The sequence below is a fragment of the Ambystoma mexicanum genome, chromosome 1p, assembly GCF_040938575.1.
Source record: "Ambystoma mexicanum isolate Mex_15411 chromosome 1p, UKY_AmexF1_1, whole genome shotgun sequence".
NCBI classification, from domain to species: Eukaryota; Metazoa; Chordata; class Amphibia; order Caudata; family Ambystomatidae; genus Ambystoma; species Ambystoma mexicanum.
Window position 1 is genome coordinate 1,091,599,938 of NC_090921.1, and position 288,358 is coordinate 1,091,888,295.

At 47.2% G+C, this 288,358-nt stretch overlaps 1 protein-coding gene across 1 annotated transcript; it reads right to left on the reverse strand.

Moving 5' to 3' along the window:
* Positions 1 to 36,786: 36,786 nt before the first annotated feature.
* Positions 36,787 to 174,486, reverse strand: LOC138525724 (uncharacterized). The gene is made up of 5 exons (XM_069635896.1): positions 174,330 to 174,486; positions 99,350 to 99,446; positions 82,664 to 82,762; positions 60,172 to 60,258; positions 36,787 to 38,339 (listed from the first exon to the last, which is right to left on the reverse strand). Exons 2-5 carry the CDS (start codon positions 99,429 to 99,431, stop codon positions 36,787 to 36,789), a joined length of 1,821 nt encoding a protein of 606 aa, XP_069491997.1. The 5' UTR covers positions 99,432 to 99,446; positions 174,330 to 174,486.
* Positions 174,487 to 288,358: the final 113,872 nt, after the last annotated feature.

Below are 288,358 nucleotides of genomic sequence, written 5' to 3' on the forward strand. Positions count from 1 at the left end.
CTTATAACCACCTTCTTACAGGAGTTACAAGAAGGTATACGGAACACCAAGACGTCTATTCTGCAAAACATCCCTTGTACACTGAAGAAGGGCCTGTAGTATCATGGTTCGGCACTTTACCTGCCCACGGAAACACTTCAAGTGAAAGCCATGGCATGGTGCCATGATCTTCCATTGGAAGGACATAGAGGACAGAAAGGCACAAAAGAACTGGTGAAGAGAAACTTCTGGTGGCCTTCAATGAGTCAAGACGTACAGAATTATTTGTCATCTTCTCTAGTTTGTGAAGCTAATAAGACGTCAACAGGCAGACCGATAGGTTTACTTCAACAATCTGCTCTGCCTTCTAGACCCTGTCCACAGATTTATTGTAGATCTCCCACCTTCCAGAGGAAACACAGCAGTTATGGTGACTATAGATACATACAGCAAGCTGGCGCACTTCTCCTCACTCCCTGGTCTACCGTCTGCTCCAGAGAACGCCTCTACTGTTCTTAGGTATATCGTCAGGCTACATGGCATCCCCAAGACTATGGTTTCAGACAGAGGTACGCAATTTACTTCAAAGTTCTGGGCATCATTCTGTTCACAATTGAGTATACAAAGAGCACTGTCGCCCGGGTATCATCCACAGAGTAACGAACAGACCAAGTGTATCAACGCCAGCTTAGAACAGTACTTCAGATGCTATTGCAACAGAAAACAAGATGATTGGGCACCCTTATTCCCCTTGGCAGAATTTGCCTACAATAATTCATTTCACAATGCAATCAACAGGTGTGCCTCCTTCTGTACATATGGATATCATCCACAGCATCTCCCTTGGACAGATTTTTCACCGACCAAATCTCCTTCCATTGACAGCCTTCTCACAGACCTTAAGAAGACACATAAAGAGGCACTACAATCATTAGAAGACAGTCGCCAAGGTTACAAGAGGTGGGCCGACTTGAAAAGGAGCAGAACTCAGACTGGAAACCTGGTACTCAAGTATGGCTAGCTACTAAATATCTGCCTAAGTGGGTACATGCCGGAAGGTTTGCTCCTAAATAGATTGGAGCGTTTCCGATCCTCTCCCAAATAAACCCAGTGGCTTTTAAACTTAAGCTACCGACAAGTCTAAAAATGGTCCACCCGGTATCCCATTCTTCTTTGTTAAAGGTTTATGTGAAGGACGTCTTCCAGCGAAAACAATGAATATATCAGATTCCGGTAGCCCCCGTAAATGAGGAATATGAGGTCTCTCATCTGGTAGATTCCCGTTATCGGCAAGGGACCTTACAATATCTGATTCATTGGAAAGGATTCTCAGTAGCAGAAAGAACCTGGGAACACAAGAGCCACATTGACGCACTCAGTCTGATACAAAGGTTCCATAGACTTCACCCAGGCAAAGCAAGGGGAATTGCGACGGGAAGGGGGAATACTGTCATGCTTCGACCCTGCAGACTGTGGCAGAAGTGGAAGTTTCAAAGACATAAAACCAGATTAACTATTGTTAGGCAAAGCTTGTATGCAGTACCCTTTGGGAACACTACAACAACTCTGACTACAGGTATAGGAAACCCAACCTTTGGTATAAGCTTGTACTACACAGTTTTGGTAGCGTGTTGACCAGCCAGGCTTATCTCAAGAAGGGTCAATGTGAGCTGTAGGGGAGTTACACAGAGATTCACAGTGACAAGTATTCAAATAAACTCTTACACACAAGGTTTCTTGAATAAACATTTATTAATTTATTTAACAGTCAGTTAGAATAAGCCTTCTTCAGAAGGGAGCAATATAAAAAGTAACACACAAACACACTTCAATACTATTCACTCTTAGTTTCTAAATCAGTAAAGACCCTTTTGGGATGGTCCACAGACACAGCCTACACCCTCACGAGACTTCAATAGCTAGGGTGCTGGGGAAATTAATATCTTACTGTTTGCATTAGAATACTTTTAGAAGTTAGAAGTTGGTAAAAGGAAAAGATTAGTAAAGCAAACAAGAGACCACAAATATTCTTAAGCAGGCAAATACTTTTGGATCCCCTAAGCAGATTCATTCAGTATAATAGGCTAAGCCAAATTCAATGGGCAAAAGTCTTATATAGGATAAAGCACTTCTGGTAGGTAAGTAGAAAAGTCTTTACACAATGTTTTAGAAGTCTTTGAAGAAAAGAAGAATCAAATGTAGGGCCACAAGCCGTTAGACTTGTGAGTGGTAGAAGATGCAAGCAACTCTACAGCAAGAGGTAAGTTCTCTCAGACATTTTACAGTACCTTTGAATTGAAGAAAAAGAGCAGCAGGTGACTTCTGTTCCTGAGTAGTTCTGCAGATCTCACTGTTCCTGGGCCTCAGTCGTGGGGACAAGAGGGAGGACTTCTGGGGACTCCTGCACTGCAATGGGACGGTCACCGCTCGCAACCGGCAATCTTCAAATCAGTGGCTGTTCAGTGTTTTAGCTCCTCGCGTCTACCGCAAATAGCAACACTGCGGTTCCTGGCTGTTGAGATGGCCTTTCCTTGCTTCTGGGGTCCCGCACTCTGTTGAGGAGGCTAAGGCTCGGTCCTGCTTCCTGGGAGTCCGGAGGATCTTCCTGGAGCTCTAGGCCAGCTAAAAAGCAACACACAATCTGGTGTTCCTCTGCCTGGCTTTACGGTTTCCAGCAGCAAATCTGGAAATTCAACCAGCTACGAGAAGGATGCCCAGGTGGCTTACTTTGGAGTTAATTGGTCCCACCAACTCAAGGGGAGAAGTCGTCCTTGCAGGGCCTTCTCCGTCGATACGAATTTGGAGTTTCAGCACAGCAACAGGGTTTCACTTTGCAAACCAACGGTCCAGGATTTGCAGCAGACGCCCCCTTCCGAGTTCTTCTTTGGTTCCTTTGTCCAGTGGTCGACTCTGCCTTCCAAGCCAAAAGTCCCGCCTTTTATTTAGTTCTCTCCCATTCATTCCAGCCTAGCTGTCGTCCCCCACCTATCCTTGCCGGACAGTCAGCCGGCCAATCACTACAGAGTGCATTTGGGTCTCCTAGGAGACTAAGCACAGGGAGTTTTGGGCACCTCCCACACTTCCTGGCCACCTCAGACACCCTGGAGACAGAGGCGGGATTCACTCGCGAATCCCGCCGAAGGCAAAGCGGAAAATGGGACCAAACCTGGTTTGGCGCGCAGAGTAAATCTCGAGAAGGATCTTTCCACAAAGAAATAGCAAAAAAAGAAGACTGAGGCCATTTTAAAAAAAATTGCACCCTTGGGTGCTTTACTGCAGCTGCGAACGCAGCCCGCAGTAAATGCACACCACGGTAGTTAAAACGAAACCACTGCTACCAGCCATTCAGTGAGAAAAGGGTAACATAAAAATGTTACATGAGAAGTTAGACAAAGGGGAATACTAGGTAACCCCTCCAGCACCCTATTGTAAGATAGTGTGTACTGGTTCTAGAAAGTTACAAATGTAAGTAAAGTTAATTTCACTTTACTGCTCTGGAAAACAGTGGTTTATCCCAGAGAAGTTATTTAAACCTTTGGGAAATCTGAAAGACTTCCCTGTGCCACTGCACTGAAGGTGCTGTGTGCCACAATGTAAAAGATGATGCCTATGGAGTTTGTCAGGCTCCATATCCAAAAGAAACATAAAGCTCAGAGATCACAGTAAAATACATGAAAGAGTGGGAAAAAGGGTCTCACTCTCTCCAGGTTGAAAAATCAAGTCCTCAAAATCCAGCAAAGTTGCTCAGGGTCTCTAAGGTAGAGGGAATTAGCACATTTCTGAGAATTTTCCCTAACAACTATCATCAGAACTAAAGATGCAGTCTAGTCCTCATTCAACATGGCTGCCGTTTTTATAACAACGCACCGTGCCGTAGGAACGGTACGTTGTATCCGTCTACTTTGGAACTCGCTGTTGCAGTATACCCGTAGAGAAGCTCTCTATGTATCTTAGTGTTCTGTGCCAGCTACCCTTCACAAGACTCTTGTGTCTTGCTTTGTTCCCGTTATTTACTCTTTTGTCCTAACGCGCTCCGCAGTTTCATCTGACGGCATCCTGTCTGCCAACTTTCGCGCTCGCGTTCTCTTAACACCAGGGTGATTCTTTTGTTTCCTCCCTCGGGCCGCTTACTTTCTTTATTCCGTTCCAGTTCTATCAGTCCTTTTCATACTGATATTCTAACTATTCTACTTCTTCTTTCCTTCGCGCTCCCTGGCGCTCTGTCTTCCGCGTTCCTCGCTCTCACTCTGACCTTCTTACCTGTCTCCCTCCGCTCGCTTACGAGCCCTGTGCTTTCAGACCTACCTGCTCCGGTATTCCGCTCTCCTGTGGATAATCGGAGCAGTTCCGACATTGGATATGCTTCCAGCTGCAGAGCGCTTCCCATCTATTTATATGCCTGCAGTGCTCACATCCTTACCTTGGAAGGACATTACCTCTGGATATTGGTTATATATTGGAACTGTGTGGACTTCCTACTAGGTCAGTGACTTACCTCAAGTTATCTGTCCCACCGGAAACCATTCTTCCTGGGTGGTTAAATCAAGAGACTGTGAGCAAGTTTCCAGATTAGTTTTACCAGGGTTTTTTGTGCTTACAAGCTTTTTCCCTGGGGTTGGGCTGGCTCCTCGGAGTTCCCTCTGGCGCAGGTCCCATACCCAGTCAAGGTGGCCTCCGGGGAGCTCGTCCCTACTTACACGATAAGAAGAAAAGGAATAAAGGGGAAAAGAAGGCCAAGGAAACCAGGAAGTCAAAAAAGATCTGAATCCCGGGATAGCTCTTCAGAAAACAGAGGTGAGGAGGAGGCTCGGGAGCGTTCCCCTATTCAGGACACAAAACTGGAAAGAATCAAATGCCTGGTTCATGTCTACCAGCAGATGGAGGAGGTACACAGTTTGAACAGGCCTCAAAATCTACTTAACCACTAGCATAGTCGAGTAATTTTTATGAAGGTCAAGTACTATTTACATGGTACTCTACCTTTCTGGCAAGTACAATGACATTCTAGAATGTTTGAAACTTTTTTTGCCATTTACTGCATACAGTGTTTGCAGTAAATGGCAAATAAAGGTTTCACTATGGGTGGCTAGTCTATGGATGGCTGCAGTGGGCCAAACGTGGGCTTATGGTGGCACAATCTATTTTACAGTAAATAACATTTTTGTCAGCTATCACCATTGGTAGAGTGCATTTCTCTTAGGTCTAGTAGGTAATCTAAGTTATTCAACCGGCAGCTCTAGGGCGATTTTAAAGAATATGCAATGCCTGAATAATAAGAACGTGATCTACAAATCTCCTCCCTGTCAAGATATTTTCCACTAAACATTGGTATCAGTAATCTGTGCCAAATTTAAATTTAGAGCAGTAATCACTAGTGTCATCAGAAATATTTTCACTCACATACAAATGCAAGCACCTAGATGTTGGGAAAATAAATCTTACTATACATGATAACCTATGCCTTCCTGAAGAACACAAATCCTTACTATAGATGAGTAAGAAGATTACCTTATCTTCAAACAAGAATGCGAGGAAGAAACACTTTCATCCAAAGTTTGGTTTCTCTTTTATCAAACAACCTCTGTGATTCCGTAGCCACCATTCAAGTAAATCATCCCTCTCTGACTCTCCTAGGAGACTTCAAAATCTGGTTGAACATTCCCTTCAACCCCATGACCCATCCACTGGTTGACAGCTTTGATGCACTCAACCTCTCCCTCCATATGAACGGCCTAGCCCACTCTAAGGGGCACACCCTAGATGCAATCTTCTGCTCCCACGACACGATTCATCTACCCCCCCATACCCCTCATCTGGTCCGATCACTTTGTCATCCCTTTCTCCATCCTCACCCCCGTCTCTCCTCCTACACCCCCACTAGTCTATCCCCCACGCCTCCTCCCCCCGAGACCTCAAATGCTGGAACAAAGTAAAGATACTTCTTGACCTTGCCAAAGCCATTCTTCTTAGATCCCCTACAACGCCCCCGCAGACAGATCCCTAACCGTCGACTCCTTTGATTCTTCGTTGAATGAATCACTAATTCCTCTCACGCCCTCACAGCCCACTTCCTCAAGCAATGGACCATTTCCCAAATAGTTCACACCCGAGCTAAGGAACGCCAAAAAACTAAATAAACCTCTGGAACGTAAATGGCGAGCATCAAAAACAGACCTTGGCAGATCTGCTGTCGCCTTGCACCAGCATAACTACAAAGCCAAAATCCACAATGCCAAAAAAGCACATTACAACAAACAACTTCTCAACTGTTGAAACAGCAGCAAAGAACTCCATAGAATCATTTCTGAATTTGTGAAACTGACTTGCACCTCTACCCAATCTACCCCATCACAATCGCTCTGTGACTGACTATTGCTACACTTCTACACCACCGCTCTTGACAGGACGATCGCCCTTAACAACAAACTGTCCCATCTCTCCCCCCCGCAATCGACCGAGAAACCCCACATCCCCCCGTACCCCCTCGGCCCCAATCCCCGATCCACCCACCTTCAACTGGTTCAGACCCATCTCCAGAGAAAACCGTCTGGCTCCCCCCTTGACCCCTGCCCCACCTCTGTCCTAAAAGAAATATTCTCGTCCACCTGCGCAGGAGAACATGCAAGAACCATACTGAATAATTCTCTCAGCTCTGGCATCTTCCCCGATGCCTTCAAAATTGCACATGTCAAGCCTCTTCCCAAAAAACCATCCCTCGACCCCAAAAACTACAGACCCATCTCGAACACCAGATTCCTTGCAAAACTCATCGACCGAACAGCATACTACCAGCTAAATGCCTTTGTTGAATCCAAAATCCTCCTCGACCGTGCACAATCAGGCTTCAGACCACGGCATGGAACTGAAACAATGCTGATTTCGATCTGGGATGATCTTAAGGTCACTGCAGACTCTGAAGGAAGCGCTACACTAATTCTGCTCAACCTCTCTGCAGCCTTTGACACGATTAAACCAATCAATCCTCCTTGAACGTCTCCATTACATTGGAATCCGGTGCACAGCTCTCAAGTGGATTGCCTCCTTCCTCAACAACAGGAAACAAATAACCCTCCTCTCCCCTTTCGTCTCAGCTGCTCACTCAGTTAACACTGGCGTACCACAAGGCGCATGTCTATCTGCCCTCCTATTCAACCTCTATTATGTCACCCTTCCTGGAATCATCCGCCCGCACAACATCTTGTGCTACAACTACACGGACGATACCCAAATCATCATTAAAATCCACAATTCAGACACCATCCCCCAGCCCAACCTTGAAGCTTGTCTCCTAGATATTGAACGATGGATCACAAAAAACCACCTCTTCTTAAACCCCACAAAAACTAAAATCATGGTGTTCGGCAAGACTGCGCTTCTACCTCATCCCCTCCCTTGGCTCCCTTCCCTGGGCCAACCCCCCCAGCCCCTCCGACACAGTAAAAAAGCTAGGCAGCACTATGGACTCCGGCTTAACCTTCTCCCAACAGATCAACAATGTGTCTAAATGCTGCCACTACCATCTCAAACTTCTTAGACGCATCTTCCCCTACCTCTCCTTCCCGAACAGACTTGCCGCTGTTATTTCGAGTGTCATGTCGAGACTGGAATATGCCAACTCTCTATACCTAGGAGTCCCAGCATACCACCTTAAACTCCAAAGAGCGCAAAACGCTGCTGCTAAGCTGCTCCTCGGGCTGGGTCTATGCGACCACACCTCTCCTGCTCTCCGAACCCTCCACTGGCTCCCAGTCGGACGAAGAGCCACTTTCAAGACCCTGTGCATCACTCACCATGCAGTGCACAAGACCTGCCCATTATACCTGCAAGAAAAGCTAAAACCCTACCTCCCACCGTGCACCCTAAAATCAAGCACTGCCCTCCTTTAGTGATCCCTACCACTAACTCTATCAGGATTGGAGGGTCCGCTTTCTCAGTCTTGGCCCAGACTCTGTGGAACTCGCTTCCTCCACATATTTGACACACCCATGACTATATGACATTCCGCAATGTACTAAAAACGTGGCTCTTTCCATAACACCAACCTCAACCTTAAAGAAGCAATTGAATTTCCAAGACACCGAAAGACTAGATACAATGTGACCCAACCATATCATCAATGAACACAAACATTGATTCAGCCATAGACAACCCTATCCCTGAATACAGAATAAAGAATCTCCGGTTCTCCCTGGATCATCACTCGTCCTAAGTTGTGTCCCCCAACCCATTTGGCCTGAGCCATCGCTCTGTGCCCCCGCCCAGGATCCCCAGGAGATCGCCGTGTACCCTCTGGCCTAGTACCCCCACAATATCAAGAAAGGGCAACACGGACTACCCCAGTCTCCAGTTGTTTAGTAAAAATGCAGACCACAAACTATGACAAATGAAATTACCTAGATCATTACACAATACCCAGACTCAGCGCCTTATCACTTAAATTCGGTACACATGTTGGTTAATTTATTTTTCAACAGGGATTCCCTTATTTTTTATTTTTCATATAAAAATACATAATACATAATACTGAAATCACAATACACAGACAAACATTTTTCAAGGGTTACATATAGACTGACTTTCTTCACATGCCGTCTAGTCGCCCGTGATGTTAATGTATGCCGCACTGCACCTGTGTGTCGCTGTGCTCCTTGCCCCCCTTCCCGCTCATGGTTATGCATCCCTCTAGCCCCTCCGTCCGGTCACTGTGTATCTGTGTGCCCCTCTGTGCCGTTTGTCACTGTGTACCCCTGCACTCCTGTTCCAGTAATACCACTGTATATCCCTCCTCGTCGCCCCCCTCTAGTTCCCATGACCCCGCTGTGTGCCCCATCATGCTCCTGTGTCGCTGTGTACCCTGCCCTCCTGTTCCCCATGATGTCGCTATGTTTCCATCTGCCCCCCTGTCCTGTCGCAGTAAGCCCAGCCCTCCACCGCTGTATGCCCTGTATATCGCTGTGTTCCCCTGCACTCCTGCTCCCGTGATATCGCTATATGTCCCTCTGTAGTATCCCACCGCCTCGAGTCCTCGTGATTGGCTGTATGCCCCACAGCGTCCGTTTGTCGCTTGTACCCGGTCTTCTTGCCTGCCCGTCCAATTGATGTAAACCTTTCCTTCCAGTCGCTATGTATCCCCTGGCCTGATGTCCAGTCACTGTAAGCCCCGCCCTATAATCCCTGTGATGTCCCCGAGTGCCTCTACCCCACCAGCTCCCATGCTGTCACTATGTACGCCTCCCCCTCAGGCCCTGCCATCGTAAACCTCTGCCCCTGTGACTGTATGCCACGCCCTCAAGTCCCTGCGATGTCCCTACTGTGCCCTACAACTCCAGCCCCTGTGCTATCAATACATACCCCCCGGTCCCGTGATGTTGTCTACCCAGCCCCTCACCTCCTCTCAATGTCACTGTGTACCCACTACCCTACGACCCACAGCTGCCCAGACCTTCCCGTCGCTGCCACAATCGGCCGGTACAATATGACGCATCTATGTGCACAGCCCTTGCCTCCCCGTGGTGACGCAATACGTCCACCCTTCTGGTCCCCTATGATATCGCTGTACACACCCATACCCCTCTCATGTCTCACGTATTGACTGCCTGCCCAGCCCTGCCCGCCTCTCTGTACCCACGCCCCTCCATGCTTGCTGTTTCTCCCTACCACAGCTCCCCGCAATGTATAGCCAGCCCTCGATGTCAACATGTACCCACTACCCCACTACCCCTAGGTCCTCTGCTGCCCAAACCATCCCGTCGCTGTGCCAATCCACCAGTACAATATGACGCAACTATGTGCACAGCCCTTGCCTCCCTGTGGTGATGCAATACGCCCATCCTCCTGGTCCCCTATGAAATCAATATACACCCATGCCTCTCTCGTGTCCCACGTAGTGAATGCCTGCTCATCCCCTCCAGTCCCCTTATATCGCTGTATACCTAGCCCCTTTGGTCCCGTAATGCCTCTCTGTACCCGGGCCCCTCCATGCTTGCTGTTTCTCACTACCACGGCTCCCCACGATGTGCATCCAGCCCTCCCGGTCCTCATGTACCATTCCTGACATGTCCCCACTATCCGTACCTCACCACTTGCTTCGAAGCGCATTATGCCTAGGCGCTTTAAGCATGAACCATCATATCATATCACTACGCTTACTCTCTACACCATCACGCAATTAGAGTACAGCTATACCCCTCGATAAATTCGGCCTACCTGCCCACATAGAGAACACTATCCCACGAACACCTCATCACTCTAATAAAACGCAGCTATCTCCCATGACAAACCGGCCTAGCTGTTCACATAAGCGTCCTACAGGCCTAACGCAGCCAGAACCCGGTCTGGATGTCCACCCACCAGACTGCACACATTCAACTTATATGTTCACCAGCATACCTAATGCTAAGAAGCAGCTATCATCAGGCAATTACACCAGCTGCACACATACCTGGTGCACCCAGCCTACTCTGCTGATTATACCAGCCCATGCCTATTCTACTGATTGTACATGCCTATGCTAATGTCGGACTAGCCTACACTGCTGATCCAGCCCATGCCTATTCCACTGATTGCAGCAGACTATGTCCATTTTATCTAGACCACCAAACTGTTACTGTTGCATTAGCCCACACCGTGACTACTCTGGCAGACTAATTACACCAACCTCTGCCTCATTCGACTAGCCCTCCCTGTTGACCAGCTAACTACACGCCACTACAGTTGCCAGTGCTGAATAATGTACACCCGAAAGACTCTGTTGAACCCTCTACTGTTGATCCTACCTTTATTCTACATAACAATGCCTCAAATTAAGCACTCACCCTGTCCCCTACCCGACAGAAATAACAGACTCCGAGCCAGATAACCCTGTCTCTGCGAGCCTAGAACTAACAGCCACATGAATCTAAATCCCCACCTTAACTACAATACCATTGCCCCGTGCCACAAATCAGCATCTAGATCAGACCATGAGGCCTTGCCTAAAACGCTGAACTATGCCCCCCACCCTCCTTTGAAATCCAATGCCAGAACTACTCAATCCAGATCGGGCCCCACCAGACCTCAAGAGCCCAAAAACACGAGCACTATCTCTGGAGCACTTATCAATGCCAGATCTCTAGTGGCACATGCCACTGAAATAGCAGACCACTTATCTTCTGATAATCTGGGCATCCTAGCGGTCACTGAATTATGGTTGCATGACGCAGCAGGCCCAGCCCTTATGCTAGCAATACCCGACAACTAACAGATCCAATGCTAGAGGGGGCGGCTTAGCCATTATAGCGAAAACTAACCTTGCCATAAGACTTCTGACTCCACCACCACTTAACTCCTGCGAAATGCTCATTGCCAAACTGCCCATTTCCAGCTGCCGTACCTTAACCATATACCTGCTTTACAGACCACCAGGGCCTATCGGCACCTTTGAGGAGGACCTATCCAGTCTCCTGGCCAACAATACTAAAGAATCCTCGCAGATATGAATTCTGGGCGATTTCAACCTGGGATTCAACGACCCAGAGGACAAACATGCTCAGGCAATAGCGACCATCCACTCAGATCACAGACTTACCCAAAAAGTCCTTGCCCCAACCCATGTCAAAGGAAGGACCCATGACTGGGTAGCTGACCTGAATTGCACTACCTCTATTACCAATATAACCCGCGACTATGGACTGACCACCACCCGATTGATTTTTCTATAGCAATAGGCAAACATCTAAAGTTAAAGTTATGGCACCACCCCTTCCCACCAGATGCAAAGAAAACATGACGCCAGAAAAACTACTACCACATCTCCTTCCCTCCCCTTAACTCTCTCCCAAGTAACTCTGACCCCAATCACCTCGTTGAGGCTTTTACCAAAACCATGTCCAAGGCCCTAGACATCATTGCGCCAGTTAAATTGTACAAAAGTAAACAGCAGGCTCACCCCAATGCCTGGTTCACACCCCACCTCAAAGAACTGAGACTTCAAAAAAGAAAGCTACAATCCCTGTGGCGACACCCCCCTCGGATGAAAACAAACAACTACAAAAAAGAAATAATTCGCACCAAAAAAGACCTTTTCAATAAAAGAATATCCAAGGCCAATTCTAATACAAAGGAACTTTCCGTGATGCTCCGGGAACTAGAATCCCCCATAACCCACCAGACAACGTATCCAAGGACAAACAATGGTGCACTAGCATTCAGAATGCCCTAACCAACAAAATAACTTCACTCCAAATCAAAATTGCCAATTAAAAAGCATCCTTTCTCCCCACTCAGACGCAGCCTACCACCCCTATTGAAGCCACCAGCCCTTTAGTACCATTCAGATTTACCCAGGTTTCCATCCAAGAAACTGAGAAAATTATCTCATCCCTGAAGCCGTCTAACTGTCAGGGCGACAACTGCCCTGCCCAAATAATCAAAGAGGCTGCGAGAGACCTAGCACCTTTCATTTCAAAGCAAGCTAATGAATGCCTCATTCAAGACCAATGCTGTCCCAAGCAACAAAAGAGTCCTGGGTTCGACCTCTGCTCAAGAAAACAGACCTTAGCCCCTTCCATCCTTCCAAATTACAGACCCATCACCACAGTACCTTTTCTTCTTAAAATAATCGACAGAGTAGCGTACTTGCAAATTCAGAACTACCTTGAAGCAAACCACCTACTAGGCTCCCGCCAATCCGGATTCAGGCCACAACATGGCACGGAAACTGCATTAATCAACCTAAAACACAAATTGATGAGCTCAAGGACAAAAGATAAAACAACCATGCTGCTCCTCCTTGATTTGTCGGCAGCCTTCGGCCTGGTGGACCACGCAGTTCTTTGCAAATACCTAGCGTCGGCAGCCCACTTCTCGAATGATGCAATAGCCTGGGTCCAGTCCTTTTTAGATAATAGAACAATGAGAGTTTTTTCCCCTTCGGCATCGGCAGACCCGATCCAGATTACTTGCGGCGTTCCTCAAGGATCATGTATAACATATTTGCCAAGCCCCTATTTGACAAATTGGACAGACTGGGTGTTACCTACACGAATTATGCGGATGACACCCAGATCCTCATTCCCCTTTCGGGCAAGTTTGACAAGGATACGGCCTTGGTAAATAAAATATACCGCCTCATTCAGGCATGGATGGCATCCCATGGCCTCTGCTTGAATGACGATAAAACAGAGATCCTGATTCTTGGATCCGATGCCAACCTAAAAAAACCGAACTCCAACTATCCTGCATTCAACATAGATGGCAACACAATCAAAGTAGTTAAAGAAATAAAAACACCAGGTTTCTACCTCAATTCCACCTTAACCCTAAGGAAACAGGTTAACTCCCTGGCATCTTCTACCACTTACACTTGCACGCTTATTAGGGCCTGCAGACCATTTCTAACTAAAGCCAGCTGCATCATCCTCGACAACCCCTTAATATTGTCAAAATTGGATTACTGTAACGCCGTATACCTAGGAGCTAAAAGATATGTCCTCGACAAAATCCAAACACTACAGAACAATACCCTCAGAACTGCACTTAATAACCAAACAGAGAACACGTCTCCAATATTAGAAGAGAACACCACTGGCTAAAGATAAGTGACATTATCCTACTCAAAACAGTCTCACTGACATTCAAGTGCCTTAACAACGCAGCACCCCATACCTTACAGAGGGAATGGTTGGGAGAATTTCAACCCGCCCTTCCAGAGTGGCCAACTCCCACTGCCTAGAGATGCCCAGATTTAAGTAAAAAAAATCTGAAGGAAGCAGCTTCCCAGTGAAAGTCAAGCATTCTTGGAACGCATTAACAGCAGCCCTCAGAACTAACCAGTCCTACCTCAGCTTTAGGCGCAATACTCTAAACTGGCTGCGATATGATGACATATGATCCCTCTTGGATAAACTCGGCTATATTTACCTATGTATCCACTCTATGTTTGTAACCTGATGTACCATCTCACTGTAATTGTTTGCAATTTTCTTGCTGCCTTACTGTACCTATTCCATTGTGTAACTAAGCTTTAAGTATCCTTGTACCTGTTGCGCCCAGATACCTAAGGGTTTGGTGCGCCTTACCAAATAAACAAACAAACAAACCCTACAACACTAATTCTCTCTACTCGCTCTACTGACCTGGACTGCGGTCCCGAGGGCATTCAATCAACCAGCGCTTTGAGGTCATACCAATGATATACAGAGTGCTATATAAATGCCAAATAACATAACATAACATAACATTTTATGAACCGTTTCCTACAGAAAAGGGCCAGGATGGCCTGAAGCTTAGAAATACAGTCATATTCCTGCACATCAGATTATATTACCTTTGCTCTCAGTACCAAACTGAAACCTAAATATGTGTCTGGTACTTTTCAAGCACTGGCATGCTACCATACTGTACATTGTGAGTGCTCCAAGGCACTGTCAAGATTCACAAATTGGAAAAATAGAACAGGGTTCAGCCAATTGTGGTAAACAGGAGCCGAATCAGACTGACAAAGGCCCTCCTCTGGTGCCCCCATCCGCCACAAACATACAATATGCACTTTTCAACAACGTGTATGTGTGACTTCCACCACCAGTGAAGACACCATTGGGAAAATATGAAAAAGCAGAACCGTGCTTATGGCGATTTCCTACATAAAGGAAGTTTCGGCTTGTTTGCAAAAATATATGAATACCAGCACCTTCACCTTCTTTGAAAATGCGACCAGGTCTCCGAAAACAAACATTCTTGCTCCCATAACGTTCCGAACCTAGCTTATGGCAATGCATGGACTCTCCAAACTGTTCATTTTACTCATCTGTCAATTCCCATCTCCTTGTGACACATAGGGTAATGTGAATTTATGTTAGAGGGGGGGAGAAGCGAGGGAGAAGGAGTGAAAGGGAGGGGGAGTGGCGAAAGGGAGAGGGAGTGAGAGAGAGAGAGCTTTATTCTACATTTCAGTACACCATTACTATACCAACTAAGCCAACCACGCATGACAGCTGAACACCCCTCCCACCAGTCATCAAACATCAGTAGCTTACACCTCGATTACCAACTTGCAGAACACCTCGCGTCAATGTCCAACCACCTGGGGTACAAATGGCTCCCCTGCCGACACAAATGCCTCTTTGCTCTCGATACAGATCACCTAAAAATTGGCCCGCCTACAGAGGTCAGAGTGCTCCTCATCTGCAGGTATCACCAGAACAGCAAAGTTATCTTGCATTTTCGTTCACTCCCCACTAAACTCACCCACCCCACTTCTGTCAGATCTGCCCACTAAACTCACCCACCCCACTTGTGAGATCTACCCACTAAACACACCCACCCCACTTCTGTCAGATCTGCCCACTAAACTCACCCACCCCACTTCTGTCAGATCTGCCCACTAAACTCACCCACCCCACTTCTGTCAGATCTGCCCACTAAACACACCCACCCCACTTCTGTCAGATCTGCCCACTAAACGCACCCACCCCACTTCTGTCAGATCTGCCCACTAAACACACCCACCCCACTTCTGTCAGATCTACCGGAGCACCTGGAGACCATGCAAATGGCAGCAGCAGAGTGCAGTATAAATTCCAATAATACAGCATAATATGCTTAGATACCTTTGCAGATAAACGGGGAGGCTTCAGGACAGGTGCACACTGCAGAACTCTAATGTACCTACTTGTAATAAGGGGATAGGTGAAGAATTCGTCGTCATCCTGGCTTGTACTGCTGGTGTCCGCTAGTTCCACTTCGCACTGGAGCATCATCTCACAAATTTCTTTGTCCAGTTTTCCAAGCTGTTCATCAAGACCATCCCAGCGGCGCTGAGCTTCAGGATCCACCGGGAACGCTTCTAAAGCCACACCGTCCTCCATGAGGGGCACCTTGTGCAGGGCTGAAAGATATGCAGCAAAGAGGTAAGGGGAACGAGGGGATAACTAGGGAAATGCCACCAGGATAACAGAGGCGGCAATCACAGAAGAACGTCACAAGTAAAACAACAAGTCAACGCAGGGGTAATAATACAAAACCAACACATGTTGAACATAGCAAAACCTAAGGCAATTACAGGAGTGCAGTGCACCGGCTATTTGAGGACTGCAACATCAACATGGAAAACAAAGGGCCGTAACAGCAGAACCACATAAAACAAGATGGTGGTATTGATGCTATTAGAACACTCTGGAAAGGATAAGACTGCCCCAGGGCAACTCACTAGGAAATAATATCAATCGGAAAACAGAGAGGACAAACAAACAAGTGCAATGTAGGAGCCTAGTCAATGAGCCACAGGAATGAAGAGCGAGCAGATGAGAGCAGCAGGCTAGAGAGATCGAGCAAAACATACTGAGCGACTGGCAAGGAGAGAGAGTGAAATGTGAAGACAACGGGTCTCATCACCACCTAACTACTACCGTTACCGCAATGTGGTCCCGCGGATTTGCTGCAGGATTAAAAGTGGTGGTAGTGCAGTGTAAATCCCCATTTTTGTAGTCCATAGAACTCCAGATGGAATTCAGCGGTAATTCAGCCGGTGGTAATTCATGCTGATAACTTTCCAGCAATGCACAACAAAAGATGCAAAATATAGCGCACCTGTTGCAAATACTGTTCCAAGTACTGCTTGGCCGCGTTACTTTGTTGGCGAACCTTTGGAATTGGACTACTGCTTTAACAAGGTGAACTTATAATGGACTGCCTGAAGCATTTTAGCTCTATGTAAGGATCTTATTCTCACATATTTATCCTTTGTTTTAAGCGTGTTTCAATCCAACTATACTCCACGCCCACGGTTTGATCCGCATACTGACGCCATTACAAATTGTGCACCTGCGCGCGCACCTGTTGAAAGTACCGTTCTAAGTACTGCTTGGCCGTTTAGCCGCATCGTCGTGGCTTAGCAGCAGTTGTTTCTCCCGGCATCTGTTACTCAACCGAAGATTGCTAGAGAAAGCCACACTATATTAGGCGGTGAGGTTTTGTACTTATTAACCGATCATTTTATAATAACCAAGTGTAGGAGAACCCGTCTTGATTCTTTAAAATCTTGCATGTCCACATATTTGACTACGTGGAAAGGGTTTTTTTGCTCCCGGATATCTTGGTTGTAAAGATTAGAAATGATATCCATAACACTTTGGTTAGTACAAAGTGATTCGTTTATTTGCGGTCAGCCGACACGTGTTTCGACCCGTACGGTCTTTCTCAAGGCTAGTCTGTTTGTTGATTGCCCTCAGTGGGGTTTTGTTCAATTTGGAACCGTCCTTACGGCAGTGGAGCCAGGACTGCCGTAAGGACGGTTCCAAATTGAACAAAACCCCACTGAGGGCAATCAACAAACAGACTAGCCTTGAGAAAGACCGTACGGGTCGAAACACGTGTCGGCTGACCGCAAATAAACGAATCACTTTGTACTAACCAAAGTGTTATGGATATCATTTCTAATCTTTACAACCAAGATATCCGGGAGCAAAAAAACCCTTTCCACGTACCAAATTGGGGCTCAGGCTTAACCCCAAATCAGCTCCTGTGATCTTGCTTAACTCACAATCTAAATATAACTGTTGCACAGCACAGGCAGGTTCCATTCCTAGAAGCCTCAACCCACAGCACATATTTGACTACACCTTTCTCTATAGCGTCAGCGGAACGCAACAAAGTTAGCCGTACCTCCCACAAGGCAATTACTTTGACACCAGTTCCTTCTCATAAACACATTCAAGGGTTTTGCTCACCTCATCCTAAAAACATATCAAGCCCCATGGCCCAGTCAGTGTAGGATTTTTCCATTACACCCAATAATTATGACAGGCAGCAGCAACGTAATTTGTCGTCAGGCATGAATCCTGCTTTATTGTTAACACGCTCCTCTGATGTAACGCCAGCATGTCACACTGTGTCAGATCAAACTATTTTACACTCAGCCTCGTCGGCGGGGTCTCAGCCTCAATCACCTGAGAACTCGCAATGCCGGGCAATTGACATTGACGTGAACACAAGCAGAGTTTGCTCAGATATCTCGATTTATGCAAGCCAATGTGAATCATCTATATCAATTTGCAGTGTACACACCAATTATGATGATAGATGTTCCATGGACTCGTCCACTCTCTCTGTTTCAGTATCGTATGCGCAGCCCAACCTGCACAAACACTTTCATCTACTCAAAACAAACATGTAATTAGCTCTTCACTGACAGAAATCACATTATCAGCTATTAGCACCACGATTAATAGCCTGTATAAATTGTTTGAGTCACTGGATGAAAAAGCATCTCTTCAATCCACGCACATTTCGCAAATTTCAGAGTGGATTGCCTCTGGGCGCAAAAATGTTCCATTGCCAGAAGCAAATACAAGTGACTCATCGTTAATTCTACTTGACAAAGCTGCTGTAGCATGCCCAGGTTTGCATGTTGTTGCCAACTTTCCCTCCATACTTCCATCATTCACTAAGATTATCCGACCAGTAGTGGACTTGCCAGAGTGCATTACTGAAGAGACAGCAAATGATTCTTGGTCCAGTGCTGACCCGGTGGATCCGATTCCCCAATTTATCCCGCTGAACACTCAGCCAGAGTCAGTGATCAGGCGGGACTTCCATAAGGGACATCAATCTATCTGCAAAAAGAAAGTAAAACAGCCCTTACGACAGACAAAGAAGTCTAAGAATGTCTCGATTGGCCGGAAAATTGCTAAAAAAAAGCATTAGACCTTTCTTCTGTGCCACCACTGTCCTGAAATCTGTTGTCACTTCAGATTCCTTACCAGCATCCCAAGTGAACAACCCAGTGCTGAACCACAATGTCCCCAATGACTCGTCTAAGGCATCTCCGTTGCAGTATGCACCCTTGAACGATCTCATTCAGGCCATTGAACATGCCAATAATCGAGCTCTCAAATTGGCACCTTCCACCAACACAAATCTGCTGTTGCAGGAGAGGCCACTAGTATTCAGGACTGCAGACTGCAAAGAGCCAGACCTGGTGAATATGATTGATGGTATAAAAAAGCTGTAGATGCTTATTTGGAAAATCGTTTAAGCATCACTACCCAAGCCTCTTATACAAATAGCGACTTCAGAATTACAGCGGCCACCTCTGATACAATCTAAGGCATCAGTGGTGGCAACCTCTGATTCAGTTGGTGTTCCAGCTAAGCTTCATTCTAACCTGCAGCCTAACATGCCTGTGGGATGCCACCTATTGCACACCAATTGCACCAGACATCGGTCACATGAAGCGTCCTATGTTGATCAAGAACCCCTAGATCACAAAACAGCTCACCCTCATAACACCCACCATACTCACTTTCATACTTTGATCATGAAGTGCCGAGAAGCACCATTCATTAAATATGATCTGAATGTGTTAAATATCTTTAACAAACTGCTTGATTTGGAGGATATCACTTCCTCTGATATAGATCAAGTAGAATTTTTATCTGATCACACTTGCTCTATTGTCAGATTGTGGATTCCGTCGGGCGTGGTCCTAAACACCATCTGGAAATGTAAGATGGACCTTTTTCAAATGGGATTTCTTATAGCCCAAGATCCAGACCGACAGCAGGGTAGAGATACCGTTGCAAGTGTGATGCCATCTTGGGCCACCTGTGATCACCTTTGTGCCGCAGTTGCTCATCCTCCAGCTCCTCCCCATGCAAAGATAGCATAACCACCAAACCGTGTTGTGTTGCATCCAAAACTTTTTCCTTGGACAGCTGGAATACCCGAGGACACTTACATCTTCAAAAATGTGTTGACAATCACATAGATGCATTTGACATCCTGGCACTCCAGGAAACATGGCTAACATCGATGCCACTATGGGATGATCACAAAATGTGCCTTTTACAAACGAAGGCTGCCATGAAAGGCAGACCAACGTCCGGCCTCTTAGTTGCGGTCAAAAGTAGTTTTGGGGTGTCCATCAAACCATGGGCCAACTATTGCCTTATTAAACATCTATCGTAATCCGGCTGGCATAGAGGATGATGCCTTTTATCAAGCTCTTAACTCACTTGCTAGATGCAATGTCAATGGCCTCTGATATTACTACTACCATTATAGTAGGAGATCTGAATCTAGATTGTATACATAGCAAGGTCGGATTAAAGGTTCGTGATGCAGTAAGATGGAAGACTTTTATGGCTGATAGGAACTTCAGGATGGCAAATGGCTCTCTCCCAGGCGATGTACCGGCACAACATACCTGGTGCAGAGGCTCCTCATCTAGCATCATCGATTACATCTATGTAGATGCCGAATTCTTCTCGATTATTGATAAATTCAAAGTCATTGCTCAACATCAAAGCAACCATAATCTTTATCGCTCAGGTGGTCTTGGCCTTTGTACAAAGATTAATTGTTCAGACAACGGTCAAAGCAGCTTTTAATAGTTAATAATGCTAAAACTCAATTTAGGTGGTCAGAGTCTAATCTTTATACCTTGAATAGTGCTCTTAATGTCCATCTTACTAAGGGATCCTCTCCACAATATACAGATATGCTGTCTCTGTTTAAGAAAGCTATTATGGCTACAGGCCCTACTGTCTTCAAACATAGACACTCATATGATCAAATACTTAGAACTAGGCAGGCGAGTTATAGGAGGGAGAGGAAATCCATTCTAAAACTTCCAAAGCCTGATCAAGTAAGGGCCTTTAAATCGGCAAAATGTAAATATCAAAACTGGAGTCGAGCAAGTAAAGCGCTCATGTTACAGGGAGACAGTGAGTCTTTGTTAACAGCGATGACAAATAAAAACATTGCCGAAACGTGGGCATTATTAAACTACTGTACCTATGAGAAGCAGATTAGCTCTCAGACTAATGGTGTGCAAGAACATCAGTGGTTACAGCATTTTTCTGAATATTATGCTGATCCACACTTTGACAACTATACATATGCACAACGTTCCACCTCTCCTTGGTTATTGGAATTCTCGGTAAACATAGTTGAAGATCTTATTAAGAAATCCAGCTCATCACGAGCCGCTGGCCCCGATGGGTTAAATAATGCTATGCTCAAGTCACATTCCAATCAATGGGCGATCATCTGGCATAACATTTTTTCGACACAATCTGCTAAATCGCGTCATTCCGTCTTAGTGACGAACATCATTAATTGTACCCATTTTTAAAAAGAATTATAGACCTATTGCGTTGCTAGATGCTCCCGGCAACCTATCTGCATGACTTTAATGCCTGGACTTTATCCCATCAGAGACGTGATCCCAATCAATCGGGTTTCGTCGCTGGCATGGGCACAGCAGTTAATTTGTCATGTCTTAAATCAATTAAAGCACAGTCCCATGCCACGAAACAACCAATTTATTTTGCTTTCGTAGACCTTCACTCGGTGTTCGACTCGGTCTCCCGAGTCTTGCTTATGTCAAAATTACTACGGGCTGGGTGCCCTCCTTCATTAAGTTACATCATATATGCCTTCCATTCAAATGCATCTATTCATATTCGTTTGACAATGGGAGGACTACTTTCCTCATCTATCTCAACATCACGAGGGCTGAAGAAGAGATGCATCCTTGCTTCAGCCCTCTTTAACTTCTTCATACATGATGTCCAAAAGGCCTTTGAAGGTGTGATGTCGGACTCCACTAAGCTCAATGGTTCATACATCAAAGCCCTACCATATGCAGACAACCTTGTACTCATTTCTAAAACTCCTATGGGTCTACACAATCTATTAACTGCTTTTGATAAATATATCGCCCAAAATGAACTGAAAATGAACACCACAAAAACGCAGATAATAGCTTATTCGCCCAATAAATTGACTCAAGTACAAATGATGTGGTCTATTAACAATGTAAAATGGGAAGTGGTGCCCAGTTACATGTATTTAGGAATTGTTTTTGAAGGTTCAGTAAAATCGAGAGGCCACATGGGAGCCATCGAGTGAAAATTAGCCTCAGCCATATCGCAAACTAAAATAATATTACATAGATATGGCACATTTTCTATAGAACCTGCATTGACATACTGGAATCTAAAAGTAACTCGGTGTCTGTTGTATGGGTTGGAGACTGGAGCGATTTTGCCCACTAACTTCCTTAACAAATTAGAATCAAAATGTTGGAGACATATTCTGCAACTTCCACAATGTATTCCTGGTTCATGGTTGCGCTACGAACTGGGACTTGTTTCGCTCAATGAGCTTCATCATTGGCGCCTTTGTGCTCTTTTTAGGAAATGCCTTATATCCACCAACTTGAATGTGATGTTGAAGGTGCCGTCGATCTATGTATTTACATCCCAACATGCGTTTATACAAGCTATCGCATTCTTGCTCTGGCGGATGTCTCTATTGAAATTCTTGTCTCTAATCCTGGCAAAGCCAAGTGGAAAATATATCAAACAGATTGGATTGAGACAAGAAACTTGTGTTGGAAATTTAAATATTTTGTCAGCAAACCATTTGGAGACAAGAAACTTCGTAACCTGCAACCCTATCTTTGTAAATCACAAACTCAATGGATACGCTCATCTATTCAACGCCTTCAATTTAACTAGTGGCCCACTGGAGATCTGTTAACGACACGAAAGATCATCTCTATGGATCAAAACGTTTGCTGTTATTGTCAAGGTCGATTGTGCAAAGAGACTCTTGGAACATCTGTTTGTATTCTGTCCTGCCCTCATTTCATTGCGAATGAAGTACTTTGCAAAACACTGCTCCTATCTCCGCCCTATGAACGCAGAGCGGAGGTGGGCAGTTATCCTATGTAACCCATCCACTGCCATTCATATTGCAACAGTTAATTTCTTAAATGCTTTTATGCTAGAATCTTGAAATCCGTCAGACACTTTTAACAGATACATTTGACCAATTGTTTCTTAATTCATGAACAGTCCTAACTCTCATCATCTGAATTGTTCTTAAGAATTTATGGATAGTCATATGATCAAAAATGTGCCTTGTAGTTTTGAGGTGATTACATTTTGATCTTCTATTGTCATGTATGAAATTGTTTGATTGGAATTTATTTTTTATCAGTTTGATCTTGTTTCATTACTATTTTGAATGTACAACACTATTTCATGTTAAAAGTATTGAAAAGTTGAATACTTTCAGCAAAATCAATAAAGAAGCTAAATCAACACACTGGTGTCACACCTTTAGGTGCGTCCCGCCCTTCTTTCATTTAAAAGGAGGGGCTGGGCGCATTAATGGCCCCGCTCCACCTCTATTACCAGCTGCCCTGCCCTCCTTTAATGGGGGGGCATTCACGTTAGGGCGTGTCTGTAGGCCACACCCACCAACTAGAGCCCCCCCACTCAATTTTCAATCCCACTTAAAGCACTGATATTTTATGACTATTATGGTATGGTTGGAAAACAGCTGTCGGCAAAGCGCATCAACCCGACAGCCCACGAATACAATATTCGTTCCTTAATACCATCCAGGACGAGAAGCGTGCATCGACTTTCGATACTTTAACATGTCAGAAAATGGTAACCTTCACCCAGTCGACTCGCACTGCAGTAAACAAAGTTCTAATTAAAAGACTACAAATGCTTAAAAGTGAGCAATGAATTGATACAACAGAAAGACCACTCTTATTTGCTTGTATGCAAAACTTAAGATGCATGCTTATTTAATCGGATTTGCTTATGACAAAACACTTTTTGGATCTCAAACGAAAGGAGGTCACCATGATTATTTCACATTATATGCAATTGTACCACGAAAGGGAGCTTTTGCAGACCCAAAGAAGAGTAGGGAAATTATAATACCATGCAGTCGGCCTACGTGATAATTTAACATATATGTTTCAGTGCCCGCTACACAATGAAATATGTAGGAGAATGGCCTGCGAATTGAGTAAAGGTCCAGGCGAGATGCAGGGACCCGGACATCTTCTACAGAAATGCAATGTGTGTGGTGTTGCCCCTTGAAGAGTCTGCATTGCCCCTTTAAGAACATGTGTCATGACTGTCATGACAGAATGTTAATAAAAAGGAGCCTCAGAACGGCGGCAGACTCCATGTCTGTCCAATCTCGGGTGGTTGAGCCTGCAGGCTGACACTGTGTGGCCATGGTCCTTCCGCCCTGATGATCTCGGTGCCCTCAGATCAGCATCTGTGACCTGGGTACCACAGGCCACTGTCCCTCTGTGTGGACACAGAGGCAGCTGATGTCTTGCTGTGTGACCAGAGCTATCAGGGTCATCCCTGCAAGGTCTGTGCTGTGTGACCATGGCACGCCTGTTGTCTGCCGGGTGCCCCCAGCACTGATCTGATGCAGTCACAACATTGCGCAGAAGCTCACTGCAATTTCTGAAAAAGCGAGAGATGCAGCATTTAAGCTCACAGGCGCCTTTCAGAACGAATGAGTGTTGAATGATAAGAATGCTCCTAAACATTCTGGTCCCTATAAAATCAGTAGGAACGACATTACAAGGAACTATGAATACTAGAATCGTTGCTTCATAGTGGTTTGTCCAGGTCTATGGCTGCACAACCGAGGCGATCCCCAGACAGCTACGCCGGGTGAGCTGGCTTGCAAATCAGAGGTGGAAAAGCCACAAAATTCATACGAGGAGTAGAGCCAGAACCAAGCCAGCTGTCTGGCTTGTCCCCAGGAGTCAAATCACGAGCAGAGTAATTAAATAAAATTGCATGCTAATTAGGGTACTACGCATGTTCTTAATTACATAAATGACAAACAATAACATAGTATAATTATCGCCGTTATAGTAGATGCAGCCCAACATGTATTTCATAGTTGCCATTCCAATAGGGAGCCTCATATGATATCAAATGAAAGTAGCTTTCATTCACTATGAAGTCAAATGCTTGTGATGTTTAGCATAAATACACGAGAAATATTAATATTCGGAACGTACATACTATTAAATCAGTCAACAGACAGCATAATAATTTATTTGGTTTATGATCAAATATTTTTTTTTTGACGGCATATCGTCTTTTTATTTACTGTTTTAATGTTAAATTATATTTATACCACCCACTATCACCACCATGGTGGTCCCCTGGCGCCTCTGAAAGGCAAGGTCGTAGGGTAAGTTAGTAGTACATAGCGGGAGAAAGAGCAAAAGAGCTGTGATCTGTTGTTGGCAGCTTCCGTTCGGTTGTCACAGTTTGCTGAGTTTAGGTGTATTTTCATTGGTTGTTTAGCCTTCGTGTGCTGTTGTGCGAGGCTACGTGTGGTTTGTTTCATTGTTGTGGTGTAGTGAAGTGCGTGCAGTTTAATGTGGTTTGAAGATATGGTTGTGGTTAGCTCACAGTTTGAGAGGTGTATACAGAGGGATGAGTTTTTTTATTAATGGGGTTGGTTGTAGACATGACTATCAAGCTGTGCTGCAAGCCAGATGTTCACACCTCTGTCTAGATGTGACGCAGGCCAATAACCACAATTGTCTAGATGTGATGCAAGCCAATAATCACAATTCTATCTAGATGCGACCCACGCCAACATCCACATCTCCGTCCAGATGTGATGCAAGCCAACATTCACACCTCTATATAAAGAGGACGCAAGCCAATAACTACAATTCCGACTAGATGCGACACAGGCCAATAATCAGAAATCCATCTAAAGGTGACGCAGGCCAATAATCTCCCACCCTGACAGAGCCCGCTCTAACTTCCACCACTCCATTTCAAACAATCTTGACATTCTTGCTCCTGTCATGAGGGTCCGTCTGAAGCCTTCCAAAAAATGCAACTCTTGGTATGACTCAGAGCTGGCTGCCCTTAAACAAAAGTGCAGAGCAGCGGAACGGAAATGGGGATCTTCAGGTGCACCATCTGACAAACTAGCCTGCCGCCTTCTTCAAAGGCAATATAGACTCTGCATCCACTCCAAGAAAAGAGTCTCTATTCAACCCCGCATCTCAGCGGCATCTAACAACACGGCTGAACTCTTCAAAGTCTGCAAGGAACTGGCGAATCCTACGGCAGCCTCTTGCTCTACTGCACCCACCCAGGCCCTTTGCTCGGCCCTGGCCGCACACTTCAGTGCCAAAACACAGGACATCCTGTCCTCTCTCTCTCCCCCCGCACCTTCACCTGCACCCACATCTCTTGCCCCCCCTCAGTACCCTGCCCTCTTCTCTGTTCCCTCTCCCCTGTCACACCTGAGGAGGTCTCTAGACAAGTCCAGTCCATGAAAGCCTCCTCCAAACAGGTTGACCCATGCCCTCCTAAAACCATCAAGGACAAAATGGATTCTCTTGCTCCAGCTCTGGCCAACCTCTGCAACCTCTCTTAAGCACTCTCTTGAGCAGCCTCAGCTAAAAAAAACTGTCTGCAGACCATTCTATCCCGGCAAACTATCGCCCGATCTCTATCACTACTTTCCTAGGCAAACTCTTGGCGAAATTAGCCATCTCTCAGCTTACCTTTCACACTGAATCTGTTGACTGTCTCCATGACCATCGGTCTGGCTCTAGAACATCCAAAGGCACGGAAAATGCTCTTCTGAACACCTGTGAAGATCTGCTCTCAAATCAAATCTTGACTAACTCTCCTTCTGTCCTCACTCTTCTTGATCTCTCTTCTGCCTTCGACACGGTAAACCACAACATCCTGACCTCCCCTCTCCTTGATACCCTGGGCATCATAGATCTGCCCCTGGCGTGGCTTGCCTCCTTTCTCTCCGACTGCCCTTCCCAGGTGGAACTTGGGTCCTTTCTCTCCTATATCATGCTCTCTACTTGTCGTGTCCATCAGGGATCTAACCTATCTCCCCTTGGTTCTTCAATGTCTACATGGCCCCTCTGGCCCACAGGATCTCTACCTTCACCTCTAACTTTCAGTGTTATGCGGATGAAACGCAGCTCTCTTTCAGGCTACGCCTGGCTTCTTCCTCCGCCCGCTCATTCCAGACTGTCTATCCGCAATTCAGTCTTGATGTGCTGCTAATGATCTCTGCCTCAATGCCATTAAGACAGAAATCGTCCTCATTGGGACCCCTGCTCCCGCTTTCCCAAAGTCTCTCACTGGCCGGCCTCCCGTGGCCGTGTGCCCCCACCTGCTATTGAGGGTCATTCTCACCTTCCCTTCTCTTCTCACATCTCCAAAAAGTCCCACTACCAGCTGGATCTCCTCAGAGGTATTGTACTTTGTCTCACTTTCCCCCAAAGGCTCACCGTCTCCAGAGCCCTGGTTCTCTCTAGGCTGGACTACTGCAACAGCATCTTTCTTAATCTTCCTACTTCTACTCTCCGTCCGCTACAACTCATCCAGAACAGAACCGCAAGACTTATCCTTGGCCTCAAGCCCAGGGACTGCATCTCTCTGGTGCTGAAATCCCTCCACCGGCTCCCAGTGGCTGCTAGGATCAAGTGCAAGACCCTCTGCATAGTCCACAAGGTCTACTGGGGCAGGGGCACACACTATGTACAACACTCTCTTCCTAACTACTCTCCTTCCAGAGCCCTCCACTCGTCGTCCTCCAACCCTTTGCGGGGGGAGACGTTTTTCCAAGCAGAGATTTGGGGGGTAGATCATTATCCTCTGCAGGTGCCTCCCTCTGGAACAGCCTCCCTGCTTCTCTCCACCTTGAGCCGGAGCTCATTAAGTTACGGAAACTCAAGACCTTCCTCTTCGTCTTCTCTCTCCCTCTCCACCGCTAACCTCCTCTCTTTTTCTTCCCTAACTCCGTTCAGTTTTTGCTGATTGGTCGCCTGGCTCACCTCCAGAGCCTGGTTGTTCTGTTGCACTTTGCACACCCTCGAATATATAATTGTACAGTAACTTAGTAAAATTATTCAGGTTTAGTATATTTTGTAACAGATCAGTGTGCAGGGGAGAATGGAGGTGATTGGATCTGTCTTCATCAGAGGAATTTCTCTTACGATTTCTCTACAAACAATTCAGAAACCATCACCATCACCTCCAGAGCCTCACAGGTCTGAGGCTCCCCGCGAGTCTTTGCACTTAACTCCGGGCCTCTTCACTATGTTCAGCACTACTGCACTTTCAGCATACGTTCTATGAGAGGGGTAAACTCTCTGTACTTAACCCAGGACCCTGCTGGACTGGGCGCACATGTCCCCCCACCACCCCTCGCACTTCCGCATGTACACTTGGATGACCTGATTTTATTAGGCCAGTAAGTTCTGTCCTGCCCCCCCTTTTTTCTCCCCTCCCTAGTTTGGTTGTGCCTGAAAAACTTCACACACTTGCACAAGGAGAAATGCTGTCAGGCCCAGTACGCTAGTTACTAGTTAGATCATTCGGATACCTCAAGGCCTAAGAATGACTAGTGTATCCCCTTGCTCCCTTACCACCTTAAAACACTTTGAAGCACTTCTCTTGTTTATAAGAGCTGTACAAATAAACAATTACAATTACAAGCCAATAATTACAGTTCTGTGCAGATGTGACGCAAGCTAATATTCACATTTCTGTCTAGATGTAATGCAGGCCAACAATTACACATCTGTCTAGATGTGACACAAGCTGATATTCAAATTTCTGTCTAGATGTGATGCAAGCCAATAATTACAGTTCAGTCTAGATGTGACGCAGGCTAATATTCACATTTATGTCTAGATGCGACAAAGGCTAATATTCACATTTCTGTCTAGATGTGACGCAAGTTAATAATTACAATTCTGTCTCGATGTGACACAGGCTAATATGACATGCATTACTCACCGTAATAGCATTACTGATGAATGTATCTGCTTAGAGTCACATGCTGTGCATATAGTTCGACATCTAGGGTAATCAGGTAGTATTGCATCTTTCTTTCGAAGATCAAAAGGGTGCATCGACATGGGCGTGACTGTACTATCCCTAACGTGACGTGTAGTATACCCAAAATCCCTCACGCGTCGAGGTCCCTCTGGTTGTATTTATTCTGCCGTGAGGGAGCCTTATAATCAGTGGGAGTACAGAAGAGAGAAGGTGTAAGAAGTCCATGTTCCTTTTACTCCACGAGGGGAGGAAGGGAGGGCGCATGTGAATCTAAGCAGATACAACAATCAGAAATTAAATTATGATAAGTAATGCATGTCTTCTGATGCTTGTGGATCTGCTTAGAATCACATGCTGTGCATAGACTAGCGAGTAGCACCCAGAGATGGTGGTGGGATGTGTGAAGGAACAGTAGCAAAGAGATGTCTTCGCACCGCTTGTCTCACCTGCGAATCAGGTCGAAAGAGCTTAGAGGCCTTGCATGAGGCTCGTTGTTGTCGCAACAAAGACACTGATTGCTTCGGCAATGGGTGTCTTTCCTGGGAGATTTGCTGTTAGACGATGGGCAGAATTTAAAAGGAGTCCTCTGCATAGCAGATGTTAGCTGCAGCCAGACCAAGAAGAGAAAGAGAGGGTGAAGGAAATAAATTCTCAGAGAGAGGAATAAAACCCAGGGCCCCACTCTCCCTACTGTAAGGGCCTGGCCAGAGGGCCGAGGCCAAGCGGTCGACAGTCGTCGAGCAATTGTACATGTCGGCAGCAGTAGGAAACCCACGAAGTAGTCGTTCGAAGTTTGTGGAAGTGACTAGAAGGCTGTAGGCCGTGGAAATTAACTTGGCAATATAAAACTCTTATGAGCTCTGCATAAGCGACCAACTGGGTTGGCGGAAAAAAACAATCTGAGGGACCTCGACGCATGAAGGATTTTGGGTACACTACACGTCACATTATGGATAGTGTTACAGTAACGGCCATGTCAATGTCCCCTTTCGATCTTCGAAAGAAAGATCCAATACTCTGTGATTTTCACTAGATGTCGGACTATATGCACCGCAAGTGATTCTAAGCTGATCCACAAGCATCAGCATTACAATTCTGTCTACATGTGACACAAGCCAAAAATGATATTTCTGTCTAGATGTGACGCAGGATAATAACTACAACTCTGTCTAGATGCGATGCAAGCTAATATTCACATTTCTGTCTAGATGTGACACAGGCTAAAAACTACAATTCTGTCTAGATGTGACGTATGCCAGCAATCACAAATTTGACGGGAGTAGCCAGATCAGTAAGAGTGCCATCCACATAGATGTGCAGGGTTAACAACTAACATTTCTCCTAGATGCTATACATGGCTTGCAAAACAGTACACAACTCAGTGGGTGTAGTAAGTGGGGAAGAGTTGCCAAATGGAAATGGAAATGGGTACATGCATGCCACATGCTACTGGGTGGTGGATTAGATAGGATATGAAAGAGGTGGGCCAGTTTAGTGGGACGCAGTGATTGCTGTGCCCCCCCTGTCCACACCCCACTTACTATGTCTGTTGCTGATTGACGGCTTCCCGATTCCCTGCCTGACACCAGCAGACACCATCTGGAGCTTCTCCTTTTGGAGCTGTCCTAGGTTTTGGGACTAAATAGGGCTGAAGGCCCAATCACAGCGCTTGGGGGGCGGAATGGAAGCGGCAACAGAGAAGAGGTAGAGAGGAGGGGGGCAAAGTGTGCGCTGTAGCGTGGGAAGGAGGCAATGGGAAAATACATGGATGCCTTGCGGTAGTGAGTTAGCAGCCAATCGGGCTGGGGGCTGGGCGAGCGGGACTAGCCGCTGGTCAAGGAAGCAGACAGGAAGGGTCGGGCAAAGCACCTGGAGCGCTGGAATTGGGAAACAAAGCACTACAAACAGCAAAAGGGCCACAACGGGGGTTGGAGCACAGATAAAGGCCTAAAAAATGCTCGCCTGCAACACACAAGCTAAAATAGTGTGCGGGGCAGGTGTTTCAGATATATACCTCGCAGTAGCGAGTTAGGACCAGCCAATGGGGACGGGAGGGGGGAAGAGGTGGGGCTGGGGGAGCGGGACAAGCCGCTGTTCAAGGAAGCAGGCAGGAAGGTTCAGCAAAGTGCTACAAACAGCAAAAGGGCCTCAGTGGGGGTCAAAGCGTGGATCGGTCCTAAAAAATGATCACCTGCAACACCCAAGAAAGGTTGAGACAACACTGGGTGCTTGGCCTGGCTCTGTTCTGCTCTACATTCACTATAGAGCCGAGTCTGAGTCAGACAATTGTCTCGTGCCTTCATTGGCTTAGCCTCCTCTAAAGTAAAAAGCACATATTCATTGATGGGAGTGCTCTAGCAGGAGCCACTCTAGACTGCCCGATTGATTTTGTATAATATTATTACGGACTATGAGCACACCATGGTTATGTTTATGTAGTATGCCTCGTCCTCGTCCCAGTACTCACGTATGAGGCGTCCTACCTCGCCCAGGAATCCCTCTTCTGCTTCTTTTTCCCTTAGGTCTCTGCCCCTCCCATTAGGATACAACCTCAAAAATGTCAGGTCCTTCCATCGGATCGGCCTCTGCTTACATAGCCGGGGGTTCTCTTCCACACTGTGTCCTTGGAGCGGCGCCGTTGACTGGGCCCCTGGGTCTTCATTAGGTATGTCTCCCGAGGCCCCTGCGAGAGGATTCTGGAGCCATGACCCAGCTGAGCTCCGGGTGCTGTTTTCCAATGCGTCACTTCCAGCTGGAGCTGCGGCTTGAGCCCCAAGATGCTGCTGCAGAGCCCCCACAGGGCTGTCGTATATGCGTGCTGGTGGTTTCGGCCCTGAGGGGTTGATCGGGACACAGGTAAGGAGATGGCAGCAGGAGTAGCCGTACAGTGTTAACTGGCCCCTCTGTCCCTCGGGCTGCTCTGGTGTTTGCCAGTAGTTGCCATGGTAACGGCCTACTGGCTGTTGGTGCGCTATGGTTTTCAATGTGTTAGTGAGCTTCTCTGTGTGCAAAGCCATCTGTGAAGTCCAGGTGTGTGAACGTGTGTTCCACTTCTTCCCCTGATGGCTCAGTGAAGAAGAGGTCTGGGATCAATGGTTGGAGGTTGTCCATGTTTTCACAAAGGCTATGCTGGGGAAGAGTTGCAGAATTTGTCTGGCCAAGCACTCTGCTGCTTCTGTTCAAGTTCTGGTTGCGCACTTCATGGGGTTTCCGGCTACTGGGTTTCCACCTCCCCGGTTTGACTAAAGCTACCATTGTAGCTCCCGTTTGTGACCAGCATTATGGTTGGGATCTTGTTTGATTGGACGGAACCTGACCGTGTGGCGGGGCCCTGGTTCTTTTCAAGCCTTTCCCCTTTTCCAGTTGAGGGACTGCTTCTGTCTCGGTCAATTCTGGTTGGCACATTCCTCCTGTGCCTCGTGGGACATTCCTCCAGGGCTCCTGATGTGGCCTTTGAGGTGCTACGGTCAGGTAGACTGATGGCATTCTGAGCAGAGCATGGTGGTGTACACCTAGCTATGTGGGCGGTGACTTCCTCTTCCTTCATGGCTGAAGCAGCGCTTTAGGGGATTTAACCCGGTTTTTGTGGGCCTTGCTAGACGGCACTGATCCTGCCTTGCTCCTCTGGATGGTCAAGTCCCAGGGGGATTTCTTTTCGGATGTTGGTTGTGTAAGTGTATACAACGGCATGGGGTCCATTATTCCATTCCTCAGTACGTGCGGGCCTCAGGCCTGCCTCTCGGACTTGCATCTGACATTGGTGCAATGCAAGTCCCTTTGTGGGATATAAACTGCTCGGGGATACTCTGGTGGAGTCGGTGTGCTAGATCTACCATGCTGACATGCATGCCTGTATCCTTGGGCCACGTCAGCGATATGCCAAAACCTCTGCCTGTGACATTCCGTCCAGTCTGCCCCCAGGAATATACAGCGTCAGCAGGACTATTCCTTAATGTTTCTCCCCATACCGGGGGGTAATTCCACCTGCTACTGGATTTGGAAATCCTGCCCGCTACGTTGTGTCATGTCACTTCTTGATGGAATACCTGCAGAGGGTGGTTCCCTTTCTCAGAGTGGGGGATTTCCTGGTGATGTTGGACTTCCAGGATGCCTTTTTGTTCATGTCCCATTATGGGCAGGAGGAGCGAAGGGCTGTGATGGGTTTTGTGTTTTCTGGTCGGTGTTCCCATTTCCAGTTTGGGAACTGCCCTTTGCCGCCGGTGTCTTCTCACAGCTCATGGGATCAGTGCTGGGAATCTTGCATCTACAGGGTATCACTGTTTTCCCTTACCTGTACGGTGGTTGCTCACAGCTTCGTCCGAGGGACTGTTGCTCATCCACATTAATCTGCCTTGGGTTCCTCGTCCCTGACCTCTACCAAGGATCTCCAGTTTCTCGCACCTGTTTCTGGACTCTGTGGGGAGTGTCTTTCTTCCCAGGGTGGGAGCATGGGTTCTCATGACTTCCTCCAGGGGGACTGTAGAAGTCTTCCTCAGAAGGGTGGGGCTTCTGGCATCATGCATCTTCCTGGTGCCCTGGGCTCACCACCTTCTGAAGTCATTGTAGTGCCATTCGGACCTGTTCTGAAACTTGAGAATGCAGACAAAAAGTCAACATGAATGGTCAATCTTATTGTTATTAATTTATAAAAAATCTGTGGTCAAAGAATACCCCAAATTTTGGGTGCTTCATGCAATCCACATCAGCGGTTCAGAGTGTCTGACATTGATCACCTATAGCACCAAATGAGGGCCTTTCAGCTAACAAAGCACATGTTAATCAGTGCATATGTTTTTTTCTGAATACGTAATAAATGCTTGTCCTATGTTTCTGTTTGTTTGCTCTTGCTGTCTTACCTGCCTGCCCAAAATTCACGATTATGATATGATAATTACATTTTCCTTTGATATTGTCTTATTTCAATATGTTTCTCACAAATATGCACCAATTGACAGCCTTGAAAACGACCTTGTGTCGAAACTGTCAGCTGTAAACAGAAATACTCATCTGGATCAGAATAAATTGTGTTTGTTGAAAACTATGAACTGTACACATGAATCTGTGATACATACTGACAACTAGTTGATATTACTTGCTGGCTAAGCGCGAATCACCAGTTTAACCATATAACATCTTTACAATATATGAGGTCAGGGGTAGAACCTGAGCACACTGGTGAAGCAGCAGGTCACACCTTACTTATTACGGTCTGAGCACACCCACAATCGTTTATACACTCACCTGTTTGCTCTGTACGTTCGCTGGGCCTGTAGTAATATCTGAGGAATGATTACATCGTAACATTCAATGTCTCCTAGTTGTCTCAACGCTTCCTTCAGATAAGAAGATCTTTGCCAAACCACAATCTCTCCTTGCTTCACATCAGGTCTAATGACTATCTTTGTGTCACTTTGTTAGCTGGTGAGGGCTAAGAGTTTGTTAATGACTCAAATTGGACTTCAAATTGTTTTGTCCAGCCAATGTCTTCAAATCTTTTAGTTCGGCAAAAATATCAACGGCACTAGGTGCCAAGACTGGCCAAAATTTCGATTGCACACGCAAATCTATAGTCGTAGTGAGGTCAGTATACCGATTAGAATGTTTGTGTGAGAACCAATAGAGTCAAGCAGGCAGGTAAAAATGTTTGTTGACAACTCTGTAGTGGTTTCCTTGGTATAAAGATGGAGACCATGAAGGGATTTTAATTATATAAATACATTTCGAGTTTTGAATACAGTGTTTTTCTTACCCAGAATTGAGGGGTGGGATTGTACACCAGGAACTTGAAACTAGTTGTGCCACCCTACCAGAATTTACAAATAATTCAAACATATGGCGCTCATTCGGAGCCTGCCAGTCCGGAAACAACGGTGCCGTTAAGTTTACCAGCACTGTCGTTTTCGACATATTGCAACTCTGTGGGCGGGTGCGCCCCCCTCAAACCACCCACCCCCTCCGCCAGGTCAGACCTGACGGGCGTAAGGGCACCCACCCGCAGTGTTTTCACTGAAGCACCGGCACTGTTGCCGATGCTTCCAAGGTCCCGACTCTATGGGAATGGGGACTTACAATTGCAGTCCAATTTTGGGACTAGATCAAGAGACAAGGAGACAGAGAAAAAGCAAATCAGTGTAAACGTCAAAAGCAAGGAGGACGATAGTGACAGGAAAGCATTGGCAGTTTTCTCTCATAACCCATAAATAGCAGTCTGGAGTATGTTCCCAACGCAGGAGGAGGGTTCTCAGCTTCCCTTGACTTACCTATTAGGGGCAGTAGTCTAGCAATCAAGCCCTCCCACTTAGGAGATGAGTGAAGTAGTCACAAAACCGTGGTAAATAAGCATCATCAATTCATCGATGTGGGACTTTTTTTATTAAAAAGGAAATTGTTCCCGCAGTAAGCGGAGCAAGACTGCAACAGCTAAAGAGAGCGAAACATAAGGAGGGGAGACAGAGAGTGCACCCCAGCACTAGCGAGAGGGAGCTGGCAGCTGCTAAGGAGGGGAGTTGGTGGCGGTACTAAAGAGAAAGAAATAACATGTATGGAGAGTGAAAGAGCAACAGAGAAGGTGATAGACAGTATCAAAGAAAAGGAATGAGTACAACAGGTAAGGCACAAGCAAAGCAGGCAAGGCGCAAGAGAGGGATAATTAAGTAGAAAAAGGACCACAGGCAGCGAAAGGTAAGGAGAAACAACGAAAGATAAAATGCTAGAATGACAGTGAGGTGAAAAGTAATGAACACAAGTGTTACAGGGTTGGGATGCGAATAACAGTTTAGAAGAAATGAGAGAGTTGGGCTGTCAGGTGAAGAGTGCTAGAAGGCGATAAAGGGAGAAAACATGGTACATGAACTAAAGGACATTTGATACAAAGAACCACAAAGGAGAGAGAGAGAGAATGATAGCAAGAGAGAGAACGAGAAAGAAAGGAACAGAGTGAGAGAAGGACAAAATACCCAGAGCAATAGACCCACCAAATCAGACAGAAGAAAGTAAAGGGGTAAAAGGGACCCAATGTGCAAATTGCAGCAAACAGAAGGCCAGGCAGTGCTGAACAGAAAAAGGACGGACAAAGTAAAGAGGGGGTGGCAACAGGGAGGTCGTTAACGACAAGCAATATAAAAAGCGATATACGAGCCACATGACACACGGAAGTGGTCCTGATGCAGATTCCAGTTGCCGTTCTGCTCCCATGTGTCATACAGGGAATCCGCTGAAGTAAAGCACTGCCTCCTTACCTCTGTGATGGAGCTTCTTTGCAGTTTTACGACGTGCAGCCGCAGCCTGGCGAGAGCTCTGAATTGCAGCCGACTTCCTGCCTGAAACATATTGAGATTTATTACATGTTAGCTCTAGGCTGGGCATACAGTGCACATTTCCAGTGGTGAATCCTGGCTCAATAAGTGTTCACATCACTTTTTCGATTGCTCTGAGATAGTAGGGAAATAGCAGAACTGAGGACAAGCCTGGCGGAATTATACAATCAAACGGATGTATGGTGCTCTTCCTTAACAGAAATGCACACTTGTGGAGCAGATACCAAGTGTGGAGCTTGCAAATTAACACCAGCAATCAAAGGTGAATGGCGTGCCATATGTCATCCTTTTCAAGATCCACAGAAAAAGAAGACTCATGGGCAACCCTCCCCGTAACAGAACAGCACGTGCTCAATGGGCAATTTTCCTGACTACTGAATTGTACATCAGGAATGCTTGCCATAGCAGCCATCAGACTGTCTATGTAATCTACACCTGCCCTAGCCCAGTAGTACCCAAGGCATAACTGATGCCAGATGACATGCCTCCAGGGAGGTCATCCACATGTAGTCATTGCATTTCACATCCTGTGAAAACCATGGCACACCAAGAACCTTGAAATGGGAGAGCCTTTGGCAGGTTGTCCATCATAACATGCCATGGTGGCACAGCTAACCGATAAGTCTATAATTTTGAAGTGGTGCCAATCTGCTTTCTTCAACAGTGGATTTGAACTTTGAGACTGTTCATCATGTGCCCATTCAACTACCCTGACCCTCAGAGACCTTATTTAAAGAGTCTTTGCCAATGGGAATGCAACATTTAATCTAAGCTAAAGCACATCTGGCAGAAGATAGACCCATCCAATTAAAGGACAACCAAAAGCCTTTTCAAGACTGTGTGCAAGAGCCACCTGAACACCAGGACTTTTCAAGTTTACACCATGCACCTACATTTCCCAGCCAGCCATTTAACAAAGAAATGCGGGTGCACTTAGATTGAGCGTTCACTATCAGTGCATACTCTGCGGGTGCCTTCTCACTGCCAGAAGCTATCCCACTCTTTGCCTTTGGACCTAGGAGAATTAAAAAGGAAGAGAGAACATCCCATTTCCATGTACCTGTATGGTGGGGAGCCACCACCTCTTCTTCTGTCGGATGGTTGCTCGTAGCACATGCTGCAGTTGCTTTTTTTTGATTCTGGACATTGACTACTTGTGATGTCCTCGGCATATTCGCTGCTCCTGCTGACTTGTGCTGCTGGGATTTGGCAGCTGCCCTGAACATAAGAGGAACACTGATGATTGGTGCTGCTGATTTCAGCTCCTTCATGTTGGTTGCTGCAGGCGCTGAATCCTGTTGCTGCTTGCTGGCTGCTACAGAAGACGTTTGCTGCTGCAAGCTGGATGCAGCTGTGGCCGATTTATGTTGCTGTGTGTTGGCTGCAACTATGGATGAATTTATTTTCTGCGTGCTTGATGCTGCAGCTGACTTCTGCTGCTGAATCTTGACAGGTGCTTTGAACATAAGAGGAACACTGATGATTGGTGCTGCTGATTTCGGCTGCTTCATGTTGGTTGCTGCAGGCGCTGAATTCTGTTGCTGCTTGCTGGCTGCTACAGAAGACGTTTGCTGCTGCAAGCTGGATGCTGCTGTGGCTGACTTTTGTTGCTGTGTGTTGGCTGCAACTATGGATGAATTTATTTTCTGCGTGCTTGATGCTGCAGCTGACTCCTGCTGCTGAATCTTGGCAGGTGCTTTGAACATAAGTGGAATACTGATGAGTGGTGCTGCTGATTGCAGCTGCTGCACGTTGGTTGCTGCAGTCACTGAATTCTGTTGCTGCTTGCTGGCTGCTACAGCAGACGTTTGTTGCTGCAAGCTGGATGCTGCTGTGGCTGACTTTTGTTGCTGTGTGTTGGCTGCAACTATGGATGAATTTATTTTCGGCATGCTTGATGCTGCAGCTGACCTCTGTTGCTGAATATTGGCTGCTGCTGTGACCGACGTCTGTTGCTGTGTGCTGGCTGCTGCAGCTGGCCTATTTTGCTGCATGTTGGATGCTACTATGGCAGACTTCTGGCACTGCATGTTGGCTGTTGCTCTGGCTGGTTGCTGTATGCCGGACTCTGTGGCTGACTTCTGTTGCTGCTTGTGTTGCTGGACTCCGGCTGGTGGTGACTTCTGCTTTGGCACATTGACTGCTGCTCGGAAATTATGTGGATTAGTGTTTTTTATTGCCGAATGCTGCTCAGTGAGGACTGAGTTTGAAAAGTGGTGCAGTTGAATGCTTGCTGTTGAGAGCTTCTGCAAAGTGTGGTCTATTGTTGCAGAGTGCTTTTGCAGGGAACCAACCGCCATTGCTGAGTGTTGCTGCAGAGTGCTGGCTGCTTCTAAGTGTTGCTGCTCCGGGTTGGCAACCACTGCTCTGCCAGCTATGCCATCTGTTTTAAAAATAAAACAAATGCATGGAATGACTTAAGAATGAATTTGTTTTTATACATTTGGCAGTGCAGAAATGTAGGGTATAACTTGATGGCACACACTGGACATGAGGTTCTGCCCATACATAACGTTTTTTGGCAGACTGAAGGGAGAACCTATACAAATACCCACCCAACAAAAAAAAATATCTATACATTATGCCATTGCTCTAGTTCATGGCATAGTAATTAATAAGTCATATTGTCAATGGAGTTTCAGAAAATAACATGCCTTATCATTTTTGAACCCATCCATAAAAAATCTCTGAAACATTCAAAAAATACAATTTTGAGGCAGTTACCCCCACTTAACCCACCCACCCATCGACACCCACATGGTTAAGTTTTCAGAATTTATGGACATTTTCATCTTTTTGAAAATAAAAAAGCATTTTAATCATGGTTTGATCAGTTTTTAACCTTGGGTTTTCCTGTAAGGAAAATAAATACATTTTCGGCCCCAATATCAGAACATTGGCCTTTTTGTAGTGCATGGGTGGGAAAGCCCCCTACCCTCCACCATAAAAGTAAGAGGTCTGGTTGAGTAGAAATCCCCACGTCCAAGAAACGAAAAGTCCAGAAATGTGACAAAACCACTGCTTTTTTAAGAGATCTTACAAAACAGGGACAGTACTGGACATCTCAGGATTTCCAATGCTCTCGACTGGTTACAGGCTTGACAACAGTTTATAAAGAGTTATGATGTCGGAAATGACAGGTTATTCCACAAAAACCTGGGGTTGATTAGTAAGGTAAACTACATATAGCATCTATATGGGGTTAGTGTGTTGATTGCTTACACATTACCTGGTGGCTCCACCTGCGACCACCTCCTAAATTTTGCAACTAAAGGCATGTTGGGTTAGTGCATTATAACTTGTCGATGCAACAAAGTGTGAAAGTGGACAAAAGTGTTAGGCAGTGCAGTGACTGCTCCTTTAACTGCCTTACCCAGCACTCCCTGCATGTTTTAAAAGGATACCCCCAGCAAAAGCAGAGGGAAAGTGGACAAAAGTGTTAGGCGGTGTTGGGCAGGAGATTAGCAGGGTTGCCATGGCTGGTTGCAGAGTTTGCCTTTTGGGACCTGCTGCACCGTGGCTCTGAGGCTCCTCCTGTCTTTACTTCATCTCTCCGGTGTACATGAGTTAATCTGGAAGCTGAAGCATAGCCGTTGCAAGACGTTACGATTATCCAATCACAGAGGGGGGTTGAGTGCTCTAAAGCTGTAGTGCTATGCCGAATTTACATACCCAGACGGCCAATGAGGGTCTGTTTTCACTAGTACATCCTCAAGTTTGCCTAAAACATACCCTTTCCGCTCAGCTTTATAGTTCGCTTATGCCGACTTCCCCGTATGATTTGAGAAGTGGAAGTGGGAAAGGGCTTCCAGGTGCACACTTAAGTATGGGGAATATCGACAAAGAAGTGCCGACTCACGAAGGCAGTGACTCTCGACAACTATACAAAGTGTTATGCACAATTCAACCACTGCAACTCAAATTAAGCAATTGTCTGCCACCCCCATTTGCTTTAATGTCTGATGAAGAGTGTTTTGCGGATGACGTTTCCCACCAGACGAGTGTGTCAGCTCCTGCGGCGACTTTAAGAACAAAGGTGCAATTTCATGCTTCAACACCCCTGCAACGCGCTCTAATTTCTCCCAATAATTTGCAACCTTTTCATGAGAATTCCAAAGTCAGCTGCGATGGGAACATGAAGTGCTCTACTGGGATGCCCGTTATGGAACGAGATTTACATCCCCAACAAAATGTGAATCTAAATGTAAAACCTGCCATTTTTGTATTTGGCAACTCTGCTAAGGAGACTTTGGTAGGTTTGCCTGGTTCCTTAACACCGACACAAAGACCATTCACACAGTCAAGACCCATTTCACCTGTGGTATTTAATCCTGGGCTTAGCTGTGTTGCCCAGGAGGGGGGAGGTTCTAGATGATTCATTTCATCTACTGCAGGCAGCGAGTAAAGGCCTTTTACAGGACATTACTGACTTGGAGATGGTGTCCATTCATGAGGATGTGGTGGTTCTAGCCGAGAGGAGGAGAGGATCGGTTTCAAGGCCAGCAGTGGGGAATAAGGGGCAGGTCTGACCATTTGGTATATATCCAATGGATGATCGTTCTAATGGAGGAAGTACATCTGATCTCCCAATGCGTGACGCTAATAACCCTGTCTTGGTCGACAAAAAACCTGTTGGTCACATTAATATGCAGACTTATTCTGGAGTGACTAACAGGAAACCAAGACATAGCGGTATCCTTAACTATAGGAGGTGCACGAAAAGACAAATGACAAGTCTGATTTACGTCCCTCAACTGGGGATACGGTCCGTGTGGACTGTGCTGCATTGCTGAAGGGTATGAATGCCAATGGAGGACTGCTGGCTAACCAACAGGCTTCTAATTCTCCACCATCGAAAGAGGCACCATTTGGAAATTCCCCTTTAAAGCTGCCGCCCCCATTGGGTCTCTCTCTGCCACCGATTTTGGAATCCATTTTTCCTTTGCTCTATAACTTGCATATTAGTTTAAATCTTGCTCTGAAAACTCTAGTGGAAGCCTAAGAAAACTTTGGTGGGGTCCTTACTGGCCAACAAACTGCTTTTAATAACTTGTTTAATCGAATTGCATGCTTAGGTTTTACAGGGTTCATAAAAAGACGGACTTGGGTCTATTAAAAAACCCGCAGTGGGGAATACTAGTCTTTCCAGGGTGGAGGAATCGTTATCAAAAGTATTTGACTTGATAATTACTACTTGGTCGAAGGGGTTCTTTCTCGTGGAGAAGCAAGCTGTATAGATGACAATAATATGGTGGAACCTGATTTAGAGTATGTCTCGCCTATTGTACAGGAAGAGGAGAGTGCCTCCAGGGCTTGTGTGGATACCAGGGTGGGAAATCAGATGGATTTGTCGAACTCTGAATAGCCTGTCAGCTTTGCTGGCGGCTACAGCAATTCTTGAGAATTCGAAGCTACTCCTTCAAGTTCAGCCTTTATTGGAAAATCCCCTGCAGCAGATAAATGATTCTACACTTACTGTGGTACGCAATTGTACCTGTGGAACAAATAAAGGAAAGAAATGCAACAAGAAAACAAACAAGAACAAAAAGTCAAAAAATATTCCAGCTTCAAAGATTAAGGGGCACACCTCTGCCCTTAAAGGGCTATATCAATTATCTGCAGTGGATGAAATTATTAACCTGGATGCACAGTCGAGAGTGAAGGAGGTGAATACCCACGAACCTGGACATGCACAACAGGTGAGTGCACAGGTTCCAATGGGTGGGAATATTGACACTATGGTGGCACCTACTATCCCACCACCTGAGGTTCGGTCGAACAATAGTGTTACAGTTGCTAGCTTTAGGTGCGATGGGGAACTGACCACAGTTCTGACTTCCCGATAGATGATTTGGCACCTTGTTCATCTGAATCTGTGATGCCTGCCCCATCATGAGTGCCGCTGGTTCCTCCTGCTACTAACAATGGTTGCTCTTGTACCAAACAAACAAAAGGGACCTCCTTTTGCCAATCTAGTACCAGTACCGATCCTTTAATAAACAATGTTGTCTCTGTATACAGACGATTGACAGTGTTATTCCAGGGTTAGGGGTTCCGGGATCCTCAGTTGCTACTTCTAATGAGGGAAATCTGGTGAATGGATCAAATGATACTAATAAGAGCTGCATCTTGAGGGGTGCTCTTTGACGTTAAATGAGTTGAGGTTGTGCGATAAGGAGCACTACTTCTCAAAGATCCTGGGATGGGGGTCTGATCGCCAAGTCAAAGGAGAACAGATACCCAATAGGTCCAGGGTGTTGGCTTTTTGCCAAAAGATCCCTTCCTTAAGAACAATTACATCTGACGATATTGATTGGATTACTTTGCCTCTTGTAAACAATCAACGTATGGCGTGTTATTTCTATTCTAAATTGGTGTCCAATTAAGTATAGGAGCAGCAGACTAATCTTTCGATATTGGAGTATGAACTAAATGCCCTTAAATCATCAGAAGAGGCTAGGGTATTTGGGGATTTTAAGCAAAGGGAGGCTTTAGCGCAAGTACCATTTGATTCTAAGCCTACTACTACTCTTCCGGACACAGTTGCTTTGGTCTGCACTCTTGCAAACAGGCCAAGATTGGTCCTGGGTGGATCCTACCCTGAACGCCTTTGCGGTGATTGGTTAAGGGTTGTGTCAATCCTAGCATTGCTGGAATTGATCTTGTAACCTGGAATGTGTGTGGTATGGCAAATCTAAATACATTTATGGAAAATCCGTTGGTACTGTCACCGGGGTCGGTGATATCTTCGTCCGAAAGTGTAGATTCTGAAATCTCCCCCTTCCCCGACTCCTCACCTTCTTCTTCCTTCCAAGAACCCTTCTTTTCCTTTCTTCGAGCTGACACCTTTTTTTTATGTAGATAGGGACGACCCCGGAAGGAAGCCACCGTGCCCCCCCGAAGATGGGAGACCAGGGGGCCCCTCCCCCGGGATCGACCAAGAGGGGAAAAAGCACTAGGCACAAAAAAACCCCGTATTATCGTTGGGTGTCTTGGAGGCGTGGAACCAGGAATACTTGAAAGGTACGAGCTGGTGGAAAGTGTCTGGAGGCAACACGTGGAGTGAATACTCCAGAACACAGGCAGTCCAGTAAGCGGTCCGAGGATCTGGTACACAAGGCTAGAAGTGGAAGTAACAAATACAGCAAGCAAAGGCAGTCCAGGGGAACAGGCCGGAGTCTGGTACACGGAAGGTCACAGCAAGCAATACTGAAGGTAGGTGAGGGAAGACCACAGGACACGGCAGGGTACTGGAACACGGAAGGAACGGAGCAGAGCGAGAGGAAGAAGGAAACAGAAGATCGGAATAAGCTGAACAGACAAGAGGAGAAAAAGCGGTAAGTGAAGATGGGAAGGAGGGAGGGTAAGCAAGTTGGAAGGAGGGCAAGGGAGGCGGGCGAATGAAGCAAAACCAAGGGTGTGAGAGAAAGGCAGATAGGACTAGCAGAAAGAGGAAGGAAGTACAGAAGGGGCCGGACAGGGTACGAGGACCCGACCAGCAGACAAGCGAGAAACTCGGAAGATAGCCACAGGCAGCAAACAACTCAGAGCTAACGGACGAAACAGGAAGCGTTGCGACGCATCCGTGACCCGGAAGTGGCCGGTTAAAACACCGGGCCGCAGAGCGCCCAACCAATAGGAATCGGAAGAAGAGAAACCAGGAAACAGGGGGCGTGGCCGAAGCAAACGGTGCTAAGTTCCGCGTCGCCAGCGGCTCCATAGACGCCAGGAACTCGGCGGTATGACAGGTGGGTAGTGGCCCTAGGATTTTAATGTTTCAAGAAACCATGTGTATTGGCCGTATTAATTTGGAAGGTTATCGCACTTTTACAAGCCCTGCTATTAGAGCTGACATTGGGAGACCAATAGGGGGCTTGGCAGTAGCGGTCGAAACCAATTTGAATCTGGTCTAGGACATTTTCCACTCGAATGAGGGTTTCTGGCGGTTAAGCTCACCTCCCCATTAACAAATCTTTCTGTGTTAATGGTCAATATGTACTGGAATCCTGCAAGAATTTCTTTGGAGTGTATCCATCAAAGCCTTTACGAACTTTTGGGGGATTGGTTTGTCAAGGGATATGAGAACCACATAATTCTGGGGGGTAACTTTAATTCTAATTGTGAAGAGGAGTCGGTTTGGAATGCCTCCAAGCCAATCCCACTCCACACGGCATGATTTCATGGGAATGGGAAATGAATTACCTTGAAAGGAACAATACAGGGGACACACTACCCTATATGTGGCACAGGTGTAAGTCTGTCTTTATGACAGATTTTTTTTACATTTCTTCCCTCTTGAGGGTTAACTGTGGCCCTGTGTCAGGTTACAATCCTGGCTTGGGAGACCATCTTCTACTGTATTTTCCATTGGACTTTACATCTTGTCCTTATGAGCTGAGTCCTGCCCTATCCTGTCTTACTTTGGACCGGGAGGGGTGAGGGGTGTGGGATTACATTAAAATGTTACTATCGATCGATGGTAAGGTTTACACATCTGGTGAAGGACATGTACCTAAACTCAGGGTGGCAGGATCATGTTGATGCGTCTCCCTGCAGATGGTGTAAGGAAGGCATGGTATCAAACAGTAAGACAGACGAGTGATAACAGTTCAAGGGTGTAAAAAATTCCTATCTAGAGATCCAGGATGGCCGCCGACACAGGGAGACGCGAGTGAGTCTCGCTCCTGCCGGGCCGATAATAAAGCACCTCAAACTAGCACCGATCCGTGACTTCCGAACGAGATACATGTCTCCCGCAAGCCCCCCAGTCAACGGGCATCGCAGGACGAAAGTAGGAGCCCGCGAGCGCCTGCCTGCCGCAGCGCCGGCAGAGAAGAATACCCCTCCCCCCGCCAAGGCGCCACAGGGGATCCGCAGACAGACGGTGGAATTCTGCACAACACTGGCGGTCGGGCAGACTGGGCAGCACCGTGGGCACCTGCCCCTCCCCCCGCCGGCAGAGGCGCGGGCCACGCCCCAGTGAAGGCGGGAGAAGCAGCGGGTGCGGGACTCCAGATTGGGGGCCTCCGGTGAAGCAGCATACTCAAGAGCCCCGACAGACCTCGGCGGGGGCTTGCTAAACTACGCCTGCGCCCCAGCACCGGAGAACCAGCTAACGCGACTGCAGGCAGCAGGCGAGGGGAGCCGGGGCGGCTCCGGAGCAGGAGAGAGTGCGGGGACGGCATCCGGTGGCCGGCACTAAGCAGCAGGTGAGAGGCCACCATCTGGCCCCCCCACTTCCACATCTCCCAAGGCATAAGTGGACTAAAAGGGCCAGACAGACCCGGGACTGGGAGGGGGCAGTCACCCCAAGAATCCCAGCATATAGATCCTCGTGGGTGGGGGTGCAGGAGCAGGGGAATCAGTCCTCGTTCCCCCCCACCAACAGCAAGAGGGCTCAATTGCCGGCAACTCCCTAAGAAGAGGGAAGGTACCTGCCCAACCAAGAGCACATTTAGCGAGCCGAGTACAAGGGGGGATCGCAAAAGGGCACCCACTCCCCCCTCCAAGATAGGCAGTCGGCCGTAGTGGGAGCCCTCGAAGATAAACACAACTACAAAGAGACTTCCGTAGGAGGGCAATGTCTAAAGCTAAGGGGAAGGGGGGCACATCCCAATCAAACACACAAGCGGCCAAACAGGACTCAAGCATTCTACAACTGTGGGCTTCAGAAACCCCAGTGAACACCAGGGGGAGCGCACAGGAAGACTCCACAACAGATGACATCCCCCCCAAACCATGCAATCAACCCCCTTCTAAGGAATACATGCATGCCTGGTTCGTAGCACTGCAGGACAAATTTATGTTAACGGTACAGGACCAATTTGCTACACTAAGAAACGACATGAAGCAAGCTGTACACAATATAAAAATAGACCTAGCCAAATTAGAAGAGAGGACCGATACCCTGGAAAAAATTGTTCAAAATGTGGAAGAGGAAGCAACACAGACAAGCGAAATACAAGAACATTTAGTGCGATTAACACAACCTGGAAATCCAATGTGAAGACCTGGAAAATAGATCCCGCAGATCTAACATCCGCATTAAAAACATGCCCGAGACAGTGTTGGATAGGGATCTCAAGAACGCAGTGCAAGAAGTGTTCAGAGACATAGTCGAAGCACCGGCTGTGGAGGCCATAGGAATTGACCGAGTTCATAGAGTGGGTCCGAAACGCACAGGAGCCCCCGGGGAAAGACCCAGGGATGTGCTAGTGGCGCTATCCTCGTACCCACAGAAAGAGAACATACTAAGGAGGGCAAGGCAATTGGATCAAATAAGGATGAACGGGGTAGACATCCAGTTGTATCAAGACCTGGCAGCAGCGACACTACTAAAAAGGAGAGAAATGGCCCCACTGATCAGAGAACTGGTCTCAAAAGAAATAAGGTACAAGCGGACGTTCCCATTCGGCTTACTATTCGAGTGGGAAGGCAAGCAAAGGAGGGTGACAACCTGCGAAGAGGGACTTCATATAATGGACATACAGACAGAGGCGGCGGAGCGCAGTAATAAGAAGGCAAGGGGGGAAACGCCAAAAAGACTGAGAGGGTGGGTGGATGCAAGGCAGAGAAAAAGATGAAATGGTATAGGGGGGGGGAAACCCGGCAACAGTGGAATAGGGCTTGGCCCAAAGAAGAGGGATGACAAAGAACTGCCACCACCCTCTGATCCTGATGAGACAACCAAAACTCTCATGGGACGAGATCGTAGATTAATTCTATCCCCGGCCAGGCCGGGGATCAAGTATAGACTCACAGTAGGGGTCAAAGATGATGCAGGGTTTAGGACTCCCCGCAAAGTACGACCCGAGTACTCTGAGGGCAAGGAGCGATTGGCGCAACGCCATGGCTACCATAGGGACCTGGGCCCTCCTCGGGATCAAAGTTTGGTTATTGTTCAACTGTTGGGGGGGAGTTAGGGTGTTCGGGAAGAGGGGAGGGTGGGTATCACCGGAAGAGAGAAGGGACCGCAGCATAAGGGCGCAATGGGCTTCCAATCCGGGCTAGAATCATGGGTAAAGCCAGAATACTAACATTAAATGTAAGGGGCATGAACTCTCCCGTGAAGAGGAAAAAATTAGAGAATTTGCTCAAGAGGGAGAAAGCGGACATTCTGCTACTCCAAGAAACACACATCAAAGTAAAGGACAAGGGAAGGATAGGTCTTAGAGGGTACAGGGTATTGGCACAAGCTAATGCAGAGGGGAAAAGAGCGGGGGTACTGATTGCCATAAAGGGTGGACAAGTCGCTACTCTCATACACAAGCAGATCGACAAAGAAGGAAGATATGCATTCGCTAATATCATGCTAGACAACACCAAGCTAACTCTAGCATCAATATATGCACCAAACACGGGCCAAGATGGATTCCTTCGGGAAACAATGGGGAGATTGGAGGGATTTGCGAAAGGAGAGATAATCATGGGGGGCGATCTGAACATGGCATGGAATCCACAGGTAGATAGGAGCTCGGGGGTGGGGGGCCCAAAATCAGGGCGCTCCATCCAACCATCTCAAACAAAGAATGGAGCATTTGGCGCTATGCAATGCATGGAGGGAGCTAAAGGGTCAAAACATTGGCTATACATACTATTCGCACGTTCATAATTCGATGTCGAGAATCGACTACTTCTGGGTCTCGGTGGGGCTGCTAGGCAAGATCCAGGGAATTGAACTAGGCCCCATATCTCTGTCAGACCACGCCCTGCTATGGTTAGGCATTCAGACCCCAGGGAAGGGAGAGGGGCTCTGGCGCTGGAAACTCCCGCAGGACCTCTTGATAGACCCGGCTACGGGAGAGGCAATAAAGGACAAAATAAACGAATACTTTGAGCAGAACGATACGGATGATGTCCCAATGGGAACAGTTTGGGAGGCGTTCAAGGCAGTACTCAGGGGCATATGATTGCATTAAATTCCACCAGGGACAAACGGAGGTATGTTTGGGAAAGAGAGCTTGAAAAGAAACTGTCAGACATTCGAGAGGAACTATTGACTCACCCCACCAAGAAACTTAAGAAAGCGCTCAGACACACGCAGGGGCAACTAGAACTCCTCCGAAACAAAAAAGCGGAGAGATCCCTCCTATACCTAAGGCAAAAATATTACATTAAGGCCAACTAAGCAGACAGACGTCTTGCAAGGCAACTCTCAGCAAAGCAAAAATCCATGACCATTCTTAACATCAAAAACGCACAGGGAGAGTCCGTTACACTCTCCAAAGACATTGGGGAAACATTTATGGCATTCTACTAAAATTTATACGCAACAGAACACCCAAACAAGGCTGAACAGGAGATCTTCTTAAAGTCCCTCCCCATACCGAAAATCCCTGAAGAAGCCAAAATAGCACTGGAATCCCAGATTACGGAGGAAGAAGTGAAGAAAGCAATAGCAGACCTCCCAAATAAAGCACCTGGCCCTGATGGCTACACGGACCCCTTCTATAAAAAATATGCAGACATACTCACCCCAATCCTGACGAGACTGCTGAATTCCTTCAGGGACAGCGCAAATGTAACGCCATCCATGAATGAAGCAAAGGTCCTGGTGTTCCATAAACCGGGTAAGGACCCCTCCGTCCCCAGCTCATATAGACCCATTGCACTGATTAACCTAGACTCCAAGATATATACGAAAGTGTTGGCGGCCAGGCTCTCCCCATTGCTCCCCTCTCTAATCAACCCCGACCAATCAGGCTTTATCCCGGGCAGGCAAACACACAACAACCTCAGAAGGGTAATTCATCTCATAGAGAAAATAGGCATCACACACACGCCAGCAATCCTATTGTCACTCGATGCCGAAAAGGCTTTTGACCGGGTGGAATGGTCCATATAATTTAAAACCCTGGAACACATGGGATTCGGAAGCCAATACATATATATGATCAAGGCCAACTATAAATCCCCCTCGATAAGAATAGCAGTAAATGGGGAAATTACCGAAAGGGTACCCATCACCAGGGGAACAAAACAAGGCTGTCCGCTATCCCCCCTCCTCTACGCTATCTTCCTGGAACCATTGCTAATCAAGATAATGGAATCAATCCACATCAAGGGGATAGAAATGGCAGGCAGACAACACAAGGTCATAGCCTATGCAGACGATATGCTTCTGGCACTTGAGGACCCGATGAAGACACTTCCGGAGACACTGCAAGTGCTGGAGGCATTCAGGGAAATCTCAGGCCTAAAAATAAACAGGAGAAAATCGGAAATCCTCCTATTGGAAGGAGACAGGGGGGCTCTGGAGGGGGAGGCGGGTTAGATGGGCCTGAGATTGGCAGAGGAGGGAATCAACTACCTGGGGATAACAATCACAAACGGGGTGAACACGCTTTATAAATGGAACTACCCCCCTTTACTAATGAGAGTTAAAAAAGACCTAGAAAGATGGTGCCCGCTTATGATTTCATGGTGGGGAAGAATCCAATCGGTAAAAATGAACACTCTTCCCAAGTTTCTGTACTATTTTCACGCTCTCCCGATTTCAATTCCCAACTCGTTCTTCAAGGCGCTTTATAAGTCTGCCTCGTCATTTATCTGGAACAGAAAACCCCCGAGGGTAGCAAGAACCGTCCTCACGACGCATTTCAGAGACGGGGGACTATCACTTCCACACTTCAAACATTACTACCAAGCGGCCCAACTGTGGGTGCTGAAAGAATGGTTAGGGGATGACCAACGAACCATCTGGGTAACCCAAGACAGGGCGGTAGCGAGAGCCCCACTTGAGAATATGTTATGGAAACTCAAGCAACATAGACCTCGACATCCTCGCCCTTACAGAGACATGGTTCAATGCCAGCTCAGACACACCTTTTGACTCCTTTCTCCCTGATGCTATAAGATCATCTCCAAGCCTCACCCTAACCGTGCTAGCGGTGGGGTTGCCCTGATCTCCCCTGAGTGGGTCCCTTCTTCCCTCATGCTCATGCAGCCTCATTCTTCCTTCGAGAGCCTGGTCTGCAAGCTGGTCATCTCACTCACTTCCTCCCTTTCCATTGCCACCATCTACAGGCCACCTGGCTCTACCACCCTGTTCCTCCCTGAATGGGCCGATTTCTCCTCCTTTCTCCTCTCGAACCACCTCTAAACTTCTGAGTGACTTCAACATCGACATTGACTCCTCAATCACAGCATCCACACTCTTCTGTGTTCTCTGCACCTCACTCTCCCTTGCATTCTCCCCTCTGGTCCTACCCACTCGGCTGGACACACCCTTGATGCTGTCATCCACGCTGATCTTTTGCTCTCCTCCCCACACTCCTCGTCAGACCACTCTCCCCTTTCCTCTCATCTGCATCCTCTCTGCTGTCTGACTGCACCTCCCCAGCCCTGCCAACCTCATTCATGAACATCTGTCCAATGAAACGAGTGTCAGCTCATGCCTTCGCATCTACCTTCATCCCCCCTTTCCTTCCACTGCAGACGCCACCTCCGACTCTGCTGTCAGCAACCTCCATCTTGCCATCACTAATACCCTTCACACTCTTGCCCCAAATGAGGATCTGCCTGAAACATGCCTCTAAGTGTAACACCTGGTACGACTCCCAACTTGCAGCTTTGAAATCCAAGTGCAGAGCTTTGGAACGGAAGTGGCAGACCTCAGGCTCACCCTCTGATAAACTGGCCTGTCGCCTGCTCCAAATACAACACAGACTCTCCATTCGCTCCAAGAAATGCGCCCACATCAAGGCTTGCATATCTGGTGCATCTAACAAGATGACTGAACTCTTTAAAGTGTGCATGGAACTAGCCAACCCTTCCGCAGTCTCCATCACACTCCCAGGCCCTTTGTAATGCAATGACCACACACTTCACTGCAAAAACTCAGGACATCCTGAGCACTCTCGCTGTCATGATGCCTACCCCCAGTCATCCAGACCAAGTCCATCAACCCCGGAAGCAGGCATCATGTTACCCAGAGAAAACCCAGCAACCCCTGTTAGGGGCTATATGGGTACAGTCCTGGCGTCTATGGCACCAGGCTCATATGGGGCATCAGTCCTGGCGCCATAGGCGCCAGGCACATATGTTAAAACTTACCTGATGCAGACCATGCTGCAAGAGATCCAAGCCCATGTGAGGCTTGGAAGGGACTACTTTACCTAGGGACTGTTTTGTTACTCGGGTGTGGTTGTGGAGGAATACTTACCTGGGACTACTTTGGAGGCTATTTAAACCACACCCGAAGAGCAGCACAAGCTTTGCGTTATTCTGCATCCTGCAGCGTAACGGTCACCGTGCCTGCAGTCAGCACCCAGCCTCTTGCCACGCCCGCCTCGAGTCCAGAGCGCTTAGAAAGAAGGGAAAGAAGAAGAAAGGTTAGAACAAGAACATTATTGGGTTTCTTACCTGATTCCGGATTAATCGCACCTTTGAACCAGAAACAGACTTTATTTTAAACATGTAGCATCGCCACCAGCAGCGCCGCGACATACTCACCGTTGCTCGCAGCATCTCTACGATCCGGCGCTGTCTCCATCATTATGTTGCCGCATTCCAGCACCTAAGGGGGACAAGAAAACAACAAGGTGAGCCGAGGGAACAAACAAGGACAATCTCTTACCTGATTTTACCGCCAGAGGTATTATTCACCAGCACGCCAAATCTTCTTACGCCGCACCTGTAAGAAAAGAGAAAGCAGCAAGTTAAACCTTGGCATCATTTAACGGACAGTGTGGGATAACACAGACTCTTACCTGAATGCTTTCAGCTGCCACAAGACGATCTTCTTTTGGGTCTAAGCTGCAAGATAAACAAAGGAATTGGACAAGAGTGATTATTCAGACATTTTTTTAACTCTTAAGAACTATATACTTACAGTCCTTCGCCAGGAGGTTTGGAGCCAAGATTTGTCTAGAACTCTTCCAATATCCTCAAGCCAGTGAAGTAACTGGCCATCAACGCGCCCCTGCGTTCCTCGCAGGATGGAGAGCTCATCATTCAAAACTATAAGGTGAGCTTTGTGAACGGGAATATCAGAGGTGATAAATGGGGACGCAGTGAGGGGCTATTACTCAAATCCACGGGTGGCTAATTCCCTTTCTCCGCCTTTAGGATACTACTTCTACGGGTCAAGCAGACGAAGCTAGGTGGGCCAGTCCAGTCAGTCATCTCTGCACTACGCATCACGTTGGTGGAGACCGTGGCTGTCCAGTTCCGCTCGACACCCCTGTGGGAACCAGGTGAGCGTAACAGAACGCGAAACCTTCCTACAAATCCTCACCCGGGTGTCATGGAGACCTCAGAAACTGACCAACTGGCCCAATTATTAGGGGAACTTAAGGCTGAAGTGCATGCCGCTCGCCAAGAAACTAATACCCTCAGGAGAGAGCTGATTGTTTCTAAGGAACGCACTGATGACCTTGCTAGACAATTACTGCAAAACCTAGTTGGGCAAGCACCATTACCTGGACTTGGGGGGAATTCAACTCCGGTTTCATCGAGCAATTCTGTGCAAGTGGTTCAACCAGGGAGCATTCCTTTAGCCCCGCCGGAACGTTTTGCTGGGACCCGAAAAAGTTTGCTGTGTTTATGAACCAATGTCGCTTGCACTTTTTATGCAGACCTGGAGCCTTTCCAAACGATCAAGCCAAAGAGCCTTTGTATTATCATATCTCAGCGGCAGTGGAGCGGATTGGTCAATTCCACTAGTCAATCAGGATGACCCTATTCTTCGGGATTTTCAGGGTTTTCAAATGAGCATGGAAAGACTATTTACCCGGCACTCCCAAGGACAGGCCCTGGATAACAAACTTTTGTCCCTACGATAGGGTAACCAGGACCTTCTAACCTACATCGCAACCTGCAATAGGTTGGTGGTGGAAACTGGATGGCCCGAGGTAAAACGGATTACGTTATTTCATGGAGGACTTCGAGGAGAACTCAAAGATGTTTTGGCTCAAGTTGTGAACCCACCTCAAGACTGTGCTGAATATATAGACTTAGTGGTCCAGTTAGATCACAGACTTCAGAACAGAAAGGCTGACCGAGCCAAGTTCGAGAACCGGGCGTTGGTTAAACCCAACGCTACCCCCAAAGGAGCAGATGCCTCAGAACCCATGCAAATCGGAGGGGTTAAAGGACCCTTGACTCAGAAGGAAAGAGAAAGGAGACGGCAAATGCAATTGTCTCTATACTGTGGAACTTCGGGACATTTTCTACGGGATTGCCCTGTAAAACCACCCAAGAAAGTGGTAGGAGCTGCTGATAAAAGCCATATGGAGTCTGACTCGGGAAACAACCACGCCCGACAAGCGTAGAGGTCCGCTTGCCGAGCTTGAAGAAGGATACTGAGACCTCGCACTTCATCATACCAATAGTCCTTATAGATCCAAGGCATCCATCACGTATGCACGCAGTAAGGGCATACATTGATAGCGCGGCCATAGGAAACTATGTGGACCACGAATTGGCTTCTAGGATGAATCTACCTCTCTGCAGAAAGACCACTTCGGATGTCATCACCACAGTCCATGGAACTGAAATTGCCTCTGGGCCTGTAACTCATTCCACCGCAGAGATGACACTATTGGGTCAGGATGGGCATCGAGAGACTATTGTGTTTGATTTAATCAAAGCCCCGCAGTTCCAAATAATAATGGGGATCCCTTGGTTGGAAACACATAATCCTTGTATTGATTGGCGAGAGAAGAGAATAACCTTCCCGGATTGTGCAAATACTTGTTACCCAAAAAAACCCTTGAACAAAGGCCTGGCCACAGTCGCTACTCCAGTCATGCAGTTACCTCAGGAATATCAAGAATTCCAGGATGTTTTCCAAAAAGAACAGGCAAACACCTTACCACCTCACAGATCATACGATTGTCAAATCGATCTCATACCCGGTGCACAACCTCCATGTAGTAGTATCTACGCCCTAACAGAACCTGAAAACCTTCACCTACGACAATACTTGGCCCAATACCTTGCCAATGGCTTCGTTTGTCCATCCAAGTCCCCTGCATCCTCAGCTTTGTTCTTCGTGCCAAAAAAGGAAAAGGAAGGTGACCTCAGAACGTGCATAGACTACCGCACATTGAATCAGATCACGGTTAAGAACCGATACCCATTGCCTCTGATCCCCGAATTACTAGACCAAGTAAAGGACGCTTGCATCTACACTAAATTAGATCTCCGAGAGGCATATCATCTGGTACGTGTAAAGAAAGGCGACGAATGGAAGACTGCTTTTCGCACTAAGTACGGATTATTCGAATACGAGGTGATGCCCTTCGGGTTGTGCAATGCACCAGCAGCCTTCCAGTATTTTACGAACGATGTCCTTCATGAACTCATTGACGTCTGTGTTGTCGTATACATAGACGACATTCTAGTGTGCTCCTCTTCAGAATCAGACCATGTGAAGCACGTTCGTGCAGTCCTTGAGAAACTACGCCAGCACAAGTTATATGCAAAATTGGAAAAATGCGTTTTTCATGCTACGGAAGTTGAATTCCTTGGATTTATCCTGACTCCAAAAGGAGTCTGAATGGACTCTCGAAAGGTGGACGCAATTCTCAAGTGGCCATCACCCAGTTCAGTTAAAGGAGTACAAAGCATGCTCGGATTTGCTAATTTCTACCGCAGATTCATTCCGGATTTCTCACATGTTGTACACCCTATCACAGCACTCTTGCGAAAAAACAAACGCTTCTTGTGGACCGAAGAAGCTTAAAATGCCTTCCAAGAGTTGAAAGTGAAATTCATGTCAAGCATCCACGTCTTGAACTTCCATACATAGTTGAAACTGATGCACCCAGTTTAGCCATGGGAGCTGTCCTGTCCCAAAAGGATCCTGAAACTGGTCAACTTCACCCAGTAGCATTTTGGTCCAGAAAGTTCTCGGCACCCGAGTTAAACTATGCGGTTACCGATAAAGAGTTATTAGCCATCAAATCCGCCTTCAAGGCTTGGCGGCACTATCTTCTCGGTGCCAGGCATACCATTACTGTAATCACCGATCACCGGAACTTGCAGTATTTAAAAACAGCCAAGGCCCAATCGTCACGCCAACTTCAATGGGCATTGTTCTTTGCCGAGTTCGATTTCGTGATCACTTATCGACCAGGCTGTAAAAATGGCAAGGTATCCCGAATAGGGATGGGAGAAGCATATGTGAACCCAGAACCGGTACCTATAATTTCAGAACAAATAAATTCTTGGCATAACTACTCTACAGACACTAGGGGATATTGTAAAGATCCAACAACTCTTCGATCCAACAGCCCGGCAGGACTGGGTAAAGAAAGGCCCGGACTACTCAGTCATCAATGACCTACCTTATTATCAAGGGTGACTATTTCTGCCACACAAGGAACTACAAGAACTAGTCATCTCCAATTATCATGACACCCTGATGGAAGGGCACCCAGGTATCGCAAAGACTGAAGCTACAATTAAGAGAATTCTGGTGGCCCACCTGGCAAAAAGACGTAAAGTCATTTGTAATGTCTTGTGGCATTTGCGCCCAAAACAAAAGTCAGAAGAAAAAAACTAGCTGGACCAACCTTTCGATATTCCGCCTACACCATGGCACACCTTATCGTTGGACTTTATTACAGATCTTACCTCCATTTAATGGATTTAACACCATTCTAGTTATTGTGGATCTTTTTTCCAAAATGGCCCACTTTATTCCTTTAAAGGGATTACCTTCTGCTTCAATTCTGGCCAAGGAGTTCCTCGAAGACATTGTTCGAATACACGGATTTCCTTCCGTATTGGTCTCTGACCGAGGTAGTCAATTCATTTCACATTTTTGGAAGACATGTCAATTGGCGCAAATCGACGTGTGGTTTTCAACCAGTCACCACCCCCAGACCAATGGTCAGACGGAGAGGACCAACCAGACTCTTGAACAGTACTTGCGTTGTATGTTACACCAGACTGAAGGTAATTGGAAGAACATTCTATGGATTGCCGAATATGCATACAATAACTCTGTACATTCTGGAACTGGACAAAGCCCCTTTTATACCATATACGGGCACCATCCTCGAACCTCAGAAATTGACTCACCTCAACACTTAGAAATGCCCGCAGTGAACCATCTGCACGATACTATTACACAGGCCTTTAAGGAAGCAACTGAACATTTGAAACAAGCGAAAGAAAAATACAAGAAAAATGTTGATCAGCATAGAAGTGATGCTCCACAATACCAGATTGGGGATCAAGTTTGGTTGGCCACAAAACATATACCTCTAAAGGGAACGCAGACCTTTAACCCTAGATATTTGGGACCTTACTCTATTAAGGCCATTATCAACCCGGTGGCCGTCAAATTGGAATTACCTGCTAGTATGCGAATTCACCCCGTCTTCCATGTACATATACCTCTAAAGGGAACGCAGACCTTTAACCCTAGATATTTGGGACCTTACTCTATTAAGGCCATTATCAACCCGGTGGCCGTCAAATTGGAATTACCTGCTAGTATGCGAATTCACCCCGTCTTCCATGTGTCACTTCTGAAGCCAGTACAACCTGGAACAAGACTAACCAAGCCACCTGACCCCATCCTTATAGACGGGGAACCCAAATTTAAGTTAAAAGTATCCTGGATTCCAAAATGGTTAAGTCAAGACTTTTTTATTTAATCGACTGGAAAGGTTACGGACCACAAGAAAGGTCATGGGAACCTAGTGACCACGTTCATGCACCTCGGTTGGTGAGAAGATTCCACCAGAATTTCCCAGACAAACCAAGACCAAGGGGAAGAACGGCTTTAGGAGGGGCCTTGGGGGGGGGGGGGTGCTGTCATGATGCCTACCCCCGGGCATCCAGACCAAGTCCATCAACCTCGGAAGCAGGCATCATGTTACCCAGAGAAAACCCAGCAACCCCTGTTAGGGGCTACATGGGTACAGTCCTGGCATCTATGGCGCCAGGCTCATATGGGGCATCAGTCCTGGCGCCATAGGCTCATATGTTAAAACTTACCTTATGCAGACCATGTTACAAGAGATCCAAGCCCATGTGAGGCTTGGAAGGGACTACTTTACCTAGGGACTATTTTGTTACTCGGGTGTGGTTGTGGAGGAATACTTACCTGGGACTACTTTGGAGGCTATTTAAACCACGCCCGAAGAGCAGCACACGCTTGGCGTTATTCTGCATCCTGCAGCGTAACGCTCACGCTGCCTGCAGTCAGCATCCAGCCTCTTGCCACGCCCGCCTCGAGTCCAGAGCGCTTAGAAAGAAGGGAAAGAAGCAGAAAGGTTAGAACAAGAACATTATTGGGTTTCTTACCTGATTCCGGTTTCATCGCACCTTTGAACCAGAAACAGACTTTATTTTAAACACGTTGCATCGACACCAGCAGCGCCGCACCATACTCACCGTTCCTTGCAGCATCTCTACGATCCGGCGCCGTCTCCATCATTATGTTGCCGCATTCCAGCACCTAAGGGGGACAAGAAAACAACAAGGTGAGCCGAGGAAACAAACAAGGACACTCTCTTGCCACCATATACTTACCTGATTTTACCGCCGGAGGTATTATTCACCAGCACGCCAAATCTTCTTACGCCGCACCTGTAAGAAAAGAGAAAGCAGCGAGTTAAACCTTGGCATCATTTAACGGATAGTGTGGGATAACACAGACTCTTACCTGAACGCTTTCAGCTGCCACAAGACGATCTTCTTTTGGGTCTAAGCTGCAAGATAAACAAAGGAATTGGACAAGAGTGATTATTCAGACATTTTTGAACTCTTAAGAACTATATACTTACGGTCCTTCGCCAGGAGGTTTGGAGCCAAGATTTGTCTAGAACTCTTCCAATATCCTCAAGCCAGTGAAGTAACTGGCCATCAACGCGCCCCTGCGTTCCTCGCAGGATGGAGAGCTCATCATTCAAAACTATAAGGTGAGCTTTGTGAATGGGAATATCAGAGGTGATAAATGGGGACGCAGTGAGGGGCTATTACTCAAATCCACGGGTGGCTAATTCCCTTACTCCACCTTTAGGAGACTACTTCTACAGGTCAAGCAGACGAAGCTAGGTGGGCCAGTCCAGTCAGTCATCTCTGAACTACGCATCACGTTGGTGGAGACCGTGGCTGTCCAGTTCCGCTCGGCACCCCTGTGTGAACCAGGTGAGCGTAACACTAGCTTTCCACCTCTCCTTCCCCCGCCACCCTACCCCTGCCTCCTATGACATCCCTTCCCCCCCCTTGTCCTTTCTCTCCTCATTCTCTCCCATCTCACCTGATTAAGTCACCAGAGTTGTCCACCCCATGAAGGTCTCCTCCAAAACAGGTTCCTCCAGAACCATTAAGGACAATATTGCCACTCTGGTTGCAGAAATCTGCAAGTGCAGGAGCCATTTTTCTTCTACTGGATCTTTACCCTCTTCCTTCAAACACAAGATCTAGTGGTGCTCCACGGTTTGTCTTGCCCGAGACACCTCTAGCCGGCTGCACACAATTCTGCAAAGGAAATCATATTTAAAGTGGGCTGCTACTTCTACCCTGCTCTAGAGGTTTATGATCATTACAATGAAGGCAGCAAAGTAAGCCCTGAACTACCCGGGTAAAAACACAGGGACAATAAAGGGAAACACCAAGATCCTGATACTGTTAGTCCCTGCATCTTCTGTTTGCATGAGATGTCTCCATTTGCTGCGTTTATGAAGAGCTACACTAGATCCATCCCTAAATCCTTCAGATAAATGTGGGGGCCCCTGCTGTTTCGAATGCACACGAGGCAGGTTGATCCAAACTGTAAGGCAGCAGTCCAGCCCTGTCCACTTCAGTTGACCTGCGGCCAAAGCCAGAACATCACCACTGAAGATGCCTTGCCAAAGAATGCAGCAGATCGGTCTCTCCAGTTTCTGGGTCACCTTCAGCTGCAATCTATGTTACTATTTAGGAAGCAGAGGACTGACCCATACTAGAAAGCCACTAGCTCTTCTGGCCTGTCTTCTCTGCACGGTGCCTCTGTATAACTGGAGTCAGCAACAACAACCAGTTTAACAAGACCCAGGGGAAGGAAAAAGGGGAGAGTAAGTGGACATCTCATGCCTGGGGGAGGGAGAGAACGAGGGCGGCCTCCTGCTGCCTTTGGAAGACCGCCAACTACAACTGCCCTGCAACCCATTAAGTCTGGGTGATCCCAGCAACAGAGCAAGGTTCTGGCACACCCAGCACTGATGGGGCCAGATCAAGTGAGCATGCCAGGCCCCATAACACCAACCACATACACAAATATACAACAGTGTGCCCAGTGCTCATATATTATACCATAGACTATGCTGCAGCCAGACTTCCAAAACACTTGGGTTTGCATGTATGTTTCTAGAGGAACAACCCCTCTACTTTGCATACGTGAGAAGCCAGACATTTCGCCTACCCTCAAAAGACTAAGATTCTGTTACGCACCCCCACCCCATATCACAGCCACACATGTTACCTCATCTCCCACAGTATGACAGGCATGTATACAACTGGAGGGCACCCAGCCCATGACACCCAGACTCCATGCATGCACGTTTGGAGGCCAGTGGGCAGGCTACAGCCCCTACTCCCTCACAGGAAGCCAGTAGGCCGGCGTCTTTGCTGCTGCTCTGAAGTGTCAAGCCAGCACTCAGTCTATCAGTTATCTCACACGCTGCACACAACGACTCAGCAGAATCAGTTCTAACACGCAAGTTCTGATTTTGTTTTTGTCATTTCAAAAGATAACACACGTTGGGTATCATACTGTGCATTTTCAAACAGATAATGCACTAGGCATGCACGCTTTTGAAACCACTGCCATTCCCAATTATCAGCCAATTACATAACATATAATTATATCAATTATAGAATGACTATATTATGCAATATATTTGTCCACACGCGCTGGCTGCTCTGTGATTTAAACTGCTCTGCTCTCCAGCAGAAATAAGCAAACGCTCCCAATAGGGGGCTTTTGCTTGATTGCTGCTGCGAGAGAACAGCATTAACTTTCACACATGAAACTGCTTCAGCTTACAAAATGGCTACCCAAAGTGCTTGAAAATCAAGACTTTAAAAGGTCATTAAAAAAATGATTTTCAATAGGAACTATATTTTAAAACAATGTCAATATATCTGTTTTATATGGCCACTATTTTTAAGGCATAACCTTTAAATCAGAATCAGCATTGGAGAACAGAAATTACTCTCCTGAACAGTGCATCATCAGTTATACGTTTATATTAAAACTAATAAACACTCACTGGACATTCCTTTCTGGGCTTCTGGACAGTCTTCACTTGAATCTCCATTCTCTTCTAGGAGACCATCAATATATCTGTTTAGTTGCTCTAAATAACATGACAGAGAAACACAAGGAATATGGATTTTTAAAAACCACACAAAAACAATGTACTGTAATCCATTTCGACATTCATAGACAGTTCAGCCATGGGAAATAACTTAAGACTCGCCAAACGGCATACAGTGTGTGATCAAGAACCCTAGATCAGGGGTCTGCAGCCTGCGGCTCGCCAGATGTTTTGGACTACAGCACCATGATCCCTCACAATTTACTATGTTGACCCTTGACTCCATTTTGCTAACTCGCACTTCTGCTCTCTCTGATCTTGCTCCTCACCATTGGAACTCCCTACCAACAGCCAACAAGGCCATTTCCTCATTGGATGCTTCAAGAAGGCTCTGAAAAGGCACCTCCTCACTTTAGAGAATCCCCATTTACCCCCACCACCCCCAATACATCCTTCCATTTCCCTCCTGCTTCTCTCACACACTATGCGTACCCATTTGTGAATATTTGTAAATAATCATATTTTTACTTATTATGCCATTGTATACAGGATGCTATTCCTGTCATGTAATGTCCCGCTGTTTTGTCCCTGCTTGCTGTACCACACCATGCACTGCTACTACTGGTCACTATGATCACCATACTTGACCCTTCATCCATCATCGCAAGGCAGCCCCTGTGACTGCCCTGTTTCCCTATGTACTATGTATGGAGTTTTTGTTTTAAAAAGTTCAATAAAGACAATTAAAAAAGGCATAGGCTGGCTTAATTTTTCAACCACCTTGCTTACAATGCATCCTCTGGAGACTTTGCTTAATGCAGGGGGCATGTACCTTTTGCTCTGAAGATGTTTTGAACTACGATCCATCATTCCTAGCCAGCAGTCGATGGTGAGGAATAATGGGGGTTGTAAGCTAACATCTGGCGATTCTCAGGTTGTTAGGGGGCCATGATAAAATGTGCAGAGAGCATGGCGCAACATGGCTGTTTTACAGACGAAATACGTATTACAGCGCAACTTGTAAAGGGTAAGGTTTTGCCTTACAGTAACATGCAAAAAACGTTTTGAAAAATGCCTGTCAAGTCAATGGAAAAAGTTAGGGGAGGGCTACAGATGAGGGAAAGTAGGTGGAATGATACTGTGGGGGCAGTCTGGAAAAAAAAAATGATTTTACAAAAACATATGTGGTCCAATACAAGAGATGCTATGAGAAAGTTACGAAAAGTTTCCAAATGGGACCCGTTTCACATACGAGTGCTCTCCTGCAGCAGTAACAAAGAAAGATGTGCCTATAGTACAGCAAACTGTGGAGCTGGCCGAAGTGCTTCAAAGAATCATTGGCAATGGAAACAGTTTTTAATTATTCATTTAGTATAGCTCTGGGATTCCCAGACAAAAAACTGTGCTCAACATTTTTAAGGGCACGTTTAAACTTGCTCCATACTCGAGAAATCCTAGGGAGAAGACGGCTGGCCAGCTCAATTACATGCAGACTGTGTGAAGACCCCGATTCTGTCGGGAACATTCGCCATCTTCTCCTAAACTGCCCGGCTTTGAAGCAAATTCGCACTCCGTTTTTGACTCCGCTATGGCTTGACTCGGTCCTGATCGATGAGCACACGTGGTGGTGCCGTTTGATATATGGCGAAAAGTCCCGATGGGCGGTAGTCACGGCCAAAATATTGGAAGCAGCCTTCATCAAACTTGGCGTCGTAACTTAAAGCGACCGGCCGGTCTTAGATTTTCAATGGACATTTTTCTAATTACAGAGGATTTTCTCCCTGTTCAATTTTGAGAACCTCTTTGAATTTAATACCTTGAGACTTACCTTTACGCACCTTCTGACGTACATCAACTGTAATTAACAACTTCTTGTAAAAATCATTTTTCCCTTGATTACATACAGGTAAATAAAAAAAATAAAAATAGCTCAGGCATTGAGAATTTCATACGTCAAAACAATACAAACCACAACGATACACAATCATTAGAAACAGTGCTTAAAAACAACTTGCTAAACAGTCTAATATTTGTTTGATAAAACACCACATTTTGGTCATATGATAAATGAACACGGCGTCATTACCACCACAAAGACGTTCCCAATCCATTTGAACGAGCCTTTCACAGGAAGGACCATACCATATGCCAATAGCATTCCCCTCCTAACCAAATGTAGGTTTTCACACTCAACCATAAAGCACTTAGCTGATTCCACCACAGAACTATCGCAGATTATAACACAATCTAAAACGTTTTCATAGGCCCATTCTTGTCCCCTTGGCCTCCAAGGTATTAACCAAATTAAATGTAAAACACAAATGTTCATGAATGTTACAATTACTGTGGTATTCCAGCAAATGGAGAGGGCGTTTCCCACACGGTGTAGTTACTCACTGTTATGGGGTGAGGTCGTGCCCAGGTGAGGCCTCACCTACTTACAAATGAAGGACACAGGCGATGTTGTAGTTCGGGGTCCCCTTGCCAACTGCACTTCACGTGAACGGGACTGACCCATTTATTGAATAAATACATGCTGTGACGTGTTACGTTCCGGCTTGGTTAAAGGGCCATACACCACACTTCTCCCTTTTCATAACTGGAACCAAACCAAACTGTCCACACAACCACAACAGGTGGAGAAAAAAAAAACTATTCAGCTTTGACTGTTCTTGATCAACTACGACATTAACGAGTACATGCTCCGGTTAGGGGAGGCCAACTTCAAATGTCTTGTAGGTAGCTCAGCTGACTGCGGCACTCCCGCACAAGATATCGCTTCTCCCCGACAGGACCTTCTTTGCCATAGATGGTGCCTCCCACTCGTTCATCACTGCTGGACAAAGGTCCTCCCTGATCGGACTCATCGCTGTCCAGTCCTGGCCATCGTGGCGGGTTTTCAGATATCCCTCTACTCTCTCTGCTGGACTCTGGCGACCTTGCAGATTATAGGGTTTAAAAGATATTGTGTACGGCAGGACGAGCCGAGTTGAGCATGATTGACTTCTTGGTAGCGTCATTGTCCTCATCCGTGGACCACCTGGGACCCAACGCTGACGGGGCTACTGTGATGTCGAATTCTTGCAACGGGGAAGGAAAGTTGAAGGGCGCTGCTCTCAGGTGCCCCAGGGGCACCTCCAGCATCATTTGCCATTGTGAACTTGCAATGGGAGACTGCGTAGATGGGCGCGGCACCACTAACACCACTGTGGCAGGGGTGCGCAGCAGAGGCCAGTCAGCAGGCACTTCATATGTATGTGGGGAACTGCAGACAGGGCGCACAAGCACTCCAGGAAGGAGCTGCAACCCCATCTAGTCCTCAGTGTCAATGAAATGTTGGTCTTTTCCATTGATGAGGGGTACGCCAGGCCTGTATGGCCCTCCACATGCAAGCTTGCAAGGTTGCCAGTGACGTGGCGCACAAGCACTCCAGACAGGAACTGCAACCCCTATCCAGGTCCTGCTAACAGGGTTCTTAGTGGTTGCTTGGCACCATAACCATGTAGGAGAAGAAATGTTCTGCCACACTATTAACTTGCACAAATGCCTTTGACTTCATATCAGTCACGATCAAAGGAACAGGGAACAGTCATTAGCGAGTAGAGGACGATTTCTTCATGACCTCCTCAATGCTTGTCTCTGTGCTCTGCCGTTCGTTATCATGAACGGGAAACAACTGTCCATCGATTGCTGTTTTGTTTTTTGACTACTCTCGGCACATACCTCCCAGGGCTGGCTGCTCCGTGGAAATCTCCGCCCTGGCCCTGGGGATGTGAAAGAGAGTCACAGAGGACGCTGGAGCACTCCTCGAACACCGCTAGTGGCCCGGGTGACTGGCAGGAGGTTTCCTGTGCAGCAGCGCCTTCCACGCACCAGCCACAGCGCCACACCTAGAGCGACCCAGCCGCACACAGCTTTTGCTAGCCGGCAGAGGGACGGTGCAGCTGCGTGCTGCGATGCCGGCGGGGCAACGGGTTCACTGCCACGCGGATGGGGATCACACGCGGCAAACCGCCTCATCGCCAATGTTAAAGGGGGGAAATCGCACTCAGGTGAGGCCTCCCCTGCTTACAAATGACATGGAGACGATGTAGTTTGGGGTCCCTGTGGTCACTGCACTCCACGTGACCGGGACTGCCCCATTTATTGAATACAGGCCTTGACGTGTTAATTCCGGGTTGGTTAAAGGGGCACACACCACACTCGCCACTAAACGATTTACTAGCCAGATCCATAATGACTTGTTCATTGTCCAATTCATACATTTCCCTTGTGATCATTCTGTTAAATCTGGCGAATGGAATTATAGCAGGACGTAAGTTGCACCATTTTGCTAACTTCTAGAGGAAGTTGCTTTAAGATTTGGACTCTCCAAATCTGCAAGTCGTAATAATTGATGCCTTGTAGATGATATTCAAAACCGTGTTTTCAGCAATATTCACTAACTTCCAGTGAAGGGTCATTGGGAGGGATTTAAGTTGGCTGCAGATGCTCTCAAGGCCTAATTTTGGATTTGTAACTGTATTTATTTGTTTATATAGCGCTTTACACCAAAGCGCTGCACAATAGAACAACTTAATGCATAAAACATAACACTATAAAGATAGAAGCAAATTACAAAATGAATCAAACAACAAAACAGCAAGAAGAGCAATTAACTGGATGGAATAGGAAGAGTAGTGGAGTAGGACTGTGTGGGAGGGAGAGGGGTAAGGAGGAGAAGGAGGAGGAGGGGAGAGGAAAAGTTGAGAGTGGGGGGTAGGGGAGGGAAGGAAGAAATTCAAGGGGAAAGATAAGGAGGGAGGGGAAGCAGGAAGGGGAAAGGGTTTCAAGGAGGAGAATGGAGAAGGAGAGATTTAAGGGAGGTACGGAATGAGGAGAAGGTAGGGGTAGAGTGGATTGCGAGGGGTAGGGAGTTCCAGTGCAAGGGAGCTAGAAGTTGGAAGGAGCGGAAACGGGAGGGGGCACAAGGGGACGGGGGTACAGTGAGAAGGAAATGGTCAGCTGAACGAAGGGAACGGGAAGGAGTGTAGAAAGAGAGGAGGGAGGAGAGATAAGGGGGAGCAAGACCATGGAGAGATTTAAAGACAAGGCAGAGAAAGTGAAATTAAAGTTGGGAGTGAAATTGAAGCCAGCCGAGTGAAGAGAGGGAAGTAGAGATGTAGTTGCGGGGGTTAAGGAGACAGAGGGTTCGGACAGCAGAATGGTAGATAGATTTGAGGGGGGTAAGATGAGAGGTAGGTAGTCCAAAGAATAAGGAAGAGCAGTAGAAGAGGCGGGAGAAGATAAGGGAGAAGATTAAGAGTTTGGTAGCATGGAAGGTGAGAGAGGGATGGACTTTGCGAATATTAAAGAGGTGGTAACGACACGCACGAGAAGTGAGAGAGAGGAGTCAAAGTGAATGCCTAAATTACGGGCATGGTAACTCAACATAAAGGTATGTTAAGGTATGTTAAAGGTAATGTTAATTCAACATAAAGGTATTCAATAGGTAAAGATCTGGGCTATTTGATAAGGGTTTTAGATCAAGCCCTTCAAGTTTCCTAAAACTACCAACATGTCTATGTCCCCAGACTTCAGCGCCGTACATAAGGACATGGGGCTGGGTGGGATTTTTGCTTTTTAACCTGCCACGATTGCATTTCGTTTTGTTGTATGAAATTGATATTTTAAAAACTCATGTTATACATTTTTAGATTCCTTGTTAAAACGCTTGTCTGCCTACTTTACTGTAGTAGCTAGTTTTAATCTAATTGTGTTAAAAGTTTGATTATTTTAGAACACATTTGCTTGCTGTGCACTCGAACGTGACTGGACTACAACTCCCATTAGTTCTGTAGTCTTTGCGCGTTATTTCGTTTCCCCCAATCCACGCAGGTCAGGGGCTAGCCTGTCTGTGTCATCAGTGGTGGTGAGCCACTCTTTTGCAGTGAGCCCAAGTAAGTACAATAAATTAATAGTATTTAGCACACTGTATTGCTATCTGCCTGCTGGTCAACATGCACCCACTCGAGCCAATAGAAATTGTGAAAAGAAACCTAGGTAATGATTCACCCAGGATCAGTCCCCCTAACACATGCCAGCGCTGCGCCAATATAATTGCATGTTACAACTGATCAATGGCTTACCCCTTCTGTAACACGTAATACCATTGGGGCCGTGGACTCCTCGACACTCTCAGACTCGTCAGATGATGCAATAATCGATGCTTAAGAACATATGCAGCAAGTCACAATGCAACTAAATACAAACTATTGATCCATCTATGCCCTCTGTCACATACTCTGCTGATATATTATCATGTGACCCACATACACATCGAATTACCAGTAACAGTTTAAAATGTGCTCTTTTAAACACTTGACCAATAGTTAAACCTGCTACTGAGATGACAGACCTGGTAATTACATACATGACCTGGATAGTATCTGTTTACAGAAACATGGTTTTCTGCAACCACAAATCACGCTGTTCGGTTGGCCACTCCTCTTGGCTATAGAATTATCAGAACAGACCACGCTGTAGGAACAGATAGAGGTGTTGCGTTCATTATGAAAGACTTTCTAAATACACATACGCTTAACTTCACCATTTTGGAAAACTGTGAATATTCCTTGATTAAATTAAATGTCAATTACAATACTACTGTTAGTACATTGGCTATATATCAACCACCTTCTAGCTTGCCCTCCTGCGAAGAACAACTCCAGACAGCAATTGGTGACGTTCTTAGGTCTAGCACCTATATCATCATACTTGGAGACTTCAATCTTTGGGCACACAACACTGACCTAAATGCGGTGTCCCTTCTTACTCTCCTTCAGGCTGTAGGGTTTCCTCAACTTGTCGAAGATCCCACACATGTAGCGGGACCCCATCCTTGATTGGGTGTTAACTCATAATTGTTAGACTACACCTCTTTCAGTCACTCCTAGTCCATGGACGGATCATAATTTTATCTCCTTCGATCTCCTTATTCCCATTATGTATAAAAAGGTTAGCAGGTACCCCAGACTAGAAACTATAGTAATACATTTTAGGAGGGCTTCTCCTGAGGCCTTTAGGGATCTTGCCCTTCCTTTTATCTCTAATATGGTGCAATCTAGGACGAACATTTTGGTTCCGAGTTTCTAGATATTACTACCTCAGTTATTGAAATGGTGGCTCCCATCTCTATTAAGAAGGTTAAGACTGAGGTCTCAGGAAATCCTGGTACTCCCTTAAAGTAATAAAGTACAGGAAAACCAAGAGGCTCTCGGAAAGACACTGGAGAAAAGATCCTGGTCCAAATATTTTGGCGAAATATCGAGCTGCTGCAGCTGATTACATAAAATCTATCCTCTCTACTAAGAGAAAGAACTGATTGCAGAATAACCAAGGCAAAATCTGATGAGAGCAGTTTGATATTTTCAGAGAAATTGAGGGGAAAAAGGGCTCGAGTCCTGTAGGACATAAAAGCAACACTAACATTCCAGACATATTTGTTCAATGAAAATCAAGTCTCACCAGGCTACCATTAAGATTTGTCAACAAAATCTATTTGGCTCTGCTAGCCACCTCGCATTTGATAAGGCTCCGATTGATTACTCCTTAGTAACTCCTTAGTACCATTATGAAAGACACTTGCGGCTCTCATCACTAACATTATTAACTCCTCCTTTCTCACTACTTAGGTTCCACAATGTTTAAGAAGTTTAAAAAGTTTGGATAACTCATATATTAAAGAAGTAATCCCTTGATCCGGAGCTTGTGGGTAAATACCACCCTATCACTAGTGTACCTTTTTCAATTAAAAACCTTTGATAAGGAGGCTTACCGAGCCTGCAATGCTCGATTTATGGGTGAATCTAATTGATATTGTGGACGGTGGTAAGGTTGCTCTGCTCATGTAACTTGACCTCTCGACAGCATTTGATCTGGTGGATCACTCATTGCTGCTCAAAAGGTTAGGGAAGATTGTGAACTGTTCTAAATCCACCATTTCTTGGATGGCCTCTTTACCTGGCCCTCAAATTGCCAGAGTAGCTAGCGCAGGATTTCAGGCTCCCACTGAGCTCATGTCCTGTGGTGTCCCCCAGGGTGCGTGTCTCTCACCAACCCTGTTCAACATACATGCCCGACTGCCATTTGACCTGCTGGGTGGCGTCCGTATTAAAGATACCAACTATGCCGACGAAACCCAGTTGGTCTTTGAGCTGACGGGGAACCACGACTTGGACACGGCTACCATTAATAAGACATTTGATATGATGGAGGACTGGATGGATGATCATCAGCTCATTAGCTCTTAATAATGATAAAACCGAGCTAATGATCATGTGTTCGCACCAATGGATAAAAACCCTTGAGGCCAGGTATAGTCACTTTAAAATCTCAGACTGTACTATTCAGGGTAGTTTCTTTGTGAAGACCTTTGGGGTCGATCTTAACTCAGGACTCACCATGAAGAAGCAGGTTTGCATGTCAAAGCTTCTTATACCAATAAACTAAAAAGGCAAATTAAGCCTTACTTGTCAACCAATATATCTCAGTTGGCCAATACTAGAATCGATTATTGTAATAGCCTGTGGTCTGGTACCTCTAAAAACAACTTGAAAACTCTACAGGTAGCCGAAAATGGGGCAGTGAGAGCAGTGTGTGGGTTGGGTAGAAGTGATCATATCACCAGGGCAAAGTGATCCCTGCACTGGCTGCCAGTTCACCATCATATAGCCCACAAAAGTCTTGCTCTCACCCACACGTATCTGTCTGATATGGCGCCAGACTATTTGCTGAAATGGTTACATATGGCCCCGGTCATGCAAACTCTACGTTCCAATAGATCAAACAAGCTAGCCACTCCAAGATATACATTGAAAAACTGTGGAGGCACCAGTTTTGATGTATGTGCACAAGGCCTATGGAGTTCTCTTCCGCCCAGTATATGCAATAGCTCATGTTTTATCAACTTTAAGAAGGACATAAAGAGCCATTTGTTCAACTCAAAGGATTAGGCAACCTTCTAATATGTTTGCTGTTTCTTTTTTGACCGCTGCCTGATCTGGGACTCCCGATTTTATCTGTGACTTGTCTGTGCTCCTGTGCACACTGAGTGGGCGTGTTGAGCAGAATAAGAAATTAATAATAATAAACTTGGATAAGTGAGTCGATGGAATAGTCACAATGACTGCAGGCAAAGCTCTTGCTAACACCATGTTTCTGGCGCACTTTTGTCTCTTGTTTGACCATCTAACCGAACAACATCAGCTTCTCATCTATGGTTACACCCTTTTAATCATATTTAGGCACAATTTTCTCAAGATCATGTATACCAATGTGTCGCAGTGTGCCTATGAATAACCTCATGTGCTCCGCCTTAAAGACCATTATTTCTGACCTATTGGTATTTATAGTGAGCCCGTTTTAGATGGAATCTAGATTCGGCTTATCCAGCTGCTGCTGTAAGTCGTTACCAGTGTAAATCGAGCAACACTGCGTACCCAAGCTAATGTATATGCATGAAAAACAGTCTAGGAGGTGAAATTATGACCAGAGCTCAGTTCTTGAGATAGGTCCGCAAGATAAAGGTTAAAAGTGTAGGGGCCAAAATGCAGCCGTGCTTAAGTCCCACAAAGGAAGGCACGGTGTTGGTAACCTCTCCAGAAAAGGACCATCTAACTTTCACGCTAGAGTTGCTATGAAGTCAAACAATCAACTTGAGTTAGGACAATGGTATGCCCCAGCTAATCAACTTGTGCCATAAAACCTCACGCCATACAGTGTCAAAGGCAGTGCTAAAGTCCATGTAAGCGAAGTACACAGTTTGAATGCCTGCCATGCAAATTCTACTATTCATGGTAATACCAGAAGATTAACATGAGTGCCCATACCCTTCCGGAAGCCAGTCTGGTTAAAAGGGTATATGATACTTTGGGAGAGCCAACAGTTAATTGCTTCAATGAAATCTGCACAAATAATTTAAACGGAACATCCAGCATGGCCAGAATTCTATTGTTCATAGGGCCATTTCGTTACCCCTTTTTGTGGAATGGGATAAGGCTTTCACGCCAAGAAGGCAGAGGTACGTCACCCCAGCTAACCGCAGTAAACAGAACACGCAGCACATGGGCCTACCAAAGTAGATTCATCTTGATCAAGACATTGCAAAGCCCATCAGGACCTCAGGCCCACAAATTATGTTTAGAGACTTAATGATTGCAGCAATTATGGCCATCTGGTCATTATGAACCCACCTCGCAATAAAATCAGGGATGCTAGTAACAGGAACAACTTGCTGTCCAATGGTTTCACCAATACCGCATCCCCAGTTCCTTTGAGAGGCGCCCCCCATCGTAGCCTGAGAGGCATGTGCTTGTTTGCCAAGTTTCAAGAAGCACTTGGCAGCGTATCTGGAAGCCAAAATCAAAGCCTGCCACTGCTCAAGGATTTAGTTTTTTTGGGTGTTTTCTCAATCATAAGCCTTCCTAATCCTTGCAGCCTTGCATGGCTCGGATCCATGGTATCCCTACAAAATATCCCCACCAAAATTATCGCCATATATATGGCCGTTTGTCTCGCCATAGGCGATATTTTTGGGGAGGATATTTTGTCGATGCAGGGATTGCGGGGGTGTCCCCCTCACATTTTAAAATAATGCAGGGTTGCAGGGGTGTCCCCCGCAGGGTCCATGGGTCAATATTGCCACAAAAATATTGCAATATTTTTGTATCGCAATATTTTTGTGGGGATATTAACACATGGAACCGGATCCATGCGTCACATTTTACCAAGCAATCGCAGTTCACGTCTTAGCCTTTTAGTTTCTCTAATCTCCCAATCATACAAGGGTTTCTGGCGATTCTATGTGATATTTCTGCATTTTAAAGGCCGTACAAACAACAGACCGATTTTTTCAGCCGATTTTGTTTGGCCTTTAAAAATGCTGAAATATGACATTTTCAATCCCCATGCCTCCTCCCCAAAGATGATCCTGACCCTACCCCGACCCTCTCCCACTGGACTTTCTGAAAATCGGAGGGGGAGGGGAGATTGCAATGCCCAAACCTCCCACTCATCACCCACCACCCCCTTCCCAACCAAACACATTCCCCCTTCTCTCGAATATAATACAAAAGAAAACACACTGACCTTGCCCCTGCAACTTCCGTTATCTAGCCCACGCCCGTCAGCCCCTGCGCACACTCTTGTGAAGCAGGGAAATTACAGTTTGATTTAGAAAGACCGCAGGAGCGGTCTTTCTACGTCGGGCTTTATTTTTTTAGGTTTTTTTAAACTAAATGTTCACTCCATACGACCAGCATTGAAGGCAACACCCGTACTAATAAGGCCTTTCTTATTGCCAATGATGTGGGAAGATAGACTTTGGATAGCTCCGAAGCTTCGACATAACACTCCAAGTTGATTTTGAAAACTATAATCAGGCTGTTCACACTCTCTGGGGTGACCAAGTGCAAGTCCCTAGTGGGGTCAGAGTTCGCAGAACGATGCCCCTGCTTGCATTTTTGTGTATTGAATAAGAGATGACAACTCGAAGAGTTAAAGTAGCTAGTATCAAAATAAGGTAGATAAGCACTAGCCCTGCTCATGTTGGTAGTATTCCATCTAATCAAATTGCAGCCCGTGTTACATTTCTATTTGCCCAATGTTATCGTGAAGGAGCAATGGTTCAAGGAGACCAATAAGAGCAGCCGACAAAAAGTGGTCACTCCTCATGGGGAATGATTTCCAAGTCAACTTCTTAAGAAACTAGAGTGTGAGAAATGAAGATGTCATGAATAATAGAGGAACTAGTGGGTGAAACCCTAGTAAAGCTGCCATGGCAGTTTCCTTGGCAATGACCATTCAGCAGACAAAGGCCATCATTTCCTAATAGTCTTGCCCTGCCAATTCCTCGAGTCTCATAAATGGTTTGCTTTAGTATGGAAGCCGGTATGCCATCATGTAGGATGCTTCAGCAGGAATCCTGGAATTAAAATTCCCACCACTAAAAGATAATGGCTATTTAAGTTTAAGCTTTTCTTTAGGCATGGGAAAGGCATTTTCCAGGCACTGTCGTAGTGGTATTAACTGGCTACCAATGGTAGCAGCTGTGCAATGGTGAGTAACTGGGCATATAATCGCAATGCCTGGCTAATACACAAGCCAAACTGTTGGCGTTGCCAATGCTGATTTTTAGCAGGACTTCCGTGAAGGACAAGCTTTTGCTTTTAAATCGAGTGGCTGAAGGCAGACATGGTTAAGAAATTTTTATTATGCCACAAGCTCGTTTATAGATCCAATTAAATCATTAACTCTCAGAAGACTGCTTTAAAAAACAATGGCAGGCCCTTCGATCACACAGTTTGATGGTAAGGCTTGAGAAAGGTAGCTCAACGGCATTTGAGGAGGATTTCATTCTGGCCGGGGAAAGGGCGGAAATGGGTGGGAATGGTTGAAAGGATTAGAATGGCCATGGACAGTCAATGGGTGGGTAAATAACGAAACGCCTACATGATTTATGTCCCTCCTCATATGCCATTTCTCCCTAGGCGTACTCTAATGCAATTGTTTTGGCTCTATCCGAAACTAAAGAGTGTTAGGTGTACTGCATTTAATAGAAAATATAATCAGTTATATCTTGTGAAGTGACCTGGAAAGAATATTACTCAGGTGGAGGCTTAGTATAAAAAAGGATTTGAATATCACTGCTAAAGTGTGTATGAAATTTCTTGTCCAGACAGCTGATGCGGTCTCCTTAAGCGACCACGCCGACGCCGTCTGGCCCAGAAACGGTGCCCATGTGTGTCAGTTTCACAGTTGACTTTCCCTTTTCGGCCACTGAAAAATAGACTCTGGGGAGCTTCCAAGGGCATATAACCTACAGCCTCATTTGCTCGTTGGTCAATTTGGCGTAGTGCAATTGTACACCGGCAGACACTGGTGAGTTGCTAATACTAAATAAAATGAATGTTGTGTCAAGCATGGTCCAGCATCCCCCATGGTGGATAGACAATGCCAAGAGTGGAGTGGGTCCTATTCTGAAGAAGAAAAATAAATGGCCCCTATATTCATCACCTCGGTAGAGGGTGTGGAGTATGCAAGCAACAGGGCCCAGATCTCATAACTGGGAAGAGTCAGGTGGAGGCCTGAGGGAAGAGGAGTTTGATGCATGTATGGCAAGGACAGATGAAGAACGTTCTAATTTGTAACACTAGTTCTCTTCTCTTGGGCTCCTGCATCCTCCTCAGGTATTAGAGGGGTAAGAGTTGAGATATAGACGGTGAAGGAAGGAATGATGCCAATGTGTTGGTAGAGGGCACCTTTTTGAAACAGGAGAATTAGAGTCTGTGAACCAAGAGATCTACACCCAAGTCCCCATTCACAGCCCAGACACATTGATTACCCTTGTCACAAGTCTCTCCCCTTCTCACCTGTTTCTGTTGTGTATTTGCGACCTTCTGGGATTGCTTCTTCTTTACGGTCCGGGATTTGTATAGACCCGAACGCCGCTCTTCGGCGTCCAGCGTGAGAGTAGCGGTTCAGTTTCCACGAGCGTTCACAAAGTCCAGGGTAATTCCAGGAAGTAATTAAGGTACCCTCGGAGGCACGGAGGACCGTGACTCGAGCGCAGAAGGTTTTCCAGGAGATTGGAGAGGGAAGGGAACAGGAGGGGATTCAAGGAACTGGGAACAAGGAATCAAGCGAGAGCCCCGATCGAACTCCGGCTAAGCACGTCCGACTACAGGTAGCGGTAGCGTTGAGACGCGCAGAGCCGCTGGGGCGTGTCTCTTTTGTAGGATGAGCAGCGTGGAACGCATAGACTGATCCGGAGCATTCCGTTCTGGGCGGCCATGTTGGAAGGATAACTGCATTCAAACCCCTGCGAGTCAGGGACCAGGAGGTCCAGAAGGGACGTAGACGACGGTTCATGACAACCCTCCCATAAAGCACATTTCTTTCACACAGGTTTTAACTGGGATGAGGGGCTGTTCAAACGGTTAAATTGATGTGCATCCGCAAAAGTGCAAGGAGAAAAACTTGCCTGTACTAGTGTTAATTGAAATTGCTTCAACCGCGAAAGCAAAGAACCTATACAGAATGTGCAACATTGATTAACAGACCTTGCCACCTACCAGAGATATACACCCTCAGGCAAAGAGAAATAATTGCTTAACATTTCTCAAGCACTTACTAAGCAGGTGAAATGTTAGAATTCCCAAGCATTGATATGCAGTTTTCTTCTGCATGCATTTATTCTGCAAGCATTGTGCAGACTGCTTAGAGAAAGTTCAGTGTTTAGCTAGTTTACATAGTTTACATGTCCAATACATTGTGGGGCAGGGCTTATTAAATGCGTAAATAAGGCATTTCAGAAGCTGGTTGCTCACTTAAGGAAATGCCTATCATTTTGACAACGGTGGTGCAGCAATTACTCCAGAAAGTATTGGTTGATGTGGGTACACAAACTGAGTGGCAACTGTGTCATGACAGCATTAGACAAAGAAACTAGGGGGGGGGGGGGTGGGGGTTTAAGGTTCAATAGAAGTAATATATGCAAGAGCTTCCCCATATACATCTCAACGCGCTCCATCAGGGAGAGTTGTTTAAGGCGGGTATTTCAAAGCATGGTGATGAAAGAAAAAGTTGTGCGTAGTATAGCTAGGACTTTGCAGCATACCACCGAATGATAGTAACGTAAAAGCGAGGGAACAGCTTACCAAATCCCTTGATTTTTTTTAATTTAATTCCACCTCCAAGAAGAAAATAGCCTGTGCCAAGCAAAATGGTAACTCTACGGTAAGCTGACAGGTAAAAGTCAACTTTGAGGAACTATAGTTACAGTTACGATAGGTTGTTGTTGATATCGGAAGATGGTGCTTCTGTGTACTAAAGCTTGCACTCTTCCTACTTGTATAGGAAACTACAATGTTTCTGGGTCTTGGAGGTACATTTTGAAAGGCAGGGCATACTGAAAGGGTACATTTCTCCTTTGGTATAAAACACTAAGGGCCTCATTACGAGGTATGCCGGTAAGGCAAAAATGATGCCGGTGTGATAATACCGGCATCGTTTACCATCCCGTTGCATTCCGACCCACAAACCCAGTATTAGCGGCATGCTAAACAATGGTGCCGCTAATATCGGCATCGGCGCGTACGTGCGCCCCTTCAGGGAGCAAATACCAGCATGCCGGTAATAGGTGGGAATCACAACCTACGCAGACATGCAAATACCTGCATCGCAAAGCCGGTAATCACGGGCTGCACGATGCTGGCCATACAGGCATCGCGGACCGCCCGCAAACAGCAAACAGGATACAAGGCAGCTGCCACAGGTGCACTCAATCCCCACATGTGGAGTCAATGGAGGCTGTGCCAGTATAAACTGAGCACACCCACACACCACCCCCCCCCCCACAGGTGGAGGCAATGTAGACCAGGCCAGTACAAAAGGAGCACACCTACACACCACACCCCTTCCTAAACCAAAATGCTAACACTAGCAGTTGCAATCATGGAGCTGGAGGACATGCCTATACTGCTACAACTACAGCAGCAACAACAACTACTACAGCAGCAACAACAACAACAGCAACAACTACAGCAGCAACAACAGGCAGCACAGAGGAGACGCAGGAGGGCGAGACAGGCCCAGCAATTACCACCAGCGCAGCCACCAGTGCCTCGTAGGCAGCCACCAATCCCTCGCATCAGACCCAGCCCATTCAACCTAACCCCTGAGCAGATCCACACCCTGTACCGGTTGGACCGTGACACCATCACCAATATAGTGGACATGATACAGAACGACATTGCCAGCCACATAGGAATACGCACTGCCATCCTCCCACTACTAAAGGTGGTGCCTGTGCTACACTTCCTGGCCACAGGCACCAACCAACAGACAGTGGGCCAGCTGCATGGCATTTCACAACCACTATTTTCACGCATGCTGAACCAACTGCTGGATGCCCCCCTGAAGCACGCAAGCACCCACATATCCCTACCACGGACTGCCCATGAGATAGCCGAAACCAAAGTAGGCTTCTATGCACTGGCAGGCATGCCCAATTATGTCGGTGCCATCAACTGCACCCATGTGGAATTGGTAGTCCCCCATGCCATAGAGGCGGTGTACCGCAATCGCAAGCAATACCACTCCATCAATGTGAAAATGGTATGCGACTCCAGGAAGATCATCATCCATTGCTGCACCCGATTTCCTGGATCAACACATGATGCCATGTTACTGGGTAATTCCACACTACCCCATCACATGGAGCGACATGCCGGGCCACGTGCCTGGCTGCTTGGCGAGTTGCACAACCATCCACGGCAGTGCTTTGGGGTAAAGATGTGTGGGGATGCATAAGGGGGGGTAATACTGCACCTGGGTGGGAATAGCCGGTGATTGGAGAATGCATGCAGAACCAAACACTCCTGACCTGAACCAGTCAAACGGTACATGACACTTCACTGGGCCAAATATCACAAATAATGCATATCGATGAGAACAAGTAAGAGGCACAACCAGGCCACCATGGCGATGGCAAGCAATGCATGAATGAACAGCATGGCAAGTGTGGCAATGTGGGCAGTGTGACCAAGTGTTCATTAATAAATAATGAACATCATGAATTGGAGTCACAACATTGTTGCACTACCACAGCATATCTGCCTCGGCATGCATGATTACACCCTGCATCATCTATTGAACGCCATCCAGACTACCACACCTCATGACAGTATAGATTGCACCTAGATAACATTTTTTCATGCTTACAGGGACATGTGCATTGGCACACCAAATAGCTGCTGACATGACTGTGCTCCCTGAATGTGGCAGTTCAGAGTGACACACACCTATTTGAATCTGCTTGCAGGTGATGGAGGATATCCCTTGAGGCCGTGGCTACTCACCCCTGTGCGTAACCCGCAGAACAGCCATGAGGAGGAGTACAATCGTGTGCACACCCGTACCCGTGTTGCAATTGAGCAGACCTTTGGCCTGTTCAAGGGGCGGTTCCGCTGCCTCAGCAGGTGTGGTGGAGCACTCCTATATAGGCCCGAGAAGGTGGCAAAGATCACCATGGCCTATGTCATACTGCACAACATGTGCGTCCGGAGAAATGTACCACTGCCACCTGACATTGACATGCATGGGCCGGGTGAGGATGATGAGGATGGAGACGAAGGTGAAGTAGCCCCCCTGCCAGTACCTGATGCACGGGATGGCCAAGCTGTACGCCAAGCACTAATTCACAAATACTTCTGAAACACAGGGACTATGAAAGACTTGTGTCAGTGGCACTGGGCCAATGTGGACATGTACACAGGGAATGTTGGGAGATGGGCACTGAACACCGTACCACATTAAATGGATGCACACAAAAATAACAATGTCCAGCCATGGATTTTTCTTATCACAACGTGTGTATAATTTACAACAACAAAAATGTGCCCACTGCCCCCTCCCACACGCCCCCAACAAACTCCATGACCCCCCCAACAAACTCCCAGTCCCCCCAACAAACTCCCTGACCCCCCAACAAACACCAACACCCCCCAATAGACTCCACAAGATGCACCCCTTCACCCCCAACCTTGTGTCCCACTGCCATTGTCCCCCCACACTACATCCGGGGCTTCTTCCTGTCCAGAGGCGGCATTTCAGTGTGCCTTGCACTCCTACGTGTGTGGCGCACTGGGCTGGTGGGGACAGATGAAGCTGGTGTGGAGGTAGTAGGTGATTCGCTGGCAGGTTCCACACCTCCTGCAAGCCGTGGCCGCTGCATGTGAAGCAGCATTGAGGTCAGCACCTGTGTCACCGCCCCCAGGCAGTCCCTCATTAGCCGAGCCAAAGCATTGACAGCGGCTGTGTTTGCTTCGATGGCCGCTGTGGTCCCTGCAATTGCTGTGGCAATACCCCGCCTGGTTTCCTCCCCGTCCGCTATGTACTGGCGGAGTAGGTCTAACATGGCCTCCTGTTGGGCCTCCACCATCGACAATCGTGTCTCCAGGGTTCTGGAGGGGGCTGGAGTGGTGGGTTGTGCAGTCACGTGGATGGCATTTTCGGGACTGGACTCCTCAGAGGTGGGTAGGTCACAGTCACGGAGGCAGGGATCAACTTCACTGCAGGTGGGTGACTGCAGGTGTTGGAGCGAGGGGGTGGGCACGGGGCTCGGGGTGTTCGGGCATGTCACCTCGGTGTCTCCCTCAGACTCCACACTGGCATCAAGTTCTTCCCCAGTGGAGGCGGGTGCTTCCAGGGACTCCCCTTGGACAGGTGTGGGTGTGGCCTGCTTGTCTCCAGCAGAGGTGGTGGAGGTGGTTGCCCTCTTCTTACAGTGTGAGGTGGATGCCCTCGCAGTTATCTCCTGGGTTGCTTCTTCCTCATCAGTGCCTGGGGGGGGTAGAAGAGATGCAGGGCATCAGTGATGGTGTGACATGGCAGTGCTCTTCATTATTCATTTGATCATGCTTTCATGTCTTACAGGTGTGTCACGCAGGGTATTCAGAGGGGGCATGTAAGCATTCACTGCATGTCAGGTGGCATGCCGTTGATTTTGGGTTTGTGTGAAGTATCACATGGGCAAGCTCCAGGTGTGTTGGTTAAGGGATGGGCACTCAGCATGCATTTCAGTGTGGCAGCGTTTGGCCCGCCATCTGTATTTGGGTATGGTCATGTGGGTGTTGGGACATGCATTGCCTTGCCTAGATTCTCTACCACTTCACTTGTGCTACTTCATGGTCTCCCCTACAGGGATCTGCAGGGTCACTCACCTCCTTCCGCGGTTGATGCTGCACCCGTCTCCATCTCGCATAATCCCTCGATGGACTCAGGACTGATGAATCTGCTGGCTGTCTCCTCCCAGGGCATCAATTCGGCAGGGGGGTGGGCATCCCCGCCTGTGGCCATGGCCTTCCTCCGATTGGTGGCCATGATATTGCGTACCCTTAACCGGAGGTCATCCCACCGCTTCCTGCAGTCCCCCACACTGCGTGGGGTGGGACCTACGGATGATACCTTGCGGGCTACCTCCTGCCAGATTTGCCTCTTTTGTTGCTGCACCTCCCGCTTCTTGTCGTGGGATTGTATTGTGTCTGTATGTGCAGCTAGAGTGTCCGCTAATATGGTGAGCTCTGCGTCTGAGTAACGCTGTTTACGCAGCTGGAGGGTGGTCTTCCTGGTAGCCTTTGACATCCTCTACGGATTGCCACTGTGCTCTCCGAGTATCAACTGGTGGTTATGGAGGATGGCTATGGATTGTGTTTTTAAAGATGGCCGCCGGCCCATTTCCCGTTCCTGCGCGATGACGTAATTTCCGGGTCCGTTTTTTTGCGAACACGGTATTACCATCCCGGTATTTAGGGGTTGGTATGAGGCAGTACTGCTATGGGCGGGTCCCGCGATGCCGGTATAGGGGAGTTGGAGGCCCTTTAGCGGCATGGCGGTATTGCCACTACCGGCATGGGGGACGCGCGTGCTCGCGCACTCGTAATCACCCGCTATTAGCGGGTTCATACGAGCACGGACCCGCCCATTCCGGCATGCCGGTAATGAACCCGGTTTTACCGGGCAACTCGTAATGAGGCCCTAAATGTTTAACTGTAGAATGTTTCTCAACTCTCTAGCAATAAAGGACATCTTTTCATACTTACAATTACTTTTCAGTGAGATCATAAGTGATGGAATTTGTGATGTCATCAGTGTGCTCTGGGTTGGTAATATCGATGACATCAGTGATGGCATCAATGTGCTCATGGGCTGCGCAATAAGGCAGCTCAGAGTTAATGAGGCGTAGCTTCCAACACCTGCTGAAATAAATGTTTTAGTTTTGTTGTATTAAACAGGCAACTTAACATCACTTCAACTAAAGTTTGTCCACTGAATTCCGGGACCTCATGAACCCTAACTGTTTCACAACAGTTTTTCACTGAATTTAAATGGTTGTTATGCTATATTTCATGCCACCTGCAGCACTATAGTTTTTTATTTGATATAATTGATATCATATGCAAAGTTATCAGAATGTTTCTACGCAGCGCACCATGGGTTTCTCCCCCCGTTGCAGGACCATGGGCCCTAGGATATGTCCTATGGCTATGGCCAGTGGCTACTTTGCCCCGGGCATGGTCTTTGACCGTGCCCCACTTGATCATCCAAAGAGGCAAAGGAGGAGGAAATTGAACGAGGAAGAGGGACTGCGACAGGGGATGCACAGCCCAGCGACGCAGAGGATGCGCGCCATCGCTATTGTGAGAGGCGGACAGTCGCGAAGCAGGGGTGGACTGGCCTATAGCGACCTCTGGAGAATTCCCAGTAGGCATCTGCAACGTGGACCCCTTTTGGTGGTAACCCATTTTAGTTCCAAATGTTCTCACAGGAAGAAAAAAATTTAAAAAAAATAAATAAAAAAAAGAGTGGGCTTGCTGGGCCCCTAATCCCCTTAACCAAGCAGGCCCACACAGCACATTTGAGAACACAATTGAAATTCCTGTGCATCACTCACTTTAGCCTCGAGTGTTACTACACCCAATGTTTTATTGCCAGTCAAAACAAATGGCCGGGTCCCTCTGAAAAACTTCAATGCATTTTAAGAGATTACATTTACCTCTTGCGGAAACTACCGAGACATAAACAGTGTGTCCTGCTCAATGGCTGACCATCTGCTTGGTTAATCATTGTTCATCCTTTAACCTTAAATCCTGCAGAACTAGATTTTCCCAGCCATCTGAAATTCACTGCTTGAACTGCTGGCTGCAAAGTCTAAATTAATTCATAAAAGCCAACTACATACAGATGTATAAATTCCCTTTGTAGATTCCTCAGTGTGCATGCATGTTTAATAAATATTATCACTCCTTTACAGTGGGTTCTTCGGGACATGCCCTCTTTTCCCGCATGCGCATATGGAAACTCCTTGTTGCCAGTTTCTGGGCACGCTATAGAACATTATGTCTGAATCGTGTTTATATTTCATTTTGCAATTTTAGCATTTTATCTTTGTACGTGCGTGCAAATCTAATATGTATCACCTTTAAACAAAAAGTAACACTAACGTAACATATCCAAATCACATTTAACTACACTGAATACATACTAAATTGCAACTTTGTGCCCAGTTCGCTGCACCCCCAGTCACAAACATTGCGCGCGCAACATGAACCCCCCTTTATCGTTGGGACCTTTCCTGACCACCCAAACACTGGATTACACCAAACCAAAAACAAGAACACCTGCATCGCTTTGTGCCCAACTTTCTGATTTGATGCAAATCTAGTCAAGCGATTTCCACTGTGTGCCTGTTCAAAGGAAGCACATTTCGCTGTGTGGGAAAAGCAATGAGCTTGGTAAACTTTGAACTTTTGGAAGAATTTGCAAAACATTTTCTAGTGCAGAGAATCTCGTGCCTGACAAGGTTTCTGGAAACTTCCAGTCAGTCAAATGTTTTTAGCAATAGATTGTTCGCAAAATTCAATGGTTTATAAGGTCCACGCCGCTCTACAACACATGTCTGCCTGTAGCACAAAAAGCTAGATGGAATTAAACCAAAATTGTGCAAGGAGCAGTGACCTGGTAACAGTAGTGTGCTTTTGCAAATTTGTCATTACTCCAACCATCAGTTTCTATAACAGATTGGCATAAAATAGGTATAATATTGATGTTAGAGGAATGGTTTGCAGCCATGGCGATTGGTCAGATTGGCCGGAGCCAAATCATCAAATACATAATATGTATAGTGCAATACTTTAAAAAATCTGTAGAGTCTATATTATAAATTCCGCCAACACTATGGCTCATGCTCTTGCCATCGTATTCATTTTTCCCTTGTACATTATCAGATGTTACCTGACCGAGCATCACTTTTTAGTGCACAAATGCTCCAAGTACAGTGTCTAGACCGGTGCCTAGTGCTTGATATATATTTAGTCATTGAGTGTAGACGTATAATTCTACTGCAAAGTACACCATATAAGCCATGTTCTACTTCTGGGCTCTGTACTTTAGCTATTGCCTATGGTAATGTATTTTAAAATTGCCATTTTCTGTTTTACTCAACAGAACTTCAGTAGTTTGTCAAACCAGAAGTACATTTGAGAGAAAATGGCCTAGTTTGCGAGTGGCCCACCTATCACCCTGCATATGTTGGGTGCAATACCCTAAGCCAAACCTTCATTAAGCACTTACTCTCAGGATCTCTACAGAATGATGATGTCATCAGTGAGGTAATGTGTGTGGTGGGGGAGTGAGTTACGGTTGCTTTGCTTACCATTTGGCGCACATCTATGGTTTTTCGTTTTTGCCCTGCAACCATAACATTCCTTTAAATTATTTTTTTCACCATATCTATGTATTATACACATTCCCACACAGGATATCATTTGAGAATTAAATGTATAGATTAACAGAAATATAAAGGTGTTTGAGGGAGCCATGTGGAGATGGGGGTCATATTTCTTACCTTCAACTTCCCAATTATCTGATTCAGGTAGTAGCTTTTCAAGGCCAAACTTTGCAGGTATGATGCCCTTCACGAGATGCATAAGGCTAGCCAGTGTGCCTGCAGGATTCCAGGATGCGCCCAAAAGGAAAAAGAAGAAAGAAGCGGTCACAAGTCAGGCAAAAAGGCATTGATATGTAGAATACTTTGGGTCTTTGAACAGGAAAGGGCTGATCTGTGTTGGTGGTACAAAGGAGAGGCAGGAAGCGTTTAGGGGCTTACAGGAGAACAAAGACACTGTTGCACGCTCTGAAGGTTAAATGGATAGAATGCTCCCCAAGGTCTACAGCAGAGGGTCTGCAACCTTTAGCTTGCAGATGTTTTAGACTACAACTCCAATTTGCCCGTGCCATTGTTCTTAATGGGGAACTTAATGGAAGTTGTTATCCATAAACATCTGGAAAGCTGCAGTTTAAAGGCCATTTGTGTACAGCAAAAAATGCACATCTCCTTGCACAATGTTTCTTTTTTAATTACAAGAAATGTTTCTTGACTTCCCTCATTTACTTTGCCTGAGATGCTTCTCTCACATTATAAGAATGCCACTGTGGGAAGAAATTAAAACAGATGTGGAAGAAGCAGTAAAGTGTCAAGAAGCTAGAAAGGGAGGCAGAGTGGAGAGTGAGCAGAGCATGGTCGAATTAGGAGTATGCAATTATCTAGAGAGTGGGAGGGGGAGTGAGCGACAACCCAGCTGACAGGTTGGTTGGCGAGCGACTCATCACCAACCTGTCACCAACAAGATTCAACTCATCACCAGATATAATAAAGACAGCCACTTACTTTACAACATTATGAAAAGACACTGGCACTTATTACATCTGGATGTGGACATTACCAAATGGATTGATCCCTATCCCAATTTCACCTACAGTAAAGGAATCACTTTAGAAAATGTACTGAGTCCGTCCTTCATGCAGTGTCAAGAACGACCATGCACTTGGCTCAGTCAAGATCACCTTATAGGTTTTCGCAAATGCAGTCATTGCTCAATGTGTCCTTACGCATTAGAAACTAAGAATGTTTTGTTCACCCCAGGACAAACTCATCATATTTAAACCTTTATGAACTGTAATACCAAATTCACTGTATATTGTATTATCTGTGTTTGCAACAAAAATATATTGGTAGCACCATCAGACCTCTCAAAATACGTATTAGAGAACACTTGTCCACCATACCTAGCCAGGACACTAAATTCCCACTCGCCAACCACTGACAGAAATATCACCATCTGGATCAGAAACAAGATATCAGATTTGTGGGACTAGCCAAAGCGACGTTACCCCCGCGGGGGACAACCTTACACTAATATTACGGAGACTTGAAGCAAGACTTTATATGTCAGTACAGGACTGTGTATTGTGGTCTTAACACAGACCATGAACTTGAAGTTTTTCTTTAAGTTATGCACCGCTCCTTTATATATTTTTTCCTGTAGCCTATGTAGTCTTTTATTCAATTTAGGATACTATCCACATCCCAGTACGAATGTGTGCCCTATATCGCACCTAATTAATTGTACAGGTACATTCCATAACTATTAGTCACACATATCTAGAAATGGGTACAACTTGAGAGGGGATGCTTTAGAAACCACACAGGACATTTTTTTGTCATTAAACAGGACACGTATTAAGCAACATTAACAATTCGCAATGCAGTTTTGCCTTTATACCTCATTTCTCCACAAACAGTGCGAGACACAACCAGGCGCGCACATTAGACTAATTAATACCGTACAGCAATTGTACCACGACTCCTTCCTTACAATTGCGATCATTTCTTCTTTAGTTTGCAACAAGTCGTTAGTTGCACATTATATATTATGTGTAGCCGTAACAGGTTAAATTGATATTGACAAATTGGAATCCAGGTACAATACCTTACTTATAACTAACTTAGTAATTGTCAGTTGACTTGCATCCTAACTACACGTATCCATAAGTTTTCCATGCAGGGTTGTCTAATGCCCATTACTAATAATTGTCTCGGAACCCCTTCCAAAATGGCCGTCGTGCAAACCAAACGTTGTTGACTGCCGTCATTACACCCAGCACATGTGACATATTAAAATACAGACAGACCGGCGGTCGCGTAGGAACCAGCCACGCCGTCCAGCAGACCGCCGAGGTAAGCACTTTGAACATGGTCCCTTAGACCACTGCCCACTGACAGGAGTGCGCTAATTCAGCCCCTTCAGTGACAGCAGCAACGCTAGATTCTTTGACACGTAATTAGTCATGTTGACTTTTTCTCTCCTCCTCTCTGCTACACCGGGTTTCACCTAATGTGCACCCGCCTGGTTGAAATCATGCAACAATCTCTTCTGACGCGTTCAGCACAGAGGGTTACATAATAATTTGCTGCAACTGCGAAGATTTGTAATTTAGGTACTTGCTTATCTTTTTTACACCAAATAACAAATTGTCACGTTATACCAAATTCGATTGGTTATCATTGTCCATAAAACTTGTTATAGACATTAGTGTACTAATCATAGAATCTTTTCCTACGACAATCCTACAATTTACCTGATATGACCGCGTTAGTACGTCCGCATACATAAGGTACCTTACCAATAATATAACCTAAGCAAACTTACTATTGCTTGCACCTAACCTATGCACCAAAAGTAACGCCAAATGGAGGACTAATTAAAGTGTCACCGTTTTGTCTCTTCCCTTCTTCTCTCTCTCTCTCTCCTATGACTATCCTGCCTCACCAATCTGTTACAACATAAATTATGCTACAGTCCTTTTTACATCTGAAAATACATCAAAATCACAGTATTTATAATATTTTTCTTTCACATAATTGATTATTACCTGTCAAGTCATGGTTAACTGTACCCTACTGAATAATGTTTCATGATTTGTGTTCTGCAAAACTGCAAAATGTGGGTTTGGCAACTCATAACTGTTTTGGTCTAATTCATTTTAACTGGAAACCATCTTTTGAATTTTGGGTTGATAGACCGCCCGCCCCGCTTCTTCATTAACTGTTCATGTGACACTGTACACATGTAATTCGTGTGCTACACTGCATCACTATTTTTTAATATGTCGAACTTTTTACTTGAAATATAAATTATTTTGCTTTTGTTTTTGATTGTAACCGATTTGGGATTATTTTGAATATAATCAATATGTTTTGTACCAGCCTCAAAGGAAGAGCAAGAACTGCTCGAAACACGTGTCAGGCTGTTCATTGGTTTTGAAATAAATCTGCAACTCAAGCAGTATCTGATTGATTGCTGTGTTGGCGCAGTGAGACTGGAAAACCTACTATAGTTCTGTTTTACCGTGTAGTGCCAGGGCAAGGCACTCACATCCTCTGGTCGGCTGCTGCCTTCCCATCATTAACTTTAAGCAAGCGCAAGGTTCCAAATTTGGCTTTTTTGTGCCCTTTGCCTGTTTTCACTCTCTACACTAGCCCACCCCGGCCCGAGGAGCACTCCAACCTACTCATGCAATAAGGAGGCAGTTACTACCGACCTTGCAACCCACTTCTAACCTTAGCCCGCCCTGCCTGCTTATCCCTAGAAACTGCAGACTGGCCATGCGAACTAGGTTCAGTAGGGTCACTATCCCAACCTTTACCCCATCGACCAGCAGAAGGAACACACATCTCAACTATAGAACAACCAACCTCTCCGCCAAGACTGCTAAATGTCACATTACCAGTACAAATGACAGGCTCTTCCTAACCTCTACCTGGAACTGCTCTACCTCAACACATAGTCTACTTGCATCCGAACATCGCCTTATAGTCCAACGACAGGCGCCACAGGTGCCCAAGCTTATAACAGTACTAGCAAAGAAAGCCAGGGGAATCCAGGGTGCCCTCATCAATGCCAGGCCTCTCCTTGCACATGCCTTAGACATTGCGGACATCATCACTACCAACAAACTTGACGTCATTGCGATTATTGAATCTTGGCACCACGATGCGGCAGACCCTGCACTTTCGTTAGCTGTCCCGGAAAACTACACGATCTTCAGGACTATAACAGCTAACCCTACCCGGCCAAAGGGGGGGCGGGTGGGGTTAGCTGTTATTGCCAAAAACACCCTCAACATTAGCGAGATACCGAACATCACATTCCACTCTGGCAAATTACTCTCAGTCAAAATTGCCCTGTCGCCTACGGCTGCATTGAACATTCACCTGATCTACAGACCTCCTGGCCCGATACTCTCCTTCGAGAACGATGTAGCTCAACTCCTCTCGACTAATACCAAACCCAGTTCCTAAACCCTTCTTCTGGGTGACCTTAACTTTAAGGATACTAAGGATAATAATGCTTTAGCCCTTGCCAACACCATGTAGGCACTAGGTTTCACGCATCGATCAAGAACCCTAGACACATCAAAGGTTGTATACTCGATTGGCTCGCTGACCTCAACTGTAATACTGGAATAACTTCTAACTACCATTATCCATGGCCAGACCATCACATCACCTTCAATATCACCAGGAACTCGGGGACTAACAACCTTCCACTGGTGGCACCAACTGCTCTATCCAGAAACTAACTAAACATCACAGCGAACAATATCCTACCACTACTACGCCCTATCATGGCACACCAAGATATACGAACTAACAACCCCTCCACTATGGGCAATCTATAGAACCAAACTGTCCTCGCAGCCATTGACAGAGTAGATCCTCTATCCATGCGCAAAGCTAAACCAGTAGCCCACCTCAACTTGTGGTACAAGCCAAATCTAAAAGCTCTGCGAAGTTCTAACAGAACGGCTGAGGCCAACTGGAAAAAAAAGTCACCAAATGAACTAAACAAAGCTAAATTCGCTAAGGCAGCCACAAATTATAAACAGGCAGTCCTCCAACCAAAAAAGTTCCACATACAATGAGAGAATAACTAACGCCAAATCAGGAACAAAGGAACTCTTCGCTATCCTGAGAGTCCCCAGTATCACCGCTAGAAGTCTGCAATAAAGATGCAAGCTGGTGCACCGGCTGGTGCACTTTATTTTTCTGTCAGCCAAGCCTTAACACTGGCATGATGTCACGGACAATCCGTGTTGGTCACGTAAGCGGCTTATCCACTGCACTCTGGAACGCTGGATTTTGTGGTTCATGAGGCATCTTCATTCTCCCAGGTACCATGGAATGTGCCAAGAGTCCTGGACATGTGTGTGAGGCTGTGGGCCAGTTGCCACCACATGACAGACTGGGATACATGGGTACAGCCAGCCAGGCTATACTTTGTTACTTTGGCAGGGTATTTTTGTACTGGCCATCAAGGGTAAAGCAAACAGGAGTGCCTTTATATAGTTAGACTGGCCTTCATGGGTGCGGACAGTTCATATATACTCTTACAGTGGAATGGCTACTGGGCATCAAGAGTAAAGTTGATGGTTCCAGTCTAGTCTTACAGTGGCCTTGAATCTTGTTACAGGGCATCAGGAGTAAGGAAAACATCAAATTATTAGGTGTTAATACATGGCTAGACTGGCCTACATTAATGCAGTCAGTCTGGACACTGGCCTACATTAATGCAGTCAGTCTGGACATGTTTCTTACAGTGGCATGGCATTTTGTACTGGCAAATCCAAGTAAAAAGTCATATGGCATGCATCATGCAGAATGCATATGTATGTATGGGCACAGGCACCATGAAAGTATGTTTTTATACTGCCATATATTATTGGCAACATCATCATAGAAATCTCTTGGGAAAAGATCCTGTGCACTGTTGGTGACTTGTATCGATTGGGTTTTTTCAAGTGCGACCACACAAATAGGATGAGGAACAGTCGGGAACGACACTCAGCAGCCAAAGAGCCAAACCGGTGTCATGTCCAGACCACTGCATCCAACCAGTATGGCCAGAAGAGGGCCAATAAATGCAGTAATGGCTGGAACGGCTATACATCCTTGAGCAAGTAAGCTACCTGCTTACCATCAACAAATTCAGTAGCACTGAACTCAGGAACAGGATTTCCTCTATATATTCCTTCAATCAGAGAGGCTGGCAGAAGCCAGCCCACCAATCCCATTAGGGGATTTAAAACAAAGGTTTGGCAGCAAGCCAACCAGGTTGGCCTAAAAGACCGCCAAACAACCAGGCCATCTCCACAGGAGGTTTAGCAGACTGCCAAGGGCCAGGAACTGGTCTAAACGAGTTCAAACCATCATGGACACTGCCATCTTAGGCTCGAAAGAGCTCAAGGTCTACTTTGTGGTTTCCCTTAATAAAGGAAGCATCTAAAACAAAATGGCCAAGAGTAGGACTTTAAAAAAAGCATTAGTACACCAATGGCTACTAGGACGGTACATTGCAGTAAATCAGCTTGCACCCCCGGTGAAGCCAAAACTATATATTAGTTGTCACCAGCCTGCACCCTAAAACCAATGTAGGGTGATAAAATCACCCAAAAATGTGGTGCCCAAGGGGCACCTCTGGGGCTTGGCACCTTATGAGCAACCCAATACCATATACCTTATGTAAGGTTAAAAGAGATGTAGTGACAAGGAATCTTCTGAGTGCCTCTGATCACCAAAATAAAATAAAACCCCCAAAAAATAAAGAGGGAAAAAGCAAAACGAGTAGGGGGTCCCATAAAATGAGACTGCAGAACCGCAAAAATTTAATTCTGGCCTAAAGGTAATAACTATGCTAGGTTTGTGAAATTGGTAGAAGGTGAGGATGTTTAAAAATTGGAAGATTTCTGAACAGGAGGGCTGCCTCTTCTAGATGAATATGGACTGGGGATGAGTCCATTACAAATCAGACCGTGCAAGATGCAGCCCACATTTACCGACCCATATTGGATTAACTTGCTTAATGGGAAATCTCTCAAATATCATTACATGCAACTCTGTCCCAATAGGAAATTTGTGATAGATGAGAGCACGTTTCTGTGTGGACAGAGAGCGAAAGAGAGGACTGCATCTGCTGGCATTGTGGGGTCGAGGGTTGAAGAGGGAGAGATGTTCAAAACCCATAAGGCCTTCCAGCCTCTAGTGCGATGAGAAGGTGGTACAGTAAGTGTATGTGGATTGATATTGGGTGGAATTGAGAGACTGCTCAACAGACTAGTGCCTTCTAAGAACTTGAGGGGTTGGGGAAGATTCAGTCCCACGGCAGAACTTCCTACATGCATTTAAACCTACCCCAAACCTATCTGCCTCCCTGGGAGAGTCCTCGCCCCCATATGGCCTACAGTGCAGGGTGTCCTCTCTTTAGAAATAGTAGGGTAATGGGCTCCACTCACCTCACATGTACCCTCAACATTTGTCCTGCCTGAACAAACAATGTTTATGTATTTCTATATGAGCTGCAAGGAAGGTTTGAAACTCATAATCCACCTGGCCTACCTTGCAACGCGCAAGGGATTACAATGTCTGCAGTTAGCAATGGCATACATTTTGTTCATTTGCATTAGTAAAACCTGCCACTTTGAACAAGACTGGTTTTGCAAATTCAACATCCTTCGGTCCTTACACCATCTGCTTTTTTGTTCTGTTCCTTTCCGACATGTGTGAAATACAGATGACACGTTGATTAAAATGAAAGGAAATAATGAAACAGTGAAACATTTTTAAAGCAGTGCTTTAAATTATTTAGAGAGATTTTCAAATTTTGAACTAAATTGATAAACAAAAAAAACTGTCCAGCTTCAGCCAAAAACCTGAACTATTCAGCCCAAAACCAAATATGCTATTTGGTACATTTCCAATTTAAATGGACGACACCCAATTACAAAAAGGTGTAGCACAAAAGTCTGTATGTTTCAGTCAACCATATTGAAGGGTGACCGCTACACAGGCTGGTGGCCATCCAAAGAGTGCTCAGGTTCCCTGTTGCCACGCACGAGAATGCTGCCGCCCGTGCCATCCCTTAAAGTCAGGGTCTTGTAGTTTTGTATTTCCCATTTAAACTTTAGGAAAACTGCAAGTCCAAAAAACAGATCTAGATGGCCTGCCCATGCACGGCAGGGGGAACTTGAGATCTCTGCACTAGTTACAAATGTCAGAGTTAGGCCCTAAAAATAGCATTGAATAAAACAAAAGAGAATGTTCACAGTGTGTCCATCAAAGGCATTACACGTTTGTCAAATGTGAGCGAGCAATATCTGTAGATAGTCCTAATCAACAAAAGCATGTTTGATATATATCCAGGAATCACCTTGCGCTAGGTGTACCGGATCTATGCTTTTCGATTAATAAATGGTTCATGTTAGTAGCTGGAGGTAGTCTGGTGGGATTTGGGGGAGAAGACAGTAAGAAATGCGGAAGGCGGATGGATTGCAAAAGAATTATGGGCCCCAAACCTCAAATTTAAGCAGCAGGGAAGAGCTATGCGGTTTGGATTTTGTAGTACTGTATTAAACTCTCTACAAAGCTGCCAGTAAAACTCATGGCTTTTCAGTCAAAATAAAAGTCCGTAACATGCTGCAAATTGTACCATTGGTCAAACATTTTCAAAATATCACCAAAAGAACCTGTCATGAAATCTCCCATTTTATTTATTTATTGGATATTTGTAAGGCGCCTATACAACAAATGGTGTTTCAAGGAAACACAAGACAAACAATAGGGGGGGAGCAAGGGAGAAAGATAACAATAATGGTCCTACTAGGCCTTGTGACATTCAGATCGTGCAAGTGCAGTAACAAGCAATGCGAGGGAAGAAGGGGGAGTGCCAGTCTACGCAAATGCAAAGTGCTAGGGTGGGAAGGGAAGTGCAAAGTAAAGAGGAGTGTGTGCAAGTGAAAAAGAAAGGGGTGGAGGGGTGGCACAGGGGCTAGGGAGTGCTAATGGGATGCCAGGAGGGCAAGTGCCAGGGAATTGCATGCTAAGTGCAAGGAGGGGGGTCTGGTGCCATGTAGACCTCAGAGGGAACCAGGCAGCCAGTCAATGCAGCAAAATGGGAGTTAGCGGGGGATGGGGAGAGGGAAGGATGAAGAGAAAATGAGGGTCTTGAGGAGCTTCCTGAATTTAAGGAGATCCGGCTCAAACCTGAGGGGCAGTGAGACCATTCCGGAGGGAGGCTCCTGCGGAGGTGAGAGATCTACCCCCCACTCTCTGTTTAGAGAAGCATCTGATCTGCAGAGATTTTCAGAGAGAAGAACGAAGGGCTCTAGCAGGGAGGTATTTAGGGAGAGGCAGATTGATGTAATGGGGTCCCAGGCCCCAGTAAGCCTTATGGATGATGCAGAGGGTCTTGAATTTGATCCTAGCAACAACCCAGAGTCACTGGAGAGATTTAAGGGCTGCAGAGATGCAGTTCCTGGGCTTGAGGCCAAGGATCAGTCGCGCAGTCTGATTCTGGATTAGTTGAAGGGGAAAAGGGAGGAAAAAGGAAGATTGAGGAAGAGGCGGTTGCAGTAGTCCAGCCTAGAGAGGACCAGTGGTCTGGAGGCACTGAGTTTCTTGGGAAAGGTGAGGAAAGGAAGAATGCCTCTGAGGAGGTGCAGCTAATAGTGAGCCTTCTTGTCAAGGTCCGAGATGTGAGGCGAGCAGGAGAGAGAGGAATCAAAGATGACACTAAGGTTTTTTGCCTCACAAGACGGTGAGGGAGGGGACCCATAGAGGAAGGGCATAGGGTAGGAGGGAAGGAGGGAGCAGGGGCCACAGTTTTACTGGCATTAAGGCAGAGATCATTGGCAGAACACATGCCTGAATAGCAGTTGTCGGACAGTCAGGATGAGTGAGGAGGAAGAAGAGGCAGCAGAGGGAAGCTTAAAGAAGAGCTAGGTGTCGTCTGCATAACACTGGAAGTGAGCAGATAAGGAGAACAGGTGGGCCAGAGGGGCGAGGTAGATGTTGAAGAGCCACAGCGAGGGGATAGAGCATTGAGGGATGTCCCAGGTGGAGAGTCTGATAGGGGAGAGAAAAGAGCCCAGCTGAACCTGGGAAGGACGGTCAGATAGGCATGATGACAACCAGTCAGGTTCCAGGCCTGTGATCCCAAGGGAGTCATGGAGCCGTGTAGTCAGGGTGGCACGATTGACCATGTCGAAAGCAGAGGAATGATCCAGAAGGATAAGAACAAATGGAGAGTTGGAATCGAGATTTCAGCGCAAGTCATCACAGGTATTCAGTAGAGCAGTTTTCCTGCTCTGAAGCCAGACTGATGGTTGTGGAGCCAACCAACAGATTCAGTGTGTTGGACCAGTTGGGAGATGACCAGCTTCTCCGGGAGTTTGCCCAGGAAGGGGGTAATGGAGATAGGGCGGTAGTTAGAAGGGCAGGAGGGGTCAGCAGAGGGATTTTTGAGGAGAGGATGCAAAGATTCGTAATTCTGCACCACTATCAGTGGCATAGGATCATGGACTCAGTATAATCTATGGCTACATTTTATTACTGCTTAGTAGTACCAGTTGCCTATTGAGGGATCGGGGTCATCAGTGCCAGAGTTTAGGTAATGCACCATTTCAGTGACAAAGTGTTATCAGTGGACAAGTCTCATCAATGGCTAGTGATCATCAGGGTATTAATACAATCATTTTCTCAGTTTCACAGTATTGTCAGAGGGTTAGCCCCGTTGCCCCATGAACCTGGAGGTTCAGCTCCAACCCGTGACCCTAAAAGTCCTACTCAGACACAAAATCCCAGAGGGTCCCCCCTCCCTCTTATTTGGACCCTGTCTCTGAGAAGTCCTGCTTCATCCCCTACGAACTGTGACCCAGAGGTACTGCTCTGCCCTCTGACCCCTAAACCACAAGTTCCACCCTCATGACCCGAAGTCCGGAAGCACCATCTTTACGCCCAGACCAGAAAGTCCCACCCTGAGAGAAACACCTTAGGGCCCCATCCCAGCAGTGATGACAGCAAAGACTGATAGGTTAAGTGGTTATGCCCACACTAATCCAGGTCCCTTATAATGCATTTACCAGGAAGCAACATTACTGTATGCAACCATGCAGGATGATGGATATTGACCTCATTGCCACAAGTCGTAGCTTTTCAAGTAAGCTTCAACATGCCCAGACGTTTCTAAAACCTGTGCACAACTCCTCATGATAATCATTTAAGCAATACCCAGCTTTAAAAAAAAAAAGAGAGAAACAAGACTATAATAAGTACAATGTGACAAGGACTTTGCCTTGTTAGGGGAGGGGTAAGCCCCTCTCCACGGGGAAAGGGTGGTGATGAAGTAGATCTAGAAGCAACAATGCTGCCAAAAACTGTTCCCCCCCTTCCACTAGGGAACTAGCCTATGGTGAGAAAAGGGAAAAGTAGAAGTCCCTGGGGGTGTTAGCAAGCCAATAAGGGAGTTTATTGATGGCATATGAACATCAACCTAGACAGGAGGGTTTTCCGTTCTAGTACTAACCTGGAGTTACAGACGGCTGTCAGGGTATCCACAGAAATGTTTGCATGAAAAATAACGAATGGAGAAACGATCACATCTTTTTTCCGAAATGTTTGGACTTTATATGTGGAGTGAGGCTGGGGTAATAGTTAAGGTGGGGGGGGGCAAGTGGGAGCGGGGGATCTCCCACTGCATTGTTAAAAAAAAAAAAAACAAAACGATAATTTCTCCATTCGTTATTATAATAGACATCCGTCTGGCAGAAATCAGAGTAGATTTTGCAAGGCTTGGGGAAGAGGAGGGGTTTTATGCAGAATATTTAAAGGTGTTCAGTAATGATCAGAAGACCGCATTACCCACAATGGCTAAAATGTTTGACTTCCCTGTGGCGTGCATGAAAAGGTCCCAGCCTCTGGATGTTTTTTAAAAAGTACATTGAAGCTTACGTGAAAAAGCCATGTCTTGCGACAGTGGGCTCAATGACCTACACCTTATTGTATTGCATCGCATCATGTGTATAGAGCCTTTCACAATGTAGGTTGAATGCCCTCTGGGGATCAAAGTCCAGGAATGGGAAAATTTGAGAAGTGCTAGTATGCATTGATGAAAGTGATGTAACTTCCCGGTGAGTGCATTGTGGTGATTCCGGATTAGTGGACATGTCTCTTGACCCAGTGGGTGTGTCCGGTGGGGTCTTCGCTCAGTAGGTAGCACCTTTTTGCTTTGCTTGCTGCTCTGCTCATTTCTTTTGGGGGCACTGGTCTGCCCATATGGCTAACAGTGCAATGGGACGCTGTGTCCCCTTTGAAAGAGTCCATTATTTTCCTGTAGCACACATCACCTAATAGTGAAAGTACTTCAGGAGTACGTTTTATAATTCTTTTTTACTTTAATTTTGTAGCATTTCTGTTACTAGAAGAGTTCTTCAAGGAAGCTGGTGGCAGTGGATATTCTTCTACTGTGGTTTTCAATTTTACTGTGAACACTTTTGCATTTTACCACAAAGTACCATTTTGAGTACCATATACACAAAATGGATGTGCCATGCGTTGTTTGCTGTGTCCTTTGGCTACCTTTCCTTTAGCCTTTTTAGGTCAGGAAGAGCCATGCAGAAGCCAGTTCCCAGGGAAAGCGGCGGTGCCTGAACCCTGGCCAGATGTAGGGCTTGGGACTGTCTAAACCCAATCCACAATCCAGCCAGGAGATGGCTGTCACTAGGCAGATTTGGGGCAAGAGGCTTCCCATGATTGGACAGCCCTTGCCAGTTTGAATGGTGCTGATGCTTATCATTGGTGGACTGGGGCTGGCACTAGCTCGAATTTGGGACAGAATTAGGTGTTCCTCATTACCACAAGTGTTATCTGCCATCCCATGATTGGGGGGGTTCTTTGCTGCCGTCCATCTCAGTTGTTTCCTGATTGTCTCCTTTTGTGGTGGACCTGTGATGGTCATTGTCCTGTGGTGCCTAGGCCATCCTACTTCAAGACACCACAAACCGTCTCGCCGGAGTAAGGAACCACAGTCTAGCAGACACAATCCTGATGCAGAAAAGTGCTCCTGGACCCATGCAACCAGACCTACTGAAGTAAGTGGGCTCTTCGATCCCTAGGTGTGGTTTCCCAGAGAATCGGAGTAGGTGAAAGGAGTCTGTATACCCGTTTCCACACACCCGCGCCATAGGAATTGGATAGGCGTACATTCCACTCCCTAACCCTTCCTCATGATCAGTGGAGTTCTGGCCAAGGATCCTCCCTGGGCTTCCCCTAGAGTGGTGGGATTGGGAGAGTATCCCTGATCTACTTGACTTACCTTCAATTTCTTCTTCACTGGAACATTTGCCTTCCTATTGCCTTTGCCAATATTTGTTCTTCACCTTTAAAGACTTCTATCTCCCTGTAACAGATACTTACCTGGGACTTTTGATTCCCTTAGGCACTAGGCCTACTTAACGTACCAGGGATGGGCTTCTGAGGTGGTAGGGGCCAGGATATTTGTTTCAATAGCAGTTAATTCACTTTACTGCCTCAAGTCAAACTGCTTTTACACATATATACATATATATATATATGTGTGTGTATACACACACACACATATATACATGGATTTAAAGGCCAAATAATTGGAAAATGTTTGTACTTCATTCTAATTGGAGTGCTTCCTTTGTGGCTACCTGTAGCATTACACCACTGCCAAAGTTCCTGAAGTCTTGCTTTACTACTCGTTTATAGAGTCTGCCTAGATCTAAGTGATAATAACCCTGTTCAACTACAGTGACCTCTCGGAAGCCTCCCACAGAGCGGACTCGGAAAATCCATCTGAACACTGCAATTACTCATTGTACAAGCCAGGTAATTGGCCTCTGTCCCAATTTCTAAAACTTAAATACATAGATGTGCATTTGAATTTCTTTAAACGTAAATGCACTTAAGAGAAGAACGTGGAGAAACAAGGACAGAAAGAAGAACACTTTAGGCATTCATAGTTTTCCAAAGTCAGAAAGAAGACCATTTTGATCCGAAAAAAGTGAGAGGCTGTTAAGCTGGATTTCTGAACTCTGACCTGGTGGGGCAGAGGTTCAGAAGGCCAGCCTAGTTTCTTGGAACAGGGTAACCTTCTGGACAAGCCAGACCAATCAAGGTAGCATTGGCAGCGGTCAAGACTAGGTCTCAGGAGGGGTGAGGGTGACTGAAAGACATCAATGAGCACACAGAGTAAAGGACACTACAAATCACTCCCAGTCAGGTGTATATATATTAAAAATATAAATACATTTATTCAAGACCTTAGAAGTTCAACACACAGTAATAATCAACAGTAATACAACACAATCCTACTAAAATACATATATACAAGACCAATGGAACTAAAGGGTTAATGCCCAAAATGGGTCCACAACCTAAACAGGGAAGGAAGCAGGCAGTGCAAATAGTCTTTAGGCAATTCTGCAGTAATCACAATTCAGTCCAGTCTCTACGATTAGAGGAGCCTATTGCTCAAATGTACTTGCAATGCTGGCACACGCGGTAGTGCAGATGGGCGAAATCAGGGTCTTTAGTAGGGCCTGTAGCAGCTCAGGAAGGTGGGTGAGGTGATGCAGAATAAGTTCCCACTATTCGTGGAGGGTCTACCCAGGGGGGCAGAACAGGTTCCAGGAGTTGGGAATGGTTTGATAACTCAGGCTATCTGTGGAAAGGAGAGTGGGCCTCAGGGGACACTTTTGCGTAAAAATGGGTGGATGCACTAGCGGCCACCAGTAAGGGTTGGTAGTACCCACTGACGCCTGGCGCACTCTGGACCAAACTTCGGCAGTCAAGTCCACTTCGGTTGCAAATTCAAATGCAGCAATTCTGCGGCTCTGTAGCTTTCAGTGACGAAGTTACAGTGTTGATTTCCAAACAGGACAGTGGCGATTTCTCTGCTCCTGATGGATGGATCAGGCCGCTGTAGCAGGCTTCAGGGCACAGAGGGGCACAGCTGCAAGGCACCTGCAAAGTTTGTCACCACGGCTGGGCGTCACGATAACCGCGTGTACTCCGGTTTGGGCACTCTCTTTACTCCAGACCTGGGAATGCCAAGTATTTGAAATTCGGTGTGAGAATGCCGTGGACACACAGCTTGCGATATACCAAGTTTCAAGGGTCTCCTCGAAACGGCGGTGGTGTCCAAGCAAAGGACCTGTGTAAGCTGGTCAGCCCACTGGTTGGCCCAGGGATACTTACGAGAAGGCTTACTTGCAGGGATTGATGAAGGTGCCGAGAATAGTTGGTCCCCCTATTTTAATGGGTCGAAGCGTCTTCGCAGACCTTCTAGTTCGATCAGATGCAGAGGGGTCCAGCGGGCGCAGGGTGCCAAACCTTCCAGCGGGTTACCAGCCGTTCCTCGACTCGGCTTCTTAGTTTCAGGATACTTGAATCCTATCCTTTGTTCAGTGAGAACTCAAGAGATGGACCTGGTATGGTTGTTGGAGCCTTCTCTTATCCAGAATCTCCTTTGCACCAAAACGAAGAGGACCCAATGGGAGACCTGCTCACATACAGGCATACCAGACGTGGACCAATCACGGACCACGGTGGTCCCAGGCATTCACAGCACACCAGACTCTCTGGCACCCAGGATGTGGATTGGAACTAGACAGCTCAGCTCACATTCTGGGGGCACACACACACAAGGCATGCAGAAGCCCGCAAAAGCTTGGCGTTTTTCGCGGGAGAATGCATGCCCAAATAAGGACTGACCCAGGTCAGCTCGACCTGGGAAAGCAAAGGGGCAAGATGGCCAAAGGACAGGACAAAGAACATCATGGCATGGCCATTTTGGAGCCAGGCCGCCTTTCTGTGCCAAACGTGGTAAATGCGGTTTGCATGGCAAGAAAGCGTTAAAATAAAGCAAAAAGATAAACTGCCACCATCCCTGTCCACAGTTCTCCAAAAGATTCTTTGAGAGTGTCTATGGACCTTGAAATTGACATGAGGACCCAAGCGCACTGTGTAAGGTACATGGTACACTTGAAACATGTTGCAGAAAAGTTGCAACATTAGCAAGGACTAAGGGAAACAAAGTCCCCCAGTACTGACTGTCTTTAAGGGCATGTCAGCTTCCCCATAATAAAGTGAGCGAAAAGCCCACTGGAGTGCAGCAGAAGGCTGTGCTCCACTGGCAAGGTCAGACTATGGTGTTTAACAGCAGCAGAAAGTTGGTGGGTACACAACTGGAGGGAAAATTACTCCATAAATGGAATTCTCAGAGGCCAGATTGACAAAGTTACGGGGGAGGGTGGAAGAGAGACGCATGGAGGGCTAACAAGCTTAGAGAGAGGGTGAGGAGAGACCCCAAAGCAGGGAGAGGAAGAATTGGAATGTATGAAATAGCATCTGATAAAGAGAGGAACAGCCAAGAAGGATCTGGTGAGAGTCAGGATACGCTGAGGAGTAAGACAGGGAGCGTGGGCAATGCTAAACAGTGGGCAAGAGGGGAAAAAGGGGACATGATGCAGTTAAGCTGGAACTGCTGGGGAGTCAAAGTCATAGAAAATCTGAAATCGCAGGAACCTCCAAGTGCAGACAGAGGAGCAAGTAGGCTTGATAGGGCGGACAGGAGAAAGGCAGGAGGGCAGTAATTCAGGAATCAAAATGGATGGGTGCTATTTAGCTTCTGCCTGTAGCCTTAACTTGATGTCAGGAGCTATCAGAAGTTCGTTTGGACTCGCAAGGCCAACTGGCGTCACACAACCCACCTACGAGACATTAACTATAGGTGTTTAGAATGTGTATATGGATGAGGAAACAGAATGCAATAGGGCAAGGGGTGGTCATCGCAAAAAGGCCAAGAAATGGCATAGCAATTTCTGAACATACCTCTGTGATGCAAGCTGCTGCTGCTGTGCCTCTGCTGACTGCTGGGCTGAGACGAGATTGGTAGAGCTTTGTTCTGAGCCATGTTCAATGTCTGGGTCTAGATAGGATGAAACAGAAAACACTCGCATTAAAACCACTGTCCATCCTTCTCCTCATAAAATGAAAGGAAACCCCCAGTTTCAATGACAGTGTTCTTCCAAATAAAAGAATTTGTTGCTCTTCATACAGTTACAAAACTTCCTTGAGCTAGTCACACTGGAAACCAGATAAGACTACAAAAAACACTTTGTCCATTTAAAGAAAAGAGGAGCAGTAACATTAGTAAAATCTGAAAGAATTAAAAGACCATGCAGAGAGCTGCAAATGAATACACACACACAGAGGCAGGGTTCGAAATTGAGGGGTGCTGGGAGCTATCTAGCTCCTACTTATGGCCTAGAAGAGCCTTGTTAGCTTAAAGGCATGGTCTAGTAAAATTTTTTATTGTCCCTACGGGTCGGCCATGTTTTTTTAAGTCTAAGTGGCTCGATTTTAGAAAACTTTCCTATGGACCTTACCCGAGTTTTCGTCCATTGAACGCACGTGAAAACAAGCACCAGGGAGCCGCCATTTTCTGATAATCCTATCTTTTCCCCGATCGCCCTGGCTGACCTGCTTTTGCGGCACTAAATCAATTCCCCCACCCCTGAGCCTGTCATCAGCAGACTCGTACCGGCCATTTCCCAACGCCAAAGCACGTCTCGTGTCAACATTCGCTGCGCTTCAGCTAATGACGTGTCGCCATGGAAATATCAGGACGGCTCTCTACTCAATAAGTATAAACAGACCGTTTCACAACACACAGCAGCCGATTTTCGATTCTATTCCTCTCTCTGTGTTACTTTGAGTATTCTGTGACTCGTTTCAGTGCTCTGGTCAGCTACCTTCGCCGCTTGTAGCCCGTGTGAACAGATACCAGTACCACCGCTATAAATTATTTTAGTTTGTTTAACACACAATGGCTACAATAATGCCCTACATGTACGAGCCCGAGTATACCGAGGAGGAACTACTGGAAAGGGAAGCACGCGAAAACGATGGGGATTCGGACGGCAGTTGGCAGGACGAATCAACAGATGAAGAGCCTGGGCCTAGTCGAATGGACGGCATCTCCACCTGGTGCACATGCAATCGGTGCGAGCTAATGCCAACCGAGGACGAGAACTGCTGCTGCCGAGAAAACCCGGGATGCCTGGCTTACATTTCGGAAGTCGAGCCACGACCGCAATGCATCACCGAGCTGCCAGACTTCAGGGCAGCCTGCCTCACACTGGCCGTGTTGAGAATAATGATGGTGCTTATGCACGAACTTCGAGCAACTGTTCGTTCTCGTAATCCGAATAACGATTAAGTATACTCTGCTTGTCATGCCACTCCTATTTCATGGTCTTCTACTATATCCAAAATTACATCTATATATCATTGTAACGCATGTAAGTCGTTGAATAGTGTGCATTGTCTAGATAGCATTTGTCCGTGTAAAATGCCATTAGTTACAAGAATTGTCATTGACAATTTAAAAACAGTTTGTTTCATTCCTTTTCACAGGTGGTACAGGCTGGTGGCCTATCGTTCCTTTACATGGTGGCTTCACGGGAGGCTTGGACACCGCGTTCGAAGAGTGATACCCGCCTGTGCCGTTCGTGCCATTAGAGAAACATTCCCGAGTGACAGCGGTCAGTACAGGGGATTTTCTCTCGCTGAGCTGCAACCTGACCTGTATAATCTTTAAAGTCTTGTATTTTTGTGTCATGAAAATAAGATACAAAATAAAACACCACATATATTTTAACAACGGTTGTCTCGATTTTTTAAATAAATCAAGTATGTCTCCATTCAAGGATGGACGTCAGACATCTGTGCTCCGAATGGGTGAAAGTCTGGTTGCTGTGAAGCAGGGTGGTCACTATCTATCTAAGCTAACATAACATATTCTCGATAATGCATGCACTAAAACACACTTGTTCAAAGTCTTTCAGTAGGTTATGTCTCTATAAAAGTCACACATATCTATACTAACATTTACCATTGGATTATACAGTCTTGACCACTATAATACACCGGTTGAAGTGTGGGTCTGTGCTCACAAGAATCTCCGGTATGTGGCATTTGTTAATGATAAGCAACAATATACTGATGCGCACTGGCATGGGGGGCTGTGACGGGCGCGAACGGCCAAGATGCCAAACTACATGTACACTTCAAAAGGTGTCCCACGCCGCCAAGGGGCCATCGGTCACATGGCCTCCTCAGACCCCGTGTCTCCAGGCAGGCCTCCCCTGAGGCAGGCCGCCCCCCTGCAATCCACATAAGTGTGTCTCCATTCAGCAGTCTTCCTGTGCCTTATCTCCACGCCCCAGGCCCATCCATCCCACCCCCCTCCATCAAAGGCGGTTCACACCCGGGGATGAGCGCTGGCATGGGGGGCTGTCAGGGGCGCGAAAGGCCAAGGTGCCAAACTGCATGTACACTTCAAAAGGTGTCCCACGCCAAGGGGCCATCGGTCACATGGCCTCCTCAGACCCCGTGTCTCCAGGCAGGCCTCCCCTTCAAGCAGGCCGCCCCCCTAATACCACGACATTCAAACGTCATTCATTCACAAACACACCCCAGTTTCTAATACTTTAATAACCACTCGATATGTCTCATGAGAACATCTTTGTGCTTTGCAAGTCAACTCTTGAACGTGCCACCTGGGAACCACTGAGATCTATGCTAATCTGCTCGTCGTCGTGCTATCCGTGAACTTCTGTGACCGCTTCGAGCATACCCATCACTGCGCTACCTGTGGCCATCCACCTATTCTCCCGCAACATACTGCTCTGCTTGCTGAATCCAACTGTTTGTTGGTCAAGGTAAGGCCATGTATCCTAGTCATATTTCACAAGTTTTTAAATTTCTATCTATTTGCGAGTAGAGTACACAATAGTGCTATGTTCATTGGTCTCATTGCTATTGACTTGAGTTTCCATTGCTATGCTATCAATAGATCTATTTATTTTCATCTGTGACTATTGATTGAATTGCATCCTTCGGGGGTCCAGTCAATAATGTTAGCAGGTTTCCTTCTCGTGCAAGACAGAACATCCAAGGGACGAGTCACATGTTCAGATTTCAGTCACATCAATTATACATTTCTGCAATTTATGCAAATACTAAGCAGCACATAATGAACTGGTATAGTTCCTGCGACCAAAACAAACCTTGCATTGATCATTGTATGATTCATTTACTTTTGTATCAAATCTTTACTCTTGAAGATTGTATAATAATGTCGATATTTACTTTTCAGATTTATCAACAATGCCTACCTGTTCGATTAGCGGTTGCCCTTCGAAGACCCATGCGAAATCTGAAGGAACTACAATGCATGTATTCCTGAAAACTGTTGATCGAATAAGAGAATGGGTCAGACATTGCGGATATCCACTGGATGAGCTGGAAAGTAGAGTCCAACAAGTCTTAGAGGACAAGAGGGGTGATCGATACCGCATCTGCAGCCGGCACTTTTCCTTGGACATGTACACAACTTCTTGGGTAACAAAGAAGAATAAACGGCGAAAGACACGGAAATTGCGCGAAAACGCTATTCCCACTCTATTCGTCCACATTCCGCCACCGGTGAGTCAAGTTTCCGGATTTAGCTTTCGGCCTTGCGGTAGTGTGTAGCCGAATGGATTAATAGATATTGTAGGTGTTCTATCCCTTGTAATAATTTCGATATTGATATGAGTGTATAGTTTTTTGAATATTGACATTTATCAATATATTCTTTTTCGATTTCATAACCCACAAACGCAATGTATATGTATATGGGGATAGGGAACTGTGCTGTATTGAGCATTTTTCAAGTATTCTGTCGGCTTACATGGCTATTTTTAATATTGGCATTTCATTATCAATCATTAATTGACCTTTACAACTTTTGACTATCCCTTGAATCTGAAGCAAGAACATTCTACATCCTTGACGTGGTCGCAGTTATCAACCACTTCTAGAGCGTATCAGGTAATCTTACTAGGCTAATCCGCTACATACTTGTTTTATGCATGTCAAGTAATAGTTTTATTCTAATTATTTTACCGAATGTTTGGTTACTGCTTTCCAATTGATATACACCTTAGTTATCGTCCACTGGTGTTTGTTTTCAGTTATAATTAGTGTTATCCATACTAATGCAAGTACTGTCTTTCAGGGAGATGCTGAAGCGTCCGCCACATCTACAACATTTCTAGATGTTTTTCAACATCAGGAGGTATGGATACTGACAGCTCCATCGAGCGTCATCATCAGAGCTGGAATTCTTGTTGTTTGATTGTTCTACACAATGTTTCATTCGTGGTTAGCCGTTGATAGGTACCTGTGCTGTCGACCCCAGGTGTGTGTTATGTTTTCACAATTGTAATCCTCACTAATGCAAGTACTATGTTTCAGGCAGTTGATGGAGCGTCAACCCCTGCACTTGATGCAGAGCCTGACATTCAAGTATACGAATCGGCGCAACAGCTTTCGGAAGTGCGCACTACATTTGCAACATCCATAGATATTCTTCAGCAGCACGAGGTATGGATAATGACAGCTCCATCATGTGTGATCATATAACTTGATTCCATTTGCTATACTTTCTTCCCTATTAACGCAAGTGCTGTGTTTCAGGGAGACGACGAAGCTTCCACCACAATCACAACATCTCATTTAGATTATGCAGATGTAAAGGAATCGTTGAAATAAGTCGATGAAATGTGATCATATTTGGATTTTCCTTGATTCTTTTGGACAATGCATCATTTGCGGTTATCTCTTTATATGTACCTGTGCCGTCGACCCCAAGTGTGTGTTGTGTTTCCAATATTGAAAAGCATACTAATGCAAGTACTGTGTTTCAGGTAGATGCGGATGCCTCCTCTCCAATACAACCATTCATGGCAGTCCATGCAGAGCCAGAGGTATGGATACTGACAGTTCCATCGAAATAGATCATCACTGGTCGAATACTTGTCGTTTGATTGCTGCACACAATGTTTAAATCGTGTACCTGTGTGTTCGTCCTCACGTGTGTTTTATGCTAACAATATTTTGATACATAGTAATGAAAGTACTATGTTTCAGGGAGACGATGGAGCCTCATTCCGTGCTGTCTATGCGGATACAGAAAATATAGTCGTTGCAGCGCAAGAGAAAGGGAGGACATGCGGAAACGAATCAGAGCTACAGCGTGCAGATGTTGAAGGTCCAGTCAAAAAAGTTGCAAAGAAAAAAAAACAAAAAAAAGGTTAGTTACAAACAGTTCATAACTTTAAAAAAATGTTTGTGCTGGGGACTATTTTATGTTTTTTCCAGTCAATTCTACTACACTTTATCTTGTGTTTAAACTGAACATCCCTTTTCCAATCTCTCCTCCAGTTACCCGTGGGTGTCAGAACTATACACACACAGACAGTGAAGCGAATGAGAGATGTGGCTTACAAGACCGTGTACACTATGGAGGAACTATTAATTGAGGCGAGGCGTGTTCAGGCTCGAGATGCTCATATCCAATGGCCAGAATATGAATTAATTGTTTTTGGAGACTACAGCAAAGTTGCATTGGATATTACTTACCAATGTGTTGAAATCTCCACAACGTCAAAGGCCGAAACAACGTTGACGCAGGATGACAGTCTAATGAAAGAAAGCAAATACATTGTATTCGACAGTTGTTTGATGGAAATTATAAGTATGCTGAAATGTGTGCATTCCATTAGAGGGAAAGTATGTGGGAAGCCATTGATTAATGTGACTCGTCAAATAAAAGGCAGTAACGTCAAAATAAATGCCGCCTGTAGATTAAATCATAGGTTCTCATGGTCGGCACAACCGATGCTGGGGAAACTGCCAGCAGGCAATCTACTGTGTGCAGCTGCATCACTTTTTAGTGGCTCCAGTTTTAGAAAGTTAGAGGCTTTCTTTCAGTTTGTGGGACTCCATTTCATTTTTAAAGCGCTGTACTACACATACCAACGTGATTATCTGTTTCCGGCCATTAGTGATACTTGGAAAATTGAACAATTGTCTCTAGCAAGTACATTCGAAGGAAAACGATTCAGGCTAGCCGGCGATGGACAGTGCGACAGCCCTGGATTTTCTGCCAAGTACTGCACCTACCACTTTCAGGACATGGATAGTAAGAAAGTTTTGAGTTCGGTGGTCGTGCAGGTAACACAATGTACATCCTCAGTGGCCATGGAGAAACTAGGTTTTATAAAATCAGTGGAATATCTACAATCGAGGGGAATGCACATCGACCTCATAGCCACGGATAGACACGTTTCAATTGCCAAGACAATGCAGTTCCCACATATTAAACATCAATTTGACGTATGGCATCTTGCTAAATCAATCAATAAGAAAATCTCGGCTGCAGGGAAAAAAAGGTTTTGAAAGTATTTTGCAGTGGTCACATTCTATCACCAACCATATTTGGTGGAGCACAAAAACTTGTAAGGGGTCAGTGGAAATACTACTTGAAAAATGGTGGTCACTGATGCACCACTGTACCAACGTTCACCGCTGGACAGCAAATGAACATTTCCACCAATGTGGACATGGCCCTTTGTCCCCAGAGGAGGCACGGAAGAAGAAGTGGTTGATTCCATCTTCACCGACACACAAAGCCATTGAGAAGATTGTTTTCAACAAAACTCTATCAAGAGATTTGAGAGGACTGACAGAATTCTGTCACACAGGAGATTTGGAGGTGTTCCACAATATGTGCCTAAAGTACAGGCCAAAGCGCTTGCATTTTAGCTTTCGGGGCATGAAACATCGCACTCTACTAGCAGTCTTGGCCCATAACAGCAATGTCGGACGTGAACAATCTAGGACTAGGGGTAAAGTAAGGATGCCTCGCTACACTAAGGTGTTTTCAAAACGAAGTAAGCAATGGTTGATCAAACCATTCTATGATGAAATGCAGTTCGACTTTGTGAAAGGCCTTATTGTTGCTGTGTTAGAGAAGCACAGATATGGAATTTTGGACTTTTCTGTGCAGAGCAGTGATCCATTGCCACCGATCATTGCGACTGTGCCATGCCCACCTGAAGCACAGCTGATTGTAAAGTACAAATCCCGGTTTAAATAATTGCAATACGATTGTCTTTTTGTAAATAAATGTTATTGTACAGTGTACCTGTAAACCTAACCCCTACCTTCACCATCATGGGTGGCGAAAAAGCTGGGTGTCATCTTTGAATTCTCTCTATTCACCTCACATATGTGTATGTATATATTTTTCTCATGTCTCATCTCTCATCTCATGTAAATGCTGCGCACTGTTAACAGAGGGGATACTTGCATATTGCAAATAATAAAACAAACAAACAATGAATCTCACTTTTAACTCAACTCCTGTGGTACTTTATACTTTCCCTGACATTCTGCCAAAAATTAAATGTCTCAATTTGGGCTGCAAAGCTCGCAGACAACGGGGACAAAATTGGGGCACTTTGAACGCGCCAGCCAAGAGGGCCGTGGCATTTGGGAGAGAAGCCAGTTCGCATTTGCACATTGAGGTGCACTACATAGACGGATTCTAAACTTCAAGTTCTCACAGATGCCTATACTACGTGATGTTGCAAATAAAGAATGCGAAGGTCCGTTTTACAGACTGCATTACGAAGAGACACAATGGAAATTTCAAATATAATGTAAGTAAATCTTTACACGCTTTTATACCGGAATGAAGATTTAATGAATGGATGCATGAATAAATGAATGAATGAAGAGCTAGGAAAAGCAAGTAAAGCTGTTCGTAGTGGGCACATGGGCATGCAGGTCCACTGGTCTCACCGATCTCGGTCCTTGGCCCAGCCACTTTTCCCTGCACTGCCTACCTGCACTACGGGACTGTCTCTGTATCCTTCAGCCCCTTCACCCGGCATTTACCTTGCACTTGCCACCAGCTGGCCCTATTTAATTTGTATTCAACTAACCATGTACAGCCCTTCCCCATGCGCGATCAGAAAGACACCTGGCCTAGTAGGATCGTTGTCTGTCTGCCCTTGTTCCCCACCTGCCTCGTCACGCCTAGAAACACTTGAGTATAGGCGCGTTTCAAATGCCATATCATATATCATATCATTCCTCGCGCATGTAGACTAACTGTCGTTTATCATTGTGTGTTGGCCTCGATTTATCTCGTTACTTTTCGCATTGATTTTAGAGCCGAACATACTCCATTGAACTATCCTTGCAAGCAAATAGTTTCTGATCGGCCGTAATAAATAAAATGAGTAATATTAATGAAGTTCGGCTAGCGAGACTAATTATCATTTTTTGTTTTCATAACAGGTATTTGATCCCTTTCTGCCACTGCCACCTGTTTGAGACACCGGCGGATGGATTCTTCAGCAAACACCTTCAGCTTCGTGTCAACAACTGGAGCACGATCACCATATTATGGGACGAACGCCAAGGGCCCACACACCCTTACGCTGTACTAGTGGCTAGAAGCAACATATCGACCTTTATGCTGGACTAGTGCCTAGTTGATGGAACAGCCTTGCGATTCACCGTGCTTCCAAAGTGATTCTTTTTACGAAAATGAACACCCTGTGTACCATAAAGGAACAGCTCGTGACTCAAGATGAAACGGAACAGTTATTGCGGATACAAATGAAAGAAAATAAATGGCTTCCGGAGTTCATATGTCAATTGCTGAATATTCTCTAAACATTTAATGTCAAATAAATGTACTTAACCAAAAGTACCGTGTTGCTGTTTCATTTTAAAGTACAGTTTCATATTCCGAATTGTGGCGCGCTGTGTTGTGAGTTGATCTTTGTTGGTTTCCGGGTTCTGTGTGGAGTCGCGCAGAAGACGACTGGGCGCGTTTGCCTACGCAGCACAGTAACGTCACGGGGAGAGGCGGGGAATATGAATGTTTTGATAATGTCAGGCTCAGGGGAGGGGGAATTGATCTAGTGCCGCAAGAGCAGGTCAGCCAGGGCGATCGGGGAAAAGATAGGATTATCAGAAAATGGCGGCTCCCTGGTGCTTGTTTTCACGTGCGTTCAATGGACGGAAACTCGGGTAAGGTCCATAGGAAAGTTTTCTAAAATCGAGCCACTTAGGCTTAAAAAAACATGGCCGACCCGTAGGGACAATAACATTTTTTACTAGACCATGCCTTTAAGACCAAGTTACCAGAAGTTACATTTGGCTCCCCGTGGCCAACTGATGCCGAACAAACACAACTATGTGAACTTACTCTGTGCATCATTTGGGACAATCTATAAATAAACGTTAGGACACCTCTATATGACATTTAAAGCACAAGGATCATAAATAATGGATACAATGCAATGTTTGCATTTTATGCAGAAGTTAGATTTGCGTAATGCTATGTACTAGCTCCTCGTTCTCCAGTGGTTGCTCCTGGTGACTGCTGGATACCGAGGAGCTGCTTGTAGGTTCTGCTTAGCCAATCTGAATTGCAAGCGCTGGAAGCTTGTTAATTTTTACCATACACAAGAAACACAAGATCTTGTGGCCGTGATGCATTCATTAGGCTAACTCATATTTGTGTCCTCCACTGACTGTGGTCTTGGAAGCTAGCAGACAAGAATATGATGTATCCTATTAAAAAGGTACCATTTCTGCAAGATCCTGTGTTTTTTGTGCTTTAAAAAAAATGCACTTATGTAACTGTTAAAGTAAAGCCACATACCCTCTCTGTGACTCTGGCAGAGACAGAATTTGCTGTAACAAATAGAATGAAAACAAACAACATTAGTCAAGCATGACCATCCTCACCCCACATGCCCAGGCATTACAGCACGGGTAGGACCACTGCAAGCTTCCCCCTCACAAAAAAGGCAGAGAATAGGTGATGTTGTTAAGCTTCCCTCAAGCATCAACATGTACAACACCGGAGTGGCATTACATGTGGCCTTAAGAAACAGTAACACGGGACACAGAAGGGCACGTTTTCTTCCCACATAGATGTGATAGCCTGTGCTGCAACTTTGTAAGCCTCTCCCACTGAGAACAGTGCCAGCACTACAACTTCCCTCATCTCGTACACACAGAACAGAAAAGAGCATGAGAATCACTGCAATAAACCCCCCGCAAATAAAACAGGCACGGGATGTGCAACCACTATGCAACTTTCCCTCAGCTAGGTACAAAGTGGTGGCTAGTGAATTTTTAAAGTGAACATACATATTTTTCCTGACCAGAACAAAGAAAGGCAGATGTTTCGGGGTTCACCCCCAAGATGCTTTGTAAAATAATGCATTAACATGGTGCATTGTATGACCCCGGTTTAGGCTGAAGTCATCAGTTCTTTGGGTGGTCAGATTAAATATTTCAATCGAATCCTGGTTGCCCAGATGAAATATTTCAATCAAATCCTGGTTGCCCACAGTACACAGGAGCATTTTGCAACATATTTTCATGCTGGCCATCCCCAAACAAAGCCATGTGCCTTTGCCACAGTATATGCCAGCACTGACAACATATAAGATGTTTTCATATATTTTGTGCCCAACAAATATCAGGACTGTCTCAACAACATTTGACATCATCGGCACTGTAAAACACATGTTGATCCTGATAGTGCCCAAAGAATATTACGAGGCCGGACACAACTATATATACCTACGTTGACTCTCCTGTCATGCTGCTTTTGCCTAAAGCATATCACAGTAACAACTATATAGGCCAGTTTTGCCCCCTTACGTTGCTTGTGCCCAAAGAATATCATGAGCCTAGTCACATTAACATATGCCATCACAACCTAATTCACTAATACTACTTATGCCCAACGAATATTATGAATACAGCCACAACAATGTATGCCAGGGTTGACTATCATTTTGCTCTTGCCAAAAGAATATCAGGAAGCCGGTCACAAACAATAATATATTTCCATGCTGGCCCCTATTGGCTGTCATGCTTATTGTGCCCAAAGAAAACCATGATGCTTAAGTAAATGTATGCCAGCATTTGTATGGTAAAATCACATTTTCAAGCCGTTTTGCTCATTCTCTGACACATTTGATTTTCTCTGCACAAGTTCTAATAGTGTGGCAGTTTCGGAATTTTAGGAAACGCTGGATCAGGGATATACTGGCAATCAAAAGTGGCCTGGGACATGTTTTTCATAGGGAGTTCCATATTACAACGTACAAACAAGCCAAACTCCTCTAAATAGGGCTTGTGGGCTCTCGTACAGTAACATTTAGGCAAACGAGTCAAAATAGTGTATTTGAAAACACATTTGTCCCATTAAGGATTACAAAATAGAATAGCATAGCGCAAAACGTTCATATAACATTTGTTAAGAGTGAGGAACAACATACTGGAAGCTTTGTAACAAATTCTTCACAAAAGGGGCCCATGGTGCAGAGGCCCACCAGGAAATCTCCAGGGTGCCCTGTGGGTCAGTCCAGCACTGCACTGCAGTGGATGCTTTGATGGATGATTTGTCAGAGAACATCCTCTCCAAAGATTCATACAAGGGAAACATCAGTAATCTCGGCTAAGCTAGTGCGCTTTTCATTTAAGCATTGTCAAAGCCAACAGTTATGGATAATGTGCAGGAGTAGGATAGGCATTTGCCAGGCACTGCCATAATGGTCTCACTTGGTGATAAAATATCAACAGCTGGTGGGAGTGCCTGGGCAAATAATGACAGTCCCTGGCAAATGCTATGTTGTGTCTATAAAATAGTCACGCTGTTGGTGTTGCTAAAGCTCGTTTTAACAGGAATTCAATACAAGCAAACACATTGGTTAAACATCAACTGCCAGAAAACGCACTTGGTTATGACATTTTTGTTATATTAGGATGTGATTTACAACTGCTGTCAAGTCATTGCCTGTCAGAAGATTGCTTGCAGACAAAGGCAGCACTCTGCAATGCTGAAGGGGAAAGTCAAAAGGATGAATGATGATCTAGAGGGTTAAATAAAATGCCAGCAGACTCACCAACACCTTTCACAGGAATTCAGGAGTTGTCGGTGACTGGACAGTAAGTGAAATGAACAAGATCTGATAGGTGAAGTGCAGATACAGCCAGGACAACACGTGACAGTGGGGCAGTTCTTGGAACGAGATGCAGTGCAGAGGACTAAGCATCTTGAATGGTTTGCACCACAAACCTTAGCATTGGCTTGGTGCACTTTCTGTAAAATGAATACGGCCCAATAAAACTGTATCTCTCTTGATATTGAAGGCCATTAGGAATTTGTTTCACACTTTATTATGTGTGGTCTAAGCCAGCTCAGTCATGCTTACTTTTGAGGCTACATTAGTTATGTTAAAAGTGCCCCTTCATTTAGCCATATGAGCTGCCCGGAGATATTAAGGAAAAAGCACATCAACACCCCTGCAGTCAATTCCAAAGTGAAAGAATGCAGAATTAATTGGACTTAATGCCCCCGGGGAAAAGGCACTCAACATCAGCCAAAGTGTAAACAAGCAGAGTGACATTTACAACCCCAGCTGCCAGTTACACATAAAACCTGTACACGCTGACAGCATTGTTTGGGTGGGTTGTAGGCAAGCTGAGCTCTGATGACTCATTTACAGAGGGCCTAAAGCAGAAGAGAGATTTGCTCAGTCATTGAAGACATGTGGAGGATGGAGCTGTGGGAGGTTGAATGTACAAGGTTACATTTCTCCCTCATACTAACTCACCCGATCATAGATAGGAGGCCAAGGTAAGTAACTCCATGGCACCGCGCTGTTTTCCTAGTCCTGCACGTTGCACCCTCATTCGATGAAACTAAAATGAGTTTTGGACTTGGTTACTGACAACTGGATGTAAGCAGCACTGAATAGACTGGAAATTAGCCCATCTGCTCCAATTTTCTCTTTCTACGGTCTATCCCAGTTCAGCTATTGCCGCCCCCGAGAGGCAGAACAACAATTACAAAACAATAGGGCACATCACCTGCATGATGCGGGTATCAGAGTCTCTCTCAGACAGGGCTACAGCCCATGGAGGCAGGCTGCAGGCAGTGCAGGGGCAGGGCGGGCCATGGATAGTCCAAGACTGTAGAAGAACATTTGCACAAGCCTCACAAGGGCACGTGCAGTGCTAACGAACAGGTGCAGCCTGAGGTCCTGTGCACGGCTCAGTGCCACGCCCACTCCCACACACGATTGAACCTCATGGTGTCTGCTGCACTGCCTGCTGCTGCCTTCAAGTAGTCGAAACGACTGAAGAGAGAGAATAAAAAATAAATATATACAAAAAATGTATAAGAGGTTATTCCCCCAGGTAAGCACCTAACCTTGCCTAGTGGTAGCACCAGTCCTGTGTGTCTACCATCCTCATTTCATGCAATTTTCTCTTTTTATTCCTCAATTACTCAGGCGTATAATAAAATAGTGTAACCATTACATTTTGTGTGGGAGTTTGTTAAGAATATCATCACTCGGAAATAAAGATACAAAACGATTGGCGACAAGGGGGGGGGGTGAGGACGTAGAATGAAGTATGCATTAGAGCAGGGGTCTCCAACCTTTAAGTTAGCTAGAGCTACTTGTAGTGAGGGCCAATAGTGGAGAGCTACTAGCGAATGATATCGGGGGTGGGGATGTCCAAAGAAATCAGAATTTGTTCATATTTTTTGGCCCGTTTATTTCATATTCATTCACTGTTATATTAATAACTAGAAAAACATCTTAATTGTATTTTTTTTAATTTATAGCTGTCTCATAAAAAGTATCAGAATTTAGGAACCTGAAAGGGACATTCAATGTGAAGGCTGACACTGCATGCTATCCACCAGCGCTCTGTAGCCTGGCGTTTAACTTGATACAGCAACTCAGATGGAGTCACTCAGATGCTCATCGGTCAGGCGGGTTCTAAATTTTGATTTGAGGAAGTTGTCTGAAAAAGCAGATTCACAGAGATAGGTGGAACCAAACAGAAAAGTCACTTTTAACGCAAATTTGTATTTATTTATTTATTGGTTATTTGTAATGCGTCCTATACAGCAAGCAGGAGTCACCTGGAGGTTGCAAGGCCAGGAGTCATTTGAAGGCAAGTTGTGTCAGAGTAAGCACATTTGGATGTTACCATTTGATGGCATACTGGGCTTTTTTATAGCACTTCATGAGGGACTCTTGTGGCTTATGTGTGCTACATGGAAGAACTGCACTTAACCACAACCTTCTCCTTTTCAGCAAGCCCAACCCTTTTCCTATGAGACTATTTGGAAATAAAATATGTTACCACACAAAAGAGGTCCAGGGTACAGAGGCATACCGGAAAATCTCCAGAGTTCCCAATAGGCCAGACCACCCTGTTTAAAAGGTGTCAGACCAGCAGGGATGCACCCAGCTTCCTGTGCTCCCAGGGTAAAGGTGTCTCTGAATGCATGTGAAAAGATCGCGTGGAAAAATTGCAGAATCAGACCCGAAATATTAAGTCAGGCCACGCTTTATTTGCACCGTAGTTTAAGTATGTGGTGATATCTGTGCCTGTTTTTGGTTGTAATCATTAGTCCGGAAGTGAGAAATGAATGCACATATTAAGCCACTTATGAAAAGGTGGTGGGATTGTTATTACATTATGTCACGACCCTCAGCCCTGATCCCCACTGGTAAGCCCATTGGCCAGGTGGAATTAGGGCTCGGATCACTAATAAGGCCTGGCATCCACTTCTCAGGCCCTCTTGGGGCCAGGCTCATCAGTAAGGAAGACATCTTCTTGAGGAACTACTTTATTTAGGCTTTCAGCCAACATGGAGGCATCCACATAGCTTGATTCCTAGAACAAAGCTATGCGGTCTACTGTTTTGGGTGTGGTGGCCTAGGGACTACTTTACCTGGACTATTTTACTGTGGCTATTTAAACCACACCCTAACAAGAAAACACGCTTCGCGTTACTTTGCTTCTAGCAACGTGACGCTCACCGTGTCCAGCTTTCTCACAAGCCTGATGAATTCCGGACCTGCAGAAAAACCAAGAACATCGTTAGCAGCAGAATCTTACCTGCATTCATCATCCTTCACTGTTCGCAGCTCCTGAGCAGCTCTGTTGGTGGAGTTCACCGCCCGGCTAGAAGGACCTGGGAAAAGGAGGAAGACATCATTAAAGGAGGTAGTGGAGACATTACAACCACAAAGCGCTTAAAGACTTACCTGGTTGGTTGCTTTTCGGCCGGCATAGCTCCGGAACTCCATCTGCGCTGGGAACTCACCGCAACCTACGAAAAGAGAAAATCACAGGTCAGTGAGGACAAGACATAGCTGCGCTATGCAAAGCGCCTCCTTACCGCATCATAGCGTGCCATCATCTCCCGGTGAGAACCAGCATATCCAGTTCTCCAAGCGGACACTCCGCGCTCCTAGGGAGATAAGAAAAGAGGCATTAAGAACAGAAAAAAGGCATGCAAGAATTACGACGCCATCAGTAGCAATAAGACCTACCTGAAAGACACTACAAGGGCAGCAGTCAGTGAAGTAACTGGACCGCCCGCGCCCACACAAGACAACGCGCCCCAGCCCAGAGAGCAGGACGGAGAGCCCACCGATTCCGACAACCAGGTGAGAAGAGAACCTGGAGGGGCTGGAAACACAAGGGAGATGGGGGAAACTTACCTTGGTCGCCCAGTCCTAATATAGTCTTCATTTACAGGCGGAATCCCATCGACACCGAGACCACATCAGGGAATCATTGGGAAAGGCACCAACAACCATTAGCTTTACAGGGTTGCGGTTTTGCTTTAAATGTATAATTTGTATAACAGTCTTGCATTTAAAGATGTGTAATTGCAGTGTAAGCTTTTAATATTGCTGTTTGTTAAAAAGATTATAAAAACCCACTTGCACATGGAAACTGTCTCACCCTGTGCCTGCGACTGAAAATGAATCCAGGACGAAACTGAGACATTGAGCCATCGTACTTAATCTCTCTGCTTCATCCTGGATGAATTTTCAGTGGCAGGCACCACACTGATAAACGGCGGGGCTCCATCGAGCAAGCTCTGCTCATTTCAAGTGTGAAAGGGTGTCTGTCCGTGCATACGGACACTGTCCCAGCATGGCAGACTTGAAAAATGAGCTGGAGCCCCGCTGATTATCATTGTGGTGCCTGAAAATGAGCCCAGGACGATACAGAGACATTGAGCCATCATACTTAATGTCTCTGCTTCGTCCTGGGTGCATTTTGATGTGTGCTGCTGCATCCACCTCTCTTGACCCGTCCCAAAGCTTACCTCAGATACAGCTTCAGCCTCCTCTACCGATGACATCTCAGTGCAAACTTCTCCTCCAGCGCAACTCCACCTGGAGTTACTGGACGTGCAACAAACATACTCAAAGGAAAAAGCCCGGGCTAATCCAGTGAGTGCTCAATAGCAAACACCAAGGCCAATGCGGGCATTGCTTTTAGCAAGGAATTTGCTCTGGCCAATCACAGCTTTCCTTCTATGTGCCATTGAGATTTGCTGTGCTGTGATTGGTCAGAGCACTTCCTTGCTTCAGACAGGGTTTTTTTCGGTCTGTTTACCACAAGCGACTGAAAAGGCTCAGGCGAGTCACTGGTCGCTCGCAGTGTCGCCAAGTCCGCTTATTATAAGCGACTTGGGGCTTCTTTTTGGCCAAAGTCGCTTATAATGTTTGCTGGCCGCTTGTTGCGGTTTTTGTCCGCATATTACCCCTGTTAACCGCTTATTGTTGTGCTTGTTCAGTTCACTGATTTAGCGCTTAATAGGGGTAATGAGCGGCCAAAAAACGTAAAAAGCAGAATCACACTCCCTATGAGGGCTCAGGACCCGGGGCTGGACCACCGGGATAGGTGTGCGGGGATTGTGGTGGGGAGGGACACCATTAGGTATTTGGGTGTGCTCCTCACGAGAGATCTCTCAAAATTGGCTTTGGCGAATTATGGGCCCATTATGGCGGAGATTAAATCAGATCTGAGGAGGTGGGGAGGTTTGATCCTGTCCTGGTACGGACGCATGACAGCGGTGAAGATGAACATCCTCCCACGACTGCTGTATCTTTTCACGGCACTCCCAACGGGGGTCCCTGACCAGATGTTTCGAGACTTACAGAGGGCAGTCCGAGAGTTTGTATGGCAAGGGCGGATAGGGAAGGCCATTCTAACATTACCTAGGGAGGAGGGTGGTTTCGGGCTGCCGGACTTCCTTCTCTACCACAGTGCCGCCCAGCTAAGGGTCCTGGTGGAGCATATGAGGGAGGGGATGGGCACCTATTGGTCTTTTCTGGAGGACATGGATGCACACCCTCTGAAATTACGCAACCTTTTGTGGTTGCCGTGTAAAAACATCCCAAATAAATTGCAGACCCACCCAACCCTGGGAATACTCTGGTTGATCTGGAAGGAAGGTCCCACAACTGCATACCTCACTTCATGGCCCTCCCCGATGTCTTCGCTCTGGGGCCACCCGCTCAGACTGGGTAGCAGGGGATTCAGGAATGCCCAGTCCTGGTCGGATGGGGGGCTGGAATGGGTGGGGCAACTGTTCAAGGAGGGAGAGTTCCTCGAATACGAGGAGCTGCGAGATGCGCTTGGGCGGGGGTCTCTTTCAGTCTTTGAATACTTGCGCCTGAAGGGCATCACTCTGTGACCAGACTTGGGGCCTGAATCTTCGGAGACAGTTGACCCCCTTTGAAAAATTACTAGACACGGCCACAACAAGGAAGGGGGTAGTATCCAAAATGTACCAGATACTGAATACTGTTAACTTGGAAGGGAGGAGAGGGTTTCAGGGGTTCTGGAATGACTTGGCAGGAGAGGCTCTCTCGCGGTATTTAAAATAGCATTCCAAGGGAACCTGTTTACATTGGACATGGAGCACAACTTTAAGATCCTACAGGGATGGCATAGAGACCCATTGAAGTTATCTAAGATGTTCTCGGGGGTGTCCCCCAGATGCCCAAGAGGATGTGGCCAAGTGGGGACGAGGGGTCACATGTAGTGGTTCTGCCCTAAGGTACAGGGGTTCTGGGAGAAGGTACGGGGATGGATGGTGGAGGTCACCGAGGAACTACTCCCACTCAATCCGTTGACGATGTTGTTGGGCCTCCCGCCGGAGGAGGCGGAAATATACAGGTACCCAAGAATGTGGGAGACCATGTTGCGAGCAGGAAGAGTGGCCCTAGCGCAAAGGTGGAAAAGCCCGGACACCCCCTCTAAGGAAGACTGGTTAAAAAAACTTAAGAACATGTTCCTCATGGACAAACTGACGCCCATGATAAACAATGAATCGAGCACCTTCCAGGCAAATTGGTATGGGGTTTACCAGGCTTGGGGGTGGGATGCTCACTGACATTATTCGGACCACATGAGGCGTGAGGGCGACGGAGCCCAGAGAGTACCACTCAAGGACAATGGTGTAATCCACGGCCCGGGAGACAGCGGATCCGCCTGGGCCAGCATTTACGGGAACGCATAGCACAGCTCCAAGGCACCGAACTATGAGTACCGAGGGCGACTCCTGCGATTGGTTTTTCGATGGGACACTGATCTGGGGGGAGGGGCGGAGTTGGGGATGGAGGGGAAGGAGACCATGGGGGTTTGATGATTATGTTAAATGTGATATTCATATTGCTCCCCGTGTTGTCTTTGATTCTTTTTCTGAAAAATTACCAATAAAACCAAAGTTAAAAAAAAAAAAAAAAAAAAAAAAAAAAAGCAGAATCACTTCACCGCCTGGGCCCTGCTTCATTAACATCAATGAACTTCCCCGGGCCTTCAGCTTTCTTCATTTCAATCGCTGCTGCAGCTCAGCGACCCCTGCTGCTAAGTTTCATTAGCAGCAGGGGTCACTGTCAGTGCCGCAGAGGTAATGCGAAGAAGCACTACAAAAAGCCACAGAGAAGTTAACTCTCATTTAAATCATGTTCCAGGAGTTAACATACCCTTGGCTAACTGGGGCGACTTCACTTTTCCATATGCAGAGCGGTTTTTGGTTTCTACTGAAATCCTGCTTTTTTGTCATTTACCTGTGACTTGCACTGTAAAGGTTAAGGACACTCTCCTGGTAATGAGGATGGAGAAGTGTGTCTGAGTTGAGCTTTCCCTGGGTGGGTGCGTTAATATAAGTCTTGGGAAGAGTCGTGGTCTGTTGGGAGGATAACTCTGTGTCCGAGGCTGGAGACCCCCTCCAAAAGGGGCTGAGTTGAGATGTGTGCCGATATGTGTGCCGATAGGTAGCAATGAGACAGGAGAGTTGGGTTATCTGGGCATTCCAGGGTGCGAGACTTGGGCAATAAGAGTGTGCTGCCTGGGTATGGGGGACGGGGAAGCAGTCTATACAAGAAGCAGGGCAGTCGCAGGAGAGGCTAGTAGCCTTGGCAAGAGGGTTGAGTGCGATGGGTTCCCTTGAGGTTAGGCTGTGACAGTGAACTGGCGACCTAGGCTTGAAGCATGGCAGCGACAGGGTGTGCTACTAGGGCATGATGATTTGCAGGGAGAGAATTGGCACACAAACTGGCAGGAGGATGCATGGACAGAAGGCAGGACAGTGACAGAAGTGGACACCACCTAAACAGGAAACGTGATAGGAGAGGAATCAGCCTGTCAATGTTGGCAACCTGGGCATGAGGCTGTACACAGTTTTCACAGCCTTGGTACGTGACAGTGCTGGTTGTGGGATCTGCTTGGCAAGTGATGAGCGATCAACCATTTTGAGACCCCTGCTAGAGCTTGAGGGACACATAGGGTCGGTGCCAGTCATGGTCATGGACATATTGAGTGAGGGTGCTGCCTGGACCAATGTTGTGTTGTCTTGGTATCGAGAGAGTATTATCAAGAGCTCAGCCTGTGCAAGGTTTCATTGTAATTCTGAATGTTGGGCACAGTATGGGCCCAGGGTCTGGAGGTGAGTTTTCCAAGCCGTGCTGCCAGCGCAACGCTAATGTGTGTTATATTCCTTAAGCTCGTACAGCATTATATTCCCCAAGACCGTACATATTAAGTTGCCAGGTGGGTTTGAGTTTGTTTGAAAAGTTAGAACATCTTCAGCATAGTTTGAGTGTGCACGTGTCAATGAGTCTGGCTTTCTTCAATGAAGTGTGGTTTGTGAAGTGATTTGGAGAAGTCAAGAGTGCAAACTATTGATGCAGGAGATAATTAACTCATAGCGACAAGAGCGAAGCACCCGGAATTTTATTGCAGGCGTTCCAGGTGAGTGCTACATTTTGTGGACCCTCCTGTGCCTTGGAAGTGCTATTTTATTAAATCTATTGAGGCCCCCAGTTCCCTGTGTGCATCGCTTCTCCCCTGACCATCTCTGTGTCTCTGCTTCCCGTTTCCCTCCCTTCCGCCTCCTAGCCCGCCCCCCTCCCCTGATAGGCTACCTCCATCGAGCTCCCCTGGCCTAGTTGCCGGCTCCTGTCCCTGGTTGCCAATTTTATTGCAGGTGTTCCAGGTGAGTGCTACGTTCTGTGGACCCTCCTGGGCCTTGGAAGAGATTTTTTCTAAATCTCTTGAGGCCCCCAGCCCCCTGTGTGCATCGCTTGTCCCCCCTGAGCCTCTCTGTGTCTCTGCTTCCCGTTTCCCTCCCTCCCGTCTCCCAGCCCGCCTCCCTGCCCTGATAGGTCCGGCTCCTGCAAACCCACTCGAAAGAGGTAGCAGGGGGCTGATATATACCATTTGAACCGGATTCGGCAGTGGGGAACCTGAATTCACACAACAGCATATGAAAACTGAGACTGTTAAAACATTAAATAAATAATGGTGCATGCACTGGGGCAGGATCCTGCGCTTCCTCAAGTAACTCAAACAGAGTTGAACACGGTTTTTACACCAGCAATCAGTAAAAGCCACAACCGATACGGGGACCCTCGAGGTGACAGAGGAGCAGAGGTTACACTGAGATCACCTAGCACCATTAAAAGCCCTGTAACCACTGAGGGGCCTCGGGGAATAGCAGCCTTCGGCCTCCCTGCCAATAATCATCAGGCAACAACATCACCTATATGTCGTAAGGGCTGGGAGACCACCGTAAGACACACGACAACCCCGGCTGAGACAGACTCCAGGGGTTCCTCGCCCTTGATACCCACAGCGGTATTCATTGCCATCTCGTCCAGCGTACAGCAGCTGTTGCCAACAAGAGGAGAGATGACGCAGCAGCGGTGCATCCACATGGAAGGCGGCGAGTCCAACTCCGGGTCTCCAATAAATACAGATCACTGCATGACCCACGGAAAACTCGGCAGAGCTAGCATGGTCAACCCCAAAAAGCAGGCGAGAATGGAACATTTCACTCCGGCTGAACAGGCTCAAGCAGCAGCCCCCCCCCCCCCCTCGCAGACACAGGCGACAGACCAGGTAGACGTGTCTGCCCTGAACCAGACACTACTGGCATTAAAATGCAGCACCGATAGTCTTGGAGCCAAAATTGACGCCCTCACCTGTAAAGTGGACGTCTCCGCAGTACAAATTGAAAAACTATGCGGACGTATGGAAGAGGCGGAACAAAGAATCGGGGAAAATGAAGATAAAGTAGCCTCCTTGCAGCACGAAGTGACCATCCTACAGCAATCAGTAAAGAAAGTGACAGCCAAGAATGAGGACCTAGAAGGGCGTTCAAGAAGGAATAACATACGCATCATGGGAGTTCTGTAGTCCACTCACATAGAGAACATGGAAAAATGTGTAGAACAACTACTGGTGGACATATTGGACAACCCTCCAATGTCGAGCATGTACATGGTGGAGCGTGCGCACCGGTCGCTGGAGGCGAGACCACCCCCAGGTGCACCGGAACGCCCCATAATTGCCATGATTTTCTGCTACAGCGACAGAGACACCATCCTCCATGCAACACGGGAAAAGAAAGAACTGAGGTGGGGCAGCTCCTCTATACGACTTTTTCCAGACTTTAGCCCTGCGGTCCAGGATCAACGATAGTCCTTTTAAGCAGCGAAAAACATGCTGTGAAATTAAATTACTCAATGATGTTCCCAGCAAAACTACATGTGCAATACAATGACTCAACAATATTTTTTACTACACCGGAAGCAGCGGAATGGTTCGCCAAGACTCTCCCAGATCCGCGGGGCGCCTCACGACACCCGCCCTGACCTTGCTGCGATATCCTTTAAGTGACATGTTCTGAGGGCGGTTGCGCAGGGTCAACCATAAAGAGGTGCCCGTGTCACCAGGCAGTGGACGCGACATGTTAAATATTAGCCGTTGCCACTTGGAGCCTACAAGCTGCCCACAGCACCTCAGTAGCCACAGCCATTGCGGCGCTATTGCTGTCATAGTTTAAAAAGGGGAGTTGTTACAGGGGTGGGTAGGATGCTGGTAGGTTATTGTTTCTGGCTTGGGTGAGTTCAGGGTGGGGAAGGGAAAGGGCTTAGGTTGACTAGCCCACTGTTCACAGGGAGTTATGTAAGAACAGTACTTCAATGTCTTGCATGAATCATAATAGAAACACTGGTCTCCACATGACTAGGGCTGCTAAACATTCTCACAGAACGACTCACATGAATCACAATAAGAGCACTGGGCTCGACAGGACCAGGAACGTGAAATCGGTCTGTGCATCAGGTACCATGCCGTCTGCCACTAAAGCACCTTGCACAATATGGCCACAGCCGTAGTGGGTGGGAAGCAGGGCGAGTCCCTCACAATAATGTCCTGGAATGTGAGTGACATCACGAACCAGAAAAAGTCTTGCCTCATCGCTAACTTCAGCAAAAATCACAAGGTTAATGTATTGTGTCTACAGAAGAACACCTTTTTCTCTGGGGTAAATTACAGTTCTTCTAGGATTGATTACATTATGGCAACTTCCTCCATTGTCCGGAAGGTCACTGAAACCAGAATACGCCCCCAAACCCTCCCAGACCATTCCCCCGTATTGGCCCACATATCGGACCTCACCGCCCCCCCCCCCAAGCAACGCAGGTGGAGGTGCACAGCCACAGCCTTGGAGGACGTGGCGTTCCGTACCGAAATTGAGCAAGACATAAGAACCTACTTCCAGGCCAATGACGGCTCCGTACCCGATCAAGGCGCAATATGGGAGGTCTTTAAGGTTTATATCAGGGGGTGCTGCATCTCGAAAGAGGGGGGTCCTAAAATCCCTCTGCAGATCCATGGGTAGACTAGAAGACCTTATTTGAGAATTAGATAACAGACAGGGAGCTGCAGATACCACAGAGATCCGCCAAGAGTTACAGGAACGCAGGGATGAACACCGGCAGCTAGCGATCAGTGAAGACATTTTCTAGGCGACCAAATAGTAGCAGTCAGATATGTGGTGGGGGATCGTCCTGGTAGAACTCTGGCATGGGCCATTAGACAGGAACAACAAAACATCCCCATAGCAGAGATTGTGGGTCTGAGAGGTGATAGTATTAAGGATCTCCAGGGGATAAACAAAGAATTCTGCGATTATTACAATCGGTTATATACATATTGCCATACCACTGAGCATGACGCATTGACACAAAGCTAGATAAAATAGCACTGGGTTGGCTGGACAGGGATGAAGGATATGCCTTAAATGCCCCGATCACCGAAGAGGAGATACGCAAAGCAATAAAATTGCTGCCCAACGGCAAAGCCCCGGTGCTGGATGGTATAACTTCTGAGTTTTATAAAGCGTACGCAGATATGATAATTCCCCATCTCCTTGGTATGTACGAGGAGGCTATGGCGGGAGGTGCCGTCCCGGAATCGAGCAGATCAGCGCTGGTTACCGTGCTTCCAAAACCGGATAAAGACCCACAACAGTTGTCATCGTACAGACCGCTATCGTTAATTAATACCGATAATAAAATCCTGGCAAAAATACTAATGGGGCGGATGCTACCACATATGTCGATTGGTTCTCCCTGACCAAGCCGGTATTATTCTGGGCCGATCTACCCAGAATAACTTAAGGAGCCTAACCCTAATGCACAACGTAAACCCTGAGATCCCAATTGCGGTAGCGGCCCTCAGCGTCGAAAAGACCTTTGATTCTGTTGAGTGGCCCTTCCTCTTGGAGATACTTAGACGGTCTGGTCTTGGCCTCATGTTGATTAGCTGGATCAGATTACTATACACAACCCCCAGGGCGGCAATATATACGAATGAAATGTCGCGGAGTACATCTACCCCTCGAGGGGCACACGCTGCCCCTTTTGCCCAACCCTATTAGCCCTAGCCATGGAATTCTTAGCATGTCATATTCGGGAGCTGCATGCGCAGCGGGGAATTCGCATAAAATCAATCCGTACTATTATATCCTTATACGCGGATGACATTTTATTGTATGGCAAACATCCCAGGCAGAACCTTATCCCATTAATGCAAGAAGTGGTCAGATTTGGGGAGTTGTCGGGGCTCAGGATCAACAGGAATAAATCTGAAGTCCTCCCCCTAACCCCAGGAGTGCAGAAGGCTGATGTGCGTGAGGAGATTCGATGGTGCCCCCAGGGCCTGCGGTACTTGGGCATCATGGTATCCACAGAGGTTGAAGCGCTGTATAGGAACGGTTGTATACGAATTGTACGATGGACAATTATTTGAATAACAATTGACCTTCTGCACAATTGACCGAACTTAAACGGTCAATTAGGATATATATGTGGGGGGGAAACCCCTCCGCAGACCCTCACCCAATCCAACCCCCACCCCAACCCCCCACCCAATCCCCTTATATTATTATTAGCCCAGCCCAACCCATTAGATATATAAAAATTACCATACGGTCAATTGTGCAGAAGGTCAATTCAGACCCCTATTATTCTAACATTGTGTCATTCGAACAATTGTAAACAAACAATTTGGGTAATACCATAGGAACAACTATATAAAAGTACTAGAAGCCCTGGAACAGAAGGTTGAGTCGGGCATTCGTTTTCCTATTTCCCAAGCCGCCCTTATAGCCCCAGCAAAGATGCCCAAGATGCTACACATATTTAACAATGTACCGATATGGCCACCTGGCCGATACTGGGCTTGCACTAAGAAAATGATGATAAGATTAGTGTGGGCTGGTAAACAACCCCGAATAGCGTACAATACCCTAGCAGCCACATACGAGCACGGTGGGCTGGAATACCCAGAAATGCAGCTCTACTACTTAGCAGCCCAACTACAATACATAGAGGGCTGGAACCCGCCCCCCAACCCTGACTCCCCGCACACCATGGTAGCGAAAACGGTATGCACCCCAGATGACCTAATGGGGATGCTCTGGGGAAATAGAGTAATAGAGCCAAGGAGGGAGGTCCAACCTATAATTGTGACATGCAAAGCATGGGAGCAGGTAAGCGGCCTACTAGAGGCCACCCCCCACTATCATCCAGACTTCCCACTATATAACGGGGTCGATATCCCGCTCACACACGAAAAGTCATTAAAAGAACATTTCCAAAAACTGGGGGTTATGAAAGTGGGAGATCTGGTACAAGAACGACGGTTCATGCAATGGGATGAGATATGAGCTAGAGGGGAACATAATTCGGTCACTGTGCTCCAGTACTACAGACTCAGAGGAGTATTAAAGACTAAGTGGCCCAATTTTCCACGCACTCCAACCCCCGACCCGGCCCAGTAATACGTGCTTAAGCCACTGACCTCCAGTAAACTGGTTTCGTCCATATATAAAATGATAAGTGGGAGAGGCGTGAAGCAACAAATGTTCAAGGGAGCATGGGAGTCCAGCCTAAACATTGGGGTGAGCGAGGATCAATGGAAACTCTTATGCAAACCCTCCAAATTTCAATTAATGCCCTCTATAAGCTGATACATTACAAGTTCCTGCATCAAGTCTACTACTCCCCATTAAAACTAAGTAGATTCTACCCCGAGAGCTCTCCAGCATGCAAGAGAAGTGGCAAAGAACTTGCACACTTTTACCATATGGTATGGGACTGCCCACGAATCCGATCTTTCTGGGGACACATCGAGGGGGCAATGACGGAAATGCTGCCCTCGACACGGGTCTACTCACCTGCACTGTGGCTGGTGGCCTTAATCGAGGGTGGGTCTCTAAGTGAGAAGAGACTGCTGGGAATGGCCTCAGGGGCCGCTCGGAATCTTGTGGCAAGAACGTGGGGCAAGAGCGCACCACTCACGTTTCTGTCTTGGCTACAGACCATGAGAATGTGCGAACTCGGGGAAACCAGATACGCTGCAACGCTGCCAACCACCAGTCGCCCAATTGACTACTGGCCTCCTTTCCGACAATATCAAGCAGAGGCCGCTCAACTAACACAGTCCCCCAAAGCTAGCAGGTGACGCTGTATGCAGTCTAGCTACAGGGGGAACGGGGACAATGGAAAGTGTGAGATCAGGCAATGGAATTAATTACAGTAGTAATAGTAGGTCCTTGAGACAACACTGTAAGCTGTTGAAAGACTATAGATCCTGAACTTGATTTACTGCGAGTCGTAGAAGGGAGGTATAAGGAGGGTGGGAGGGAATGAATTTGGGGGTAATGTTGTTCTTTGGTTGTTCTTTGGTTGTAAAATGAAAATCAATAAAGAAAGTTTTTTAAAAAAAGAAAGTGCACACTGTGATATTCTGTGATTTCGTTGCATCTGCCGCTCCTGTTACATTGATTCTGTTAGAAATTGTTCCTGTTACATCCACTGTGACCTAGAAATTGTTCTCGTTAGACTCACACCTAGAAAGTTACATTGATTCTCCCCTACAAAGTGCCCTCCGGATAGTACTGTGACTTACTTGCCTGCAACGCACACCTGGAATTGCTCCTGCTGTTCTGATTCACTTCTGGAAGGTGCCCATCGAGATAATACTGTGATTTGTTTACCTGTACCACTCACCTAGAAGTTGTTCTTGTTAGATTGATTCACATCTAGGAGGCTGCCCACTATGATAGTACTGTGATTTACCTGCCTGTGCTGCTCACTTAGAATTTGTCTTGTTACATCTAGAGGGTGCCCGCTGTGATGTACTTTGATTTATTTGCCTGTCCCACACTCTAGGAAAAGTTCTTGTTAGATTGATTCACCTCTAGAAGGCTACCTCTAGAAAGCTACTTTGTTTCACATCTTGAAAGTACCCCCTGAGAAGGCACTGCAATTTACTTGCCTACGCTGCACAATTATAATTGCTCTCACTCGTTCGATTCACAACTTGAAAGTGCTGCCTAAGATAGTACTGTAATTTACTTGCCTATGTTTTAGGTGCCGCTACTGCATCTAGACCTCCAACCTAGTGCTACCCTCTTTTGCCTTCTCCCACTGCCCTGGTGTCAGAATCTAGGGCCTCTACATCTACTGTTACTAGTCCATCAATCTCTAGGTACTGTCCTGACCTCCCCCCGGGATGTAGATACCAGCTCACCATATACGCCCCCTCTGACCCATCCTAGCCTCCCCGCACCATACCACCCCCAATCGCTCACCCCTCACGGCACATGGCACGCAATCTAGCACCCAACTTCACAACCCCGCTCTTTATCCCCCACCTGATCGCAAATCACGACCATTCACACTGTACATCAATACACCCAGACGCCGCCCACCCCCTCTCCAAACATCATCCCTCGTCCAACTCTAAGATCAGAGGAGCACTCTGGCGCACCAAACACCTGCCTCCTCAAGCGCTTATCCCATCCCACCAACACATCGACTTACACTCTCCCTCCGACATCCATTGAGAACACCCCGACACCCCCTGCCCATACACCGCGCCCTTTATCAAACTCCCAAGCCAGGGAAGCCCTCTGGTGCTCCAAACAGCGCAAATCCACCTCCATTTCCACTCCATCCTTGTGCCATCTGAGGAACTCCCCTCCATCTCTCCCGACCTCCCATGCCACCCACTCCCTCCCTCCCCCAAAGCCCACTGAGGAACTCACCACCCTCTCGACCAACCTCCCATGCCACCAACTCCCTCCCCCTTAATCCCCCTCAACCCCAGCCAACAAACCGCCCCCTTCATATTCCTTCCCTTCTCTAAATATAGCGCATCTCGCCCTTGCTAGAACGGTAGCCTCATCTCCCTCCCCCTCTGGCCCCCCTCGCTCTCTCGCACCAAAACCCACAAAATGCAGAAAACATGAATGGACCTCTCCCTCGACCCCCATACACTCGTCTCTCCCCTCCCCCAGTTTCCACCCCCTTTCTCTTGACTTCTCACCCTGTACACCTAAACCCCCAACGCTCTCTAGGCTCATTCCAAAATCTACCCGCCTAAACCCCCACACACCAACTGATCCATTCACCTCCCTCCCAACCCCCCTTGACCCACCCCTCGTCTCTCACATACTTACCTCCGCCCACCTACTCTTCCTGCCCCCCATCAACGTAACCCTCTCCCCCGACACTCTAAGCCCACAGACGGCCGACCTCATTTTTATCACCGAAACCAGGTTCTCTGACGACTTTGCCCCTGTAGCACATGAAGCCTTCCCCCATGGCTACTCGCTCATCACCCACAATAGACCCTCCTGAGGTGGCAGAGTGACAGTCATCTTCAATCATCATTTCTCTGTCTCACTCGTCAAATCCCAGACATGAATTGCCTCCTGTGAATCCCTTCTAGTAAACCTCTCGCTAGCACCGACTTTCACCCACTTTCTCCCACAGCTTCCTACTCATCTACAGACCCCCTGGATACGACAGACATTTCACCAGAATTCTTTGGGCATCTCGATCGGCAGCATCTGAAAAGGATAGAGAAAGCGGGGGAGGCACACCAATTTGACAGCGTTAATACGCCCCAGCCAAGAAATCGTCAGTTTGCTCCATTTCTCGAGGTCTGTCTCGAACCGTCAGAGGAGCAGGGGGAAGTTAGCCTCATAGAGGTCGCCCAGGGTTCTGGTGATCTGTATACCCAGGTGTTGTAATGTCGTGTGTTCCACTTTAAGCCCTAAGTGGAGGAACTTGGCATCATTCTCATCAGGGGTACCTTGGAGGGGGAATAGTATGGACTTTGATTTGTTTACTTTAAATCCAGAGTACTGGCCATATTCTTCTATTAGAGTTAGGGCATCAGGGATAGAGTCTGTAGGCTTAGTTACGTGTAGAAGGATGTCATCGGCGTACAACGCTGCTTTATACTCTGCCTCTCCCAGTCGTATTCCCTCTATTCGGGGATCGTCTTTAATTTTTTGCGCCAGGGGTTCGAGGGAGAGTGCGAACAGAATCGCAGTGGGGGGGCATCCCCGTCTGGTCCCTCGCTGTAGTTCAAACCACCTGGAATATTCCCCGTTCACAAATATTGATGCCTTGGGAGAGGCGTATATTGCTCGTATCCCATCACGGAATTTGGGGCCTATCCCTACTTTCTGGAGGACTGCTCCCAGGAAATCCCACTCCACCCTATCAAAGGCTTTTTCTGCGTCAATCAATAGGAGGGCCGGATCGTCTGGCAGACTGTGTGCTGCGTGGACAAGGTGTAAAGTTTTACGCATGGTGTCGGCCCCCTGCCGTCCAAGAATAAACCCAACCTGGTCGGGGTGGACCAGCTTAGGCATTAAGGTTTCCAGTCTCGCAGCCAGTACACGAGCGTAGATCTTGGCGTCGAGATTGAGGAGGGAAATGGGGCGGTATGACCCACATAATTTGGGGTCTCTGCCCTCCTGTTATGAGGGCTCTCTTAAAGGAGTCCGGTGCGACCCCCGGGTCCACTATCTCATTAAAGAGTTCCGTGAGGAAGGGTGACAGTTGATCGCTAAAGGTCTTGTAGAAGCCGGCCGTGTAACCGTCTTCACCCGGAGACTTCCCTAGTGTAAGCCGTTTGATTGCATCCCGTATCTCGTGTTCGGCTATAGGACTATCGAGGATGTCGGCCTCAGTGTGTGCTATCGTAGGCATAGTGATTGAGGACAAGTAGGAGGCTATACCAGATTGGGCAGCGCTCAGCTCGGAGGTATATAGGTTTTCGTAAAAGTTGGCAAAGCACTCGGGTATTGAGTGAGAGGGGTGCATCGTGGGATTAGTGGGCTCCATTATCTCTTCCACCTTGCGTTCCTCTCTCCGTTCCCTGAGCCTGGCAGCTAAGAGTGCGTCAGCCTTGTCCCCCTTCTCACAGTATGTCTGTTTTAGGAATTGCAGTTTGCGCACCACCTGGCCATGTTCCAACAGCCGTAGTTCTTCCCTTTTACGCTGAGCTAGGTCTATTTTAGTGGGGTCTACCTCTGTGTTATCTCTTACTTCCGCCTCCAGTTGGTGTATTTCATTACGCAGTTTGTTTTCTACAATCTTGGGTTCCCTTTTTTTTTAGAGGAGCCCTCGCGTATCAATATGCCTCGCCAAGTAGCGTTCCCAGCTTCCCAGATCACTTGTCTAGAGACCTCCCCGTTGTTGTTCACCTTAAAGTATTCTTCGATCTCAGTCTCCATTTCGTTTCTAAACACCACATCGGTCCAGAGTGACTCATTGCAGCGCCAAGATCCCCCAGCGACAGGCAGGTTGGTCCAATTGACATCGGCCAGAACCATGTCATCGTCCGACCATGTTATCGGGACAATGCCAGAGTAATTTGTGGATTCTGTGAGGTCAGGTGAGAAGAATATATAGTCTATCCGTGTGAATGTGCCATGGGGATTCGGGTAAAAAGTGAAGCCACTTTCGCCGGGATGTAAAACCCTCCACACATCCCGTAGATCGTATAGTTCCATCATGACGGCGAATTCAGTACGATCCCCTCTATGCTGAGCCCTCGTGGCCGGGTTGCCTGGTTTCCAGTCCACGGATGGGTTCACCCACTGGTTAAAGTCGCCTCCTAGGATGAGGTGACCTGCAGTTTCTAGTACTATTTTGGGAATCGTTTTCCTAAGGAATGCGGCCTGTCCGCTATTGGGTGAGTATGTTGTAGCAATTGTGACCTGAACTCTTGCAATTTTTCCCACTATCAGAAGGGCTCGACCACTTACATCCGACCAGGTCTTTTCCAATTCAAACCCAATTCCCTTCTTGATGAGGATTCCGACCCCTCCCCTCCTGAGCGGGCCAGAATCCCAGAATTCCGTGCCTCCCCGCCTCCCCAGAACGCTCCGCTCCTCCCCTCTTGCAAATTTCGTCTCCTGAATGAGAAGAATGTCTATGCCAGATCTTCGGAATTCTCTATGCACCAATGACCTTTTATTAGGGGAGTTCAATCCCTTCACATTGATAGACCCAATTCTGAGGAATCCCTTGCCCTTAGACTTCTCAAGTGATGCCATCATTGGTTTGTATTCGAAGATCATTCATCCCCAGCGGCCAGAAAGACACGCAAGTTCCCAGTGGCACATTGGCTGTGATGCGTTGAAGTGAGCCCATTAATGTCTGTACATTTCCCAAGTGTCCATTACCTCCCTCCCCTTTCCCCCTGTTCCGCCATAGTAGGTGGTGTTTGTTTGGGTCTAGGAACAGGAGGTGCTGCATGGGCAGCTGTTGGCGGCGTCCGGAACGGGCTAGATGACAGTGTGCAGTCCGTTGGCGGACCATCAGTGGGGACCGTTGCCTCACGGTACTGGTGAAATTTACCATCGCAACATAAGGGTGAGCCCCCTTCTCGATCCCCCCCCAAACAATATGCAATTTCAACAGTAACATGTTTGTTGTTATAAGAGTTTAACGTTGCGTGTGTCCCCCAGGTCTTCTTGTGGGAGTTCTCGTCACAACCCAATCCAAAGGGGTGCCCCGCCTGCGGAGGCACCCACGCGGCGGGTTCTGCAATTTTGCAACCTCTGCGGGGGTCCACGCCCTGTGTTTCAGCTGTCGCTGTAGTCAGGTCGATTCGCACGCAATTCCTCTTGCTTATTCATTATCGGGGGTGTTGTCGGGGCGTCTGTATTTTCTCAATCCCTTTACTCTCTTGCGCCTGGAGCCCTGCAGCTCCCACTGCGATCTCGGTGGTTCATTGTCGCCTCCTTCCTTCCCCCTCGGGCCTGTGCCAAGGAGGTCAGCGATGCAGTCTTTGATTTCATCCTCAGAACGTAGGACTATTTTTCTGCTGCCGTGCTCAAAAGTGAGCGAGAAGGGGTATCCCCATCTGTACCGTGTGCCCTGGTCTTTGAGCCATTTCGTCAGGGGGCTGCAAAGGCGTCTTAGGGCTAATGTTAGCGAAGACAAGTCATGAAAAATGGTCATTTGGGTGCCTCCCAATGTGAGTGGGCCTCCAGACCTGGCCTTCTCAAGAATTCTGGTTTTATCTTGATATCGATGGAATTGGCCAGGACAGAGCGTGGGCCACCAGGCGGCCCGACAGCTCTATGTATGAGTTCGGTCTTAGGTTCGTCGATGTCCTCATCAGCGGTCAGTATTTTTATGATGTCGCGGATGGTGTCTGAGGTCCTTTTCAGTTTCACCTTCGCACTCTGGAATACCAAAAAAGCGGAGGTTGTTCCTCCTCTCCCTATTTTCTAAATCATCCATCTTGAGCCGCGCCTCAATCCACACATTCCAGTCGTTCTTCAAATCTGTCCATTCTCTGGGTAATTTTATCGATTTTACCACCAACATTAGCCCCCGTGTTTTTATCTCATTCAGTAGTGTGGTGATGTCTCCTTTGGTGGCAGCAGCACCCGCTTCCGATACGTCCATAGACATAGTTCCTGCAGATCCGCTGAACGAAGGGGGACGGTTCGTAGGCAAATCTGGCTAGTTTGTGATGTGGGTCCATATGATGAAACCCGGGTCAGAGGAGGCACACGCCCCTAAACAGGGGGATCTACTCTCTTTGAGGATGCACAGGGCTGTAGATTCAAGACTGGCCCCTATCCTTTACACCTCGTGGGTGTCGACGTACAGCCATTGGGATTTACGGTGTGCGTTCTAGGCTGTTGTGGGTCCACACCTCGGTTCAGGTCTGTGAGGGGGTCATGAGACGAGGGCTCAACGCGGCTCCGGGGCCAGAGGCGCAGAGGTTCACACACAACAGGCTAGTAGATACTGCTCACGGGTGCGCACAACGCGATCACTTGGATTCTGGGGCTGCCAGCAGAACTCAGGGTGGTGTGACACAGTCAGGACGCCCAAGAGTGTGAGTCCGCTTCAAGGACCAGGGAGGTGGCGGAGGTGCATCAGGTTCTGGAAACAGTTGGAAGATAACAGCTGCGTACATTTATATGGACACAGATGGATGTCCGTATGTATGCGGGGTGGTGGACTCCCTCATTCCATGAATCGGGTTCCCCCCTCAGGCGAAGGCACAATGTTGGACCTGAGAGGTCCTTCGCGCCGTGCCGGCAGAAAGCGTGCGCGGGGCCTGCAGGGAGGCGCGGCACAGTGATCCCTGCGTATTACGGCGCGCAGGGAGTTCAGCGATTTTAACTAACGTGTCACCATGTTGTTCGTCCTCCCCGCTGGGGGCACCTCATGGGGTGGGGTTTAATAGCCCTCCGGTCCGGGAAGGGGGCCGGAGATGGACCCAGTCAGGCCTAATGGGGTTCTCAACAGGGCTCCACGATTCGGCAACGGCAGTCCGTGGGGGCTTCCTGACCGGGGTCTGCCCAATCGGGTGCACCGTTAGTGCGCTCGGTGCTGCAGGGGTTGACAGGGCTCCATGATTCGGCAATGGCAGACCGTGGGGGCTTCCTGACTGCGGTCAGCCCAGTCGTGCCAACCGTTGGTGCGCTCGGTGCCGCAGGGGTTAACAGGACTCCGCGACTCGGCAACGGCAGTCCGTGGGGGCCCAGTCGTGCTCACCGTTGTTTCACTCAGTGCTGCAGGGGTTGCCGTGTTGGTTGTAGGTGCTGGCGACTGACCCGCTGTCCTCCAGAAAGCTTCTCATGCGTTCCGAGCGGTCCTCGGCGAGGCCCTCCTCCGTACTTGAATGCGTATGTTTACTTTCACTTTCGCCGGCTCCCCTCCCAACCGTTTCTGGGCGAATTCCCCACCAATTTTCTTCGGGACTTCGCTCAGCTGACGGAGGACACTTTCAGCCAGCTGCCACTGGTGGTCACTCGAGGGGGGGGGACCCAAATCTGGGGCTGAAGCCACTTTTGGGACCTCCGAGGGGACGAGGGGAGCGCTCACACGGAGGTTGCGTTCATCCGTGCGCCCCCTGGTGGCCGTCTCCAATGTACAGATATTAATACCACTCAACAGGGATTATGAAAGATATTTTTTCAATCAATGTACACAAAGCCCCCACGAAATTATAGCTCAATCCATACTGAGATTGCAAAAGAAGACATGTTGTGAATTTACCAACTTCAATGATGATGGAGCGATACGGTTGAGAGTTATTGAAGAATGCTTGTCGTCGCAATTTAGGAAGCACCTATTAAAAAAAACCTCTACCCATGAAAGAAATATTGGAACTTGCCAGAGTATATGAGAGGGTAGATGCAAACGGCCAATATGGAAAACCCGAAGAAAATGGACGCTATCGCCGTTATGAATAAGAATACACAATGGCAGAGGAGGTATCCTGGTGTGGGATCACCAAGTGTGCGCAGGGGCATGGGAGAGAGACAATGCTACAGGTGTAGCTTTGAGTTTCCTCACAAAGAGCCCTGCCCCGCGATGCATCAGCTATGTCTGTGATGTGGACAGGAGAACCACTTCCAAACAATGTGCAGAGAAAGAATGAGCACTTCGCCTGATACCTATAACTCCCAAATTGTGCCAACCAGAAGATACGATAACCAAATAAGTGTAGGGGGGCGAAATCCAGCAGAAAGGGAGATGCGACATTATCCCGGGTTGAGAATGAATCCACAAACATCTCGACCAGGATTTTTTAGAGCCATGGATGATCTTGCGACCTTATACCGGGTCGAGAATGAATCCACAAACATCTTGACCAGGATTTGTTAGAGCCATGGATGATCTACAAATTGAGACAACTGATCAAATTACACAAGACTTAAGACAGAGAATAACGACAAACAACGAGTCACAAAATCTAGAAGTAGTAAGATATGAAGACCCATATGAGAATCCACCGATGTCACCTGCACCATATGAAGAGGAAACACCACCAATTGATTATCATCAAGAATATGAATATGACCGGTACAGCAGAGAATCTGTGAGATTAATTGGCGAGAAGGAAGACGGAAAGAATGCAATAAGAGTGGTAGTAAATTTAAATGGAGAAGATATACATTTCCTAGTGGACACTGGAGCAACAGTCAATGTCATGAGTGAGGAAATGTATAGAAAGATAGCTGGGCAATAGCCTCTACATGCCTCAAAAGCTGCTTCCAATTGGGAGCTGAACAGCCATTAATGAACAAAGGACTATTTCGATGCAATCTGATCCACATGGGAAAATGCATATCAACTAATATACACATCATTAAAAGTCCTGTTGTTGGCAGATGCCTTATAAATTGCAAGACTGCAACAAAGCTAGGACTCATTGATGTAAGATACAAACTTTCTGAAAAGATACAAGGTGTTCCTTTTGAGTACCAGTCCATAAGATTCATGTCCAGAGAAAAAGTGGATCTAGAAAAGCTAAAGGTGGAATTTCCAAAATTGTTTGAAGGAATTGGAAGATTGAGAACCAACAGTATACATCTGCACATTGATAAGTCAATTCAGCCGGTCCCACAACACCCGAGGCGCATAGGTTTCCACTTACAGAAAAGAGTATCGCAGGAACTGAAGCAATTAAGAGATAATGACATCATTGAAAGGGTTGAGAACGGCCCGACTCCATGGGTCTCTCCACTGGTGGTAGTTCCCAAGGCTGATGGACGGCTTCGACTATGTGTGGACATGAGGATACCCAATACGGCCATATTGAGGGAGAGACATCCAGGTCCAAATATAGAAGACATGATCATTCAGTTGAATCAGGCCAGTAGGTTCAGCAAATTAGATCTGAACCAAGGTTACCATCAATTGGTGATTGACTAGGAATCTCGACCAATAACTACTTTCAGCACTCATGAGGGTTTGTTCAGATACAAGAGGCTTAGCTTTGGAGAGTCTTCGGCAGCTGAGATTTTTCTTTTCAGGAAGCCATCAGAAAAGTTATAGAACCAGTACAATATGCGTTCAACTATAGCAATGATATTCTTGTATACGGGACTGACCAGACTCAGCATGATAATGCGTCGAGACAAGTATGCAGATTGTTACAGGAGAGTGGGCTGACCCTAAATGCCCAGAAGTGTGAAATAAATGAAGGGAGTCTAAACATTTTTGGGCACATATTCTCGGAGGATGGCATGAAAGCGGATCCGGAGAAAGTGGGAGTGATATTGAACTTGAAACCTCCAAGAGATGTAACAGAACTGAGATCTTTTCTTGGAATGGTAGGATATTGTGCAAGATATTTGCTGGAATATGCTACACTCACTGATCCTTTGTGGCAATTACTGAAGAAAGACGTGACATTTATGTGGAAGGAAGACTGTGAGGAGAGCTTCAAGAACATAAAGAGTAATCTGGCAAATGATAGACAATTATCGTACTTTAATACGAAATGGGACACTGAAGTGATTGCGGATGCTAGCCCAGTAGGATTAGGTGCGATTCTAGCACAAACAAATCCAGATGAGACATCAGGAGACAAACAACTGAATGTTGTTGCTTATCCTAGTCGAGCGCTGAGCGACATCGAGCAGGCCTACTCACAGGCAGAGAGGGAGAGTCTCGCTTCTGTGTGGGCCTGTGAAAAGTTCAACCACTTTATAATTGGAAAGCCGTTCGTACTTGTGACAGACCATCAAGCATTAATTTCACTTTTCGGGAATCCAAGAAAAGATGCCCTACAGGATTGAGCGATGGGGTATGCAATTGCAGGAATATGATTACAAGATCGTTCATAGGCCAGGGAAAGATGCAAATCCAGCCGATTATTTGTCAAGGTACCCAGTGAACAGGGTGGATCACGAAATGCAGATGGAAGAGGAAGAGTATGTGTCGTATGTATCATTAAATGCGTTACCCATTGCAATAACAAAGGAGACATTCATGGACAGAAGTCAAACTGATCCTATGATAAAAGTAGCAGTTAGACTCACACAGAATGGGAAATGGCATTGCATTGACCAGGAAAAGGGTTTGGAAGAGGGAGACATGAAGGATTTGAGGAACTTGGCGAAAATGAGCAAGCAACTGTCTGCAACTAAAGAGGGGATACTCCTAAGAGGGAACAGACACATAGCGCTGAAGAGTTTGAGGAAAACCTTAGTGATGTTGGCTCATGAAGGACACAGGAGTGGTGAACACAAAAAAAATCTTGAGAAATCATGTATGGTTTCCATGTATGGATATGATCGTAGAAGATACCCTGCAAAACTGTTTCGCCTGTCAAGTAACAACCTCTAACACTCAGGCAACACCCCTTCAAATAGTGCCACTGCCTACAGGACCATGGAGTTGGTGGCTCTTGAGTTTTTTGGACCGCTAGAAGAAGGGGGGTATTTATTTGGTGGCCATCGATGAGTACTCAAGGTTTCCGTTGGTGAAACAAGTTCAATCCACGGCATTTCATCATGTAGTGAGTGGGGGATACCGCAGACAGTCAAAACAGATAAAGGAGCACCTTTTCAAGGTCATGAATTTAATAAATTTTCAGCGCACATGGGATTCAAACATCAGAAAATAACACTGTTGTGGCCACAAGCAAATGGGATGGCAGAAAGATTCATGAGTACCTTAAAACGGACCAGACAAAAAGCTGTTGTGGACAATGTGTCGTTTCCACAAGTAGTTTCACAGATGTTAAGAAGTTACAGGAGCACCCCTCATGAAATGACAGGACACTCTCCATCGGAATTGATGATCAAATACAAGCCACGAATTAGACTTCCTAGAGTGGAGGACTACACGGCTGAGGAGGACAACGAAATTAGAGAGAGATCAAATGAAACGATTGAAGACCAAAGAATGAGTGGATCGTAAAAGGAAGGCTGCAGAGATAGAATTACAGGAAGGAGATGTGGTGATGGTCAAACAGAGGCAGCGGAAGAAAACAGACTAAATATCGGCCGACGCTAGTAGAGGTAAAAAAAATAAAGGGGTTTATGGTCACGGCGGCTGGTAGTGATGGTAAAAAAACAGAAATGTATCCTTTTTCAAAGAAAATTGTACAAGATGAATGTGGAGGAGAAGGGGGTGAAGGGGATGAGTCGAATGGGTTGAATAGCTCTGACATGGACATTGGTCTAACATGGTTTTATGCTGAAGCAAGGGAGTTGGGGGATTGTAGTACAGGGTGTACCCAAAGTGATGGGAGAGAAAGTAGTGGGTATGTGAATTTGGGCGGAGTGAACGGTGGAAATAATGACTCTCGCACTGAATCAAAGGACATGAACACTGATGCTGAGTCCCGGGACTTGAAAATGAGAAGTAGATATCAAAGGGTGGTTCACAAGCCAGCGAGGCTAATTGAACAAATGTAATAGTTGACAGTTTGATAACAATTTAGATGATAAGTAAGGGGGGGTTGTTATTACTATTATCACATGTAGTAGTTTAGTTAAAGCATAGATAGAATATAGAGCATTAGAATGATAGGAATGAGTTCTGGAATGTGAAGGCTGACAAGTTCAGTTAGGAGATGAATAAAGAGAGATGAAGACACATTACATGGAGTCGTCTGTTATCATATAATATAAATTATTATCAATATAACAGCCTCCTTCCTAAGCAACAGGAATCAAATAACCCTCCTCTTCCCTTTTGTCTCAACTGCTCACTCGGTGAAAACTGGAGTACCCCAAGGCGCATGCCTTCTGCTCTCCTGTTCAACCGCTATATGACCACTCTACCAGGAATCATCGGCATGCACAACATCTCCTGTTACATCTTCGCTGACGATACCCAAATTATCCTAAGAATTCCCAAGTCAGGCACCAACCCCCATCCCGACCTTGAAGCTTGTCTCTGCGATATTGACCGATCGATGACAATAAACCACCTCCTTTTGAACCCTGACAAAACTTAAATCATGGTGTGTAGCAAAACTGCCCTTCTACCACCTCCCCTACCATGCCCCAACACCCCCCCCGATATAGTAAAAAAACGAGGCTGCACTATGGACTCAGGCCTAACCCTCTCCCGTGAGATCAACAACGTGTCAAAATGCTGTCAGTACCACTTCAAACTTCTCAGACGCATTTTTCCCTACCTCTCCTACCCGAACAGACTTGCCGCTGTCATGTCTATTATGATGTCGAGACTGGACTATGCCAACTCCCTATACCTAGGAGCTCCGGCATACCAACTCAACAAACTCCAAAGAGCCCAAAACGCTGCCGCAAAACTGCTCCTTGCCCTGGGTCAAAGAGGCCACATCTCACCAACTCTCCGAACCCTCCACTGGCTCCCAGTCTGACGAAGGGCCACCTTCAAAGCCCAATGCATCACTCACCAAGCAGTGCACAGAACAGGCCCATTGTACCTACAATAAAAGATAAAACAATACCTCCCATCTCGCACCCTAAGATCAAGCACTGCCCTCCTTCTAGTGATTCCACCCTCTAACTCCATCAGGATCGGAGGATCTGCCTTCTCAACCATGGCCCCATCTCTGTGGAACTCGCTCCCCCACATATTCGACACACCCAAGACTTTGACATTCAGCAAAGCTCTAAAAACGTGTCTCTTTCCGTAATGCCGACAGCGACCATCTGAAGCGATTGAACCTTGCAACCAGATGACTAATGCTCAATGAGATCCCGAGCAATGAAGCCACTGAATACGCTTATTAAGTCACCATTAAGCAAAACGCACGCTTGAAATCCGGAATATTGAACTCCTTAGATCATAACTCCACCCAAACACTCACCTCCGATACTACCATGCTTACTCTCTACTCTACACAATCACACAATTAGAGTGCAGCTACACCCCTCAATCAATTTCGGCCTAGCTGCTCACATATGAACATTACCCCATGAACACCTCATCCTTCTAATAAAACGCAGCTACATCCCATTACAAACCGGCCTAGCTGCACAGATAAGCGTCTTACACAGGCCTCACGCAGCCAGAACCCAGTCTTGGTGTCCACCCTCCAGACTGCACACATCCAAATCATATATATACTACCACACCCAATGCTGGGATGCAGCTACCATCAGGCAATTGCATCAGCTGCACACATAACTGGTGCACCCAAGCACCCTATAACACCTAACTCTCTCAACTGACCTGGACTACGTTCCCCAAGGGCATTTAACCTACCAGCGCTTTGAGGTCATAACAATGATATATAGACCGCTCTATAAATGCCAAATAACATAACATAACAAATAACATACTATAAAGTGTTATGTGGCTCAAGACACAATAGGTGCTTTTTGTTTGGGTTTAGGGAGAAGTTTCTAGGAAGTCATTGCGATGGTCAGTTCACTCTGCTTTATAAAGTTGAAGCCCAGAGGTTTATTGGGCGAATTGGCCTTGGGGTAATCACTCCCAATTTGAGACTGACTTTGAAGCTAGTTGGCCAAGTAACATATGGCTTAAAATGAACTAACATTGTATCTGAATGGATAGAAGTGTTTTCTTGCTTTTTGACGTTGTAGGAATCGAGAACTGGCCTCCAAGTCAGGAGGAAGACCTTCAGAAATATATGTGCAGAATGGCTGCTTTGCTCTGTGGCAACATCAGAAATAAAAGTGCTGTCATGCATCTGGCTTGTGGAGTTGTCTGACCAGATTGGATCTCACCAGGAAAGTGTCCTTTTGCAAATAACTGGGCTCTGGTTAAAACTGAATGGGAGCGAGAAATGCAAGAGGTCACCCTTTTTCCTGTACATCATGAAATGAGAAAGAAGCAAGGGGTGGTTGCAGTGTGCAAAGTATGCCCCCCTCCCCTAGAGCTGTACCGCTCGAAGGTATGGGTATGAAAGAGCAGTAAGGTTGCCTCAACAGATCCCAGTGCCAGAAATGATCAGAGTCGTTGCTGAAAAAAGACCTAAGCAGAGCAATGTAAAGCACAGAAACGTGATGCTAGTTTGAGCAATGAGCTGAGCATTTCATCCCAGATGTGTCTACATGCTGGGCCCATTAAGCAAAATTAATGGACCATTCAAACAGCAAGTGAAAGAATTCAATGAATTCACACCAGGTCATGTTGAGGGGCGATTGAAATAACCATAGCAAGCCTGGCTGGATTTCAGAAGACAACCCATGTGCAGTATGTGAAGGCTGTTTGAGTGAATGAAGACAGAAAACAAAATAAAGGCTCCCATTATATTCTGTGAGAGGAATGGATTGGACTTGATATTTTATTTTTTTGGTGCTTAAATAGCTATGAGAAAAAAAAATGCCATTTGCTTTCTATCCCATCTGGGGTGGCAGAACCACTTTCTCGAGGAACTTGAAGGGAAAAGAAACTGAAAATATTGTACTTTGTTACAATTGAACTGGATAACAAGCCTGTGTGACAAATCAAAGGTATTCGTCCTTCTACCCAAGGGGGAACATCCCCTTTGTGGCTAGGGAGGTGAGCCCGCACCACAAGACCCTCACTAGGGGATTAGGGCAAATGGGACCTCACTCTGGGAAACTCCCCCTTAGGTAGGGTGACCAGATTTTCAAAATAAAAACCCAGGACAGGACAGGCCACCGACATAGAAGTAGGACTACAATTTCGCGGGTCACTGACACAAAAGTAGGACTACATATCGTAGCACTGATAAAGACAAAAAAGGGACTACAAACATAGCACTTATGACAGTGAAGTTTGGGGGCAGCCACAGCAGATCAAATGCTGGATTAATGTACACATACCTGTGAAGCCACTATGTGGCACGGTTTTCTGTTTTTAGAGTGAATTCTTGGGGATCCACCTGTACAGGTAGAGCACTGCAGTGGACTGGGGTTATTGTCAACCCAACAATATTTCGCTGTGAGATTAAAGCAAGCATTTTCACAATTGTACACACTTTATGAAGACTGCTGGCCCCCTTGCATCATAGAATGGCACAAAAGTAATGCACCCCACATGCGTATGGCAAACTTTATTGTGGAATTATTTCACCCGAAAAGGTTTTTGGTGATGAAAAGAACTATGCCTTTATTGCAAAGAATGAAAACAGTGAAGATTGAAAACAGTGAAGATAAAAAGCAAGAGAATTGCTGTACACGTTTTATTACTATTATGAGTACTTTGCTGATGAATGTATTCTTTGTAGCACCGATTTGTCTTTCTGTAGCCTGCTATGGAACTCAGAGCAGCTCAGGCTGAAATTAACCCTAGTAACCAATATGGATTTCAAAGTCTCAATGTCCATTCGGTTTCGTTCATCGGTCCATGTATTGTTCATAATTGAAAAGATTCTTTCCACTGGCGCATTTGTGCCGGGCAAGCACAAGACAAACTGGACCATCATGCTCATGTTTTTCATTGTTATGTTCTGCTGTGAAAAATAGGTGAAAACCTCCACCCACCGTTCATCTGCAGACTTTTTTTGCTCGTTCCACTGGGCCAGCCTGCAAGCTGTGTAATTACGCACACAGCTCATCTCATCAAAAAGCTCTGTGTCATCGAGTTTGAGCCTTCCTGATGTAGACTGCACAAATTGTAGGGAGCCCTCTACATCTCCCCAAACAGGGACACTGTTTAGGAGGACCCAGGAAAAAACGTTCAGTTCTGTGAAGTGAGCGCCCCATTCTTCTAGGTACTTTACACAGCAGTCATAAAAAGAGTACACATATTCGTTGAATTGGGTTTCATTTAGTTGCCCTTGTTCACGGAGGTCATTTAGGAGGCCTTTTACTTTGTTACTCAGAAAACATGCATCACGCCGCCCTATCATTTTCTCCTTCAGCCTCATCAACCTTTGGCCAACATCAATAGCATTTGAATTTTGCTTTTCAAGAACCTTAATCGTATCATTAAACAGGACTAGCTGGTTCTGCAGGAAACAGAGCCACGCCTCACCAATAGGGTTCTGCAAAAACTTGGTAATGGCTGTAGGGGTTTTTTCCTGTGAGAAAAAGTATGACTTCAGGGCTGGGTACAGTTGGAGCACCCTGTCAAGAGCTGGCAATAGGGACAGCCAGCGTGTGTTACTGGTGCCAAGAAGGCTCTGGTAGTCTATCTCCACAAATTCACAAAATTCCTTTAACTGTTCTGTTCTAACAGTATAGATGTGGAAGTATTTATACACTTTCAATATGAAGGATTCTATATCCAAGGGGAGCCCATCAGCAGCAGTTTGCACTGCATTATGCACAATGTGTGCTGCACACCCCACACCAATTAGTTTATTTTCAGGGATTGCCTCCTTCAACTTACAAAAAACATTGTTTTTCCCTGCTCTTGCTTTCCCACCAAAGTTTGTGTTTGTGTTATCCGCACAAAAGGCTATTACCTTTTCCCTTAGATTGTTTTTCTCCAGGGCTTGAAGCAGTTCCCCAAATAATATTAATGAGGTTTCCCCAGGGACCGAGGTGAACTCCAAAATCTTAACTTTCACCCCCTCAAGGTCCTGGAAATATCGGATTACAATTGGGATGAGCTTCACCTCTTTTCTGTTCGAAGCATCAACCGAAACTGATAGACAGGTAACATTACTCAAATCACGCTGGAGATCCTCCATAGCTAAAGGCGCCAGCACTTTGGATACTAATGCTTCTGCTTTTGTACGGGCACAGGTAAATTTCTCATCATACAATTTCCTTATCAATGAGGATGTGCAGTCCATTGATCTAAAGCTGTGGTTGTGCTTTGCAAGGTGATAGGCAAAAGTGCCCTCAGCAGCAGCCCTACTGAGGTCTGTGTCCCCAGGAACAGCCTTCCCAAATAACTGTGTGATATTGCTGCTGCTGGCTGCAGATAACCAAAATTTGTGCTTTTTGGTTTGCACGTGCTCCTTAATATCTCCTTTTCCACCATGGGCAATAGAAAAAGAGCATCTGCAGTGCTTGCAATACACTTCACTGTCACTCCTTGCAACCTTACTCAGGAAAGGGGATGACGTTTTCATCTCCTCAGTGGCGGTACATCTCCTCTTGGGCATCTTTGGTAGCTACCTAGCTAGTGTTTCTAGATAAAGCTTGAAGAAAAAAGTAATGTCAGTCATCGTGATATGGTGAACTACGTCTCACTCAACACCAACAAAAATATCTTGATGACTGAACTACGGTTGTAGTAGTATACCTGGAAAGTCAATAAATCCTCAAATGTGTTTGTGACTTATACAGGTGCAACAAAGGGCACAGCATTGGCATTTGCCAAAAAAACAAAATGAGAGTAGAGTGGTGCCTGAATTGCAGGAGGGAACTGGGCAAGCATTTACAGGCAAGCATAAAGCCTACACAGGCTCTCTTCATAAACAAAAAATGTTGAGGACAGAAGGCAGGGGGTTTGTTCTGTCCCAGAGGCAGAAGCGGCTGAGTTTAGAAATAAAAGCCACGCCACCATTGAAAACATGTCCTTGCTGGCTGCACAATGCCCTCTGCCCCCCATATAAGAAAACTCAGCTTGTAGTTGCCTCCTAACACCAGTAAAATGTTACATGTCAAGGAAAGCTTGCCTTGTGGGTTGCACAAATGCAACCCATGTAAGAACATTAATCATGTTGCCTTTGACACCTGTAAACAAATGTCATATGCCCCCCTCTGAGAACACACATGTTGGCTTTACTCTTAATGCGAGCACAACATTCCATGCCATAGTACAACCCAGCCAGCCCCATTGTAGTGCCCTCCATGTAATAACACTCAGCACATTGGCTTGCATAACAATTACATCACAGGTGTGCAAGTAACAGCGCTGCAATGGCCAAGGCCTGTCTGCGCGCTGTACAAATGTAAAAATAAATCATACAAATAAATAAGTAGGGTTGGCAAGTATTCTTAAAGAACATGTACAGAGGAACTGCTCCGCTACCAGATGGATGCAAAATGAGTAACCTGCAAGTCACATTTCATTTCCTTACCTGTTGGATATTGCAGGACGATGTGGGTGTGCTGCAGCAGGGATGAGGGTCACAAACGAGCTGGATGCAAGAGGATCGACTGATGTCAAGCTGGTGGCGTGAAGGGATGCGCTGCAGGCTGGAGCAGGAAGCAGGTCCACGAGAATAATGCTCTTCGAACGCTCAGGCGATGGAATCCAGACAGCAGCAGCAGTCACGAAGGAAAAGAAAACGAATGCTGCTAGAAACTCCAAGCCCCACTCATGGAAGAAGATGGAAGAATGATGCTGCGACAGCCACGGAAGAAAAAGAATGAACCGTTCGTGCCCGTGGTCGAGGCTTTTATGTGTTGCCAGCCAGGGGTCCCATAACTTCCCCCAAACACGTCGCAAGTTGCGCTTCCTGCAACGTCACAAGCTGACGTTGCAGGAAGTCTCCAGGTCCTGGAGGGCGTCTATAGGCTGTGTGGCTGTGTTTCCGGCTTGGGCGGGGGCTTGGGCGCAGAGAAAGTGAAAGTATGAGCCTGCGCACTGCAGCGCAGGCTCATACTGCAGCGTCGGAGCGGTGTCGCCCGAAAATCGGGACACCAGACACCCGTGCAGCAAAACCCCGGACGGGGTTTGGAAAAAAAAAAAAAAACCCCGGGACCCCGGGACAGGGGGTGATTTCCCCGGACCTGTCCCGGGAAAACCGGGACGTCTGGTCACCCTACCCTTAGGGGACAAGGACTCGCTAGACAATCCACCATGGTAGAATATATGGGATTTTCAGATATGAAAAACATTACAAGATCCAAAGACTTGGCTGGTGACAAAAGTGAAATGTCCCAATATGACCAAGAAGGAGGATCTGTCTCTTTAAGAAGAGATGTTCATTTAACAGAGACCAGGAGAGGCGAGCCAGAGAGAAGAGCGTAAGCTGAGAAAGCCCCCTAACAACGTGGCGCATTGTGGAGGCGGAGCCCAGGAGCATGAAACTTTCAGAAGAGTCTTAGGCAGCAGAAGGAAAGGCTGGACATTTCTGAATATAAGGGACCCGATGAGAACGGGATCCTTATCCCGGTGGTGGCGTGATCACAACGACTTCATGGAGGGCTGTGCGCCCATCGAACAGCGCTGAAACCACATAGCTGGGGAGTCCATGAGACACCCCATGACCTGCATCCGGAGCTGGTCGCAACAAGAGAGAATACCAAGGGCGGGACAACGACAACAAAGAGAAGCAGGGGTGTATACCAAGCACTTGAAGAGGATTTTGCGTTGTACAAAATATGAATAAAATGTTGTTGTGCAAGTGTTGTGCCTGGCCAAGAAAGGCCCAAAAGAACTGTTTTAGAAAGAACCCAAAGAATTGTTGTGAATATGTACCACTTGGACAAAAAAGGCCCAAAGAATTGTTCTGAAAGAAGCCAACACTGAAGTTAAACATGTTTGGTGTGCACGCATTGCTTTTGGTCAAGAGAGGCCCAAAGAACTGTTCTGGAGAGAAACTACAATTTTGAAGTCAAACCGTCGTCGTATAAATGTTATATGTGGTACAAAGGGCCCAAAGAATTGTTGTGAATAAACCTGCAAGGAAGAATTGAGAGGCAGGGATCCCTCCTCCCACTCTGGAGCAGAGACCTTTTTCTTTGCGAGATCTAAAGAATAGTTGTGAGTGAAAAACATCAAGGAGTGGGGAAGAATCCAGGGACAGGGAACAACCCTCTGGCATCAAGTACTTCATTCTGGAAAAACCTTTGTTGAAGTAATTTTCCTTTATGAACACTTTTTTCAAACCACTTACGGTTAAAGACATTTCCCATTTCAAATCATAGTTTAGTTTTAGCACAAAGGTCATAATAGAACTTTGGACACAGGACAGTTTTGGTTTTGACATCCTGACACTGACAGATAATTAGTTTTTGTTTTGGTCGGTAAAATCCTCTTAGAGCAGGGTAAGAGAGTCCTTTTGCCAACCCCTTTATTTACAATAGGTCTTTAACCAAAAACATGGCAAACTTGTGTCTGTCTTTCATTCCTGACTCATCACAGCTGCCAGAAGAAGCATGGGCAGATCTGGAAGAGCAAGCAAAGCACCAGAGAGAAGTCTGTACCATGCGCCGTCACCTGGCGGCGCATGGTACAGAAGGCAGAACGCCTTGCACGGGTAACACAGCACAGCGACAGGTGCTGTAGGGGACGAACAAAAGGAAGAATACAGAAAAATTATTTTGGTACTTGCACAAAACGATTTGGCCTAAAATAAACGGCTAAGCAGTACAGTAAGCACCTACAGAGAGTTAAAGAAGTATTACATTGCGAAGATGTATTGGAAATTACGAAAAGCAATATTAATAGGTCTTTAGAATGGGCGTTCATGCAAAACAAAAAGAGGTAATGGTCAACAGCAAATTTAGCAGCATTAGCTTATTTTGTCAAGCTGGATGGGGGGACGGATCCAACCCGCAGTCCACAGATTAGATATGCTCTAAAGGATTGGGTAAGGTTGGAAGGAAGTAGGCCAGATACAAGGCACCTACCGAACTTTGGCAAATTATTACAACTGTTGGATGGCTTGGTCAAAACTAGTAGCGGGTATGAAACAGCACTTTTTGGGACAGCTTTTGCCCTAGCATAATTTGGGGATTTTACAATGGGAGAGTTTGTCGCCAGGAATAGATCAGCGGGAATGGTCTAGCAAAAGAACCGATCATGGGAAAAGATAGTGTGACAATCTTCCTAAGGAGATCCAAAACTGACCAACAAGAAAAGGGAGAGTAATAAACCTTTACTACATAGACGAAGCCAATCATTGCCGAGTATGCGTTACAAAGCTATTCCTCCAGGCTCGACCACAGCTGGGGAGACAGCTGCTGATCTACAAGAAGGGCCGGGCTCTCAGTAGGTTTCAATTTCAGACATTTCTTTAAAAAAGCAATTAAGCAAGCAGGCTGAAACCCAACAGAGTTTGGGTCCCACTCCTTCTGCATAGGGGCCGCAACATCGGCTTCACCAGGGGCTTGGGGTCCAAGCGAGTTAAGCAGATAGGGTGGTGGAGGTCCGAGAGCTATAAACAAATACATAAGACAAGACCTGATTTAACATAACATTCCAGCAGGTAGCTGCCTATTCAGGTCTGCGTTGATCATGGGTCATTCATCTGTGACACATGCAGGCAGGTGGCTGGAAGAAAAACACCAAGGGCTGCATTTCCAAAAGACCATTGCCGCCTGGTGGGGGACTCCATGCATGCTATGAGAGAACATTCATGGCAGGCCTTCAGACAGCATTAGTTTGAGGGATCTCCTGGAATACCTTGTAGTCCACCTGGGGTGGCAATGACCTTCCACGTTCGTGAAGAAACAATTGCTAGATGACATTTGTGAGTCACTGGGCAGCATAGCACACTGCTGGAGGGAAACAGAAATTCCACTCAAAGATATAGTGCACAGAAGGCAGTGGCGGGGAGCCATCTCCAGAAAGGCAGTAGAGACCTCCAGGAGGAAGCTGAACAAGGCTATGGCAGGTTTTTGCAAACACACAGGTTTAACTTTCATCAGTCATGGGAGGTTATCAATAAGCAATTCCTTATTCCATCAGGATGGCACGCATTTATCCAACAAGGGCATTGAGATTTTTGCCAACAACATCTGCAAGGCAATAGCGGAGAGGGTATTTTTGTACGGTACTTTTAGGGGAACCTGAGCAGCCGAAAAACACACTCACAACAACACTAGTAAGCCGGTATTTTTATGTATACTGTTTTTCTCTTTGCAACCAGTCACCTTCCATCTCATCTACAGACCACTCAAACCCAACACCGCTTTCATATGAGACTTCACGGACCTGGTCACCACCATATCACGCACGCCAACAACATCTTCCTAGGCGACTTCACTTCCCAGGCAACAAGACCACCAAACCAGTGAAGGAAGCTCTCCTTAGCCTTCTCGACACACTCAGCATCACACAGCACATGGAAGACTCAACACAGAAGAAAGGTAACATCCTCGACCTAATCATCATCGCACTGCCTTCCCTCCACTACAGCTCTCCTCTCCTGCTTGACTGGTCTGACCACCTAGCCGTACCTTTCAACATTCTGCACACAATCCCAGGCAAGCACTCCGAGCAGAAACCCAGCAGACAAACCTTCAGGTCCTTCAAGAACTTCCAAGCGGAAGCCTGCACAGAGCACCTTGCCAACCTACACTGTACATAGACTGAACACCCCCAACCAAACTGCGACTCTCTACTGGAAGTGCTCAAGACCACTCTCTCAGCCTCCATTGACTGACACGCGCCTCTGAAACAACGCACCTGCAAAATCGAAACCGTCAGCACCATGGTACATGGAACAACTCGACCTCAGCAAAAGAGTTGTCAGGAAACAAGAGAAAACCTGGCACCGCTCCTGGACTACATCTGACCTGGCACTCAAGGAAATCCGAGCAAGCAGGCAAGGCCTCCTACTATCAGAATATCAGAATACCGTAGCAGAAGCCGGCAACAAAAGTACAGCCTTCTTCAAAGCAGTCAAGCAGTACGTCAACCCGCTACCCAACCCTGCCATACCACACTCCATTGAAAAATCCACCGCCATCAACACCTTCTTCCTCAACAAAATCAGCAAGATTCACCAACATGTAGATGCCAGCTCTGCATCCACAGAACCACCTCACCCGTCCCTCCTCGCAATACCTTCCCACCCTGGCCAACATTCAAGACACTCTAGACAGAGGACTTGATAGAAACCCTGGCCACCCTCAAAGCCACATTTTATACAGATGGCATCCTCCCATCATCCATCCTTAACACCCTCCCCACAGAGGTTATCCTTCCCTATATGGAGATCATCCACAGCTCCCTAACTCAAGGCACCTTCCCATCGACCCTAAAAACAGGACAAATCCTCCCTCTACTAAAGGAACCCACTCTGGATCCCAACAACTTAGGTAACTATCGCCCCATCACCCATCTTCCCGTCCTAGGTAAGATCATAGAGAAAGCGGTAGCCACACAACTGCAGCAACACATCAACACCAACAACCTCCTCCAAAACCTACCAATCCAGATTCAGACCCAGATGCAGTGCGAAGACAGCAACCATACAGGTGGTTGACAACGCCCTCAACATCCTTGATGACGGCCACCCTTGCCGCCTGGTTCTACTGGACCTCTGGGCTGCTTTCGACACAGTAGACCACCAGGCGCATCTATACATGGAGCCGCTGGGAGCCCCCACAGCTACACACAACATCCAACAATACGCTGACGACACATAGCTATACCTCAAGATCGCCTCCATCAATGACATCCATTGGGTCAAAACCTGCCCCTCGCTGATCCAGTCTTGGGTGTCCAGTGCATACTTGAAGCCCAACCCCTCGAAGACCCAATTCCTATTCCTCATCAACAACACCATACTCCCAGACATACAGACCTGGCTATCAACCATGAACTCTGAGGGCTTTACGCCCGAGCTCAGCTCCTGAGCCAAGTCCCTCGAGTTCCACATCGACCAACACCTCTCCTTCAAGACACACATAGCTAAGAAAACTCAGACAGGTTGGTATCAGCTCTCTCTCCTGGGAAAAGCCAAGCCCTTCCTCCCTACGGATAGCTTTAGATCGACCGTTCAAGCACTGGTCCTATGCCACCTGGATGGGGCAATGCACTTCCCAAAGACCTAAGCGTCTACAAAGATACGACTACATCACCCTGGCCTTCACTGGCTCACACTGCATTCACAAATCTCATACATTCATGCTGCATTATCTATAAGGCAGACACCCAGCTACATCAGGGACAAACTCTGCATATCCGGCAGACAGCTCATTACCAGAAGCCAGGACATGTGCACACTTGAAAGGAAAGGACCAGAAAACAAGCTGTGTCTGCCTATGCCGCAAGACTATGGAACCTCCTCCACGTCAGTATCGGACTCTCCCCCATGCTCCTACAATTCAGAAAATAACTCAAGACCCACCTCTTCAAGGAGTCTCTCCTCTTTAACACATAGGCCATCACGTCACCCCGCGCACCACTTGACTTGTTAGATGCTGCCTGCCCCCATACTCCCCGCCACAACTGTACCCCTCCTCTGTCCCCCCTCTGTATCCTACCCCCGCTGTATATCTGTTCAGTTGTGACCACTAAAAAGCGCTATGTTATGCATCTGTAATGTTTTACACCTCTGTAAAGTGCTCAGCTGCTTCTCGAAGCTAGGTCCGCGCTCAATAAATACAATAACAACAACTCAGGTGTTGCAGCACGGGCCAGGATGGAGATGCCCATTGAAGAAATATGGGGCGCCAGCCAGAACAAATCCGAACTATAGGACCTGTGATATAACATCTAGCTTGCAAAATGCAAAAGGGAACTTGGAGTTGCCAGCAGAGCTCAGTTCCAGCAGTGAAAACACTGGTTGGCTGATGATGAGCTGTGGGCAAAATGGAAGAGGCTAGCGAAAGAAGGGCATCAGGATGGAGATGCCCAAAAGTCACACACCGTGAGTTTTATTTTGGGTCCCATGTTTTTCTTTGTAAATAATAAAGCCTACGGCCAGTTTTTCTTCCACCAAAACCAGTATGGCTCCAGAATTCTTATTTTGTAGCTGGTCAGTTTTCCATTTCCACTGCACTACCCTACATCTCTACTCAGCTTAACACGGTGCAAAACATTCCTAGTTTCAACACTTCCCAAAAGCTTCACCTGGTAAAACAAATCCGGTTTTCGTTACATCCTGGCAGGGCCGACTGAAGGTGGGCAGCGGGCCATTTCAAAAGGTCTTCTTGGGGGCCCCCTACCAAGACCAGGACCAGTTGACGATGTGTATTGACTCGTGGGAGTCCATTTCAACATGTCTGGACCACTGCATAGCGCAGCGGGAAACAACCTGAAGCACCCGTGGGGTGAGTGAGAGGTCAAAGTGGGTGGGAACTAAAGGGTACAACATTCCCTTACTTTTCAGGGCAGCCAGTCATTGGGGGTCATTACAAGTTTGGAGGTAGCCATTCCGCTACCCCATTACGGGTCCGGGTTCCCCGAATGAGGAATTACCGGGCCATTCTGTCATTGGAGGCCCGGTAATTTTTCATTTAAGGAACCCGGACCCGTTACATCCCCATTCGAGCCCCCATAGGGCGTTAATAACAGCCCGTTGTTAGCACCCTCGTCTGCTCGCGGGACCCGCTAAGGACGCCTGGTTTTACCAGGCAGCCTTAGCGGATCCCGCGAGCAGAACTCGTAATGTGGCGGTAAGGGCTTGACGGCTCTGGCACCTTTACCGAAGCCGTTAACCCCTTACCGCCACACTCGTAATGACCCCCATTGTTGCCTTACTTTTTGCGACCCACAATACCGTTCCAGGACGGTCACTTTTTTTTTAATTCTTTTTTTTTTAAAACGTTATCCCTATTGGGCACTTGAACCTGAGCCCTCCCAATATCAAGCCAGTGTAACATTGCACTGCGCTATTCTGACATGCTGAAACGATATTCATTTGAATTGACTGTTTTGGATGTTCAACCATTTCCCAAACAACTAAAAAGCCCAGCTTAACAGCGATCAGCGTGTGAATGGTTGTAGGCGCACACTTGTATGAAGGCAACGGGGGGGGTGAGTCTGTGGCTGGCTATGTTCTTTAAGAGGTGCGAAAATTGGGTGGTGAAGGGGAGACTGCATGAAGGTGCATACGGAGTGGGACAATGAAACACTAATGGTGGTCATTGAAATCCATTTTCTTTCATTGTGTTTCCTTCAGTTTTACTAGAACTGTTTTGAAACACAATGTTGTATGGTGGAGTGAACTGTGTCTTCTTCTGGCTGATAGATTTTATCCATCAGCTGTGATTTTTGGATACCGAAGCTTGAGACTCATTACTCCATCTTCTCGGGTCGAGTATGTAGTTGTGGGTTAGTCGTCTTCTTGGTTTGTGTGGACTTGTCACAGTAGGGCTGGTTTCACAGGGTCTTCGCCGTGATGGGCCACAGATAGCGGTGGAAAGGGTTTGCAGTGGTGGCAGTGAGTCTTCTGATCAGAGGGTTTGGGTTCTGATCAAGTCCTTGGCAGAAGTTCTTACTAAGCTTTGCTAGATGTTTGTCCAACATCTAGATGTCTAGTTCTCTGTGAAGGTCAGCTATCCTTCTGAAGATTGGAGCTCCAGACGATATCTGCAAGGCCTTCTTCTAGACTATCTGAAGACTTGTCTGGTGTCGCTCATGGCAGGTCATCTATGCTGGGGAGGCATACGTCAGGCTGGGTCTGATGATCACCTTGTAGACGTTGATCTTTGTCCGCAGGGGCATGGGTGCAGTGGAGAAAGGAAGGACCCAGGTATGGGGTTTGAATGGGAGCTGGTGGGTGGGGACGGTGTGTATGGGTGGAGTGGGACGAAAGGGGGCGGGGCAAAGGAACATGGTTCCACTACCTTTTAATTTTAACACTTTGAATACTCGGGTGAGTACATTACAATGGAGACACACAAACGGGTTATCACGAGACACACGCCAGCAGGTAGCTCACCTACTAAACATCCACTCAACAGCTATTAATGCTTGTGTGTCTGCTTGTTTGCTTGCTTGTTTGTGATAAGTCCCCTTCTGTATACTCCAAGGAGGGGGTTGGGGGGCAGACAACCTAAAAGGCTACCGGAAATGCAGCTTACAAAAGTTGAGCTGTAAAGTGCACTTTTAAAGCCATGAATGAAAAGTGTATGTTGCCACGTGAAAAGACTGACTGCCAACATGAGGGCAGTTGCTGGTGCCTCTTCCCCAAGCGCGAGGCCCCTTTCATTTGAAAGGCCCCGATGCCGGTCCTGCATTCTACATTGCGGTCACAATTCGAAACAGTGCCCTGGGAAAGTGCAGGCACAACACAGAGGACAGTCATCTCAGCAGATGCAACAGCCCATGCAGGGGGCGCTAAAGGGGCAGTTGGAATAGCAGACCGTCCCTCTGGCCCCCTTCCATTGGAACTTGCCCCCTCTGACTGAGGGAGCAGAAGTGCATGCCCCCCTAGTGTCTGGCAGAAACAGCCAGGCCTGGGGAGACACTTAAATAGCCTGGACTGAGAGGGCCAGGTCTCTTTTCCAGCCCAGGCACCATCAGCATACAGCAGATCGACAGCAGCGAAGCAGTTTTTGTGGGGTCATGCTGCAATTCATGAGCCCAATACCACTAGCAGTTTGAGCAACAAGGTATGAGTGGAGTTGACAGGTGGGCGCATTGGGCCCCCGCCTTTGCCAAGGGGCTAGCGCCTACGGCATTTCCCCCACAGTACTGAGGGCTGAGAAGTGATTGGTCTGGAGCAGCTGCTGGGGTGGGGGGGGGACTCAAAGGCTAGGGTTGCTTAAGGGGATAACAACTGCAATTGCAAACAACTAGCAAATGCCTGTGGAATGCTGCCTCAAGGATTTTTAATGTGGCGGTTTGCCTTCTTTTCTGTGTTTCACCATGCGGTTGTGCACCAGGATTGACTTGTTTGATGGACCAGTTGCTAAATGTGCGGTCGCCGTGCCGCGTATTCCTGAATTTTGTATGCCAGTTTCAATAATAGTGCGGTTGCTGTGCTGCGGTATCTGTGAATTTTGTATGTCAATTTAGTGAACAACAGTGTGGTCCTATTGCTGCAGTATTTCTGTGTTTGTATGGCATTTTATATAACAGTGCGGTCGCCATGCCGCAGTATTTTTGTATTTTGTATGGCGGTTTAAAATAACATTCCGGTCGCCGTGCTGCTTTATTTCGGAAATTGTTATGTTGATCGGAAGTGGAAGATGCGTCGCCATGCCGTTTTGAGTGTAGTGGATCTTATAGTGCAAAATTAGAGAAGGCGCGGTCGCTGTGCCGCGGTATTATGTGGAGTTGGGATTACGGCAGGTCGCGGGAACCGCTTCATTGTAATTATACGGTCAGTCGCTGTGCCGTTTCACTGGCTCTGTTTTCAATTTTGCCGCAGGGTTGGGCGTGTGGTTTGGTCCGGGACGGCTGCCATGCCGCTACATCTACTCCCAGGTTAGCTACACTTTCTGTCAAGACGGGGCCGTGGAGCACTGTGGTTCGGTGGTGTCGCACAAAGGGTGCTCCCGGAATGGCCACCGGGCCTCGGGGTTATAACTTTCAGTACATTTTGAGAGTGATTAGGTTAAATATGTGCTCAGCAGTATGCTACGTATTCTCTCTGCAGTAAAGGAAATGCATGAAATGCAACATTCTGCAATGTTTTATGAGCGAACGCCCGCTATGGGGCTCGGCGTTGAGAGTTACGGCAAAGCAGTGGAATGTGCACATGGGAGAACTTCTGCCGCCGGGGTAGTGGGGTTGTGCAGTGTATTTGACCTAATCAAAGCGAACCTCTTTTGTATAATAGCACTAATAACTCAGTTGCTTTTTTGTTCCGAGCGAAAACGTCAGAATATCCGGCGGGGTCTCCTGCACGGCAGGGGGTGGCGGTTGATGGACTACGCCGGGCCCAACACCACAGCCACCCCCTCCACACTACACACCATCCACCGCCCGCGCAACCACCCTGTAGCAGCGCTTTCACCCCAAGCAGGGTTTTTGAAGTGAGGTGCATTAGCTCGGAGAGGGGATGATTGCCACAGACAACCCACCAGGCGCACTGATCATGGGTTTATGGTGGTTTTAAGGTAGCGCTCGCGAGTACAAGCCTCTAAAGGAAGGTTTGTCCCAGGATCAAAGAGGATGATACAATAGCAGTAAGGAGGGCGCAACCAGCGAGCTGGGCACATGCAGGAAGCATGTGTGCAGCATTAAAAGGTATGTGGGGCAAGGGAGGCAGAGTTAACAGGGTGGGAGCAGAAGGTTACTGGCTTGGGTTTAGTTGCATCACCGGTGGACGGTCAAGGGGCCAGTGGTAAAGGTAACAGTTTATTTGTATGGCCCTTATACACAAGTGAAGTGCCTCCAAGTGCTTCAGGGCAGGAAGGGAACAAGTTTGTGGTTCTAAGACATTTTTTGTTTTGTATAGGAAAGGTTAGAATGTCCAGCCAGGGGTCCCAGGAGAGCACAGAGGCAGCTGAACTGATGGCACTGTTCCAGGAGAGGGTGCTCAGCATGGGGACAGGTTGGGCGATTAGATTGCTGGGGCAGACCAATGAAGGGCAGGCGCAGGATACGACTCAAGCCATAGCCGTCACAACATTGGTTGAGCAGCTGTTTGTGGCCACATCTGCAACAAAAAAAGGGCGACAAGGCAGACAAAGGGTAAGGTGGTCACAGTTGAGGTAAACACAATGCCGGAGGTCACTGTACCTTTGTCGTCTATAGGGCAGGTCCTGCATGGGGTAATTGATGGGCAACCCGAGGACAGGGTGCACGAATTACCTGCAGTACCATTAAGCAATGTGGCACCAGTAGCGCCACCAGGGACCATTGTGTCACCAGGCCAACGAGTGGGGGAGTTACACCTCCTGGGTCGTCTCTTTCTGGCCCAACAGTGGGCTTGGCAGTAGGTGAGTTAGGGTCAACACTGGCATCGTCAAGGGGGGAGGGAAACTGTTAACAATTGCCCCACTGTTATCTGGGAGGTCATCACTGGCATGGCACATCCCTAGACAGGTGAAAGAGCGTATTTGGGCAAGGGATTATTTCGATTTGTTTTCGCTACTGTCACTAGAGACCAGAGGCCCAGAGGTTTCCTGAGCAAGGGCCAGCGTTGTGGAAACACAGGGACACAATGGTGGAGGAGGACAAGCGCTATGGGTCCACGGGTTGAATAGATTATGATAGGGATTTCAGGTAAAAAATAGCACAGGTACCCAGCATGTCATGTGATCAAAAGGATATGGAAGGATGGGTAGTATACATGGGGGGGGGGGTGACAGGAAGAGCCGGCCAGCCGGTCGGTGAGGAGGGCAGACCTCCCCGTCGGGCATGGCAGGGTAAGTACAACAAGGGAAGGAAGGAGAACTGGCAGCCCTTTCAGCAGAGCAGGCAAAATCCTAGAGGTAGGGAATGGTCTCACAAGAATGGGGCTCAGGGTGCAGGGAGGGGTTCCATGGGTGGAGGCATGGGCAGAGGCACCTACAGAGGTTAACGCGTGCTATTGCCAAATTGGGAGAGCATATTCGCCCCATGTATGCGAGAAATGTAAGGGGTCGCAGCCGTCCACAACATGCTACAGAGGCTCTGGGCTTCAACGAGGCAGGGGACAGAACAGAGGAGCATGATAGAGGGTGCTGGGTTAAAGGGCCCTCACCAATAAACAGGACGGAATTGCACAGTTGGTTACATGATTACCCAAAGGGGAAGGAAAGGGAATTGTTGTACAGGGGGTTTAGGGATGGGTTCCATATTCCTTATGAGGGGCCACTCACGACACGATTAGCACGGAACCTCCCCATAGCTGGCAAGTTACCGGAGATCGTGACTGGGAAATTGGAAAAAGAAAGTGCATTGGGGAGAATTATGGGACCATTCGCATTACCACCCCTACCCAACTTCATAGTGTCCCCACTGGGGGTGGTACCCAAAAAAGAGAAAGGCAAATACAGGGTTATCCACCATCTGTCCTATCCAAATGGAGAGTCAGTCCACGATTGCCTGGACCCCGAATACTGTTCAGTTACCTATCCCTCCTTCGACCAGGCAATGGAGCTCGTCACAAAAGCAGGTAAGGGGGCACTTTTGGCGAGGTTGGACATTGAATCTTCCTTTAGAATCCTGTCGGTCCACCCTGACAGTTTTCACTATTGGGATTAAAGTGGCACAGGCAATTTTACTTTGACAGGTCTATGCCAATGGGGTGCGCTGTTTCACGCACCTTCTTTGAACAGTTCAGCTCCTTCCTAGAATGGGCTGCAAACAGGAGGGAATGAAAGGGGGCCATCATGCACTATTTGGATGATGTCTTCTTTGTAGGAGAAGGGGATGGGGGGGGGTCGGACGACTGTGGGACTGCGCTGGGATCCTTCCAGGAACTGCTGAGAGAACTGAACATTCCACTAGCACTCGATAAGACACAGTCCCCTGTACAGGTGTTGACATTTCTGGGGATAGAAATTGACACGGGGAGAGGCACGTGTAGGTTGCCGAAAGACAAGGTGGATGGACTCATTGAGGAGATTGACGTCAACTTAGCTAAGGACAGGAAGATGCTGGGCCATGTGCAGCAACTATTGGGAAAACTCAACTTTGCAGCCAGGGTAGTGCCGGCGGGCAGGGTGTTTGCCGGAAGGTTGGTGAGAGCCACGGTGGGAGTCACATGTAAGCATCACCACATTCGGTTGAGTGCGACCATTAAAGAGGATTTATGCAAGTGGCGCAGGCTCGTGCAGGGGTTCAATGGGATCAGCCTGTGGCGGACGCCGTGGGTTACCAGCGAAGAGCTGCAGTTGTACTCGGATGCTTCTGGGAAGGAAGGTTCCGGGGTTATCCTGGCCGCGCAGTGGTGCGCCTAGAAATGGCCTACACAGTGCCAGAAAAAGGGGAGATTGGGGAATATAATGGCACTTGAAACTATTTCCCATTGTAATTGCCCTCCTGCTGTGGCCAGGTGAGTCGTGCAACAGGAGGGTCCGTTTTTGGTCCGATAAGTTGGTGGTCCAGGCCATTAAACTACAATCTTCCTCATGCCCGGTGGTCCTGGGATTGCTGAGAAATCTGGCGGAAGTGTGTTTGTATCAGAATATTGAATTTAGGGCACGCCATGTACCAGTAACAGTTAAAACTGTGGCTGACGCCATTTCTCGTTTTCAGTGGGAGAGGTTCCGGAAGGCTCTCTTATAAGGACACGGCGGCTGGGCAAGGAGTTCAGGACGGAATGGCGGCACCTGGTTTTGTGGCCCCGACGCTCTGGGAACTTGGGGAGCGCTCGCTCACACCATGAGTGTGGTCCAGATACCAGAGAGGCTACAGTGAGTTTAGGAGCGTGGCACAAGAATTGGGCTGTGCAGATAAGGCTTTGAAGGAGCAGGTGGAATGGTTTCTCGTGTGGGCTCACAGAGAGGGGCGGTCCAGGAGCTGGGTCTAGGGGCACTTGGCAGCTATAGGATTCTATGCCAAACTGAAGGGGGCAGGAGACCCCACTAAAGGCTTCTCGGTGCGGGCCGCAATGAAAGGTTGGGGAAAATTAGAGGGGCACAAGAAGGATGGTCGCAAGCCAATTGACTTCGATGTACTGGTGAGGCTACTGGATGCATTGTAAGGGGTCTGCTCGAAAGGGTTTGAGGTCAGGCTCTTCAGGGCCGCGTTTGGGGTGGCATTTTTTGGGGCACTTTGGGTAAGCGAGCTGGTCGCAACTGGGAAAGGGGATGAGTCTGGTAGGGCACTGGCAATGGGGGATTTCACATTTATAGATAGCGGTGTAATAAGGGTGAGGAGGTCGAAGACAGATCAGGTGGGAAAAGGTAGCTTGTTGACTTTATACCGGGCAGTGGATCAGAACAGTTGCCCCACCTGGTTAGTCTTTCAATACATATTGCCCAGGCCAGCAGGTGGTAGGTAACCCCTGGTGCACGAGGATGGGTCCCCTTTGACCATGTTTCACTTCCGCAGTGTTGGCAGGAGCATTGAGGAAAGTGGGATGTCAAAGGGACGGTTGGTCTTCACATGGGTTCAGGATAGGGGCAGCAACGACAGCATTCCGGGCGGGAACGCCGGGGTCAACCATTAAAAAGGTTGGTAGATGGGAGTCAGACCGGTATACATTATATATCAGGGAGAAAGGGCAGGACATCAAGGTGCACCCCGGAAGTGAGGTCACAGGGAACAATACTGGGGGATTGGGTCAGAGGAAACAGGTGAGAAGTATAACATTTGGTATTTTCTTTTCATTCCAGCTGGACGCACAGTCTGGGTCATTGGCCATTCTTTCATCACATGGGTGGAAAAGAGGGCCCGGGCAGGGCCTAGGCACCGATTTAGGATTTCATAACACTGAGCTTGTCTGGCTGGGCACACTGGGCATGGATTGGCGCACTTTGCTCCCCGAGGTGTGCAGACAACTAGCCAGGATGGGGGCACCCAGGATGCTCGTAGTACACCTTGGGGGAAATGACCTCATGGACCTAGGTAGAGGTTGGTTACTGAAGGAAATGTAGGAGGGTATCAGAATATTAGGGCAGATGCTTCCTGAAACTGAAATAGCATGGTCCGAAGTGCTCCCAAGAAGCGTGTGGCGTGGAGCAGGGTCCAACGCAGCAATGGAAAAGTCCAGGAGGCATGTGAATAAAAATATGGAATGATTTATGAGACAGCAGGGGCTGGCTTTTGTCAAGCACTTGTTGTGCGATGGAGATCAAGGGCACTTTGCAGAGACGGGGCTCACCTGTCTGATGCCGGTACGGATAACTTTAACTTAGGGCTGCAGGGAGTGCTGTCAAAGGCAGGATGCACATAGATTGTGATGGTTAGTATGGAAAAATTATACAGATACTTGTGGGGGCATCGTGAGTCGCGAGGGTCCACCCCCAAAGCGTGGCAGAGTTACAAGGCGGTCCTAGAGAAGGAGGCACGCTGCAATCTTTCCACGAGCTATAATCACAGGCTGCATCAGGCAGGATGGGGGAGACAGGCACTGATACCACCAGGGACGGTTGGGACTCCTCAACAACATATGCAGTAGCCTTGTTCGTATCGGGACTGGCAATATTGGCTACGGGTTTTGCTAGGTGATCAGCTATATCTTCGTCTTCACTCGATTTATAACCCTCCCCAGTCTCTTCCTCCTCACCTGAATAGTCCAGTTTCTTCCGACGGGTAAGTCCTGTGTACGGCTTCTTCTTTTTTAGAAGATATGGTCTACCTCGGAAAGAAGCCACCGTGACTCTCAGACAAAGAAACCCCACGGTGACTCCCCTCCGCGACAGCCAGAGGGGAAAAAGCCACTGGAACGGCAAAAAACCCCTGGATCCAATACAGACGTGAAGATTGTGGGAGTCGTCAGCACAGTCGTAGGTTGAATGATCCTTCACCGAAAAACCCAGACAATAGGTAAGGTCGGCGATTCCGCTAATCGAGGGAATAGGAGATGGCAGTTTACAGGTAGGTACCCCTCGGGGTGGAGGACAAGAGTGAACGGAGAAATCTGAGAGCAGTATCTCTTAGAGCGAAGAAAATCTCAGCAGAGATTCAAACATGGGAACAGAAACACAGGAGAAGGCAAACAGGATACAGAGAAAAGGGGGGGGCCCGTAGGGAACGGGAGGTGATGAAATAACAGGAAGATAGCAAGTAGACTATCCGAAGGGAAAACTAGCGCAAGCAACAGGGCGTGGAAATAAACACAGTTGCAACGCGCCGAACCGCCGGCAGCCGAGTGATATATATACAAACGGCGGCGGCCATCTTGAAAACAACTAGACCGAGTCTGATAGACGAGGAGGAACGTAATGGAACATTTTAATGGCGTCCTCGCGTCCACCTTCGCCACAAACGCCAGTCGCTGGCGGCCGTGACAGTATGCCCCCTCCGAAGGCTTCTCCCACCCGGCCTTTCTGGATGTAGTCGGTGGAACTTGTGTAACAGTTGAGGAGAGTGAATATGGAACTGTGGTTCCCAGGTGTCTTCTGAGGAAGGATATCCTTTCCAATGAACGAGATACTCAAGACGTCCCCGATGATAACGGGAGTCCCGTATCCGAGAAACTTCATATTCCTCGGAAGCTGGATCTGGCAAAGTACACAGCTTGGGGGATGCTTGTTTCCGGGTATCTGGCACAAAGGGGCGTAAGAGAGATGAGTGAAACACGGGATGAATCCGCCTGAGTCCCTTTGGCAACTTGAGGCGGAAGGCCACAGGATTAACCTTTGAAGTTATCTCAAAGGGTCCGATGTAGCGGGGTGACAGCTTAGAAGGCCGAACCCATCGAGGAAGGAACTTGGTGGACAGCATGACCTTGGAACCTTTGTCCCAGGCAGGAACTTGACTTCGGTGTTTGTCCGTTTGCTCTTTGTAATGACTGCTAGCCTTAGAGAGGCTCTGACTGGCTGTGTTATGGGCCTCCTTGATCTGCGCAAGGGTGTTCTCCAAAGTAGGAACGTTAGTTTCCTCCCAGAAACACGGAACTATGGACTGCGGGTTGTATCCGTAGGTACAAAAGAATGGGCTAGTTCCTGTAGCCGTGTGGACAGCGTTATTGTATGCAAACTCTGCTGTGGGAAGCAGGTCCACCCAGTTGTCTTGCTGTTTATTTATGAAACACCTTAAGTATTGCTCTAAGGTACCGTTTAACCTCTCGGTTTGTCCATTTGTCTGGGGATGAAACCCCGACGAAAGAGCTCTCTCCACGCCCAAGGAATTGCACAATGCTGCCCAGAATCTGGAGGTATACTGGCTGCCCCTGTCTGATACTATCTTTTGAGGAAGCCCATGTAACCTAAAAATGTCCTTTAGGAATACGTCAGCCATGACCGAGGCGGATGGGATCTTAGTCAATGGAGAAAAATGTGCAAGTTTCGAGAAAGCGTCTACGGTTACCATAATGCAGGTACAGCCTCGGGATACCGGCAACTCCACAATAAAATCCGTAGAAATGCATTTCCAGGGGCCAAGCGGAACCGGCTCCTGTTGTAACAGCCCCATAGGTTTCGAGGTGGAATATTTGCTTTGTAAGCATACCATACAGGATTTAACATAGACTTGCGTGTCAGCCTTCATGTTCGGCCAGATGAAAACCCTTTGGAGAAGTTCCAGAGTACCTCGTACTCCTCGGTGACCAGCAGTCTTGGAATCGTGGCACCACTGAGTGACTCGTCTTCTGAGACTACTGGAAGGAATAAACAGTCTTCCGTGGATAAAGTGCAACCCGTCCTTAGTGGTGACCGGTTGATTTCCCATAGTGAGAGCAGGTTCTTGGAGGCAGGCTCCTCGTACTTCATCCAAGAAGTTAGACACTGTAGATATGATCCGGGTATGAGGAAACATAAGCTCCTTTCTGTAAGGGAAGATAACATCGTCTCTGCGGGAGAGAGCATCGGCAACTAGATTTTGAGAGCCAGGGATGAATGTGATGACAAAATCAAACTGGGCGAAAAAATGAGCCCATCTGGCCTGGCGGGTGTTATAACACTCTTGCTGCTTGAGTATTTGCAGATTTTTATGGTCTGTTCGTATCTGGAACGGGTGTAGGCTCCCTTGGAGCAAATGCCTCCATTCCACACAAGCCAATTTCATAGCAAGTAATTCCTTCTCTATGACTGAGTAGTTTCGTTGGCTAGGATTTAGAGTTTTTGAGTAATATGCCACCGGATGCTCTAGGTCCTCGACTCTCTGAAGAAGAACAGCACCTACGGCTGCTGCAGAAGCGTCAGTTTCCAGGATAAAGGGTAGTAGCTGATCTGGTTGTTTCAAGATAGGTGCTGCACAGAACTTGTGCTTTAAGCTGAGGAAGCTTTCTTCAGCCTCACTAGACCAGATGAAGGGGCCTGTGGATTTCTTGAGAAGGGATGTAATAGGAAGAGTGAGTAAGGAAAAACTTGGAATGAACTTCCTATAGAAATTTGCCAGCCCTAGGAAACGTTGAATGTCCTTAACCGAAGAAGGCGATGGCCATGACAAGATGGCATCCACCTTCCTTGGGTCCATAGTAACCCCCTTGTCGGATAGGATAAATCCCAAGTAAGACAATGAGGATTGAGCAAATGCACATTTCTCAGGTTTTACCAGAAGACTGTGATGTTGTAGTCTGCGCAGAACTTCCTTGACATGTCGGGTATGTTCCTCCTGGCTCCGTGAGAAGACCAAAATGTCATCCAGGTAAACCACTGTGTTAAGGTTAAGAAGGTCGGAAAACAATCGGTCCATGAATCTCTGGAAAATAGATGGTGCATTGACTAGGCCAAACGGCATGACTTGGTATTCAAACAACCCATAGGGGGTGCGAAACGCCGTCTTCCACTCATCTCCTGTTCTTATGCGGAGTAGATGATACGCATTCCGTAGATCAAGTTTAGTAAACACAACAGAGCCTTGGACAGCCTCTAGGATCTCTGATATAATGGGCATAGGGTATCGATCTTTTATGGTCACTCTGTTTAACCCCCGATAGTCGATACAGGGCCGCAGCTCCTTGGTATCCCGTTTGGGTATGAAAAACAGAGAGGCCCCAGCGGGGGATTTGGAAGGTCTTATGAGTCCGTTAGCTAAATTATCATCAAGGTAGCATCGGAGTACAGCCTTCTCCGATACTGAGAGGGAATACATCTTCCCAAAGGGGACTAATGCCTTTGGCACTAGGTCGATACCACAATCCTCTGGACGATGTGGAGGGAGTCTAATGGGGGTCTGCTCCTGAAAGACTTCGTTGTATTCTGAAAGACATTTTGGTATGCAATGGATTGTACTGCCTTCGACAGCAGACATGGTCTTTACAGTTGTGTATGTTGGTTCTGGAAGGCATTCTCTTAGGCAAAAGGCGGAATGGAAACTTAGTAGATTCTTAGACCAATCCACCGTTGGGTTGTGTTTCCTGAGCCAGCCTATTCCTAAGATGACAGGGAAATGGGCCACTCGTATAATATCAAACCTTAAGTTTTCAGAATGCTGGTATATGGACACCTGAATCTCCTCAGTGGTGTGGGTAATGAGTCCTGAACATAGGGGTGTACCATCCACTCCTTCAACCTTTTGGTCCTCCTTTTTCTCGATTCTTAGCAGACCCATCTTATCAGCCCAAAAAGTGTCAAGGAAGTTTCCAGCCGCACCACAATCCAGTAGAGCCTGCGTCTCTACCTCTCTGTTCCGGAAGCGGAGTTTGATGGCTATCACCATGAGACGTACATCTTCGCTCATCCGAGAAGAGGCCACCGAAAGTGTAGTGTAGGAACAAGGTGTAGCCCCTCGATAGTCCGTTCCACTGACTATCGAGGGCGGTCGTTTCCCGATCTCCTTGGGGGCACATCGGGACAGTCTCTCAGCAAATGGTTGGCTCCCCCACAATATAAACAAAGGTTCCCTTCACGTCTCCTCTTCTTTTCTTCAGCAGTCAACGGAGATCTGGTGCTTCCGATCTGCATGGGTTCCTCTCTGGCGTGACGCGATACAGGTGAGGAGGAGGCGGGGGGTATATCCAAGAAAGATTGTGGACCTCGAACCTTCTTCCTTTCGTTTCTTCGTTCCATCAGGCGGAAATCGATTCTTAGAACTGCAGTTTGAAGATCTAAAAAGGTGTCTGGGCGCGGGATCCGGGCAAGCTCATCCTTGAGCTCTTCTCGCAAGCCCCGGCGGAATATGGTATACTGGGCCTGCTCTTGCCAACCTGCCTCTGCAGCAAGTTTCTTGAAAGTGGAGATATAGGATAGTAAGTCGGTACTCCCTTGACGTATATCCAGCAGGTCTTCGCTAGCCACGTGTGAGCATTCGGTTCGCAAAAAGGTGTGTCGCAGCAGTTCCTTAAAGGCCGCGTAGTCCTGCAACACTGGGTCTGATAGGGATACCAATGGAGTAGCCCATGCCAAGGCGTTTCCCGTCATGTGCGTGATCATGAACCCCACCTTGGAATGATCTGTGGAAAAGGCATTCCTGCGGAAGGTGAAGTGAATATTACAGGCCTCCAGGAATTCCTTAACCTTTCTTTCCGAGCCGTCGAATTTACCTGACACCAGGGGTAGTGGGGGTAAATCAGTTGTCTGTTGTTCTCTTGCAGCTACTCTTTGTTGGAGCGCCACGTTGTCAGCCTTTAGTGTTTGGACCTCTACGTTGAGGGTTTGGACAGCTGTCACCAGCTCTTGCAGTTGTTGTGGCGTAGCCATGTTTTCTGTTGGGCGTTGCAAACTATCGGGACTGGCAATATTGGCTACGGGTTTTGCTAGGTGATCAGCTATATCTTCGTCTTCACTCGATTTATAACCCTCCCCAGTCTCTTCCTCCTCACCTGAATAGTCCAGTTTCTTCCGACGGGTAAGTCCTGTGTACGGCTTCTTCTTTTTTAGAAGATATGGTCTACCTCGGAAAGAAGCCACCGTGACTCTCAGACAAAGAAACCCCACGGTGACTCCCCTCCGCGACAGCCAGAGGGGAAAAAGCCACTGGAACGGCAAAAAACCCCTGGATCCAATACAGACGTGAAGATTGTGGGAGTCGTCAGCACAGTCGTAGGTTGAATGATCCTTCACCGAAAAACCCAGACAATAGGTAAGGTCGGCGATTCCGCTAATCGAGGGAATAGGAGATGGCAGTTTACAGGTAGGTACCCCTCGGGGTGGAGGACAAGAGTGAACGGAGAAATCTGAGAGCAGTATCTCTTAGAGCGAAGAAAATCTCAGCAGAGATTCAAACATGGGAACAGAAACACAGGAGAAGGCAAACAGGATACAGAGAAAAGGGGGGGGCCCGTAGGGAACGGGAGGTGATGAAATAACAGGAAGATAGCAAGTAGACTATCCGAAGGGAAAACTAGCGCAAGCAACAGGGCGTGGAAATAAACACAGTTGCAACGCGCCGAACCGCCGGCAGCCGAGTGATATATATACAAACGGCGGCGGCCATCTTGAAAACAACTAGACCGAGTCTGATAGACGAGGAGGAACGTAATGGAACATTTTAATGGCGTCCTCGCGTCCACCTTCGCCACAAACGCCAGTCGCTGGCGGCCGTGACAGTTCGCTCCATTGACTAACAGGTAGTCGGATACCAGGGCGGGCCATTCTCACAAGAGCGGAAACCGAAGTGAGAAGGGCTCACCGGTTTTTAATGGGACCATGTAACACGGGATTGGCAGAGCCAGCCGGGAAAGGATGTTCTTGGGCTGGGCATACTTGTGGCCTGAGCAGGGCTAGGACCGCCCGTTAGGATGACTCTAAGAAAGCGACCAGGCGTTTTCCAATAAAATATGATATGTTTTCCAAATCAGAAAAAAGATCTTAGTCTCATCTCATTATGTGGGCACAATGTATATGATGTATTACTGGGTGCTATGCGCGCCTGTACATATACATGTTCAACCCAATGGTGGTCATTGGGCTGGTGTAACGTCACTTTTTGCTATGTGTCAAAAAATCCTATCCTGCTGACTAAGCATGCGTGCGCATGCTCAGTCATTACTTAGCAGATAGGATTTTTTCACACCAGGAATGTGGTGCACCTGTCTTTCTGGGGTCACAGGGGTGCAATACATTTAACTTTATGAGAGCCAGGCTCTCTTAAATAACAGAACAAGGTCAAGCCGTGTCACAAGCAACTCCAAAAGGGACGGAAAAAGCACAAACCCAGCGGACATTGGTATTGTTTGGCTTGCAGCCAGGAAGCATGTCTACATCAGAGAGGAACAGAGGGGAGGTGGGGCTGTGTGTACAATTCTAGGCAACCTAGCCGTAATACACTGGCAGTAGCACCAGAAAGTAGCCCAGGATGGAGGGCTCCTGCGCACATTATTGGGTCGATTCTAAAGGCCCTGCTTCTGTAGCTCTCCGTAAGCCCTCGCCCCGCCATCAGCAGAGGTGCCAGAGGAGTACACAACAGCGGCATCGTAGAGCCAGGGAAATGTGAGAATGTGTTCGGAAACGCAGGCGCTGCGTGTGACAGGGATAGAAGCAGCAATACATTTAGGAAGACACCATTCATGTTTTAAGAATACACAATTGTGCAGAACATTTAATGATGTGATCTGTTGACAATGCTGTACATTAATCTGCGAGTGCACACCGATATCGGGTAAATATATGTATAGAACACGTGGATGCCCGTCCCCCACCACCTTCCAGTTCCGTGAGCGTATAAGAAAAAAACCCAGCAATTCATTCGAATTTTACCCCAAAAGTAAAAATAGTAAACGAATGCAGGAATGTTTTCCCATGTGTTGTGACATTCTTACTTTTGGAAAGATTTCGGACGTGTTTTCAGTGCTGCCTGTCTAGTGCACGTGAAGGGGCCAGAGCCCTCTCGACCCGGGCTGTGCGCCAATGTCCTTAGTGCTATCTGCAAAGATTGGGTGCTGTGATCCTCAAAGGGGAATTCTGCCTCAAACTAAACAAAAGTGGCTAAATATATCAGCACGTGTTTCATGTCGTGCAAATGCTCCACCTTTATCTTTACATGGCGCCACTTAACAGCAGTATCATTGACCATTGATGTTGGGGGCTATCTGCACTGTTCACTTTTTAGAGTAACTGCATTGGTCATGCATCCTTCTCCTTGCCAAACCAACACTAACTTGTTCCCCATGTCATCCCCTCGGCCTCGCCCTTTGCCCAACTTGTCTGAAACAGGCCTTCGCAAGTGAGACCTGGATTTCTTATGAGCTACTTTTATGATTTGTGATAGCTCTGCGAGTGAAGCCATTGCACCCTTCTTCTGTGTGTAGTCCCAGGTTCCATTGCCGGTGTAATAATAATCCTGGTTCTGTGCATTTAATTGAATATAACCCGCGTTCCACTACCCAATTATTGTGGTAGGTGGCGAGTGCTGCATTGGAGAAGGGGCAGGGTGTTGTTGACTGAATTGTTAGGGTTCAGAAATGAGTGGTGATTGAAGCGCTAAGTGGGCTAGGGACGTAGTGAGAGTCGAGTGGAATTATAGATTTGAGGGATCATGATGAGTGATTTTCAGATGACAAAGTTTAGAAGCTATGGCCTCAACGGGCAGAAATCAGCGCATTATATTAGACCTTTGCTGAGCAGAAGACGGTGTATGTGCTTGTGGGAGGAGCAAGCACTGACAGTGCGCAGAGGAGCCCGACCGTACCTCGACAAGCATAACTCCTGACTCAGCTGTGGATGGGTTCTCTAGAATGGGTTGAGAGGAGAGGGCACAAGGCACCATCTCTAACAACCTGGGGGCGTTTGGAGCTCTCTCACCCAGAGCTACGTTGGTGAATGGGTGGTGTCAAAGAAATAGTTAAGAGCAGTCTAGATTAACTGCGAAAAAGGTGCAATTGTCGACGTCTTCAAAACAATAACTTCACTAACTAAATATATACACCTTATTGCAATATGTCAAATTGTAGGTGGGGGGGGGCATTCAACTAAGGAAATGTATTGTACTTTTTGGTTGTGTGGGACATCATAGACAAGTGGTCATGTGATGAATCAACTTCCAGGGCACCAGTGGTCCAGGTTTGAATATCGGGTTCTAAACCATCAACCAGCCCCACACCTCTAGTACACCAGAAGGGATCTGAACAGATTGGAAACACAAATAATGTATACATTTCCTTGTCCAAGGTCGTGGATCGTTGGTTAGTTGCAACTCAGCGAAAATACAATGATCACCCAATGATAAAAGGGACTATCCAGTCAAGGTTGTATAAAAATATCTACTTTATTATTATTATTATTATTATAATAACAGACAGTTCTAACATACTACAAAATGCAACCCACCCTTTAAAGGAACAGAGGACAGGCAGTTTCACGAAGGAAAGGGATGGATACTGACAGGAGGGTAGACGGTTTAAAACAATCAGTCTTAAGTGTTCAAGGTTATTTGGTTTCAGCACCAAGTGAGCAAGAGGTCGTAAATGTCACTAGCGGCCTTTGGAGAAGGACCAGGGGGACAGAACCAAAATGTACCTTGTGCTTGATCTTAATGCTCAACAGCGGCGAGTCGGTCCCAAGATGCTTTGCAGCTCCTGCAACAAAGTTCAAGACAGGAGACAGTTGCGGGTATCAGGCAGCAGGCAGTTCGGCAAGCAAGGCTGGATGGATGGCTATAGGCTGGCCTACACGGTGGCTCGTGGTCAAGAATTGTTGTCTCTGTGCTGATTGGCGGATCTGGATTGTTGGTCAATGCGTCTCGGACGTCTTTAATAACTGCAGCGTGACAACAGTCAGTGGTGCAGCCAGTCGCGATTCGAGTGCTCGACTGCCTCGAAAATATCCTTAAAAGATGGAGGCTAGTTGATGCTTCGTGGCTCTCCTAGTTTCTTCGCATGGCTCGTGTCGTCCTTTAAGGCGCACAGCCCAAAGCTGAGGAGAGTGTTTGCAGGCAACGGCCTTGTCCTTTATTCAGAGACTCTCTGGTACTTTCCACCTAGGAAGCTTGCTGGCAAAACCTAGCAGGGTACGCTGTGTGTTGGTTGGGTAGCAGCTATGGAGCTACTGGACGGGTCCTCTGAGGTCGGTATCTCCCTCTGTTCCCTGGGATATGTTTATGGGAGGGATCTTGCTTTACTCTAGGAAATCCTGGCCTTCCTTTACTGGTGGAAGCTGTGAGGTAGACTGTACCTTCAGCCATTGTCCAAATTGTGTCAGGCGGATAGACCTGGTGCAACACAGGTTTGATCCCTGGGTGTGCGCTTAGAAACCTCTGGGTATTAAGCACGTTATAAATAACCAATTAAAATGAGTCCTTCTTACTCCTTTCGAAGTCGTGAGATGATCTGCCAAAAGAGGGGCTCAACCCTCTTTTAAAGCCAAATGGGCCCCAGTGATTGGTGCAGGCTAGGCCCACCTTAGTGAACCAATCCTGGGTCCCCACCAACAATCTTCTGTTATTCGTGACGTCATAACCAGAGAGCTTTGCAACGTGAACGCTAAGGGGTAACAACATGTACTACTAAGTCCCACCCATCTTCCTGTCTATTGTGGATCAAAGCGTCTCTCTCTGGTTAATTGAGCTTTCTGGGACTCCTGATCAAAGTGCAGGTCTCCCTTGAGGTTTGTGGTGAGAACACACTTTCTGTCTCCATCAAATCACATACTTCTTCCCTCTGAAAGGGGGTTCCCTGCAGGGGTGGTCTACTGTAAACCATTGTCCCAGACATGACATTCACTGACCTTCATACAGAGGGGTGGGAGCAAGCTTCAAGCTGACACATTCCATAACAAAGAGGTGTTGGTGTTTCCTGTCGCTTTTGTTAGTTCTGTGACCAGGCCTCTTCACAGGCCTACCTCAATTCATTCTCATTAGTATGTGCTGCCACTACACAGAACTTTTGACAATAGAGCAGGGCGGAACCATGGAGCCTTTGATATTTAATTGGCCATGGCAGTAGGAACGTGTTGCCTTCCCCCTTCCTGAGATGCTTTAATGTCCCTGTTGCTGTCACATTCCAGCTAAATGTGACAGGGAGGACTGTGCCTGTAGGCTGTGTCCCCCTGGAGTACACTTGACTGTGTTTTTTGTGTGTGCGGTGAGCATAGGAAAATGTGTGAGGTTTAGCCCCACACATTTTCTGAGGGTGATCTCCCATCATTCTACTTCTTACAAAATGTCAAAAAAGCCCAGGCGAGCGCACACTCCCTGTGCAGATGGTCAAATTCCTCACAGGTCATCAAACAGTTTTATGCTAAGTCTTCTTGAAGCAAAATATGTACAGGTAGGCCATCAACATATTCCTGGTCATGAGGTTAGCTGGGACATGGAAAGGGGTGCATGTGCTATGTCGAGCAATCTCTTCCCCAGGGGTTCACTTGAGGGACGGCATGTCAAGAGGCCACCTTCACCCACTCTTATGCATACAACTAAACTGGTTTAGCCTTGAAGGGGGGGGGGCAGGACAAGCTTGGATGTTTTTGAGGGGCATTCTATTGAAGTCAGGATGACACTTTGGGCCTCATCAGGAGTTGGGCGGAGTTGCAGAAATGCAGCGGTAACGCTATTACCGCTGCCAATCCCGAGTTTGCAGAAACTCTGAGCAGCTCTGAGCTGAAGGTGAATGTGCTGACCTTCCCCCATTTTCCACACAATTACTGCAGCACAATTACCGCCGTGGTAATTGTGCCTAAAAATGCTGCATTGAGTTCTTTGGAAAATGGAGACTTACCCAGTAAGAAGTTGCGGTAACGCTAATTGTGTTGGGCGGTATCCCTGCGGATTTACTGCCGGGATACCTCCCACTCGTGATTAGGACCTTACTTTGCTAGGAGGGTGAAAATGCATACCAAGGAGGACAACACCAGAGGCATTTAAAAGTATGGGTCTGCGGCAGGGGGAACGAAGAGGGTTCAAGCCACTTCTTTGAACCAATTGTCTCAGATTATTTAATTGCAGGTGGATAGGAAGAAGCCTATGTTTCAAACATGAAGAGGAAACTAAAAGTTATGCGCACATTGTTCATTATTTAACGTTCAACAGGATTAGGTCATGATCCCGGCTCAAACACAAGCGAAGAACACAAAAGTATCCTAGTCAGGTAACACAATTGTGTCCCCTCCAAAAACATCTTTCTTTGTGCAGATACCCTGATTACTGGACAATTATCAACACACTTGTTCTGTGACCAAATCGTACAGTTTCTTCTCATGGTGTATGAAATGGTAGGACGATCCTATAATTTTAGCCAACCGCGCGTTGCACCCTGGAACTTGGAGTTCCATATTAAATTTGACATATAATAAATACTACAAGCTCCAAAATGCAGAAGCCTGTAGTGCTATGTAAATGCAGAAATGAATACTAAAAGTGTGCAGTGGACCTCTGCTGCACCAGTCTGTATGCAGACCTGTCCACATTGGCCTCTTGGTGGCCCCCACACCGAACACCTGGGGGTGAGTCACCAGCCATGGAGATTCACCGGCTTGGGGGGAAGGGATGCAGGCAGTTCCAAGGGGAAGGGGCGCCTGGCAAATGGGAGAGTGTGATAAAAGGGAGGGCATGCTGGGGTGAAGAGGATGGCAGGAGGCAGAAGGACATTGGCCGAATACTGGGGCAAGGTGTGAGGGGCTGTCCAGAGGGAAGACTGGATAGTGGGAGGCAGGGAAATACTTATATGCACAGTTTTGGGGAGTAGTAGCCCTCTTTGTTTGCTGACTTGAACGGTGAAAGGTGTAGAGTCCCCGAGTAGTACTGCTGCTGCCTTTCCAGGTATGTTTTTAAATAACTTACATTTGCTTTTATTTCCCATTTTGCTTACTTATGGCAACTTATTCAAAAGTCACTTCCATGGTTGGAATTGTGCTGTAGAATGACCAGGGCATATAGCCTCTGTGATGTTTTTTTGTGTATCTCCACCGGCCCCCAGCCCCTCTTGCCCCCCAGGAAGCTCTTTTTACTGTGACCATAAGATGGCCAGAGTGAACGCTGCCATTAGTGGACCTCTGCTGCACCAGTCTGTATGCAGACATGTCCACATTGGCCTCTCAGCCCTTGTGGATGTTTCTCCATGCCCCCCTGGGCTCTTTCACACATGCGCGCATGCTCACATCCATCTGCCCCCACTGCAGTACATGCCCAGGTTTCTTCCCTCATGTTCCGTATTCAGAGAAAGCTTTGATGTTTAACCTGCTGAGGTCGATAAATGAGCACCATACTCTGTTGGTAATGAGCAGCGCTCGGAAGCCTGTAGCGCTATGTAACTGCAAAAATGAATACTAAATAAAGTGTGCAGTGCGTGCGCATGCTCAGTCATGACTTATAGTTAAATAGTGGGGGCAGGGGCGCCGAAATAGCAGAGGCATCTTTGTACAGAGGAAAGCAGTAGTGGTAGGGAAGGGGACGTTTAGGACAGTGTATACACATCTCAGCCATTGTACAGCGACCCAGGGCATGGGTGAGGGGGTGCCCGCGTCTTAGATCTTGTTTGATGTGGTCGAGGCTCAGTGCTGCCCAGACGACCCATCTCCCCCAGCAGTAACATGAGGCGGGCAGGAGAAAGTATGCTGATGTCAGGGAGAAGAGAGCGGGCGCCTGGCGTTCCACAAGACCCTCATTCATGGGGGATCTGGGCTGGTCCGGGGGTCTCATCAGGATCGAAAGTCAGAGAGGCAAGGCCCTTTTATTTGAGGGGCGATTTTCTCACACCCCAGTCTATAATTAAACAATAATCTGCTTTCCGCATTTTGCCATTAACATGCCCGGCCCCATTAAGAAATTACCTGCAAATAAAACGCCTCTTTGAAGAAAGCACATCAGTGTTTGGGCTACCGTAAAAAGGCACTCTGCACCCCACCCACGTGTGACAGCATACTGCCAGGGACTCACAGGGTTTCAGTCCCTGACTCTTTAAGCAGTGTCCCCATCTCTCTATAGGCTGCTACTTCCTAAAGCGCCTTGAACATTGCCCCCTCAGCACCCACACGCTGGCTGGGCATTCGGAAACGTCCACCGAGCTCCGTGAGGATCTTGCATCGGGAGAGGTTTCAATCGACTTGGGTATGTCAACAAACTAAAACAAAAGGAATTGTTTCCATAACCTCTTACTCCACATACCCCACTTTCCTGGTACAAGGGCAAATGCCTGCTGTTGGTAGGATTTTCTGACGGGTAGGAAAAAATGACAGGTCAGGCTGTCAGATTTTCCTACCCCGTCACTTCTTCCTACCCCTGGGTGGGTTGCCCAATGCCTGCTGTTGGTAGGATTTTCTGACGGGTAGGAAAAAATGACAGGTCAGGCTGTCAGATTTTCCTAACCCGTCACTTTTTCCTACCCCTGGGTGGGTTGCTCAATGCATGCTGTCGGTAGGATTTTCTGACTGGTAGGAAAAAATGACAGGCTAGGCTGTCAGATTTTCATACCCCATCACTTTTGATGATAGAATTTTCTGACAGATAGCAAAAAGTGACGTTACACGGCTTTCGGCGGATCCCAGTCAGCCGCCCAAGCCCATGAACCGCGCTGGAATACTTAAAAAACAAAGAGACGGCCCGCAACAGTGCATTGCCTTTTACAGTGGCCTTGGCACGGTGTGTAATGCACAATGCTAGCTACATATACAACTGATTCCTTTCAGTTGTACATGTGGCGAGCATTGTGCATTACACACCAGTGGCAACCCCGGACGTAAAAGGCAATGCTGCCGTTGCAGGCGCTTTTTTCTATCCTTTTCTTGTAATTTTTTTTTTAAGTATTCCAGCATTGCTGGATGCCCACTACGAACCCCACCCCCTCTAGACCACGCCCATCTCGGGCACGGCCCCCCCAAACTCCTCCCCCACCCTGGCCCTTGTGTTGTGGGATCCCCCCACCACATGTTTTCCATTTCCACCACTGGTTCAACCCGATCTGCTCTTCAAACATATGGCAGGCAGATGCCACATTATATTCACGATAACTCACTCGCTTTCCCAGTTTTAACATTTTTCTCAAAATGGCAGCTCCTTTAAATCCCCGTTTGCAAATGCCTATCGTTGCGTAGTTGGGCACGGCTTATAATAACACAATATTTCCGTTCAGTAACAATCTCCAATCACTGAGGCATTCATGACTCAAACAGGAGGAGTGACGTGTTCAGTCAGAGGCCAGCACTTAATGATGCGGGCGCAAGGCTTCCCCTGCTTGAGTGCAGTGTCGCAGTTGGGAATACAAACACTGCCGGGACCCTGGCGCACTTCACCGCCAGGAGCCAAACCGCAGCACCCACCCCACTGTTCGCCCACACTTTTCCCGGAATTAAACAAAATCCGCCTACCCTGTCTCCAAAGAACTGGATCGGAGCCCCGTATTCGGTCGCCCACAGGCTCCCGTCTGCGCCCTCTGGACCCCTCACAATGCCATGTCGTGCGCGCCCCAGTTGCCGATCTTCGGTCCCGTTTGAAAACTTCCCGCGGCAGACATGTGCACAATGTGGCTAGGGCGGGGCGAGGGGCGTGGAGGATGGGGGGCGGCCCTCGAGAAGAAGCTGTGGAGGAGCAGGGGGTGGGTGAGGCGGCCCTCGAGAAGAGGCTGGAAATACGAGTGGTGTCTTGACGTGTGACCAAACACATTATGTGGGCGGCTCGAATCGATTGTGTGCCGTGACCCCCCTGGAAGGGTGCACGCACTTGTTTATTACATTAGTATGGAAAGGCAGGCCATTCAGTTTGACTTTCGGGAGCATGGCTTTGGGGCAATTCGTCCGCCTACGAAGCAAGACGATACACAGCACCACTAGTTCGATTCCCGGGTTCGCGCATACAAACCGTTATAGATAGCCTATCGTGTCATGTCATGTCACGAGGTCTTTAAGTATTTTTTGCGCTGGCCCAGCTGTGGCGCTGCCAACAGAAGAAGCAGGAACTCTACTTTGAGTTTATCGGTCAAGGAATTCGAATTTGATTTTTGTTTTTACTGTAGCTGCAAATAAAAGAAAAAGCTACGTTCGTTGGAGAGACAAGCTTCTAGTTGCATTAAAAACATTCTAGTTCATTACAATACACAATTACATTACACAAACATCCAGTTCATTAAAAACACGACACCCATGTTTAAAAAAAAACATTCTAATCAAATTCCATTAATAGCATAGGGTATGTTTAAGAAGACTTATGATGGTATCCATACCTACACGTAAAATAGTAGTTTTTGAGAATCTTCACTGTATTAGCAAAATTTCATACAGCAATAGTAACTCTATGTTTTCTGAATTTTTTTTCTTAGATTGGATTGATATTTTGAATATATATACCCCTGAAGTCGAGATGTTTTTCTCGAAACGCTTTGGGCTATTTTTGAAAAATAAAACAACATATGAAGAAGTCAAAGAAGGTTGTCTTGATGCTTGTGATTAAGAAATCCTAAATGTACTTTCTACCTATTGAAACGACACATTATTGAATGAACACACCTCACCCATTAGGTGAACACAAGTTATACCTTAACTGTTTGGCTCTTTTAGAGAGACCAGTGATAGTGTGCAGGGGACGAGAGTTCCTTCATATAGCAACTTATTCTGTTCATTGGTTCATAAATCCAATGTCAAACCAGGGAAAATAAAAGTAGATAATTGAAGATCTATATCCGGATATCTGCTGGAATATAAGAGAAGAGAATTCTGTAACAATGACAGCAGTGAGGAAATATTATCCACTAAAACTGCCCCGGGAACAGAACTATACTTAACATGGGTGAGAAATATTTATTCTCGGTCAATTTTAACAAAATGTAGGGTAAATGTATTACTACTAAAGAGTTGCATGGGCAGGTGGTGATAAAACTATACATGTGGATTTTAAATGTGCCAGAGGACCTGCCACATGTTATGTGTTTTTGCTGAAAGTATGCAGCTCTTTGTCATTACATGTTTTACACGTATTAATGGAATATGGATTCAGGCAATGCCAACCTGCATTAACCTTCTGTCATGCGAGTGGGACCCAGGGTCCAGGCTCACCTTTCTGTCCTTAGAGGTTTTCTTCTTGAGGGAAGGATCCTTCTTCTTCTTTCTTGAGGTCTGGGATTCGAAGAGATACAGGCGAGTCTCCACTGATGCCACCTTGCCGGCCTAAAAGCTGAGCGGGCAGACCTCCGGGGCCACTGCCCTGTTGGTGTTGGTTAGTTGGCTGACTCGGAGCAAGTTCCAGGAAGGATGGAGAAATACAGGAAGGAATGTCCGTAGCCGTGGGAGGATTCCGGCAGTAAGCAGAATCGCTGAGAACCGAAGGGAAGGGAAGCAGCGGGAAGGACCAGGAAGCACACAGCAGGGATAGGTAGCAGGACAGCAAGATGGTAAACAAGGGAAGACCGAGGAAGAAGCGCTGAAAACCGCTGAATCGCAACCGAACATTGAGACGCGCCGGCTCACCTGAGAGCAGCGCATATCAGCTGATGTGAAGAAGGGAAACTGGACTGCTGCAACAGCGATCTCGGCAGCGGCAGCCATGTTAGGGGAAAACATGGATGCTGCAAGACGATTGCCACACTTCCAAGCAGTCCAAAAACGGCGAATCTGGGAATTCATGACACCTTCCTCCAAATATGATCCTCTGATAGATATGTTTTGGAGTTGAAAAGTTTATGATTGGTGTCTTGAAAATCTATGCTAAACATTGATTTTATATATTTAATTATTTTTGTTACTGTATTGAAGTGTGTATATGAAATGATATTCTTATGTAAAGTTGAGTAGTATGGTGGGATACCTTCAATCAAGCATTACAAGTGACAGGTGTCCTGCCTCTTTTCCTCTCCAAACCCCTATACATTTAATTGCCCCAATAGTTTTTATTTAAATTGGATAAAAAAGCCAATAATGTTATATAAATTGGATAATAACCCCAATATGTTTTATATACATTTGATACGAATCTTAAAAAATGTGATGAACCCCAAAAACATTTTATATTAATTTTATATATAAATTGGATAAGAACCCCAATGTAGTGCATGGATGAAGATGTAATTGAAACCCCTATAAAATGAAGTCCAGCAGAAGAAAATATCACAGATAAAGGAATGGAGGGTGGGGGTAGATAGCTGCAGATTATTAAGAGTTTAGTTTATGTTTTATTTAAAAATAATAAGAATCCTGATGTAGGGCACAGATAAAGATGTATTAGAGCCCTTATAAATGTAATGAAACCCCAAAAATCTGATGAACCCCCAGAAAATGTTATATGAAAGTTTATATTAATTGTATATACATTTAAATGATTTATCACCCGTAACTGGAAACAGAGTTTCTCGGGCTGATGTTAGAACTGTACAATTAATGAGGCTCAATTTTCCATTTTGAAGTGAGCAGCACTTGCTGAATTGTAAGATGCATGCTAACAAGTCACCATTCCTGAACTCAGCAGGGGAAGAGGCAGACATCCTGTCACAACCAGTGATTTAAGATGAGCATGGCAAGCCAAAATAAGCTTCTGAAATAAAAGCGCATTGTTAATTGGACAATGTGGTCAAATGTAAGCAAGAAATTGTGAAACATCTGCAAAAACAGCAGTATGATTCAGCTAGCAAAACACATTTAGCATATTTTTGCAATGCCTGCCACAGTCAGATGGTGTTTTCAAACAAAAGTTAAAAAAATATCTTTTCTAAACAATATTTTGATCAATTATATCTGTGAAAAAGTGTGTTAAAGTTCCTGAATTGAAAACTGGTCGCAAAGCCTAGCTTCTTCACTTATCCAAAATGTGTGCTCCGGATCCAAGCCCAGGTATGAGCGGATGAACACTCAGAGAGCCTTTCCGAGGCACTGCTGAGTCCACGAGTGACAGTGTTACCATAAAATGAAACGGCTTGCAGTGCAGAATTAAACTTGCTTGGAGTGAGACAAAAAAAGTATCTCGGTCAGATAAGGCGCCCTTTAATAAGGCTGTTCACCTTGAACTTGCACAAGCATGCCACACCCACCATGTGCACTTTGAGTGTGTGTCCCTGTGACGGTTTAGCAGTAAGAGACAGACACAAGGGTTGCCTGTTGATTGGCAAAGACTTTTATTAATAACTAGCTGTCCCCGGCCATGCGTTGCTGTGGCTCAGTCTGGTTAAATGAAACAGAAATAAAAGAGAAAGCACAAAACAAACCCCTCCCCTGGCCTCCCCTGACCTCTCCCTTGCCCCCCATAATCCAGGAATCAGGTATATAGTCTTTACCCCCTCTCAGTGGTGCCAGTGGCGGGGGCAGAGAGTGCCGTTCCATTCCCCCCTTGCTTGTAGTCCGGGTTTTGTGCCCCCGCTTATCCCTCTTCATGGGTCAGAGTTTGCATTGTGCTACCTTGCCTGCTGGAGGATACACACAGCATGGAATGATACTTAGCTCAGTTAGTGTTCCTGAGCCCTCTGCCATGAGCATTATAGCTGTTGGCAGTTGCTGCACCCATCAGCCAAATGAATACATTCTTAAATGAGATGCGCACGATCGGCGTGCTCGCAGCCGTGCATCCTCAAGCCTGGCTGCACGCCGCTCTGCCGCTTCCTTGGCACGTATTTGTGCCATTCTAAATCGGAAACATTGAAATGGAATCGTAAAATATTTAGGATAGTATATGTTGCATTTGCGTCCAACAGATGGCGCTGTTTTCCCAAAAAACATAAAATATTTAGTATAGCTTGTGTTGCTTTTACGTCCAACAGATAGCGCTGTTTTTCCCCAAAAACATGTTTTTACCTGTCACAGGTGTGACATCTATGTACAGTAGGTATATAAAAACACGCGCCTATTCGAATGCAACGTTGTGTCAAAATTTCAAAGCAGTCGGTGAAGAACTCAATCATTTACATTTTTATTTATATATAGATAAAAACAAGGGGAATTTGAGGAAAACCTAATTGATCCCATCTCTAAGAAGGGATTCCCTGCCTCAACAAAACTAGTTAATGAACTGTTGGTGTCAGAATGTCCCAAAGTAAAGTTTGCCTTCCTGTCTCCAAATCCTAACCTATTCCTCACAAGCTAAACTTAGTACAATTTGTTAAGGGAAATGTCCCTTGGCCATTCACCTGTAGCCCAGCTTTGCAGTTCAAAACAAAAAGATCCAAAATGTGTAGAAAGCAAACAAAAGTTCCACAAACTCCCTTTTCAAAGGGTCTTTCCAATTGTATCTAGAATGGTACAAAACAAGCAAACGTTCCACATGACTCTAGGGTTTAATTCCCTTTCCTCAGAGTCTTTCCAACCTTTTTGCTTGGCCTGACTACAAGGCCCTAAGCAAATAGAGTATGGCTTGCACACCTTCTCCATGTCCTCTTGTGGGTTGCAGACTCTTGTGAGCAGATCCAGCTTTCAGGTACTGTGACGAAGAACAACAGCCTGGATGCCCTTATTCCAAGCCGTGTTGTGAGTCTCAGACCCTTGGTCAGTACCCCCTTCTTGGTCTACTCTCCTGCCAAGTGGGGTTCTCCACAATCTTGTTTTCACCAACCTTTTCTTCTAGTTTCACCTCCATCCAAAGCCTTGGTTTACTCTCCTGTGCTCTAGCACATTGAATCATCTCTTGTGCTAGATGGAATTACCAATAAAAGATCTCAGACCAAATAACTGGACAGAATCAAAGAATATGGCAAAGTACTGCTTTATTCTTGTTTAATAAAGCAGGGTTCGCTGACAAATATTGGACTTCTTAATTACAGAGAGGTCTTATACCCCAATATGCATATTCATGACACCATCCTATGAAGCAAACTATAAAACTTATTGGCGGGAGGGATTGGTTAAGGGAACATGTCTACATATAGAAAGCATATGGTTTAGTATGTCATCTGCGGGCTCTTATCTGTAAGTCACAACTCAAACTACCTCTAAATACATATAGTACTGATTATAGCAGACAAAATGGCAGTAGATTGGTCTATGAACATTGTATACCAGGTTGCTCCATAGACCCACTAATTGGTTGGCATTCCACCCAACCTTGCACTTTTGGCTTGCTAGCAGCACATAAGGAAATCTAAATCCATGTGCTTGAGTCACGTCAGATTACTCCCCACTTTCCCAATTAGGCCATCATCTCTCATCAGTTTGACCAAAAGCCAAAGTTTCCTGTGTGTAGTTGACCTTGCTGTTGCTCTCTGTTCTAGGATATTCGAAGGAGTGTGAGCGCATCCTTTATTTTCAACCGCAGCCTAATGAATAAATCTTGTTTTTGTCTTCTGCATCACATGTGAGGAGATGGCAAATTTATCAATTTCAATCTCCTATTTACTGCTATTTGATTCAATTCAGCGGGGTGTTATTTCTTCCTTGGCCTCTAGAGACTTACTCAATTCATCTTGTATGAGCATTATTCACTGTTAATTGTCCAATACTTGGCTCTGCATTTGTTTTCATCTTTCTTAATCTAAGAGAATGTGTCTCAGGCTCATGATGTTATCCATCTGCCTCCCTTTGTACTCTGCAGTTATTTCTTGAAATAGCATCATTGATCCTAGGCCAAAATAGGCTCCTCTTCATTTGCGCACAAAGCTGTTTTCCAACATCTCCTGACTCCTCAGCCCTGATCTGTTTCTGAGGTAGTTAGAATGGATCTTTGCATGAGCCAGAATCAATTTTCCCATCGTGGCCGTCCTAGCCATGTTATATATTCCTCTATAGCAAGCTTCTATACGTCTCATCTACCTTGCATTGCTGCGTATTTATACTTTTTGATCCATAAGTTACTTCATCTTCCTTTTACATATGTGATTACTTTATCATTTCGTACATATGTCTCTTGTCACTTCAGTTACATCGTCAATCTTAAGTATTTTCATATTGTTTCAGCATACTGTTGTATATCTTCTTCATGACATCACTCTAACCTGGTCAGTTTTTACTCAGCGCTCCATAATGTCTAATGATGCAGGCAGACATCCATCCACTCTCTCAACATGAGGGTACATTCAGTATTGTTGTCTGAGTGCATAATGTCTCTCATAGTCTCGATGCGGTATAGGGCAACACAGGGGGTCCCACATGCAGCTCTTCTCCTGCAGTTCCAGTATGATGGCGGTGAGGGGGCGCGAATTAAGGTATAGGCATCTACCTGCTCCTCTACATTCCCCCCTCTGGTCGAGTCCTCAACCACATTCCTCTCTTCATTCTCCTTTTCATTCTCCTTTATCATCTCTTCATATGATGATTTCTTTGGGATCCGGATCTTTGTCACCCACCTCAGGTGACCTACCGTCTTCATACGTTCATCCAAACACCAGATCATGTGGCAACACTGTTCTGATGAAGGACAAAATATCCATGGTCCTATATTTTTTTTCTGATCCTCAGGGTAATAGAACTTCATTCCTGGAGGTGCAAGGGTACTTTTCTTTATATTCTCACGAGTACCCTCTTCATTTTGCATCTGTTTACCAGTTCCAGCATCTGATCTTCATCCCAATAGCTTTCTTGGCTGTCTTCTTACATTGTCCTGAGATGATCCACATAAGACAAAATCCTAGCACTACGAACACTATTACTGCTCCAAGTAATTTGAAGGCATCCGCCAGCCAAGTTGGAATCCATGAAAACAGGGTTGAAAACCAGCCATCATCCTCGGGCTCATCAACTTCATCCTTCATCTTTGTGTGCAGGCTTGACTACATCGTTATTGCTTCTGTCAGAATCCCATTATCTTCATCATGGAAAGGTGTAAATGTGCAGCAAGAAGGCCTGATATGTGCACATACGCCTCCTGCCATTTCTGTGATTAAGTCCAGGACATACCTGTTCTGGAGGTCCATAAGCCTGATTGCCCTCAATTCTTCTCTGATTGCATTAAATCCTTTTATTGTCGTATGGCTCATTTGTAGCAGCTCCCATTTGGTTATCTGTAGCCATGTACCATTCACTGCAGTCTAAATTCCTGGCAGGAATATTGAGGTGAATATCACTGATGTTCTGCTGAACAATTTAGGCTCATCTGCAATGTCATAATAGACTTCTATTGATTTTGCTGAGAAATAATTAGCTCTCCTCTGTCTGCTTCGCTGGAAGGAGTCTTTTCTTCCTCAGGTGTGTGTCTATTTCTGGAAAGTCTGTAATCTGCAGGTCACTTTGTGGTACCACCAAGGCTGGGAGGCTTATCAGCAGCAATGAAAAAACTCCTCATCATTTTAGTGGCAACTTTATGTATGCTCTTGATCTACACGCCCAATAATGATCCATCATGACTGCTGTTCCATCTCATGCCTTGTACATCAAAAACTCGGCCACACTGGCAATACTCTCCAACTTCCATTGTACCAATATTTCTGAATCATGAGAACGCATTCTTCCGGGGTTGTATCTGCAATGGTCCTCCCTCCCTTCCTTGACCCATGTCAGCAATCTTGCAAATCTTTGGCCATTAATCTTTGCATTCTTTTTCTGCATTTGCTACAACTACTTCTGTTCTAACTTGATGGGTCCGACTTGATGGTCGTGCAGTTATGTAATGCCTCCGTCCCCAAGTACCGCTCGAGCAGAAAGTAAATTACTGCCCAAGCAATCTTTGAGGCCACAGGTGGGAGTGTTGTCGTCAGCCTGGTATCGGGAACGCCGGAAGGACCCCTGAGTACTGTAAGGCAAAGGGTTATAATCAAGGAAAGCACTCAAAAAGGCAATTGGCAATGGACAGAAGGAGTAAACAAGATGCAGTGACACCAGCTTACCTAACAGGGGTGGAGTGTAGGTAAGGAACCTATGCAGGGGAACCCACAGCAGGCTGGAATGATGTAGTTAACACTCCTGAAAGCACCTGGTGGAGCAAGACTGGATCCGTGGCAAAGCGTGAAGCAATCCGAGGGTTGCAAAACAGAAGGGGCAATCCAAAAGCAAGTCCAGAGTACAAATAGATGTCAGATGTCCGGGAAATCTGAGAGCACGCCAGAGTCCAAGGGTAATCCAAGAGCAGTTCCAAAAAGCGTTCCGAGGTCGAAGCAAGGAGAGAAAACAAGAAGCAAAGGTAACGCCTGGCAGTCCTCCGTAGAAGTAGCTGTGAAGCAAAGAGTCTTGTTTGCCGGCTTCTTTTGAAGAGGCGAGCGGTATCACGTGACGCATCACGTGACTGCTCGCGCACGTCGCGTGGAGCGCAACGTGGCCAGCGATTGGGGCTGTCGGTACGTCCTGGTATCCTGGCGTTGCCGGCTGTGCTGGAGGCGCCATGGCAACCGCCAACGCGGAAAAGGGCGAAAAGAGACAGGTCCGCCCAACATGGTATTCCGCCTGCCGTGTTTCCCCCGCTGGTGTGAATGGGAAATACGACGGCGAGAAGCGCCTGATGAAGGAGACAGGTGTGAGGGGGGAAGTGAGAGATGGGTTGCGTGAGAGGGCGTGACAGAGCCCCCCCTCAAAGGCCCACGACCGCGTGGGCTGGAAGGATGCTCCCGGTGAAACCGGGCCACCAGGCGGGGAGCGTGAACATCCCGGGAAGCAACCCAGGAGCGGTCCTCAGGGCCGTACCCCCTCCAGTCCACGAGATACTGTAATCCGCCCCTGTGAATACGGGAACCCAGAATAGCCCGCACCTCAAATACATCGGGGGACAAGACAGAGACCGGGGCAGGAGGGGTAGCCAACCGGGTAGGACCAGGGCACGGTTTAAGCAGGGAGACGTGAAAAACCGGATGGATCCGCCAGGCGGGGGGCAACGCCAGGCGCATAGCCACCGGGTTCAGGACTTTGACCACCTCATATGGACCCACAAACCGAGGGAGAAGTTTGCGACAGCCAGGGATGTGTAAATGGCGGGTAGAGAGCCAAACCCGGTCCCCCACCTTGTATGCAGGTGCAACCGCCCTCTTCCTGTCAGCAGTGGTTTTCATGGAGGATTGGGCCTCACGCAGGTGGACCAATGTTTGGGCATGGACCGAGACCAAATCCCGAGCGCAGGCTGAAGCGGCGGGGGTATCAGAAGAGGAGAAATCCGGAATGGGAAGAGTACGGGGATGTTGGCCATAGAGGGCGTAGAAAGGAGAGAACCCAGTAGCAGAGTGCAGTGTATTGTTGTAAGCAAACTCGGCGAGATGCAAGAGGTTAAGCCAAGTGTCCTGATACTGTAACGTCAGGCAGCGTAGATACTGCTCCAATGACTGATTGACCCTCTCGGTTTGCCCGTCGCTCTCAGGATGGTAAGCAGAGGAATAATGAGCATCAATACCCAACAGAGAGGTGAGGGCCCGCCAGAATCGGGAGGTGAACTGTGTACCTCGATCGGACACCAAAACATGGGGCAGGCCAAAGAGACAGAAGACAGACCTAAAGAAATGCTTGGCTAAGACCGGGGCTGAGGGTACCCCCTTGTATGGTACGAAACGGGCCAGTTTGGTATGGGAGTCGACAACGACCCAAATAGTATCGAAACCCTGTGTACGTGGCAGGTCGGTAATCAGGTCCATTGAGACCGTATGCCAAGGACGTTGAGGAACCGGGAGAGGAAGAAGAAGACCCAAAGGTCGGCCCCTGCGTGACTTGCCCTGGGCACAGACTGAGCAAGTGTTGACGGAATTTTGTACGTCGCGTTTCATAGTCGGCCACCAACACCAGCGTTTGAGTAATTCCAAAGTACGATGCTGCCCGGGGTGACCATTAATGGCAGCATCATGAGACCACTCCAACGCCAGGTTCCTGGTCTCGCTTGTGGGAAGGAAGAGCTTCCCGTGTACAAAGGGCAGCCCATCCTGCATGACCGGATCCCATTCTGTTAGTGACTGTGGATAGCGGGAGACCCACTGTCGTATGGCGGACTGTAATGAAGGTGATGGTGTGCAGACACAAACTACATGAGTCTCACTCAACAAGGTTTCAGGGAAGGATGGGAGAACCTCCCCCCCCGGGGAACGAGACAGAGCGTCGGCTTTCCCATGCCCGACACCAGGTCTATGTTTGACCACGAAGTCGAACGCGGCAAAGAAGAGATGCCAACGTACTTGTCGGCTGTTTGTACATTTCAGGGAGGCAAGGTCTTGGAGATTCTTATGATCGGAGAACACCACCGTCTGGTGTTTTGCGCCCAGGAGGTGGTGTCTCCAGGTCTGTAGGGCGTCCTTAATGGCCAATAGTTCTTTTTCTGTGACTGTGTAGTGCAATTCGCTTGCCGTGAACTTACGAGAGTGAAATGCAACCGGATGCAAACGACCAGTGGTAGGACATGGTTGGGACAGTACAGCTCCTAGTGCATAAGAGGATGCGTCTGCCTCGAGGACAAACGGGAGTTTAGGGTTCAGGATGTTGTAACACCGGGGCAGTGGTGAACATAGTTTTCAGGGAGTCAAAGGCGTTTTGTTGTTTCACGGACCAGACATAGGGGACTGAAGGGCTAGTGAGCGCAGTGAGTGGTGCTACAATAGAGGAGAACCCAGCTATGAATCGTCTGTAAAAGTTGGCGAAACCCAAAAATGATTGCAGTTGCTTGAGCGTGGTCGGAATTGGCCATTCGTTAATTGCCCGGACTTTGGACTGATTCATAGAGAGACCCCCAGGAGAGATATGGAACCCCAAGAACTCAACCTGACTGGTGTGGAAAATGCACTTCTCGGGTTTAGCAAGTAGTGTGTTGGTTTGAAGACGCAACAACACTTCCTTGACATGCGTGATGTGTTCGTCAAGGGAGGAAGAGAAAACCAATATGTCATCCAAGTACACTACTACGTAAGCGTTCAGGATATCACAAAATATGTCATCCATGAAGCACTGAAACGTAGCAGGAGCATTACAGAGGCCAAACGGCATAACTGTATACTCAAACAACCCTTGACGTGAGCAGAAGGCCGTCTTCCATTCGTCTCCCTCTCGCATGCGTATGAGATTGTATGCTCCCCGCAGATCCAGTTCAGTGTAGATTGTGGCATGAGTGAGTTTGTCTAACAACGGGGTAATGAGAGGTATAGGATAGCGGTTTTTTACCGTGATGGCGTTCAAACGCCTGTAATCAATGCAAGGACGGAGATCCCCTTCCTTCTTTGGCACAAAGAAGATAGGACTTGCAGCTGGGGATGTTGATGGGCGAATGTGACCCAGACGCAGGGCCTGCTGTATGTATTCTTGCAGGACTCGTTCTTCTGTCTGGGTTAGGGAGTAGATCCGCCCCTTTGGGATGGGGGCGTCTGGGACTAAATCAATGGGGCAATCGTAGGATCGATGCGGAGGAAGACCTTCCGCAGAGCCTTTGTCGAAAACAGCCCGAAATTCAGAATACTCAGGAGTATGTTGTACATGACCGCCCCTATCATGTGAGTGTCCTGGGCGTCAGATCCATCTTCTATGGTTAAAGAAGCGACTACCCCGAGAATGTCTGCGGGACTAGAAACCCGAGGTGTCTCGAGCAGACAGTAACATTGGCACGTTTCTGATTCAAAGGAGACCTGACCCGTGCCCCAGTTTATCAGGGGGTTGTGCCTCTTCAGCCAAGGAATGCCCAGGATAACACCGAACTGAGGCGTGGCTATGAGATCAAATGACATGGTCTCTCTATGGACTTCCTGTATGACTAATTCCATAGGGGCTGTCTGTTGTAAGATTGGTCCAGAGGCTAGGGACGTCCCGTCTACTGCATGAACCGGTTCGGGGTGTTTCTTTTTTATCAGAGGTAAGTTTAGAGAACTGGCTAGAGCTATATCAATGAAGCAGCCTGTTGCTCCAGAGTCGATCACTATTTGTACTGCATGGGAGACCCCTGCGGCTGGGTTTAAGGTAGCTTGTACCACCACAGGTCGGACGGGACCAAAAGCTGGATCAGAGGTATTTTGTATAGGACTCGCCCCAACCCCTGATCTCAAGGGCGAGTCTTCGGAAAACCCGGAGCTTTGTTCCTTGGCCGGCAGGGACACTCCTTTACAAAGTGTCCGTTGAGACCGCAGTAGAAGCAAGCGTTGTCCGCCCTTCTGCGCTCTCGTTCGGCATGAGTAATAGGACTGCGTACCCCGCCGATCTGCATGGGTTCAGGTAGGGTGCCAGATGAGGATGAAGGCGTGGTCTGGGATAACCCTGCTACCCCCTTACGTTCTGCCAGTCTGGCGTCAATTTGCAAGGTCAAATCGACTAGATCGATATATAGTGAGGGAAGAGAAGGCACCACAGATAAAGCGTCCTTCATGGACCCACACAATCCCCTATAATAGACCACTGCTTTCTTGTTCTCTGGCCATGAAGTCTCAGTAGCGAGTTGGTTGAACTTGGTGATATATTCAATGAGAGTGGATCGGCCTTCAGTAAGATCTAAGAATTCCATGTCTTTGGATTTGGCTTTATATCTAGTGTCAAAAACCTTGGCCATTTCTTGGGTCAATAACTCAAAATCATACAGAGCAGGGTGGTTGCTCTCCAACAATGGATTAGCCCATGTGGCTGCCACACCCGACAAATGGGATAAAAGAAAAGCCGCCTTAGAGACAGGATCAGAGAAGGCCTGGGGTCGGCATAAGAAATGCAGTTTGCACTGATTTATGAAGGTGCGATATTTCAAGGGATCCCCCTGATACCTCTCAGGGGCTGCTAGAGGAAATGGGGTCTGAACCACCACAGACGGGGTTGGCGGAATGGGTGGTGTGACGGGAATCGGATTTTGGGATGGGGCAGCATCGCCGAACTCGGCGTCAACAGGTAATGGATGTTGTGTGCTTTGCATGGCGTCAAGACGGTGGTTCAGTGCAGTGGTGGCAGATGCCAGGTCAGTGCGGAGGGCAGTGGTAGCAGCTGCCATATCTGTCCTAAGCGATGTCACTGCTTGCATTAAAGCGGTCACAGGGTCCCCGGCAGAAACATCCATAACTGGGCGACCATAAGTCTTCACAGTCTGTTCTAACTTGATGGGTCCAACTTGATGGTCGTGCAGTTATGTAATGCCTCCGTCGGAGAGGGCGCTAGAGAGCCGTCCAAGATGGCGGCCTCCCTGTGAGCTCCGCCGAGCTCCCCTGAAATCCTGATCAATCGAAGCTTCTGTGGTGTGCAAATTGTCCGCAGCCGCCTCCAGATTGCAGCCGAGACGATCCCGAGCAGAACGGGGTATTCATCCGTCGACCCCCGAGTGCTGGATCTGGTCTCCTCGACGGTGAAGAGCCCCCCCCCTTCCCCGTGCGGGCGGGACGCGGGCGCAGGCCAGACGCGGTAGAACGGCGGTGGAGGAGGCCTGGGACCCGGGGGTGCCGCTCGGAGCTGGCGAACACGAAAAAGAAATCCTGCAGAGCCCTGGAGGGGCCACCATAGAGGGACGCCGAAGGGCTCCCTGGGCGCCGCCGAGGATCAGGTACGCGCGCCCCGTGCGCCCTCGCTCGCGCGCCCTGGGTGGATGCGTGGTACTGCCCGGTCTGAACCGGCTCAGCGGCAAGATCTCCTGAGAGCTACACCGCCAGAAAACGACAAACCGAGTGCCCCGGGACCCCTGGTCCGCCTCCCGGTACCTCCTGACCCCCGCAACGCGGGCACCAATGGCGTCCTCGAGGAAAACGGACAGATCTCAAAAAAAGCTGAACTTCGAGGGTAGCTCCACGACCAAAGCAACCACCTCGAACAGCAGAGCGCAGTCTCCCGTCCAGGCCGCAGCCCAAGATGGAGAGGAGGCCCACGGGTTTGACATCAGGGAAATCCTCCTTGACCTTAAGGCCGGGATCGGAGGTCTTGGAAGCAAACTCGACACACTCTCCTCCAAGGTCAACCTTCTCCAGCACCGGCTGGACAAACACGCTGACAGATTGGACACAGTCGAGCAGAGAGTGTCCGACCTCAACGACGGTGCAGCGGCCCTAACATCCCGAGTGGCCTCACTAGAAGTACAAATGAAAGCAGTAAGCGCCAAAAACGAAGACTTGGAGGGCCGCTCGCGGCGCAACAACATCAGGATCGTGGGAGCCAGGGAACAACAACTTACCGTGAAAATGGAAGACTACGTTGAGAAGTTATGCATGGACCTTTTCGGTACAGAAATCCTGTCCAAACTGTTCGTCGTAGAGAGAGCTCATCGAGTCCCCAACACCAGACCGATCCCCGGGGCTAATCCCCGCCCAATCATAGCGAGATTGCTTAACTACAAGGACCGAGATGCCATTCTACGGGCGGCTAGGGAAAAAGGGGACCTCCAATATGACGGCGACAAGATCCAGGTTTTCCCGGACTTCTCCCAAGCGGTCCAAGTGCAGGGAAGATCGTTTACGGCAGTGAAGCGCAGACTGCAAGAGAACCAGATACAATATTCCATGCTCTTCCCAGCCAAACTCCGTATTCAACACGAGGGCAGGACCCAGTTCTTTAATACACCAGAAGAGACAAGCGACTATCTGGACCGCTCTGGATGTAGACCCGCTACTGCCAACGGAAGACCACAAAGGGGCGACAGACCAAGAAGAAACCCGCCGTAAGATTTGCCTATAGGACACCCAAAACGGCCGCATGAGACCTCAAGATTGCCTAGAAGCGGCCACCACAGTTCAACAGTGTATCCGAAGAAGGGAGCCAGCCCCCTCTTGGAGGGCCACCTGCGCCCCGAGCACAGCAATGCTGGTTGTACGGTTAAAATGGGTTTGTTTTTCACAGGCTTGTTGGGGGTTGCCCGTGCAGGGGAGGGAAGTTAGTTTAGTAAAACCGCCACAACCCGCATACCCCAGTTCCACGACAGTCACACGAAGAACTATGCATCTAACGATTGCCACGTCCTCCCTGCTCCTCTATGAAAAGCGACTCCAGCCAATCCCGCGAGCCTCGTCTCGACATGATGACCTGGACCCCTCCAGATGGCAGCGGCAACGTTGAAAATCGCCACCTGGAATATCCGTGGTGGCAATCAGCCTACGAAAATGAGGAGAATTCTTCAATATCTTCGGAGACACAAAATCAACATAGCGATACTCCAGGAGACTCATCTGCTGCCCGCGTCAGAACAACACTGGGCCAGGTCATGGGGATGTCATCGGTACTTCTCATCCTATTCCTCATTCGCCAGGGGTGTTGCAATCCTGATCGACAGAAGAACTAATTTCAGCTTTATCGAGTTAAAGAAAGACACAGAGGGGAGGGCCCTAATGGTGAGGGAGATAATCGCAGGAAAAGAGGTGGTGGTGGTGAACTCATACGCACCGAACACAGATGGACCTGATAACTTCAACTGGCTAATGTCCCACTTGGACGCGACCAACGCGACAACTGTGGTGTGGGGTACAGACCTCAATACCACACTTGATCCCAGGCTCGACAGGTCCCATAATACATCGGGAGTCCCATCCAAGGCTAGCACTCAGGTTCGAGAAATTTGTCAGGCCTTCAATCTATCTGATATGTGGAGAAGACACAACCGGGACAGCAGGGACTACACCTTCCGATCAGCGGTACACAACACCAGTTCCAGAATCGATTATATCCTGGCATCCTCCCATAGCCCGTTCAGATGGGGAGCGTGCCATATCCTGCCAAGGTCCTACTCCGACCACTCAATGGTTGTATTGGAGGCCACCCTGGCGGGCGTAACAGTGCCTGGCCTCAACTGGAGATTCAAGCCCGGTTCGCTCACGGACGCCGTATTTGCTGCAGAATTACGTAACGAGATAGTCTCTTTCCTGGAGATCAACCAAGACTCTGTCGACTCCATATGCACCACCTGGGAAACACTCAAGTGCTACATAAGAGGAATTTGCCTGACTAAAGAAAATGGCTTGTTGAAATTGATCCGTGGCGAATTATCCAACAAAGAGCGTCGTCTGAAAGAACTAGAACGAAACCTCTCCAATGCTCCAGACCCTCGCACCCAAGCCGAGCTCAAAAAAGAACTCTTGGGGTTCAGGGAGACAGCGGACCGTGAACTAAAGCTCCTGGGCCGCAGGCAACAGATCAGGCAATACGGAGAGGGGCAAAAGCCAGGTGCACTGCTGGCCAGGCTACTAACCATAGACAAAGTCCCACCCCGCATTGAATGTATCACAGATGCGCAAGGCCAGAGGGTTTACACAGAGGAGGAGATCTCCAATGTTTTCCGAGACTTCTATCAAAACCTGTACAGTTCAAAAGGAGCAGCAGATCCCGTAGCGATACAAGAGTACCTTAATGACACGGAACTGTACTGGGTGAGCCAGGACCTGCGCGAACCCCTGAACGCGCCCATATCGCTCGAAGAAATTCAGACAGCAATCAAATCCCTGCCTAACACCAAGGCCCCCGGTCCCGATGGACTCAATGGCGAATTTTACAAAGCGCACTTGGAGGTGGTGGCCCCCCTTCTTCTACAAGTCTACGAGGAGGCGGTGGAGCGGGGGACGCTCCCTCCCACGATGCGCGAGGCTAACGTAATGATGCTGCACAAAGCTGGAAAGTCTACAGAGAACTGCGCTTCGTACAGGCCGATCTCATTGATCAACCTAGACAACAAAATCCTAGCTAAAATCCTGGCAACCAGATTGCTCCCCTTGATGCCGGCATTGGTGCTGGGTGACCAGGCCGGGTTCATTCCGGGGCGGAGTACAACATACGGCATCAGGAGACTGTTTGGCGTCATTGAGGCCTTGGACCCGGTGCAGCAGGCAATAGCGGTATTATTGGATGCCGAGAAGGCGTTTGACTCAGTCGAGTGGCCCTTCATGTTCGCTACACTAAGGCAGATGGGTTTGGGTAACTTCTTCCCGAAGCTAGTAGCTCTGTTATACAACAAACCACGCTCATACATCACACTAGGGAACACCAAATCCACAGGGATCACACTAGAACGCGGAACGAGACAGGGTTGCCCACTTTCGGCCCTTATCTTTGCCCTGGTGATGGAACCCCTGGCGTCAAGGCTGCGAGCCGAGCAGTTGGGTCGAGGGATAAAGCTGGGTCCGCACAGGCTAATTGTCTCCCTATACGCTGACGACGTCATGCTATTCATCAGCAATCCTCAAACCAATCTTAATCCCGTAATGCGAGAGGTGATAAAATTCGGGTTAATGTCAGGCCTCAAAACCAATCATTCCAAATCGATAGTGTTCCCTCTGACCCCTTGCACTTTGGAGTTTGCAGATGACCACGGGTTCAAGTGGGAAAACTCGAAGGTGCGCTATTTGGGGATTAAGATGTCACGAAGCCACCACGATATATTTAGAGACAATTACGTAGTCACACTGCAGTTACTACAAGAACGTATTCAAAGATGGAAATCTCTACCACTGACGCTGTGGGGCAGAACCTCACTGACAAAAATGGTCATTCTCCCCAAACTCCTATACCTTTTCACGAATATCCCGCTACTTCTCCCCAAATCCTTTTTATCAAAAATCAAGAGCGCGATCCTTGAATTATTATGGGCGGGGAAACCAGCGCGGGTGGCGTACAACACACTTACTCTACCAATATCAAAAGGGGGCCTGGCTCTCCCCGATATAGAAAAATACTATTGGGCGGCACAGGCCCAATTCCTAAGCCATTGGTACTCAACCCACTACATTAGACCACATGTGCAAGTGGAAAGAGCCCTGGCTTCCCCCGACCTGCTTGCTTCATTCATAATAAGCCACATTCCCGTGCCGCATAAAACACTGAATACAGTCCTATCCACATATGCGATATGGAAGAAGATTGCTGGCGAATACGGAGTGGCTATACGATTTTCCCCCCTTCTGCCGATAAAATTCATCCCCGGCATCCCCCTCACGAACGAAAGAGTATTCCTGTTATGGATAGATAAAATAGGGATTAAATCGTTGGGAGACCTCTTCCCAGAGGGCACCTTTCTGACCCCCCAAATGGCAAAAGACCGGGGAGGGAACACATCCCTAGACGTCTTCCTCTATTTCAGACTTCGCCACACCCTCCAGGGGCTATTCCCCACATTCCCTAAACAACCCCCCACCTGGGATCTGCTACACAATACCATTTTAGCGCAGGGTGAGGGCAGACTGGTGTCAACTCTATACAAAACCCTGGTGGGAGACACGCTGAAACTCCAACCTAAAGTGCAACAAAGGTGGGAATCAGCGTTACAAGAACCGATTAGTGAGGAAGACTGGGCCTACATTCTTCGTCAGACTCAGAAGGTAGCGTTAAATTCCCGACTCAAGCTAATACACTTTAACTTTGTGCACCAAACATACCACACTCCAGTCAGGAAACATAGACACCACCCTGAAGTGTCAGCCCAGTGCGAGAGATGTACATTTGCCAGCGCTGATTTTCTTCATCTGGCATGGGGATGTCCTGGTATCCAACGCTTCTGGACTTCCGTTATACAAATAACATCCGACATTATAGGTGAGCAGGTGACCCCCCTACCGTTGAGTCCGCTTCTCGGCCTCACTAAATATCTACAGCCAGCATCACGCAAGTTAGCAGTGCTCCTCATGGCGCTGGCACGAAGGAGAATTGCTATGTCGTGGGGTCGTGGCCCGCTCCCCAAGATAGCTGACTGGGAAAAGGATATAACATATTGCCAAGATATGGACACCGAATTCATCCGGACCCTGCCATTACATGCGCGCCCCCCCGACATCTGGGGCCCATACATCACTTACCTGATGAACAATGCCGAGGCTTCAGATTCGAACAATCCAAGCTCCCAGAGCGAGGGACCATAGGATGGAGATATACAGGGGCAACGTGGAAGACTTTCTATTTGTCTTGAACAATGGATAGCGACATTCAAAGTCATGGTGGGCACGGGGCTGGGGGGCGGAGGGGGGGGAGGACTGTTGTTGGGGCTTGCATTAGGCAGCTCCCTGTTGGAGCACTGCCTATTTGATACAGCAAAAAGTTAAAAATAAAGTGTTTAAAAAAAAAAAATGTAATGCCTCCGTCCCCAAGTACCGCTCGAGCAGAAAGTAAATTACTGCCCAAGCAATCTTTGAGGCCACAGGTGGGAGTGTTGTCGTCAGCCTGGTATCGGGAACGCCGGAAGGTCCCCTGAGTACTGTAAGGCAAAGGGTTATAATCAAGGAAAGCACTCAAAAAGGCAATTGGCAATGGACAGAAGGAGTAAACAAGATGCAGTGACACCAGCTTACCTAACAGGGGTGGAGTGTAGGTAAGGAACCTATGCAGGGGAACCCACAGCAGGCTGGAATGATGTAGTTAACACTCCTGAAAGCACCTGGTGGAGCAAGACTGGATCCGTGGCAAAGCGTGAAGCAATCCGAGGGTTGCAAAACAGAAGGGGCAATCCAAAAGCAAGTCCAGAGTACAAATAGATGTCAGATGTCCGGGAAATCCGAGAGCACGCCAGAGTCCAAGGGTAATCCAAGAGCAGTTCCAAAAAGCGTTCCGAGGTCGAAGCAAGGAGAGAAAACAAGAAGCAAAGGTAACGCCTGGCAGTCCTCCGTAGAAGTAGCTGTGAAGCAAAGAGTCTTGTTTGCCGGCTTCTTTTGAAGAGGCGAGCGGTATCACGTGACGCATCACGTGACTGCTTGCGCACGTCGCGTGGAGCGCAACTTGGCCAGCGATTGGGGCTGTCGGTACGTCCTGGTATCCTGGCGTTGCCGGCTGTGCTGGAGGCGCCATGGCAACCGCCAACGCGGAAAAGGGCGAAAAGAGACAGGTCCGCCCAACATGGTATTCCGCCTGCCGTGTTTCCCCCGCTGGTGTGAATGGGAAATACGACGGCGAGAAGCGCCTGATGAAGGAGACAGGTGTGAGGGGGGAAGTGAAAGATGGGTTGCGTGAGAGGGCGTGACAACTTCCCACTCTCCGGTTAATGCTGCTGCTTTGCACACAACCAGCAGTTCAGCCCACCCTCCAGGAGTAAGCACTTTTCCTTTAATTTGTAGATGACCTCTTTCCCAGCATTCTCACATTTCCTTTCCATTCTTTTATTTGCATTGCAACATCTTGTTTTCTTCAATCTTTATTCCTGATCCATTTATTCCAGTCTGTTCCTATTCTTTTATTTGATGCTTTGTTTTTGTCTTTTCTCTTGTCTTTAAATCTCATACATAATAGTCTTCTCTTTGGAATGTTGCTTTATTCATCCACACTATGGATGCTGTTCTGCCTTGGAACTGTCATCTTGTCAGGCAAAGTGCAAGAAGTGTGAGGCAATGTGCGTTTTTCACTGATACTTCTGTGGCTATGAATATTTTAGTGGTTCCCAGAGCATAAGGTATTAGAGAACACACATAGCAGCTTTCATCTGACGTTCCTCTTCCCACATTTTACATGCGCTGATACCATAGGTTATTTGTTAAATGAGCCGAATTCTCAAGATATTTATTTATATCTTATATCTTCAGTGTTTTCCCCAACATCCCTTTTGAATCGAAATAGATGCCTAGTGACGTTATAAAAATGACAGTTTGTGATTCCATCAGGAATAATAGTAACTGTTTCATTGTTCCCCATTATGTCTGCATCATTTTACATAACCTGTCTGAATGCCATAACAATCATGAGGAAAATACAAATCATGGTACAAAATAACATGACAATTAATATTCCATGAAAGCCCATCGATTTCCTTGATAGCAATGAATCTCTTATATTTTGAAACCTCCTCATTTTGTTTTTAATTTTGAATATGTAACTCTGTAATTCTTCAAGAAGCACACTTTTAGACCAAGAACTACAAACTGATTGCTACAATTATTCTGAAAATGATATAATTATTTTTAGGGTTCCCACAAATGTCACTATATTCACATATCTTCTCACTAAAGCTGGATACGACTGTAATATGTAGGTAAAAACAGCTAACAGAAATGTATGTAATGTTATTGCGGTTCTATTTCTTTACAACGACACCCTAAATAATGACATACTTTGAAAACAACACCTGAATAATGGAAAAAGTCGATTTTTTCTTTTTAAAAAAAATTTGGGGCTCCTCCCCCTAATCCCCCGTTTCTACTGCCTTTTTACCCTGCCCCTAACTACACCCAGCCCTTTTAATCCCTTACCCCCACCCTCATATATACTTGTACTTTAAAATTCGACTTTTTGTCACTATTTAGGTGTTGTTTAAAAAGTGTGTCATTATTTTTTATCTCGTTATAAACACTGGATACCATTATTGCAGTAGGTAACATAAAGAGATACAGTGTCTGTTTCTTCTTTTTTAACTTTGATAGTTCAATCCAATGTTCCATGGATCTGTCCAAAAAGAAAGTTTCAGGATACCTGCAAGTCGTTTTACTCCTCTTTAAATAAAAAGACGCAAAATGAAATAAGAAAGGCAATTGAGTTGTCAGCCTCGGGGTAAAAGTCTAGGGCCGCCCTATTGTACAAGTTTGCTGAGCTGCTCTGGTACTAGATCGTCCTAGTAGTATTTAATGCAATTGGGAGGTCTACCGGAATCATGGAAATTGACGACACTGCTAGCAATTTCTTTAAAAGGGTAGCACTTCTAATCTTGCATGCTACAGGCCAATTTCACGGTTGGATGTGGCCTGTGCAAGATGATTGGCATGGGCACAGGCCTCGCTAATGCCCGACCCCCGACCCCCAGCAGAGATACAGTATGGCTTCTGCTGAAAATTACAAAGTATAATGTTGGATATGGCTCATAAATGAATTTGGGGTTTTATAGCCCTCTCCAGAGCTTTCCCTTGCATTAATGGGAATGGTTTATGGGCCTTACTACCGCACCATGGGATCTGCAGCCCTTGGGAATCTTGAAAGCTTTATACTCAGATTCAAAACTGTGCACCCGATCTGGCCAATCTAGCAAGCTAACATCTCCTTTTTGTTCTCAGAAAGGACAGATGTGGGGGTGCATGTAGGCACCCCTTCTCTTCAACCTGCATATTAATAAATTAGAGCACAAATTATTAAAGATTATCGGGGTAATTCATAGATTTCAGCGCAGAGGCAGCGCACGCGAGCAGCACAGAGAGGGATCGTGCGCCAGCGTGCGCCAGCCGTGTGCGCTAAACAGCATTCTGGCGCACTGCATATTCATGGAATTCACAAGGCAAAAAGAGCCCTGGCGCAGAGAACATCCTGCAGCGCCAGTTACGCCCCCAAGAATACCCCTCGCGCAAGGAAAAGCCATCAAAATCCCCAATCCAGCACAAAGGGCTGCGCTAACCCTGGACCAGCTAACAGGGCCGCTACACAGCAAACGCCGAGCGGGGAACGTGTATTCCTGGGGTGCCTGGAATTATCACACGCAGTAGGCCCTGTACGATCAGGGTACGGGTAGTTTTGGTGTACGCAGGGACTATCACACGCGATAGGCCTTGGCCGAGCGGGGCACGTGTATTACTAGGGTTTGCGGGGAGTTTCACACGCGGTAGGCCCTGTGCAAGCAGGCTACGTGTATTTGGGGGTTCGCAGGGACTATCACACGTGATAGGCCTTGGCCGAGCGGGGCACATGTATTACTGGGGTACGCAGGAAGTTTCACACGCGATTGGCCTTGTGCGAGCGGGGTACGTGGATTTCGGGGTGCGCGGGAAGTTTCACATGCGATTGGCCCTGTGCGAGCGGGGTACGTGTATTACTGGGGTATGCTTTGAAGTTTCACACGTGCTTGGCCCTGTGCGAGCGGGGTACGTGGATTTCGGGGGTGCGCGGGAAGTTACACACGCGATTGGCCCTGTGCGAGCGGGGTATGTGGATTTCGGGGGTGTGCGGGAAGTTTCACACGCAATTGGCCCTGTGCCAGCGGGGTACGTGGATTTCGGGGGTGCGCAGGAAGTTTCACACGCGATTGGCCCTGTGCGAGTGGGGTACGTGGATTTCGGGGGTGCGCGGGAAGTTTCACACGCGATTGGCCATGTGCGAGCAGGGTACGTGGATTTCGGAGGTGCGTGGGAAGTTTCACACGTGACTGGCCCTGTGCGAGCGGGGTACGTGTATTACTGGGGTACACGGGAAGTTTCACATGCGATTGGCCCTGTGCGAGCGGTGTACGTGGATTTCGGGGGCGCGCAGGAAGTTTCACATGCGATTGGCCCTGTGCGAGCGGGGCACATGTATTACTGGGGTGCGTGGGAAGTTTCACACGCGATTGGCCCTGTGCGAGCGGGGTACATGGATTTCGGGGGTGCGCGGGAAGTTACACACACGATTGGCCCTGTGCGAGTGGGGTACGTGTATTTCGGGGGTGCGCGGGAAGTCTCACAAGCGATTTTCGCTGTCAGAGCGGGGTACGTGTATCCAGTGGGGTGCGCGGGGAGTCCCACACTTGAATTAGCAGTGCAGGCCCTCCAAGGTGTGCCCTCTACCCTTCCACGGCCCCTGCAGGCAGCCCACATCACAGGGGACTACCCTGCACCCCTGGTCATGTCGCGCAGGCAGCCCATCCACCATGGCCATGCCCCCCCAGCCAGGCCACATGTCACCTTGCACTAGTGATCACCAACTCATGTCCCCCTGCACCTCCACCCCCAGCAGTGAGGGGCACCTGCCAGCATGCCCCCACTCATGCCCCCCTGCACCTCTACCCCCCAGCAGTGAGGGGCACCTGCCAGCAGGCCCCCACTCATGTCCCCCTGCACCACCACCCCCCAGCAGTGAGGGGCACCTGCCAGCAGGCCCCCACTCATGTCCCCCTGCACCCCCACCCCCCAGCAGTGAGGGGCACATGCCAGCAGGCCCCCACTCATGTCCCACTCATGTCCCCCTGCACCCCCACCCCAGCAGCGAGGGGCACCTGCCAGCATGCCCCCACTCATGTCCCCCTGCACCCCCACCCCCAGCAGTGAGGGACACCTGTCAGCAGGCCCCCACTCATGTCCCACTCATGTCCCCCTGCACCCCCACCACCCAGCAGTGAGGGACACCTGCCTGCAGGCCCCCACTCATGTCCCCCTGCACCCCCACCCCCAGCAGTGAGGGGCACCTGCCAGCAGGCCCCACTCATGTCCCACTCATGTTCCTCTGCACCCCCACCCCCCAGCAGTCAGGGGCACCTGCCAGCAGGCCCCCACTCATGTCTCACTCATGTCCCCCTGCACCCCCAACCCCCAGCAGTGAGGGGCACCTGCCAGCAGGCCCCCACTCATGTCCCACTCATGTCCCCCTGCACCCCCACCCCCATCAGTGAGGGGAACCTGCCAGCAGGCCCCCACTCATGTCCCCCCCAACACTTCAACATGACCCACAATCATGGCCCTCATGGCCACCCAAATCCCACGGCACGCTACCCCTGCCCAAATAACCAACCAAGCATAACATACACCCCACATTTAAATGCCCATTACATGAAACAACCCAAATGGCATGTATGTACATCAACACATGTCTGACACACACACACAATGGGTGCCAGTGAATGCGAAAACGCACATCATGACATGCATGAAACCAATGAGAGAATACCACACATTGAAGTACGGGAAAAAATGTCTTGAACAAAAAATGTGGTGAAACAAATTCAAAGACCAAACAATGGACATAAGGAAAACAATGCAGAATGTCACATAATGATAAAAAAAGGAAATCAGAATCCAAAATATATGAAATCAAAAATGTCTCCAAAGTCTCCTTCCAACAAAGCAAATCCAAACAGAAATGAAAAAGTAAAATCCATGCTCTATGGAAAAATCAAAAAAGAAAATGCCGACAAATCCACACTCCAACTATTTACAAGGATGAAATCCTGGGTCCATGAGCCCAACTGTCCTAATGAAACCTACAAAAATACACTAACTAATGAAGAACTATATACAAAAATGAGGGGTATTGTCCAAGCGCCCCCAAAAAAAAAATGAAAACAAAAATGAAACCTAACACTAACTAACTAACTAACTAACTATTTTCAATGGCAGCGGTCTAGTCCGACGGCTCACTTTTTGATGTCCCTGGACAGGGCATCATCGAACTCCCGCTCAATGTCCTGTAGGCGGTCCTCTTCCATGGCCCCGAGAGTTCGCAGGGACGATGACATGTTGACCTCCAACTCCCTGCGAATTGCCTTGAGGCACTCGGCCCGCCTCAGTGCCCTCCGCATGGAGTCCTCCGCCTTGACCATTGTGAGCCATGCCTCTTCCGCCCGCTGCCTCTCCGCATCTATGGCGTGGCCCAACCGCTGCCACACGGAAGACACTTGCAATCCTGGGTCCTCCTGCCCTCTGGCCGATGCCTACCCCTCCGATGTTGAAGGCCCCGAGCCATCATTGCTCCGGCCATGTTGCTGCTGCTGCTGTGCCTGTGCCTGCGCCCTGGCTCTTTCTGCCTGCACGTCCTCCTCCGGGTGGGGTGCAGTTGTCGTGGTGGCCACCCCTGCTGGACATCCGACTCCTGACTGTGGCAGGGATGTGTCCTCCACCAGCCTGGCCGCTGGGTCAGAGGCAGCTCCACAGGGTACCCAGGTGATACATGGGTGGGAAGATGGCATGGAGGATGACTGGCGCATAGGGGGTTCAGGTGAGAAGGGGGTCGCAAGAAGGTCCAGCACACGGAGGAATCCAGCACTGGTGACCCGTCCCAGTAGGTCAACGTGGTCAAAGAGGCATCCGAGATGACGTGCAGTGTCTTCACGAAAACACTGCAGGTCACCTCGCATGCCCCGTTGACGCAACGCTATCCCAGCCAGGACAGGCTCATATCGGTCCCGGATAGCCACGTCCGCAGGGAGAGGAAGGCCAGTTGTTGTGCACCCATCCCCTCCCTGAAAACGGGTTTGGACGTAGGCATCCCTGCTGGTGCCGGATGATGCAGTCACAGGATCAGGGACAGGATGGTTACCAGTCATTTGGACCACAACCAAATGGTCGAATGACCATTTGGTTGACACCAAATGGTTGAAATCCAAATGGTCGAATTTCTTTTGAATTTTTTTTTTTTACATTTTTTTTTGGGGGGGGGGTACCCTCCCCAACCCCCCTTTTTATATATTATTTTTTTTAACCAAACAAAACGGAAAAAAATATATAAATAAATAAAAAGAAATTTCAACCATTTTTTTTCCGACCATTTGGTTTCGACCAAATGGTCATTCGATCTTTTTTTCGACCAAATGAGCGGACACCGGACAGGATTACATACAGGCACCTCCGCGGCGGCCTGTGCTGCCTCCTGTCCCTTCCCCTGCACTGCACCACTGGCACCAGTGGAATCCCCACCTCCAGACCCCGTGTGTGTCCCATCCATGGCCTCCTCCTCTTCCAAACCCCCCACCAACCTGGATGACTCCTTGCCATCTTCCTCCGTCAGACCCTGTGGGGTCTCAGCTGCCCCTTCTGCTGCCGAGGAGTCCATCTCCAACTCTGCCTCTTGGACCCTCAGCAGCTGCGGCCTGGGACGTGGCACTAGACTTCTCACTCCCCGAAGAGATGAGAATCTGGGAGGGGAGCCGGGCCTTGCATCTCCGGCTGGTGGTGCGATCCCTGCCGCTTTGCTCCACAGCACCCTCTCCGCCCTCTTCATCAGTTGACGCTGCAAACAGGGAGAGATAGAACACAGGCATCAGGGCACTGTACAATGGACTGATACACACATGACAGTTGTACATGAGTGGCAGTGTCAAACCTCAGACATGGCATCACAATCCCTAACACAAATGTCATTTCTACTCACACACATGAGCAATTCCACAGCAATATTGCACCAGGTAGCACCATCCATACACATACAACAGCATCAGCATCCGAAGGTGAGCCTGACGTCACATGAAACACGGGGAGTACACAACACATGCACACCACTAACACACTTACATGCCTGTGTACATATCCACCAACTGTCAGAGTGATTTGATCGCCATCCATGTCACATCTGGCATTCAGCCGTCTACCTGTCAGTGCCACATGCATCTATGTTGCATCACAGTTGCACACTTTTCAAATACACACACATGCACATGTACACAGTGCAGATACATGTAGCTGGAACCAACATCCATGTGTGACACCACAACCATGCCAATTTACATACACAGTAATTCAAACATGTGTGCTCCCACATCTGCATTTGGCCTGCATGCTTACCCACACATACACCATCCATGTGTCTCACACATGAGAGGACTCGCATGTGTCAGCCTCACGCTCCTGTACATACACATCCATACATGGCCCTACAAAAACACATGTGCAACCTGCACACTACTGGCACACCATGACACGCACAGCATCCAATCATATGCATGTACACTTACCGCTCGACTCCAGACGGGTCTGCTTCTCAAGGACTTGGACGTGGAGCGCTGGGCATATGCGTTCCAGGACCCTCATTTGGTGGTCGGACAGGTGGCCCCGGCGCCCCTTGGCATCCGCTGCCTTCAAGAGACACTGGGCCTTGTCAAGGGTCCTGGACCTGAAGTCCTCCTAGCGCTTCTTGACATGTTTGATGTTACGGACTGCCACCCCATTCTCGTTGATGGCAATCATGATGTCCATCCAGATCCTGGTCCTTCCTTCATAGTCGGCGCATAAACTTCCAAAGAGGGCATCATACTGCCCCAGGACTTGCTCCACCAGGACACCAACCTCCCTGGCACTGAAGCTGGTGGCCCTCTGCCTCTCTGGCTGGGGGTTGCCAGTGGTGCCAGATGGTGTTGTGCCCGACATGGCAACCCCAGAGGCAGGTGTGGGTGGGCAACTGGGTGCTGGGGCTGGGCCGTGGAGCGATGGTATCCCAGTCGGGAGTCTTCAGTTCCAGCAGGGGTGGTCACAGCAACTGCACCCCTGGCTGAGGTGCAGGCAGCAAATAGCAGGGCACGTGGGCAGCAGGCAGACAGGCAGCAGCAGATGGCAGGTGGGAGCGTGCTCGGGGCTCTTGAGGGCAGTAATTCAGCCTTCTGGGCAGGAGCGTGGTCTTCCGTGTGTTGTCGCGTGGCCAGCTTGATACGGAGTGATTTGGCACGTGAAAAAATTGCACGTCAGCGTGTAATTCGAGGAAAGGCCCTTAGCGCATAAGCGCGTCTCTGATGTTACGCACGCGGGTGTTTCCCTTGTGACGGGTGCATAGTGAATCAGCACGTGAAGACACCGCATGTACGCAAATTCATTGGACCAAAGGCCCTTTAGCACGTAAGCGCGTTTGTGACGTGACGCACAAGGGCGTTTCCCTCAACACGGGTGCATGTTCATCGTACACATGCAAAAACTGCACGTCCGAGTGTCAGCTCGTGTAATTGGAGGAAAGGGCCTTAGCACGTACACGCGTAAGTGACGTTGTACGTGTGGGCAGGTTGAAAAGGTACGTGTAGGACACCATTTTCTTGTACATGCTTTTTGTGGAGAGCGAGTGGGTGAATTTTGTACTTCTAGTCGGTTCACACCCGATTACTTCACAACGGTTCTAGTTCGTACTCCCTGTTACCTCTGACAGCGTTCAATTCTTATTTTGGCCTGTTTCCTCAAACAGCGTTCACGTCTTCTTTTGTCCTGTTTCCTCAGACAGCGTACAATTCCTCTTTTGGCGGGGGTGTTGCCAACTCGCACACGCATGTCTTTTTCACGTTCTTTTTCCAGGCATACGGTGAGTCGCGCACATATTTACCAACTGTGCTTGACCCGTGTGTCGCGTACCCCTTCAGAGGTCAGTGTAGGCTGTGTCGTTTATGCGTATGCTTATTGTTGTGTTTCTGGGTGCCACAGCATAGTGCAGGTTCATTTTTCCACGCATGTGGTCTATGAGGGGTTGCGTGGACGTTCATCTTTGTTTTCGGGGTGCCTGTGCGTTGCGTGACCCGTCATCTAGCCCCAGGGGTCACAGACAGCCTTGCTAGAGCACTAGGGTACGAATTCCATCTAGTACCCTACCCCTTTCACCCTCAATTGCCCAGGACAATTGTTTACTGCTACTCCCAAACGCACAACAACATTAGTGCCATGGTTGGGAGGCGACCAAGCGGTAAGGGAGGCAAAGATGGCTGACCTCCAAAAGGTGGGTGTGGTGGGCGCGATAGGGGACGTGGCCAGGATTTGCAGGGTGCCCCTAGACCCCTGTATTTGGCAGACCAATCAGGGACACCCATGCCCCCCCCCCATGGTTGTAGGAAACATAGCTGACACCATCCCAGCTCAGCCCTTGTTGGACCAGCCCATTTTGGCACCTGAACCGGCACAGGATGACTCCCAGGCTGACTTCCAGGTCAGAAAGTCTAAGCCACGTGTGGCGGTGCAAGTTGCTGTCACCAGGCCACGTGGATCTGGGGCAGCAATGTCATCTGCTGCCCCAAGTAGGCAGGGTGGGGAGGCTGCAGGGGCAGCTGCAGCTCTATCCACCCCAGCTCTGAGTCTCCCAGCCAGGACAGTGTTAGTCCAGGTCCATCAAACTGATGTTGGCCCTGCCAACATCACCCTACAGCCAATGCCTGCACCAAGACCTATGGTCATTGTGCATTTGCACACTCCTAGTACTCAGTCCACCGGCGCTTCTGCCCCTACTGACCAGAGCGGCGTAAACCACTCAGGATCCGCACCACCTTTTGAAAAGAAGAAGAAGGGTGCTCTGGCAGTACAAGCTGAGACCCCAGACACGGCTACACACTCCGGCATGTCAAGGAAGCCTAGCTTTAATGACGCCGAACTTGATGCACTTGTGGCCTATGTGTCAGCACATAGCCGCAAAATGGTGGTGACTGCAGGGTGCAAGACCACACCTGGTCAACGTAAGGCACACTGGCAGACCATCGCGGACATCATTAGTGCCCTTGGATTTGTGAGGCGCACAGCTGATGATTGCTACAAGCGGTGGAATGACCTGAAACGCAGAGCAAAGAACAAGCTGGCCTCAAATCATGCCTCTACTGTGGTGACTGGCGGTGGGTCTCCACCAGAGGACAACCAACTCACTGAACATGAGTCTGTTGCTGGAACCTTCGTCACAGAGGAACAGATCCAAGGAGTGGGAGACCTACCAGATTATGACGCATTGTCCGGTGAGTGCCCATGCATGTGTGTGTAATCCATGTGTATGTTGTTTGGGTGACGGGTTCTGATTGAGTGCCTGGTGAGGGTGTGTACTCCTGAGTGGTATGGGTCACCCATGTGCTTCCTCCAAAACATTCACCGGCCTTGAATTTGGGTATGACAGTATCCCTTCTGCCCACAGTAGCCAGTTAGCGAAACATTACTGCAGTTGCCCTTGAACTGTTATCTTGCAACAACATTGTTCAGATTTTTTCAGGGTTCATTCAGGCTGATTGTTTCAATTCTCCAATTTTTGCAACGCATTTATCAGCCCTAATGCCACATATGTGACATGCTTCTGTCATTGATTACACCCCTCATTGGGCCACATTTGTTATCTTGTCATGTGAATGATTAGACCATTCAGGCTGATTGATTAGTGGCCTGCTCACATTGATTTTTGGTGCCTGTTTGAATTTGGTACATGATAGTAGTTTCCTGTCATGTTGAAGTGACCAACCATTGATGTGTACATCTGCCTGCCATCACTGTATTATTGTACACTGGATGTGTTGCAGTGTGTGGCACATGCGTATTTTGTCACACTATTTTGCATTTTTCATCTCATCATGTCCATCTCACATGGAAGGGTGACAGCACTCATTCACTGACATATGGCTGTACTTGTCAAATGTACCATGGCTATGCTACGTGCCATCTGTGTGCTGGCATGTGTCATGTATGTGTATTGGACATGCCACTCACAGGCTAATGTGTGATGCCAGTGCTACCCAGCATGCAGCAAATGTGTTGCTTTTCCATCTTGGTGTCATCAGCGTCTGCTTTTTGCCTCCCCTTCCAACTCAGTGACAGTGCATACATACCAGGCTTATAGTCATGTGGGACATGTGTAAATCATGTACTGGATCTCTGGCTTGTCAGGCCTATGTGTGTGCTATGGTGCTAATGCCTGTTTCCATTGTTTGTCTTTCATGTTTTTGCAGGTGATGACGCACTTGATGTTGTTGAGGTTGAGGAGATGGTGCAGACCCAGGAGGAATCTCAGGCACGACCAGGCACCAGTGGGGGACGTGGTGTGGTGGTGGGTGAAAACCCAATCTTACTGCAGACCATACTGTCCAGGGGTGTCTCTGGGTGCACCTCCCCAGACCTCTATTCAGGTGCTGAATCGGATGTTGAGACTTATGTGCCGTCGCAGGTGAGTGTTTCTGGCAGGGATTCTGTTCTGTCCAACCCACCTGCACCAGGGGTAGAACCCTCTATGGGGATGTCAGTGTTGGTAAGTCTGCCTTTGGCGGTTACGGATGCAGGGTCACACTCCACAACATCTGATCCTGTTCCTGGGCCAGCAGATCAGAGGGGGAATGCAGTCCTGCAGCCTCAGGCAGTGCCAGCACAGCAAGGTGCAGATTGCCTAGCCCCGAACAGGTGTGGTGCCCGCCGAAGCGGTGGCCGTACGCCACCAGGCAATACTGTATGGGAAAACTGCATTTACATTATAGCAGCCCAACAGGGAGCATCGGTCGAAATGATGGCTCAGGCAATGGAGAGGGTGGCCACTTCCATTCTCCCCACTGAAAGGCAGATGGAGAAACAACAGCAGGCAACAGACTCCATTTGCCAATCACACAGGGAAGACATGTTGGCGTCCAACAGGGACTGACGGGCGGCACTGGAGACTCTGCGCAAAGCCATAACTATATAGTCACAGGGCCACAGGGAAGCCCTGAGGGTAGAACTCCATAACCTCAGGGAGACTCTGGGTGAACTTGAGGCTTCCCGAAATTTAAGGTCAGAACAGCAGCTGGAGCAGCTCACACGTTCGCTCTCAGCTGAGCTGCAGGCAACTCGGGAGGAGATCCGGGCATCACGGGAGGCCATGCGTGCAGAAATGCAGGCAACCCGTCAGGTGCTGCATGGGGATCTCCGTACTATCATCCTCCAGAACGAGACCTTCCACACCCGCATGCTTGCTGCCATGGAGGTTCATACCAGGGCTTTGCGTGGGCTGCCTCCCATAGCACCACCACCTCCTGATGCAGCAGCAGAGGGTGATGAGAGCGACAGCAGCACTCCTCCCACACTAGCATAGCCGTGCAGGCCGTGAGCCCATGTAGGTATTTTGTTTTCGCAACATCCACGCACGTGGCAGTTGGTGTGCACCCTGTCCTCGAACCTCCTGGGTGGCCTCCCCCTCCCCTGGCCCCCACATGTCCATTTTACCCCTCCTGCTTCCCTTTCCATGGGCCTGCAAAGGGCGTGACCAAGTGACAGTGACTTACACAGTGACATTGGGCTCCCATGAGCTGTGTGGGCAGTCTGTAGTCAAAACTGTGTGTACATCCCTAGTGGGGATTGCTGTTGTATTGAACACTGCATGGTGTATTGATATGTGCTTGTGCATCCATGTCTTCCTCCTTATTCACAGGTACCTTCTTCATGTCTTCACAAGGCCGTCTCCTTTGCGGATGCAGTTCATGTTGTATGCAGTACACTGACACATTTGCCTGATGTCAACACTCTGCAGTTGAAGGGGTAGTTGTGCTGGCTTATTCAGGTTGTAAAACTTGCACTACTTATATTTGGTACTGTCATATTTTGGCAATGTTTCATCCTGTGTTGCTGTATTGTGTTGCTGGTAAGTATTTGGTCATGTGTGCTGTTTGCTATTGATTACTGGGAGCATATTGTCTGTGGCCTGTTTCCATTTGGAACAGTGCACTTTGTGACACTTGTGTCATGTGTTGTGCATTCCTTTGTTTGCTTTCACATTGCATGACATGCCATGGTGTGTTGGGTAGCAGAGATGAGGAGGGGTTGGGTGACATGGCGTTGTTTTCATGTTGTATTTTGCAAGGGGGTAGTCATTCATGCAGCATAAATGTGTGTCTTTTTGTGACACAGCATTGGTTGTCTTTCGGTAGGTAGGGATGCACACAATGTAACACTTCCAGGTGACCAATCTCAGGCTGCTATGGTTGTGACAGTTGACTGTCCCTTATGTCATCATCATTGATTGTCAGCTGGTATGTACCAGGGCTGTGTGCACCCCACAGGGGTGTGATTTTAGTTGAAGTAATTAGCCACCAGCTGCGTACGGGCTGCCTCACCACCCATGCGGTCCCCTTTCCCCTCCCATGCGCAGCGGCCGTGCATGTGGTTGAGGATGGGGGGGCAACACCATGTCCACTGGCAAGCCCCGGCGGGTTGCAACGTTGTGCAGGACACATGCTGCCACAATGATCCTGCACACTACTGGGGGCGCGTATAGCAGCTGCCCACCAGAGTGGTCAAGGGAGCGAAAGCGTGACTTGAGCACTCCGAATGTGCGCTCCATTATGCCCCAGGTTGCGATATGGGCTGTGTTGATTCTTACCTCGGGTGGTGTGGTGGGGTTCCGAATTGGCATCATCAGGTGGATGCTCAGAGGGTAGGCACTGTCCCCCTGGGGAGGTGATGATGGGTATCATTAATGGGGTTGTGACATTACTCAGCATCTGACTTGCATGCATGTGCAGTGGCATTTATACTCACCAAGCAGCCATGTATCGCTACGAATATGCCAACATGTCATCACTCAGTATATGCCAACTATCCAGGGTCCACCCATGACAGTTTCATTTACAGAATGTCAACCCTAAACCTGTCATATTCCATAGAAGGAGATGGTCATTGTGGCGCCGTTGGTCCCAATCACGGGTGGCGGCCATTTTGTCTCCCAAGATGGCGGCGCCGTCCGAGGGCGGTGTTCCAGTCTTGCAAGAGTTGCTGGCTGTGGAGGCTCCTCCTCCTCAGCAGAGATCCGGTTATCTTGCGGCAGGCACAACGCTCGAGTGCGTTGCTACTCTTCCCAGTCAGCGCTTCGTAAGTTCGTCTCTAGGCTTACCACTATTTGCATTCTCATTTACTTCTTGCTAAACCTTCTTCTGTCTCTGTTTTTATAGAAGCCTCCTTGTTGCACTTCAAAGACAGAGATTCCGCTTCCTAAACTATATTTACGAGTTCCAGTGCTGAGCAAAACAGATCCTTCTCCTTTCTTCTACAACCGCTTCCATTCACACCAGGTTGGACAGTTTACACACATTGATTCGAGTCATCTGTTTCACTCATTTCCCAGCCGCGTTGTTCGTAAGGCTTTTGCTTCGATTCGAATCTGCTGCCAGGTACCCTTCTCTCCTTCTCTTCTCGTTATTTAGAACTACCTGCCCGCCTTTTCTACCTTCTAGTCTCCTCACGCTTCCTTTTATATATATTAGGCTTCCGAAGTTACATCACGTTATCCACGAGTCATCACTCTCAACGTTCCACAGATGAAATCCGAACGTATGCAATCTTGAGGCAATATAGATCACAATCCTCTTTATACTGGTAAATATTAGGCTACTGACATCCGCTTCTACTCTGTGTTTAAGCACATACTTACCTTTCTCTAATCTGTGCCTTTCTTATTTTTCTTTACGGTACCTGCATCCAGTCACCTGGAAATGTGTTAAAGACTCGCCCTTACCTGCTCACAGAGAAGACTTCCAACAACTGAGGCGGACAGGGTTTTCTTCCCCAGAGGGTTTCCCTGGGGAGTTCATTCCTTCCTGGTGTAAGCTATCACGGGATAGGAGGGGATTCCCCCGGGGGGGCTTCTCAAATTCCACACGTCCGGGCTACAGGATCAGGTCAGTGGGTGCATGTTTATAGGGAAACATTAATATTACTGGAAACGATAAAAACTGAACAGAAATATTACAGTTAGCAACGCCCAAAAAATATATATATAGAGATTATCTTAGTCTCTTTTTTTACTTCCATTCGGTTTCCAGGCATAATTGTTCTTTCCCTTACGCTCACACTGAAATGGATCCGGCTCAACAACAACAATTATTGGCGGCGGTCCAGTCACTAACGGCCGAAGTCCAGGCACTTAAACAAGAGAATGCGGTGTTACGGCAACACATGGGGAGGTCCCCTAGTTGTTCCGAGCTACCTCCTGGACCTTTACCAGGGGGACGCTTTGATGGAGACCCGCATAAGTTGAGAGAGTTTTTAGAATCTTGCAAAGTGCAGTTTACGTTTAAGACGGCATTCTTTCACACTGATAGGGATAAGGTGGGACACATGATTGCTCACCTTACCGGTCCCGCTCTAGCCTGGGCTACCCCTTTAGTCACTTCAAACAATCCAATTCTAGATTCATATCCCGCCTTTGTGAATAGTCTTAAGACCATGTTCGGGAGGCAGGAGGTCACAGTATCAGCTCAAGAACAACTATTAGACTTCCATCAGGGTTCTTTGGATCTCTTGGTTTATATTACCCGTTTCAAACAATTGGCAGCAGGCACGTCTTGGGCAGATGACGCCTTGATTACGCTTTTTAGACGGGGCTTGAATGAGGAGCTAAAGGATGAGGTCTCTAGAGTTCCTCGCCCACCTAATTTGGCCGAATTAATATCCATGGTTATGCAGATGGACTATAGAATTTTGGAAAGACGTCAGGAAAAGAGACGGCAAAAGAATTTTAGGTCTCAGCCTGAAAAGTCAATGGTCTCCCCCAAGGGAAACTCCTCTGACGAACCAATGCAAATAGGAGCTGCTCGGGGTCCTTTGTCCACTGAGGAGCGGCTTCGACGTCGCACCTTAGGGCTATGCATGTACTGTGGTTCCAAGGAGCATTCTTTACAAAATTGTCCGATAATTCTCTCTCGGAAGCAGGGAAACGCTCGAACCCGACCGTCAGGGGAACCGCGGTTAGGGAATCAGTGAGCGGTTCCCCTTCTTCCTCCATTTCATCCAATGGTACTGACGTCCCTGACACCTCTATGTTGGTTCTAAAGGTTACTTTTTCTTGTGATTCCTTGGGTTTAGTTGAGGTTCCCGCATTGGTGGATTGCGGGGCAGCAGGCAATTTTATTGATGATATTTGGGCGACCCAATTTAGAATTCCCCGTTCTTCCAAATCTATGGCTATTCCCGTTGAATCAGTTGATGGGAGTCCGTTGGTCTCAGGTCCCATTAAGGAGCAGACAGTTCCTTTACAGATGTCTATTGCTAATCATAGGGAAGTCATCACGTTAGACATTATCCGGACTGCCCATTATCCTGTGATATTGGGTTTACCTTGGCTTAGAGTGCACAACCCCTACATCAATTGGTCAGCGGGAACATTTTTTCTGGGTTCTGTTCACTGTCAAGCTCATTGTTTTATTCGTGGTACTGGTGAACTACTTTCTGCCTCGTCACGCGAAGGGGAGGGATTAAGAACCACTGTGCTAAATCAGATTCAGGGGATTCCTGAACCTTATCAATCTTTCCATAAAGTATTTTCTAATACTGAATATGCTGAACTGCCACCTCATCGTAGGGATGATTGTGCCATTGATCTACTTCCGGACCTCCCTATCCCATTTGGTCGCTTGTACGTGCTATCCGCGAGAGAAAAGGAGGTTCTTAAAGAGTATCTTCGCAAGAATATGCACAATGGTCTCATTGCCGAATCCACCTCCCCTGCTGGGGCTTCCTTGTTTTTTATTCCCAAAAAAGACTCTGCTGAACTCCGACCTTGCATAGATTTTCGCGGATTGAACAGGATTACGGTTCCTGATCGTTATCCAATGCCCCTAATAGCTGACATCCTTGAAGCCATAAAAGGAGCCAGGATTTTCATCAAGCTAGATCTGCGAGGAGCCTACCATCTCATCCGCATCAAATCGGGTGATGAGTGGAAGACGGCTTTTCGGACGCCATTTGGTCATTATGAGTATCGCGTGATGCCTTTTGGATTGTCCAATGCTCCGGCAGTTTTTCAGCGCTTTATGGACCATTTATTCTCTGACATTCTCCTGCATTCAGTTATTGTATATCTCGATGATATTTTGGTTTTTTCTAATACTCCCACTGAACACATTGGTCATGTTACGGATGTACTACAACGCCTTCTAGACAATCATTTGTTCTGTAAGCTGGACAAGTGTGAGTTTCATCAAGACAGTGTGGCATATTTGGGCTTCATTCTATCCGCTCAGGGGGTTTCTATGGATCCCCGGAAGGTTTCTGCTATCCGAGACTGGGCTTCTCCAAATTGCGTTAAGGATATCCAGCGATTCCTGGGGTTTGCCAACTTCTATCGGCGATTTATTCCCAGATTCTCTGAGATCATCTTACCGTTAACGGCTCTCCTCAAGAAAGGGGTTCCATTCCATTGGTCCAAACAAGCAGAAGAAGCTTTCACCTCCCTGAAAGACTGTTTCATGACCGGGCCTATTCTACTCTCTCCTGATCAGGGAAAGCGATTTATCGTAGAATCGGATGCCTCCCACTTTGCCCTTGGAGCTATCCTTCTTCAAGAAGATGATCAGGGGGTGGAGTGTCCCGTGGCGTATATGTCTAAGACCCTTTCTCCTTCAGAACTGAACTATACAGTCCTTGAGAAGGAGTTACTTGCCATCAAACGGGCTTTTGAGGAATGGCGACATTTACTGCTAGGAGCCCAATTTCCGGTGGAGGTTCGGACTGACCACCACAATCTTCGAGCCCTTCAGAATGCACAAACTCGCAATAGCAGACAAGCCCGTTGGGCTCATTTTTTCTCTCCATATGAGATCGTGTTTACCTTCATTCCTGGCAAAAGTAATTTAAAGGCTGATGCCTTATCTAGGAAGGAATCTACTGAGTGGGCTCATTTCCGGGCCGAACCTTTATTTCCCAATGCTCGTTTTGTGCATGTGATATCCAGTTTTCTTCAGTCCGTAGCAAGAGCTACGTCGGTTTTCCAACAGGATAACCCTGATCTGTTTCGGGCCCTGGGACTCACTGTATTTCAGGACTGTGCTTACCGACATCAGAAACTGTTTTTACCCTCAGCGGAACTCCAAAAGTCTGTTCTTACAATGTGTCATGACTCACTCATAGCTGGTCATCGAGGAGTCAACAATACTATGGAACTGGTCCGCCGCAACTTCTGGTGGCCTAGTCTTGTGGAAGATGTTAAACAATATGTGGCTGCCTGTACCGTCTGTTTACAATCAAAGGCACCTCGAGGTTCCCCTTTAGGTCTACTCACGAGAATGCCCGTGCCGATTCGTCCATGGCAGATCATTTCCACGGACTTTGTAGTGGACCTTCCTAAATCAGCAGGATGTACGACCATTATGGTCACTATTGACTATTTCACTAAAATGGCCCACTTCGTGGCCTTGCCTAAAGTACCTACCTCAGCACAGATGGCAAGGATCTTTATTACGCATATCTTTTCTGTTCACGGCTTACCAGATACTATCGTTTCGGACAGAGGTCCCCAGTACACTTCTAGATATTGGCAGCAACTGTGCAAGATGCTTGGTGTTACCCGCGCCTTGAGCTCGGGTTTCCATCCGCAAACCAATGGACAGACGGAACGATTGAATCAGACCCTTGAGGGCTACCTCAGATGCTATGTTTCAGCATCTCAAGACAATTGGACGGAGTTATTGTCGTTGGCTGAATTTGCTTATAATAATGCGCATCACACATCATTGGGATCCAGTCCTTTTCACTGTTCCTATGGATTCCATCCTACCTGCTTCCCTGTGGGGGTGTCGTCTGCGTCTTCTTTCCCGGATGTAGTCTGTCTGCTGCAGGATATCCAGCAGGGTCACCAGAAGGCTCTATCTTCTCTTCAGAACACTCAGGAACGAATCAAACGTTTTTCTGATCGCAGACGCTCTCCAGCTCCGGTCTTTGCATCCGGGGACAGGGTGTGGTTGGCCTCTCGTTTTCTTCCTCGACACCTGGTGCCTTCCAAACTTTCTCCTAAGTACTTTGGTCCGTTTCCTGTGCTTCAACGTCTGGGTGAGGCAGCCTATCGTCTACGTCTTCCTCCTTCTTGGTCCAGGATTCACCCAGTATTTCATGTTTCTCAGCTTAAACAGGACGTGGCGGATCGCTTTTCCCGTCATCGGATGGCTCGTCCTCCTCCTATTTCGACTCCTTCGGGGCCGGAGTTTGAAGTTGCCGGCATTTGCGATTCCCGTTACCACCGGGGCCGTCTTCAGTACTTGGTGGATTGGCCGGGGTATTCGCCGGCTGAACGGTCCTGGGAACCGGCTTCTGCCGTTCATGCTCCACAACTGGTTCGCCGCTTTCATCGTTCTCATCCAGGCAAACCGGGTACGTCAGCTCTTTGGAGGGGGCATACTGTCATATTCCATAGAAGGAGATGGTCATTGTGGCGCCGTTGGTCCCAATCACGGGTGGCGGCCATTTTTTCTCCCAAGATGGCGGCGCCGTCCGAGGGCAGTGTTCCAGTCTTGCAAGAGTTGCTGGCTGTGGAGGCTCCTCCTCCTCAGCAGAGATCCGGTTATCTTGCGGCAGGCACAACGCTCGAGTGCGTTGCTACTCTTCCCAGTCAGCGCTTCGTAAGTTCGTCTCTAGGCTTACCACTATTTGCATTCTCATTTACTTCTTGCTAAACCTTCTTCTGTCTCTGTTTTTATAGAAGCCTCCTTGTTGCACTTCAAAGACAGAGATTCCGCTTCCTAAACTATATTTACGAGTTCCAGTGCTGAGCAAAACAGATCCTTCTCCTTTCTTCTACAACCGCTTCCATTCACACCAGGTTGGACAGTTTACACACATTGATTCGAGTCATCTGTTTCACTCATTTCCCAGCCGCGTTGTTCGTAAGGCTTTTGCTTCGATTCGAATCTGCTGCCAGGTACCCTTCTCTCCTTCTCTTCTCGTTATTTAGAACTACCTGCCCGCCTTTTCTACCTTCTAGTCTCCTCACGCTTCCTTTTATATATATTAGGCTTCCGAAGTTACATCACGTTATCCACGAGTCATCACTCTCAACGTTCCACAGATGAAATCCGAACGTATGCAATCTTGAGGCAATATAGATCACAATCCTCTTTATACTGGTAAATATTAGGCTACTGACATCCGCTTCTACTCTGTGTTTAAGCACATACTTACCTTTCTCTAATCTGTGCCTTTCTTATTTTTCTTTACGGTACCTGCATCCAGTCACCTGGAAATGTGTTAAAGACTCGCCCTTACCTGCTCACAGAGAAGACTTCCAACAACTGAGGCGGACAGGGTTTTCTTCCCCAGAGGGTTTCCCTGGGGAGTTCATTCCTTCCTGGTGTAAGCTATCACGGGATAGGAGGAGATTCCCCCGGGGGGGCTTCTCAAATTCCACACGTCCGGGCTACAGGATCAGGTCAGTGGGTGCATGTTTATAGGGAAACATTAATATTACTGGAAACGATAAAAACTGAACAGAAATATTACAAAACCAGGACCTAGAAGCTGGGCAGCATGGCGATTTCATGTTTTTGCAGGTGATGACACACTTGATCATGGTTGGACCCTGAATAGTTGGCATATACTGAGTGATGATTCCCTTGGCATCACATACTACCTGCACGTTGATGGAATGCCAGTGCTTGCGGTTTCTATAGATGTGCTCAGTGGCCCTGGTGGGACGTAGAGTCACATGGGTGCAATCAATGGCACCTATCACTTTGGGGAAGTGTGCCACCCCGTAAAAATCCTGGACGGCAGCCTGCCTTTCTGCAGGTGTTCTGGGCAGGTATATGTGCCTGCGGACTGATGGGCGTGCAGTCATGATGGCCAACACCTGGTATAGGCAGCGTGACTGCGTGGCCTGTGACACCCCCCCCACTATGTCACTTGACCGCAGAAATGAACCAGTGGCCAAGAAGTGCAGTACATTGAGCACCTTTTCCAAGGGGCTCAATGCTTGGGAGCACAGGGTGGGTGATGTGAGTTCATCCTCCCACTCACTCACCAGGTCGAGTATTATGTGAGGTGGAAACCTGTACCTCCCATACACCTGGTCATCAGGCATTCCAAAAAGGCTGGTCCTGGGTGTAAAAATTCTGGCCCTGACTATCCTTCTCCTCCTGTGGTGTCCCACGACCACTGCTGCGAGGAATGGTATATTCATCGTAGCGTCTGAGCTTCTTTGCTGTTTGCGCGCACTTTTATGCTGCGCGGGTCCGCATATGCCTGCTTCCTGCTTGCGTACGTGTTTCCGGATTAGCGCGTCTTTTTTGGTGCACGCGTTTGCCCTGTTCGATTCCATGAATACGTGTTGTAGGCACGTGTGTGCGCGTTCCGTGCATTTGCCTCCTGTACTTCCCCCGTAACGCCCACATTTTCACGCGTTGTTCCCCATTCCGCGTGTTACGCCCATGTTCCGCCTACCTTTGTTGTGTGCGCTTTCGCTGTGCGCGTAGCACACACCGTTTGATGACGTGAGTGCCCGCATGCGCCACGCAGAATTTTAGCGCACATCCCAGATTTTACATGCGCACGGACTTCCATGAATCGATGTGTGCGGATTTCGCACGCTTGCACTGCAATTTTCGCACTTGCGCTGCGATTCACATGCTTGCGCACGCTTGCGCGCAGATTTTCGGCGCACATTTATTCCATGAATCGGCCTGTATATGTGTTGCAGCGATGTGAGGGTGCTTGTTTCCTGTGTTATTATATGCAGGTGTTGCAGTCTTGCTGGCAAGAACCTTGAATGCATTACAAACCCTAATAAATACATGTGTAACCTTAATGAATAGCATAGGTCTGTCTGTGAATGAAGTTCAATCCAAAGTAATGGAAATTGGCCTAAAGAAACTATCCCCATTAAAAGCTATTATTTTTATTTTTTTATTTTATTGTGACATTTTGTTTTACATTTGAAAACCTTTATCGCAATCCCAGCCATTAACAATCCCTCTCTCCCACGAAACCACAAAAAGTTCACAATTCTTTCACAAATTCCCTGTTGAGATATTCAGTTCTTCATTAACGGTTGTCACTGAAGTAGTCTCAATATTTTGGAGAATCCTCTCTAGAAAGTTTATCCCCTGACATGTGAATTTGTGATTATGTCCTTGTAAAAAGTAGTCCCACCATTCCTTGATACTTTTTCCTCCTCCTAGAGCCATAAATGTCCTCAAAAATTGTTGCCTCACATTGTCTTCTGCACTACATTCTAATAGTAAATGAAACGTTGTTTCCATTTGATTTGCTTTTTGGCACACTCTACAGGTTCCATTAATAACCCCTCTTTTGCCAGTCCGGTTCATGTAATCATTGGTTGGGTAGACATCCAACCTAATTTTCATCAATCTTTCTCTGTGGAAACTAGAGGGGAATTTATGTTGATAAGCAGGCATTTAATTTCTTTTTCGATGTTCATTCGCCATATTTGCGCTGCTCTTAAGTGCCATTTTAGCTTCTCTTGTCGCAATCCAGTCAGATCTGAGAAGTATCTCCTTCACTTGGTTTGGGTTAGATATGAATTCATTCAAAGATGAATCCAACTCTACCAGAACTGTTACCCATTCCTTTTTCTAGGTGTTTAGGATTTCTGCAGTTTTTCCTTTCCCATTTCCCACCAGTATTCTATACCCTTCTGTGGGTTTTTCTTCGCTGATTTTTCTCAAAACACATAGAGAGTTCCATTTCATCTTTGCTTCCATGGACTCTAGACATAGTTCTGCTCTTATTGCAACTATTGGAATATTTTTTGGCAGTTTGAGTATAGACTTCCAGAACATGCTTTCTAATTTTGGGCAGATTTTATGGCTTAAGTTCATTCCTGCCTCGCTTCCATACGTTAGTGAAGGCACCACTTTCTGAGAATAAAACATTCTCACCAGAACAAGAGAAAATTTGCCAAATCTTCCATTTATGATGCTACCCTGTGAGCATAACATCTTTACCTTTTGACAATAGCTCTTCTTCCCATTTACTTTCTATCCTGGAGATGTTAAACCTTATACCAAGATATCGAATCTCGGAAAGTGTGTCCAGTTGTTCTCCCCCGATTTGCCATTTAAATTTTTTTATTAAAAGTTTATTACTTCCGCCAATTGTGACGATCTTAGATTTCTCATTGTTTATCACCAGGTTGTTGGATGTCAAATATACCTGCAAGTTATTTAGTAGCCTCTGCAACCCGATTCTTGTCTTGTCCAATAGTACTATGTCGTCTGCATAGCATATGATTGGTACTTCCTGATCATTCAACTTTGGGGGGAAATGTCTTGTATTCGTTGTTATTATAGGAAGATCCGCTATGTATAACTTAAAAAGGGTAGCTGCCAACTGGCATCCTTGTTTTACTCCTTTTTTTATAGCGACCTTTGCAGTCAGCATTCCTTTGTTATCAAGCTGAATTTGTGTTGTTGTATTTTGATGTAAAGCTCTTATTGGGTTTAAAAGATTTTTAGGGCACTTCCACTTTTTCAATTTGTCCCATAGTTTTCTTCTATGTACCATGTCGAATGCCTGACTAAGGTCTATGAATGCAAGGTGTACTTCTCTGTTCGAATTTTGTGCATTTGTTTTAAGCATGTTTAATATGAGAAGATTCAAGTCCGTACTTGTTCTCCTAGTAAAGCCCATTTGTCGGGGGTCGATGATGTTGTTTTTATCTGCCAAGCTTGTCAGGTGCCGCTGAAGTTCTGCGGCAAAGATCTTTCCAATTATTGCTAAAAGGGATATGGGACGGTAATTCTTCGGCTCATCCCGATTCCCTTTTTTATAGATTGGGACTGTGATGCTTTTGTTCCACACTCCGGTTATTTTCTTTTGCACTAGTATCTGGTTAAATATGTTGTTAATCAGTGCGGCCCATTTTTTTGGATCTTTTTTCAAATGAATTTTAGTCAGACCGTCGGATCCGGCCGCGGTAGAGCTTTTCAGTTTTTTTATTATGTCGGTTAGATCTTTTATCTCCATCATACCCTTCCAAGGAATCTTTGTATCCTCTTCACACTGTATCACCTCATCTTCATATGCTTTGAACACTTGAGTGTAGTGTGAGATCCAGTCTTTTTCCGCAACCCCACTGGTCAGCCTCTGTTGTTGATTTAGGGTGCAATCGTAAATGATCTTCCATGTATCTCTTGTTGTTGCATTTTGAAGAGACCTCAGCATAAGCTCCCCTTGTTCTTACAGTCGTCTAAATTTGAATTCTCTGAGCCAGGATTTGTAGCGTTGTTGGGCCCGGGCTATTGCATTCACATTCTAAGATTTCTGATTTTATTTTTTCAACTGTCTTATTTCACGCCTCAGTTGTTTCCTTCTACTGATTCAACGCTATGCTGGTACTTAGGTAGCATCGCATCTTGTTTTAGGACAGTTTTTTTTGTCAAGTATACTGCAAGCAGGGACTCATATTCCAGTTGTTTGTTCGTATCTATAAGTTTGTCACTTAACTTCGAAATATCTTTGGTGGTAAAACGCAACCGATTTCCTGCTGGATTTAGAGACAGATTATATAACCCCAAATTTGCGGGTATTTTCTCTTTTCTTTGGACCGGCAATAGGGTTGCTTCCAATATTTTGTGGTCACTGTCATCTTGGTCAATGATTCTGAAGCTTTTTATTTTCTGCAACATTGAGGCTGAGGTCCACATGTAATCAATTGTGGATTCCACGACTCCGTTAAACCATGTTGCTGTCATGATTCCTGCCCCTCATGTCCCCAGCCCTCCAAGATGTCAGGCTGGAGCCAGGCCACGATCACCTACATGGCCCTCAAGGGCCTCTCCATCCCTCCAAAGACCCACTTGGAGTTAGACTTGGCGCTTCTGGCACCAGACTCACTCACTCCCATAGGATAACATTGGAGTTTGGACTTGTAGTGCATTGATGGGGACAAAATGGATGCCCCCACATATTTCGGTTCACTGAACTGCATGTGCAGTCTAGTCTTTTGGGTGTGGTTCAGCCCAGAGATACCTGGGATACCCAGAGACTATTTAAGCCACGCCCAGACCGAGAAACATGCTTTGTGTTTTCTGCACCTGCAGCGTGACACTCACCGTGTTTGGATCGGTATCCAGTAGGCCTGCATCTTTCTTCTGCGCTCAGCTCCTGCAAGACCAAGAACACCGTTAGGAACAGCCTTACCTTGTGGCGCTTGTGCCCATCATTCATCGCTCCTTCTGTTCTGCGGGCATCTTCGGCAGTGTCATTCCCATCCCAGCATGCCGCTTCCTAAGGAAAAGGGAAAAGAACAGAAAAAAGGCATTAGTAAGCATTCAGCAAATCTTCGCTTATTTTTAAAGACTGTACGAGCTTCAAACGCTTACCTGAATCCCAGCCGCTCTGGGGGAACTCTGTCTCCAGAACTTCTCATCCATCTGCAAGAGGGAAAAGACACTCCAGGTTAGTGTGGAAACATCTAGAGGCGCCGCATACCGTGCTTACTCACCGCATTTCTTCTTCATAACCGGCATCCACGCTGAAAATGTCGCAGCACCTAAAAGACACAGAAAAAGAACTCAGTTAAATACAAATACGAAAGGGTCGCATCGTGCATCACGCTCTCACTCACCTTCAGCGCTACTCATCTCAGCAGCACGTCACCATCCCCGGACGCCGGCCATCATCTAAGGAAGGAAAGGAACGAAGTTAGAGAACTGTTCAAAAGACTCATTGGGCCTCATTCTGACCCTGGCGTTAACCAAGGCGCAATGAGCGCCTTGGTTGACGCCGTTATTTTTCCGACTCCGCCATGGTGAATGGCGGAATTATTGCCCCATTCCAAGGTTGGCGGTAATTCCCCATTCACCATGGGCCCTTCCCCATTCCCATTTTTGGCCCATAGGGCTCAATGGGAATGGGGAAGGTGCTAATTACAGCACCGTAAATCACGGTGCCGTAATTAGCTCCTAGGTCCCTTTGCGGGTTGGTTTTTTAACACCTGCAAAAAGCAGGCGTTAAGTACCAACCCGCAAAGGGAACTCGGAATAGGGCAGTAAGGGTTTAACGGCACCGGTCTCGTTACCGGTGACCGTTAACCCTTACCGCCCTACTCGGAATAACCCCCATTATTCTTACCTGTCGGAATCTTGCCGGTGAAGTAACTAGGCAGCAACGAGCCCGCATCAATCAACGCGCCCCTGCACAGAAAGCAGGACGGAGAGCACACTTTCCAAGAAAACAAGGTGAGCTGTGGATCAAAGGGAAGGGTTGGACCCCGGGGAAGAAGGGGTTCAAGCACACAGAGACAATAGGGAGTTAAACTCTACCAATCCTGTGTTTCAGGCCCAGTCTCCAGTCAAGTAGTCTCCAGGGAAGGGTTTGAGGTCGTAAGAGGCCAGAACAGGCTGAGTGACGTCCCCGTGGATATCAGGTGAGCGTTACAGTTGCTCCACCGGGAATATCTCCCTTTGTCTGGCCATTCAGCATTGATAAGTTGGTCTCATAAGCCATTTGTGACCATCGTGCTGCGTTAGAAGCGCCCATACTTAATTCATCTACCTGTGGATGACCATTGGCTTTCAGGCATCTTATGTTTAGATCACCACAAATAAGTATATCCAAGTTGGTGTTATAGGCTATGTTAGTTCATAGTAAGTCTTTTATTATTGGAAATATCATCTCTGCCAATATTCCTGCATGGTTCCAATAGACATTAATCACTAGTGTTGATGTTTCCTTTTCATTGTCTGTCTCCCTGTTTTCAAGTAGCACCCACTGTATGTATTTGTTTGGGTTTCCCTTCTTTGTTATTCGGTATCCATTTCCTTTTTTTACCAATATCAGTAAGGCGGCAGACGGTCAGCCAAACGGTCCCTTTATGGCTTTATTCATGTGTAAATCAAAAGTTTTACTAGTCGGTACATCACTTAGCCATGTTTCCTGCAGGCATATTAGGGAGGCGTTATTTAGATATTGATTTTCTGTAGTCATTAAGTGATTGAAACCCCTTGTGTTCCAGGAGATTACTGTATCCTGGCTTATTTCGAGTTTTGCGTCATGCTACTTCTGTTTCTTATTTGCTGCCAGTGAAGTTGCTATCCATGACCAGTCCTCAATGTTGTTTGTTGTTCCTCCAACATTCTGTATTGCGGTTTGATTGTTATTCACTATGTGGTTATTTTTTACCGTTTTTTTAAAGTCTTCTTTGTTTATTTTGTGTTTGTTAGAACTTTTGTATTGTAAGAAGTCATCGCCCTCCCTAGTTGATGGTGAAAACGTCTTCTTGTCGTTTGAAGCCAATGGAATATCTTCTTGGAGGTCCCTCAAGTCGTATCCTCTTTTCTTGAGTTTCTTTGAATCTTTGAGCAACATTGTTTTTGTTGTTCTGTTCTGTATCAAATGGTCAACCTGCTCCTCGACTACGTATTCCACAACTGCTATATCCTTGGACATTATTGACATAAAACCAGGGACACACTGTAATAACTGCATGACATTTTTCCGATTCAGGTTGTACTCATCATTGTCAGGTAAAATGTTCTCAATTACTATCTTTAAATCGTCTGTTCTCTTTGTCATATTTTGTTTAGACTCGTTTTCTCCACTAATGGTTTTACTGTTACTTTTGCCTGGCATTGTTGGATTCCAGCTGATGTTTTTTTTCCATGATCACTTTTGTTTTCGCTTGGTCGTTCTGTAGTTTTTCACTTTGTCGATCCAATCACAATCATTTTTTGGTCCAATGTTAGAAAATTATTTTCCACCTCTTTAGTATCCTCATCAGATGTATCTATTGAGCTGTTTCTCACTATCTCCATTAGTCAAACGTTTTAAAAATTCCCTAAACTCGGATTCCCTTTTATTTGGACCACTGAACTTACTGTCGGAACTTGTTCAACTTCACTGATATAGAAAGACACGTCGTCAATCAGGTCTTGAGTGAGTATTTCTGGCTCAGAGTCAGTGTCCTCTTCACTCTCTTCTACTCGCCTTGCTCTCTTGATGACTGTTGGAGCTGGCTTACTGACTTCGTTTTCCACCCTCATTGCGTCTGTCATTATGTTTATGTTTCTAAAGAAAGATTTTGCTCCTGTATTTTGATTCCGTTGGCTTCCTTTAATGTTTTTTGATTTCTGAGCTTCCTTTGGGGCAATAACTTTTACTGTTCTTTTTTTTAGTTTCTATACTTTTCTTGGTGCTCTGAATTATTTTAGATAGTAAAGGCCCTGGAGTTCCTCCAAATACTGGCAACAAGTCATCCTTATCAGTAGTTTTTGTCGGTTTTCCCGATATTCCCTTTTGTGGGACTGTTTTCTCCTCCTCATGTTTTCCCGTTGAAGTTGTAGAAATGTTTTAATTTGTTTCTTTTTCATGGTTAGCCTTCTTGGAATTGCTAGAGTCAATCTCTGTGATTCCTTGCGAGGGTGTCACTCCCTTCTGTATGCTAATTATCACGTTCTTTCCTTTAGTAATTCCTACTTTCGTCAGTTGTTTTTTTTCCATGTCTACCGACACTTTCTTTTTGCATTCCAGAAGAACTACAGTTCCCCGCCAAAACTGGGAGCACTCTTTTCTCACTACTGTTGATGACCTCTTTACTGACCTCTCTCCTTGTATCATTATCTCTACTTTCACAGGTTTTCCTCATCCATTTTAAGGAGTCCAATAGTGCTTGAGATAGTTGTTCCTTTTCATTTTTTTCGCCACTTGCTAGGTCAAAGAGCCTTTGTTTTCAGTCCGCAGAGTTTTCTGCTTCTTGATTAAGATTGGCGTCCAGATTTACTGAAATTATTTCTTGTGCTGACAATTTTGTTAGCATTAGCGCCAAAAAAGCATTGTTGTCTTTTAGACTGTCATTTATGTTTTCATACAGCTTCATATAAGGCGCCAAGGAGATTGAGAGCGCTGCCATGACGTTATTATGAATCTGCATGCCTGCTGCAATTGAAAGATGTTTTTTTTTTTCCTGGATTCACTTCCTCTTTCTCAATTTGATCAGTCTCTATGTTAGAAGGCCCTTTCAGCCGTTTGTTTTTTTTGCTTCATCATTAGATTTTTTGTCACTTTCAGTAATCACGTGAGTGTCTTTTTGAGAACATTTCGGTATAATGGTTTCATTATCCGTTTGAGTCGCAGTTGATCTGTTTTTTTTATTTTTACCGGTTATTTACATCTTGCAACTTGGATTCGCATATGTACCTTCTAAGGGTAGATTGTATGCAATATTTGTCATGCAGTACAGGCCTGACCATATCGACGTCTTCAATACTGTTCAATAAATGTGGGCCCCTATGTAGGTTCCTTGATGTGATTGATTGTTGTATTTGTGGTGAAAACTGTGTAACAGTTCCTCCTTCCAACTCTTGAAGGTCGTTATAATATGACACCATGCCAGGATTTTCTTATTCCTTATTTTTCTTGTTGTTTCCTTTCATCGTTTTTATGAATTGTTCTCTCCATTCTTGCTCACAAATGTCATCTGCAATAGATAGTTTGTGACTGCTGGTGCTTTGAAGTCTTACTCTTTTCCCTACGAGGGGAGAGATTGCTTTTCCTTTCGCTTCATCTAGGAGCCGTTTCACTTGGGTATACATAATTCTGCCTTCTGTGGCAGTTTTTCCTTTTATGGGAGTATTAAATAACTTCCACTCCTGTCGTCTCTTTTTCTTTATCATCCGTAATTAAAGTCCATCCTTTAGCTAGTTTTAGTTGGTCTTTTTCTTAATTGTTATGGGGAACTGATGGCCGTTCCCTTTTTTTGTTGTTTCCATTGTGTCTTTTTTCATAGGGAGTGCCACTGGCTGTCGTAAGTGAGTCTTGGCAAAACTTGTGGCAACATTAGCTCCATACTCTATTCCTGTTTCCAGCCTGTTATTGTTGGCCCCAGCCTTCATCTGATCATCCAAACTCAAGGATTCACTGTCAAGATTCTTGTTTGTTAGTTCCTCAATCGTCGGTTGTCCATTGGAATCTAAATCCTCGTGTCGTTCTGCAGTGGCCATTATGTCTGAAGCATCAGAGTATATGGAGTTATCCAGGTTTGTTGAGGAACATTAAGTTAAATTAATTTGAGTTGGTTGAACTTTTACCTCCTCCGCTGGATTCTCCAATGTAGTTGATGCTTGTGGGAGTTTCCTTGAATCATTAATGCCAGTAGAATTGTCGGTTGCATATGAATTGTTCGTTTTACAACTGTTCGAATTACAATTGACCTTTTCACAATTGACCGAATTGTGAAGGTTAATTGTAACATATATGTGGGAGGAAACCCCCCACAACCCCCCACCCAACGCCAAACCCCCCAAACCTCTCTCTCTCTCTCTCTCTCTCTCTCTCTCTCTCTCTCTATATATATATATATATATATATATATATTACCAAACCGTGATTTCAACACATTTATGCACAAAGTGATGCAAGGCACTGAAACAGACAGGCTCGAACTGGTCTACGGATCTATGCCTGATGAGCTGGCATAGTTTTGCTGCCCACTGTGGGGCAGTTACACCACTTAGTACCCCTTGATACTGGTAGTTTTCACAAATTGCATCGCCCAATGTAATGTGAAATGCATCATTTGCCACAAATGTCCCCACATTTGCAGCTCCAGATGCTAAATATGGCATTTACCCCTGTTCCCCTTCCATGTATTGTTCCACCCCATTTTGACTATTGGCCCTCCCTCCCCCTGGACCGTGCTTTGACTTGGCCACTTGCCCCAGCTGGTAGCCCACTGTCCTGGAACAAGGTTTTGGGGTCACCTCTGTGTTTCTGTTACACCTTCCTTTTCTTCCTCTGTGGCTTCAGGGCTAGACATGTAGCTGCGACATGTCTACCCTCTAGTACCCCCTTCTGGGCCTGGGGGAGAAAACATTTTCGTTCTCTGCACATCCTGACCTACTATTTTTATGTACACTTTCAACAAAGATGATTTTGAAATCTTTTTTCCAAAAACGATGTACTAATTTACTAACCAACGTACCTAAACTGTAAGAAGAGTGAATGTTTTATGAGTTCATGGCTAACCTGGGTTTCTCCTTCTCGCCAACATTTCTGTAATATTTAAAAAACACATAACCAAATCTGGCACTGCACACAAGGGCGTATTTTGTGAAAGAAAACAGAGGGTTTCCCATAGATTCCATCTTTTCAGAATAGGCTTGAGGGTCACTCGTGTGGTGCCCACACTCTATGCCCTGCCCTGCAAACATTGGATATTTGCATAACCACGCTACCCAGCTTAAAAAAGATAAAACATACTATGAACCCACCTCGTAGAGGGCATTTTGCATTAGCATAAGGAAGACGCACAGTTCACTTTTATTTAACTTTTTTAATAGTTTTAATAGTGTACTTAAGTGTATTTTCCCCTAAAGGAATTACCTATCCTTAAGAGACTGTTCTTTGCCATTTGTTTGGCAGGAGGGCATTTCAACGTATTTGCATTACTCATTGGAGGTGTGTACTACATTGCACTTTTGACTTACCTCAGTAACTCAATGTTATGAAGAGTTATGATTGCAATGATGTGCCTTGTGATCTTGGGAGAAAGACTCTTCAGAGCCCTTGTGTTTATTATCAGTAACTTTCTTGACATATTGAAACAATAATTAAGTAATAGTCTAGTAAAGAAAAAAATTGTCAGACTGTATAACACTTAAATCAGTTTTTCCCCCAAATGGACGAACAATTGTAAAGTAAAGTAAGAACAGATGATTTGCTAAAGATGACACTGAGAAGCTCGCATTTGAGCCTAGTCTGCTGTTTAGGCCTCTGACTGACCGCACAGCTTCTCAGATCTGGATGTTAAAAATATATTATAAACCAATCTGACCAACACATAAATCCTGGTAGAAGTGCATTAACAAAAAGGAGTATGATTGCAGATTACATTCACCATTCAGTATAGAAGCACGCAAGTAGTAGAAAACCCAGTAATGTTGATAGAACAGAGGTCCCCATGGTCCTCCTTTCTCCTGCAGCAGCAGTGGCCAGGGAAGGCGCCAGGGCATTTCACCCTTTTCATACGAGGAGCCTTCACTGAGAGTGGCTGTCTCAAAAATAAAGCCACACATTGACTCACTTTCTGCAGTGAGACAGGCCCACCCTTCCCATTAGGACTTGCTCTGTAAAATCAAATTGCCTTCTGCTGAATATACTAATAGGAATGTATTTTGAGACAATAAAAGCCCTACTCAAGAATTTTGTGTTTACTTGCACGGTTTCTATGTTTGGATTGGAAGTGATTCCCCTACTGTCTTGGAATGTCTCCCCAACAACAGATCCCTTCAAAATGATGCCACCACGCATTCTGCAGCCATCTCTATAAAAAAACAACAGCAACACAGAGGGGCGGGGCAGGGGGGTCCCGAGCAATCAATTGTTTGCTCAGGGGTGCCTTGGTATAAAAAAAGACCACTGCTGTAGCCTTACACAACCCCAAGTAGGTTTTTGTAGTTGCCACATAGGATGACGTAGGTTAGACGTCAATGATGATGAATTTCTACTATGAAAGTTATGTTTTAATAAAATATATTGAGATCATGCTGTGCCACATTGGATATTGTACGTTGTACTCCCTTTTTTAGATAATTGACATTTAAACAGTTATACTTTGCCAAATTCCTGAGTCCTTTTTTATTATTGATGTTTGAGTATATTCTGCATCCCCATCTATCTCAGAGTATTGCTACCTCGTCTTAAAGGGCCTAAACGTCTAGTCTGACGTTGGGCTTCAAAAAAGACTAGGACAGCCACAGAGAGCACTTGCATGTCCAGTACTATCGACGACCTTACATCCCAAAGAGGAACCACTGGTAGGGGCAGAGATAGGAAACAAGCAATTCATCTTTATGGTGGACTCGGGGTGGAAAAGTCCTGTATTTGTGAAGGTGACTTCCCGTTATCAGGACGAACTCTCAAAACGCAAGGATTCTCTGGGGCTGTAGTAGAAGTTCCTTACACAGAAGATTTGGATGTCATAATTGGGGGAAGGGTTGTGCGAGCACCACCCCTATATTATGAAAGCTTGCATGTTAACTTACTGGCAAGAGATCTGCTCAGTAGACTAAACATGACAATATCCTTCACACAGGGAGGGGAGTTTGCTCCACCCCCGGCATGTGCTCTCTCCGAGCAATGCTAGTAATACATGCAGTGGCCAGTGAGATAGTGTTGAGGTGAATACCTGTGAATCCTGACATGTTCATATATGGAATAAGAGTGCTTGCTAGGGCAGTGCCCAAGCTCACCAGAAGGAATGGAGAGTACCTTCTGATTTCATCTTTCGCCCTGTGGCAGTCCCCGAAGTGGTCGCTGGCACCATTCTGACCTTAGACTTAGAGGAACTGCAAGTGTCTGCAAAAAGAATTGTGATACTAGGAACAGACACGCATGGATGCCAGTGGCGCACAGTTTTATGTGTCGACCCCAATACCCCCTTATGGGAAACAACAGATGAGGAATTGTTCAAAGATGCCAAAGATGATGGGGCGATAGTGTTTGAAATATGCATCCCCTGCAATATAATTGTTCAATACAGGAAAGCTCAGAGTGCCCTCATGACCATTGTCAGCGGGCAGCCCTCCTTTTGGGAAAATGATCTGCAGCAGGTCCCACCCCACCTATGGACCACCAACCCCCAAGATGTGGGAATGCTCAAAGAAGTGACCCCAGAATAAATAACGCTCAAGCCAGGTGCTGTCTTGCCCAGAATAAAACAATACCCCCTGTTCAGGGAGGCAGAAGAAGAAGAAGGGATACAGGATACAGGAGACATAACAGGCCCTTTTACAACAGGGAATTATTAGCCCCTCCACGTCATCATGCAACACCGCTATCTATCCGATAATAAAAGCGACAGGGGGGAATTGGAGGATGATCCAGGACCTTCACCCCCTTAATGATATTGTACAAAAAGAGTTTACTTTTGTTCCCAACCCCGCCTCCATTCAAACAGGCCACCCATTTCACTGTGGTGGACCTGAAAAATGCCTTTTTCTCAGTACCTCTCGACCCAGATTCACAATACTTCACTGCATTTACCCTTGCGGGAAAGAGATATGAAAATTGTCGCTTACCCCAAGGGTACTGCGAAAGCCCCAGCATCTTCAACAGAATATTGCATGAAGATCTCAGCAACATTCGGGTCCCCAGCATGATCATTCAGTATGTAGACAACCTCCTGGTCTGTAGCGACAGTGAGCAGAACTGTCAAAGGGATTCCATCATTTTACTTCAATTGTTAGCCCAGAAAGGGTACAAAGTAGACAAGAAAAAACTCCAGTACTGTTTGGCAGAGGTGTTGACTTGGGCCAGCTCATTTCCAAGGATGGCAAGAGGATAATTCCAGACAAGGCAGGAACAGTGCATGCCACTGCCAAACCAAACATAGTAAAAGAAATGCAGAAATTCTTAGGGCTCTGCAAGTATTGCAAAGAGTGTATTTTAGATCATGCAGCATACACCAGGCTACTCCTGCAAGGGTTTAAAGAAGCGCAGAAGGAGGGAATACCCATCAGGTAGACAACAGAGATGATTACAGAGTATAATGACTTAATAAATCTAATATCAACAGCACCAGTTTTAGCAACACTAGACTATGAACAGGAGTTCTACCTGTTTTCTCACTCAAATGGCACGCTCATGATCGCTGTGCTAACACAAAAAAGTTCAATGGGACACATACCCTTGGCAAACCAGCGGCACACTTGACTCAGTTATGCAGGGTCAGTTTGCTTGTGAACAGGTGCTCGCAGCTGCCGCCTTCACCATTGAGAAAAGCTCCACCATTGTGATGGGATGCTCTGTAACTCTGTATGTCGAACACTCGCTGTTTGCAATATTAGAAAGATCGAAATCTACACTGACCACGCAGATGGCATCAGTTTATGAGATTCTATCCAGCTCAAATATCCATGTGGTAAGATGCAAAACAGTAAATCCGGTTACAATTCTCACAGAGACATGCATGGTTGAAGACATGCAAGAACATGACTGTGCCACATATGAGGGAGAAGGGGACGACATACCAAATGCAAGAGAGTACGCTCTCGAAGGAGGGGAAGTGCACTTTGTGGATGGATCAGCATCCATTGATCAAGACACAGGTGAAAAACATGTAGGGGCAGCAGTAGTGAGAATGGAGGAAGGAGAATATAAAACACTAGTTATGAAGAGATTTCCCAGACAATTCTCTGCACAAGCCGCCAAGCTTGTGGCACTGATCAAAGCACTAAAAACAGTGAAAGGACATTGCGTTACCATTTATTCTGACTCCGCGTACGTCTCCACTACGGTGCACAAGGGTCTATCCAGATGCAGAAGAAGGGAGTTCAGAAGAGCCGATGGCTCACCAGTACAGAATGCTGAATTACTAAACGAATTGATCTCGGCTTTAGCAGAGCCTTCTGTAGTGGCGGTCGTCAAATGCCTTGCTCACACTTACAACACAGACGAAATCCCATAAGGAAACGCTGGCGCAGATGCGGCATCCAAAATGGCAGCATTTCTCCCAATTCACACGGGAGCAGAATATGTAGTGACCACCAAAGATACATCGCAGCCAACAGATACATATACAGCACTCCCCATAGTGCAACTAATAGAGCTACAGCGTAGAGCACCAGCTGAAGAACAAGATTTAAGGCTCAAACAGGGGTGTGCACAATCGCCCACCGATCTATTATGGTGACAACAAGCCACAGGAAAAGTCATCATGCTCAAAGAACTATTATACACAGCGTTCAAACAATTGCATTTGCCAGCCCGCAGTTCAAAACAACATATCGCTGCCGATCTACAAGAAGATTGGTTTATTCCAAACCTGCATGAGCATCTCACACAAATGGTGGTCCAATGCACCACCTGCCAGGTTTTCAGCACAGGATTAACATTAAGAACTCTACGATGAACATTAGCTGAGCTGCACATTGATTACGCAGACATAGGAGAAACATGCAATGGGGCCGTTACTTGATTGTGGTAGTGTGTCTGTTGTCCGGGAGAGTGGATGCAGGGTTGTGCGCCTACCCATATGCAAAGTGCGCGGCAAAATATCTTGTTAGAGAAGTATTCCGCTGATGGGGAGTATATGAGGTCATACGATCAGAAAACGGAACACACTTTTTCAAAGAATTGTTTAAAGATGTAACGTCCCTACTAGGAATAAAACACAAGATGTGTTCAATTTCCCACCCACAAGCAAATGGCGTGGTGGAAAAAATCAACGGCCTCCTCAAGAGTACATTGTCTAAACTATGCAACCCCCTTAAGAAAAATTGGGTGTACTGTATGCCTCTGGCCCTGTTCCATTTATGCACACAACCTAGAAAAGGACCACCACCTGTCCCCCCACAAAATAGTAACGGGTCAACGCATGCAAACTCCACTGTCACCAGCAAGGAGAGCATCTGATGCTCACAGAACAGCCACTGTTTTAGGAGAAGAATTCAAACAATACCTCACACAACTTACACGTGCAATTAGATGTATATCAAAACAAATGGCACCCCCATTCACAGCAGACAGTGAAACAACTACTGAGACACCTGCAGAGAGTGCCCCACTTAAGCCCTTGATGCCAGGAGAATGGATCTATGTGCGAAGCTATGTTCGAAAGTGGAACGCCCCAAGGTTCCACGGGCCATACAAAGTGATATATTGCACCCTGCTCGCTGTAAAAGTGTAGGGGTTACGCTACTGGATCCACCTTTCAGATGTCCAAAAAGCACAAGGTAATGCCCCTTTAAGTGACCAAACTTGGGAGCAAAGAACCGCCACTTCCTCATCATAAGTAGCGCAACATCATTTATTTGTGCATGTGAAAATGTGAGAAAATACATGAATCGCTGCTAGAACGTAAGCTACAAAAGAGTAAGTCTCTCTCCCTCTCTTTCGTTCCTATCCCCTGCCCTAAATTTACCCATCCAGTTCTCTCCCTCTCCGCAGGAGCAACAATCATGGAACTAACTGCGTTAAATTCCAATGCAAATGTAGATAGCAGTAGGAATAGGATTAGTTTTACATGAAGATATAGTTTTAACTGTGGAATGAAGTTTTCAGTAATGTTGTTTGTTTTATTAATAGTTATAGTAAGGATTCAGTGGGGAGCATCTTTTATCTGGAGAACTCATCTAAAAGCAGGGGGTAGGGGGGGTAAATGGGTGTGGAATAGACACGTGTGGGCTTGGAACAATGGTATACCCCCGAAACCATATCAGTATACATAAAATGCAACTCAGTGGGTCCCAGGGGTTATTGCATCCATTGAAAATGTAACGGATGAATCACTGTATGCCGCAAATGCTACCTCTATGCCCTCTATAGTATTTAAACCTCAACCATTGACCTCAGAATTTAACATGCTATCCACCCCAACCCCTAACATGGTTCTAGGTTCTTTCCATTTGCATACCCCGAAAGAAAATATGCTTAAAAATAACGATGTGTCTACAACAAGTACTGAGCCATCTAGACTGCCAGATACCGTGAATACTACCTCTAGCAACTCCCAAACCACATTGTATAATAGTATAGCGTCTCTGTTATTAGCACTACGTGTGCAAAGATCATTATGTAACAGAAGCAGAGTATACAAAACATTGTTAGAAGAAAAAATAATTCCCCTGCAAAGCGATAGACGTAAACGGCAGACACACCAGAACAAATATGATGCATACCATGGGTTAGGATTTGAAAAAGTGGAAGACCTTTGTCACCACGGACACCCAAATAGTTGGTACTCTGAGATGAGTGCAATGTGGAGACGAACGACTAATGGGAGTTGCTATGTGTGTTTCTTAATACCGCATGCATCTGGGACACCCAAAGTTTTAGTGCCACAAGGGGTAACCCTAGAAGAAGCACAATGTCTCATCCACCTTGCACTATGTAGGATCAAGGGCACCTTTCAGGCACGCAGCATCCAGCTAAAACTTCTTGAACCAGACATCCACAAATGCAAGATGGGCTCCAGTGATGCTAAATGCTTCAAGGTTTGCGGAAAATAAATGGCAAGAATCATCCTTCATGTGCAAAGCTGAAGGACTCTGGGGTTACTCTGAAGAGACACTAGCCTTTGCAGATGAAACGTGTGCCCAAACATGGACAGAGCATGTGACAAAGCTAACATGGGTCACAGCAATTAAAGAACCAGTGAAAATACAAGAAGAAGAAAATCATGAACTTTGTTTCTACAGCGAAGGGACAATTTCGGTAGGATCTAATAAACGATGCAACCGGACACTACTCATTCCAGACCTTCAAAAAGAGACGGCGGCGTTGATGGACTACTAATGGGTTTGGGGCAACAAGGCGTACTTGCACCTCCCGTCATCATGGAGGGGGTATTGTTTACGTGCAATGCTGCATTCGGCCCTATTGGTAGTAGCAGAAAGGCACCTAAAGGGGGACCATTGCCTGATGACAGACAAGCAGCACTCGAACCAACAGAAATAATGTCGACTGTGTCACCCCCAGGATTACATGTCCTTTCAGAAGAAGAACGCCATGACCGCCTGATTAGAAACAGAAGATCCTCAAACTACTTGTCTCAAGATTCCATTGATCCACTTGCACAAATACCAGATGAATATAAGCTCTTCAACTCAGCAGAGACATTTTTTGCATCTCTTGTGCCCAGCATCCAAACAAGGGCCAACACAAGTGGCTCCAAATCGTCTGCTGGGAGCTGAGCCAGTTGGCAAACGACATCAAGGTGGATCTGAGGGCCCTGGGGTTGTTAACAATGCACAACCGATACGTCCTCAATCTCCTCACTGCGATGAAGGGCGGGGTCTGCAAAAAGATCTGGAGTTCATGTTGCAAGTTCGTACCTTCCGCTGATGCTGACAATGGAACTTTATCACACGTAATAGCAGCGGTGCATGAACTAGGAGTGAAAATGAAGAAGGGAGCCGGGATACAGGAAGACGACTAGGTAAACATGGCATTCGGCTGGGTGCTGTCATGGCTTGGAGCAACCATAAAGGTGCTGTTCCCTATCATCGTGTTCATTTTGGTGATCTTTTGCAAGTGCCAGTTGGGTCTCCGTTGCTGTGCAAAAGCAGTTCCTAATAGTGCAATGATGATGGTGACAATTGGGGATAGGTATAATAAAAAGGTGCCTCAGACTATCCGAGAAGTAGCGATACAGATGGAATCAAACGATGACCCCAAATATCACATGGTTGCATTATATCACAGTCGTGGGGATGAGGTAGACACTCTATACCACATGATTATTGCACCACCACCAGAGGCCGAAAATTACAAGGCAGTATGGGTGGATCTAGCAGGGAATGGGGGTTGTATATATTTGACCTGTACACTTGAACAGTATGCACAGCGCTGGGAAAGTTTGAGAATTGTATGCAGGGTATTTATGCCCATAAAGGGTATGACAGCATATGAGGAAGCAGAAAGAAGGGCAAATGAACGAAGACATGGAGGAGGTGAATTGTTTACTGTGAAGTAAGGAAAGGGGGGAATCTTGGGATGGAAATAGGTCTATCCCAACCCCCAGGCGCTTCCAAGTCAGGCAAACTCCTTACCAAGTGATATGACCTACAACCTTCAAGGGGGCAGCGTACGAATTCCATTTAGTGCATAGAACTAGGTGAATAGCACTAACTTTATCCTGGCCCGCGACTCCATCTTGTATTAGGCCTAGCAGCAACACGCCAAGGGCCTGCAGTGCTTGCATCCCGAGTACACCGAGAGGTGCCAAGCCACCAATGCAGCAGTCTGGCTTTGCATGAGCCTTGCTCCCACGGAAGTCCCTTTTCCCTCCAGTGTTTCGAATAGTTAGTATCATTTTCAAGAATGCACCCCGCAAAGAGCATGAAACAGTACCAGGCTCTGCGCTGCGTCCATCCATTTCCACAAACCTGCCACTAGGGCCTCTGACCCCCGACCCAGCCAGGCCGGAGCCCACCATGCTTCACCGACCTGCCCCACAAACCCTAACCTCTCTGAAGGTACCCACCACAGATCTGAAGCTTGCATGACCGTATGTCTCCCCAATAGCAATATACGTCTCCCGTAGAATGAGGCACCAGGAAGGGTAAATCATAGATCAATCCCAAAGGGAGAGGCTGGGGGTGCTGGAACTGCAGTATTAACAAAGTCGGAATGCAGAGGTCAATATAACTATATCTTATCCACCCCTCTCTCTGACACCCCTTTCCTGTGATGCCCAGTTGCCTGCCATAATGGATGAATAACCAGTTTCTGTTATTTAATTTAGATTAGATATAATGTATTTGTTACTCGCACTGACCTTCACCGTGAAGACAAGCCCAGTGTACCCACGTGCACCAGGATCGACGGGGAAGAAGCAGCCAATTAACGCCTGGCATCCCCTATGGAGCAGGCCTATGTATATGGTCCCACCAACCAACTGTGTGGATTTCCACTGTATGTAATGATGTCATCTATGACGCCTTTGTCCTTTTAAATGTGCTACTCATGTAATTTCTGTCAGAGTGCTTTCGGGCAGCAGAGTTCTTTGCTGACAATTGTATTTTGTATGAGTAAAACCTTGTTAACCTTGCAAAGCTATCTCTTGGCCTTATTCCCTAGTGGGTTGGCCTTGTACCTCAATTAGCTGGACAATAGATAGCATGTTAAAGCCCTCCTTTACCAACATGCATCCAGCTGTCATCTGTTTAATACTGTGGGAAATTACGTCTTCTTTTTTAGTGTGGGCTGCGCATTTTAAGACTGCAAGCGTCAATGGGAGTCCTAGTACTTCAATAAGTGTATCCAATAGGGCTGCATGGTGCACTGGAGTGCTGTCTGCGCAGAGGAAGCCCTCCTTTTCCAGCCATGACAAACCTGCATGTACAGTTGTTATCACATAGGCAGAGTCAGAGTACACCATCACTTCCTCATCTTCGAATCTCTGAAGCACAGCGATAAGCGGCACTAATTCTGCAGCTTGTGCTGAGTAATGCAGAGGCAATCTCGCACTTGTCACCACTTCAAATTCACCCTCCCAGTTCAGCTTTACTACAGCTGATCCAGTATGCCTTTCCCCAGTCGTTTGGTCAATTTTCAAAGAACCATCAATAAAGACAACTTCCCCCCTTACAATAGCAGTTTCCCTAACTTTGGGAATTTCATTGTAATTTTCAATGTACGTTGTACAATCATGTACATAATCATCCTCCCATACTGGTTCTGCTATGAACTTTGCTGGGTTCACTGTCTTGCACCTAACAATTTTAATCGCAGGATTTGATATAATTACCTTGTGAACTCAAGAGACCTGAGTCCTTTAAGACGAAGTAGCAATACTTAGAGGTGGATGGGGATGCAGAAATTACACAAACATCTATAATCAAAATGACTCAGGAAGTTGGCAAAGTTCTTTTCTGTTTTAATATCAATTATCTAAAACAGGAAGTACAACGGACATCATGCAACGTCTCTCAGCACAGTCTCAATACATTTAATTAAAAAAGTAACTTTTATAGTAAAAATTTGTCATCACTGACGTCATACTACGTGGCAAACTTCAAAAACCTATGAGTAACGGTTGTTGGCTTTTCTAGGAACATCTAAGTATACGTTCTATATAGCTGGAGGTTGTGATTGTGTTTCTAAGGTCAGGTGGACACCTAAGCCCACCCCAAGTGAAAGTCATCTTCATCGTCTCAAAGTACACGGCGTCCTATTGGTTACACAAACTATAGGGCTCTTTGATACATGGCCCTCTACAATTGGTTGGCAAGCTTGTATCCTTATGGAATATTCCCCATGCTTTTCCAATGATTATTGTTCGTAACCCTTGTAATGTCTTTCCAATGATTATTGTCCATAACCCTTGTAATGTCTTTTCTCTCCCCAATAGATGTGAAGATGGTCACTTGGAGTCGCGGTGTTGTAGGTGAGTCCTAATGGTGCCGGAGGGGATTGCGAGGTTCCCACTTAGCAGGTAAGTGGAATACCAATGTATTACGCGACCAAGCGTAAAATATTTAATGCAGTCTCTAACATTGTGTGTTCCTTTTCTCTTGCAGATATGGCCTGGAGGCGTTAGATGGAGAGCGGCTTATCCGGAAACCTGCCAGCGATCGCTGGATGGAAGGATCTGTGATGATGCTGGGCGAGAAGAAACTCCTGCATAGCTAGACATCCGGAACAGGTGAGTTTGCGGCCTGACTCCGATGACAAATGGAATCAGGTAAGCTGCGATGCACTGCAGGCGATGAGATTGCAGAGACAGGTAAAATGCGCGTTCAGCGATGGAGTTGCTGGAGTCAGGTAAGCTGCGTGTCGAGCGATGATGTTGCTGAAAGCAGGTAAGATGCGCGCTGAAGATGCTGTGTCGGAATCAGGTAAGCGGCGCTTCAAGCGATGGTGTGGCTGGATTCAGGTAGGTGCGCGCTGAATAAGATGTTCTGGAATCTGATGAAATGCAGAGATGACAAGCTGTAAACAGGTAAGAGCGCTTCAGGCGGCGGTAAGCGTTACACTGCAGAAAGCAGACTAACACGAAGCGCATGCATGCGGGTGGGGCTGGCTTAAATAGCCTGGCCCCAGCCACTCCCCTTAGCCCCGCCTTGTGGCTCCACCTTGCTTCTCCCAGAGGCTTCTGCACGTGCCCTCCAAAGATTCTTAATGGCCACGCCAGGCCTGGATGCCCGTGCCCTAGACACAAAGGCCCTCATTAGGACCCTGGCGGATTTTTTCCGCCATCGACGGACTTTTCCGCCATGGCGTAAAGTCCGTTTACGCCATGGCGGATGGTGGACTTACCGCCCCATTCCGAGGTCGGCGGGGCGGTAAGTCCCCATTGACCCATTTACCCTTCCCCATTCCCATTTCGGCCCCATAGGGTATAATGGGAGTGGGGAAGGAGTTAATTACGCCACCGTAAATTACGGTGGCGTAATTAACACCAAGGTCCCATAGCGCCATGGATTTTTACGCCCGCAAAAAGCGGGTGGAAAAATGACCATGGCGCTCTGGGAACTCGGAATTGGCGGTAAGGGGTCGGCGAAGCTAACGCTAGCGTAAACCCCTTACCGCCAGGGTCCTAATGAGGCCCAAAGTGTGTAGGGCACACTTTCTTATGAGCCTGGCGCCAAAGGCACTAGGACTGGGTCCAATTGGACCCTTTGGATGGTCAAGGTGGTGGCCCTTGACCAGTGGCCATGACAGCACTCCCCCTCAAGGCCCCTCTAACGGGCGTTCTTCTCCTTGGTCCTGGTTTAGTCGGATTATCACGATGGAACTGTCTAATTAGTCGTGGAGCATGGACAAACTCAACGGGTTCCCATGTGCGATCTTGAGGTCCATAACCCTCCCAGTCGATCAAATAGTACAGTTTTGATCGCACTATCTTGGAATCAAGAATGCCTTTGACTTCATATTCTGGTTCTCCTTCAATGACCTCGGGCTCAGGTGGTGTTGGGATCCGAGTATCGGGTTTCATTGGTTTTAGAAGGGAAACATGGAACACCGAATGGATTTGCATATTGGCTGGTAAATCCAATTTCATGACAGCAGGGTTAATGATGGCTTTGATGGGATAGGGTCCGAGGTGTCTTGGATGGAAGGCCCGAGGTCCCTTCAATGGGATATTCTTGGATGCCAACCATACTTTATCTCTGACTTGGTAATGCGAGTCCTCTCTTCTATGTCTGTCTGCAAACTTTTTCTGTAGTTCCTTGGCTTTGATCAAGTTCTCGGTAGCTTCTTTAAGGGATTGAGTAATGGTTTTATGTAAGGAGGTAATTTCTGGCATTTCCAATTCGTCAAGCAGATCAAGGATGTCAACCATTCATTGTGTAGAATGGGGTCTGTCCGGTGCTAGTGTGAATAGAATTATTGTAGGCAAATTCGGTTAACCAGAGAATGCTTTTCCAGGACTCTTCTGTCTGCTGTAACATACACCTTAGGTATTGCTCCAGAGTCTGATTGGTCCGTTCTGTTTGAGCATCGGTTTGGGGATGGAGACTCGTGGACAAACGAAGGTCGATTTGGGCTATCTTACAACACCTCCTCTATAGAGCTGAGATGAATTGAGTGCCACGGTTAGAAATCAATACAGACGGGAAACCGTGTAATTTGATGATTTGCTCCATAAAAAAACTGTGGCCAGAGCAGCAGCAGTGGGAAGCCCCTTTAGCGGAATAAAATGTGCCATCTTGGAAAAAAGGTCTACCATGGCCAGGATTGTATTAAACCCGTCACAGAGTGGTAGATCGGTAATAAAGTCCATAGACAGCGTATGCCATGGTGCTGGTGGTACCGCTAATGGATGTAACAAGCCTGCAGGGCTTGACTTCTGGGATTTGTGTTGCGCACAAACACCGCAGGTTGCAATAAACTGGGCAATGTCTTTTCGCCAAATAGGCCACCAATAATTCTTTTGAATTTTGGCTCGAGTCTTAGCAATTCTAGGATATCCTTCCACTAACAACTCATGATAATTGGCTATTATTTTGTTTTGTACTTCTCTGTCCCGGATATACAGTCTTCCCCGAAAATAGAGTAAGTTATCCTGAGTACTGGTCTCCTTTAGTCAACCATTCTTGTTGGGCTGTCTGATCCATTTGAGATTGGAGTTCTGTCTTCAAGTCTTCCCAGCAGGCGGTGGCAGCAATCTGGTTTTGAATCCGTTCTTCGGGAATAATGGCCACTAGTTTAGATGGTGTGAAGGCGTCTTTGTCTTCTCCCATGTGTGATAGGGCGTCTGCTTTTCCGTTACGCACTCCTGGTCTGCAAGTAATAATGAAATCGTATTCGGCAAAGAAAAGAGTCTAGCGAAGTTGACATGAAGATTGGGCCTTAGCAGTTTTCAAGTATTGCAGATTACGGTGATCTGTGATAACGGTGACCATGTGTCTCACCCCTAGAAGGTAGTGTCTCCAGGTTTTGAGGGCTCCTTTAATGGATAGTAGTTCCTTGTCCGTGATTGCATAGTTCATCTCTGGTGCAGAAAATTTACAGGGACCAAAATGCAATGGGATGTAGCTGCCCCGTCTCCGGGTCCTTTTGTGATAATACTACCCCCATAGCCACCCTGGAGGCGTCTGTTTCAACCAGGTTAGGTCGAGGATGCCGAAGAACAGGTGCTGAGGTGAAGGCCTGTTTCAATTCCTGGAAAGCGTTTTCCGCCTCGGATGACCAGAAGAATTTCTTATTCTTTCTCAGTAGAGAGGTGATTGGGTGGACGATCTGTGAAAATCTTGAGATAAACCCCCTGTAGAAATTGGCATATCCGAGGACACTTTGCACTCCTTTGATAGTTGTTGGGGATGGCCACTGAAGAATAGCATTCACCTTGCGTGTGTCCATGTGAACTCCTTGTGGAGTAAGCATGAAGCCTAGAAATTCAACTTCCGTGACATGGAAGAAGCATTTTTCAAATTTGGCGAACAGCCGATGCTGACGAAGCTTCTCCAGAACTGCTCTTACTTGGCCAATATGGTCTTACTTGGATGTTGGGTAAATAAGAATGTCATCGATGTAAACAAGGACGCAGGCGGCCAACAATTCGCGAACCACATTGTTCATGAAGAACTGGAACGCCGCTGGTGCATTGCATAACCCAAAGGCCATAACCTGATACGTGAAAAGCCCATATTTGGTTCAGAATGCTGTCTTCCACTCGTCGCTCCTTTTAACTCTCACAAGGTGATGGGCTCCTCGTAGGTCTAGTTTCGTGTAGATTAGAGCATTCTTCACCTGAACAAGCAACTCAGGGATGAGTGGCAGAGGGTATCTGTTTTTATCTGTGATTTGATTCAGTGCCCTATAATCTATACATGTTCTGAGGTCGCCCTCCTTCTTAGGTACGAAGAAGAGAGTGGAGGAGGCAGGAGACTTAGACGGGCGGATGAATCCGTTAGCTAGGTACTGGTCTAGGTAAGTCCTCAAGTGTTGATTTTCTTGCTCAGTTAGAGCATAAATTCGACTGCAAGGAATTTGTGTTTCAGGACCAGATCGATTTGGCAGTCATAAGGTCTATGTGGAGGCAGGGTATTTGCTTGCCCCTTTTGGAACACATCCTGATAGTCCATATAATCCGGGGGTAGGGTACCAGAGAGTCCCAGGATAGGTTTTGTCCTGAGCTTCAGGCTCTTCACGACTTTGTGGTAACAACTTTGGCGCATTCTTGGGGAAAGGTCAGCACTCGCGTTCGCCAGTCAATCCTGGGGTTATGGGTTTCTAGCCACGGCATTCCTAGGATCATCTGGAACTGGGTGGCTCCAATAAGATCGAAAGAAATGTCTTCCCGATGACCGTCTTGACACATCAGCATAACTTTGTCGGTATGTTGCGTCACTGGGCCGGATGACAACTGAGAGCCATCCACTGCGGTGAGGTTTTCCGATTGTAGTTTCTGCTGGAGGGGAAGCCCTATCTGTGCAGACAGGTCCTGATCGATATAATTTCCCACCGCTCCACTATCACTATATACTTCCAAGTCATGTACCTTTGATGGTTGTTGGTGTTGGACCAGGAGTACCGGAATGACCTGGTGTGAGGTCTGTACAACTTTCTTCATTTCGCTCGACAAGTGGACCCCTACACTTGTCGGGCGTTGGAGTTTTCCGGGATTTGTTCTTTTTCATCGTTGCCATTGTCCGTTGCCCCTACTATTTTCTTGGGAGGTTTTATTGGGCAATCCCGGAGGAAATGTCCTGCTTTGCCGCAGTATAAACAGAGTTCTTGTTGTCTCCTTTTTTCCCTCTGGGCCTTGAAGATAGGAGCACGTAATCCACCAATCTGCATGGGTTGGCTCATGAGTTTTAACTTGGTTGTCCCGGGGTTGCATATAAACCGACCTACCTTCCGTTCTTGTGCGATCCATCTTTCGGTCCTGTAACCTATGGTGCAATTGTACCATCAAATTAATGTACTCGGCACAACACTCGGGGGTGGGGGGGTGACCAGTTGGGCTAGCACATCCTTTATTTCCCCATGCATTCCTCGATAAAACAGTGTGGTCCTTTTTTCTTTGGGCCAATTGGTCTGTGCTACGAGATGATTAAAGGCGGCAATATAAGTCAGCAGATTGTGGTTTTCTCGGTCTGAGGGATAGTAGTTCGTTATATAGATCTTGTCCTTCAGTGTGCCTAGCAAACAACTTTTCCAATTCCCGTTGAAATTCTCCAAAATTTCAAAGTAGTGGATCATCCTGATTTACTAATGGTATGAACCAATCTGCTGCGCTGCCTCCCAAGTAGGAAAGTACAAAGACAACTCTTGCACTATCGTTAGGGAAGGGCCCAGGGCGACATAAAAAGTGAAGATGACACTGGTTCATGAATATGGCATATTTGTTAGGATCGCCGGTGAAACGTTCTGGTGGGGCCAATGGCACAGCCCCCGGGAGCACCACTTGGACTAATGGTGATGGCTGCGGCAACGGGTTTGGTGCGATTCCGGGTAATGGAACCTGCCCTGCATGAGTCTGAAGCATCTGTCTCGCCAGATTGTCCGTTTGTTCTCGGGCGACAATAAGGTCTCTTCTCAGGGCATTGGTCTCTTGTCTGGAGGCATGTACTTCGGCCCGCAGTTCCCCCAGCAATTGGGCCAACTGGTCAGTTTCTGACATGTCCATAACGCCCAGGCAGAGGTTTACAGAGGCTTCGCATTCTGTTACGCTCACCTGGTCTCTGCGGGGGCGTTGGGGCACGGTTGGCGCCCTCCCTGGACTTGGCTCCCCTGGATCAGCCTTTTTCCCCAGCTGCCGTTGTGTGGACTGCTGTGGTTGCTGGCACTGCCCCTGAGAGAATACAAGAGGCAGTGAGAATGCTGTGGTTGAATCGTGATTCCCCTCGAACCCTTAGTTCCAGAACGAGGTGAGCATGCGTTTACCCATAAAGTCTCACCTGTTTTCTTGTAAGGATGAGCTCTCCATCCTGCTTCTCACCAGCAGGGGCACCGTTGATGGACCTAGTTGCTTCACTGGTCCGTGTGCGTGGCGGCCCAGAACCACTTTGAAGGTTAGTGTTTGTAACAATGATTATTGTCTGTATCCTTTTGCAATGTCTTTTTCCAATGATTATTGTTCGTAACCTTTTTAAGGTCTTTCCAATGATTATTGTCCGTAACCCTTGTAATGTCTTTTCTCTCCCCAATAGGTGTGAAGAGGGTCACTTGGAGTCGCTGTGTTGTAGACAAGTCCTAATGGTGCCGGGGGGGGATTGCGGGGTGCCCACTTAGCAGGTAAGTGGAATTCCAAGGTTGTACGCAAGGCTTATGTGTTGCGTGACCAGACCAAGCGTAAAATATTTAATGCAGTCTCTAACCTTGTGTGTTCCTTTTCTCTTGCAGGGATGGCCTGGCGGCATTATATGGAGAGGGGCTTATCCGGAGACCTGCCGCGATCGCTGGATGGAAGGATCCGTGAGGATGCTGGGCGAAAAGAAGATTCCCGCGTAGCTAGACATCCAGAACAGGTGAGTGTGCGGCCCGACCATGATGACAAATGGAATCAGGTAAGCTGCGATGCGCTGCAGGCGATGGGATTGCAGATACAGGTAAGAGGCGCGTCCAGTGATGGAGTTGCTGAATTCAGGTAAACTGCACGTCGAGCGATGATGTTGCTGAAAGCAGGTAAGATGCGCGCTGAAGATGATGTGTCGGAATCAGGTAAGCGGCGCTTCAATCGATGGTGTGGCTGGATTCAGGTAGGTGCGCGCTGAAGAAGATGTTCTGGAACCTGATGAAATGCGTGCAGAGATGACAAGCTGGAAACAGGTAAAAACGCTTCAGGCGGCGGTAAGCGTTACACTGCAGAAAGCAGACTAATGCGAAGCGCATGCATGCGGGTGGGGCTGGCTTAAAAAGCCTGGCCCCAGCCACTCCCTTTAGCCCCACCTTGTGGCTCCACCTTGCTCCTCCCAGAGGCTTCTGCACGTGCCCTCCAATGATTCCTAATGGCCACGCCCGGCCAGAATGCACGTGCCTAAAACCAAGTGTGCAGAGAACACTTTTTCATGAGCCTGGTGCCAAAGGTGCCAAGACTGGGTCCATTTGGACCCTTTGGATGGTAAAGTAGTGGCCCTTGACCAGTGGGCATGACAATTAAGGCTTTGAACTTGGCCTTGCAGAAGCTGTCTGTGCCTGAGAATAAAAGGGAGTGTGGCTTTGTCTTGTCTTCTGGAGGCCACTCTTTCGAGCCTTTTGCTGCATTTAATTCTATTAAATGATGAACTCTTGACGCCTCAGTGTTTTTCATTCTGCTTCAAATAGAAGTTTGTTCTTTTCTCCCGTTCATTGTAGCCTCTTGACAGGCGCCCAACTCACTGTGGCCTCGACTTCTTGGTGCTGGGTCAGCCAAGCCTTTCTGGAATTCCTCCTTCGCCATCAGTCTAATTCCGACTGTGCCACACTGAAATCCTTGCTGTTCCTGGGGTTTCAGGCCTTGCTAAAGTGCGTTGTGGAATATCCAGGTTCTATACATTCCTATGTACATACATTGGCGCATTGCCATAATCTAATTCACTACGTAGCCAGCCTTATGAAGTCTTTCCCTACTTGCGTTTCTGCATCTGTACAGGTGTGAAATAACCTTACATTTTTTTCGGTGCTTCTTAGCACAAGCATCTTCATTTCGGTCCCAAAATGTTGCTTCAGCTTCCGTACTTTATCTTCAGATTTTATAAGAGGTCTATACCTTCTTATCACGTCAGTTCTTCTTTGTGTGGCGCCACAGTCTTCTTTCTCATTCGGCTCTTTACAACACGAGCGAGGTGAGTGGCGCAGCTCCACTTTTCTTCGTTTTATGCCTCTGGCCATCCCTGTTTAGCTTTATTTTTTTGTCCAGGGCTCCCCCTGCCCCGCAATATCTTGTGCTCCATAGTGCTCCCTTAGCCCCACTTCCTGACTCTACCTGGCCTTTCATTCTCCATCCCCCCTCCCATTCCGCCCACCCCCACTCCGGTTGGATACTCAGCCCACAGCCTCCCAACCTAGTCAGCTGCACCGCTCACCCTCGGCTCCTTACAACGCGAGCGAGGTGAGTGGCGCAGCTGCACTTTTCTTCGTTTTATGCCTCTGGGCATCCCTGTTTAGCTTTATTTTTGTGACCAGGCCCCCTCCTGCCCCGCAATATCTCTTGCTCCATAGGTCTCCCTTAGCTTCACTTTCTGACTCTACCAGGCCTTCCCTCCTCCATCCCGCCCACCCTCACTCCGATTGGATACCCAGCCCACAGCCTCCCAACCTAGTCAGTTGCACCGCTCACCCTCGGCTCTTTACAACGCGAGCAAGGTGAGTGGCGCAGCTGCACTTTTCTTCATTTTATGCATCTGGGCATCCCTGTTTAGCTTTATTTTTTTGTCCAGGGCCCCCCCTGCCCCGCGATATTTTGCGCTCCATAGTGCTCCCTTAGCCCCACCTCCTGACTCTACCGGGCCTTCCCTCTGAAATCCCGTCAAACGCTCCAATTGGATACCCAGCCCACAGCCTCCCAACCTAGTCAGCTGCACCGCTCACCCTTGGCTCTTTACAACGCGAGCGAGGTGAGTGGCGCAGCTGCACTTTTCTTCGTTTTATGCCTCTGGGCATCCCTGTTTAGCTTTATTTTTTTGTTTTGTCTAGGGCCGCCCCTGCCCCGCAATATCTTGTGCTCCATAGTGCTCCCTTAGCCCCACTTCCTGACTCTACCGGGCCTTCCCTCCTCCATCCCGCCTCCCATCCCACCCATCCCCGCTCTGATTGGATACCCAGCCCATAACCTCCCAACCTAGTCAGCTGCACAGCTCACCCTCGGCGCTTTACAACGCGAGCGAGGTGAGTGGCGCAGCTGCACTTTTCTTTGTTTTATGCCTCTGGGCATCCCTGTTTAGCTTTATTATTTTGTTTTGTCTAGGGCCCCCCCTGCTCCGCAATATCTTGTGCTCCATATGCTCCCTTAGCCCCACTTCCTGACTCTACCAGGCCTTCCTTCCTCCATCCCGCCTCCCATCCCGCCCACCCCGCTCTGATTGGTCCAGACGAGAGGATTCCCCTCCATTGCCAGTTCTCCCAGGGCAGCCCTTTGCCCGGCAGCCCAACAGCTAAGGACCTCAGGCATAGGACGGTTCCTACAGAGGCGGCTCCAGAAATTGCCTGCAGGTGTCAGCAGGGGAAGCCAGTGAAGCCAGCAGTGAACAGACATCAACACAACTGTAAGTGTGGCATGGGTGGGGTGTAGAGCAATTACTCTACTCCAGAAAGCCCCTGACACTATACCTTACCTTCCCATAACGTAAACTGCCAAAGATTTACACCATGCAGACCTAGAGAGATCCGAGCACCATCCTAATTCAAGGCTGAACTCTAGGTGATGTCCTGCATAACATTCTAATTCTTGCATTACTAACTGGTGCCACTCCCGGAGACGGTGGTGAGGTTTAGCCGGCCTCGCATTGGGACGGATGTAGCAATTGTTGGCGTGTCCCACTCTTAGCTTGAATCGTGAATAATAGCATGCATCACACTTGGATGGAATTGTGAAAATACCATGTTCAACACCTGGGTGGAGCTGCGAATTATAGCATGTGCCTCTACTAGATAGAATTATGACTGGTAGCATATGCCTCACGTGGGTGCATTGTGAATGATTGCGTGTCCAGCTCTTGGTTGGGATTGTGAATGTTAGCTTGTGCCACACCCAGAGGGACCTATGAAAAACAGCGTGCACCACATTTTAGACACAAATGTGATAAATTGCATGTGCCCTAATAGCGTCACTGTGTTAATGCTGAATTTAGGAAGTGTGCCTAAAGCGTCACTGTGCTAAAGTCGAATCTAGAAGGTTGTCCCAACATCATCGAGTGTTCCCTAATAGCGTCACTGTGTTAAAGTTGAACTTAGAAAGTGTGCCTAAATCGTCACTGTGCTAAAACTTGAACTTAAAAAGTGTGCCCAAATAGCGTCCCTGTGTTAAGGTTGAACTTAGAAAATGTGTCTGATGGGTCATTGTGTTTGAGTTGAACTTGGAAAGTGTGCCCTAATAGCATCACTATGTTAAGGTTGAACTTAGAGAGTGTGCCCTAATAGCGTCACTGTGTTAAGGTTGAACTTAGAAAATGTGCCTGATGGGTCACTGAGTTGAACTTGGAAAGTGGGCCCTAATAGCGTCACTGTGTTAAAGTTGAACCTAGAAATTGTTCACTAATAGCGTCACTGTGTTAACATTGAATTCTGAAAGTGTGCCTGAAGCGTCTCTGTGTTAAAGTTGAACTTAAAAAGTGTGCCGTATTAGCGTCACTGTGTTAAAGTTGAATTTAGAAAGTGGGAACTTAGAAAGTGTGCCCTAATAGCGTCACTGTGTTAAAGTTGAACTTAGAAAGTATGCCTTAATAGCATCCCTGCGTTAAAGTTGAACTTAGAAAGTGTGCCCTAATATCGTCACTTGTGTTAATGCTGAAGCTAGAAAGTGTGCCTAAAGCATCACTGTGTTAAAGTTGAACTTGGAAAGTGTGCCCTATTAGCATCATTGTGTTAATGCTGAATCCAGAAAGGGCGCCAAAAGCGTCACTGTCATAAAGTTGAACTTGGAAAGTGTGCCCTAATAGCATCACTGTGTTAACATTGAATTTTGAAAGTGTGCCTAAAGCATATCTATGTTAAAGTTAAACTTAGAAAGTGTGCCCTACTAGTGTCACTGTGTTAAAGTTGAACTTAGAAAGTATGCCCTAATAGCATCCCTGCGTTAAAGTTGAACTTAGAAAGTGTGCCCTAATAGAGTCACTTGTGTTAATGCTGAAGCTAGAAAGTGTCACTAAAGCGTTGGTGTGTTAAAGTCGAATCTACAAGGCTTTCCCAACATCATTGAGTGTGCCCTAAAAACATCAATAGGTTACCATTAAACTTAGAAAGTGTGCCTAAAGCGGCACTGTGTTAAAGTTGAACATAGAAAGTGCCCTAATAGCGTCACTATGTTAAAGTTGAACATAGAAAGTGCCCTAATAGCGTTCACTGTGTTAAAGTTGAACTTAGAAAGTGTGCCCTAATAGCGTTACTGTGCTAATGCTGGACCTAGAATGTGTCCCTACAGCGTCACAGTGTTAAAGTTGAACTTAGAAAGTGTGCGCTAATAGCGTCACTGTGTTAATGCTGAAACTAGAAAGTGTGCCTAAGCGTCACTGTGCTAATGCTGAATCTAGAATGTGCCCCTAAAGCGTCAGTGTTAAAGTTGAACTTAGAAAGTGTGCCCTAATAGCATCACTGTGCTAAAGCTGAACTTAGAAAACGTGCCTAATAGCATCACTGTGCTATTGTTGAATCTAGACGGTATTCCAACATCATTGAGTGTGCCCAATAGCGTCACTGTGTTAAAGTTGAACTTAGAAAGTGTGCCTAATAGCGTCACTGTGCTAATGCTGAATCTAGAATGTGTCCCTAAAGCGTCAGTGTTAAAGTTGAACTTAGAAAGTGTGCCCTAATAGCGTCACTGTGTTAATGCTGAATCTAGAAAGTGTGCCTAAAGCGTCACTGTGCTAAAGTCGAATCTAGAAGGTTTTCCCAACATAGAGTGTGCCCTAATAGCGTCACTGTGTTAACATTGAACTTAGAAAGTGTGCCTAAAGCGTCACTGTGTTAAACTTGAACTTAGAAAGTGTGCCCTAATAGCGTCACTGTGTTAAGGTTGAACTTAGAAAATGTGCCTGATGGGTCACTGTGTTGGAGTTGAACTTGGAAAGTGTGCCCTAATAGCGTCACTATGTTAAAGTTGAACTTAGAAAGTGTGCCCTAATAGCGTCACTGTGTTAATTGCTAAACCTAGAAAATATGCCTAAACCGTCACTGTGTTAAAGTTGAACTTAGAAAGTGTGCTTAAAGCGTCACTGTGTTAAAGTCGAATCTAGAAGGTTTTTCCCCACATCATTGAGTGTGCCCTAATAGCATCACTGTGCTAAAGCTGAACTTAGAAAACGTGCCTAATAGCATCACTGTGCTAATGTTGAATCTACACGGTATTCCAACATCATTGAGTGTGCCCAATAGCGTCACTGTGTTAAAGTTGAACTTTGAAGTATGCCCTAATAGCGTCACTGTAGCGTCACTGTAGTAGAAATTAATTTAGTAGGTATTCCCAACATTCACTGAGTGTACCTGGTCGCATACACTTTACTGATTACCACAATATCCCACTACTATGCTTACTCTCTCCTATACACCATCATTCAACTAGAACACAGCTGTACTATGACACATTCGGTAAAGCTGTTCTCATACTAACATTACCGATCAAACTACCCATCATCCTAATAAAACACATATAGCTAGCACACACCGGCTATCATAGGCGTCTCCTCAGGCCTAACGCAGCCAGAACTCAGTCTGAATGTCCACCCTCCAGACTGAACACATTCAATTGATCTCCTCAGCACCACACCTACCGCTAAGAAGCAGCTATCATGCAACAACCACACCAGCTGCACACATACCTGGTGCGCCCACGCACTTCACGACTCTCTCTCTCTCAACTGACTTGAACTGTGGTTCCCTAGGGCGTTCAACCTACCAGCGCCTTGAGATCATACTAATGGTACATAAGGCGCTATACAAATGCAGAATAACATAACATTCATATGCACATTTCTTCTGGAACCTCATCCAAAAGAACACTACTTCTTTGTGCCTTCGTGTAGGGTTTTCTTAATAGATACTTTGTCTCAAAGATTCTTTGCGGTACAGGCATCCTTACTGGTACTGCACGTGACGTCATTTCTGTTTCCCAGCATATAGGCAATACAGGGGCAGAGTTTTTGATGGGGGTACTTGGCTTCTCCCCTACACTCGTATCCTGATGCTCTTTGTGTGGTCAACGTACTTTTAGGCTTCTCTAAAATTGCAAACTATGCATGCTCTACAGATAGTGCTACTGAACACCCCATTGTTATACTTGAAGCTTTTTCGATCACGAATGTAGCAGCAGCTAAAGACTGCTCACAGGGATAATGTCCTTTCATAACTCGATCTAGAATTGAACTTTAATAAGCCAATGGTTTATGCCCATGTCCTAATGTCATTTTCTGTGTAAGGACTGCTATCATGACTTCTCAATTTGAATGGGAAAATAGATAAAACACCTATTGATAATCTGTAATTCCCAACACAGTGGCTCTACTGATTGCCTTTTTTCAATTCTTTCAATCCTTCAGTCATCTCATCTGACCACATTATTTTACTCGTGCCCACCCATGCTTCTTTGAGTCCTTTTAAAAGTGGTCAAGTATAAGTACTGTAATCAAAATCCCAGGCCCTACAATAATTACATATGCCTAGAAAATGGTGCATGTCCCTCATTGTTTTAGGTTCTACCTTCTTCATTATTGCTTCTGCTCTCTCAGGCGTTACTTTCCTGCCCTCATGAGAGATCAATTGTCCTACGTACAAGACCTCTTTCGGGCAATATTATAACTTATCTTTGTTTACCTTATACTCTTTCACTGAGAGTATAGTCATGAGCTTAACTGAATCTTCTATGCATCGTTCTTCTCTCTCACTGCACACCAAAATGTCATCCACGTATTGATCTATTGCAATTTTGAGCTGGACATTCCCCAAGTCCATTTGATGGAATCTGTTGAAGATCGAAGGGGACTCATGGTACCCCTGGGCCAATTGAGTATGTTTCAGGTGGTTATTTCTATACAAAAGGAAGTCAAATCTTGTGAGTGTTCATGAAGGGGAATTGAAAAGAACACATGTTTTAAATCTATAACTGTGAAATACTTGGCCTTGGATGGGATGTTGCACACTATTGACATGGGATTTGGAACAAGAGGAAACTCAGCTTCAACTATATTGTTTAGAGGGCGAAGGTTCTGTATAAATCTCCATGATTTTCTCACTGGATACACAGTCGTATTACATGGAGTGTTGGATGACGCTAATAAGCCCTGCTTCATCAAAGCAGAAATGGTCTAAAATATACCTTCATCCGCTTCTCTAGACATAGGGTATTGCTTTGCTCATGGAAAAAGAACTCCTAGTTTAAATTTGATTTTAACCGCTCTTACTCTTTTTAATAGACCCACATCACATGGACTTGTGGCCCATAAAGTATTTGGTACTTTCTCTAAATCTTCTCGGAGAAATGTTGGTACCTTTTTATCATCACCATTCTCTGATGTATTTCTCTATTCTCTATTTGAATCCAATAAGTAAAACTTATGAAAAATAGTAAATCACTGTCTGAATATTCATCCTTAAACAGCTATTCATCTGTCAAATCTGTCAATCTTCATCCTTCACTAAGAGCTATCACTGTTCTCCATCCTCTTCCCTCATCATCTGTCCCATGAATAACCACTCTTTCCTCTATGACCACTGCTATTTCTACCTCTAAGGGAATAATCGGCCCTTCTTCATCATCCATAGGGATTTCTGGTCTAAACAAAAACTCATCAGGTATTCTTAATAGCTTGTCTATCAGTGTGGTTAATGTGAAAAACCTGAAGGTGTCTCACCCGCTAGTCCCCGGGGATCTGTCATCCAGGTGGCCAGGACACGCCATTGCTATTGGAAACAGCTCCTGGGGTGGACGAGTGTGGGAAGATCAGCTGTATGAGGAGTCTTCAGGGAGTGGAAGTGGGACACCAAAGGGTGAGACACGGTATGATATGATATGATAGTTTATTTATATAGCGCCTATACACAATGTGTTTCAAAGCGCTTCAAGGCAAGGGAGGGAACAAGGGAAAATACAATGACATTCTTACAGGCCATGAACAGTAAGGATGTGAAATTAACTATTGTACTCTGCCTGACAACATTTCAGATAGTGCAAGAGCTAAGATATAGATAAGGAAGGGAGGGAGGGGGAGAGTGGGCAGGAAATGGAAACAGACAGGCGACTACCGTACTAGGCCTGACGACATTTCTGTTAGAGCCGGAGAAAAACAAGAGGTAAGGGAGAGGGGTGCAGAAAGGTAGGGGAGGAACAAAACAAGCAACTATCATACTCGGCCTGACGACATTTCAGATAGTGCTGGAGGCGAGGTGCGAGGGGGGGAATGTTAAGGGGAGGGGGAGGAGACAGACGAGGTTGCCATCATACCAGTTCCAGGGACAATTCTGATAGAGTAAGTGCATAGAAGAAAGTAAGGGGAGGAGATAGGAAAAGGGAGAAGGGAAAGGAGGAAAGAACAGAGAGTAAGCAGTCAAAAGAGTGGAGAAGCAAGAGGGGAGAGTGAATACAATTGCAGAAGTCAGTAGTAACACATAATATTGCAAGCCAGGATACAAGATGAAGATGGGAACAGCATGATTCAGGGCCACCATGAGTACAAGATGCAAAGGAAGTCCAGCATGGGAGTTGAGAAAGGGTAATGCACCATGAATGAATGAAGTCCATAAAAGTCAAATCCAGCATTGGCCACAAGACGGTGATGGTGAAGCCAGAATTGATCAGGACAGACTCCTGCAGAAGTAGGCTTGAGGGAGGTCAAGGTAGAGCAGGGTAGAAGAATCAAGCAAAACAGGCAACACCTGTGTGCGAGAATGGCGGGGGCACAAGGGAACATCACGGGGGGACCAGAGGGGGTGGGGATGGCCTGTGGGGACAGAGGGAGTAACACATGTTGGTGCATGCTTACCTGCTGTCTGAGCAGGGGTTCGGGCCCTGGGTCTGCCTGGTCCGAACAGGTCCAGACAGGAATTGCCCTTTTCTTTGTCTGCCCTTTGCTTAGGACGCCCGGGCGAGAGACGCCCTTGATCTAATAGTTAAGAGCAGGAAGGAAGAGGCAGGGCTAAGAAGGTGGGTGGTGCTTAGGCCAGGTGACCTAGATTCATTTGCACCTGCTCCCCATCTGCAAAGGAAAAGAGGCTGGAGGGCTCCTTAAGAAGGGAAAGGGAGCAGCAAGCAGGAAGGTACCAGGTGGGCGTGGCTTGCTAAGTGGTAAAAAAGAGCAGCAAGCAGGAAGGCACCAGGTGGGCGGGGCTTGCTAAGTGGTAAAAAAGAGCGGCAAACAGGAAGGCACCAGGTGGGCTGGGTTTGCTTAGTGGTGAAAAAGAGTGGCAAACAGGAAGGCACCAGGTGGGCAGGGCTTAGGCCAGGTGACCTAGATCCACTTGCACCTGCTCCCCATCTCCCCTTCCTTATAACAGGTTTCCCCATCCTACCAGGTAGGATACCTAGAAGCTCACCCCCCACGCCCTTTCCAACACAAACACTTTCTCACGGACAATTCATCATGAGTGACAAAAGGGACTAACACCAGACATGTTTGCCTGACATGTCCCAACACAAGGGTCAGGTAGAGTCAGGCAATTACTGATAATGAGATACACCTGCAGTTTTTTAACATGACCCAGGTGTATAAAGAAAGGGGGGTTGCGAAGGAGGAGAGAGAAAGCATTGAAGGAGCAAGGCCAAACGCATGAGGAAGCAGCAATTCAGAGGTGGCAGTTGAAATCGAGGAGAAAGGCGGCGAGACTGGTGAGGATGACAAGGAGCAAACTACTCTTGCCCTTTTTGGGGAAGGACCGCGACTTTCAGGCCTTGAGGAAAAGAAACATAAGACTGGGAATTACAGCTGACGAAAGGTGCAGCGTGTGTCAAAAGTACACAGGGCCCTCCCACATTGAGAGACAAGGCGGGGAGAAGCGATTGCCGCTTTGGTACTGTCCTTGACTCCGACAGCAAAGCAAAGCCAGTGAGTTCAGGACAGCCGGTGAGTTGGGGAAACTGATAGCAGACTGGACTGTGTTACGATCAAGGTTGCAAGCAGCAACATTGTATGAAGAAAGAGAACTTGTATGCAATTGAACTTTATGAAACCTAAACAGGTACCAGATACAGAGTGGTCTGGCGCCATGCGGGTGCTCACTCGAAGGTCTCTGTTTGGTATCCAACTAAGCGGGTAAGAATTATTGAACTGTGAAATCGAAGTGGTCCTGCAGCGGGTTAAGTTGAATCCCATGCACATTCAAAAGTCTTTGATTGCCTGTGAACTGAAATTGGTCTGAGCCCGGCTGAGGGGGACTAATTGTATAAAAGGGAATCTAAGCCCAGAAGAGGGGGATCCGGGATGAACCATAAGTCACCCGAAAAGGTATTCCTGTGGCAAATGTGAACCTGACTGAGGGATGCCTGCAAAGTAAAGTTGATCTGAACCCGACTGAGGGAGGCTAATTGTGTGAAAAGGATCTGAGCCCGGTTGAGGGTGATCCAGGGTGAACAGTGAATCGCCTGACTTGAATATTTGGAAAGGAATATTTTTTCGTTGTTTATGGTACATCAGGCCCTCTGCATCAAGAGACTTTGAACGTAAGAGACTTGGGCACAGAAGGCCCTGATATTGGTAAAAGGAACTGTGACCTTGTGGCAAGGAAGCCCAAGGGTGTGCCTTACTCTGGTGACCCACCTTGTCCTGTGCTAAAAAGATGGGGAAGGGAGGCCAACGGCCTGAACATCCTGACTCATCATTTTGTGAACACTTATTTTTTTTCGTGAACATTACCCCACACTATTTGTAGCATAGTGGTAAGGATTGGCAATAGTCTTTTTGGTATAGGCCCTTTTTATTTGGCTAGACTCCACTAGGACCGTATTATTATTATTTGATGGTCGTAGCTTGCTCCCATCTTAGATTTAGGTTTAGATAGGCATTTTTCACACCCTTGATAAAGTTCAATAAACACCCTTGAACTGTGATCACATTTGTCTGTCTTACTTTGATACCATGCTTTCCTTTATGGTGTCAGGAGTGAGATGTGACTCAATTGAAACAAATTGGGCAACCGTACAATTTCAGAAGCTTAGTCATAGAGCTTCCAATCCCTCTGTTGCCCCTAAACAATCAATAGACTTTGATATCTGTAGCAGTAGAGAGGCTACTATCCCTCCTAGGAAAAGAGGAATGATCCCTAAAGAGTTGGTTTTAATACCACCTCCTGGGTGTTACCTAAGATTGGCCCCAAAATCTGGCCTGGCTTGGAAGTTTTGGTATAGAAATTCTAGCAGGCATCATCGATCCCGACTTCTGGAGAGACGTAAAGATTCTCTTACAGAATCATGGTGAAATCCCATTTGAAATACATCGTGGGGACCAAATTGCACAAGGAATTCTGGACATTTCCTAATTTTAAATAGAGTGAACCAGACAAAACATGAAGCGGTATCTTAGGCTTTGGGGAAGCTGACAAACCTTCTAACATTGAAGAGAGAAAGGGAGAAGAGCCTACTATCTATCCCGGCTTAGCCTTCACCCAGCAAAATGACTGAGCCCTTGCTGAAGCTTTTTTACAGGCTATTCCAGAAGGAGAATGTATAGAGAACGGAAGCCCTTTTTTCTTCTTAAAGCATGGGGGGTGCTATATAGAAAATAAACATCTACAGAAGGCCTAGGAAAAACACAATGAGTAATCCCTAAAACCCACTGAAAGGTCATACTGGATATTGCGCATTCACATCTAAGCGGGGGAAACGTAGGACAATCCAAAACTCAGGCACATATCAGTGGGAATCTTTACTGGCCAGGTATCCACGCTAATATAAAAACCTTAATTCAGACATGTGAAATATGTTAAAAAGACAGCACTCACAACCCCTTACCTGCTCTCGGAATACTTTACCAATCATAGAAGTCCCTTTTTCAAGAATCGGGATGGACATCATTGGGCCTCTAGAAACTGGGCAACAAATATGTCCTTGTGATTGTTGACTATGCGACAAGGTACCCTGAGGCATTCTCTAGCTCCTACCGTATTTTTCCAGGGTTAGCTTTCCTAAGGAAATACTGACCAATCGAGGCTCAAATTTTATGAGCAAGCTCATGGCTGAAGACAAAGAGCTACTCCATATTACCACCTTACAACTTCTGTGTGCCATCCCCAAACAGATGGTTTGGTAGAAAGATTCAATAAAATAGTTAAATTGATCCTAAGAAGTTGGTAGATAAAGGCGGGAAGGACTGGTACTGAATGATCCCATGGCACTATTTGCAGTAAGGAAAACCACTCAGGCAGCTACTGGATTCTCTCCTTTTGAACTATGGTAGAGAACCTATGCTCCGGGAGACCTGGGAAGAACGGGAAGAGGCACCCATTCCCCTATCACAAACTGCTACCAGATTGCAAGAGCATATGAGACTTGTTCAAGATCTAGTCTGTACTCATATGGAAAAAGCCCACATCCAACAAAAATCCACTTACGACAAGAAGGTGAGCTTACAATCGTTTTCCATAGGACAAAAAGTACTTGTCCTCTTACCCACCTCGGAAAACAAGCTTGTCTCTAAGTGGCACGGCCATATGAAATATTGGAATGAATGGGAACCTCTCCTTATAAGGTAGCCCAACCGGACTGGAAACATAAGGTCCATCTATGTCACGTAAATCTCTTAAAAGAGTGGAAGGAGAACCCGTCAGCCACCCATGCCACAATACTATCCTGTTTGGTACCAGAAGAAATGGACAACTTTGAATTAATTCCTCCAGAGATATGTATTCAACAACACGAAGATCTAAAATATGTAGTCACATCGTTTCCCAATGTATTCTTAGAGAAACCAGGAAGAGTAAAAAGCACCTATCACTATGTTAGAACACCTAAGGGAAAAGTGGTTCATCCAAAACCGTATAGACTCCCGGAAGCCTGTAAACAGATAGTGGTTGAGGAAGTGAATAAGGTGTTAACAGCAAATATTATCGGGCCTTCTTCAAGCCCATGGTCCTCCCCTATCATACTAGTCACTAAACCTGACCATTCCTGTAGGTTTTGCATAGATTCCTGCCAAGTTAATGCCTTTTCCGACTTTCGATGCCGATCCCATGCCACACACCTATGACCTAATTGATAAACTCGTAAACGCTACTTTTCTATCCACTCTAGTTTTAACAAAAGGGTACTGGCAGGTCCCAGAATATGTGCCTGATAAGGAAAACACAGCATTCTCTATACCCCTAGGACTATTTCAGTTCAAAGTACTCCTTTTTGGGTTACACGGCACTCCTACTTTCCAACGACTCATGGGCAAAATATTGCAGCCCTACTCCAATTTCTGTGGAGCTTATATTGACGATATCCTCATTTCATAGTAAAACCTGGGAAGACCACCTTTTCCATCTTGTTCCTAATATGAGAGCCCTCAGAGAGGCCGACCTAACTGCCAATCCAACCGAATGCAGACTGAAAGTCATCTTAGACACCCCGGCACCTGAAACTAAAAGAGATCTCAGAGCCTTTCTAGGGTTAATCGGTTATTTCCGTAGGTTTGTCCCAAAATTCCCAGACAGAACAGCTAGGCTGATAGACAAACTAAAGAATGTCGAACCCCAGAAAATTCAGTGGACTGAGGAGGATGATATATGTTACAAAAACTTAAAACAAGCCCTGTGCCAGAACCCAATCCTAAATGTAGTAGATTTCTCAAAAGAATTTGTATTGCAAACAGATGCCTCCCTTACAGGGTGAGGAGCAGTCCTATCATATGTCTGCAATGGATTAGAATATCCCGTCTTGTATACAAGTCGCAAACCTTTCCCACGTGAAAGAAATTACTCTGTGCTGCAATTAGAGGCCCTTGCCATCAAGTGGGCCATTATCCACCTTAGGTACTACCTCCTAGGAAGAAAGTTCACACTTGTCACGGACCATTCTCCACTAGTTTGGATTAGCCAACGAAAAGACTACAAACCTCTTGTCATGCAATGGTTCTTAGACCTGCAGCCCTACTGTTTCGCTGTGGAACACCGAAAAGGTAAAGACCAAGGGAACGTAGATTTCCTCTCCTGGTTCCCCTGTGAAACAGATACAGCAAATTGCATGGGGGAAGGGTATGTGAGAAACCTAAAGGTGTCTCATCTGCTATTCCCCAGGGATCTGTCATCCAGGTTGCCAGGATACAGCCATCGCTATTGGATCCAGTTCCTAGGATGGGCCAGTGCTGGAGGATCACCTAGATGAGGGGTCTTCAGGGAGTGAAGTGGGACACCGAAGGGTGAGACGTGGTATCCCCTTCCTTATAACAACCTTTCCCCATCCTACCAGGTAGAATACCTAGAAGCTCAATCCTCCACCCCCTTTTCCCACACAAACACTTTTTCACGGACAGTTAATTGTGTGCGACAACGGACTAACACCAGAGCCGTATACCTGACATGTCCCAACACAAGGGTCAGGCAGAGTCAGGCAATTACTGATCATGACACGCCCCTGCAGCTTTTTAACATGACCGAAGTGTTTAAAGATAGGGGGATGCGAAGGAAGAGAGAGAAGACAGTGAAGGAGCAAGGCCAAGCATGTGAGGAAGCAGCAATTTGGAGGTGGCCGTTGAAACCGAGTAGAAAGGCAGCGAGATCGGAGAGGATGACAAGGAGGGAACTACCCTTGCTCTTTTAGGGGAAGCACCGTGACTTTCAAGAGGCCTCGAGGAAAGGAAACATAAGACCGGGAATTGCATCTGACTAAAGGTGCAGCATGTGTCAAAAGTACACGGGGCCCTCCCGCATTGATATACAAGGCAGGGAGAAGCGATTGCTGCTGTGGTGTAGTCCTTGACTCCGAAAGAAACTGATAGCAGACCGGACTGTGTTACGCTCAATGTTGCAAGCGGCAACATTGTATGAAGAAAGAGAACTTGTATGCGATTGAACCTATCGAACCGTACAATGAGTGTATTCTCCCCATTAGCAGCCGCTGATCCCATACAAGTCTCCTGCGGTGTCCCCCAAGGATCATGCTTATCTCCCACGATGTACACTATCTTTACTAAGCCCCTGTTTGACAAGTTGGATAATCTGGATGTCATCTACACTAACTACGCTGATGACACTCAGATCCTCATCCCCATTTCGGGCAACTTCTTGGAGGACTCAGCCTTAGTAAACAGGATATATCTCCTCATTCAGGCATGGATGGCAACTCACGGCCTCTGCCTGAATGATGACAAAACAGAGTTACTGATCCTTGGCACAGAGACTGCGATTAAAAAACTTGACCCTAACTATGCCTCATCCAACATCGATAATAATGTCATCAAAGTGATGCCTGCAGTCAAAACCCTTGGGGTCTATCTTGACTCGGCACTCACCTTTAAGAAACAAATAAATACCTTAGCATCCTCCACAGCATATACCTGCAAATTGATCCGTGCATGCAGACCATTCCTTTATGGGACTAGTTGCATTATACTAGTCAATGCACTTATTATATCCAGTCTGGATTACTCCAATGCTTTATATGCGGGATCTAACAAGTACATTCTCGACAAACTGCAAAAGCTCCAAAATTATGCCCTTAGAGCAGCCTTAAATATCCCGAATAGAGATCATGTCTCTGCGTCCAGAAGAAATATCCACTGGCTTAAAATTAAGGACAGGATTGCCCTTAAAACTCTCTCTCACTTCCAAATGTCTCAATAACATAGCTCCCTCCTACCTGGCAGAGACAATCAACAAGAGAACCTCGGACCGTCCCACAAGAATGTCCAACGCCCACACCTTAGTGGTGCCCAGATACAAAAAGAGCACAGCCGGGGGCTCCAGCTTTCCTGTCATAGCCGCCCAAAATTGGAATGGACTCCCATTAGACCTTAGAACTGACCAACCATACCCCAGCTTCAGGCGAAAGGTCCTCGCCTGGCTACGCTCTAATGACGCCTAACCTGACTGCTTCTCCTCCCTTAGGACCCTTCGCCGGGCCACCTATTGCCCTTTCTGATCACTTTGCCCTTACCGAATATACTTCTGGTATTTGCTGATTGCATCTAGGAATGTCATTGGGTCCCATCCTCGACCACTGCCGACTTATGATTGCATTTATGCCACCCTGTTTCAACTGTTTTTATTACTCATTGTATGTAACCAAGCCTCCTAAGTATCCTGCACTTCTATGTAACTAAGTTCTCAAGTATCCTTGTAATGTTTGCACCCAGCTACCCACGGGTTTGGTTTTGTGCTATATTAAATAAACAAACAAACAAACAAACAAACCTTATGAAACCGAACTATAGGTACCAGATACAGAGTGGTTGCTCACTCAAAGGTCTCTATTTGGTATCCAAATGAGCGTGTAAGAAGGATTTAACTGTGAAATCAAAGTGGTTCTGCAGCAGGTTAAGTTGAATCCCATGCACATTTGAAAGTCTTCGATTGTCTGTGAACTAAAATTGTCTGAACCCGGCTGAGGGGGACTAATTGTTTAAAAGGGGATCTCATCCCAGAAGAGGGGGATCCGGGGTGAACCATAAGTCACCCGAAAAGGTATTCATGTGGCAAATGTGAACCCGAATGAGGGATGCCTGCAAACTAAAGTTGATCTCAACCCAACTGAGGGAGGCTAATTGTATTAAAAGGATCTGAGCCCGGCTGAGGGGGATCCAGGGTAAAGAGGGAATTGCCCGATTTGAATATTTGGAAAGGACATTTATTTTGTTATTTATGGTACTTCAGGCCCTCTGCATCAAGAGGCTTTGAAAATAAGGGACTTGGGTACAGAAGGCCCTGATATAAGTGAAAGGAACTGTGACCTTGTGCTAATGATGCCCAACAGTGTGCTGTGCTCGAGTGACCCGCCTTGTCCCGTGCTAAAAACGTGGGGAAGGCAGACAAACGACCAGGACATCCTGATTTATCATTTTGTGAACACTTCTTTCTTTTTCAGGAACATTACCCCCACACTATTTGTAGCATAGCAGTAAGGATTGGCAATAGTTTTATTTTAGTATAGGCCCTTTTTAGTTGATTAGACTCCACTCAAAGCGTATTATTATTCTTTTTCTAAATTTATTTTGTATTTATTTAAAGTGCGTTATGGATGACTAGCAACCTTTTCGCACTAACATATACAAAAATACATTTACATTTACACTTACAATCTTATGTACTTTAAAATGTTCATATAAAAACAATTCAATCAATTACATCTCATAAAAACACCATATGAAATCTGCCAATATAGGCTGTCAACATTAATAATCACGATTTTTGCAGACTTCTTCCCATACATGCATTGCCCATGTTGATAATACCGATGAATCTGCTCCAAACACACAACTCCAAAATACATGAGAGGCAGGGTCTTTATATTCTCATATGCCCGCTCATATAAGGTTTCTAACATTTCACATTGTGTTAACACATGCCGTGCAGACACTATGGGCCTCATTACGACCTCAGCGGTAGCCATGCCGCGATTGGCGGCATGGCTGCCGCCGAAATCGCCTCCGGGTCCGGGTTCCCAGAATGAGGAATTACCGGGCCATTCCGAGTTCGGAGGGCCTGGTAATTCCTCCCTCCAAGGACCCGGACCCGGACCTTCCCCATTCCCATTCAGTCCCGATAGGGCTAAATGGGAATGGGAGAGGGAGCAAACAATGGGCCGATTACGAGTGGCCCGTTGTTTGCTCCCTCTTCCCCTCGCGGGAGCCGGTAAGCATGCCTGGTTTTACCTGGTTTTACCAGGCGTGCTTACCGTGTCCCGCGAGGGGACCTCGTAATGTGGCAGAACGGGTTTAACGGGTCGCATCCTTTTGCGGCACCCGTTAACCCGTTCTGCCAGGGTCGTAATGAGGACCTATCGCTTTTCCACAATGTGTACATTTTGTGGCGCCAAATGCCTCTCCATGCTCCTGTGTTTTCTGACACCTTAATTGTCTGGAGCCTAAGCAAGAGCATTAACCTAATCATTGCAGGGTATTGTTTTTTTGATCAAATAGGGCTTAGGACTGGCTACATCGAACGATTGTCTCACATATTTACAGACCTTTTTTAATGTAACAAGATGTCTTAAGGCCATATCTACATCGTAGGCCCTAGCCTTTACAGGGATCTTTGCCAAATTATATTCCAGCCATGTCTCTGGGATTTGGGTAATCCCAATATTGACTATATAATTTGTCACTCTGTTATCTATGTTCCGAAACCATGTGCTTGTCTCGTATCTATAGGCATGGTGAAGCGTGTGCGAGAGTAAGCTACCTGGGCCTGCCACATCGTACCTTATCTTTGCCCAGAGGTTACAGGACGCTACTGACCAGACCATGTCCAGCGAGGAGAGACCCAATTCTAAACTGATCGCCTGAATAGGCGTGCCTGAAGGTAGGTTTAGCATAGAGCGAAGTATCTTCCCCTCTAGTTTGCCCACTACTCTACCCACTTCTTATGGAAGACTTCCAGGACATACATAATCGTAGGAACTATTGCTACCTTGTATGCCAATATTTTAGCTTCAAGGCATCTCCCTCCTTGGGCATCAATCACCTTTCTTAAAACTAACCATTTTCTGCATGCTTTTTGAGGTACCTCTTCTAAGATTGCGGCTGCTGAGAATTTTGGCCTAATAGTAATTCCCAAATATCGATAACTGTAAGTGGTTTCATCTCTCTTCTCCTAACCACCAATGGTTACCTTTGTTCAAAGGAACCATTCTCCCAAATACCATAATTTATGTTTTGGTGATGTTAGGCTTCAAAGCCAACTCGGAGACGAAACTGGATAAAGCCTTTAGGGAGCGTTGTAGGCCCACCTTTGTCCTATCAAGGACCACAACATCGTTGGCATAGGATAAACATACCAGGCCCTTATTCCCATATTGGGGTGGAGTATTAAGTACTTCCCCCAACCTTTAAGCACGAAGGGAGAGATAGATGTTAAAAAACAATGGGGCTAATGCATGCTCTTGTTTCAATCACTTCAATGTTGGGATGGCTTCTGATAGTTCCCCATCCTGCGATAGACTGATTTTGACTACTGTATCTCCATAAGAACAAGTTACTCTCTTACCTGGTAACGTTCTTTCGATGAGATGGTCCGACGACGTATTCCATATCTCTTTCTCCAGCTGAGCGTGGAGAGCGGTCGCCGGTGGCCTGAGGGGATTAGCAGGCCTTGAAAGCCCTGCCTGGGCCTCCGTGAGTTTGTGCATTCAATATTTTGTAAAGGAAAAGAAACGTTGTTGTTTTATTTTTCTCGCGCTCCCAGCGCGTGTGTGGCCTGCTCCTGCTCCCCCCCCTCCCACTTCCTGGTCTTTCCCCTCCCTCCCCGCCTCCCTGCCCGCCCTCACCCCCCTCTGATTGGCTGGGTCCTGCCTCCCCTCTGGCCTACTCGACGGCCGCTCCCCACGCTCGCTTCTTTCTCCAGCTGAGCGTGGAGAGCGGTCGCCGGTGGCCTGAGGGGATTAGCAGGCCTTGAAAGCCCTGCCTGGGCCTCCGTGAGTTTGTGCATTCAATATTTTGTAAAGGAAAAGAAACGTTGTTGTTTTATTTTTCTCGCGCTCCCAGCGCGTGTGTGGCCTGCTCCTGCTCCCCCCCCTCCCACTTCCTGGTCTTTCCCCTCCCTCCCCGCCTCCCTGCCCGCCCTCACCCCCCTCTGATTGGCTGGGCCCTGCCTCCCCTCTGGCCTACTCGACGGCCGCTCCCTACGCTCGCTTCTTTCTCCAGCTGAGCGTGGAGAGCGGTCGCCGGTGGCCTGAGGGGATTAGCAGGCCTTGAAAGCCCTGCCTGGGCCTCCGTGAGTTTGTGCATTCAATATTTTGTAAAGGAAAAGAAACGTTGTTGTTTTATTTTTCTCGCGCTCCCAGCGCGTGTGTGGCCTGCTCCTGCTCCCCCCCCTCCCACTTCCTGGTCTTTCCCCTCCCTCCCCGCCTCCCTGCCCGCCCTCACCCCCCTCTGATTGGCTGGGTCCTGCCTCCCCTCTGGCCTACTCGGCGGCCGCTCCCCACGCTCGCTTCTTTCTCCAGCTGAGCGTGGAGAGCGGTCGCCGGTGGCCTGAGGGGATTAGCAGGCCTTGAAAGCCCTGCCTGGGCCTCCGTGAGTTTGTGCATTCAATATTTTGTAAAGGAAAAGAAACGTTGTTGTTTTATTTTTCTCGCGCTCCCAGCGCGTGTGTGGCCTGCTCCTGCTCCCCCCCCTCCCACTTCCTGGTCTTTCCCCTCCCTCCCCGCCTCCCTGCCCGCCCTCACCCCCCTCTGATTGGCTGGGTCCTGCCTCCCCTCTGGCCTACTCGACGGCCGCTCCCCACGCTCGCTTCTTTCTCCAGCTGAGCGTGGAGAGCGGTCGCCGGTGGCCTGAGGGGATTAGCAGGCCTTGAAAGCCCTGCCTGGGCCTCCGTGAGTTTGTGCATTCAATATTTTGTAAAGGAAAAGAAACGTTGTTGTTTTATTTTTCTCGCGCTCCCAGCGCGTGTGTGGCCTGCTCCTGCTCCCCCCCCTCCCACTTCCTGGTCTTTCCCCTCCCTCCCCGCCTCCCTGCCCGCCCACACCCCCTCCCCTCCTCTCCCTCTGCCTATTCCCTCCCCCTTCCTGGGCAGCCCTCTGCCCGGCAGCCCCTGCGGCTAAGGGCCCCAGGCCAAGGGCGACTCCTACAGTGCGGCTCCCTGTGTGTCTGCAGGTGTCCGCAGGGGACGCCAAGCGCAAGTTCCACCTGTTCTCCGGCCCATCCCTCCTCACCTCACCCGCACGTTGCCTCGCCCCCCTATTCTAATTTTCCGGTAAACTAGGGTGTTTCTCTCCTCTCGCAGGAATCTCAAACTTAGGTGGCCCTGACCCCCTACGCATTACTGTTTGCTCTTCACTGTGTTAAACTAGTGCCCTCCACTCACTTCCTGTCTGCATACTCGTGTCGTTCGCCTCCCCTCCTATTCCATGGTGCTCTCCATCTCGCCTATCTACTCTAACTGCTTCTCCATTGACTATCCTGCTCTCCTCACTAAATCCGGTAGGAAAAAGTTTAAAAAGGACATCCTGGTCTCCAACCCAGGCCTCCCTATCGCTGACACCTACACGAGCGCCTGCTCCAAGGAAACTCTCACTGACATTCTCTTCTTCGTGCCTTCACCTGACCTATGGACCCTTCACATGGTCGCTGTGCTCTCTCCTTTCTCCACCTCTCCCATTAATGGTGGCACCCGTTGGGATGTCCTCTTGGCCCCTTTCCACTCCTCTAAAGCCATCATTAATGTCTATGCTAACGGGACCGTCTTGGTCCAAGGCCCTCAGGCCAACCTTCACCTCTTTGATAGACGCTTCCCATGCCTCATCAACTTCCTCTCCGCTCCCGCTGTCCCCCCTCCTCTATCCTCAGCTACCTTACCTCCCCCCTCCCTCCCTGCCCCCTCCCTTGCTCCCTCTTCAACTCCTTCTCTAACACCTCCGCAGGGTGTACCTCTGATCTGTACCCCTCCCCGGAAGTTCTTCAAGGGTGGCAACCTTCTCCACATTGCCACTCTATAACTCTCGCTCTGCCATCAAGCACTCCTCTGACATCTGTCGCCTTCTTGAGGAACTGGACCTCGACGTCCTCGGTCTCACTGAGACTTGGTTCACTGCCAGCTCTGCCACCAGCTTCGACACACTCCTACCTGACGGCTACAAGATCCTCTCCGTGCCCAGGCCCAACCGTTCAGGGGGTGGTGTTGCCCTTATCTTCCCTGAGTGGATTCCTGCCACTGTCACTCCTACGCAGACCTACTCCTCTTTTGAATGTCTTGTCTGCCGACTTTCTCTCTCTCCTAGCCATTCCCTTACCGTGGCTACTATCTATCGGCCACCTGGTCAAATTTCCTCCTTCCTCTCTGAGTGGGCTGATCTCTCCTCATCACTCCTGTCCTCAACCACCCAACTCCTCTTTCTCGGCGACTTCAACATCCACCTTGATGCCTCCTGTCCCCCCACTGGTCTCTTTCGCGAACTCTGCAACTCTCTCTCACTCTCTATTCTCCCTTCTGGTCCTACTCACTCTGCAGGGCACACTCTTGATGCTCTGATCTCTTCTGACCTTCCCCTCTCCCTCCCTCTCTCCACTCCTCTCTCCTGGAGTGATCACTTTCTTCTATCCTCCCACCTCTCCCTCCCTACCCCACAGGCTAAGCCACCCTCTTCACTGCCACCCACCTTCTCGGTCATCCGACCCATGAAGCGCGTGTCAGCTGAGGCTTTCGCTGCCACCTTCTCGCCCCCTCCTCCCCCCTCGGCTGACTCCCACCCCGACACAGCCCTCTCCATGCTCTATTCCTCTATATCTGATACTCTCGACATCCTTGCCCCCGTCATGAGAATCCGCCTGAAGCCCAAAGCCAAATGTAATTCCTGGTACGACTCGGATCTCGTCACCCTAAAACGCAAGTGCAGGGTGGCAGAGAGGAAATGGCGTGCTTCATGTTCATCCTCTGACAAACTGGCCTGCCGCCTGCTCCAAAGGCAATACCGGCTCTCCGTTCTCACTAAGAAGAGAGCCCTTATCCAAGCCCGCATCTCTGAGGCATCAAACAACTCGGCCGAACTCTTTAAAATCTGCAAGGAGCTGGCCAACCCTGCTGCAGTCTCTACCTCTCCTGTCCCCTCACAGGCCCTCTGCACTGCACTGGCCTCGCACTTCATCTCAAAAACTCAGGATATCCTGTCCTCACTCTCCTCCCCTCTCCTCCCTCCCTCTCTTCCTGGCTCTTCCTCTTGCTCTCTTGCAGCCGCCCCTCCGCCCTCCTTCTCTTCATTTCCACCTTTTTCTGCTGACGAGGTTTCCAGACAAGTCCGATCTATGAAAGCCTCGTCTAAACAGGTTCACCCCTGTTCCTCCAAAACCATCAAGGACCACATCGTCTCCCTGGCTCCTGCCCTGGCTGACTTTTGCAACCACTCATTCGCCTCTGGAGTCTTCCCATCCCCCCTCAAGCACTCCCTTGTGCACCCCCTCCTCAAGAAACCCTCTTCCGACCCCTCCTGCCCGGCCAACTATCGCCCAATCTCCATTACTCCCTTCCTGGGCAAGCTCCTGGAGAAACTGGCCATCTCCCAGCTTAACCTCCATGCTGAATCTGTGGGTAATCTTCATGACCATCAATCCGGCTTCAGAGCGGCCAGAAGCACGGAAACTGCTCTCCTGAACATCCGTGAGGACCTGCTCCTAAACCTCGATTCCAACACTCCCTGTGTTCTCATTCTGCTCGATCTCTCCTCTGCCTTTGACACTGTCAACCATGCCATCCTGCTCAACCGTCTCCGAGATAACCTGGGTATCACTGGTCAGGCTCTGGCATGGCTGACCTCTTTCCTCTCTGGTCGACCCTCCCAGGTCCAAATGGGCTCCTTCCTCTCTGACATCTTTTTCTCCACCTGTGGTGTCCCCCAGGGATCCAACCTCTCTCCCTGGCTTTTCAACCAGTATCTGGCACTCCTTGCCCACCGCATCGCCGCCCTCTGCCCCCACTTCCAGTGCTATGCGGACGATACCCAGCTCATTTTCAGGCTACCCTCGGCCTCCTCCTCTCCTTCCCTCATCTCTGACTGTCTGTCTGCTATCCAGGAATGGTGTGCCGCCAATGACCTCTGCCTTAACGCCAGTAAGACTGAGATTCTACTCATCGGCGCACCCACTCCCTCCTTCCCTGCAGCTCTCTGGCCGGCCTCCCTTGGCCCCCTTCCTGCCCCTACATGCAAGGCTAAAAACCTCGGGGTCATCTTCGACTCCACACTCTCCTTCTCTCCTCATATATCTGATGTCTCTAAGAAATCACACTACCAGCTGCACCTCCTCAGAGGTATTCTTCCCTTCCTCTCCTTCCCCCAGAAGCTCACTGTCTCCCGAGCCCTGGTTCTCTCTAGGCTGGACTACTGTAACAGCCTCTATCTTAATCTCCCTGCCTCCACTCTCCGCCCTCTGCAACTTATCCAGAACAGAACTGCGAGACTTGTCCTTGGCCTCAAGCCCAGGGACCGTATCTCTCCAGGACTGAAATCTCTTCACTGGCTCCCAGTGGCTGCGAGGATTAAGTTCAAAACCCTCTGCATTGTCCACAAGGCCTTCTGGGGCTTGGGGCCTAAATACCTTCAACTCTCTCTTCCTAAATATCTTCCTTCACGAGCCCTTCGCTCATCCATCTCTAACTCCCTCATGGTCAGCCGCTTCTCGAAGCAACGCGCTGGGGGTAGATCTCTCTCCGCAGCAGGGGCCTCCCTCTGGAACAGCCTGCCTGCCTCCCTGAAACTTGAGGAGAACCATCTCCGGTTCCGGAAGCACCTCAAAACCTTCCTCTTCGCTTCTGCCTTCTCTCTCCCTCTCCCCTGCTAAACCTGCTTAACTCCCCACTGAATTCTGTACTTAACCTGCATCTGGGCCACTCTCAGCGACCTCGGTCCAGGGCCCAGCCACTCTCCACTTGCACTGCCCCCCTGGCTCCCCCTGCACTGTGGGACTGTCACTGTATCCCTACAGCCCCCTGCTCAGCACTTGCTCTGCACTTACCTCGCACTTGCCACTAGTTGGCCCTTTTTATTTATTATTATCGTTATTATTTCACTACGCCACTTACCTTGTACTGCACTTTTCCCCCCACCTCCTCCCCCTGCACTTTCTCCTTTTCCCCTTACCTCTGCACTTGCGCGATCTGAATGACACCTGGCCTAGTAGGATCGCTTGTCCGTCTTCCCCTTGTTTCCCTCCCTCCCTGCCTCGTCGCGCCTTGAAACACTTGTGTATAGGCGCGTTACAAATACCATATCATATCATACCATATCATACCATATCATATGACAGTAATCACCACAGCTGTGCTGCTTTGTAAAATCTTTCGGCGTCTGCGTCCTGCGTCCTGCGTCGATGATGTCGATACGCCGCCCTCGAAGACCTCCTCCGACGGCCGACGTCAACAGATGTTATAAGTAGGACGCACAACGCCCGTAGCCTCAGTTGTAGTTTTTTCCCCCAGAACGTGTGGTACCAGTCTTCTGCCAGTCTGACACACAAAGCCTTGCGGAAACGTAAGCTGCAATCGCACAAGAAATTCTGTAGCGGGCAAGGCAGAGAGGGAGCGATATGGAATACGTCTTCAGACCATCCCATCGATAGAACGTTACTAGGTAAGAGAGTAAGTTGTTCTTCGAGGGGATTGGGCCCCCCGACGTATTCCATATCTATGACAGACTCCCAAAGCAGTACCAATGCAAGGAGGTGGGAAAAGAATTAGAAAACAGAAATTTAGAATGCCCAATCAAATTGCGGTGTAAAGGACCGCCTTGCCAAAGACCAGATCCTGTCCAAGGATGGAATCGAGGGAATAGGGACGTACAAAAGTATGTACCGAAGCCCAGGTGGCTGCATCACAGATGTTACGAATAGGAACACCCCTCTTTAGGGCAGTAGAGGCAGCCATACCCCTGGTAGAATGGGCCCGCAAGCCGACTAGTGGGTCCTTACCCGCCAAGCGGTAACACTCAGAGATAGCCATAATCCAGTGAGACAAAGTCTGTTTCGTCACAGCTTGTCACAAACGCTTTCCAGCGTAACCAATGAAGAGTTGATCGTCCACTCTGACCCGGGACACGCGTGAAATATAAAAGCTTAACGCTCTCCTAGGATCAAGCCTATGGAGCCTCTCCTCTTCCTTACCAGGATGTGGAGGAGGGTAAAACGCTGGAAGAACAACCTTCTGGCCTAAATGAAATTCCGACACCACCTTCGGAAGAAAGGAAGGATGAACTCTGAGGACAACCCTGTCCTTATGGAACACAGTGAAGGGTAGCTTAACTGAAAGTGCCTGTAACTCACTCACTCTGCGAGCGGAAGTGACTGCAACCAAAAATACAGTTTTAAGAGTCAACAGTCTCAAAGAGCATGAATGCAAAGGCTCAAATGGAGAACCCATTAGAAACTTGAGAACAAGATTCAAATCCCAACCAGGCACCTGGAAAGGTGACGGAGGGAACACATTAGTGAGCCCTTTCAGAAACTGAGAAATTAAAGGAATTTTAAAATAGGAACACTCTTCAGACGAGCGCTTAAATATGGACAGCGCCGCCAGGTAACCTTTAACGGTACCCACTTGCAAACCACTGTAGGCCAAAGAAAGCAAAAAAGACAGAACCATGGGAATGTCACATGCAAAAGGATCCACATTCTTAACCCTGCACAAGTCGCAGAATTTACGCTAACGGCAACGGTACAGGGACTTTGTTGCTGGCCGTCTGGCCGAAAGCAACACCTCCATCACGTCTTCAGGGAGGTCCCATTCCTTATACCTCAACCTTTCAGAAGCCAAGCGTGAAGGTTGAGGGATCTGAACTCTGGATGGAGAACCTGACACCCCTCCCGTGGGAGCAGATCGTCTCGGTAGGGAAGACGACGTGGAGGGCAGATGGACAAGTTGAGAAGGTCCGTGTACCACGTCCTCCGGGCCCACGCCGGAGCAATGAGGATCATCCGGGAACCGAACCTCCGTAACCTCAGCAGTACTTGCGGGATGACGGGGACTGGAGGAAACGCGTACAGCAGTTGGAATGACCACTCAACCACGAACGCGTCTCCTAAGGCTCCTTTTGGAGGAAATTCCAGCGAACAGAACCTCTCGCACTTCCGGTTGGCACTGGAGGCAAAGAGATCCACTTGAGGGGTCCCCCAAAGGACCAAGATCTCCAGGAGAATCTCCTGAACCAACTCCCACTCGTGAGAGATCGCGCTCTGCCTGCTCAGAGCGTTCGCCGTCTCGTTTTCGTCTCCGGTCAGATGAACTGCCGAGATCGAAACTTCTTGCTGGATTGCCCAGAACCAGAGCTGCATCGCCTCCCTGCACAGAGGAAGTGACCCTGCCCCCCCCTTTTTGTTGAGGTAGTGCATGGCCACCGTGTTGTCCGTCAGGATCAGGACATTCATTCCTCGAACAGTTGGCAGAAAAGCCTTCAGGGCTAGCCTGACAGCCCTCAGCTCCAACAGATTGATATGGAGTCTGGACTCCGACGAGACCAACGACTGCTGACTGTCAACTCGTTGGCACGAGCTTCCCATCCCGTGAGGGATGCGTCCGTCACGATCGTCACCTCCGGCCAGGGTAGCCAAAATGGAGCCCCCCTCATCAGGTTGCCTTCGCCGGCCCACCACAGAAGGTCCTGGACGACCGAGGACGGCACCTGAACAGGGTCTGACATCCTGCCGGAGGACTGAGACCACTGGAGCTTGAGTGCCCATTACAAAGATCTCATCCGCAACCTGGCCTCTGGCACCAGAAGAATGCAGGATGCCATGAGGCCGAGCAGTCTCAAGAACTCGAACGCTGGGAGACTCTGGGGAAGTTGAAACTTGTGCACCATCTGCTGAATGTGATGAGCCCTCACCTTGGGAGGAAACACTGACCCAGGTATGTGTCGAGCACTGCTCCAATGTACTGGAGCCTCTGAGTTGGTGTCAAATGGGACTTCTTTAAGTTGAGGGAGAAGCCCAGCTTGTGGAGGGAGTGGCAGATGACGGACAGATGATTCAGGACTTGCTCGGGAGAGCGCGCCCTGATCAACCAATCGTCCAGGTAGGGGTAGACGTGAATCCCCCCTTTCCTGAGATGCGCTGCCACTACTATCATGAGCTTCGTGAATACCCTCGGGGCGGAGGTCAATCCGAAACGGCAGGACCCGAAACTGGAAGTGCGAGTCTCCAACCGCGAACCTCAGGTACTTCTTGTGCTTTGGATGGATCGGCACATGAAAATAAGCGTCCTTGAGGTCAAGAGACACAAACCAGTCTTGAAGTTGAAGGGCCTGGAGGACTTGAGAAAGAGTAACCATCTTGAACTTGTCCTTCCTTAGGAGTTTGTTCAAACCGCGCAAGTCCATGATGGGTCTCAATCCCCCGACTTTCTTGGCAATCAAAAAATAAGGGGAATAACATCCCTTGCTCCTCTCCGCTACAGGCACCAGTTCTATGGCGCCTTTCTCCAGCAGGGATTGAATTTCCTGCACAAGGAGCGGATCCGGACTCTTCAAAGAGAGATTCCCCGGTGGATTGTCGTGAGGCCTCTGCTGGAAAGGAAGACCGTAGCCGTGGGCTATGATCTCCAGAACCCACAAATCTGAAGTAATGGCACGCCACTCTACAAGATGCTGCGCCAGCCTTCCCCCAACCGGCGAACCATGGAACATGGCCTCATGACTGAGCTGAAGCGGCTGCGGCGTTGCCTGAGGGCAAAGAGGCAACTGCCCGAGCGGCCTTGGCACCTCGAGGACCCTGTTTTCCACCTCTGGCACTCCTACGGTGGCCCCTTTGACTGGCAGCTCCTCTCGCTTTACCAAAGGATGAGTAATAACGAAAGGAACCTCCCCTCCACTGCTGTCCCCTAGGACGAAAAGGCGGAGGTTGTCGAACTGCAGCGCCCAACAACTTCGCTGCAGCTTTGGAGGTCTGCAACCTCTCAAGGCTCTCGTCAGCCTTGCTGCCAAAAAGATGTTCCCCGTCAAAGGGCATGTTGAGGAGCCGGGCCTGCACATCAGGAGCAAACCCTGACTTCCGCAACCACGCAAACCTGCGTATCACAGTGCTCGCCGCCATGGACTGGCTGTCGCAATCTGCCATGTCCAAACCCGACTGAACGTCCTCACACATGGCATCCTTGCCATCCTGAACCATGGCAAGGAAACCACCCTGTTCGTCCCCTTCGGGAATATGTTCAGCCGCTAAGGAAACACAGTTCCACAGAGTGTGCGTGAAACGTGAGAAGGCACATATGGAGTTGGCCGCCTGAAGCGCCATACCCCCTGCAGAAAACACTTTCTTCGGCCAGCCATCAAAACGCTTGTCGTCCCTATCAGGAGGGATGGTAGGATACGACGCCTGCTTTGCCGGGGCCGTAACCGCCTGCATCACCAAACTCTCCGGAGTGGGGTGCTTGGACAAGTAGCAGGGGTCGCTACTGTCTGTGCGGTATTTTCGCGGCAAAGACTTGCCCACTGCCGGGAGACTCTCCGGAGCAGTCCAAGCCGCCGCCACCCTCCTCTGTAGAGCCATATGAAATGGCAGTACCGGGTCAGTTGGTGGACCAAGGTCGAGGATATCCGTAAGGTCATCCTGAAGAAACTCCCCTAGGGGAGCAGACCATCCCAAGTACTCGGTGACCCTAGACATAAGGCGCCGATACGATGAATCGGCATGAGTGCCAGGCTCAGGCCTACAACAACAGAAACTCCAAAGAGGCGAGGTGCACCGAGATTCCCGAAGCGAACACGTTTGCGGAAAAAATGGAACTGAGGCTACGGGCATCGTGCGTCCTACTTATAACATCTGGTGACGTCAGCCGTCGGAGGGGGTCCTTGAGGGCAGCGTATCAACGTCATCCATGCAGAACGCAGACGGCGAAAGATTTTCCGAAGCAGCACAGCTGTGGTGATTACTGTCATAGATATGGAATACGTCGGAGGACCCAATCCCCTCAAAAGAGCTTTTATGAAATACAGCAGTGAAGGATCTATTTTCCACTCCTCTGGCATTGCCCACAACTTCCCTCTATCAACGCTGTCAAAAGCGGATGAAAAGTCCACAAAACAAGCGAATAGAGACATCCCAGGTTTGGCTTCTAAATTGGAGATCATTGTCAACAGGGTCCAGATTGGATAAGTTGTCAAACAACCCTTTCTGACCCCCATTTGGTGGTAAGTAAGTATTCCTTTTTGGGCTACCCATTCCGAGAGTAGTTCCAGTAAAATATTAGAAAATACTTTCCCACTACAGTTCAGCATCGCCAACAGTTGTCACGACTCGCTCCCTTCGCTCCCGTTCCCACCATTTGGGGGCATGATTTGGGGTTTATTCCCTACTGGACTTTTCCTCCGAACTTTATGCTACAGTGCTGTGATGATTTGGGAGCGCTAAATCCCTATTTTCCCAGCTACTTCCCTTCCGGATCCATTCCTGGTTTTTGGCAGCCAGCATGCTTCTTTAACCAAATGACTATGCTTCCCAGAATGCCTGGCCCACTGCTCCACCTCCACCCTTGCAACACATGGTTGGGTGGAGGATAGGTAACAGCTGTGGCGGCAGGTGCAGCAATCAGCACACCCGAGGCGTGTGTTCGTTAAGCAGCTTTAAAAGCCTCAGTCTTACTTCAGTCCAGCGCTGGTCATCGTTTGCAGTGTTCCTGTTTTTGACTAGTCCCTGGTTCCTTGCCTTTGTACCTACTTCCTTGTTCCTGTTTTCTTGTTTCCTCCGCCCTGAATTTCGGATTCATGCGCTAATTGATTTCTGCTCCCTTGATTTCCCTTTTTGTCTTCCTCTGTTTGCAGGCAGCAATTCTCAGTGCTTTCCCCTTTTAGATGCAGCCCAGTTTGTCTGTGTTCTATATTTCTTTGACTCTGTCCTTTGCTGCTGTTACCCATTTGCCTTAGCCTTCCTCTTAGTTTAGTTTCCTGTCTTTTCCTTGGAGGGGTAGGGAGAAGTTTGCATAGGTTATTTCGTTTTTCCCTGCTCCTGATCCTTACTTTCTAGAGGATCCATTCCATGTTTTCCACTGCACTTCTGCATTTATTTTCCCTTTGATTATTAGGTGTGGTGTGCGGTAGTAGCTAGCCCCTGTGTGAATGCTTATGTTTTCCTCACTATTTTGTAAACACTATTCCCACTTAGGTATTTAGTTTTCCTTCCATTGCTGTTCTAGCCTTTCGGGGTCCCAGTTTCTTCAACAGGATTCGTGGGCTAGCTGACATTCAAGAAGTTTATCTCGTCCTCGTGAGTACAGTTCTTAAGTTCCCTTATGTAATACCATCAAGAGTGTTAGTACACAGATCCTGTCATTGCTTGCCCTCCACGTGGGTTTAGCGCTGTCAGTACCTGTAACAGCAATTGGGGGTAAGGCGCTTGCCGACTTTCCTCGCGGTCAGGTGCTTACCCCACATCCCTTTTCATATATTGGTTTTGATGTCACACTCTATTTGCACTCCTGGGTTCTAGCATACCTGAGTCGTAGTTCCTGGGTGCACATTTCCCTTGCCATATTCGCTGCCTTTGTACTCGCCTGACTAATCCTGACAGTATGACCAGCCCAAAATTCCCATTGAATATGGCAAGTTTAAGAAAGAAAGGCAGCAAGGCCTCTAACAAGTTTGTACAGAAAGCTTCCCCTACATTTACCTGTGACAATCAAATCACTAGTCCTGACTCCAATGAACTCCTTGTCACGAATGGGCATTTACGTGCAAAGTATTTTTCCCATAGGATGGCACATCCTACATGGCCTGATCCTAGTTCTATCTTTGGTTTTGATCCCGATTCTATGTCAGCACAAGCCTTAGCCGCAGAAAACAACACACTGTTAGACTTATTATATGAGAGTACCTCTGTTGTTGAACCCCATGATTCCAGTTGTGCTTCACCTCAGATAGAACAGTTTCATGATACCAACATAAAGAATGGAGGGGTTTCTTGCATAACTTCTGTTTTCTACCCTCAGTCTAACGCATACTCCGTTGCACAGGTACATACTGTAGTCCCTAATGCCAAGAGGTCTAATGTCAATAGTTTGTTTAAGGGAAACACAGACCAAGTTGGAAAGATAAACTATAAATCACAGAACCTGCAAGCAGTAGAGGACAATGTACAATCGATGCACATCCAGATTGCTAGTGCAGGATCCAGCCCTGATGCCACTATGCTTCCCCCTGTGCCTACTGATAGTGATGTTCAGTTAATGCAGGGCATGCTAAGAGCTAAACTTGAGGAGTTAAGACAAGAACTCATTTCTGCACAAGAGGAAAATAAAACCTTACACTCTTTACTGAATACACCTCAGACTTAATCTGTTGATGTGGAGGAAGTGAACACTGTTCAGCCCCTGAGTGCAGAGACTTTGGTAAACCATGATATTTGTCGATATGTTAGATCTATTGGGAGTGAAGGTCTTTCGTCTAGCACAGCGCTTAATCTAGGCACAGGTTCTAACAATTGTTCTGCTGTTTATCAGGGATTGCAGTTAGCTGAAGAGTTACAAGCCACTCCTTTACCAAAAATACCCTGTGTAGCAGTTTGTCATAATTCTGAGCTAGCACACATACAAGCTTCTGATTTCCAAACACAATCCACAATGGTGGCATACACAGATTCAGTCACTACCGTAGGCTTAGGCCCTGCTCTTGATACAGCTGCTGAGACTGAAGTAGATGTTAAAGCTGATGTGGAAAACAATGTTACCTCTGGGTTCACTCTTCCTTCTGCCACTTCTGATCAATACGAACAGTCAGAGACAGTACAGAATTCATGTTCTGATGGACTCATTCCACAGTATACTGAACCAAAGAACCGTCAGGCGGTTCCTGAACTGTTGATTGATAATCTGCCTCTTTCAGAAGCTAAAACAGAGGAATGGACAATAGACGAAATCCTGATTAACAGAGACTTTACTATGGTGATTCCACTGATTGATTTTGACTTCTACAAAGAAAAAGACTCTGTGTCACCCACTAAAGAAAGGGACTGCAAGGGTACAGCTCAGTCTTTGGTTACTGGTGCCAAGGAGTCTACTGCCCTAAAGGTGCCCTTCATTCCTGAGCCACCGATGGGTCTGTCAATTTCTGAGACTTCTGTCTGTCCTCCTACAACCATTGACTCTTCTATGATTCAATCCACAGCCCTGCAGTCATCTTTGGCACACCTGTCTTCAACCAATGAACCGCTGCCATGTCTGCCATTTACTCAAGAGCCAGTCCCAAAGACCTGGACATGTTTGTATCCAGCAACTGAGATTGCTCCAGCTTGCATGCCTTCAGCCTCAAGGTTTCCCCTGACCTGCCTGTCTTCAGCTACAGTGACTCATCCTGCAGATCATCCTTCAGCTTTAGAGCCTCCGGTAGTCCATCAAAAGAGCATGTCTTCAGTCCCGGAGTATACTGAGTATTTGCCTTCAGTTCATGAGACGCCTGTATCCTGCATAGCCTCGCTGCCAATATCAGAGGTATACCTGTCTACACCATCAGATTCTGCTGTATTTTCTTCTGCTCCAGCGATTCCTCCTGAATCCCAACCATTTACAGTCGATGAACGTCTAGCCTGCCTTTCTTTTGCTTCAGGAGGAGCACCAGAATGCCTGCCTTTTCCACAAGACGATTCTCCCAACTGCTTCACTTTAGCATCAGAGCCTCCTAAAGATGCAGCATCAGAGTTTGAGACTTTTGCCAGCTCCCGCTTCAGAGTCATCAAGCTGGACCAAGTGGTGAGTCAGAACCACTCACTTGGGTGTGCACAAGGGGTGGTGCAGACCGGCATATTACCTACAGGACTTGTGCAACAGAATTCCGCCAAGAAGCACCAGTCGGGTGCTAGTAGCCAAAGGAAGGGAATGACTGCTGCAGTTCAAGATGTGTCTGTTATTGCTCCTTCTGCGAGTCTGCCTGAAATACCAAGTACTGCGTCTATCACTCCTATCAGGATGCCAAACATCCCTGCTGTGGTATCCCACGCGAAACAAAGTGGCTACACGACTGTCACCAGGAGTACTAGCCTTGTACAACCCATTGGACTTTCAGGTCTCCAAGGCGTAGAACAGGTGCAGTCAAACCTTAGTCACTTTCAACCACAAGCCTTTTCCCAGATGGATGACAGAAGGAAATCTGAACCTCTACCTCAGCCACCACCTTCTCTAATGGCTGAGCATAAACCTTTCCTGAAGCCAGCATTTTCCTCACCTCCCGCATGTCCACTCTCGGCAGAAAGGCTAACAGAGTTTCTACCATTGCCTAAGGCATGTTGTACCAGCCTGCCTCCCTCCTCAAAGACTTATAAGGGTCCACTCCCAGTGACTGAGCTTCCTGGACCTTCCAACTCTGCTTCTGGTCCTGCAAGTCCTTCATGCCTTTCTTCAAACCATGAGTCTCTTCCTCACCAGAAGCCATCGTTTCCATCAGTACCACCTCCAAAGACAAAGCACTCCTATCATGGAAGTCCATCTGCCTTTGCCCACAGGCCACCATTTCCATCAGTGCCACCTCCAAAGAAAAAGCACTCCCATCATGGAAAGAAGATGTCTCGTGCGGGTGGCGGGCACCCGAAGCCGGCCGTAGGAGGGGGTATACTGTCACGACTCGCTCCCTTCGCTCCCGTTCCCACCATTTGGGGGCATGATTTGGGGTTTATTCCCTACTGGACTTTTCCTCCGAACTTTATGCTACAGTGCTGTGATGATTTGGGAGCGCTAAATCCCTATTTTCCCAGCTACTTCCCTTCCGGATCCATTCCTGGTTTTTGGCAGCCAGCATGCTTCTTTAACCAAATGGCTATGCTTCCCAGAATGCCTGGCCCACTGCTCCACCTCCACCCTTGCAACACAAGGTTGGGTGGAGGATAGGTAACAGCTGTGGCGGCAGGTGCAGCAATCAGCACACCCGAGGCGTGTGCTCGTTAAGCAGCTTTAAAAGCCTCAGTCTTACTTCAGTCCAGCGCTGGTCATCGTTTGCAGTGTTCCTGTTTTTGACTAGTCCCTGGTTCCTGGTTCCTTGCCTTTGTACCTACTTCCTTGTTCCTGTTTTCTTGTTTCCTCCGCCCTGAATTTCGGATTCATGCGCTAATTGATTTCTGCTCCCTTGATTTCCCTTTTTGTCTTCCTCTGTTTGCAGGCAGCAATTCTCAGTGCTTTCCCCTTTTAGATGCAGCCCAGTTTGTCTGTGTTCTATATTTCTTTGACTCTGTCCTTTGCTGCTGTTACCCATTTGCCTTAGCCTTCCTCTTAGTTTAGTTTCCTGTCTTTTCCTTGGAGGGGTAGGGAGAAGTTTGCATAGGTTATTTCGTTTTTCCCTGCTCCTGATCCTTACTTTCTAGAGGATCCATTCCATGTTTTCCACTGCACTTCTGCATTTATTTTCCCTTTGATTATTAGGTGTGGTGTGCGGTAGTAGCTAGCCCCTGTGTGAATGCTTATGTTTTCCTCACTATTTTGTAAACACTATTCCCACTTAGGTATTTAGTTTTCCTTCCATTGCTGTTCTAGCCTTTCGGGGTCCCAGTTTCTTCAACAGGATTCGTGGGCTAGCTGACATTCAAGAGGTTTATCTCGTCCTCGTGAGTACAGTTCTTAAGTTCCCTTATGTAATACCATCAAGAGTGTTAGTACACAGATCCTGTCATTGCTTGCCCTCCACGTGGGTTTAGCGCTGTCAGTACCTGTAACAGCAATTGGGGGTAAGGCGCTTGCCGACTTTCCTCGCGGTCAGGTGCTTACCCCACATCCCTTTTCATATATTGGTTTTGATGTCACACTCTATTTGCACTCCTGGGTTCTAGCATACCTGAGTCGTAGTTCCTGGGTGCACATTTCCCTTGCCATATTCGCTGCCTTTGTACTCGCCTGACTAATCCTGACAACAGTCTATAGTTTTACGGGCATTCCCAATGGCCTTTTTTAAAAACTGGAATAAGATGGCACTTTTCCATGTCTCGGGTATAACCCCAGTTTGACACACCTGTGTAAACATTTGCTTCAACGTGCTTGCCCAGAACTCGGGATCGTCTTTTAGAATCAAGTTGGTAAGGCCATCCGGCCCGGTAGCCCTTGACGATTCAAATTGTTTGATTTTTGCTACCAAATCAACTGTTTTAATATGTTCTCCGACCATGGTGTTTAACATCGGGCGTGCTTTCTGAGATGAAATTGGTTGGCTGTGAAAAGACATTTCTATCCAACTTGATTCTGATACAGTGACAATTCCACTCAGGCCCTTGGGAAAGCCCTGTGCATTCCCAAACCAATATCAACATTTTTATTGTATCATTCATTCTAATTAATTTATTCAGGCATTTCCACCCCTCCATTATTATTATTTGATAGTCATAGCTTGCTCCCATCTTAGATTTAGGGTTAGATAGGTGTTTTTCACACCCTTGATAACATTCAATAAACACTCTTGAACTGTGATCACTTGTGTTTGTCTTACTTTGAGACCATGGCTTCCTTACAGCAACCATGATAATACGGTTACATGTCTTATTAACAAATGAATTAAAAACAAATGAAAATATAACAAAACAAAAATAAAGAAATAAAATAACAAATTGTTTTTTTTTTCTTTTTTGGGGGTCCCCCAAACCTCTGTTTCCCGTGGCTAAAACCCCACCCCAACCACTTCCCCACAAGATTTAACCCTTTACCCCACCCCCACATATATTTTCGTTATTTTTTTCATTATTTATTTCTTTTATATATTTTTCGTTATGAAAACTATATACTGATAATACAACAGTCACTCCATACAAAAATACTTCTGATCTAAGGGAACTCCTCTTAATGCCTTCTGGCCTATAAAGGGTAATATAAGTTCTTTCACAGTCAGATAATGTATCCCCGGGGGTGCAATTACTTAATCAGCAAAATATATCGTCATGTTGAGTTTTGTCATCAAGTCACACCCAAATATATTAACTGGCGTCTGCCTAGAATACAAAAATGAAATTGACACATCATGTTCTCCTATAGAGATTGGTTTTTCGTCTGCAAAAGGAACTAAATTCTTCCCACCAGAAAATCCCTGTGCATTCATTACAATACCTGACATTAGATATTTTTCCTCACGGACACAGGAACGAGTTGCTCCAGTGTCTACAAGAAATGAAAATGTTTTGCCTACTATCGTCACCTTGACCCTTGGTTCCTCTGGTGGTATCACAGATAGTACTGACCACATCAGGTCGCTCTGTGGGCTGTCCTATTGAGGGTATAAATTCATCCCTGTGCCTGTAATAAGATTTCCTCCTACCACAGTCACACTCCCCAATTTGAGTGCGGTTGCTTGCTGAACTGCTGTGTTCATATTCCATTGCAGAATCCTAGCCTGTTGTTGTAACTGCCCTTGTGGTGTTTGCATTTCTAATGGCGCTTGTTGCATTTGCTGTGGTTGTGACGCATATGCCTGAGCCTGCGTGTGATCCCCCCTCTTGGTGGTTGCCAGTTTTGCTGCATGCTTCCTCTGCTTCTACATGTTCTAGCTATGTGTCCTATTCTCCCGCATTTCCAGCATTATTGCAGCTGTCTACCATTAAATACGCCCCTTCCTTGAGCATTTTAAAATCCACCTTTTCCTCCTCCTCTAGGCCCATTCCCTCTTCCTCGTATTTATTTATTTAGAATTCTTGTGAAGCGCCTTATGCCTGCAGGCCTCATAGCGCTAACAGATAACCAATGAACAGACAATACATATAAAAATTATACCAGCAAGAGGGAAGAAAGGACGTTAAAAAACAACAGTAAGAGAAAAAAAAACATAGAGCAAAAAGCCCCAACAAGGCCCCTCAGAGCTCTTTCCTATAGTTCAACAGGTTAAACCACTAGTCCAAAGTCGGAGGAGCCCATAGGCAGATATTTGCATAGTCTTAAGAAGAGGGGAAGGGTGCTGACACCACACCCTACCACAATACAGTCCCTATTGTCCTGAGCACACCAATCGTCCAGTTCAATTCTACACAGCCAATTCCTGGCCGATAATTATACCCACTCTGATCTGGGGGATACATTACATTACCTTATTGTACTGGTTGCATCCACTGTGTCTCTCCATCTTCATTACGGGTCAGTACCGCTCCCTCTATGGCTTTTTTTGACAATTTATTCTGAACCAATTTAGCTTCCTCCTGATTTCTACTCTCAGCTTTCTTGTTTTTTTCCTGGATTAATCAGCAGTGATGCATGATCATCAATTGTATTTCCGGCCATGGTTTCACTTAATTCCCCTCTGTTTCTTAAGCTGCCATTGCATTGGCTCGGGCAGTCCCCGACACAAAATGTGGTAATATATTGCCACTGTTTTATCCCACAGTTCAAGCGTCTCCTGGTGCCAGGTGTCTTGAATATCTTGAATATAAACGACAGGGTCTTCATCCTCCCCCATCTCCCTAGTCATAATCGCACCCATATCTGATGTATCAGGATATTGCACTCTGAGCGCCACCCAAACAAATGCTCTGCAATTGTTAAATGGCGCTCCATCGTGTGTCATGTTTTGTGCAGTGACACCTGCGTATCCTGCTCGCTTCCAAATGTCAACTGTCGCCCCTATGATGACTGCCAGCAGGCCTTTTATGTCCCCTATGGCTAATGTCATTCCTGATGTCATTCTCTCTAACACATAAATCCATTTACACCTTAAATTATCTTAATCCATTTGTGGCCATCGTGTATATTGTGGTCACACCCCCCTTTCTCTAATAATGGGAATTGTGAAAATCCCGGTCCATAATCATACCTGCTTACACTCCTTGCCTTCCAGGCGGGGCTAGTCTCACCCATTTGTCTTTGCCTGGTAATGCCCTTAACCTACTCACGTAATGCAGTTATACATCCCCTGTACTGCGCAATCGTTCTTGTGGTAGCTCAGTATATGGTGTCAATGCTGTTGCTCTCTACTTGGGGTCCTGTGAATCTGACCATTTACACAATTAACTCTATACTTTATTCATTTGAGAATCTTCAAGCGCCCTCCCTTCGCGCGATCTCAATTTCTTTCCTTTCTTCATCTGACATCATTATGCCCCAGCTTGTATGACTATTATCAAGTTACGCATCATCAAGACCCATTCTACTTAAAGACAGCATTCTGTGCTCATCTGGTATGGCATCATCTGATCTTACTTCTGTTTCCCTCGAAAGAGACCCTTCTACGTTCTCTTGAGTTTTACATCCTTCTTTATCCCTCTCCTGCCTATATAAATCCCCAAGTCTTTTCTCTATACCTTCTGTGTCCCATTCATCAGCCCGTGTTGATACTCTTGGTACTCCTTGCAGCTCCCTACAGGGCTGTTGTGACCCTCTCTGTCCTTCCGTCGCTCTTGTGATTCGATTGGCACTATGCTTTTATAACATATATACTATCTCATCGTCATTTAGTCCCCTACTTCTGTTAATTTATTCTTCCCTTTTGCTCATCACCATTAATACATCTTCCTCTAGCCTTCTTTGCAACCTTTGTTCTTTCATTCTAGGCACCTATATCTCCTCTCGTCTCTTTTCTTCTAGCATTTCTTTTTCCTTCCTTGCCTCATATCTTCTTCCTTCTTCCCTTTGCTTGCATTCTTTCCTTCTCTTCTTTATATGCTCTCTCTTCCTCCTTTTCCCACTATTCTTTCTTCTCTCTCTTGAACCCCTTCAACGGCTTTATCGTCCAGCTTGAGTAATATTTGTCCTCCCATACACTCGTTCTGTACTATCGCTACTCCCATAGTTTTGTCCTGTATTTCCTTCTGTTTCCTCGCTTCTCTCTATATCTCCATCTGTCTATCTTGTATGTCCTTCCTCTTCTCACGCTGTTTACTTTCATTGTGTGTCAATACAAATTTGCCTTCTCTGTCTTTGCTCTCTTCCACATTGTCCTCACTGCTATAGGCGGGGGGCTCATATGTTGGATCAACGCACCTAGCCGCTGCTTTCAATTCCTTTAAGGGATAAAATCCCTTCTCCACTGTATCTACGCTCTTATTTTCAAAAGGGGAAACGGGAATGGGGAGCCAAAGGCGTTTTATCCTCCCCTTTATGCTTGTTAACCATCCACTCCTTCTCCGCTGGATGTTCTTTCTCGTTCTGATGCATCTTCCATAACTCTGAAATGGCCAACCTTCTCTGCAGCTTCTTTCCTTTATATGCTGCATGCAAATATGTCGTCATATGTCGCAATATTGCTTTTGATAACAAACCCTCCTGATGCCACGGCATAAGTGTTGTATTAGTTGTGCCTCTAACCCATTTGGAATGATACTTTCTTATCTTTGCTGTGTATCTCAACAATGTCCTGCATAGGTGTAGAAGTGGAGTGTCTCCCATGGCGACAAGTCGATTTTGATTGTCTATACTTACCAGACCTTTTATTTGTCTCTTTATTTGATCAATTTGAGCAGGCACCATCAATTGCCGCTTAATTATCCAAAAATCAAAATATTTATCTGCTTTTAAAATCCTATGCAACAATGTTATTTTGTTCCTTTGTTTACACTTTCTCTCAATGTTTTAGTATATCGTTCTATCATTGATATTTTAAGTACCTCTTCTTTATTTATTAGTTTCCTTTCATTTTTCCCCTTCTGATTGACGTCAATCTTTTGATAAAAAAATCTTTAAAATTACCTTCATTTTTACTATAATTTTATATCTATTAGTTTAAACACAATACAAGCTACACACTGACATATTTAAAATCGCACACATGTTCACTTAAAAAATGTCCCCTGTGTACGCCTTCCTTTACTATCTTTAGTAAATATATCTCATCTCGCTTGGAGCTTGATACGCATTCTTCTTGTTGGCCTTGCATCGGGTATTCTTAGCACCCCTATATGGAGTCTTTATTAGTGCGTATCCTTCCATCCCTTTGGAACCGGGAATCGAGGTATCTACATCTCTTCTTTATATTCCCCCAAAATCCTGTTATATATATATATATATATATATATATATATATATATATATATATATATATATATATTTACAACACAGTCCCTGTCCCTACTATTTTTGTCACCTTCAATGTTCTACTCATATCTGTGTCTCAGCTCGAGTCTCTCTGCATTGGTTCTCCCTCAATTGATAAATTCACCTTCCGTCCATAGGGCGCCTGCGGGGACCAGACAGGAATTTGGTCAAAGGGGCACCTGTCAACCGTATCTTCTTTCATGTGATTTTTGCACACCGATCTCCAAAGGAAGCTCTGCAGTCTTCTGGCTAATGGCAGAAGCACTTGAGCGTCCGGGGGCTTGGACCTTGAACCATCTGCACCGCTACCAAATTGTGCTCTAGCCCCTTGAAGTGTCTCTTGTGCTAGATGGACTTACCAATAAAAGATCTCAGACCAAATAACCAGACAGACTCAAAGAATATGGCAAAGTACCACCTTATTCTTATTTAATAAAGCAGGGTACACTGACAAACATCGGAAGAACGTTTGCATACACACAAACAAACTTGATTACACAGAGGACTTATACCCCAATATGCGTTATTTATGACATCATCCTACGTGGCAAACTATAAAACCTACTGGCAGGAGGGATTGGTTAGGGGAACATGTCTACATATAGAAAGTGTACGGGCTAGTACTTGATTGGCGTTTTCTTTTCTGTAAAACACTCCTCGACCTACCTCTAAATACGTATAATACTGATTATAGCAGACAAAATGGCAGTGTATTGGTCTATACAACATTGTATAGCAGGTTGTCCCATAGACCCACTGATTGGTTGGCATCCCACCCAACCTTGGGCTTTCGACTCGCTAGCAGGTGCTTGAGTCACGTCTGATCACTCCCCACTTTCCCAATTAGGCCATCATCTCTCTTCAGTTTGACCATAAGCCAAGGTTTCCTGACTGTGGTTGACTTTGCCATTGCTCTCTGTTCTAGGACATTCGAGTGAGTGTGAGTACATCATTTATCTTCAACCGCAGCCTAATGAATAGCCTTTGTTTTCATCTTTCGCATCACGTGTGAGGAGACCGCAAATGTGTCCATTTCAAACTCCTATTTACTGCTATTTGATTCTAATTTAGCTGGGTGTTATTGCTTCCTTGGCCTCTAGAGACTTGCTCACTCAATCTTTTATGAGCCTTTTTCACTGTTAATTGTCCAATACTTGGCTCTCGCATGTGTTTTCATCTTGGTTAATCTAAGTGAAATGTGTCTCATGACGTTATCCATCTGCCTCCCTTTGTACTCTGCAGTTATTTCTTGAAATAGCATCCTTGATCCTAGGCCAACATAGACTCCTCTTTGTTTGCACATGAAGCCATTTTCTAACATCTCCTGACTCTTCAGCCCTGATCTGTTTCTGAGATAGTTAGAATGGATCTTCACAAGAGCTGGCGTCCATTTTCCCATCATGGCCGTCCTAACCACATTATATATTCCTCTATAGCAAGCTTCTATACGTCTCATCTACCTTGCGTTGCTGCTATTTACACTTATTGATCACAAGTTACTTCATCTTCCTGTTACATACATGATTACTTTATCATTTAGTACATGTGTCTCTTGTCGCTTCAGTTACATCATCACTCTTAAGTATTTTGATATAGTTTCAGCACATTCTTGTATATTTTGTTCATGATATTACTCCACCCTGGTCAGATTTCACTCGGTGCTCGAAAATGTCTAATGGTGCGTGCAGACATCCATCCATTCTCTCAACATGAGGGTACATTCGGTATTGTTGTCTGAGTGCATAACGTCTGTCATACACTCAATGTGGTATAGGGACAACAAAGGGGATCCAACATGCAGCTCTTCTCCTGCTGTTCCACTATGATGGTGTTGAGGGGGCAGGAACTAAGGTATATACGTCTCCCTGCTCCTCTACACTCCTGCCAAGGCAGCTGAGTGTCAATCGTGTGTATAGGCATAGTGTTTCTCCTTAGTACTTTTAGGGGAACACTTCCCCAGTGTGGGTCCCAGACCCCTTCACTTGGTTAACTTCACAGCTCTCTTTATGCCACAGCCTTGGTTTACTCTCTTGCCAAGGTCTGTGAGCACTATTTATAATAGTGTAAAGTTTGTGCCCTTCTTCTTGTTACTTGGGATGTATTTTCCTGATAAGGGTCACTGACCCCCTTCACCTTGCTGCTGTGCGTCCGTAAATGTGCATATGTTTTAGGTCTGCTTTTACTTAAGGACTCTTGCATTCTCTGGATCTCCCCCACCCTGGGATTGGCCACCCTAATACCTGCAGGGTCTTGGTGGTTGCCCTCCGGTTTTCTTCGGGCCTCCAAGCATCTTCTGTGGCTTCTCCAGCTGCTCAGATCCTTCTCCGGTCTTTCACAAGTCTCTCCAGCAGCCTGACGGTAGTTTTTCTGTGCTTTCCAGTCTATGTTCCTGGCAAGAGTACTCCCTCTTCTGCAAGAAGCTTCCTGCTTCGTGGCACCTTTCTGGATGCGCTCCTCTCCCCGACACCTTCTGCTTCTCTGGTCTGACCTCCTTCACGCAGCTTGCCATGCACCCAATCCATGCCGAGAGGTATGATATGATATGATCGTTTATTTATATAGCGCCTATACACAATGTGTTTCAAAGCGCTTCAAGGCAAGGAAGGGAACAAGGGAAAATACAATGACAGTCTTACAAGGCCATGAACAATGAGAATGTGAAATAACTATTGTATTCGGCCTGGTGCAAGAGCTAAGACAAAAATTAAGAACTGAGGGGGTGGTGGGAAGGAAATGGGAACAGACAAGCGACTACCGTACTAAGCCTGACGACATTTCTGGTAGAGCCAGAGAATATACAAAAGGTGAGGGAGAAGTGGAGCAGAAAGGAATGAGAGGAACTAAACAAGCGATTATCGTTCTAGGCCTGACGACATTTCAGATAGTGCTGGGGGGGGAGGGGGAAAAAGTAAAGGGAGGGGGAGGAGACAAACAAGGTTGCTATCATAGTAGGACCTAGGACAATTCAGATAGACTAAGTGCATAGAAAAAGTAAGGGGAGGAGACGAGGAGGGGGGAGGGGAGGATAGAGGGAGAAAGGGGGAGGAGGAGAGGCTGAAGGGGGAGGGGAAGCAAGGTAGAAGAAATCAAGCAAAACAGGCAACACCTGTATGCGAGAAGGGGGCACACGGACAACACAGGCAACCAGAGGGGGTGGGGGGCACAACGCAACATCACGGGGTAACAGAGGAGGGAGGTGGGCACAATGCAACATCACGGGGGAACAGAGGGGGATGGGGGCACAATTAAATATCACAGGGGAACAGAGGGGGTGGGGGGCATGACGCAACATCACAGGGGGGCAGAGGGTGCTTGGGGGACACAAGGTAACATCAAAGGGGAACATAGAGGGGTGGGGGGCACAAGGCAACATCACAGAGGAACAGAGGCGGTGGAGGCACAAGGCATCATCACGGGGGAACAGAAGAGGGACAGGCAGCACTTGTAGACAACACCATCAATCGCTTCCCTCTCTCATTTTGAAGGACAGCGGGCTAATCAGTTGATTCAAACAACTAGACCACATGCCTTGGTTTTCAGCATTGCTCCTCATTGCTCTTGGCCTCTTCTTCATGTCAATATTGTCACTGAATACCTTATGGGAGTTTTCCTTCTCAATGGTCTCTATCAGAGGTGCGCAACAAACGTATATTGGGGCAGCTAATGGGAGAGTAAGAGAAAGTTTTATAGGGAAGGTGGGAGGGTTAAATGGATACAGTGTTCTCCCAAGATGGTCACTACTCTCAATGGGGTCCTCCCTCCCCATGAGATCCTCCCGCTGAGTACCACATCCAGGTGGACTGTCGGGTAGCAGCCTCACCTCCCTGGTCTCATGGAAAGGGCCTCCTTCCCCCCATCTAAAGCAGTGACGAAACCTTGGGATTAATTGCATACCCTTTCCGTTATATTTTCCATTACTCTTGTCATTTAAAGGTATCTGACAGATTTGTGAACTGCCTGAGTGTGGGGTAGCCACTGCACACTCCACAGAGGAACACGAGAGTGTGGATGCTCTCCAACCACTGCTGCCCTGATGGGGAGTGGCAGGGCTTGGTCACAAGGACCAAGCCTTTAAAAGCGCATGGTGATATTCACGCATGGTGCCATGCACGGTGCCATGCACCCCAGCCTAATCGCGTACCCCGCTTGCGCCAGCCAAATCGCGTGGGAAGGCCCCCACCGTACCCCGTCCTGCACCCCGGCCTAATCGCGTACCCCGCTTGCGCCAGCCAAATCACGTGGGAAGGCCCGCGCGTACCATGTACTGCACCCCAGCATAATCGCGTACCCTGCTCGTGCCACCCAAATCGCGTGGGAAGGCCTATGCGTACCCCGTCCAGCACACCAGCCCAATCGCGTATCCCGCTCGCGCCAGCCAAATATCGCGTGAAGGCCCGACCAAATCTCCTGTAAGCAGACACCACCTCACGGGACAGCCACACCCAAGCAGCCATCCCCCATGGCCATACCCCGCAGGCAGCCCACACCACATGTGACCCCACCTGTCACCATACCCTGCAGGTAGCCCACATGGTACCATACCCCGCAGGCAGCCCACACCACATGCGACCCCACCCGTCACCATACCTCGCAAGCAGCCCACATGGGACCACACCCCGCAGGCAGCCCACACCACATGTGACCCCACCCGTCACCATACCCCACAGGCAGCCTACATGGTAACATACCCCGCAGGTAGCCCACACCAAATGTGACCCCACCCGTCACCATACCCCGCAGGCAGCCCACACCACATGGGACCCCACTCGTCACCATACCCTGCAGGAAGCCCAAATGGGACCATACCCCGCAGGCAGCCCACAACACATGGGACCCCACCCATCA

What these genes read in the sequence shown, in the direction of transcription:
- LOC138525724 (XM_069635896.1), bottom strand. Translation starts at nt 99,431, where the DNA reads ATGGCTCAGAACAAAGCTCTACCAATCTCGTCTCAGCCCAGCAGTCAG. An exon ending in AGATAATTGGGAAGTTGAAG is followed by an intron (nt 60,259 to 82,663) that starts GTAAGAAATATG and finishes CATGTTATTTAG; the next exon opens with AGCAACTAAACAGATATATT. An exon ending in AGCCCAGAAAGGAATGTCCA is followed by an intron (nt 38,340 to 60,171) that starts GTGAGTGTTTAT and finishes TTTTTAAAACAG; the next exon opens with ATGGCATAGCTGGCAGAGCA.